Raw genomic sequence first — 288,358 nt, forward strand, 5'->3', positions numbered from 1 at the left:
CTGAGTGCAAAAATGGAGGCTCTAGCCCCTTCCAGAGCTAAGATATCGAAACTCAAAAATTCGGCCCGAAAAAAAAACCGACAGTGGTACCCCTTACGTTTTTTTTTTTCGGGCGAAAAATTAAGTTTCTCCAATCTTCCCAAAACTCTGGATTCTGATAGAGGGCCATGGGACTTAGACCTGAGTGCAAAAATGGAGGCTCTAGCCCCTTCCAGAGCTGAGATATCGAAACTCAAAAATTCGGCCCGAAAAAAAAAACGACAGTGGTACCCCTTACGTGTTTTTTTTTTTTGGGCGAAAAATTAAGTTTCTCCAATCTTCCCAAAACTCTGGATTCTGATAGAGGGCCATGGGACTTAGACCTGAGTGCAAAAATGGAGGCTCTAGCCCCTTCCAGAGCTGAGATATCGAAACTCAAAAATTCGGCCCGGAAAAAAAACGACAGTGGTACCCCTTACGTGTTTTTTTTTTTGGGCGAAAAATTAAGTTTCTCCAATCTTCCCAAAACTCTGGATTCTGGTAGAGGGCCATGAGACTTAGACCTGAGTGCAAAAATGGAGGCTCTAGCCCCTTCCAGAGCTGAGATATCGAAACTCAAAAATTCGTCCCGAAAAAAAAAACGACAGTGGTACCCCTTACGTTTTTTTTTTTGGGAGAAAAATTAAGTTTCTCCAATCTTCCCAAAACTCTGGATTCTGATAGAGGGCCATGGGACTTAGACCTGAGTGCAAAAATGGAGGCTCTAGCCCCTTCCAGAGCTGAGATATCGAAACTCAAAAATTCGGCCCGAAAAAAAAAACGACAGTGGTACCCCTTACGTGTTTTTTTTTTTTGGGCGAAAAATTAAGTTTCTCCAATCTTCCCAAAACTCTGGATTCTGATAGAGGGCCATGGGACTTAGACCTGAGTGCAAAAATGGAGGCTCTAGCCCCTTCCAGACCTGAGATATCGAAACTCAAAAATTCGGCCCGAAAAAAAAACGACAGTGGTACCCCTTACGTTTTTTTTTTCAGGTGAAAAATTAAGTTTCTCCAATCTTCCCAAAACTCTGGATTCTGATAGAGGGCCATAAGACTTAGACCTGAGTGCAATAATGGAGGCTCTAGCCCCTTCCAGAGCTGAGATATCGAAACTCAAAAATTCGGCTGAAAAAAAAACGACAGTGGTACCCCTTACGTTTTTTTTTTTGGGCGAAAAATTAAGTTTCTCCAATCTTCCCAAAACTCTGGATTCTGATAGAGGGCCATGAGACTTAGACCTGAGTGCAAAAATGGAGGCTCTAGCCCCTTCCAGAGCTGAGATATCGAAACTCAAAAATTCGGCCCGAAAAAAAAAACGAGAGTGGTACCCCTTACGTTTTTTTTTTTTCGGGCGAAAAATTAAGTTTCTCCAATCTTCCTAAAACTCTGGATTCTGATAGAGGGCCATGAGACTTAGACCTGAGTGCAAAAATGGAGGCTCTAGCCCCTTCCAGAGCTAAGATATCGAAACTCAAAAATTCGGCCCGAAAAAAAAACCGACAGTGGTACCCCTTACGTTTTTTTTTTTCGGGCGAAAAATTAAGTTTCTCCAATCTTCCCAAAACTCTGGATTCTATTAGAGGGCCATGAGACTTAGACCTGAGTGCAAAAATTGAGGCTCTAGCCCCTTCCAGAGCTGAGATATCGAAACTCAAAAATTCGGCCCGAAAAAAAAAACGACAGTGGTACCCCTTACGTTTTTTTTTTTGGGCGAAAAATTAAGTTTCTCCAATCTTCCCAAAACTCTGGATTCTGATAGAGGGCCATGAGACATAGACCTGAGTGCAACAATGGAGGTTCTAGACCCTTCCAGAGCTGAGATGTCGAAACTCAAAATTTCGACCCGAAAAAAAAAAACGACAGTGTTACCCCTTATGTTTTTTGTTTTTTTTGGCGAAAAATTAAGTATCCCCAATCTTCTCAAAACTCTGGATTCTGATAGAGGATCATGAGACTTAGACCTGAGTGCAACAATGGAGGCTCTAGACCCTTCCAGAGCTGAGATATCGAAAATCAAAATTTCGACCCGTAAAAAAAACGACAGTGTTACCCCTTACGTTTTTTTTGGGGGGGTGAAAAATTAAGTATCCCCAATCTTCTCAAAACTCTGGATTCTGATAGAGGGCCATGAGACTTAGACCTGAGTGCAACAATGGAGGCTCTAGACCCTTCCAGAGCTGAGATATCGAAAATCAAAATTTCGACCCGTAAAAAAAATGACAGTGTTACCCCTTACGTTTTTTTTTTTTGTGCGAAAAATTAAGTATCCCTAATCTTCTCAAAACTCTGGATTCTGATAGAGGGCCATGAGACTTAGACCTGAGTGCAACAATGGAGGCTCTAGACCCTTCCAGAGCTGAGATATCGAAATTCAAAATTTCGACCAGAAAAAAAAACGACAGTGTTACCCCTTACGTTTTTTTTTTGGGGCGAAAAATGAAGTATCCCCAATCTTCTCAAAACTCTGGATTCTGATAGAGGGCCATGAGACATAGACCTCAGTGCAACAATGGAGGCTCTAGACCCTTCCAGAGCTGAGATGTCGAAACTCAAAATTTCGACCGCAAAAAAAAAAACGACAGTGTTACCCCTTACGTTTTTTTTTTGGGTGAAAAATTAAGTTTCTCCAATCTTCCCAAAACTCTGGATTCTGATAGAGGGCCATGAGACTTAGACCTGAATGCAAAAGTGGAGGCTCTAGCCCCTTCCAGAGCTGAGATATCGAAACTCAAAAATTCGGCCTGAAAAAAAAAAAACGACAGTGGTACCCCTTACGTTTTTTTTTTCAGGTGAAAAATTAAGTTTCTCCAATCTTCCCAAAACTCTGGATTCTGATAGAGGGCCATGAGACTTAGACCTGAGTGCAAAAATGGAGGCTCTAGCCCCTTCCAGAGCTGAGATATCGAAACTCAAAAATTCGGCTGAAAAAAAAACGACAGTGGTACCCCTTACGTTTTTTTTTTTGGGGGGCGAAAAATTAAGTTTCTCCAATCTTCCTAAAACTCTGGATTCTGATAGAGGGCCATGAGACTTAGACCTGAGTGCAAAAATGGAGGCTCTAGCCCCTTCCAGAGCTGAGATATCGAAACTCAAAAATTCGGCCCGAAAAAAAAAACGACAGTGGTACCCCTTACGTTTTTTTTTGGGGGGCGAAAAATTAAGTTTCTCCAATCTTCCCAAAACTCTGGATTCTGATAGAGGGCCATGAGACTTAGACCTGAGTGCAAAAATGGAGGCTCTAGCCCCTTCCAGAGCTGAGATATCGAAACTCAAAAATTCGGCCCGAAAAAAAAAACGACAGTGGTACCCCTTATGTTTGTTTTTTTTTGGGCGAAAAATTAAGTTTCTCCAATCTTCCCAAAACTCTGGATTCTGATAGAGGGCCATGAGACTTAGACCTGAGTGCAAAAATGGAGGCTCTAGCCCCTTCCAGAGCTGAGATATCGAAACTCAAAAATTCGGCCCGAAAAAAAAACGACAGTGGTACCCCTTACGTTTTTTTTTTTCAGGTGAAAAATTAAGTTTCTCCAATCTTCCCAAAACTCTGGATTCTGATAGAGGGCCATAAGACTTAGACCTGAGTGCAATAATGGAGGCTCTAGCCCCTTCCAGAGCTGAGATATCGAAACTCAAAAATTCGGCTGAAAAAAAAAACGAAAGTGGTACCCCTTACGTTTTTTTTTTTGGGCGAAAAATTAAGTTTCTCCAATCTTCCCAAAACTCTGGATTCTGATAGAGGGCCATGAGACTTAGACCTGAGTGCAAAAATGGAGGCTCTAGCCCCTTCCAGAGCTGAGATATCGAAACTCAAAAATTCGGCCCGAAAAAAAAAACGACAGTGGTACCCCTTCCGTGTTTTTTTTTTTTGGGCGAAAAATTAAGTTTCTCCAATCTTCCCAAAACTCTGGATTCTGATAGAGGGCCATGGGACTTAGACCTGAGTGCAAAAATGGAGGCTCTAGCCCCTTCCAGAGCTGAGATATCGAAACTCAAAAATTCGGCCCGGAAAAAAAACGACAGTGGTACCCCTTACGTGTTTTTTTTTTTGGGCGAAAAATTAAGTTTCTCCAATCTTCCCAAAACTCTGGATTCTGGTAGAGGGCCATGAGACTTAGACCTGAGTGCAAAAGTGGAGGCTCTAGCCCCTTCCAGAGCTGAGATATCGAAACTCAAAAATTCGGCCTGAAAAAAAAAACGACAGTGGTACCCCTTACGTTTTTTTTTTCAGGTGAAAAATTAAGTTTCTCCAATCTTCCCAAAACTCTGGATTCTGATAGAGGGCCATGAGACTTAGACCTGAGTGCAAAAATGGAGGCTCTAGCCCCTTCCAGAGCTGAGATATCGAAACTCAAAAATTCGGCCCGAAAAAAAAAACGACAGTGGTACCCCTTACGTTTTTTTTTTTTGGGCGAAAAATTAAGTTTCTCCAATCTTCCCAAAACTCTGGATTCTGATAGAGGGCCATGAGACTTAGACCTGAGTGCAAAAATGGAGGTTCTAGCCCCTTCCAGAGCTGAGATATCGAAACTCAAAAATTCGGCCCGAAAAAAAAAACGACAGTGGTACCCCTTACGTTTTTTTTTTTTTGGGCGAAAAATTAAGTTTCTCCAATCTTCCCAAAACTCTGGATTCTTATAGAGGGCCATGGGACTTAGACCTGAGTTCCAAAAATGGAGGCTCTAGCCCCTTCCAGAGCTGAGATATCGAAACTCAAAAATTCGGCCCAAAAAAAAACCGACAGTGGTACCCCTTACGTGTTTTTTTTTTTTGGGCGAAAAATTAAGTTTCTCCAATCTTCCCAAAACTCTGGATTCTGATAGAGGGCCATGAGACTTAGACCTGAGTGCAAAAGTGGAGGCTCTAGCCCCTTCCAGAGCTGAGATATCGAAAATCAAAATTTCGACCCGTAAAAAAAACGACAGTGTTACCCCTTACGTTTTTTTTGGGGGGGTGAAAAATTAAGTATCCCCAATCTTCTCAAAACTCTGGATTCTGATAGAGGGCCATGAGACTTAGACCTGAGTGCAACAATGGAGGCTCTAGACCCTTCCAGAGCTGAGATATCGAAAATCAAAATTTCGACCCGTAAAAAAAATGACAGTGTTACCCCTTACGTTTTTTTTTTTTGTGCGAAAAATTAAGTATCTCTAATCTTCTCAAAACTCTGGATTCTGATAGAGGGCCATGAGACTTAGACCTGATTGCAAAAATGGAGGCTCTAGACCCTTCCAGAGTTGAGATGTCGAAACTCAAAATTTCGACCAGAAAAAAAAACGACAGTGTTACCCCTTACGTTTTTTTTTTTGGGCGAAAAATGAAGTATCCCCAATCTTCTCAAAACTCTGGATTCTGATAGAGGGCCATGAGACATAGACCTGAGTGCAACAATGGAGGCTCTAGACCCTTCCAGAGCTGAGATATCGAAACTCAAAAATTCGGCCTGAAAAATAAAAACGACAGTGGTACCCCTTACGTTTTTTTTTTTGGGGCGAAAAATTAAGTTTCTCCAATCTTCCCAAAACTCTGGATTCTGATAGAGGGCCATGGGACTTAGACCTGAGTGCAAAAATGGAGGCTCTAGCCCCTTCCAGAGCTGAGATATCGAAACTCAAAAATTCGGCCCGAAAAAAAAAACGACAGTGGTACCCCTTACGTGTTTTTTTTTTTTGGGCGAAAAATTAAGTTTCTCCAATCTTCCCAAAACTCTGGATTCTGATAGAGGGCCATGGGACTTAGACCTGAGTGCAAAAATGGAGGCTCTAGCCCCTTCCAGAGCTGAGATATCGAAACTCAAAAATTCGGCTGAAAAAAAAAACGACAGTGGTACCCCTTACGTTTTTTTTGGGGGGGCGAAAAATTAAGTTTCTCCAATCTTCCTAAAACTCTGGATTCTGATAGAGGGCCATGAGACTTAGACCTGAGTGCAAAAATGGAGGCTCTAGCCCCTTCCAGAGCTGAGATATCGAAACTCAAAAATTCGGCCTGAAAAAAAAACGACAGTGGTACCCCTTACGTTTTTTTTTTTCAAGTGAAAAATTAAGTTTCTCCAATCTTCCCAAAACTCTGGATTCTGATAGAGGGCCATGAGACTTAGACTTGAGTGCAAAAATGGAGGCTCTAGCCCCTTCCAGAGCTGAGATATCGAAACTCAAAAATTCGGCCCGAAAAAAAAACGACAGTGGTACCCCTTACGTTTTTTTTTTTTGGGCGAAAAATTAAGTTTCTCCAATCTTCCCAAAACTCTGGATTCTGATAGAGGGTCATGAGACTTAGACCTGAGTGCAAAAATGGAGGCTCTAGCCCCTTCCAGAGCTGAGATATCGAAACTCAAAAATTCGGCCCGAAAAAAAAACGACAGTGGTACCCCTTACGTTTTTTTTTTTTGGGCGAAAAATTACGTTTCTCCAATCTTCCCAAAACTCTGGATTCTGATAGAGGGTCATGAGACTTAGACCTGAGTGCAAAAATGGAGGCTCTAGCCCCTTCCAGAGCTGAGATATCGAAACTCAAAAATTCGGCCCGAAAAAAAAACGACAGTGGTACCCCTTACGTATTTTTTTTTTTGGGCGAAAAATTAAGTTTCTCCAATCTTCCCAAAACTCTGGATTCTGATAGAGGGCCATGAGACTTAGACCTGAGTGCAACAATGGAGGCTCTAGACCCTTCCAGAGCTGAGATATCGAAAATCAAAATTTCGACCCGTAAAAAAAACGACAGTGTTACCCCTTACGTTTTTTTGGGGGCGGTGAAAAATTAAGTATCCCCAATCTTCTCAAAACTCTGGATTCTGATAGAGGGCCATGAGACTTAGACCTGAGTGCAACAATGGAGGCTCTAGACCCTTCCAGAGCTGAGATATCGAAAATCAAAATTTCGACCCGTAAAAAAAACGACAGTGTTACCCCTTACGTTTTTTTTTTTTTGGGCGAAAAATTAAGTATCCCTAATCTTCTCAAAACTCTGGATTCTGATAGAGGGCCATGAGACTTAGACCTGAGTGCAACAATGGAGGCTCTAGACCCTTCCAGAGCTGAGATATCGAAATTCAAAATTTCGACCAGAAAAAAAAACGACAGTGTTACCCCTTACGTTTTTTTTTTTGGGCGAAAAATGAAGTATCCCCAATCTTCTCAAAACTCTGGATTCTGATAGAGGGCCATGAGACTTAGACCTGAGTGCAAAATTGGAGGCTCTAGCCCCTTCCAGAGCTGAGCTATCGAAACTCAAAAATTCGGCTGAAAAAAAAACGACAGTGGTACCCCTTACGTGTTTTTTTTTTTTGGGCGAAAAATTAAGTTTCTCCAATCTTCCCAAAACTCTGGATTCTGATAGAGGGCCATGAGACTTAGACCTGAGTGCAAAAGTGGAGGCTCTAGCCCCTTCCAGAGCTGAGATATCGAAACTCAAAAATTCGGCCTGAAAAAAAAAACGACAGTGGTACCCCTTACGTTTTTTTTTTTCAGGTGAAAAATTAAGTTTCTCCAATCTTCCCAAAACTCTGGATTCTGATAGAGGGCCATGAGACTTAGACCTGAGTGCAAAGATGGAGGCTCTAGCCCCTTCCAGAGCTGAGATATCGAAACTCAAAAATTCGGCCTGAAAAAAAAAACGACAGTGGTACCCCTTACGTTTTTTTTTTTCAGGTGAAAAATTAAGTTTCTCCAATCTTCCCAAAACTCTGGATTCTGATAGAGGGCCATGAGACTTAGACCTGAGTGCAATAATGGAGGCTCTAGCCCCTTCCAGAGCTGAGATATCGAAACTCAAAAATTCGGCTGAAAAAAAAACGACAGTGGTACCCCTTACGTTTTTTTTTTTGGGGCGAAAAATTAAGTTTCTCCAATCTTCCTAAAACTCTGGATTCTGATAGAGGGCCATGAGACTTAGACCTGAGTGCAAAAATGGAGGCTCTAGCCCCTTCCAGAGCTGAGATATCGAAACTCAAAAATTCGGCCCGAAAAAAAAAAACGACAGTGGTATCCCTTATGTTTTTTTTTTGGGCGAAAAATTAAGTTTCTCCAATCTTCCCAAAACTCTGGATTCTGATAGAGGGCCATGAGACTTAGACCTGAGTGCAAAAATGGAGGCTCTAGCCCCTTCCAGAGCTGAGATATCGAAACTCAAAAATTCGGCCTGAAAAAAAAACGACAGTGGTACCCCTTACGTTTTTTTTTTTTCAAGTGAAAAATTAAGTTTCTCCAATCTTCCCAAAACTCTGGATTCTGATAGAGGGCCATGAGACTTAGACTTGAGTGCAAAAATGGAGGCTCTAGCCCCTTCCAGAGCTGAGATATCGAAACTCAAAAATTCGGCCCGAAAAAAAAACGACAGTGGTACCCCTTACGTTTTTTTTTTTGGGCGAAAAATTAAGTTTCTCCAATCTTCCCAAAACTCTGGATTCTGATAGAGGGTCATGAGACTTAGACCTGAGTGCAAAAATGGAGGCTCTAGCCCCTTCCAGAGCTAAGATATCGAAACTCAAAAATTCGGCCCGAAAAAAAAACCGACAGTGGTACCCCTTACGTTTTTTTTTTTCGGGCGAAAAATTAAGTTTCTCCAATCTTCCCAAAACTCTGGATTCTGATAGAGGGCCATGGGACTTAGACCTGAGTGCAAAAATGGAGGCTCTAGCCCCTTCCAGAGCTGAGATATCGAAACTCAAAAATTCGGCCCGAAAAAAAAAACGACAGTGGTACCCCTTACGTGTTTTTTTTTTTTGGGCGAAAAATTAAGTTTCTCCAATCTTCCCAAAACTCTGGATTCTGATAGAGGGCCATGGGACTTAGACCTGAGTGCAAAAATGGAGGCTCTAGCCCCTTCCAGAGCTGAGATATCGAAACTCAAAAATTCGGCCCGAAAAAAAAAACGACAGTGGTACCCCTTACGTGTTTTTTTTTTTTGGGCGAAAAATTAAGTTTCTCCAATCTTCCCAAAACTCTGGATTCTGGTAGAGGGCCATGAGACTTAGACCTGAGTGCAAAAATGGAGGCTCTAGCCCCTTCCAGAGCTGAGATATCGAAACTCAAAAATTCGTCCCGAAAAAAAAAACGACAGTGGTACCCCTTACGTTTTTTTTTTTGGGAGAAAAATTAAGTTTCTCCAATCTTCCCAAAACTCTGGATTCTGATAGAGGGCCATGGGACTTAGACCTGAGTGCAAAAATGGAGGCTCTAGCCCCTTCCAGAGCTGAGATATCGAAACTCAAAAATTCGGCCCGAAAAAAAAAACGACAGTGGTACCCCTTACGTGTTTTTTTTTTTTGGGCGAAAAATTAAGTTTCTCCAATCTTCCCAAAACTCTGGATTCTGATAGAGGGCCATGGGACTTAGACCTGAGTGCAAAAATGGAGGCTCTAGCCCCTTCCAGAGCTGAGATATCGAAACTCAAAAATTCGGCCCGAAAAAAAAACGACAGTGGTACCCCTTACGTTTTTTTTTTCAGGTGAAAAATTAAGTTTCTCCAATCTTCCCAAAACTCTGGATTCTGATAGAGGGCCATAAGACTTAGACCTGAGTGCAATAATGGAGGCTCTAGCCCCTTCCAGAGCTGAGATATCGAAACTCAAAAATTCGGCTGAAAAAAAAACGACAGTGGTACCCCTTACGTTTTTTTTTTTTGGGCGAAAAATTAAGTTTCTCCAATCTTCCCAAAACTCTGGATTCTGATAGAGGGCCATGAGACTTAGACCTGAGTGCAAAAATGGAGGCTCTAGCCCCTTCCAGAGCTGAGATATCGAAACTCAAAAATTCGGCCCGAAAAAAAAAACGAGAGTGGTACCCCTTACGTTTTTTTTTTTTCGGGCGAAAAATTAAGTTTCTCCAATCTTCCCAAAACTCTGGATTCTGATAGAGGGCCATGAGACTTAGACCTGAGTGCAAAAATGGAGGCTCTAGCCCCTTCCAGAGCTAAGATATCGAAACTCAAAAATTCGGCCCGAAAAAAAAACCGACAGTGGTACCCCTTACGTTTTTTTTTTTCGGGCGAAAAATTAAGTTTCTCCAATCTTCCCAAAACTCTGGATTCTGATAGAGGGCCATGAGACTTAGACCTGAGTGCAAAAATTGAGGCTCTAGCCCCTTCCAGAGCTGAGATATCGAAACTCAAAAATTCGGCCCGAAAAAAAAAACGACAGTGGTACCCCTTACGTTTTTTTTTTTGGGCGAAAAATTAAGTTTCTCCAATCTTCCCAAAACTCTGGATTCTGATAGAGGGCCATGAGACATAGACCTGAGTGCAACAATGGAGGTTCTAGACCCTTCCAGAGCTGAGATGTCGAAACTCAAAATTTCGACCCGAAAAAAAAAAACGACAGTGTTACCCCTTATGTTTTTTGTTTTTTTTGGCGAAAAATTAAGTATCCCCAATCTTCTCAAAACTCTGGATTCTGATAGAGGATCATGAGACTTAGACCTGAGTGCAACAATGGAGGCTCTAGACCCTTCCAGAGCTGAGATATCGAAAATCAAAATTTCGACCCGTAAAAAAAACGACAGTGTTACCCCTTACGTTTTTTTTGGGGGGGTGAAAAATTAAGTATCCCCAATCTTCTCAAAACTCTGGATTCTGATAGAGGGCCATGAGACTTAGACCTGAGTGCAACAATGGAGGCTCTAGACCCTTCCAGAGCTGAGATATCGAAAATCAAAATTTCGACCCGTAAAAAAAATGACAGTGTTACCCCTTACGTTTTTTTTTTTTGTGCGAAAAATTAAGTATCCCTAATCTTCTCAAAACTCTGGATTCTGATAGAGGGCCATGAGACTTAGACCTGAGTGCAACAATGGAGGCTCTAGACCCTTCCAGAGCTGAGATATCGAAATTCAAAATTTCGACCAGAAAAAAAAACGACAGTGTTACCCCTTACGTTTTTTTTTTGGGGCGAAAAATGAAGTATCCCCAATCTTCTCAAAACTCTGGATTCTGATAGAGGGCCATGAGACATAGACCTCAGTGCAACAATGGAGGCTCTAGACCCTTCCAGAGCTGAGATGTCGAAACTCAAAATTTCGACCGCAAAAAAAAAAACGACAGTGTTACCCCTTACGTTTTTTTTTTGGGTGAAAAATTAAGTTTCTCCAATCTTCCCAAAACTCTGGATTCTGATAGAGGGCCATGAGACTTAGACCTGAATGCAAAAGTGGAGGCTCTAGCCCCTTCCAGAGCTGAGATATCGAAACTCAAAAATTCGGCCTGAAAAAAAAAAACGACAGTGGTACCCCTTACGTTTTTTTTTTCAGGTGAAAAATTAAGTTTCTCCAATCTTCCCAAAACTCTGGATTCTGATAGAGGGCCATGAGACTTAGACCTGAGTGCAAAAATGGAGGCTCTAGCCCCTTCCAGAGCTGAGATATCGAAACTCAAAAATTCGGCTGAAAAAAAACGACAGTGGTACCCCTTACGTTTTTTTTTTTTGGGGGCGAAAAATTAAGTTTCTCCAATCTTCCTAAAACTCTGGATTCTGATAGAGGGCCATGAGACTTAGACCTGAGTGCAAAAATGGAGGCTCTAGCCCCTTCCAGAGCTGAGATATCGAAACTCAAAAATTCGGCCCGAAAAAAAAAACGACAGTGGTACCCCTTACGTTTTTTTTTGGGGGGCGAAAAATTAAGTTTCTCCAATCTTCCCAAAACTCTGGATTCTGATAGAGGGCCATGAGACTTAGACCTGAGTGCAAAAATGGAGGCTCTAGCCCCTTCCAGAGCTGAGATATCGAAACTCAAAAATTCGGCCCGAAAAAAAAAACGACAGTGGTACCCCTTATGTTTGTTTTTTTTTGGGCGAAAAATTAAGTTTCTCCAATCTTCCCAAAACTCTGGATTCTGATAGAGGGCCATGAGACTTAGACCTGAGTGCAAAAATGGAGGCTCTAGCCCCTTCCAGAGCTGAGATATCGAAACTCATAAATTCGGCCCGAAAAAAAAACGACAGTGGTACCCCTTACGTTTTTTTTTTTCAGGTGAAAAATTAAGTTTCTCCAATCTTCCCAAAACTCTGGATTCTGATAGAGGGCCATAAGACTTAGACCTGAGTGCAATAATGGAGGCTCTAGCCCCTTCCAGAGCTGAGATATCGAAACTCAAAAATTCGGCTGAAAAAAAAAACGAAAGTGGTACCCCTTACGTTTTTTTTTTTGGGCGAAAAATTAAGTTTCTCCAATCTTCCCAAAACTCTGGATTCTGATAGAGGGCCATGAGACTTAGACCTGAGTGCAAAAATGGAGGCTCTAGCCCCTTCCAGAGCTGAGATATCGAAACTCAAAAATTCGGCCCGAAAAAAAAAACGAGAGTGGTACCCCTTACGTTTTTTTTTTTTCGGGCGAAAAATTAAGTTTCTCCAATCTTCCCAAAACTCTGGTTTCTGATAGAGGGCCATGAGACTTAGACCTGAGTGCAAAAATGGAGGCTCTAGCCCCTTCCAGAGCTAAGATATCGAAACTCAAAAATTCGGCCCGAAAAAAAAACCGACAGTGGTACCCCTTACGTTTTTTTTTTTCGGGCGAAAAATTAAGTTTCTCCAATCTTCCCAAAACTCTGGATTCTGATAGAGGGCCATGGGACTTAGACCTGAGTGCAAAAATGGAGGCTCTAGCCCCTTCCAGAGCTGAGATATCGAAACTCAAAAATTCGGCCCGAAAAAAAAAACGACAGTGGTACCCCTTACGTGTTTTTTTTTTTTGGGCGAAAAATTAAGTTTCTCCAATCTTCCCAAAACTCTGGATTCTGATAGAGGGCCATGGGACTTAGACCTGAGTGCAAAAATGGAGGCTCTAGCCCCTTCCAGAGCTGAGATATCGAAACTCAAAAATTCGGCCCGGAAAAAAAACGACAGTGGTACCCCTTACGTGTTTTTTTTTTTGGGCGAAAAATTAAGTTTCTCCAATCTTCCCAAAACTCTGGATTCTGGTAGAGGGCCATGAGACTTAGACCTGAGTGCAAAAATGGAGGCTCTAGCCCCTTCCAGAGCTGAGATATCGAAACTCAAAAATTCGTCCCGAAAAAAAAAACGACAGTGGTACCCCTTACGTTTTTTTTTTTGGGAGAAAAATTAAGTTTCTCCAATCTTCCCAAAACTCTGGATTCTGATAGAGGGCCATGGGACTTAGACCTGAGTGCAAAAATGGAGGCTCTAGCCCCTTCCAGAGCTGAGATATCGAAACTCAAAAATTCGGCCCGAAAAAAAAAACGACAGTGGTACCCCTTACGTGTTTTTTTTTTTTGGGCGAAAAATTAAGTTTCTCCAATCTTCCCAAAACTCTGGATTCTGATAGAGGGCCATGGGACTTAGACCTGAGTGCAAAAATGGAGGCTCTAGCCCCTTCCAGACCTGAGATATCGAAACTCAAAAATTCGGCCCGAAAAAAAAACGACAGTGGTACCCCTTACGTTTTTTTTTTCAGGTGAAAAATTAAGTTTCTCCAATCTTCCCAAAACTCTGGATTCTGATAGAGGGCCATAAGACTTAGACCTGAGTGCAATAATGGAGGCTCTAGCCCCTTCCAGAGCTGAGATATCGAAACTCAAAAATTCGGCTGAAAAAAAAACGACAGTGGTACCCCTTACGTTTTTTTTTTTGGGCGAAAAATTAAGTTTCTCCAATCTTCCCAAAACTCTGGATTCTGATAGAGGGCCATGAGACTTAGACCTGAGTGCAAAAATGGAGGCTCTAGCCCCTTCCAGAGCTGAGATATCGAAACTCAAAAATTCGGCCCGAAAAAAAAAACGAGAGTGGTACCCCTTACGTTTTTTTTTTTTCGGGCGAAAAATTAAGTTTCTCCAATCTTCCCAAAACTCTGGATTCTGATAGAGGGCCATGAGACTTAGACCTGAGTGCAAAAATGGAGGCTCTAGCCCCTTCCAGAGCTAAGATATCGAAACTCAAAAATTCGGCCCGAAAAAAAAACCGACAGTGGTACCCCTTACGTTTTTTTTTTTCGGGCGAAAAATTAAGTTTCTCCAATCTTCCCAAAACTCTGGATTCTATTAGAGGGCCATGAGACTTAGACCTGAGTGCAAAAATTGAGGCTCTAGCCCCTTCCAGAGCTGAGATATCGAAACTCAAAAATTCGGCCCGAAAAAAAAAACGACAGTGGTACCCCTTACGTTTTTTTTTTTGGGCGAAAAATTAAGTTTCTCCAATCTTCCCAAAACTCTGGATTCTGATAGAGGGCCATGAGACATAGACCTGAGTGCAACAATGGAGGTTCTAGACCCTTCCAGAGCTGAGATGTCGAAACTCAAAATTTCGACCCGAAAAAAAAAAACGACAGTGTTACCCCTTATGTTTTTTGTTTTTTTTGGCGAAAAATTAAGTATCCCCAATCTTCTCAAAACTCTGGATTCTGATAGAGGATCATGAGACTTAGACCTGAGTGCAACAATGGAGGCTCTAGACCCTTCCAGAGCTGAGATATCGAAAATCAAAATTTCGACCCGTAAAAAAAACGACAGTGTTACCCCTTACGTTTTTTTTGGGGGGGTGAAAAATTAAGTATCCCCAATCTTCTCAAAACTCTGGATTCTGATAGAGGGCCATGAGACTTAGACCTGAGTGCAACAATGGAGGCTCTAGACCCTTCCAGAGCTGAGATATCGAAAATCAAAATTTCGACCCGTAAAAAAAATGACAGTGTTACCCCTTACGTTTTTTTTTTTTGTGCGAAAAATTAAGTATCCCTAATCTTCTCAAAACTCTGGATTCTGATAGAGGGCCATGAGACTTAGACCTGAGTGCAACAATGGAGGCTCTAGACCCTTCCAGAGCTGAGATATCGAAATTCAAAATTTCGACCAGAAAAAAAAACGACAGTGTTACCCCTTACGTTTTTTTTTTGGGGCGAAAAATGAAGTATCCCCAATCTTCTCAAAACTCTGGATTCTGATAGAGGGCCATGAGACATAGACCTCAGTGCAACAATGGAGGCTCTAGACCCTTCCAGAGCTGAGATGTCGAAACTCAAAATTTCGACCGCAAAAAAAAAAACGACAGTGTTACCCCTTACGTTTTTTTTTTGGGTGAAAAATTAAGTTTCTCCAATCTTCCCAAAACTCTGGATTCTGATAGAGGGCCATGAGACTTAGACCTGAATGCAAAAGTGGAGGCTCTAGCCCCTTCCAGAGCTGAGATATCGAAACTCAAAAATTCGGCCTGAAAAAAAAAAACGACAGTGGTACCCCTTACGTTTTTTTTTTCAGGTGAAAAATTAAGTTTCTCCAATCTTCCCAAAACTCTGGATTCTGATAGAGGGCCATGAGACTTAGACCTGAGTGCAAAAATGGAGGCTCTAGCCCCTTCCAGAGCTGAGATATCGAAACTCAAAAATTCGGCTGAAAAAAAAACGACAGTGGTACCCCTTACGTTTTTTTTTTTGGGGGGCGAAAAATTAAGTTTCTCCAATCTTCCTAAAACTCTGGATTCTGATAGAGGGCCATGAGACTTAGACCTGAGTGCAAAAATGGAGGCTCTAGCCCCTTCCAGAGCTGAGATATCGAAACTCAAAAATTCGGCCCGAAAAAAAAAACGACAGTGGTACCCCTTACGTTTTTTTTTGGGGGGCGAAAAATTAAGTTTCTCCAATCTTCCCAAAACTCTGGATTCTGATAGAGGGCCATGAGACTTAGACCTGAGTGCAAAAATGGAGGCTCTAGCCCCTTCCAGAGCTGAGATATCGAAACTCAAAAATTCGGCCCGAAAAAAAAAACGACAGTGGTACCCCTTATGTTTGTTTTTTTTTGGGCGAAAAATTAAGTTTCTCCAATCTTCCCAAAACTCTGGATTCTGATAGAGGGCCATGAGACTTAGACCTGAGTGCAAAAATGGAGGCTCTAGCCCCTTCCAGAGCTGAGATATCGAAACTCAAAAATTCGGCCCGAAAAAAAAACGACAGTGGTACCCCTTACGTTTTTTTTTTTCAGGTGAAAAATTAAGTTTCTCCAATCTTCCCAAAACTCTGGATTCTGATAGAGGGCCATAAGACTTAGACCTGAGTGCAATAATGGAGGCTCTAGCCCCTTCCAGAGCTGAGATATCGAAACTCAAAAATTCGGCTGAAAAAAAAAACGAAAGTGGTACCCCTTACGTTTTTTTTTTTGGGCGAAAAATTAAGTTTCTCCAATCTTCCCAAAACTCTGGATTCTGATAGAGGGCCATGAGACTTAGACCTGAGTGCAAAAATGGAGGCTCTAGCCCCTTCCAGAGCTGAGATATCGAAACTCAAAAATTCGGCCCGAAAAAAAAAACGAGAGTGGTACCCCTTACGTTTTTTTTTTTCGGGCGAAAAATTAAGTTTCTCCAATCTTCCCAAAACTCTGGATTCTGATAGAGGGCCATGAGACTTAGACCTGAGTGCAAAAATGGAGGCTCTAGCCCCTTCCAGAGCTAAGATATCGAAACTCAAAAATTCGGCCCGAAAAAAAAACCGACAGTGGTACCCCTTACGTTTTTTTTTTCGGGCGAAAAATTAAGTTTCTCCAATCTTCCCAAAACTCTGGATTCTGATAGAGGGCCATGAGACTTAGACCTGAGTGCAAAAATGGAGGCTCTAGCCCCTTCCAGAGCTGAGATATCGAAACTCAAAAATTCGTCCCGAAAAAAAAAACGACAGTGGTACCCCTTACGTTTTTTTTTTTGGGAGAAAAATTAAGTTTCTCCAATCTTCCCAAAACTCTGGATTCTGATAGAGGGCCATGGGACTTAGACCTGAGTGCAAAAATGGAGGCTCTAGCCCCTTCCAGAGCTGAGATATCGAAACTCAAAAATTCGGCCCGAAAAAAAAAACGACAGTGGTACCCCTTACGTGTTTTTTTTTTTTTGGGCGAAAAATTAAGTTTCTCCAATCTTCCCAAAACTCTGGATTCTGATAGAGGGCCATGGGACTTAGACCTGAGTGCAAAAATGGAGGCTCTAGCCCCTTCCAGAGCTGAGATATCGAAACTCAAAAATTCGGCCCGGAAAAAAAACGACAGTGGTACCCCTTACGTGTTTTTTTTTTGGGCGAAAAATTAAGTTTCTCCAATCTTCCCAAAACTCTGGATTCTGGTAGAGGGCCATGAGACTTAGACCTGAGTGCAAAAATGGAGGCTCTAGCCCCTTCCAGAGCTGAGATATCGAAACTCAAAAATTCGTCCCGAAAAAAAAAACGACAGTGGTACCCCTTACGTTTTTTTTTTTTGGGCGAAAAATTAAGTTTCTCCAATCTTCCCAAAACTCTGGATTCTGATAGAGGGCCATGGGACTTAGACCTGAGTGCAAAAATGGAGGCTCTAGCCCCTTCCAGAGCTGAGATATCGAAACTCAAAAATTCGGCCCGAAAAAAAAAACGACAGTGGTACCCCTTACGTGTTTTTTTTTTTTGGGCGAAAAATTAAGTTTCTCCAATCTTCCCAAAACTCTGGATTCTGATAGAGGGCCATGGGACTTAGACCTGAGTGCAAAAATGGAGGCTCTAGCCCCTTCCAGAGCTGAGATATCGAAACTCAAAAATTCGGCCCGGAAAAAAAACGACAGTGGTACCCCTTACGTGTTTTTTTTTTTGGGCGAAAAATTAAGTTTCTCCAATCTTCCCAAAACTCTGGATTCTGGTAGAGGGCCATGAGACTTAGACCTGAGTGCAAAAGTGGAGGCTCTAGCCCCTTCCAGAGCTGAGATATCGAAACTCAAAAATTCGGCCTGAAAAAAAAAACGACAGTGGTACCCCTTACGTTTTTTTTTTCAGGTGAAAAATTAAGTTTCTCCAATCTTCCCAAAACTCTGGATTCTGATAGAGGGCCATGAGACTTAGACCTGAGTGCAAAAATGGAGGCTCTAGCCCCTTCCAGAGCTGAGATATCGAAACTCAAAAATTCGGCCCGAAAAAAAAAACGACAGTGGTACCCCTTACGTTTTTTTTTTTGGGGCGAAAAATTAAGTTTCTCCAATCTTCCCAAAACTCTGGATTCTGATAGAGGGCCATGGGACTTAGACCTGAGTGCAAAAATGGAGGCTCTAGCCCCTTCCAGAGCTGAGATATCGAAACTCAAAAATTCGGCCCGAAAAAAAAAACGACAGTGGTACCCCTTACGTGTTTTTTTTTTTTTGGGCGAAAAATTAAGTTTCTCCAATCTTCCCAAAACTCTGGATTCTGATAGAGGGCCATGGGACTTAGACCTGAGTGCAAAAATGGAGGCTCTAGCCCCTTCCAGAGCTGAGATATCGAAACTCAAAAATTCGGCCCGGAAAAAAAACGACAGTGGTACCCCTTACGTGTTTTTTTTTTTGGGCGAAAAATTAAGTTTCTCCAATCTTCCCAAAACTCTGGATTCTGGTAGAGGGCCATGAGACTTAGACCTGAGTGCAAAAATGGAGGCTCTAGCCCCTTCCAGAGCTGAGATATCGAAACTCAAAAATTCGTCCCGAAAAAAAAAAACGACAGTGGTACCCCTTACGTTTTTTTTTTGGGAGAAAAATTAAGTTTCTCCAATCTTCCCAAAACTCTGGATTCTGATAGAGGGCCATGGGACTTAGACCTGAGTGCAAAAATGGAGGCTCTAGCCCCTTCCAGAGCTGAGATATCGAAACTCAAAAATTCGGCCCGAAAAAAAAAACGACAGTGGTACCCCTTACGTGTTTTTTTTTTTTGGGCGAAAAATTAAGTTTCTCCAATCTTCCCAAAACTCTGGATTCTGATAGAGGGCCATGGGACTTAGACCTGAGTGCAAAAATGGAGGCTCTAGCCCCTTCCAGAGCTGAGATATCGAAACTCAAAAATTCGGCCCGGAAAAAAAACGACAGTGGTACCCCTTACGTGTTTTTTTTTTTGGGCGAAAAATTAAGTTTCTCCAATCTTCCCAAAACTCTGGATTCTGGTAGAGGGCCATGAGACTTAGACCTGAGTGCAAAAGTGGAGGCTCTAGCCCCTTCCAGAGCTGAGATATCGAAACTCAAAAATTCGGCCTGAAAAAAAAAACGACAGTGGTACCCCTTACGTTTTTTTTTTCAGGTGAAAAATTAAGTTTCTCCAATCTTCCCAAAACTCTGGATTCTGATAGAGGGCCATGAGACTTAGACCTGAGTGCAAAAATGGAGGCTCTAGCCCCTTCCAGAGCTGAGATATCGAAACTCAAAAATTCGGCCCGAAAAAAAAAACGACAGTGGTACCCCTTACGTTTTTTTTTTTTGGGCGAAAAATTAAGTTTCTCCAATCTTCCCAAAACTCTGGATTCTGATAGAGGGCCATGAGACTTAGACCTGAGTGCAAAAATGGAGGTTCTAGCCCCTTCCAGAGCTGAGATATCGAAACTCAAAAATTCGGCCCGAAAAAAAAAACGACAGTGGTACCCCTTACGTTTTTTTTTTTTGGGCGAAAAATTAAGTTTCTCCAATCTTCCCAAAACTCTGGATTCTTATAGAGGGCCATGGGACTTAGACCTGAGTTCCAAAAATGGAGGCTCTAGCCCCTTCCAGAGCTGAGATATCGAAACTCAAAAATTCGGCCCAAAAAAAAACCGACAGTGGTACCCCTTACGTGTTTTTTTTTTTTTGGGCGAAAAATTAAGTTTCTCCAATCTTCCCAAAACTCTGGATTCTGATAGAGGGCCATGAGACTTAGACCTGAGTGCAAAAGTGGAGGCTCTAGCCCCTTCCAGAGCTGAGATATCGAAAATCAAAATTTCGACCCGTAAAAAAAACGACAGTGTTACCCCTTACGTTTTTTTTGGGGGGGTGAAAAATTAAGTATCCCCAATCTTCTCAAAACTCTGGATTCTGATAGAGGGCCATGAGACTTAGACCTGAGTGCAACAATGGAGGCTCTAGACCCTTCCAGAGCTGAGATATCGAAAATCAAAATTTCGACCCGTAAAAAAAATGACAGTGTTACCCCTTACGTTTTTTTTTTTTGTGCGAAAAATTAAGTATCTCTAATCTTCTCAAAACTCTGGATTCTGATAGAGGGCCATGAGACTTAGACCTGATTGCAAAAATGGAGGCTCTAGACCCTTCCAGAGTTGAGATGTCGAAACTCAAAATTTCGACCAGAAAAAAAAACGACAGTGTTACCCCTTACGTTTTTTTTTTTGGGCGAAAAATGAAGTATCCCCAATCTTCTCAAAACTCTGGATTCTGATAGAGGGCCATGAGACATAGACCTGAGTGCAACAATGGAGGCTCTAGACCCTTCCAGAGCTGAGATATCGAAACTCAAAAATTCGGCCTGAAAAATAAAAACGACAGTGGTACCCCTTACGTTTTTTTTTTTGGGGCGAAAAATTAAGTTTCTCCAATCTTCCCAAAACTCTGGATTCTGATAGAGGGCCATGGGACTTAGACCTGAGTGCAAAAATGGAGGCTCTAGCCCCTTCCAGAGCTGAGATATCGAAACTCAAAAATTCGGCCCGAAAAAAAAAACGACAGTGGTACCCCTTACGTGTTTTTTTTTTTTGGGCGAAAAATTAAGTTTCTCCAATCTTCCCAAAACTCTGGATTCTGATAGAGGGCCATGGGACTTAGACCTGAGTGCAAAAATGGAGGCTCTAGCCCCTTCCAGAGCTGAGATATCGAAACTCAAAAATTCGGCTGAAAAAAAAAACGACAGTGGTACCCCTTACGTTTTTTTTGGGGGGGCGAAAAATTAAGTTTCTCCAATCTTCCTAAAACTCTGGATTCTGATAGAGGGCCATGAGACTTAGACCTGAGTGCAAAAATGGAGGCTCTAGCCCCTTCCAGAGCTGAGATATCGAAACTCAAAAATTCGGCCTGAAAAAAAAACGACAGTGGTACCCCTTACGTTTTTTTTTTTCAAGTGAAAAATTAAGTTTCTCCAATCTTCCCAAAACTCTGGATTCTGATAGAGGGCCATGAGACTTAGACTTGAGTGCAAAAATGGAGGCTCTAGCCCCTTCCAGAGCTGAGATATCGAAACTCAAAAATTCGGCCCGAAAAAAAAACGACAGTGGTACCCCTTACGTTTTTTTTTTTTGGGCGAAAAATTAAGTTTCTCCAATCTTCCCAAAACTCTGGATTCTGATAGAGGGTCATGAGACTTAGACCTGAGTGCAAAAATGGAGGCTCTAGCCCCTTCCAGAGCTGAGATATCGAAACTCAAAAATTCGGCCCGAAAAAAAAACGACAGTGGTACCCCTTACGTTTTTTTTTTTTTGGGCGAAAAATTACGTTTCTCCAATCTTCCCAAAACTCTGGATTCTGATAGAGGGTCATGAGACTTAGACCTGAGTGCAAAAATGGAGGCTCTAGCCCCTTCCAGAGCTGAGATATCGAAACTCAAAAATTCGGCCCGAAAAAAAAACGACAGTGGTACCCCTTACGTATTTTTTTTTTTGGGCGAAAAATTAAGTTTCTCCAATCTTCCCAAAACTCTGGATTCTGATAGAGGGCCATGAGACTTAGACCTGAGTGCAACAATGGAGGCTCTAGACCCTTCCAGAGCTGAGATATCGAAAATCAAAATTTCGACCCGTAAAAAAAACGACAGTGTTACCCCTTACGTTTTTTTGGGGGCGGTGAAAAATTAAGTATCCCCAATCTTCTCAAAACTCTGGATTCTGATAGAGGGCCATGAGACTTAGACCTGAGTGCAACAATGGAGGCTCTAGACCCTTCCAGAGCTGAGATATCGAAAATCAAAATTTCGACCCGTAAAAAAAACGACAGTGTTACCCCTTACGTTTTTTTTTTTTTGGGCGAAAAATTAAGTATCCCTAATCTTCTCAAAACTCTGGATTCTGATAGAGGGCCATGAGACTTAGACCTGAGTGCAACAATGGAGGCTCTAGACCCTTCCAGAGCTGAGATATCGAAATTCAAAATTTCGACCAGAAAAAAAAACGACAGTGTTACCCCTTACGTTTTTTTTTTTGGGCGAAAAATGAAGTATCCCCAATCTTCTCAAAACTCTGGATTCTGATAGAGGGCCATGAGACTTAGACCTGAGTGCAAAATTGGAGGCTCTAGCCCCTTCCAGAGCTGAGCTATCGAAACTCAAAAATTCGGCTGAAAAAAAAACGACAGTGGTACCCCTTACGTGTTTTTTTTTTTTGGGCGAAAAATTAAGTTTCTCCAATCTTCCCAAAACTCTGGATTCTGATAGAGGGCCATGAGACTTAGACCTGAGTGCAAAAGTGGAGGCTCTAGCCCCTTCCAGAGCTGAGATATCGAAACTCAAAAATTCGGCCTGAAAAAAAAAACGACAGTGGTACCCCTTACGTTTTTTTTTTTCAGGTGAAAAATTAAGTTTCTCCAATCTTCCCAAAACTCTGGATTCTGATAGAGGGCCATGAGACTTAGACCTGAGTGCAAAGATGGAGGCTCTAGCCCCTTCCAGAGCTGAGATATCGAAACTCAAAAATTCGGCCTGAAAAAAAAAACGACAGTGGTACCCCTTACGTTTTTTTTTTTCAGGTGAAAAATTAAGTTTCTCCAATCTTCCCAAAACTCTGGATTCTGATAGAGGGCCATGAGACTTAGACCTGAGTGCAATAATGGAGGCTCTAGCCCCTTCCAGAGCTGAGATATCGAAACTCAAAAATTCGGCTGAAAAAAAAAACGACAGTGGTACCCCTTACGTTTTTTTTTTTGGGGCGAAAAATTAAGTTTCTCCAATCTTCCTAAAACTCTGGATTCTGATAGAGGGCCATGAGACTTAGACCTGAGTGCAAAAATGGAGGCTCTAGCCCCTTCCAGAGCTGAGATATCGAAACTCAAAAATTCGGCCCGAAAAAAAAAAACGACAGTGGTATCCCTTATGTTTTTTTTTTGGGCGAAAAATTAAGTTTCTCCAATCTTCCCAAAACTCTGGATTCTGATAGAGGGCCATGAGACTTAGACCTGAGTGCAAAAATGGAGGCTCTAGCCCCTTCCAGAGCTGAGATATCGAAACTCAAAAATTCGGCCTGAAAAAAAAACGACAGTGGTACCCCTTACGTTTTTTTTTTTTCAAGTGAAAAATTAAGTTTCTCCAATCTTCCCAAAACTCTGGATTCTGATAGAGGGCCATGAGACTTAGACTTGAGTGCAAAAATGGAGGCTCTAGCCCCTTCCAGAGCTGAGATATCGAAACTCAAAAATTCGGCCCGAAAAAAAAACGACAGTGGTACCCCTTACGTTTTTTTTTTTGGGCGAAAAATTAAGTTTCTCCAATCTTCCCAAAACTCTGGATTCTGATAGAGGGTCATGAGACTTAGACCTGAGTGCAAAAATGGAGGCTCTAGCCCCTTCCAGAGCTGAGATATCGAAACTCAAAAATTCGGCCCGAAAAAAAAACGACAGTGGTACCCCTTACGTTTTTTTTTTTTGGGGCGAAAAATTACGTTTCTCCAATCTTCCCAAAACTCTGGATTCTGATAGAGGGTCATGAGACTTAGACCTGAGTGCAAAAATGGAGGCTCTAGCCCCTTCCAGAGCTGAGATATCGAAACTCAAAAATTCGTCCCGAAAAAAAAACGACAGTGGTACCCCTTACGTATTTTTTTTTTGGGCGAAAAATTAAGTTTCTCCAATCTTCCCAAAACTCTGGATTCTGATAGAGGGCCATGAGACTTAGACCTGAGTGCAAAAGTGGAGGCTCTAGCCCCTTCCAGAGCTGACATATCGAAACTCAAAAATTCGGCCTGAAAAAAAAAAACGACAGTGGTACCCCTTACGTTTTTTTTTCAGGTGAAAAATTAAGTTTCTCCAATCTTCCCAAAACTCTGGATTCTGATAGAGGGCCATGAGACTTAGACCTGAGTGCAACAATGGAGGCTCTAGACCCTTCCAGAGCTGAGATATCGAAAATCAAAATTTCGACCCGTAAAAAAAACGACAGTGTTACCCCTTACGTTTTTTTTGGGGGGGTGAAAAATTAAGTATCCCCAATCTTCTCAAAACTCTGGATTCTGATAGAGGGCCATGAGACTTAGACCTGAGTGCAACAATGGAGGCTCTAGACCCTTCCAGAGCTGAGATATCGAAAATCAAAATTTCGACCCCTTAAAAAAACGACAGTGTTACCCCTTACGTTTTTTTTTTTTTTGGGCGAAAAATTAAGTATCCCTAATCTTCTCAAAACTCTGGATTCTGAAAGAGGGCCATGAGACTTAGACCTGAGTGCAACAATGGAGGCTCTAGACCCTTCCAGAGCTGAGATATCGAAATTCAAAATTTCGACCAGAAAAAAAAAACGACAGTGGTACCCCTTACGTGTTTTTTTTTTTTGGGCGAAAAATTAAGTTTCTCCAATCTTCCCAAAACTCTGGATTCTGATAGAGGGCCATGAGACTTAGACCTGAGTGCAAAAGTGGAGGCTCTAGCCCCTTCCAGAGCTGAGATATCGAAACTCAAAAATTCGGCCTGAAAAAAAAACGACAGTGGTACCCCTTACGTTGTTTTTTTTCAGGTGAAAAATTAAGTTTCTCCAATCTTCCCAAAACTCTGGATTCTGATAGAGGGCCATGAGACTTAGACCTGAGTGCAAAAATGGAGGCTCTAGCCCCTTCCAGAGCTGAGATATCGAAACTCAAAAATTCGGCCTGAAAAAAAAACGACAGTGGTACCCCTTACGTTTTTTTTTTTTCAGGTGAAAAATTAAGTTTCTCCAATCTTCCCAAAACTCTGGATTCTGATAGAGGGCCATGAGACTTAGACCTGAGTGCAATAATGGAGGCTCTAGCCCCTTCCAGAGCTGAGATATCGAAACTCAAAAATTCGGCTGAAAAAAAAACGACAGTGGTACCCCTTACGTTGTTTTTTTTCAGGTGAAAAATTAAGTTTCTCCAATCTTCCCAAAACTCTGGATTCTGATAGAGGGCCATGAGACTTAGACCTGAGTGCAAAAATGGAGGCTCTAGCCCCTTCCAGAGCTGAGATATCGAAACTCAAAAATTCGGCCTGAAAAAAAAACGACAGTGGTACCCCTTACGTTTTTTTTTTTTCAGGTGAAAAATTAAGTTTCTCCAATCTTCCCAAAACTCTGGATTCTGATAGAGGGCCATGAGACTTAGACCTGAGTGCAATAATGGAGGCTCTAGCCCCTTCCAGAGCTGAGATATCGAAACTCAAAAATTCGGCTGAAAAAAAAACGACAGTGGTACCCCTTACGTTTTTTTTTTTTTGGGGCGAAAAATTAAGTTTCTCCAATCTTCCTAAAACTCTGGATTCTGATAGAGGGCCATGAGACTTAGACCTGAGTGCAAAAATGGAGGCTCTAGCCCCTTCCAGAGCTGAGATATCGAAACTCAAAAATTCGGCCCGAAAAAAAAAAACGACAGTGGTACCCCTTATGTTTTTTTTTTGGGCGAAAAATTAAGTTTCTCCAATCTTCCCAAAACTCTGGATTCGACCTGAGTGCAAAAATGGAGGCTCTAGCCCCTTCCAGAGCTGAGATATCGAAACTCAAAAATTCGGCCCGAAAAAAAAACGACAGTGGTACCCCTTACGTGTTTTTTTTTCAGGTGAAAAATTAAGTTTCTCCAATCTTCCCAAAACTCTGGATTCTGATAGAGGGCCATGAGACTTAGACCTGAGTGCAAAAATGGAGGCTCTAGCCCCTTCCAGAGCTGAGATATCGAAACTCAAAAATTCGGCCTGAAAAAAAAACGACAGTGGTACCCCTTACGTTTTTTTTTTTTCAGGTGAAAAATTAAGTTTCTCCAATCTTCCCAAAACTCTGGATTCTGATAGAGGGCCATGAGACTTAGACCTGAGTGCAATAATGGAGGCTCTAGCCCCTTCCAGAGCTGAGATATCGAAACTCAAAAATTCGGCTGAAAAAAAAACGACAGTGGTACCCCTTACGTTTTTTTTTTTTGGGGCGAAAAATTAAGTTTCTCCAATCTTCCTAAAACTCTGGATTCTAATAGAGGGCCATGAGACTTAGACCTGAGTGCAAAAATGGAGGCTCTAGCCCCTTCCAGAGCTGAGATATCGAAACTCAAAAATTCGGCCCGAAAAAAAAAAACGACAGTGGTACCCCTTATGTTTTTTTTTTGGGCGAAAAATTAAGTTTCTCCAATCTTCCCAAAACTCTGGATTCGACCTGAGTGCAAAAATGGAGGCTCTAGCCCCTTCCAGAGCTGAGATATCGAAACTCAAAAATTCGGCCCGAAAAAAAAACGACAGTGGTACCCCTTACGTGTTTTTTTTTCAGGTGAAAAATTAAGTTTCTCCAATCTTCCCAAAACTCTGGATTCTGATAGAGGGCCATGAGACTTAGACCTGAGTGCAATAATGGAGGCTCTAGCCCCTTCCAGAGCTGAGATATCGAAACTCAAAAATTCGGCTGAAAAAAAAACGACAGTGGTACCCCTTACGTTGTTTTTTTTCAGGTGAAAAATTAAGTTTCTCCAATCTTCCCAAAACTCTGGATTCTGATAGAGGGCCATGAGACTTAGACCTGAGTGCAAAAATGGAGGCTCTAGCCCCTTCCAGAGCTGAGATATCGAAACTCAAAAATTCGGCCTGAAAAAAAAACGACAGTGGTACCCCTTACGTTTTTTTTTTTTCAGGTGAAAAATTAAGTTTCTCCAATCTTCCCAAAACTCTGGATTCTGATAGAGGGCCATGAGACTTAGACCTGAGTGCAATAATGGAGGCTCTAGCCCCTTCCAGAGCTGAGATATCGAAACTCAAAAATTCGGCTGAAAAAAAAACGACAGTGGTACCCCTTACGTTTTTTTTTTTGGGGCGAAAAATTAAGTTTCTCCAATCTTCCTAAAACTCTGGATTCTGATAGAGGGCCATGAGACTTAGACCTGAGTGCAAAAATGGAGGCTCTAGCCCCTTCCAGAGCTGAGATATCGAAACTCAAAAATTCGGCCCGAAAAAAAAAACGACAGTGGTACCCCTTATGTTTTTTTTTTGGGCGAAAAATTAAGTTTCTCCAATCTTCCCAAAACTCTGGATTCGACCTGAGTGCAAAAATGGAGGCTCTAGCCCCTTCCAGAGCTGAGATATCGAAACTCAAAAATTCGGCCCGAAAAAAAAACGACAGTGGTACCCCTTACGTGTTTTTTTTTTTTGGGCGAAAAATTAAGTTTCTCCAATCTTCCCAAAACTCTGGATTCTGATAGAGGGCCATGAGACTTAGACCTGAGTGCAAAAGTGGAGGCTCTAGCCCCTTCCAGAGCTGAGATATCGAAACTCAAAAATTCGGCCTGAAAAAAAAACGACAGTGGTACCCCTTACGTTTTTTTTTTCAGGTGAAAAATTAAGTTTCTCCAATCTTCCCAAAACTCTGGATTCTGATAGAGGGCCATGAGATTTAGACCTGAGTGCAAAAATGGAGGCTCTAGCCCCTTCCAGAGCTGAGATATCGAAACTCAAAAATTCGGCCCGAAAAAAAAAACGACAGTGGTACCCCTTACGTTTTTTTTTTTTGGGCGAAAAATTAAGTTTCTCCAATCTTCTCAAAACTCTGGATTCTGATAGAGGGCCATGAGACATAGACCTGAGTGCAACAATGGAGGTTCTAGACCCTTCCAGAGCTGAGATGTCGAAACTCAAAATTTCGACCCGAAAAAAAAAACGACAGTGTTACCCCTTATGTTTTTTGTTTTTTTTGGCGAAAAATTAAGTATCCCCAATCTTCTCAAAACTCTGGATTCTGATAGAGGGCCATGAGACTTAGACCTGAGTGCAACAATGGAGGCTCTAGACCCTTCCAGAGCTGAGATAACGAAAATCAAAATTTCGACCCGTAAAAAAAACGACAGTGTTACCCCTTACGTTTTTTTTTTTTGGGCGAAAAATTAAGTATCCCTAATCTTCTCAAAACTCTGGATTCTGATAGAGGGCCATGAGACTTAGACCTGAGTGCAACAATGGAGGCTCTAGACCCTTCCAGAGCTTAGATATCGAAATTCAAAATTTCGACCAGAAAAAAAAACGACAGTGTTACCCCCTTACGTTTTTTTTTTTGGGCGAAAAATGAAGTATCCCCAATCTTCTCAAAACTCTGGATTCTGATAGAGGGCCATGAGACTTAGACCTGAGTGCAAAAGTGGAGGCTCTAGCCCCTTCCAGAGCTGAGATATCGAAACTCAAAAATTCGGCCTGAAAAATAAAAACGACAGTGGTACCCCTTACGGTTTTTTTTTGGGGGGCGAAAAATTAAGTTTCTCCAATATTCCCAAAACTCTGGATTCTGATAGAGGGCCATGAGACTTAGACCTGAGTGCAAAAATGGAGGCTCTAGCCCCTTCCAGAGCTGAGATATCGAAACTCAAAAATTCGGCCTGAAAAAAAAAACGACAGTGGTACCCCTTACGGTTTTTTTTTCAGGTGAAAAATTAAGTTTCTCCAATCTTCCCAAAACTTTGGATTCTGATAGAGGGCCATGAGACTTAGACCTGAGTGCAATAATGGAGGCTCTAGCCCCTTCCAGAGCTGAGATATCGAAACTCAAAAATTCGGCTGAAAAAAAAACGACAGTGGTACCCCTTACGTTTTTTTTTTTGGGGCGAAAAATTAAGTTTCTCCAATCTTCCTAAAACTCTGGATTCTGATAGAGGGCCATGAGACTTAGACCTGAGTGCAAAAATGGAGGCTCTAGCCCCTTCCAGAGCTGAGATATCGAAACTCAAAAATTCGGCCCGAAAAAAAAAAACGACAGTGGTACCCCTTATGTTTTTTTTTGGGCGAAAAATTAAGTTTCTCCAATCTTCCCAAAACTCTGGATTCTGATAGAGGGCCATGAGACTTAGACCTGAGTGCAAAAATGGAGGCTCTAGCCCCTTCCAGAGCTGAGATATCGAAACTCAAAAATTCGGCCCGAAAAAAAAACCGACAGTGGTACCCCTTACGTTTTTTTTTTTCGGGCGAAAAATTAAGTTTTTCCAATCTTCCCAAAACTCTGGATTCTGATAGAGGGCCATGAGACTTAGACCTGAGTGCAACAATGGAGGCTCTAGACCCTTCCAGAGTTGAGATGTCGAAACTCAAAATTTCGACCAGAAAAAAAAACGACAGTGTTACCCCTTACGTTTTTTTTTTTTGGGCGAAAAATGAAGTATCCCCAATCTTCTCAAAACTCTGGATTCTGATAGAGGGCCATGAGACATAGACCTGAGTGCAACAATGGAGGCTCTAGACCCTTCCAGAGCTGAGATATCGAAACTCAAAAATTCGGCCTGAAAAATAAAAACGACAGTGGTACCCCTTACGTTTTTTTTTTTTTTGGGGCGAAAAATTAAGTTTCTCCAATCTTCCCAAAACTCTGGATTCTGATAGAGGGCCATGAGACTTAGACCTGAGTGCAAAAATGGAGGCTCTAGCCCTTCCAGAGCTGATATATCGAAACTCAAAAATTCGGCTGAAAAAAAAAACGACAGTGGTACCCCTTACGTTTTTTTTTGGGGGGCGAAAAATTAAGTTTCCCCAATCTTCCTAAAACTCTGGATTCTGATAGAGGGCCATGAGACTTAGACCTGAGTGCAAAAATGGAGGCTCTAGCCCCTTCCAGAGCTGAGATATCGAAACTCAAAAATTCGGCCTGAAAAAAAAACGACAGTGGTACCCCTTACGTTTTTTTTTTTCAAGTGAAAAATTAAGTTTCTCCAATCTTCCCAAAACTCTGGATTCTGATAGAGGGCCATGAGACTTAGACTTGAGTGCAAAAATGGAGGCTCTAGCCCCTTCCAGAGCTGAGATATCGAAACTCAAAAATTCGGCCCGAAAAAAAAACGACAGTGGTACCCCTTACGTTTTTTTTTTTTGGGCGAAAAATTAAGTTTCTCAAATCTTCCCAAAACTCTGGATTCTGATAGAGGGTCATGAGACTTAGACCTGAGTGCAAAAATGGAGGCTCTAGCCCCTTCCAGAGCTGAGATATCGAAACTCAAAAATTCGGCCCGAAAAAAAAACGACAGTGGTACCCCTTACGTTTTTTTTTTTTGGGCGAAAAATTAAGTTTCTCCAATCTTCCCAAAACTCTGGATTCTGATAGAGGGCCATGAGACTTAGACCTGAGTGCAAAAGTGGAGGCTCTAGCCCCTTCCAGAGCTGACATATCGAAACTCAAAAATTCGGCCTGAAAAAAAAACGACAGTGGTACCCCTTACGTTTTTTTTTTCAGGTGAAAAATTAAGTTTCTCCAATCTTCCCAAAACTCTGGATTCTGATAGAGGGCCATGAGACTTAGACCTGAGTGCAACAATGGAGGCTCTAGACCCTTCCAGAGCTGAGATATCGAAAATCAAAATTTCGACCCGTAAAAAAAACGACAGTGTTACCCCTTACGTTTTTTTTGGGGGGGTGAAAAATTAAGCATCCCCAATCTTCTCAAAACTCTGGATTCTGATAGAAGGCCATGAGACTTAGACCTGAGTGCAACAATGGAGGCTCTAGACCCTTCCAGAGCTGAGATATCGAAAATCAAAATTTCGACCCGTAAAAAAAACGACAGTGTTACCCCTTACGTTTTTTTTTTTGGGCGAAAAATTAAGTATCCCTAATCTTCTCAAAACTCTGGATTCTGATAGAGGGCCATGAGACTTAGACCTGAGTGCAACAATGGAGGATCTAGACCCTTCCAGAGCTGAGATATCGAAATTCAAAATTTCGACCAGAAAAAAAAACGACAGTGTTACCCCTTACGTTTTTTTTTTGGGCGAAAAATTAAGTTTCTCCAATCTTCCCAAAACTCTGGATTCTGATAGAGGGCCATGAGACTTAGACCTGAGTGCAAAAGTGGAGGCTCTAGCCCCTTCCAGAGCTGACATATCGAAACTCAAAAATTCGGCCTGAAAAAAAAACGACAGTGGTACCCCTTACGTTTTTTTTTCAGGTGAAAAATTAAGTTTCTCCAATCTTCCCAAAACTCTGGATTCTGATAGAGGGCCATGAGACTTAGACCTGAGTGCAACAATGGAGGCTCTAGACCCTTCCAGAGCTGAGATATCGAAAATCAAAATTTCGACCCGTAAAAAAAACGACAGTGTTACCCCTTACGTTTTTTTTGGGGGGGTGAAAAATTAAGTATCCCCAATCTTCTCAAAACTCTGGATTCTGATAGAAGGCCATGAGACTTAGACCTGAGTGCAACAATGGAGGCTCTAGACCCTTCCAGAGCTGAGATATCGAAAATCAAAATTTCGACCCGTAAAAAAAACGACAGTGTTACCCCTTACGTTTTTTTTTTTGGGCGAAAAATTAAGTATCCCTAATCTTCTCAAAACTCTGGATTCTGATAGAGGGCCATGAGACTTAGACCTGAGTGCAACAATGGAGGCTCTAGACCCTTCCAGAGCTGAGATATCGAAATTCAAAAATTCGGCCCGAAAAAAAAAACGACAGTGGTACCCCTTACGTTCTTTTTTTTTGGGGGCGAAAAATTAAGTTTCTCCAATCTTCCTAAAACTCTGGATTCTGATAGAGGGCCATGAGACTTAGACCTGAGTGCAAAAGTGGAGGCTCTAGCCCCTTCCAGAGCTGAGATATCGAAATTCAAAAATTCGGCCTGAAAAATAAAAACGACAGTGGTACCCCTTAAGGTTTTTTTTTTTTGGGGCGAAAAATTAAGTTTCTCCAATATTCCCAAAACTCTGGATTCTGATAGAGGGCCATGAGACTTAGACCTGAGTGCAAAAATGGAGGCTCTAGCCCCTTCCAGAGCTGAGATATCGAAACTCAAAAATTCGGCCCGAAAAAAAAACGACAGTGGTACCCCTTACGTTTTTTTTTTTTGGGCGAAAAATTAAATTTCTCCAATCTTCCCAAAACTCTGGATTCTGATAGAGGGTCATGAGACTTAGACCTGAGTGCAAAAATGGAGGCTCTAGCCCCTTCCAGAGCTGAAATATCGAAACTCAAAAATTCGGCCCGAAAAAAAAAACGACAGTGGTACCCCTTACGTGTTTTTTTTTTTGGGCGAAAAATTAAGTTTCTCCAATCTTCCTAAAACTCTGGATTCTGATAGAGGGCCATGAGACTTAGACCTGAGTGCAAAAATGGAGGCTCTAGCCCCTTCCAGAGCTGAGATATCGAAACTCAAAAATTCGGCCTGAAAAAAAAAAACGACAGTGGTACCCCTTACGTTTTTTTTTTCAGGTGAAAAATTAAGTTTCTCCAATCTTCCCAAAACTCTGGATTCTGATAGAGGGCCATGAGACTTAGACCTGAGTGCAAAAATGGAGGCTCTAGCCCCTTCCAGAGCTGAGATATCGAAACTCAAAAATTCGGCCCGAAAAAAAAACGACAGTGGTACCCCTTACGTTTTTTTTTTTTGGGCGAAAAATTAAGTTTCTCCAATCTTCCCAAAACTCTGGATTCTGATAGAGGGTCATGAGACTTAGACCTGAGTGCAAAAATGGAGGCTCTAGCCCCTTCCAGAGCTGAGATATCGAAACTCAAAAATTCGGCCCGAAAAAAAAACGACAGTGGTACCCCTTAAGTTTTTTTTTTTTGGGCGAAAAATTAAGTTTCTCCAATCTTCCCAAAACTCTGGATTCTGATAGAGGGTCATGAGACTTAGACCTGAGTGCAAAAATGGAGGCTCTAGCCCCTTCCAGAGCTGAAATATCGAAACTCAAAAATTCGGCCCGAAAAAAAAAACGACAGTGGTACCCCTTACGTGTTTTTTTTTTTGGGCGAAAAATTAAGTTTCTCCAATCTTCCCAAAACTCTGGATTCTGATAGAGGGCCATGAGACTTAGACCTGAGTGCAAAAGTGGAGGCTCTAGCCCCTTCCAAAGCTGAGATATCGAAACTCAAAAATTCGGCCTGAAAAAAAAACGACAGTGGTACCCCTTACGTTTTTTTTTTCAGGTGAAAAATTAAGTTTCTCCAATCTTCCCAAAACTCTGGATTCTGATAGAGGGCCATGAGACTTAGACCTGAGTGCAAAAATGGAGGCTCTAGCCCCTTCCAGAGCTGAGATATCGAAACTCAAAAATTCGGCCTGAAAAAAAAAACGACAGTGGTACCCCTTACGTTTTTTTTTTCAAGTGAAAAATTAAGTTTCTCCAATCTTCCCAAAACTCTGGATTCTGATAGAGGGCCATGAGACTTAGACTTGAGTGCAAAAATGGAGGCTCTAGCCCCTTCCAGAGCTGAGATATCGAAACTCAAAAATTCGGCCCGAAAAAAAAACGACAGTGGTACCCCTTACGTTTTTTTTTTTTGGGCGAAAAATTAAGTTTCTCCAATCTTCCCAAAACTCTGGATTCTGATAGAGGGCCATGAGACTTAGACCTGAGTGCAAAAATGGAGGCTCTAGCCCCTTCCAGAGCTGAGATATCGAAACTCAAAAATTCGGCCTGAAAAAAAAACGACAGTGGTACCCCTTACGTTTTTTTTTTCAAGTGAAAAATTAAGTTTCTCCAATCTTCCCAAAACTCTGGATTCTGATAGAGGGCCATGAGACTTAGACTTGAGTGCAAAAATGGAGGCTCTAGCCCCTTCCAGAGCTGAGATATCGAAACTCAAAAATTCGGCCCGAAAAAAAACGACAGTGGTACCCCTTACGTTTTTTTTTTTTGGGCGAAAAATTAAGTTTCTCCAATCTTCCCAAAACTCTGGATTCTGATAGAGGGTCATGAGACTTAGACCTAAAGTGCAAAAATGGAGGCTCTAGCCCCTTCCAGAGCTGAGATATCGAAACTCAAAAATTCGGCCCGAAAAAAAAACGACAGTGGTACCCCTTACGTTTTTTTTTCAGGTGAAAAATTAAGTTTCTCCAATCTTCCCAAAACTCTGGATTCTGATAGAGGGCCATGAGACTTAGACCTGAGTGCAAAAATGGAGGCTCTAGCCCCTTCCAGAGCTGAGATATCGAAACTCAAAAATTCGGCCCGAAAAAAAAACGACAGTGGTACCCCTTATGTTTTTTTTTTTTTGGGCGAAAAATTAAGTTTCTCCAATCTTCCCAAAACTCTGGATTCTGATAGAGGGCCATGAGACTTAGACCTGAGTGCAAAAGTGGAGGCTCTAGCCCCTTCCAGAGCTGAGATATCGAAACTCAAAAATTCGGCCCGAAAAAAAAAAACGACAGTGGTACCCCTTGTGTTTTTTTTTTTGGGCGAAAAATTAAGTTTCTCCAATCTTCTCAAAACTCTGGATTCTGATAGAGGGCCATGAGACTTAGACCTGAGTGCAACAATGGAGGCTCTAGACCCTTCCAGAGCTGAGATATCAAAAATCAAAATTTCGACCCGTAAAAAAAACGACAGTGTTACCCCTTACGTTTTTTTTTTTGGGCGAAAAATTAAGTTTCTCCAATCTTCTCAAAACTCTGGATTCTGATAGAGGGCCATGAGACTTAGACTTGAGTGCAAAAATGGAGGCTCTAGCCCCTTCCAGAGCTGAGATATCGAAACTCAAAAATTCGGCCCGAAAAAAAAAACGACAGTGGTACCCCTTACGTTTTTTTTTTTTGGGCGAAAAATTAAGTTTCTCCAATCTTCCCAAAACTCTGGATTCTGATAGAGGGTCATGAGACTTAGACCTGAGTGCAAAAATGGAGGCTCTAGCCCCTTCCAGAGCTGAGATATCGAAACTCAAAAATTCGGCCCGAAAAAAAAACGACAGTGGTACCCCTTACGTTTTTTTTTTTTGGGCGAAAAATTAAGTTTCTCCAATCTTCCCAAAACTCTGGATTCTGATAGAGGGTCATGAGACTTAGGCCTAAAGTGCAAAAATGGAGGCTCTAGCCCCTTCCAGAGCTGAGATATCGAAACTCAAAAATTCGGCCTGAAAAAAAAAACGACAGTGGTACTCCTTACGTTTTTTTTTTCAGGTGAAAAATTAAGTTTCTCCAATCTTCCCAAAACTCTGGATTCTGATAGAGGGCCATGAGACTTAGACCTGAGTGCAAAAATGGAGGTTTTAGCCCCTTCCAGAGCTGAGATATCGAAACTCAAAAATTCGGCCCGAAAAAAAAACGACAGTGGTACCCCTTATGGTTTTTTTTTTTGGGCGAAAAATTAAGTTTCTCCAATCTTCCCAAAACTCTGGATTCTGATAGAGGGCCATGAGACTTAGACCTGAGTGCAAAAGTGGAGGCTCTAGCCCCTTCCAGAGCTGAGATATCGAAACTCAAAAATTCGGCCCGAAAAAAAAAACGACAGTGGTACCCCTTGTGTTTTTTTTTTTGGGCGAAAAATTAAGTTTCTCCAATCTTCTCAAAACTCTGGATTCTGATAGAGGGCCATGAGACTTAGACCTGAGTGCAACAATGGAGGCTCTAGACCCTTCCAGAGCTGAGATATCAAAAATCAAAATTTCAACCCGTAAAAAAAACGACAGTGTTACCCCTTACGTTTTTTTTTTTTGGGCGAAAAATTAAGTATCCCCAATCTTCTCAAAACTCTGGATTCTGATAGAGGGCCATGAGACTTAGACCTGAGTGCAACAATGGAGGCTCTAGACCCTTCCAGAGCTGAGATATCGAAATTCAAAATTTCGACCCGTAAAAAAAACGACCCTTAAGTTTTTTTTTTTGGGCGAAAAATGAAGTATCCCCAATCTTCTCAAAACTCTGGATTCTGATAGAGGGCCATGAGACTTAGACCTGAGTGCAAAATTGGAGGCTCTAGCCCCTTCCAGAGCTGAGATATCGAAACTCAAAAATTCGGCTGAAAAAAAAACGACAGTGGTACCCCTTACGGTTTTTTTTTTTGGGGCGAAAAATTAAGTTTCTCCAATCTTCCTAAAACTCTGGATTCTGATAGGGGGCCATGAGACTTAGACCTGAGTGCAAAAATGGAGGCTCTAGCCCCTTCCAGAGCTGAGATATCAAAACTCAAAAATTCGGCCCGAAAAAAAAACGACAGTGGTACCCCTTACGTGTTTTTTTTTTTTGGGCGAAAAATTAAGTATCCCTAATCTTCTCAAAACTCTGGATTCTGATAGAGGGCCATGAGACTTAGACCTGAGTGCAACAATGGAGGCTCTAGACCCTTCCAGAGCTTAGATATCGAAATTCAAAATTTCGACCAGAAAAAAAAACGACAGTGTTACCCCCTTACGTTTTTTTTTTGGGCGAAAAATGAAGTATCCCCAATCTTCTCAAAACTCTGGATTCTGATAGAGGGCCATGAGACTTAGACCTGAGTGCAAAAGTGGAGGCTCTAGCCCCTTCCAGAGCTGAGATATCGAAACTCAAAAATTCGGCCTGAAAAATAAAAACGACAGTGGTACCCCTTACGGTTTTTTTTGGGGGGGCGAAAAATTAAGTTTCTCCAATATTCCCAAAACTCTGGATTCTGATAGAGGGCCATGAGACTTAGACCTGAGTGCAAAAATGGAGGCTCTAGCCCCTTCCAGAGCTGAGATATCGAAACTCAAAAATTCGGCCTGAAAAAAAAAACGACAGTGGTACCCCTTACGGTTTTTTTTTCAGGTGAAAAATTAAGTTTCTCCAATCTTCCCAAAACTTTGGATTCTGATAGAGGGCCATGAGACTTAGACCTGAGTGCAATAATGGAGGCTCTAGCCCCTTCCAGAGCTGAGATATCGAAACTCAAAAATTCGGCTGAAAAAAAAACGACAGTGGTACCCCTTACGTTTTTTTTTTTGGGGCGAAAAATTAAGTTTCTCCAATCTTCCTAAAACTCTGGATTCTGATAGAGGGCCATGAGACTTAGACCTGAGTGCAAAAATGGAGGCTCTAGCCCCTTCCAGAGCTGAGATATCGAAACTCAAAAATTCGGCCCGAAAAAAAAAAACGACAGTGGTACCCCTTATGTTTTTTTTTGGGCGAAAAATTAAGTTTCTCCAATCTTCCCAAAACTCTGGATTCTGATAGAGGGCCATGAGACTTAGACCTGAGTGCAAAAATGGAGGCTCTAGCCCCTTCCAGAGCTGAGATCTCGAAACTCAAAAATTCGGCCCGAAAAAAAAACGACAGTGGTACCCCTTACGTTGTTTTTTTTTGGGCGAAAAATTAAGTTTCTCCAATCTTCCCAAAACTCTGGATTCTGATAGAGGGCCATGGGACTTAGACCTGAGTGCAAAAATGGAGGCTCTAGCCCCTTCCAGAGCTGAGATATCGAAACTCAAAAATTCGGCCCGAAAAAAAAACGACAGTGGTACCCCTTACGTTTTTTTTTTTCGGGCGAAAAATTAAGTTTCTCCAATCTTCCCAAAACTCTGGATTCTGATAGAGGGCCATGAGACTTAGACCTGAGTGCAAAAGTGGAGGCTCTAGCCCCTTCCAGAGCTGAGATATCGAAACTCAAAAATTCGGCCTGAAAAAAAAAACGACAGTGGTACCCCTTACGTTTTTTTTTTTCAGGTGAAAAATTAAGTTTCTCCAATCTTCCCAAAACTCTGGATTCTGATAGAGGGCCATGAGACTTAGACCTGAGTGCAAAAGTGGAGGCTCTAGCCCCTTCCAGAGCTGAGATATCGAAACTCAAAAATTCGGCCTGAAAAAAAAAACGACAGTGGTACCCCTTACGTTTTTTTTTTTTCAGGTGAAAAATTAAGTTTCTCCAATCTTCTCAAAACTCTGGATTCTGATAGAGGGCCATTAGACATAGACCTGAGTGCAACAATGGAGGTTCTAGACCCTTCCAGAGCTGAGATATCGAAACTCAAAATTTCGACCCGAAAAAAAACGACAGTGTTACCCCTTGTGTTTTTTGTTTTTTTTTGGCGAAAAATTAAGTATCCCCAATCTTCTCAAAACTCTGGATTCTGATAGAGGGCCATGAGACATAGACCTGAGTGCAAAAATGGAGGCTCTAGACCCTTCCAGAGTTGAGATGTCGAAACTCAAAATTTCGACCAGAAAAAAAAACGACAGTGTTACCCCTTACGTTTTTTTTTTTTGGGCGAAAAATGAAGTATCCCCAATCTTCTCAAAACTCTGGATTCTGATAGAGGGCCATGAGACATAGACCTGAGTGCAACAATGGAGGCTCTAGACCCTTCCAGAGCTGAGATATCGAAACTCAAAAATTCGGCCTGAAAAATAAAAACGACAGTGGTACCCCTTACGTTTTTTTTTTTTGGGGGCGAAAAATTAAGTTTCTCCAATCTTCCCAAAACTCTGGATTCTGATAGAGGGCCATGAGACTTAGACCTGAGTGCAAAAATGGAGGCTCTAGCCCTTCCAGAGCTGATATATCGAAACTCAAAAATTCGGCTGAAAAAAAAAACGACAGTGGTACCCCTTACGTTTTTTTTTTGGGGGCGAAAAATTAAGTTTCTCCAATCTTCCTAAAACTCTGGATTCTGATAGAGGGCCATGAGACTTAGACCTGAGTGCAAAAATGGAGGCTCTAGCCCCTTCCAGAGCTGAGATATCGAAACTCAAAAATTCGGCCTGAAAAAAAAACGACAGTGGTACCCCTTACGTTTTTTTTTTTCAAGTGAAAAATTAAGTTTCTCCAATCTTCCCAAAACTCTGGATTCTGATAGAGGGCCATGAGACTTAGACCTGAGTGCAAAAATGGAGGCTCTAGCCCCTTCCAGAGCTGAGATATCGAAACTCAAAAATTCGGCCCGAAAAAAAAACGACAGTGGTACCCCTTACGTTTTTTTTTTTTGGGCGAAAAATTAAGTTTCTCAAATCTTCCCAAAACTCTGGATTCTGATAGAGGGTCATGAGACTTAGACCTGAGTGCAAAAATGGAGGCTCTAGCCCCTTCCAGAGCTGAGATATCGAAACTCAAAAATTCGGCCCGAAAAAAAAACGACAGTGGTACCCCTTACGTTTTTTTTTTTTGGGCGAAAAATTAAGTTTCTCCAATCTTCCCAAAACTCTGGATTCTGATAGAGGGCCATGAGACTTAGACCTGAGTGCAAAAGTGGAGGCTCTAGCCCCTTCCAGAGCTGACATATCGAAACTCAAAAATTCGGCCTGAAAAAAAAACGACAGTGGTACCCCTTACGTTTTTTTTTTCAGGTGAAAAATTAAGTTTCTCCAATCTTCCCAAAACTCTGGATTCTGATAGAGGGCCATGAGACTTAGACCTGAGTGCAACAATGGAGGCTCTAGACCCTTCCAGAGCTGAGATATCGAAAATCAAAATTTCGACCCGTAAAAAAAACGACAGTGTTACCCCTTACGTTTTTTTTGGGGGGGTGAAAAATTAAGCATCCCCAATCTTCTCAAAACTCTGGATTCTGATAGAAGGCCATGAGACTTAGACCTGAGTGCAACAATGGAGGCTCTAGACCCTTCCAGAGCTGAGATATCGAAAATCAAAATTTCGACCCGTAAAAAAAACGACAGTGTTACCCCTTACGTTTTTTTTTTTGGGCGAAAAATTAAGTATCCCTAATCTTCTCAAAACTCTGGATTCTGATAGAGGGCCATGAGACTTAGACCTGAGTGCAACAATGGAGGATCTAGACCCTTCCAGAGCTGAGATATCGAAATTCAAAATTTCGACCAGAAAAAAAAACGACAGTGTTACCCCTTACGTTTTTTTTTTGGGCGAAAAATTAAGTTTCTCCAATCTTCCCAAAACTCTGGATTCTGATAGAGGGCCATGAGACTTAGACCTGAGTGCAAAAGTGGAGGCTCTAGCCCCTTCCAGAGCTGACATATCGAAACTCAAAAATTCGGCCTGAAAAAAAAACGACAGTGGTACCCCTTACGTTTTTTTTTCAGGTGAAAAATTAAGTTTCTCCAATCTTCCCAAAACTCTGGATTCTGATAGAGGAACATGAGACTTAGACCTGAGTGCAACAATGGAGGCTCTAGACCCTTCCAGAGCTGAGATATCGAAAATCAAAATTTCGACCCGTAAAAAAAACGACAGTGTTACCCCTTACGTTTTTTTTGGGGGGGTGAAAAATTAAGTATCCCCAATCTTCTCAAAACTCTGGATTCTGATAGAAGGCCATGAGACTTAGACCTGAGTGCAACAATGGAGGCTCTAGACCCTTCCAGAGCTGAGATATCGAAAATCAAAATTTCGACCCGTAAAAAAAACGACAGTGTTACCCCTTACGTTTTTTTTTTTGGGCGAAAAATTAAGTATCCCTAATCTTCTCAAAACTCTGGATTCTGATAGAGGGCCATGAGACTTAGACCTGAGTGCAACAATGGAGGCTCTAGACCCTTCCAGAGCTGAGATATCGAAATTCAAAAATTCGGCCCGAAAAAAAAACGACAGTGGTACCCCTTACGTTCTTTTTTTTTGGGGGCGAAAAATTAAGTTTCTCCAATCTTCCTAAAACTCTGGATTCTGATAGAGGGCCATGAGACTTAGACCTGAGTGCAAAAGTGGAGGCTCTAGCCCCTTCCAGAGCTGAGATATCGAAACTCAAAAATTCGGCCTGAAAAATAAAAACGACAGTGGTACCCCTTAAGGTTTTTTTTTTTTGGGGGCGAAAAATTAAGTTTCTCCAATATTCCCAAAACTCTGGATTCTGATAGAGGGCCATGAGACTTAGACCTGAGTGCAAAAATGGAGGCTCTAGCCCCTTCCAGAGCTGAGATATCGAAACTCAAAAATTCGGCTGAAAAAAAAACGACAGTGGTACCCCTTACGTTTTTTTTTTCAGGTGAAAAATTAAGTTTCTCCAATCTTCCCAAAACTCTGGATTCTGATAGAGGGCCATGAGACTTAGACCTGAGTGCAAAAATGGAGGCTCTAGCCCTTTCCAGAGCTGAGATATCGAAACTCAAAAATTCGGCCCGAAAAAAAAAACGACAGTGGTACCCCTTACGTTTTTTTTTTTTGGGCGAAAAATTAAGTTTCTCCAATCTTCCCAAAACTCTGGATTCTGATAGAGGGTCATGAGACTTAGACCTGAGTGCAAAAATGGAGGCTCTAGCCCCTTCCAGAGCTGAGATATCGAAACTCAAAAATTCGGCCCGAAAAAAAAAACGACAGTGGTACCCCTTACGTTTTTTTTTTTTGGGCGAAAAATTAAGTTTCTCCAATCTTCCCAAAACTCTGGATTCTGATAGAGGGTCATGAGACTTAGACCTGAGTGCAAAAATGGAGGCTCTAGCCCCTTCCAGAGCTGAAATATCGAAACTCAAAAATTCGGCCCGAAAAAAAAAACGACAGTGGTACCCCTTACGTGTTTTTTTTTTGGGCGAAAAATTAAGTTTCTCCAATCTTCCTAAAACTCTGGATTCTGATAGAGGGCCATGAGACTTAGACCTGAGTGCAAAAATGGAGGCTCTAGCCCCTTCCAGAGCTGAGATATCGAAACTCAAAAATTCGGCCTGAAAAAAAAAACGACAGTGGTACCCCTTACGTTTTTTTTTTTCAGGTGAAAAATTAAGTTTCTCCAATCTTCCCAAAACTCTGGATTCTGATAGAGGGCCATGAGACTTAGACCTGAGTGCAAAAATGGAGGCTCTAGCCCCTTCCAGAGCTGAGATATCGAAACTCAAAAATTCGGCCCGAAAAAAAAACGACAGTGGTACCCCTTACGTTTTTTTTTTTTGGGCGAAAAATTAAGTTTCTCCAATCTTCCCAAAACTCTGGATTCTGATAGAGGGTCATGAGACTTAGACCTGAGTGCAAAAATGGAGGCTCTAGCCCCTTCCAGAGCTGAGATATCGAAACTCAAAAATTCGGCCCGAAAAAAAAACGACAGTGGTACCCCTTAAGTTTTTTTTTTTTGGGCGAAAAATTAAGTTTCTCCAATCTTCCCAAAACTCTGGATTCTGATAGAGGGTCATGAGACTTAGACCTGAGTGCAAAAATGGAGGCTCTAGCCCCTTCCAGAGCTGAAATATCGAAACTCAAAAATTCGGCCCGAAAAAAAAAACGACAGTGGTACCCCTTACGTGTTTTTTTTTTTGGGCGAAAAATTAAGTTTCTCCAATCTTCCCAAAACTCTGGATTCTGATAGAGGGCCATGAGACTTAGACTTGAGTGCAAAAATGGAGGCTCTAGCCCCTTCCAGAGCTGAGATATCGAAACTCAAAAATTCGGCCCGAAAAAAAACGACAGTGGTACCCCTTACGTTTTTTTTTTTTGGGCGAAAAATTAAGTTTCTCCAATCTTCCCAAAACTCTGGATTCTGATAGAGGGCCATGAGACTTAGACCTGAGTGCAAAAATGGAGGCTCTAGCCCCTTCCAGAGCTGAGATATCGAAACTCAAAAATTCGGCCTGAAAAAAAAACGACAGTGGTACCCCTTACGTTTTTTTTTTCAAGTGAAAAATTAAGTTTCTCCAATCTTCCCAAAACTCTGGATTCTGATAGAGGGCCATGAGACTTAGACTTGAGTGCAAAAATGGAGGCTCTAGCCCCTTCCAGAGCTGAGATATCGAAACTCAAAAATTCGGCCCGAAAAAAAAAACGACAGTGGTACCCCTTACGTTTTTTTTTTTTTGGGCGAAAAATTAAGTTTCTCCAATCTTCCCAAAACTCTGGATTCTGATAGAGGGTCATGAGACTTAGACCTAAAGTGCAAAAATGGAGGCTCTAGCCCCTTCCAGAGCTGAGATATCGAAACTCAAAAATTCGGCCCGAAAAAAAAACGACAGTGGTACCCCTTACGTTTTTTTTTCAGGTGAAAAATTAAGTTTCTCCAATCTTCCCAAAACTCTGGATTCTGATAGAGGGCCATGAGACTTAGACCTGAGTGCAAAAATGGAGGCTCTAGCCCCTTCCAGAGCTGAGATATCGAAACTCAAAAATTCGGCCCGAAAAAAAAACGACAGTGGTACCCCTTATGTTTTTTTTTTTTTGGGCGAAAAATTAAGTTTCTCCAATCTTCCCAAAACTCTGGATTCTGATAGAGGGCCATGAGACTTAGACCTGAGTGCAAAAGTGGAGGCTCTAGCCCCTTCCAGAGCTGAGATATCGAAACTCAAAAATTCGGCCCGAAAAAAAAAAACGACAGTGGTACCCCTTGTGTTTTTTTTTTTTGGGCGAAAAATTAAGTTTCTCCAATCTTCTCAAAACTCTGGATTCTGATAGAGGGCCATGAGACTTAGACCTGAGTGCAACAATGGAGGCTCTAGACCCTTCCAGAGCTGAGATATCAAAAATCAAAATTTCGACCCGTAAAAAAACGACAGTGTTACCCCTTACGTTTTTTTTTTTGGGCGAAAAATTAAGTTTCTCCAATCTTCTCAAAACTCTGGATTCTGATAGAGGGCCATGAGACTTAGACTTGAGTGCAAAAATGGAGGCTCTAGCCCCTTCCAGAGCTGAGATATCGAAACTCAAAAATTCGGCCCGAAAAAAAAACGACAGTGGTACCCCTTACGTTTTTTTTTTTTTGGGCGAAAAATTAAGTTTCTCCAATCTTCCCAAAACTCTGGATTCTGATAGAGGGTCATGAGACTTAGACCTGAGTGCAAAAATGGAGGCTCTAGCCCCTTCCAGAGCTGAGATATCGAAACTCAAAAATTCGGCCCGAAAAAAAAACGACAGTGGTACCCCTTACGTTTTTTTTTTTTGGGCGAAAAATTAAGTTTCTCCAATCTTCCCAAAACTCTGGATTCTGATAGAGGGTCATGAGACTTAGACCTAAAGTGCAAAAATGGAGGCTCTAGCCCCTTCCAGAGCTGAGATATCGAAACTCAAAAATTCGGCCTGAAAAAAAAAACGACAGTGGTACCCCTTACGTTTTTTTTTCAGGTGAAAAATTAAGTTTCTCCAATCTTCCCAAAACTCTGGATTCTGATAGAGGGCCATGAGACTTAGACCTGAGTGCAAAAATGGAGGTTTTAGCCCCTTCCAGAGCTGAGATATCGAAACTCAAAAATTCGGCCCGAAAAAAAAACGACAGTGGTACCCCTTATGTTTTTTTTTTTTGGGCGAAAAATTAAGTTTCTCCAATCTTCCCAAAACTCTGGATTCTGATAGAGGGCCATGAGACTTAGACCTGAGTGCAAAAGTGGAGGCTCTAGCCCCTTCCAGAGCTGAGATATCGAAACTCAAAAATTCGGCCCGAAAAAAAAAACGACAGTGGTACCCCTTGTGTTTTTTTTTTTGGGCGAAAAATTAAGTTTCTCCAATCTTCTCAAAACTCTGGATTCTGATAGAGGGCCATGAGACTTAGACCTGAGTGCAACAATGGAGGCTCTAGACCCTTCCAGAGCTGAGATATCAAAAATCAAAATTTCAACCCGTAAAAAAAACGACAGTGTTACCCCTTACGTTTTTTTTTTTTGGGCGAAAAATTAAGTATCCCCAATCTTCTCAAAACTCTGGATTCTGATAGAGGGCCATGAGACTTAGACCTGAGTGCAACAATGGAGGCTCTAGACCCTTCCAGAGCTGAGATATCGAAATTCAAAATTTCGACCCGTAAAAAAAACGACCCTTAAGTTTTTTTTTTTGGGCGAAAAATGAAGTATCCCCAATCTTCTCAAAACTCTGGATTCTGATAGAGGGCCATGAGACTTAGACCTGAGTGCAAAATTGGAGGCTCTAGCCCCTTCCAGAGCTGAGATATCGAAACTCAAAAATTCGGCTGAAAAAAAAACGACAGTGGTACCCCTTACGGTTTTTTTTTTTGGGGCGAAAAATTAAGTTTCTCCAATCTTCCTAAAACTCTGGATTCTGATAGGGGGCCATGAGACTTAGACCTGAGTGCAAAAGTGGAGGCTCTAGCCCCTTCCAGAGCTGAGATATCGAAACTCAACAATTCGGCCTGAAAAAAAAAACGACAGTGGTACCCCTTACGTTTTTTTTTTTCAGGTGAAAAATTAAGTTTCTCCAATCTTCCCAAAACTCTGGATTCTTATAGAGGGCCATGGGACTTAGACCTGAGTGCAAAAATGGAGGCTCTAGCCCCTTCCAGAGCTGAGATATCGAAACTCAAAAATTCGGCCCGAAAAAAAAACGACAGTGGTACCCCTTACGTGTTTTTTTTTTTTGGGCGAAAAATTAAGTTTCTCCAATCTTCCCAAAACTCTGGATTCTGATAGAGGGCCATGAGACTTAGACCTGAGTGCAAAAGTGGAGGCTCTAGCCCCTTCCAGAGCTGAGATATCGAAACTCAAAAATTCGGCCTGAAAAAAAAACGACAGTGGTACCCCTTACGTTTTTTTTTTTCAGGTGAAAAATTAAGTTTCTCCAATCTTCCCAAAACTCTGGATTCTGATAGAGGGCCATGAGACTTAGACCTGAGTGCAAAAATGGAGGCTCTAGCCCCCTCCAGAGCTGAGATATCGAAACTCAAAAATTCGGCCTGAAAAAAAAAAACGACAGTGGTACCCCTTACGTTTTTTTTTTTGGGCGAAAAATTAAGTTTCTCCAATCTTCTCAAAACTCTGGATTCTGATAGAGGGCCATGAGACATAGACCTGAGTGCAACAATGGAGGTTCTAGACCCTTCCAGAGCTGAGATGTCGAAACTCAAAATTTCGACCCGAAAAAAAAAACGACAGTGTTACCCCTTATGTTTTTTGTTTTTTTTGGCGAAAAATTAAGTATCCCCAATCTTCTCAAAACTCTGGATTCTGATAGAGGGCCATGAGACTTAGACCTGAGTGCAACAATGGAGGCTCTAGACCCTTCCAGAGCTGAGATATCGAAAATCAAAATTTCGACCCGTAAAAAAAAGGACAGTGTTACCCCTTACGTTTTTTTTTTTTGGGCGAAAAATTAAGTATCCCTAATCTTCTCAAAACTCTGGATTCTGATAGAGGGCCATGAGACTTAGACCTGAGTGCAACAATGGAGGCTCTAGACCCTTCCAGAGCTGAGATATCGAAATTCAAAATTTCGACCAGAAAAAAAAACGACAGTGTTACCCCTTACGTTTTTTTTTTTTGGGCGAAAAATGAAGTATCCCCAATCTTCTCAAAACTCTGGATTCTGATAGAGGGCCATGAGACTTAGACCTGAGTGCAAAAGTGGAGGCTCTAGCCCCTTCCAGAGCTGAGATATCGAAACTCAAAAATTCGGCCTGAAAAATAAAAACGACAGTGGTACCCCTTACGTTTTTTTTTTTTGGGGCGAAAAATTAAGTTTCTCCAATATTCCCAAAACTCTGGATTCTGATAGAGGGCCATGAGACTTAGACCTGAGTGCAAAAATGGAGGCTCTAGCCCCTTCCAGAGCTGAGATATCGAAACTCAAAAATTCGGCTGAAAAAAAAACGACAGTGGTACCCCTTACGTTTTTTTTTGGGGGGGGCGAAAAATTAAGTTTCTCCAATCTTCCTAAAACTCTGGATTCTGATAGAGGGCCATGAGACTTAGACCTGAGTGCAAAAATGGAGGCTCTAGCCCCTTCCAGAGCTGAGATATCGAAACTCAAAAATTCGGCCTGAAAAAAAAAACGACAGTGGTACCCCTTACGTTTTTTTTTTCAGGTGAAAAATTAAGTTTCTCCAATCTTCCCAAAACTCTGGATTCTGATAGAGGGCCATGAGACTTAGATCTGAGTGCAAAAATGGAGGCTCTAGCCCCTTCCAGAGCTGAGATATCGAAACTCTAATATTCGGCCCGAAAAAAAAAAGACAGTGCTACCCCTTACGTTTTTTTTTTGGGCGAAAAATGAAGTTTCTCCAATCTTACCAAAACTCTGGATTCTGATAGAGGGTCATGAGACTTAGACCTGAGTGCAAAAATGGAGGCTCTAGCCCCTTCCAGAGCTGAGATATCGAAACTCAAAAATTCGGCCCGAAAAAAAAAACGACAGTGGTACCCCTTACGTTTTTTTTTTTTGGGCGAAAAATTAAGTTTCTCCAATCTTCTCAAAACTCTGGATTCTGATAGAGGGCCATGAGACATAGACCTGAGTGCAAAAATGGAGGCTCTAGCCCCTTCCAGAGCTGAAATATCGAAACTCAAAAATTCGGCCCGAAAAAAAAACGACAGTGGTACCCCTTACGTGTTTTTTTTTTTGGGCGAAAAATTAAGTTTCTCCAATCTTCCCAAAACTCTGGATTCTGATAGAGGGCCATGAGACTTAGACCTGAGTGCAAAAGTGGAGTCTCTAGCCCCTTCCAGAGCTTAGATATCGAAACTCAAAAATTCGGCCTGAAAAAAAAAAACGACAGTGGTACCCCTTACGTTTTTTTTTTCAGGTGAAAAATTAAGTTTCTCCAATCTTCCCAAAACTCTGGATTCTGATAGAGGGCCATGAGACTTAGACCTGAGTGCAAAAATGGAGGCTCTAGCCCCTTCCAGAGCTGAGATATCGAAACTCAAAAATTCGACCCGAAAAAAAAATGACAGTGGTACCCCTTATGTTTTTTTTTTGGGCGAAAAATTAAGTTTCTCCAATCTTCCCAAAACTCTGGATTCTGATAGAGGGCCATGAGACTTAGACCTGAGTGAAAAAGTGGAGGCTCTAGCCCCTTCCAGAGCTGAGATATCGAAACTCAAAAATTCGGCCCGAAAAAAAAAACGACAGTGGTACCCCTTACGTTTTTTTTTTTTGGGCGAAAAATTAAGTTTCTCCAATCTTCTCAAAACTCTGGATTCTGATAGAGGGCCATGAGACATAGACCTGAGTGCAACAATGGAGGTTCTAGACCCTTCCAGAGCTGAGATGTCGAAAATCAAAATTTCGACCCGAAAAAAAAAACGACAGTGTTACCCCTTATGTTTTTTGTTTTTTTTGGCGAAAAATTAAGTATCCCCAATCTTCTCAAAACTCTGGATTCTGATAGAGGGCCATGAGACTTAGACCTGAGTGCAACAATGGAGGCTCTAGACCCTTCCAGAGCTGAGATATCGAAAATCAAAATTTCGACCCGTAAAAAAAACGACAGCGTTACCCCTTACGTTTTTTTTTTTGGGCGAAAAATTAAGTATCCCTAATCTTCTCAAAACTCTGGATTCTGATAGAGGGCCATGAGACTTAGACCTGAGTGCAACAATGGAGGCTCTAGACCCTTCCAGAGCTGAGATATCGAAATTCAAAATTTCGACCAGAAAAAAAAACGACAGTGTTACCCCTTACGTTTTTTTTTTGGGCGAAAAATGAAGTATCCCCAATCTTCTCAAAACTCTGGATTCTGATAGAGGGCCGTGAGACTTAGACCTGAGTGCAAAAGTGGAGGCTCTAGCCCCTTCCAGAGCTGAGATATCGAAACTCAACAATTCGGCCTGAAAAAAAAACGACAGTGGTACCCCTTACGTTTTTTTTTTCAGGTGAAAAATTAAGTTTCTCCAATCTTCCCAAAACTCTGGATTCTTATAGAGGGCCATGGGACTTAGACCTGAGTGCAAAAATGGAGGCTCTAGCCCCTTCCAGAGCTGAGATATCGAGACTCAAAAATTCGGCCCGAAAAAAAAACGACAGTGGTACCCCTTACGTGTTTTTTTTTTTTGGGCGAAAAATTACGTTTCTCCAATCTTCCCAAAACTCTGGATTCTGATAGAGGGCCATGAGACTTAGACCTGAGTGCAAAAGTGGAGGCTCTAGCCCCTTCCAGAGCTGAGATATCGAAACTCAAAAATTCGGCCTGAAAAAAAAAACGACAGTGGTACCCCTTACGTTTTTTTTTTTCAGGTGAAAAATTAAGTTTCTCCAATCTTCCCAAAACTCTGGATTCTGATAGAGGGCCATGAGACTTAGACCTGAGTGCAAAAATGGAGGCTCTAGCCCCTTAAAGAGCTGAGATATCGAAACTCAAAAATTCGGCCCGAAAAAAAAACCCGACAGTGGTACCCCTTACGTTTTTTTTTTTGGGCGAAAAATTAAGTTTCTCCAATCTTCTCAAAACTCTGGATTCTGATAGAGGGCCATGAGACATAGACCTGAGTGCAACAATGGAGGCTCTAGACCCTTCCAGAGCTGAGATATCGAAAATCAAAATTTCGACCCGTAAAAAAAACGACAGTGTTACCCCTTACGTTTTTTTTTTTGGGGCGAAAAATTTAGTTTCTCCAATATTCCCAAAACTCTGGATTCTGATAGAGGGCCATGAGACTTAGACCTGAGTGCAAAAATGGAGGCTCTAGCCCCTTCCAGAGCTGAGATATCGAAACTCAAAAATTCGGCTGAAAAAAAAACGACAGTGGTACCCCTTACGTTTTTTTTTTGGGGGCGAAAAATTAAGTTTCTCCAATCTTCCTAAAACTCTGGATTCTGATAGAGGGCCATGAGACTTAGACCTGAGTGCAAAAATGGAGGCTCTAGCCCCTTCCAGAGCTGAGATATCGAAACTCAAAAATTCGGCCCGAAAAAAAAACGACAGTGGTACCCCTTACGTGTTTTTTTTTTTTTGGGCGAAAAATTAAGTTTCTCCAATCTTCCCAAAACTCTGGATTCTGATAGAGGGCCATGAGACTTAGACCTGAGTGCAAAAGTGGAGGCTCTAGCCCCTTCCAGAGCTGAGATATCGAAACTCAAAAATTCGGCCTGAAAAAAAAAACGACAGTGGTACCCCTTACGTTTTTTTTTTCAGGTGAAAAATTAAGTTTCTCCAATCTTCCCAAAACTCTGGATTCTGATAGAGGGCCATGAGACTTAGACCTGAGTGCAAAAATGGAGGCTCTAGCCCCTTCCAGAGCTGAGATATCGAAACTCAAAAATTCGGCCCGAAAAAAAAACGACAGTGGTACCCCTTATGTTTTTTTTTTTTGGGCGAAAAATTAAGTTTCTCCAATCTTCTCAAAACTCTGGATTCTGATAGAGGGCCATGAGACATAGACCTGAGTGCAACAATGGAGGTTCTAGACCCTTCCAGAGCTGAGATGTCGAAACACAAAATTTCGACCCGAAAAAAAAAACGACAGTGTTACCCCTTATGTTTTTTGTTTTTTTTGGCGAAAAATTAAGTATCCCCAATCTTCTCAAAACTCTGGATTCTGATAGAGGGCCATGAGACTTAGACCTGAGTGCAACAAAGGAGGCTCTAGACCCTTCCAGAGCTGAGATATCGAAAATCAAAATTTCGACCCGTAAAAAAAACGACAGTGTTACCCCTTACGTTTTTTTTGGGGGGGTGAAAAATTAAGTATTCCCAATCTTCTCAAAACTCTGGATTCTGATAGAGGGCCATGAGACTTAGACCTGAGTGCAACAATGGAGGCTCTAGACCCTTCCAGAGCTGAGACATCGAAAATCAAAATTTCGACCCGTAAAAAAAACGACAGTGTTACCCCTTACGTTTTTTTTTTTGGGTGAAAAATTAAGTATCCCTAATCTTCTCAAAACTCTGGATTCTGATAGAGGGCCATGAGACTTAGACCTGAGTGCAACAATGGAGGCTCTAGACCCTTCCAGAGCTGAGATATCGAAATTCAAAATTTCGACCAGAAAAAAAAACGACAGTGTTACCCCTTACGTTTTTTTTTTGGGCGAAAAATGAAGTATCCCCAATCTTCTCAAAACTCTGGATTCTGATAGAGGGCCATGAGACATAGACCTGAGTGCAACAATGGAGGCTCTAGACCCTTCCAGAGCTGAGATGTCGAAACTCAAAATTTCGACCGCAAAAAAAAAACGACATTGTTACCCCTTACGTTTTTTTTGGGGGGGGCGAAAAATTAAGTTTCTCCAATCTTCCCAAAACTCTGGATTCTGATAGAGGGCCATGAGACTTAGACCTGAGTGCAAAAGTGGAGGCTCTAGCCCCTTCCAGAGCTGAGATATCGAAACTCAAAAATTCGGCCTGAAAAATAAAAACGACAGTGGTACCCCTTACGGTTTTTTTTTTTTGGGGCGAAAAATTAAGTTTCTCCAATCTTCCCAAAACTCTGGATTCTGATAGAGGGCCATGAGACTTAGACCTGAGTGCAAAAATGGAGGCTCTAGCCCCTTCCAGAGCTGAGATATCGAAACTCAAAAATTCGGCTGAAAAAAAAACGACAGTGGTACCCCTTACGTTTTTTTTTGGGGGGGCGAAAAATTAAGTTTCTCCAATCTTCCTAAAACTCTGGATTCTGATAGAGGGCCATGAGACTTAGACCTGAGTGCAAAAGTGGAGGCTCTAGCCCCTTCCAGAGCTGAGATATCGAAACTCAAAAATTTGGCCTGAAAAAAAAAACGACAGTGGTACCCCTTACGTTTTTTTTTCAGGTGAAAAATTAAGTTTCTCCAATCTTCCCAAATCTCTGGATTCTAATAGAGGGCCATGAGACTTAGACCTGAGTGCAAAAATGGAGGCTCTAGCCCCTTCCAGAGCTGAGATATCAAAACTCAAAAATTCGGCTGAAAAAAAAAACGACAGTGGTACCCCTTACGTTTTTTTTGGGGGGGGCGAAAAATTAAGTTTCTCCAATCTTCCTAAAAGTCTGGATTCTGATAGAGGGCCATGAGACTTAGACCTGAGTGCAAAAATGGAGGCTCTAGCCCCTTCCAGAGCTGAGATATCGAAACTCAAAAATTCGGCCCGAAAAAAAAAACGACAGTGGTACCCCTTACGTTTTTTTTTTTGGGGCGAAAAATTACGTTTCTCCAATCTTGCTAAAACTCTGGATTCTGATAGAGGGTCATGAGACTTAGACCTGAGTGCAAAAATGGAGGCTCTAGCCCCTTCCAGAGCTGAGATATCGAAACTCAAAAATTCGGCTGAAAAAAAAAACGACAGTGGTACCCCTTACGTTTTTTTTTGGGGGGGCGAAAAATTAAGTTTCTCCAATCTTCCTAAAGCTCTGGATTCTGATAGAGGGCCATGAGACTTAGACCTGAGTGCAAAAATGGAGGCTCTAGCCCCTTCCAGAGCTGAGATATCGAAACTCAAAAATTCGGCCCGAAAAAAAAAACGACAGTGGTACCCCTTACGTTTTTTTTTTTTTGGGCGAAAAATTAAGTTTCTCCAATCTTCCCAAAACTCTGGATTCTGATAGAGGGCCATGAGACTTAGACCTGAGTGCAAAAATGGAGGCTCTAGCCCCTTCCAGAGCTGAGATATCGAAACTCAAAAATTCGGCCCGAAAAAAAAAACGACAGTGGTACCCCTTACGTGTTTTTTTTTGGCGAAAAATTAAGTTTCTCCAATCTTCCCAAAACTCTGGATTCTGATAGAGGGCCATGAGACTTAGACCTGAGTGCAAAAATGGAGGCTCTAGCCCCTTCCAGAGCTGAGATATCGAAACTCAAAAATTCGGCCCGAAAAAAAAAACCGACAGTGGTACCCCTTACTTTTTTTTTTTTGGGCGAAAAATTAAGTTTCTCCAATCTTCCCAAAACTCTGGATTCTGATAGAGGGCCATGAGACTTAGACCTGAGTGCAAAAATGGAGGCTCTAGCCCCTTCCAGAGCTGAGATATCGAAACTCAAAAATTCGGCCCGAAAAAAAAACGACAGTGGTACCCCTTACGTTTTTTTTTTTTGGGCGAAAAATTAAGTTTCTCCAATTTTCCTAAAACTCTGGATTCTGATAGAGGGCCATGGGACTTAGACCTGAGAGCAAAAATGGAGGCTCTAGCCCCTTCCAGAGCTGAGATATCGAAACTCAAAAATTCGGCCCGAAAAAAAAAACGACAGTGGTACCCCTTACGTGTTTTTTTTTTTGGGCGAAAAATTAAGTTTCTCCAATCTTCCCAAAACTCTGGATTCTGATAGAGGGCCATGAGACTTAGACCTGAGTTCAAAAGTGGAGGCTCTAGCCCCTTACAGAGCTGAGATATCGAAACTCAAAAATTCGGCCTGAAAAAAAAAACGACAGTGGTACCCCTTACGTTTTTTTTTTTTCAGGTGAAAAATTAAGTTTATCCAATCTTCCCAAAACTCTGGATTCTGATAGAGGGCCATGAGCCTTAGACCTGAGTGCAAAAATGGAGGCTCTAGCCCCTTCCAGAGCTGAGATATCGAAACTCAAAAATTCGGCCCGAAAAAAAAAAACGACAGTGGTACCCCTTACGTTTTTTTTTTTGGGCGAAAAATTAAGTTTCTCCAATCTTCCCAAAACTCTGGATTCTGATAGAGGGCCATGAGACATAGACCTGAGTGCAACAATGGAGGTTCTAGACCCTTCCAGAGCTGAGATGTCGAAACTCAAAATTTCGACCCGAAAAAAAAAACGACAGTGTTACCCCTTATGTTTTTTGGTTTTTATGGCGAAAAATTAAGTATCGCCAATCTTCTCAAAATTCTGGATTCTGATAGAGGGCCATGAGACTTAGACCTGAGTGCAACAATGGAGGCTCTAGACCCTTCCAGAGCTGAGATATCGAAAATCAAAATTTCGACCCGTAAAAAAAACGACAGTGTTACCCCTTGCGTTTTTTTTTTTGGGGCGAAAAATTAAGTATCCCTAATCTTCTCAAAACTCTGGATTCTGATAGAGTGCCATGAGACTTAGACCTGAGTGCAAAAGTGGAGGCTCTAGCCCCTTCCAGAGCTGAGATATCGAAACTCAAAAATTCGGCCTGAAAAAAAAAAACGACAGTGGTACCCCTTACGTTTTTTTTTTGGGGGGGTGAAAAATTAAGTATCCCCAATCTTCTCAAAACTCTGGATTCTGATAGAGTGCCATGAGACTTAGACCTGAGTGCAACAATGGAGGCTCTAGACCCTTCCAGAGCTGAGATATCGAAAATCAAAATTTCGACCCGTAAAAAAAACGACAGTGTTAACCCTTGCGTTTTTTTTTTTTGGGCGAAAAATTAAGTATCCCTAATCTTCTCAAAACTCTGGATTCTGATAGAGTGCCATGAGACTTAGACCTGAGTGCAAAAGTGGAGGCTCTAGCCCCTTCCAGAGCTGAGATATCGAAACTCAAAAATTCGGCCTGAAAAAAAAAACGACAGTGGTACCCCTTACGTTTTTTTTTTCAGGTGAAAAATTAAGTTTCTCCAATCTTCCCAAAACTCTGGATTCTGATAGAGGGCCATGAGACTTAGACCTGAGTGCAAAAATGGAGGCTCTAGCCCCTTCCAGTGCTGAGATATCGAAACTCAAAAATTCGGCTGAAAAAAAAAACGACAGTGGTACCCCTTACGTTTTTTTTTTTTTTGGGGCGAAAAATTAAGTTTCTCCAATCTTCCTAAAACTCTGGATTCTGATAGAGGGCCATGAGACTTAGACCTGAGTGCAAAAATGGAGGCTCTAGCCCCTTCCAGAGCTGAGATATCGAAACTCAAAAATTCGGCCCGAAAAAAAAAACGACAGTGGTACCCCTTACGTTTTTTTTTTTTGGGCGAAAAATTAAGTTTCTCCAATCTTCCCAAAACTCTGGATTCTGATAGAGGGCCATGAGACTTAGACCTGAGTGCAAAAATGGAGGCTCTAGCCCCTTCCAGAGCTGAGATATCGAAACTCAAAAATTCGGCCCGAAAAAAAAAACGACAGTGGTACCCCTTACGTTTTTTTTTTGGGGCGAAAAATTAAGTTTCTCCAATCTTCCCAAAACTCTGGATTCTGATAGAGGGCCATGAGACATAGACCTGAGTGCAACAATGGAGGTTCTAGACCCTTCCAGAGCTGAGATGTCGAAACTCAAAATTTCGACCCGAAAAAAAAAACGACAGTGTTACCCCTTATGTTTTTTGTTTTTTTTGGCGAAAAATTAAGTATCCCCAATCTTCTCAAAACTCTAGATTCTGATAGAGGGCCATGAGACTTAGACCTGAGTGCAACAATGGAGGCTCTAGACCCTTCCAGAGCTGAGATATCGAAATTCAAAATTTCGACCAGAAAAAAAACCACAGTGTTACCCCTTACGTTTTTTTTTTTTGGGCGAAAAAATAAGTATCCCTAATCTTCTCAAAACTCTGGATTCTGATAGAGGGCCATGAGACTTAGACCTGAGTGCAACAATGGAGGCTCTAGACCCTTCCAGAGCTGAGATGTCGAAACTCAAAATTTCGACCGCAAAAAAAAAAAAAACGACAGTGTTACCCCTTACGTTTTTTTTTTTGGGCGAAAAATTAAGTATCCCCAATCTTCTCAAAACTCTGGATTCTGATAGAGGGCCATGAGACATAGACCTGAGTGCAACAATGGAGGCTCTAGACCCTTCCAGAGCTGAGATGTCGAAACTCAAAATTTCGACCGCAAAAAAAAAAAAAACGACAGTGTTACCCCTTACGTTTTTTTTTTTGGGCGAAAAATTAAGTATCCCCAATCTTCTCAAAACTCTGGATTCTGATAGAGGGCCATGAGACTTAGACCTGAGTGCAAAAATGGAGGCTCTAGCCCCTTCCAGAGCTGAGATATCGAAACTCAAAAATTCGGCCCGAAAAAAAAAACGACAGTGGTACCCCTTACGTTTTTTTTTTTGGGCGAAAAATGAAGTTTCTCCAATCTTCCCAAAACTCTGGATTCTGATAGAGGGCCATGAGACTTAGACCTGAGTGCAAAAATTGAGGCTCTAGCCCCTTCCAGAGCTGAGATATCGAAACTCAAAAATTCGGCCCGAAAAAAAAACGACAGTGGTACCCCTTACGTTTTTTTTTTTGGGCGAAAAATTAAGTTTCTCCAATCTTCCCAAAACTCTGGATTCTGATAGAGGGCCATGAGACATAGACCTGAGTGCAACAATTGAGGTTCTAGACCCTTCCAGAGCTGAGATGTCGAAACTCAAAATTTCGACCCGTAAAAAAAACGACAGTGTTACCCCTTACGTTTTTTTTGGGGGGGGGGGAAATTAAGTATCCCCAATCTTCTCAAAACTCTGGATTCTGATAGAGGGCCATGAGACTTAGACCTGAGTGCAACAATGGAGGCTCTAGACCCTTCCAGAGCTGAGATGTCGAAACTCAAAATTTCGACCCGTAAAAAAAACGACAGTGTTACCCCTTACGTTTTTTTTTTTTGGGCGAAAAATTAAGTATCCCTAATCTTCTCAAAACTCTGGATTCTGATAGAGGGCCATGAGACTTAGACCTGAGTGCAACAATGGAGGCTCTAGACCCTTCCAGAGCTGAGATATCGAAATTCAAAATTTCGACCAGAAAAAAAAACGACAGTGTTACCCCTTACGTTTTTTTTTTTGGGGCGAAAAATGAAGTATCCCCAATCTTCTCAAAACTCTGGATTCTGATAGAGGGCCATGAGACATAGACCTGAGTGCAACAATGGAGGCTCTAGACCCTTCCAGAGCTGAGATGTCGAAACTCAAAATTTCGACCGCAAAAAAAAAAACGACAGTGTTACCCCTTACGTTTTTTTTTGGGCGAAAAATTAAGTTTCTCCAATCTTCCCAAAACTCTGGATTCTGATAGAGGGCCATGAGACTTAGACCTGAGTGCAAAAGTGGAGGCTCTAGCCCCTTCCAGAGCTGAGATATCGAAACTCAAAAATTCGGCCTGAAAAAAAAAAAACGACAGTGGTACCCCTTACGTTTTTTTTTTCAGGTGAAAAATTAAGTTTCTCCAATCTTCCCAAAACTCTGGATTCTGATAGAGGGCCATGAGACTTAGACCTGAGTGCAAAAATGGAGGCTCTAGCCCCTTCCAGAGCTGAGATATCGAAACTCAAAAATTCGGCTGAAAAAAAAACGACAGTGGTACCCCTTACGTTTTTTTTTTTTGGGGCGAAAAATTAAGTTTCTCCAATCTTCCTAAAACTCTGGATTCTGATAGAGGGCCATGAGACTTAGACCTGAGTGCAAAAATGGAGGCTCTAGCCCCTTCCAGAGCTGAGATATCGAAACTCAAAAATTCGGCCCGAAAAAAAAAACGACAGTGGTACCCCTTACGTTTTTTTTTTTGGGGCGAAAAATTAAGTTTCTCCAATCTTCCCAAAACTCTGGATTCTGATAGAGGGCCATCAGACATAGACCTGAGTGCAACAATGGAGGTTCTAGACCCTTCCAGAGCTGAGATGTCGAAACTCAAAATTTCGACCCGAAAAAAAAAACGACAGTGTTACCCCTTATGTTTTTTGTTTTTTTTTGGCGAAAAATTAAGTATCCCCAATCTTCTCAAAACTCTGGATTCTGATAGAGGGCCATGAGACTTAGACCTTAGTGCAACAATGGAGGCTCTAGACCCTTCCAGAGCTGAGATATCGAAAATCAAAATTTCGACCCGTAAAAAAAACGACAGTGTTACCCCTTACGTTTTTTTGGGGGGGGGTGAAAAATTAAGTATCCCCGATCTTCTCAAAACTCTGGATTCTGATAGAGGGCCATGAGACTTAGACCTGAGTGCAACAATGGAGGCTCTAGACCCTTCCAGAGCTGAGATATCGAAAATCAAATTTTCGACCCGTAAAAAAAATGACAGTGTTACCCCTTACGTTTTTTTTTGGGCGAAAAATTAAGTATCCCTAATCTTCTCAAAACTCTGGATTCTGATAGAGGGCCATGAGACTTAGACCTGAGTGCAAAAGTGGAGGTTCTAGCCCCTTCCAGAGCTGAGATATCGAAACTCAAAAATTCGGCCCGAAAAAAAAACGACAGTGGTACCCCTTACGTTTTTTTTTTGGGCGAAAAATTAAGTTTCTCCAATCTTCCCAAAACTCTGGATTCTGATAGAGGGCCATGAGACTTAGACCTGAGTGCAAAAGTGGAGGCTCTAGACCCTTCCAGAGCTGAGATGTCGAAACTCAAAATTTCGACCGCAAAAAAAAAAACGACAGTGTTACCCCTTACGTTTTTTTTTTGGGCGAAAAATTAAGTTTCTCCAATCTTCCCAAAACTCTGGTTTCTGATAGAGGGCCATGAGACTTAGACCTGAGTGCAAAAGTGGAGGCTCTAGCCCCTTCCAGAGCTGAGATATCGAAACTCAAAAATTCGGCCCGAAAAAAAAACGACAGTGGTACCCCTTACGTTTTTTTTTTGGGCGAAAAATGAAGTATCCCCAATCTTCTCAAAACTCTGGATTCTGATAGAGGGCCATGAGACATAGACCTGAGTGCAACAATGGAGGCTCTAGACCCTTCCAGAGCTGAGATGTCGAAACTCAAAATTTCGACCGCAAAAAAAAAAAACGACAGTGTTACCCCTTACGTTTTTTTTTTGGGCGAAAAATTAAGTTTCTCCAATCTTCCCAAAACTCTGGATTCTGATAGAGGGCCATGAGACTTAGACCTGAGTGCAAAAGTGGAGGCTCTAGCCCCTTCCAGAGCTGAGATATCGAAACTCAAAAATTCGGCCTGAAAAAAAAAAAACGACAGTGGTACCCCTTACGTTTTTTTTTTTTAGGGCGAAAAATTAAGTTTCTCCAATCTTCCCAAAACTCTGGATTCTGATAGAGGGCCATGAGACTTAGACCTGAATGCAAAAATGGAGGCTCTAGCCCCTTCCAGAGCTGAGATATCGAAACTCAAAAATTCGGCCCGAAAAAAAAAAACGACAGTGGTACCCCTTACGTTTTTTTTTTTGGGCGAAAAATTAAGTTTCTCCAATCTTCCCAAAACTCTGGATTCTGATAGAGGGCCATGAGACATAGACCTGAGTGCAACAATGGAGGTTCTAGACCCTTCCAGAGCTGAGATGTCGAAACTCAAAATTTCGACCCGAAAAAAAAAACGACAGTGTTACCCCTTATGTTTTTTGTTTTTTTTTGGCGAAAAATTAAGTATCCCCAATCTTCTCAAAACTCTGGATTCTGATAGAGGGCCATGAGACTTAGACCTGAGTGCAACAATGGAGGCTCTAGACCCTTCCAGAGCTGAGATATCGAAAATCAAAATTTCGACCCGTAAAAAAAACGACAGTGTTACCCCTTACGTTTTTTTGGGGGGGGGTGAAAAATTAAGTATCCCCAATCTTCTCAAAACTCTGGATTCTGATAGAGGGCCATGAGACTTAGACCTGAGTGCAACAATGGAGGCTCTAGACCCTTCCAGAGCTGAGATATCGAAAATCAAAATTTCGACCCGTAAAAAAAATGAGTGTTACCCCTTACGTTTTTTTTTTGGGCGAAAAATTAAGTATCCCTAATCTTCTCAAAACTCTGGATTCTGATAGAGGGCCATGAGACTTAGACCTGAGTGCAACAATGGAGGCTCTAGACCCTTCCAGAGCTGAGATATCGAAATTCAAAATTTCGACCAGAAAAAAAAACGACAGTGTTACCCCTTACGTTTTTTTTTTGGGCGAAAAATTAAGTTTCTCCAATCTTCCCAAAACTCTGGATTCTGATAGAGGGCCATGAGACATAGACCTGAGTGCAACAATGGAGGTTCTAGACCCTTCCAGAGCTGAGATGTCGAAACTCAAAATTTCGACCCGAAAAAAAAAACGACAGTGTTACCCCTTATGTTTTTTGTTTTTTTTTTTGGCGAAAAATTAAGTATCCACAATCTTCTCAAAACTCTGGATTCTGATAGAGGGCCATGAGACTTAGACCTGAGTGCAACAATGGAGGCTCTAGACCCTTCCAGAGCTGAGATATCGAAAATCAAAATTTCGACCCGTAAAAAAAACGACAGTGTTACCCCTTACGTTTTTTTTGGGGGGGGGGGTGAAAAATTAAGTATCCCCAATCTTCTCAAAACTCTGGATTCTGATAGAGGGCCATGAGACTTAGACCTGAGTGCAACAATGGAGGCTCTAGACCCTTCCAGAGCTGAGATATCGAAAATCAAAATTTCGACCCGTAAAAAAAATGACAGTGTTACCCCTTACGTTTTTTTTTGGGCGAAAAATTAAGTATCCCTAATCTTCTCAAAACTCTGGATTCTGATAGAGGGCCATGAGACTTAGACCTGAGTGCAACAATGGAGGCTCTAGACCCTTCCAGAGCTGAGATATCGAAATTCAAAATTTCGACCAGAAAAAAAAACGACAGTGTTACCCCTTACGTTTTTTTTTTTGGGGCGAAAAATGAAGTATCCCCAATCTTCTCAAAACTCTGGATTCTGATAGAGGGCCATGAGACATAGACCTGAGTGCAACAATGGAGGCTCTAGACCCTTCCAGAGCTGAGATGTCGAAACTCAAAATTTCGACCGCAAAAAAAAAAAACGACAGTGTTAGCCCTTCATTTTTTTTTGGGCGAAAAATTAAGTTTCTCCAATCTTCCCAAAACTCTGGATTCTGATAGAGGGCCATGAGACTTAGACCTGAGTGCAAAAGTGGAGGCTCTAGCCCCTTCCAGAGCTGAGATATCGAAACTCAAAAATTCGGCTGAAAAAAAAACGACAGTGGTACCCCTTACGTTTTTTTTTTTAGGGCGAAAAATTTAGTTTCTCCAATCTTCCCAAAACTCTGGATTCTGATAGAGGGCCATGAGACTTAGACCTGAGTGCAAAAGTGGAGGCTTTAGCCCCTTCCAGAGCTGAGATATCGAAACTCAAAAATTCGGCTGAAAAAAAAAACGACAGTGGTACCCCTTACGTTTTTTTTTTAGGGCGAAAAATTTAGTTTCTCCAATCTTCCCAAAACTCTGGATTCTGATAGAGGGCCATGAGACTTAGACCTGAGTGCAAAAATGGAGGCTCTAGCCCCTTCCAGAGCTGAGATATCGAAACTCAAAAATTCGGCCCGAAAAAAAAAAACGACAGTGGTACCCCTTACGTTTTTTTTTTGGGCGAAAAATTAAGTTTCTCCAATCTTCCCAAAACTCTGGATTCTGATAGAGGGCCATGAGACATAGACCTGAGTGCAACAATGGAGGTTCTAGACCCTTCCAGAGCTGAGATGTCGAAACTCAAAATTTCGACCCGAAAAAAAACGACAGTGTTACCCCTTATGTTTTTTGTTTTTTTTGGCGAAAAATTAAGTATCCCCAATCTTCTCAAAACTCTGGATTCTGATAGAGGGCCATGAGACTTAGACCTGAGTGCAACAATGGAGGCTCTAGACCCTTCCAGAGCTGAGATATCGAAAATCAAAATTTCGACCAGAAAAAAAAAACAACAGTGTTACCCCTTACGTTTTTTTTTGGGGGGTGAAAAATTAAGTATCCCCAATCTTCTCAAAGCTCTGGATTCTGATAGAGGGCCATGAGACTTAGACCTGAGTGCAACAATGGAGGCTCTAGACCCTTCCAGAGCTGAGATATCGAAAATCAAAATTTCGACCGCAAAAAAAAAAAACGACAGTGTTACCCCTTACGTTTTTTTTTTTTGGGCGAAAAATTAAGTATCCCCAATCTTCTCAAAACTCTGGATTCTGATAGAGGGCCATGAGACTTGAGTGCAACAATGGAGGCTCTAGACCGTTCCAGAGCTGACATATCGAAAATCAAAATTTCAAACCGTAAAAAAAATTGGACTGGACTGTTTTTGGACTGTTTTTAACAGGATAGACACTTTTATTTGACAGTTATGAGAAAGGAAATCATGGGAGAGAGAGAGGATGTGACATGCAGCAAAGGACCGGGATTTGATCCATGGTCGGCTGCGTATCGCATTTAACTTCGCTATGCCATGGCCATCCCACTCTAGCTTTGTGTCCCATCTTGGCCACCCCCCAAAAAATGTCCTGGATACGCCACTGCTCTCCACTGGAGCGTGTTAACGCAAACGTGTAAGTTTCACGTTTGAGGGGGTTAAACCGTGACATCTACACATCTACCAAAGTGGACTATTTAGGCTGCTTCATTAAAAATGTGACATTTAGACGTTTTTTTCGCCGTGGATCGAGGCAAATGAATCCTTTTCACCTTGAAAATAATAAATGTTTTTTGCATTTTAAATAATAGACCATTTCTCAGTGATCGTCAATAAAACAAAATTCCATTTTTCTCGGTTTAATGAAAACCAATAGGTCGTGATGGTAAGTTTCAGTTTAAGTGTAAGTTTCACATTTGAGGGGGTTTAAACCGTGACATCTACACATTTTCAAAAGTGGGGTATTCCAGAAAGCAGGTTATGAGTACAGTACTTAAGTACAATTTTGAAGGATCTGTACTTTACTCGAGTATCATTTTTGGGGAGTACTCATGACTTTACTCAAGTATATTTGAGAGTGAAATATTGTACTCTTTACTCCAATACATTTCTATCCATAACCATGAGTAAAAAGTAACTACTTCTAAAAAAAAAAAAAAAAAAAAATGGAAATAAGAAAAATCTCGGAAACCCTCAAATTGTTGTTTCCCTCTCAAACGTGATTGGATTGTGCAGGATCCACTGATTGGGACAACCTATCAGCAATCACCTTCAGCTTTCCGGCAAAGTCAACTCCATGGTCAGATTTATATAAGAGACCAAACCATGGACGGACGAAACCAATGGATGAAGATGCAGCAGGTCCATCCCGGGAATGTCCCAACCCGTGGCCCCACCTCGCCAGACTATTTCAATTTTCTGAATTTTCTGAAATTTTCTTAAATGTTAAATAAAGCAACATGGTAAAAAGATGAATACGACTTGATTTTACTTTCAATTCCTTTTACATTCTCCAAGCTTGACTTTAACATTTTTCATAACTCCATGTAGGACGTTTCTGTCCATAAATGTAAGCACTGTGGCAGTTGTAATGCAATATTTAGAAAATGTACTTTTGTACTCTTGATACTCTAGTACTTTTAAAAACAAGTACTTCAGTACTTTTACTCAAGTAGACATCTGACTGTAGTACTTTTACTTGTACTTGAGTCAAATTTAGCAAGGGGTATCTGTACTTTTACTCAAGTAATAAAGCTGTGTACTCTGTCCGCCTCTGCGGAAAAATAGACATTACTCATTAGGCTGCTTCATTAAAAACGTGACATTTAGACGTTTTCTTTGGTGCGGATCAAGGCAAATGAATCCTTTTCACCTTGAAAATAATAAATGTTTTTTGCATTTTAAATAATAGAACATTTCTCAGTGATCGTAGGCTACATAAAACAAAATTCCATTTTTCTCGGTTTAATGAAACCTATAGGTCGTTATGGCAGAGGCGATTGCGTGTAGAATAGGTCAACACGGGTATCTCTCCACTGGAGCGTGTTAACGCAAACGTGTAAGTTTCACGTTTGAGGGGGTTAAACTGTGACATCTACACGTTTTCCAAAGTGGACCATTTAGGCTGCTTCATTAAAAACGTGACATTAAGACGTTTTGTTTCGGCGTGGATCGAGGCAAATGAATCCTTTTCACCTTGAAAATAATACATGTTTTTTGCATTTTAAATAATAGACCATTTCTCAGTGATCGTCAATGAAACAAAATCCCATTTTACTCGGTTTAATGAAAACCAATATGGTAAGTTTAAGTTTCAGTTTAAGTGCAAGTTTCACGTTTGAGGGAGTGAAACCGTGACATCTACACATTTTCCAAAGTGAACCAAGTGATTATTTCACGTCTTGTCGGGTTTATTGAGTAGGCTAGTATGAAGCTGCAGACTCGGAGACCTGCATCTACAGTCCCCCTGCACCCAGAGTCCCGCATTCTCAGACCCCTCGTTTTTCGAGTCAGCGCCTCCTATTAAATTGTATCGGATAAACAGAACTTAAGCCAAAACGTGCTGTCTTCAATTTTATTTAGAGAATCGTAATAGCTCGTTTGATTTATTTTTTAATAAAACTAATTTAGCTAATCGATACAACATAAGAATAGTCCATTTAATATTTGTAAAGGTAGTTTGTAACAAGATTTGAGCCGTTATGTTTTTTCGCCCTCTTTACCCCGAAAATATTTTGATAGCTAACGTTAGCCTTTAACCTCGGACTTTTTTATATGTCATAAATGCTGCAGTTATTTTTACTGCCCATTTTGTGCCCCCATATATCTCAAACCCACAAAGTTGTCCAAAGTTCAAAAACATCTCAAGGGACACTTCTACAGTCAGAGCAGTGCAACATGAATTTGAATTTTTTTTCTTTCTTTTTGAAAGATCATAAGACATGTGCTATCGTATCCAGTACACCATACATCGATGGAGTTGCCCCTTCCGATTCCAGCAACGTATCATTTTATGATTATGCAAAGCGACTTATAAATGAGTTTTTTTAATGCAATTAAAGACGAAAAGTAAAGTCACGAACACAGTTTGTTCTTCCTTTTTTTCTTTACAGTAAGATGATGTTTAGGTGATCATTAAATAAAGTAGCCTACTGAATTGTTTATTATTGGTGTTTTGTCTATTCTGATTTATTTTGCTTCGCATTCAAAATATCAAAAAACAGATTTTGTTATGTTAGCATGGTAATGTTAATTAGACCATTATAGGTTGAACTGAAAGAAAAAGTGGAATTTGAATTTTGAATTAAAAAAATATATATAAAAAAAACCAAACATTGTAGCAATAAAATTTCACATAGACTATTTTTCAGAAGATAGTTCAATCTGTAATTGTATCCCTTCCATCAGTAACAATGAGTTTTTTTGGCACCTGCATTAAGCAGGGAACGCAAATATTTATTGGATAATTTATTTGAAGACCGTATAATATTGCATCCTATTGTTTTTAATTGCATTTGGATAAGCGTGCACTGTACTCTGTGTGCGGGTGTTATTCGATCTTTTGAACAGCAGGAGGCGCTGTGTTCGAAAAATGAGGGGTCTGAGAATGCGGGACTCTCGGTGGGGGACTGTAGATGCAGGCTCCGAGTCTGCAGCTTCATAATATTGGGTTTATTGGATGGGTTTTTATTAAAGGTTTGGGTTTGGTTTTATTTGTTGGAAAAATAAATATAAAAATATAATTTGACACAAGAGGGCAGTATAGCCCTATTTATGGTTTTGTTAAACCGTGACATCTACACGTTTTCCAAAGTGGACCAACGTGATTATTTCACGTCTTGTCGTGATACCGGGTGCGGCTGGCTTGACCGTGTATTTTCCACGTGCGGCCCACTTGACCGCAGTCTCAGAACAGCGCATCAGCAGTGAACGCAAACATGTTTAACCGGCAAGGCTTTAAGCACATGCAAATTAACTTTTGTGAACTCGCTGAACTGATGTAACGTTAGCCGTTCCTCTGCGTTAATATTGCGAGTATTTGTCGCGTTGTAAGTTACACTAATGCTGTTAAGACGGAGGTGTCAGAAGTGAACTGCAACTGACAGAATGCACGATATTTCTACAAAAGCAGTCAGCAGCTTGATTGGAGCAAGGATAGCGCAAATTTGAACTATATCGATATATCGCCCAGCCCTGGTGACCTGTGATGTTCTTGTCAACTGACGACGATACTCAGCGCGAGAGCGACTGATACGAAATTGAGCAGGTGAACAAGCTGAACCAATTAGACATTCTCTCTATAGACATTTCACAAGATGTAAACAACACTGGTCCAGAAGCACTTCCTGTTTCAGTTTGTAACTGCTTTCTTTATTTCACATGTAAAGAAAACATCTTAAAAATGTTTGTTTAACTTTTTGATTCAGTTTTACATGTTCTGCTGGTTGTATTTTATCCCAGCTTTTATGTAGTTTTAAAAACTGAAACAGGAGTGCTTCTGGACCAGTGTTGTTTACATCTTGTGAAACAGTCTATATATACACGTCCTTGTTGATACTTTGAAAGGAACTTTCTGTACGTCAGCCAGTTATGGGTTATGTGCTCTTATTCTCTCCTTTTCAGTCCGGCTGCCGACACCAGTCGCCCTCTTCTTTTTTTTTTTTGATTAACAGATCTGCATGATTCGCGTAGGTCACATTTTCAGGTCGGAAAATCCGGAATTCCGGATTAATCCGGAAAAATCACACCCCTGAACTTTTATGCAAAAAAAACCAAAAAAAAAAACCAGAAAGACAAAAATCAGGCTGTTTTGGAGGCTTTTATTTACAGTCAATTTTTACTTCAGAGGAATGAAGCGGGAAGAATGAGTGGCTCCAATACCCGGACGACCGTGTTTAACAGGCTTGTATGTGATGGAGAACTCTCCAAGGTAATGACCAATCATCTCAGGCTGAAAAACAGACCAAACACGCACCATTAGCTGCAGCCCCCAGGATCTTGTAAATTCGTTATATTTATAAAGAGAAATTAAGCACTGCAGACACATTGATTCACAATGCATTCTATACAATGCAAGTCTTATTTAATGGCTTTGTGGGACTCAGGGTGAGTCCTCGAAATTATTTTTTTTGTTAGTACATGTTTTTAAACTTAACAGTGCACGATTCATCCCCACCTTGATTTCAACCTGGTTGAAGGTCTTGCCGTTGTACACGCCGACCATGGATCCAACCATCTCCGGCAGGATGACCATGTCTCTCAGGTGAGTTTTCACCACCTCTGGTTTCTCCATGGGAGGCGCCTCCTTCTTGGCCTTGCGGAGGCGTTTAAGGAGAGACTGCTGCTTCCTCCTGAGGCCACGGTTCAGCCTCCTCCTCTGTCTGGCACAGTAGAGCTGCATCAGCTGCTCACTAATGAAAAACAAAAACAAGCTTAAATCAACAATATTTCTATACAAACAAAATTAAATCATTGATGACACTTATTGGCAAAAAAACAAGTATAGAATTTGGAGTGGAAACAGAATGTTTTTGATCACAAGACATTTCATCTATACACCAATGAGATTTGAGCTGCGGTAGACATGTTTGAGCTTTTTAAACTGAAAGTATTGATATTGGCACAGTGGTAATAGAGACTTTTATTGTTCTTTACCAATTTTGACTCGTTTTCTCAATTCTGAGTTTTCATCTCACAATTGACTTTCTCAGAAATAAGATTTTACATCTCAGTTTTGACTTTCCCTCAGAAACCGGCAACAAAATAATAAAAAGGTCTCTCACACTTTTCAAGAAAAACGTCAGAATTGTATATTTATTAGGGATGTGAAATTGTAAAAAAAAAAAATTTAAATGTTCATCGCAATAACAAATTAAATTTAAACCCTTGCTCTAAATTTGCATGTTTTGATGTCAAGCCAGCCACATTCTTGTAGAAGAAATTAGCGACTGTAGCATTTCTATCGTAAAGTGGCCAAATATTAGCCTGACTACATCCTTCTGCTCAGTTTCAGTTCGCTTCTGTACTCAGTCTGAGATAGCGACCCATCTCAGTTTTCCTCCGACCTGAAAATAGCAGACCAATCAACGAACAGAGGGTGGCCTGAGAGCCGTGACGTAGACGCTAAGCACCGAGTTTAAGATTGTATTTTTGGTTAGGGAAATCGAAAATTGATAAGGAGATAAGGGATGCAATTTGCTCTGTCGTGGAGAATATTCCCAAACAATGAAAGAGCCAACAACACAAAGACACTCGCCGAGCCCAGAAAAATATCTAGAATGCTAGATATCCGGAACTGTCGCGCGACTCAACCTCAGTGATGTCATGAGCTCCAGCCAATCAGAGCAAGGCATGGGTTGAGCTCACTGGGTAAATATGAACTCTTTTTTTGCAATTTTTTCTCAGAACAAATCATGCAAACAGTTTGAAGCACTAATTTCTGTCGGACTTCCATATTTTGCGAGTTGTGTTCTTTTCTTCTTCGCTGGGTATTGGCGCACGTGCTGATTTGCGTCATTTCCGGATCATCTTATCGTGTGATTTTTCGTGACAAAACAGTTTATAGACAAGATAGAATCGTAGGGTGACAGAGTTGTTGACTCGTGTAGAGCGTTACCTCCTGTTGTGGATCAATCCTGTTGTGTGGTGTGAACAACTCAAATTGAACACTCCTGATTTCACTGAGATCAAGTCATGTAGTGTAATGCCTAGTTCACACTACATGATTTTAAAACGTCGGGGTAGAACTGTGCGGTTCACACTACATGACTTGCTCTCAGTGAAATCTGGAGTGTTCAAGTTGTTAACTGTTCACACCACACAACGTGATTGATCCACAACAGGAGGTAACTCACTACACGAGTTGACAACGCACTGCATAGAGATACAACCACGATCGGATGATAAGAGCAAATCATTTGTGACTCAATGAGAGCTGTTTCAGTACTATGGTACGGTCTAAATCCTGAAAATAATCAAATAAATAACAAGTTGACAACAACTCTGTCACCCAACGATTCTATCTTGTCAACAAACCAAGTTTTGTCACGAAAAAAAACACGCAATAAATAAATAAATATTGCGCCAATACCCAGCGATTAAGAGTGAATATGGACGCCAGGCAGAAACTAGTGCTGCACACTGTTTGCTCGACGATCTGCTCAGAGGGAAAAAATGCAAAAAAAGAGAGAAAAACTTAGATTTACCTGGTGTCCTCAACCCATGCGTTGCTATGATTGGCTGTACTCATGACATCACTGAGTTTGAGTCGCGCGACTGCTCTGGATATCTAGCAGGCTAGATATTTTTCTGGGCTCGGCGACGCGTCTGCGAGCGTTTTCACTGCATTGTTGGCTCTTTCATACTAACAGATTGGCAAGCGTTCATAGTCCGCTAATCTCCCGCGATTTGCACGCGATAACACCCTGACCTGTCGGCGACTCAACGATTTGCAAATCGGGCATAAATCGGCCTTAAAATCATGTAGTGTGAACTTGGCTTAAACCGCACAGTTCAGCCGACATTTTAAGATCACGTAGTGTGAAAAAGGCATTAATTGCTTACATTGTGAATTTCAACAGTGGTTCTATTAAACCATACGATAACTTGCTTTTTGCCTCACTGTTATTCAACATGTATTGTGAGTTCTTTAAAAGGCTATTGATTGCTTGAGTCTATTTTTAGAACCACACAAAACATCATAACCGATCATAATAGTCGACCGTTTACTTGTTTATGTAAAATAAACCAAAATTTTACCACAATAATCGCTAGTGACGGTCCTAGATTTGAATTCAGTTTTCCTATTAGAATTAACCTCAGTTCCTAAACGCTCAAACTGAACCAAATTGCAAGATGAATAGGGGTGGGGGAAAAAATCGATTCTCGATGCATCGCAATGTTATATTGTTTATTTACTACAAGTATGCTCCTAGTTCAAGCACACATTTATTTTCCTGGTCGTTCTTTGTAATGTTAATAAAATATATTGTGCATTAATTCTTTATGGGTCATTACTTTGTACTTTTAAAGCAAATTATTTATAGTCACACACAAAAGATTCAGATAATAGATTTGTAACATTATAAATGTCTTGTACTTTAACTTTTGATCAACTTAATTTATCCTTGATGAATAAAAGTATAGATTTCTTTTTTCTTTTGCCCAAAAAATTAAATAAAAATTCTTACCGACTCCAAACATTTGGGTATTGTTTAATGTTACAAAAGCTTTCTATTTCAGATAAATGCTGTTCTTTTGAATTTCTAGGTGTTTCTCTGAATCAGGTGCCCTTCAAGTCCCCCAAACTTGCTTCAAATATTTTCAATTGAAGGAAATCACAAAATACATTTTAATGCTGTCAATTAATAGAACCAGGTGCATGTGCATTATAATGCAACAAAATTGCTTTTGAAAAAAAATGTAAAGTTAATAAATTTAAAGATAATGAGTTGCCTAAGTAGTAGACAACAAGCATGTTTGCATGTCCCCACTAACCATCATTATATTTTCAATGAATATCAAACAAATAAAAAGTGCAATTAATACCAAAATGTTGCTGCTGCTAATATAATCATATGTTGGTCTAGTGTATTTTCGTTTACTGTTGTGAAATGGAAAATCAATAATCGGTAATCGAGAATCGTTAATAATCGAAAATCGACTGTAATCGAATCGGGACTTCAATAATCGTAATCGAATCGGGAAATCAGACAGATTAACCACCCCTAAAGATGAAGTTAATTTTTCTTACTCTGTGGCATAAACAAGCTTTCATAGAGAACAGCCAGTACATTCTACCAAAAATATTTTGTATCCTCAAGAAAGTTTTGAAACGGCGAGAACCATAATTTCCACTGAATTTTTTTTTTTTTTTTGACAATTGCCATTTTTGTGACTGACTCATTGCATCTCTCCTCACTCATTCCTAAACTTGACACTTGGAACCTTTAACGTTACACTTAATGTGAAGCGACAGAGGCTCGACTCACTAGGACATGTCCAGCAGCTGGTCCAGATCCACACCTCTGTAGGTGAATTTCCTGAAGGTGCGCTTCTTCTTCTGCTCAGCGTCCGCCTATGGGGATCACAAACACCGTCAGCTTGACACGGGCCTTACATGACGGCTAGCTGCTTAACCAACAGATAAACAGTGACTACAAAATTAAATAATAAGCTTCCAACTTAATCATGTCACGCAAGAACATAAATAAACTAACAGTTCTGAATATCCCATCACGCTGGACTGAGAACTGGACCGCAAGACTGAAGCTACTAATCGTACGAACATCTACCTAAACATTCATCACAGGCAAAAAATAATGGCCTGAACAAATGAATTCATTCCTAAACATGCCTTATTCATATTATCTAATCTGACATGCATCGTATTTATAGAAGATTCGTTTGGATTATTGTAATTTAGTTATTCACAAATACGACGTGAACCTACCATCTTGAGAGACTCCCGGAAAAGGAAGAAGGCCGGAGAGACGCAGCAATATCGCGAGAGTTCAATGAATATGTGACGAATTTAGTCAGTCTCCACCTAGCGAAGAGGAGGACAAATAATTATTTAACGCTGACATTAAATGAGAATGCGGTTTTCATTTCGAGCAAATCAGTTAGGCAATCCATATTTTATCAGTTAAAACAAAACAAGAAATCTACGCAGTAAGGTCGGGAGGATTAAAAAAGAAAATAAATTAATACTTTTATTTTAATTAATCAAAACTTGACAGCAATGACATTTATAATCTTAGAACAGCAACATTTCTATTGCAAATAAATGCTGTTCTTTTGAACTTTCTATTCATCAAAGACTGCTGGAAAAATTTATAAAGGTTAATTAAGCTGCTCGACTGTTTTCAGCGTTGATAATGATAAATGTACTTTGGGCGCCAAATCAGCGTATTAAAATGATTTGAGAAGGATCATGTGACACTGAAGACTCACATGAAAGTAATAATTCACGACATTACTGTTTTAACTAATATAAACAGCTTTGGTGAGCATAAGAGACAAAAACAAAAAAAGAAAATTGGTTTGAAGACTTTAGAACAGAGTAGCTCTGGTACCAGTGAAACTTTCAGGAAAGTATAATGATATAATCATATGTGTGTATGTATATACACATTTTATTTATTAAAAAAAAGAAAAAGAAAAGAAATGAAAATGAATACTTTTAGCAAGTATGTGCTTAATTGATAAAAAGTGATAATAAAGATTTATATTGTTACAAAAGATTCCTATTCTGAATAAATGCTGTTCCTTTGAACGTTTTATTCACCATTTAATTCCGAAATAAATTATCACAGGTTCCAAAACGATTTATGCAATACAGAAACTTGCTGAAATGCTGAAAATTCAGCTTTGCATCACGGAAATAAATATTTCTAAGTATATTAAAATAGAAAACCATTATTTAAAATTCTAATACTACTTTTCTGTTCTCGGATCAAATAAATGCAGCCTTGATAAGCTTCTTTCAAAAACATTAAAAATAGTCATGTTTACAAACCTTTGTCCAGTACTGTAGATTTACTTTTGGGAAGTTTGTGGTATGACATGCTATTCTGTAACTACATTTTTATTTTAATAGTTATCATGCATTTAACTTTTATAACCTCATATTGCAGCTCAAGTAATGTACTTCTAATAATTAATGTCACACCAAGTGAAAGTAAAATAGTGATTAAAAGGTGAAATACACTCGTGACTTACACTTTCTTAGGAATCTTGATGTTGATGAATTTCATATACAAGTTATATGTCCACTGTAATATATTTACTGTAATATAATATTTGTTTGATTACATATTAAACTGTGTACACTCCTATAACACTCAATTAATAAGTTCACGTGTCTTTGAAAGTGAACGGATTCGTTTCCTAAGCACATAAACTGTTACCTCAATGAATTAGCACAACAATGTTTCTTTAAATCATTTATTTCAAATAAACTCATTTTTGTGTTTTTTTTCTTTTTTGCATAAGTGCAAAAGTGCACCAACAGCCACCTGAGGGAAGTCTACGTTCTTAAATAAAAAAACAAGAAAAGCGCACATATATTAGTACAAAATTCTTTAAAAAATTGCACAGTTTAGGTGTATAATACACATTTGTAATCTATTTAACTTAAATAAAACGGTAAAAGAGTAAACAAAATTCACAAAATTGAAAATAAAAACATTTCCCCACTAATATAATTAAAGCTGAATAATTGGGAGACCCTGTCACCGACGTCTGGTACGTCTGTTCTGTGCTGATGTTTGACCAGACAGTCCGAAACTATTGCTAAATACTTCAGTAGTTCAGTCCGACTACAAAATATAGAAGAGTACTGTGGTCTCCTGTTATCGGAGTAGAGCCCCTGTTCACAATTTACACACAATAAAACCTTTTATTTTACTCGGCAATGTTCAGAAAGACGATCCCAAAAATCCAGCTCAGCTTGCGCTCAGAACGTCCGTATCCCTGACGACGAGTATTGCATTGGGTGGGTGGGGAGCAGCTCAGCGCCGGTAGGGGTGGAAGCCCTGGACGTTGTGGTTCTGCCCTCGGCCGAAGCTGCCGGCTGCCGCTGGAGCTCCTGACGGTGCGGTGGGGGCTGTAGCGTATGAGGCAGTTTGCTGGCTGGGGTCTGCAAAGCTATGACCAAAAGCACTCAGGTCCTGCCCATAACCTGTCTCAACAGACATGAAAACACGGAAAGTGATATTAAACACCAGTGACTGCAAAGTAGGAGAACATGCGACTAGGCTTTCTGGGCATCTCTCGTAACCCCTCATCACTTCGCATTGGTTTCATTTTTCACTTCTCAAGACAAAGGCCACGTACACACCACAGTCGTCACTTCCCCTAAGCCCCTTGTTTTTATATGTACGCTAAGGGACATGCACAGTGTCTGTGATGTAAATTTCATCATCAGCAAAGTATGTGCATTTTGTACGGGCAAAGGCCCTGTTTACACCATTTCCTGAGGTAATCGAAAACACATTGCCCAGATCGCTTTCATAGTGTGGAGGCTCATGTGGTCAATTGTGTCTCCCTCGTCTACTTGTGATCCGATCGACCAAAATGCATCTTAAAGGAGTAGTTCACTTTAAAAAAAAACTTTTGCTGATAATTCACTCACCCCCATGTCATCCAAGATGTCCATGTCTTTCTTTCTTCAGTCGAAAAGAAATCAAGATTTTTGATGAAAACATTCCAGGATTTTCTCCATATAATGGACTTCAATGGGAACCAAACGGTTCAAGGTTTAAAAGAGAGTTTCAGTGCAGCTTCAAAATGCTTTAAATGACACCAGACAATGAATAAAGATCTTATCTAGCGAAACGAGCGGTCATTTCAAAAATAAATAACAAAGTTTAAGTTTTATAAGCACAAATGCTCGCCTTGCTCTGTTCTGTGATGAGCTTTCGTGACTCTCTTGTTCAAACTCGTTCATCAAAATGAACAAATCTTTTTTCGAGTCATGACTCGAAGGGTCCTAGATAAGACTCTCATTCATCGTCTGGTGTCGTTTAAAGCCCTTTGAAGCTGCACTGAAACTCTCATTTGGACCTTGAACCGTTTGTTACCCATTGAAGTCCATTATATGGAGAAAATCCTGGAATATTTTCATCAAAATCCTTAGTTTCTTTTCGACTGAAGAAAGAAAGACGTGGACATCTTGGATGACATAGGGGTGAGTAAATTATCAGCAAAGGTTTTTTTAAAAGTGAACTACTCCTTTAATACAGGTGTAAATAGGGCCAAAGATTTTCGAATCGCTCAACTCACACTAAAACACTATTCCTATATCACACGTATTATAAGTCAAAATTTCTCATAGTAACTGCTACTATAATAAAGTAGTTTAAAAAAGCCTTCTAATTTATGTTGGAGCAAGGTGTTTTTAGATTATGTATTTGACTTTCTACGTAATACATTCTTAATAGAATTCAAATAAATTGTATATTTTATCATCAGTGTCATGATAGGAGCATTTCCCTTACTAAAAAGAAGTTTATTCAAGTGTGCCATTAGTGTACTTCTTTTAAACTAAAAATAAGAAAGTATACTTTCAGTTTATTTTTCCTGTACTTCTCAGAAGTATACCATATGTACTTCTCAGAAATATACTTCAAATTACACTTAAGTGTACTTGACTTATACTGAGAGAAAAGCAAGTATATTTGTCCTGTTCTTGTACTCAATCTTTTGATCCAGAAATACTTAAAAGTATAATTAAGTATTCAAAGTAAAAAAGTAAACTACTAGTATACCCATAAATTCACTTGCAGTACACATAAGATACATAATTATGAACTAGTTGTGCACTTACTGTTACACTTATAGTACACTTAAACATATACTTTCATGCACTAAAAGTGGGCCAATTTAGTCCCAAGCGGTATTAAAATAGTTTACTTACAAGTTTACTACTAGTACATAGTGACATTAGTATACTTACTACATAAAGTATACTTAAAAATATACTTGAACATTACTTAAGTATACTACATAAAATGAACTTGAAATATACTTATTTTTCGTAAGGGTTCTCACAAATCATATTAAAACTTTGAAAGCACATTAGTGAAAGAGCGCACGGCGTACAAAGATTTCCACGTAAATGCACAGTAGCGCCGATAACTGGTCCTAGTTGCAAGTTTTGGACAGGAACTTAACACTTCTCACAAAAGCTAAAAAATGTACAATGTATAATTATTCTAATCACTCCCATAAACTGCGCCCCAACAACATTAGACGCCTGATAGACACCAGTTTAAACGAGAACAAAGACACTTCTTATGAGTCATTAATTATGCAGAGACAAGGATAAAATTGTCCACAGAGACAACTGAATTGTCAACATATTCTCATCCTTTGGCGTCATATAGGTGACGCCATATGACATTTCGTCGAAATACTACGCAAATGGCACCCTTTAGTGTCAATATAACAGGCACTGGGTAGGTTTAGGTCTGGGGTAGGGTCTGCGTCTCATTGACGCTAAAGGGATGCCTGTCACCTGTATGACGCCTTGGGTTCTGCGTGTTATATTGACGTTAAAGGGTGCCATGTGCGTAGTATTTCGACGAAATGTCACATGGCGTGACCTATATGACGCCAAAGGATGAGAAAGGGCTCGAATTGTCTAATGCTACGACCAAATTCACCCCTGAGAGATTCTGAATGGTGTTTTATTAATTTTTTCCATGTAGTTTTACGTCTTGCTAATATTACTTTGGTTGAACATGGGCAACACTGAGCAGATTGAACTTGGCATCCATGTTTGTTGTTGCTGTGGTTATCGCAACGTCAATTCCTTACACACACAGACTCATAAATGCTGAGGTAAATTCACTTTGAAAAGCAGCAACTTTGCGGTGTGTGTACGTGGCCAAAATATCTTAGATTTATTTACAACAGAAACAAACAACTGAATAGAAAACATCTAGAAAATAAAAGGTATGGTGGTCATGAAAACATGAGCATTCTGGAAGAAAAAACAATAACAGAAATACCCAGGCAGTAATGCATTTTGAAAGAGTTTATTAGAAAGTCTCTAGATGAAAGTGCAACATTAGACTACATGAGCACAAATGAAGAGAAATGGAGTCAAAGAATTCGCCGAATCCGTACAGATTTGTTCAGCTGTGACTGTGAGGGGCACAAAATCCACAGAAAACCCAGTAGAGACACCATTAGATCATCCTTTTAGCAGCAAAGCAATGCAGTGACTGAAAAAAGAACATCTGAAGCAAGCCGTCTGTTTTTTTTTCTTTAATATAGTAAACTACAGCTACAAGCCATTCGAGTTACAATGTTGCGTAGAGACGCTTCGCGGGAGATTCATCTCAAAAGAAAACACGAAAATGAAGTTTATTTCATTGAAACGTGAATGACATGTAGCTGTACTTTGGTATATCTCATGGAAAACTGAAGAGATGCCTCAAACAGATGTAGAATACGCATACAGCATATGCATATTGTACATGGGATGCATGAGAAACAGAAGTGAAGCCTTATGGGTCCACAGGCTGTTGATGCTTGTTCTATTGGGTTTGAGTGATAGTAGGATGCAGTTGCTCACCTACCTGCGCTATATCCCTGCTCTTCCTGTACATAAGTGTGAGAAGGACGCGTTGGTCCGTAGGCAGAAGGGTCCTGAGGATAGTTACCCAAGCCTAGCAGGGAGATGAGGAGACCAGGTTGACAGAGTCTGACTTAACTACTACCTTACAGCTCCTACCCAGGAGAACGCTGCCCTCTCCTGCTCTCAGGGCTCATGAACAGAACATGTGGATGTTTCTAAATGAGCTTGTGCATCAGGCTGCTTGGCCATCGAGCTGCTGATGAATGGAAGCGAAGCAGAGGCGTGACAAAGCGGCTGATGAGACCGTCTCGTAACGCTAGCTGTACATACAACCCACACAGACAGCCTGACCTTCACGCTAATAGCGCTCTAATGTACGTCAACCCCAGTGATGCAAAGAAAACTGCTATGTTAAGATCAACCATAGAGATGGACTAATTTGGGTTTAAAGACTTCCTTCTTGGTCGTTCAGACACTACCTGACATTTTCAGTACTGATTATGGAATACAGCCGCATCTTTACCTCTCAGATTGATATTGAGCATCCCATAATAACTAAACTTGTATATTTTGTGAGGCAAATATTTGTACACAATACTAGACAGTTAAGTATGTAAAGTATGCAGTTATTGCAGAGTGATTTAGGTGGTAGCATAAGTATATGTTAGCTAAGGTGTTCTAGCTGGTAAAGTGACCTGGGTGGTTGTTAGGATTAAACTATGGTTTGTAAAGGGGGTCGCACACCGGGCACGAACACATTATTCTCTATTAGTGTACACACACCGGCGGCGCCATTCGGCGTCTGTCCGCGCCGCCCAGCTACGGCTCAGGACCGTGTTCAAAACCCTGCCGCGCCACAGAGCGCCATTTGCATAGTTTTATATTAAAATTGCATTTATTTGTCTCAAATCGTCGTTAATGTACATACTGACTTCACCCTGTGCTGCAATATACGTTTAAGCCTATTTAACATTTTTTTTCCTAATTTTCCTAATTCCTAACAGCTTGAATAGTCATATTGGGAAAAAAATGTAAAACAAACATAGCCTTTTTAAATCTATTTTTCAATAGGCTACTCTATCATATTAACCATACACTAACTGGGTTATTATTACTATTAAGTACCAGTCTAAACCCATCAGTGCGAAATATTAATGCATAGGCGATGTAACGTTTGCCTCACGTGGTTACATTCACGGTCGTGTAGAGCCACGTATTGGATTTACCAGGTCACAACACACTTCAGGTAATTTCTGTAGCGTAGCAGCGGAGCGAAATGGACGAAGAAAAACTCATCAATGAAGTAGGGAGTAGTATGAAGGAGTAGGGAGTAATCAATAAAGTAGTTGCCTAGACAACGGATAACGTTAAACAAAATAACAGACTTAACAACGTGATAGACACTTTTACTTGGTTAATAGCGTTCAAACATCAGCTATTTTATTCACTTAACATAAAAAATATATATAATACATCCAGTTTAAACTCACCCATCTTGCAGCTCTTGACTTCTACCAGGAGTTGATTCAAAACTGAGCTCGTGCGAATAGAATGTGCGCGTCCGGTGTGCGATACCTGTGAATTGTCCTAGACGTGGCGCGGCGCTTCGCGCCCGGTGTGCGACCCTCTTAAGGTTATCTGGGTGGTTGCTCGGATGTTATGTGGTTTCAAAGACAAGAGTGGTTGTTATTAGGGATGCACAGATGTACTGGCCAATAATCGGTATCAGCCGATAAAAGCAATCATTTTATTTTATTTTACAACTATTATCAGCTAACGACCGATTGTTTAAAAACAGCCGATGATCAGGGACTATTATATTCCGTCTATATAAAGGGGGTGGAAAAACGTGTCAGACTGCAACTCGTACTGTGTGTGAATAAACTCTCTCGTGTTGAATTTAGGTCTGTCAGAGTTAACGCGACACTAGCGTGACATTAGTGAAAAAAATAATAGCAACGTTAAAGCTCTAGCTCTAATTCACCCTATGAATCAACCGTAGTTCAAGCCAGGGTTGCCAGGTTCGCATTTTTCCATTATTTGTAGCGCGCCTTCATTCCAATAATTGCAAAGAGCTTTGTGCTTTGCTACTTTTGATAAGAAACAAAGTCCCAGTTTTTAAATTCTGTCAGAAAATTCTAACAATAAATGGTGTTTGGATGCTCTTAAATGTGAATTGACAAATCGTAGCGCTTCAGTTCTAACGCAGAGGACAAGACTTTTCTTCTACTTTAATAGTTATAGCATGAAAAACATGCATGAACATCAAACGATATGTTGAAAGTACAACTTAATGAATGTATCATGTCTCATGTAATCTCTCAATCAGTGTTTCAACTGCCATCCCATTAAAAAACTATTTTTCTTAGTCTTAGGCTAGTTAACTTATGTTTACGTTTCCCTCATTCATTTGTTGAGCACCACCGCGAGAAGCCACGAAGTAGCCATATCGATATTTGGCGCCACTATATTGATTGTCGTATCACACGGAGAAGGACAATGATATATTGCCCCTACTATCGAGTGTTATTTTACATTTGATTGCTTTCATTTCTGTAGTATTTACTACCTGAATACTACTGTATACCCACCTGGAAGATATTAATGCAATGTTTATTTCATATCTCTCTGTATATCTCTGTATTATTTGTGCTGTTGTTTGAAATTTGTTTATTTGTTCAATAACGCTTCCTTTTACAGTCCTGTTACCCATGTACATACTATGTACTTCTTATAGCAATTACAATTACTGGGTAATAACTAGGTACTGACCCTGAACCTACCCCTGCCCCATGTACTTACCTTATCAGTACTTTCTAGTACACTGTAATAGTCCAGTCATTTTAAGCCAAAATGGGGGTCAACCTTGAACGATTTGCAACAGAAGCAAACTCAACTGATTTTGTATCCTCAATATGTCCTGAGTAAGGAAACATAAGCCCCGAAGAATCCCATTAGGGGGAAGTTGAGAAAAAGACCCAAATCTATCCCATTCATACGCATATTCATTCTTTTTCTCACGGGAAAAGGGTAAAAATTTTAACTTTTAGATATCATCATGAAAATCACTGAGTTGATTAAAAAAAACATTTTCACCTGCTATACCCAATGTTTAGATCTGTTTGGGTAATTATGCAAATTAGCTAATACGTAATTAGATTATGCACCCTTTGTCCCTGTTAACAAACAATTTCAAAAAACTTGTAATACATTTTTGTTTATCTTGATGTAAGTAATCAACTTAGGTTAAAAGCTTTACCCTTTTCATGTGAGAAAAAGAATGAATATGCGAATGAATGGGATATATTTGGGCCTTTTTCTCAACTTTCCCCTAATGGGACTCTTCTGGGCTTTTTTTATCCTTACTCAGGACATATTGAGGATACAAAATCAGTTGAGTTTGCTTCTGTTGCAAATTATTCAACTTTTTTTCATAAAATGACTGGACTATAAGTACACATAAGTAATGTACTGTAAAAGGAAGCGTTACCATTTGTTCTTACTTTATTACAGTCTTTTTACTTGTTTTTTTATGAAAATAAAATTTTGCATTGAAGAAAAGTAGATTTTTGTTTGCAAACGCAGTCAATTATAGTTCTTTGAAAGAATGTTATCGGCAGGTCACACTTACAAAAAAAAATTAAAATAGGCCAAGAAAATTGCAATCGGTGCAGCTTTAATCTCTAGTTGTTAGCAAGTTGCTTGTAGTTGCTAGAGTGTTCTTGGTGGTTGCAAAGTTTGCAGCTGATAAGTTGTTTAGGGCCTTTGCTAGGACATTGCTATGGGGGTCGGTAAGACCTTTGAGTGTTAACCGTTCTGCTGTGCAGTTGCATACATGAGAGAGCTTGTAAGCATTGCAATGCAGTTGCTAGGGTGTTCTTGGAGGTTGCTAAGGTACGCAATGTTCTGAGTGGTTGCTAGGATGTAGTTGCAAAGATGACAGTGGCTGTTAGCGAGTTGCAATGCAGTAGCTAGGGTGTTCTTAGTTGTTGCTAAGTTGGGTTAAGTGGTTGCTAGTAGGGCTGCCCCTTATAGTCGACCAAACGTTAGTAGTCGAAAAGAGGCTTAAGCGATTTAAAATTTGAATTCGTCGCAGAAATGAAACTCCACAGGAAGAGAAGTCCCGGCACGGCTAGTCCATGTGGTTATTATGTCGGACTACAAGTGGAAGATAAATTAGTACAGTCCTTACTGCATGGCATTTAACATTTCTCTATAAAGACACTTCCACATTCCAGCAATGCATCGAGTCACATGTTACTCTTCCATCAGAACTCGATTTGTGTATGAACGTTACTGGATGCCAGTGATTATAGTTTATAAAATTATAAATATGAATATTTATCGTTCAAAACCGCATCGCTTCGCTTAAGAAGGGCTTTATTAACCCCCTGGGGTTAAAAGCCCTACTTTTATAAAGGATGGATGCACGTTTTTGGGCTTCAAAATTTGGCAGAGCCAGGATATTTTTTAATACAACTCGACTGTGTTTGGCTGAAAGAAGACACCAAGGATGGCTTGAAGGCGAGTAAAGGGTGAACTAGCCCTTTAAATGAATAACTACTGGTCGGCAGGGACGTGGGAACTATTTTGTGAGAGGGGGGGGGGGGGGATTTCGGGGGCGGGATTTCGGGGGTGTCTGTCGGCATAATGTTTCAATATATTGGTATTAAATGCATTTTCTGAGAATTTATATTTCAAGTTTTTACTGCAAATGTCGAAATTAATCCAGTCAACTTGTTGATTAAAACCATTGATTAAAATAAAAATGAAACACAATTTCTTTTAAAAAAAACCTAATAAGTCAGAATTATGTCTGACCCATTCCAAAAGTTTTCCTCCTATATGGTGATCAAGCACTGATGGACCGCTCCTTGATCCATCAGTGCCTTCAGTCACCATATCGGAAAACAAAACGTTTTAAACATCAATAAAACATCTCCTGTTAACTAGCAGAGCATTAATTTAGTTCGTTTAAATAAGAGATCTAGTGCTAAAATGTTTTGTTTTTAAAATCAAGAGGAACGCTTGTTGCCGCTGCTGTCAGCTGTATGCATACAGTGTTCTCTGTGGCGCGCAGTCTTCACTCGGACGCGCACTGCGCGCACTTAAATCTATCGCCGTTACGGAGACTCTATTCATTCTGGTAAAATCACAAAATAAACGTGTCCTGTGCTTGATATAGACTGTAACCACTGATGGACATATTCTGTTTTGATGAGAGAGAAAAAAAACTGTACCGAGGGCGGATTAGAACCCGCAACCTCTGACACTCTTGGCAAAAGATTTACCTCTAGACCATTGAAACACTCAAATAAACCTTAGCGGATCGATCGATTGATTTATTTACGGGTTGAGCAGAAAGGCTGCACAGTTTGACAAGTTTGTACCCAGCACTTCCGAATGTTTCTCTTCCGAACTGACGCCCGTGCTTAGGTGAATTTAGTTCCAACGTCTATGCTGGTCGGCTAGGAAAATCTTTAGTCTGGGGCAGCACTAGTTGTTAATGAGTTTTCTTTTCTTTTTTTTTTTTTTGCCTAGATATGAATCTAAACACCCCAAAAAGAAAGTCCTGCCATCAGTTACTAACCCTCATGTCGCTCCAAATGTGTGGAACATAAAAGAAGATATTTTTATACAATACAAATCCATGTCACCAGAACTGTTCTTCAGAATATCTTCTTTTTGGTTCGTTGGATGAAATGATGGTGAGTAAATTATGAAAAAAATCTTAATTTTTCGGTGAACAATTCGTTTAAATGCAAGTATAGGTTTTATTTATAGATAAGTCTAATAGCACACCTGTCCTCAACATGCTGCATGATTGAAGGCATCATTCAGGTTTGTAGCACAAATGGTACAGGATGAATAATGTGCTAAAATGTCATACTTAGAGGTTAGAGGTTTGTTGTTGTAGTAATAGCTGCCTTAGCAAGCACCACTAAATGTACTAAGTCACACATCTCACTAACCTCCAGATGCTTTTAGCTCTATCTCTAAAGAATAGGGGTCCATGACTATATCAGTAGAGTCAGTTCTATTTTCTATAGTCTAATGGATGCTCTAGATGTTGTATGTACTGTCAGCATCCAAGAGACATTCTCTGTATCAATATGTCTAAAGTTAAATCTACCGGAAAAAAGAAATCTCGCATGCATTGCAACTTCACTTCATCCTATCGGCACCCCCACCATCCAACGCTGCGACATCTACAGATGAAAACCCTTGTCTGCGTTAGATGAAGCCTCATCTGGTCAAAAGCAGCATTGCAGTACAGGATGATCTAATTCACACATACCACTGGATAAACCTCCACAGACCAAAAATCGAAATCTAGACAGAGGGTGTGCGTGGAAGCGCATGTATGTGATGTCATCATGCCCGTTCAGACGTGTGAACAGAACCTCAGCTACGGCACATCTGCAGTGGTTTTGTTGCTGCGTTTCAGTGCGCTCTTACCATACTGGCTGTAGGAGAAGTCTGGCTGTGCTGGGGCGGCTTTGCTCAGGTCCTGAGAGGGAGTCGAAGCCGGGGCAAAACCTAAAGGCCCTGCGCCCGGCGTGGAGGGAGGGGGAGGCATTCCCTGTGCTACAAACTGGTCACCTTGAGGTGTTCCAAAGGTATATCCTATGATGATAAAGACATAAGAAATGTAATGCAGGAATCATTACAATCTTGTTTCAGTTCTTATAATATCCCATGCATATTTATATTTTATCCAGTTAACTGTCACCGTCCCACAGGTGGGACACTTGCCATTATTTTTTGAAAACAATAATATCTTAGAAAAGACCTTAAGTAATATTGACAAACTATATAAATTTACTATATTTGAAAGCTTACAATCTCTAGTTTCCATATTTGGTGACTGATTTTCAAAATAATTTACACACGAGCCGTAATTTATCAATTTGCAACAAGAATATTTTCATACTCATAAAGCGTGTTTATTTTATTTTGAAATAGCAGAAAAAAAAAAGTTAGAAACCTCAGTTTGATTTAATGCCAAGAGTTCAAAAGATAGCATCCATTCAATTATTTTAGAAAAAAAGGTCTGAAAATGTTTTAAATATTACGAAAAAAAAAATAGATTCACCATTTGTGTTATGGCAATAAGCTATAACGCGCATGCGTGTGCTTTGTATGTGATTCCTAGAGGTTGAATTCATATCAAAATCTGCCAAACTACCCATACTACTTCTGAATAGGATTTCTACTTCATAAATTGTGTGAAATTTGTAAAAATAATGGTTTAGATCACTCAAAACACGTATGGAAATGGAGACGCCCTTATATGGGCAGTAATGGAGTCTGGTTGTGCCCTAGTGAAAAAGTTTGGTACTGCGCCCAAACAAAATCTCAATGAAAGCTCATTTTTTGAGATATCAACCTAAAATTTGAAACACAACTTGTTTAGATTTGTGGCTTTGATTTTTCTGCAGTTTTAGAGTAGCCCAGGTTTTGAAAATATATATTTTATATAAAATATGAATAATTAATTTTTTTTACATTGTACATTTCTATAAACTCAAACTTCTATAACTTTTTTTCTGTTTCACTTTCCTAATTTATTTCACTTCGAGAAAAATCTGCCAAATGTCTTCTTTAAAACGAGACCAATCTATCAAGTCTATATTCCAAAGCATTCTTGAATTACAACCATTTAAGATTGAAATGAGCATTTCCATGTCTATTCAAAAAAGGGGGGGTGACAGTTAAGAAGTTAAACAAGAAATTTTAATTTGGGGCTAAAATTACCAGAGCCATCAGGTCACACATAACAACCCTAAAAGGCCTGTTCACCAAGAATGATAACTATAAAGATAACTACAGTATATTAGCGACACCAGTTTTATTCTAAGCACTGCTGCAGTTTTGTCTTCTGCTGCGTTAAATGTTCAAGCTCTTTAATCATTCATCAGCTGGGAAAAAAAACATTCTGAAAGTAATTTCAACAAACTATATTGCTACTCTTTTATTTTTAGAACTGCATCTTTACCGTTATCTTTATAGTTATCATTATTGGTGTGAGCGAGTCTTGAAACTAGGGATGCACCATTACCACTTTTTCCAGACGAGACCGATACCAACCAAACCATAGGCTAGTAAATGTTTTAGTTTACACGACAGACTGAAATACCATTTTATTGCATTTTATTTTATTACACAATCGAGCACTATTTAATGATAGGACTTTAGTGATTAGAACTAAAACTTGGTAACCATGTGTGAATGCATATTTGTCCTTTTAACTGAACTTAGAACTGGTGGTGGTGCTTAAGATATTGTTGGTCATTCAGTGTTTCTGTAAAAAAAAAAAAAAAGATAATAATAATACTAATAATAACATAGAACGCATAGTACGCACTAAGGATTGATGAGCTACTGGGTTCATGAATATTAGTCACGTTGTCTGGGTACGCTCAAACACAATTGTGTAACGTTAACGCAATTCGCTGAAATCAAAACAGGGACGATAATAGATGAGCGCCAGCCAATGAGATAACCGGCTTCTTAAAAGCTGAATAATTCCTTTATTTTGAAAGGAAAATACAACAAAAAAGAATATCGTTTACATGTAGCGTGTCGATTCTGCGTGGTATGTAAGAGTCTCACGCGCTCTCTCTCTTTGCGTATGTGAGAGAAACACTAAAAGCTCTCAGCAAAGCTACTGCAAGTAGGGCTGTGAAATGATTAATCGCATCCAAAATAAAAGTTTGTGTTTACATAATATATGTGGGTGTAGTGTGTATAATTATTTTGTATATATAAATACACACATATGCATGTGTATATTTAAGAAAATGTTCTATTAATACATCAAATATTTATATGTATTATATTAATTTTGTATATATATATATATATATGAAGAGTTCAGATGCAAAAGCCTCTAAATGCCATTTGAAATTTTCTTCTTTAATGATGATTTTTATCAAACTTGTATATTTAAGTTCAGTAATTTCACTTAAATGGCAATGATAATTATCTATTAATTGTTATTTAAGTGAAATTAATGAAATAAAATATACAAGTTTGATAAAAATCATCATTAAAGAAGAAAATTTCAAATGGCATTTAGAGGCTTTTGCATCTGAACTCTTCATATATATATATATATATATATATATATATAAAGTATATACATCCATGTGTGTGTATTTATATATACAAAATAATTCTACACACTACACACACATATATTATGTAAACACAAACTTTTATTTTGGATGCGATTAATCGTTTCACACCCCTAACTGCAAGCACTCAGTCAGAGTACTCTTATTACTTATTTATATATAAATAAATAAATATATATATATATATATATATATCATCTAAGAATTTATTAGCCAATGGTTAATGATAGACATTATTTAGTGATAGATCACAATATTCTATTACAATTTTGATTATACAGCAAAAACCACTAGCCGAATTAATGTAAATTTAAAACATTACTAAAGACAACTAAGCAGTCAGTAATAAAATAAGAACAAATAATCAAATTACAAATGAAACAAATAAATACGATAGAAGAAAAAAGGCTAAATTAAATGAACAGCTGTTTTTGTGTTTCTCAGGTAGGCCTAACAGTAGTTTTCAGGCACATAATTTGAATACAGTGATCAAATGTGAAATATTACTGCAAATATCATTATATAAATTAAATACAGATTAATCTTTATAAAGTTACAAATTTGATTCAGTCAAAAGCAGTAATTGCTCTGTCTTCTGTAGCTTGATTAACAGTAAAAAGCACAGCAGCAGGTTTATTAGGCTGCTGTCCCTTTAAGGCCAAAGGCATGGATCCAATATGCATTTTCTTTGTTTATGTTCATTAAAGTGCCCCTATTATGCCATTTTAAAGTTTCCTAATGTTGTTTGAGTATTCTACAACAGATTTACATGCGTCAAAGGTCAAAAAACAGTTTAATTTCCTCTTACTATACATTGCACATCACCACATTTTCGATGATTCTAAAACGACTCGTCAGATGAATCAGTCTCTCTAAATCCCTCCTTTTCGCGAGCTACTCTGCTCTGATTGGCCAGACAGCGCGTCGAAAACAAATAGCCATAACAACATCAGCTCTGCTTTTTCCTGAGGCTTCCTACACTGTAAACTACACAGACTAACGAACTATGACGTTGATTGTACCATATCAATGCGAGCATCACAAGGACAATTCGAGCAGGATGTTTCTGCTGATATGCTAACGTTACTCAGTTTGCTACCTCACCATTAGCATTAACAAGTGTATGTCCATCAACAAACCGATTACTTATTTGTACATATTTATTTATTGAGAATTTTTCTAATAAATTGCAGCGAACACATGTAACTGTATCATGTTGCATGTGCACATTAGCCGAGCTCTAGAGTGCAAGACTGATGTAACGTAAACGTTGGTAAAAAAAAATCTTGCTCCATAATCTTTCCTCCAAGTAGTGAGAACGACAGACAATCTGCATTAATAGACACAGTTTTAGGTAATAGTGGCCCACAGCTGCTTAGCAGAAGTATTTCAGTAAGACATGGATAACATAAGTTAGCCATTAGCCATTAGCCATTAGCAGGAGATCTACAGAATATCAAACTCATAACGAAGTATTTGGAACACATTCAAGAGCGTTTGTGAATCCTGCATTTAACTCAGAGATTTAAGAAGCAGTCGTCAGTAAAATAAAGGGAACACAGCAAAAGTTTAGGATTACACTGCTGTGATATTGTGGTAAAGATTAAAGGGGATATTGCAGGTTAGAGGACCCAACGAGTCAATGTGTAGAAAAATAATGTAGGAACTAGATTTTCTTTCAAATATACTTGTAAATACACTACAGAAGCTTCTGGAGTCGTTTTTGTGAGAAAACTTGACTTCCTCATCTGTAAATGGGCGTGGCGGGCGTGACGTAATGGGCGGGAGAGCGGTCGATTCAAGCAACAGGAAAACATTGAATCGCAATGACATTTCGGACACTGAGGAAATACTCACTCGTATGACGGACTACAGCCATACAATTATGAGCCTGCTATGCTGCCAAGAGAGCAGGACAGGCCAGGATAATGTTAGACAGAACAACGGTCAGAGACACATTGAGTTGTGGTGTGAGGAGAACCAGTGGAGAACAGGACAGGTGTCTTTTGGTGAGAGAGACCAGTGTTAGCTTATAGATATATACATGTTCGCTAACGATATACGCTGTGCTCAGAATATTGTACAGATTATTACCTTGTATAGACATGAGTATGTTTAGTATATATACTATTAAAAGTATAAAAACTATACTTGAGTATTTTTGTTTTGTACTAAAAACATACTCAAGTACATACAGAAAATTAAAGATTTGAATATTTAAACAATATGAGTTATTTTGTTTTTCAATTAATATTCTTGCTTCAATATTCTTCCTTCGGTATCCCATGTTGAACTCCATCATATCGCCGGGTTTCTCGAAGCCGATGCGAAAGAGAAATCCCATCTCTTCACCTGCACAAACCAGTTTTTGCAACCTCCACAAACACAATAATTTACCATGATGATGATAAATTAGGCAAATTACCAATTTATATATGTCGTTTATTATCTTACTGCATTTATAATTATAGTACTAGATCTAGTGAAAAACTGCGTTCAGAGCTTGGTAAAACTGCTTTTTCTTTCTATGCCCCTTGGTTATGGAATGAGCTGCAGATTATAATAAAGATAAAAACTCTTCCCCCTTTAAACGTTTTTAAAAAATCTTTTATTGACCAATTTAAAGGAAACGTGTGCATGTTTTGTAAAGTAACTTTTGTTTATTTTATGAGCGCTGGGTAAAATTTTATGTAAGATTGTGTTTTATGTCTGTATTGTAATATATGTGAAACTTTTTTGTGCTGCCATTTTGGCCAGGACTCCCTGGAAGAAGAGATTTCTATCTCAATGGGACTATCCTGGTAAAATAAAGGATAAATAAATAAATAAAATAAAAAATTGAAATACAAAAACTCCCGAAAACACACTGACTGACGACCGCTCTCACTGAATATCAGCCTACTCCGCACTGAGCCGAGGCTGAGGCTCCCTGTAGTGACGGAAAATGACGCAATGTTTTCACGAGCAGTCAAAGAAACACTCACTTTCTCTATTAAATTAGTGTTTAAAACATTTTAAATCCTGCATTAACTTTTCATATGGTATTTTCATACAAGGTTATATATTCATTTAGATTTTTACCTGCAATATGCTCTTTAATTTTAACCTTGGGCAGTGAAAAAAAAAAACTGGCTTTAGCCTACCTTCACATTGTATAGCAATATGTGGGCGGGTAATAAGCTAATGTTTCGTCTTGACATCATGACGAAACGGAGCGGCTTATGACTTAATCGTTTGAAAAACGATTCATTTCATTGACTCAGTCGACTCTTACTTTTGATAGACAATAACATTATATACGGTGCACTTTCAGATTTTTCTTTCACTTAGAGCTGTTGCACACTACAAAATCCATAATAGGGGCCCTTTAAGATATAACACACTATGTTTACCAGGATACTCGCCAAGACAGACGTATGTAAGACGCATTTACATCATTTTGTGTGAATTTGTCCAATCAAGCACAAGATGTGAAAGAAAATTCCAATTAATTTGCGCACTGTCTAGATGCCGTTTTCTGGGCACACGCTTTGGATGTTTGCGTTTATGAAACTTAATGACCTGCAAACTTTCTTAACAACATAGGGAACAACTTGTTATACATAAATCACAAAGCAGTTCATGTTTTACTTACATATATGATTTAGTTTTAATCCAAATGACACGTGTGCTGAGTGAGAAATTAGCAATCAAGAGCATTCAACACATCCTCTCTCGCCAGTTAACTTTAGTAATACATGCCTCGTTTTACTTTCTTTGCCATTGACATATCCGACCGAACTACAAACTTTCCACTGATGTCTGTGACCGAGTACAAGTAAATGAGCACGGTAGATACTGGTATCGGTGCATCCCAACTTAGTACTGTAAAAATGGAGATCTTTCACCTACCAAACTGAGGTTGTGCACTAAAGCCCTGTTGGGGGTATCCCTGAGGTGCCCCAAATCCTCCTGTAGGTGCCGCTGCAACTAGAAATGCATTGAATGGAGAAGGAGGTTGTGCGGGTGCCCCACGGCCAGCAGATAAAGGAGGTCCATACCCACCTGAAACAGACAGATTTCACTTCAAATATAATCAAGTTAAGTCCTATTTACATCAAGTCCAACTGAACGACATGCAAGTGTAACATATTTTACTTTTATAGAACTATTTTTCCACACCATCTATGCACACAAAATACCAATCTCTCATAATTTGCTGAAAAATGTTTAGAGAATCATAATTATAAATCTATTAAATACACATATACTGTGCGTGCGTGTGTGTATAGTAACACTTAAAAGTAAGGTTTCATTAGTTAGTTGACACGAACTAATGAACTGCATTATTAAAATCATTATTAAAATCAAAAGTTGTATTTAACATTAGTCAATGCACTGTGAAGTAACAAACAAACAATGAATGACTGTATTTTTATTAACGAACATTAAAAACAAATACAGTAACAAATGTATTGCTCATTGTTAGTTCATGTTAGTTAATACACTAACTAATGTTAACAAATGAGATCTTTTTGTAAAGTGTTACCATGTATGAACTGTTCAAAAGTTTAGGGTCAGTAAGACTTTTTTTTTATTTTTTTAAATTAATGTTTATAACAGTTCTTGATGTTTGCTGATGATACTAATATCTTTTACTCTGGAAATAATCTGTCAGAAATTACAGAAAATATAAGCTTAGAAAATGGTAAAAATTAAGGAATGGTTTGACAAAAATAAATTATGTTTAAATTGGGAGAAAACTAAATATATGATTTTTGGTAATCGTAAAAAGAATGAAAATGTAAGAATAGTAATTGAAGGAACTGATATTGAACGAGTTAATGAGATAAAATTCTTAGGTGTTATTTATTTAGAATTAAATTCTGGACTTCTAAAATTCAAAGATTTGGTTGATTTGAAGATTTTGATTTGTATGTGGAAAGCAAAGCAGAGAGTTCTGCCTATGGACTTACAAAATGTATTCGCTCTCGTATCAGAGGAGGATAGCCATAGAAGGCAATATCATTTCAAAACTCTTTTTGCACGTACTACACAAAAACAGATGTGTTTGTCTATTTACGGAGTTAAACTTTGGAACACATTGAACTACGAACTGAAGTGTTGCAAAAATGTGTGTAAATTTAAGAATTTGTATAAGAAAAAAATACAGGAATGTTACAAGGAAAATGAAGATAATTAAGTGTATAAACAGGTATTACTGAAAATGATTACTGAAAATGTTTGGTGATTGAGGTGAGGATTGGGGTTGATCCATTCATAAAGCAGCCGTTTTTGTCTTCTGTTTCTTTTACTGTGCACAAATAGGGACAGATATTACAAGATTTTTTCTTCTTCCTGTTCCTTTTTTTCGTTCATGGAAATGAAGTAATATGTTGTAAATAAATAAATTTAGCAAGTTTTAAATAGATCAAAAGTGACAGTAAAAATGTGTAATGTTACAAAATATATAAATTCTTGTCAAAATCTATTTATTAAAAATCCTGGAAAAAAATGTACCACAGTTTTCATAAAAATATTGAACAGCACAATTTTTTTCAAATTTGATAATAATAACAATAAATCTTTCTTGAGAACCAAATCAGCATATTCTGAATCTGAAGACTGGACTGAAAATTAAGCTTTGACATCACAGGAATAAATTACATTTTTAAAATATATTAAAATGACTACTTTCAAAACTATTTATTATATGTATTTATAGGTCTTACTGAGCCCAAACAAGTTCGAATAATATATTGTAATTAATATAATATAATAGGAGTTGATGTGAATAGGCCTATTAGAGATACATATACAGTCAAAAATCACTGAATTAACTAATATAACCAAATCAAACTGCAATAATAAAACAGAACATACCAATAGGTTGACCTGTAGTAACCCAAACACCTGGAACAAAAAACACATTTTAACTTCCATCCACCAGACCATGAAACTACTTTTAAATTCAAAACAGAAAAATGTGAGCGAAACCAGAATGTGTTTAATTAAAGTGTTGCATGTGTGTATTCAAGCCAGGCAGAGCAGGCTTATTTTGGGCGAGATCTACATGAAAACATTCCCACCCGCACAGTGGACAAACCCAGTGTGGTTTAGCCAGATGGCGCAAACAGCGCAAGCTGACCTAAAGCAAAGCATGACTGACACCAGTAGGCTCTTAGTATCATTTTTCAGGTCGGGACGTGTTACGATCCTGCTGCGTTCTGGCCTATCGTGTCACTCACCCTGAGGCCCGTAGCTCTGCTGCCAGCTCGGAGCCGGTTGTGCTGCCCAGCCATTGGCTGCGCTTAAGATGGCTCGGGGCCCCCACTGATTGGCTCCCAGCTGACCAGGGGCGGGAACTTTGCTGTCTCGTGGTTCCGCCTTCTTCACTTCAACCTGCACAAAGGACAAGAGGTCGTAACTAGCAAGAGGAGAATTAACATACTGCCTACTTCCCCCACTCACCTATCAGAAACTTTAGCCCTCACCTCAGAAAAGATACGCTTACTTAGGCCAAATACATGAGCATAGTCCAGATGGAATGGAATATACTTGGTCTCGACTATTTGATAACTTTTTAACCAATGTTTCTGAGGTACTTGGGTATGAAAGGGACATTTAGGTCTCCACTAAAACTCTAAAGATCATATCAGGCAGATGACTTCTGCTTAAACGTGTCAATAAATATTTATTTTTCACAGACGTATCTCAGAAACACCGTCCCAGTACGTTTCTTATATCTCAGCTCTTTTAAGTAGTTATAAACTGCTGATAGAAATGAAGACTTACCTCCCCCCCTGGCTAATGCTTAAGAATCTCAGTTTAGATACGACAATAGACATATAAGGATCAGTGATGTTTCATTATCTAACTGTACCAAATACTTAACATGCAAATATTAAAAATGGAGAAACAAAAGTCTAACCAGAGAGGAATCTTCATACTGTGTCAAATATGAAATTAAAATGAATAGATGGGTATTGACCCTTGCTTATGATGCTACGGTAGGTTGACGTGAGTAGTTAGGCGAGTGGTTTTTTAACGCACGTCTATGTTGTTTCTTAATGACCCAAGTCAAAAGAGCCCATCCTATAAGACCCTACAATATTCTTGTCTCTAGATATGTGTTGTGACTCTCCTTTAAAGCTACACTGTGTGATTTTAACCCCCATCTATTGGTGAAAAGGTATATGACCATCGAGTGAATATTAGTTTCTGTTCCTCTCAATTCCGATTTCGTTTTAACTCCTACCAGTGTAGTCAAAGATTAACATGGCTTCCAGTTCGACCTCGTCCATGAGTGTTAACTCAATCGTAAACGCGAAAGGCGAAGCTTGAATTAACGGGTTTGTCCCTCTTTGGCTAATGTACTTTCAAGATGAAGGGGCAACATGGCGACCGACATTAGAACCCCTTACCCGTATGTATTTTCAATGGCGTATTATACACTCACGAGAATACTTTATTACTATACATTAATGAGCACATATATTTTTGAAAGAACTAAGTGTTTTTAGCTAAGAATAAACTAAAAGAGTTACACAGTGTAGCTTTAACTCCCACCACTGACTGAATTTTCTGTCTAGCTGTTTTTTCACTGTTATACGGTAGAGGGCTCAATCCATCGGTTGTTGATTGGATGGTGTCAGCATACGTCAAAGAGAAGTCTGTTGTTTCTCCAGAAGGTTGAGTTATGATATTGTGATTATAAAAAATGGGTTACACTTTATTTTAAGGTGTCATTGTTACACTGTAATTATACATTTAAGTACTGAGAAATATTAAGTAACTTCATGTACTTACTACATAATTTATAGTTATTACTATAGTAACTACATGTAACAATGGCACTGTAAAATAAAGTGTTACCATGTATATCGCCAAAATAAATACATCAAGTACAAACTGAAAAGTGCATGGATATATTGTCCACAGTACGAACAATAAGATGCATTTGGAAAATAGATAAGGGCCAATTTTCATTTCATTACGACTTTAATATAAATGTATAATCGGTCAGGTGAAAATCTTAAATCCAATCGCAAAAAAAAAAAAAAACTATCTGATTTAAGCAGAATAGAGGGTTTCAGATTTGCTTTTCAGATGCTAGCCTTAGCAATTACCACTAATTATATAATTAGCCAATTAAGCCAATGACCTGCCACTCGATTAAAAAATGGACAAACACACAGAGGGAAGTTTCATTCCATTTAAAGTGGAAATCCAGAAATAGACTTGAGACTCTAAAGGGGGTGAGTTATTGGGGTCACCTTGCATCAAGAGCGAGAGACGATATTTTTCCGTTGGAAAGCAGCATAAACGTAACGACTCTCTTTTCGTCTCTCTCCTCCTCTCTCACTGTCGACCTAATTAGGTATCAGTTTGAGCGAGTGGTCTGCAATCCTCGAATCGGCAACATGCCTCCCCCCCCCATTCCCGCGGGCATCACCGCTCAGAGTGATGGGAGGCCTCGCGCAAGTCTTCACGTCCAACAGTAGAGCTGGGATTTGGTACACAGTTTGATATGCTCCAGTTTCTAATTTTATAACATATAGCCCCACCCCCCCCCTAAACCCCCAATGAAATAATGTCATGTGAAGAACAATAACCCAGGTACCGTAGCACCTGATTCCTTCAGGAACATAAACCCAAGTCAAGGAGAGCGTAAGCAGGCGAGAACAAACTCAATGTAGGACAGAAACTACGGAGCTATTCTGGAGTCTTGAGCAAAACTTGCTGGAAGTGGTTTTTCACTTTAAATCAGCACAGTGCAGCCATGACAGAGCAAGGAAATGCCTCGAGAGACCAAACGCAGAGAGTCCGAGGCAGACCCACGTGATTGTCTCTGAATAAATGAGACTATTAGTCCAAATATGTGAAAAATGCTAGTGTTATATTTTCAGAACGCAGATCAACTTCCTTAAAGCGACCGTGCTGGGAGTGATACTTTACTAAGTCGAGCTGGTGAGGTGAGATAACACGTCATCCGACTTGTTCAGTCTTGCGCTATCCGTCGAAACAGACTAATACACCTAGGTATCAGACAAAAACCTTACACTGGAGAGACTTTTTCTACCCGCCCAAAGCCCATTTGGAGTAGATTACCAGACACAGTATGGAGATTCAAACATTGAGGTCACTTCATTGAGATTTCTCTTTGCCTTATGAGATAATACAGAACTCAAATAGTAAGTGACCTGACAGTATTAACCTGAATAAAAGAAAAAGTAAAAGAAAAAAAAGGAAACTAACCAGTTCTTTAGGTGAGTGCTGATATAACAATGCTATAAAGTTCCCATAGCATATATATGTATATTGTAACAAAGTATACTAACAAATGAATTTATTTGAATACTTTAATATGGTACATTTAGGGTACAAACCCTAAGTTTGTCACTTTTATACAGCATTACAGCACCTAAAGGAGAGGTCCAAATGAACCAAACCTTGGGCGACTAACATGGACAGAGATTATACACGTTTGCAAAACTTATCCATCGTGTTAGAAAAAAACTCCCTTAGGTGTTAAACGTCAATTCTATAACTTTTAATTTGCGCATGTTTGGTCGCCCAAGCTTTGGTTTCTGTTGTAGGGGAAAATAAAACTACAACTACACACTTTTTTGCCCATGATGTCGTGAAAATGCATGTTGACAGCCTGGTCCACTGATTGTTCGGCCTCGAAAGTAATAAATCCAAAACCTAGCCAACGACCAAAAGTCAACAGAGCAGCAGGGTGTTGGGACAGAACAGCTAGAAGAACATAAGAGGGATGGGGTGGGGGGTACCTAAGGTTCGGATGACATCACGGCCCGAGTCACCAGGAAAGATCGCAGGTGGAGGCCAAAAGGACAGAATTGTTATGTATTATTCTGTTCCCTTCAATACTTTAAACCCTGGACATATTTAATGATTAACAGCAGAGGAAGGCATTCGATAACTGAAGCCGGGTCTTATGCAACCTCAACGTTACTGACGACAGATCTTTGTCAAGTGTTGGGCTTGAATTATATATTTTTTACGTTTTTTTAAGTTTCATCCGAACCTCATTTTCATCACCACCCCAATCTTACACAACAAATGCGAGCAGCAACCACAATTATCAATGCATAACAAGAAGAATGATCATTACAACTACAGGTTTTTTTACTGGTTTTCTCGAAGCTTCCCAAAATGCCTCAGTACTTTGGGCAAACCAAGAGAACATAGATTGTAACAAAAGCACCACAAGGATATAAGGATATTTGTGAAACATTTAATGCAGCCTCGTTTCTCGTGTGGTGTAAGCCCAGTTAATGCTCAATTTCCAAGATCTACTCGGAGGCTTGGGGATAGTAAAAAAAAGCAACTGCGTGCACCCACAAGTGCAGGGGTCACGCAGGCAAAACTATCAAAGTGGGCCGCCGAATCGGAGCGCCATTCCAAGGTCACTTAGGCGATAAGACAGAGCACAATCCTCCAGCAGCAGCTGAGTTTAGCTGCGCCAGATCCACCAGTGTGAACTAGTTTCTGTCAGATCAGATAACTGTGGCAGAACAGGGCTGCGAGAATCTCCACTTTGGGATCTAACCTGATTCTGATTGCACGTCCTTTGAGACTGAAGAGATCTGAGAATTCGTACACTATTTGGAGCAGAACCATCCGTCTAAATGAGGACTAAATATACCCAACCTGCCCTTCATCATCAGGCCTGGTTTCATTAAAGAAGAAAGTTGCCAGTGATAGAGGCTTTTACAAGTTATTTCAAAGCGTTCTTGCCTGTTACAGACTATCAAAATTGACAAGTCGTTGTTTAGGGGCTGTTCCACACAGGACACATTCTTGTGTTTTTAAAAGTTATTAACCTTTTTTTTTAATTTGACACAGTGTTGTAAAAATGTAGTTTTTAAAGTTCTTAAATTCCTTAAGTGGGATGAATTAAGAGACAAAACTTCACAAAGAGTGCTGGATGCTAATTTGCACTGCTGACGCCCAAAAACTAGTAATTGATGGTTGCTGGACGATAAGTCGACCATCTTGGCCCATTGCTATTGCAGTCAAGAACAATAAGGAGATGCATCCATAAAGCGACTGAGAACACAAACCTGTCTTTCTGCTTTTAACTGCTAGACAGTGTGTAATTATGCTATTAAGAAGAGCAAAGCGCAAACAGAGAACATCTGCCACACTGTACACACACTGCATCTCTCAATAGGAAGTGAAGAGAAAGCAATGTGTGAACTGTCTGAGGATAAGCCACTGCCTTTAGCTGGGCACAAACTGAAGCATTAACTGTGTTTACACCAGAGAAACAGGCATGAGTGTGTTTCACACCAGGCCTTAATCTGTGTGGTGCCACTATCTGTACTGTATCCTACAAGAAAGAACAGACATATCTCAGGAAAAACGTTAATGCATTCAAACACTTGACAAGGAAAACAGGGACATAAAAAGAAAGATAGAAAGGGCTTACTTAAATGTACTACTTTGCAATAAACACTCATTTCGTAGATCAATCAAATGTAAATGTTAATAAAAAAAACAAAAACTTAATTAAATGTCTATAGGTTAATAGAAATTGATTGGAAATTCAGTAGGTCAACTACAAATGTTCACATGACAAACTATTCCATCCATACCCAACGAGAGTGAAAGGTGAAAAGCGTTTTTAATTTAAACAGTAAAAGCAGAGCAAACTATTTTCTGGAAGACATGGAAGGACATGGTTTAAATGACACTTTTACAATGGAAATCTTGTTCTTTTTATCCATTCAGTCGTACTGATGGCTTTGTTTCACTTTGGTTCTTCAGCTAGACCGGGTCATGGCCACAGTCTGTTTTCAATTATAATAAAACAGTGAGAATCATATCTGAAAGATGTCAGCCATAATGCACTACAATTTCAAATTTTACAGCGGTATAGTTCACGCAAAACTTAAAATGATCTACTCTTTGACCTGTTATTTACTTTCCCATGGAACATAAAAAGGATTTTTTACAAATATATATATTTGCAGAGCTCTATTCAATACAAGAGTAGCGCCCAAATCGGTCGAGCTCCAAAAAGATTTTAACAGGTTTAACCAAAAGTATCACAGAATGATCCCATGTGACATGTATCGTGTATCCATGTGTTCTGGGCGTATACGATAGGGTTTGGTGATGTATTATCAAATAGCAGTTGGCGAGCCAAGAAAAAACACACAAGTTGTGAGAAATCAAGATTATTAAATAGTACGCGACATGAAATACAACACCCAGAAATCCGAAAAAAGTATCAGTATATTTTTTGGAGAGTTGAATTTCTCCAGACCGGTCTGATAACAGTCCAAATGACAGTTGTGACAGATGTGAACGCCATAACTTCTTTTTACGACGAGCACAATAGATAAATTCACCTCAGAAAAGAAGGTACATAGGTTGTATTTCATGTCGCAGGGTTTTTTTATCTTGTTTTCTCACAACTTGTGTGCTTTTCCAGGGTGAGTTGGATTCACACGAACACGCGTTGCATAGCCTTGCCCTGAAGACCAAAGGCCAAGGTCAGGATTTTTGTTAAATAGTACAGTAAACTTCAGTTCGTATTTTACCAAAACCTTTCATATAAACCCAGGATGCTTGGAATATATGACACATGTTACGTGTAGCATCGGATCATTTTTTGATACTTCCGTGTCTTCTTTAAAAAGCTTGTCGCTATTCGCTGCCATTATATGGACATGGGCAAGCAGGACATTTTTTTGGTCCAAAAATGAAAGAAGGGCATACGGCATTAAAACAACACCAGGGTGAGTAAATGTTGACTTAATTTTCATTTTAGGGCGAACTATTCCCTTTAAAGGTACAGCGAGTCCCTTGTTGTTGTTATTAAGAAGCAGTGCAAGTCGTTATAGGTTGCAAGTCTTTTGAACAGATTCAAATTGAAATTGTTATTCACTAATGAATATCTTGCGTTTAGCGAGCATCTATTTAAAAATAGCGAATCACATTTAGTTACCACACAAAAAAAAGTGATAATTTCAAAATGTCTCCTTTTGTGTTCCACAGAAGAAGAAAAAACAAGTCGGAATAGATTTTTGGATGACCTACTCCTTTAGGAAAAGCAGATGTGCAAGAAGCTGAACTGCACATGTTTGATGCAAATGTTTGCGTGTCATGTGGATGCTGCTGATTTGCCTTGCCACCATGCAAGAGTTGAGACACACCAAACCAAGCATCGAACACATCAGAGCAATGGATGTCCTGCGTGATGTTCTCTTCTCTTTGGGTGGGAATAGTTTGTCTTGCGCATGAGGTGAGAGAGAGACTGAATGGGAGCAAATATGAACGTGTGGTTTACCTCGAGGCCTCTGTTTCTCTGCGTCATAGATCATTACCACCTCTGTGACCTTCAAAAGGGAGAACAGAACCAGTGAAGGACGAAACGGCGATAAAAAAGGCATCATTTATAAAACAGTGGGGCCATAGGCGTGTACAAATTTTGAAGTTCATGAATTCAAAATCAAATTTAAAAGAAATGACATGATTTTGCACTATTTCTAGTAATAAATCAAATAAGCAAGTTCATGACCATGTGACCACCAACATTTTTATGAAATTTATCTAGTTATTAATAATGCCCTATGAGTGTCACAGACTGATTAAAGAAAAAAAATGGTACATTTCTGTATCTGTGTCCATCTCACCACTCCAAATCTGTTGAAATAATCCCTGAGTTCAGCTTCACCGCAATTATGAGGAATTCCACCCACAAATATCTTCTTAGATTTATTGCTGTCGCTTTTGCCTCCTTTCTAAAACACACACACACAAAAAGAGAATATTTAGACTTTTTTTTAGAGTAAGGCAAGGACTGGAGATGACTGTAAATAAACTTTAGTTTTCAGACTCTAATGAACAAACTTGGATTTAGAAAACACATTTAATGTGGCTTTGCATTACAGTTCTCACCCAGCCGTCTTTTGCTCGAGTCTTCTCTGGCTGCATACCTCTAGGCGTACACGGCTTTGGGTCGATCTGTGAGAATAAACAGATAACATTTATTCAAACCAGCATGCCACGAGAACTGAGGTTTTTGACTTTGGATGTCTTTAAATGAGCATTTATATGTGATGCAGTTATCATCATGATTGGGCAAAATAGAATTATCAGTCATTCTCCTCACATTTCTTCCATCCAGGTTATGAGGTTTGGTGTCCAGGACGGTCCGTACGCAGTTGGGGTCTTTAAACTTCACAAAGCCGAAGCCCCTGGACTGATTTGTGCTTTTGTCTTTCATGATGACGCAATCCACAACCTCTCCATACTGAGAAAAGTAGTTTCGCAAAGTCTCTAAAAAACACAGAAAGGAATAAGGTGCATTTTAGTACATTTAGATCAGTGGATCTGATCTGGTGGCAGAACTGCAGGTTTGTATAGTTAGTTAGGATAGCAAAAAAAAGACTTAACTGTAAAAAGAGAGGAAAACCCTATCATATCCTTGTGTCCAATGATCAAACTTTGCTTCATCTGTAAAATGGCAGAGGTGAGCCATCTGGTTTGGCTCACCTATGGAATTATGAACAATAACTACATTGCTGTTCAAAAGTTTGGGGTAGGTAAGGTTTTAAAAGTATAATTTTTTTTTTTTGTATCAAAAATACAGTAAAAACTGAAGTGAAGTTGAAGAATATTTAAGTGAAATATTATCATAATTAATTATCTCTGTATAGTCTGTCTCTATTTAATTTAATGTAATGTATTTCTGTGCAGAACTTTCAGTATTATCACTCACATACTCTGGACAATATAAAATATAAAACATATTTTGGGTTCTTTTGTTTACTACATAATTCCATACATGTTCTTTCCTAGCTTTGATGTCTTCAGAATTTTTTTCATATATATATATATATATATATATATATTAGGGCTGTCACGATATCACGATTAATCGTATCCAAAATAAAAGTTTGTGTTTACAATAATATATATGGGTGCACTGTGTATAATTATTTTATATAGATAAATACACACACATGCTTGTATATATTTAAGAAATATTTTCATGTATATACTGTATATAGATTTATATTATATATAAATATTTTATATATAAATAATATTTTTTTCTTAAATATACATGCATGTGTGTGTATTTATATATATATATATATATATATATATATATATATATATATACACAAAATAATTATACACAGTGCAATCCACATATATTATGTAAAAACAAACTTTTATTTTGGATGCGATTAATCATTTGACAGCCCTAATATATATATATATATATATCAAAACTATCAAAGAACACATATGGAATTATGTAGTAAACAACAAAACCCAAAATATGTTTTTTTTTTTTTTTTTAGATTGTCCAGAGTACCTACATTTTAGACTTGAGTGATGATACTGAAAGTTCTGCACAGGAATACGTTACATTAAATTAAATAGAGACAGAATATACAGATATAATAAATCATGATAATATTTTACTTAATTATTCTTCAACTTCAATTCAAAATGGCTGTTTTAATGTATTTTTGATACAGAAAAGATTTTTTACCTTACCTACCCCAAACTTTAAAACAGCAATGTAGGAATTATAAACTGCAGTACATATCTCAGTCAAGCAAAATGATCTGTAAAGTGTATGCGAGTAATGTATTCTTGAAAGCTCTTCCGCACATAATCATAAATCTTATACAGCTTTCAGTCCAGTGATAGTAGATGTCCTAAAGTAGGGTTGTGTGATTGATCATAATTGATTTTTGATTTCAGCTTCCAACAAATATGAAAACAAGATAATTGAGGTGAAACATTTATTGTGCCGCTGCCACATTCAGCGGTGCGCTTTCGTTCCCACCAAGCCAACCTTAACATCCAAATATGCTGAATAAGAGTGTTGTAAAATGCAGTCAACTGTTCTTAAACTGCGGGACGTGCTTAGTATTAAACGGTTTCATTAAAAGCGCATTAAAGGGATAGTTCACTTTGAAATACATTTTTGATATGTTTTATCTTACCTCAAGGGCATCCAAGATGTAGGTGTCTTTGTTTCCGCAGTATTTTCAATTTTGATATTTTTAGGTCAAACCGTTCTTGTCTGTCAGTCATATAATGGAGGTCTATGGTCACCTCCTCAAAGAGCATGCACAGAGAAGTCCAAATTGAACATGATTTAATGACTCGTAAATGTAAGTACACATTGATGGCCTAAGACACGAAACGAGCGGTTTGTGTGAGAAAACGAACAGCATTTATATCGTTTTTACCTCTTGTAACCACAGCCACGTCCAACTGATCTGAAGGCGCATATTTAACATATTTAGATATATCGAAATCATCTTCCGTTGCGATTTCCTGTATATCTAAATATGTTTAGATCTTCACAGTGAAAGGTAAAACTTCAAATCTCTGTGTAAACAATGAGTGACGTACAAGAGAAATCACGCAGACCGAAGCGACCGTGCCTTCAGATCAGTTGAACGTGGTTGTGGTTACAAGAGGTAAAAACGATATAAATACTGTTCGTTTTCTCACACAAACCGCTCATTTCGTGTCTTAGGCCATCAACGTGTATTTACATTTACGAGTCATTAAATCATGTTTAATTTGGACTTCTCTGTGCATGCTCTTTGAGGTGGTGACCATAGACCTCCATTATATGACTGACAGACAAGAACGGTTTGACCTAAAAATATCAAAATTGAAAATACAGTGGAAACAAAGACACCTACATCTTGGATGCCCTCGAGGCAAGCTAAAACATATCAAAAATTATTTTCAAAGTGAACTATTCTTTTAAGCCGTGAAAGAAACTGAACACGCATTAGCAAAAGTATACTGTGGGCTTCGGATTTGCGCCAAAAACGCTAAACTCAGAAATGTAAAAACGACTTTTTTCTAAGTATCCTCGTAAACACAGTAGATTATGTCTATAGTGACATAGACAGTTATGTTGAGAAAGAAAACACGTGTATAACAGAATATTGCATCCGTGTGATCGGTCTTAAAGTGACAGCAGCCCAATATTACTGCTTTAGTGTCGTTGATGTTAATCAAACAACAAAAGACAAAGATAAAATCGCTCACTGCTCTTAAATGGATAACTTTTGTAGCTTCAATAAGGCTTAGACTATATTTAATGTATACAGCAATGTTATTTTAAATTTGATTAGTCAGTTTCTGTTGTAGGCTATTACTTATATATGAATACCCCTGTTTGTACATCTTCCTAAAAAACTTAAAGCAAGGTTTATTTTATTTGTATTTTCCTTTTGCTGTCTTTATTTGTCAATTTTATTTGTAATTAGTTTCTTTGTTCTTATTGTATTGTGGGCTGTTTACTTGTCATCTGTTTTGAGGACCTTTTACTTCGCTACATTAGTTAACTTAGAATTAATTTTTGCTGAAGTAGCCTAAAGAAAATTGTGCAGCCCTAGCCCAAAGATCAAAATTCAGAACGTCACAATTCTGTTTCTCATGTGGAAACATGTCAAAGCAGGAAAAGCAATTAGACATTAAGGAATCATGAGACAGGAGTAACAAGTAAGGCTTTGAAATATATTATGATTAAATTATTATATACTCCGTGTACATTATTAGATCATTTTCCATTGATTTCCTCATTGCATTTTACGCATGCTACTTGATACGGGCTTTATCGGATTTCTGGAGCTTGCGTCTAACCCAGGCTGTCTCACTTGCACCCACATACTGAAAAGGCAAGCTTAGCCCTGAGTGACAAGCGGGTTTCTACGCCCAGAACATGCTGAGCACATATTAAAGTTTATGCAGAATTTTATAGCGTGCATAATATTACCCAGCAGTGCAAAACAAGACTGTGCTTTTATTGAAACACACACTGTGTGATAGAGCCTTGCAGCTGCCACTTGCATTATTTAAGAGCCCCTACATAGCAACGAATGTTACAGTATAAAACTATATGGTGGTTAATAGGACAGTTCCACTCACCCTGGGTGGTGCTCCAATCCAATCCACCCACAAACAGCTTCCTGCAACACAAAGATGAGGGAACGTCACAATGCATTTGTGATCATTCAGAAAGGAACATGAGTCAAGGTGAAGGAGGGAAAACATGCCCTTGGCACTGAAAGCCTGATCTGACTGATCAGTGCGGTTTAACGGGTCATTATCAAAAGACATCCAAATTATCCTGATCTGCTTCCGAAACCATCTCTGAGTTAGACATGAGCTGGTTAACAAATCCACCTGGCTAATGTAAATGCTGCAGGCTGGGTCACTGCTGGAGAACACTGTGCATCAAGATTTCCTCTTCTGCTCCGATTAGAAGTCTCAGAGATACAATCCCTCAATATGATTATTAAAAAGCTTACATTATGTCAGCCTTCAATGTGACTTTATAAAAAAAAGGGAGTTTTACATACCTCCAGTTTGGGATTATAAACTTACAGGATTACAAAACAACATACGAGCCTCCAGTAGCCTACAGTTTGATTATAAACTTATGAAAGAGAGCGGTATAAACTTCCAGTTTGTGTTTAAACAACTTAAACGACAAAAATAAGGCTATAATACACCAGTTCGTTTATCAGAAACTTACAGCATAAAAAGAGAGTGATGCAAGCATCCAGTTTGACAGTTGACCATTTTCTGACTGTCAATCTTTCTCTTTGCTTCGATAACCAAGCATTTTATCAGCTAAATTAACCGAGAACGTGTCGGTGTCGCCGTGATCCTCAAATGTAAGGAGTTTGCTGGTGCACCAGTGTGAGTGCGGATCCCGGCGGGCTGGTTCCCTGCTATCTGCTGTCCTCCGGCGGCCCGCTGCGCATCTCTCTCCGCTGGAAACGGACGGGTAACGTTACGTTACATCCAAACACTGTCATATAACACACAGAGTCTTACCCGATTTCATCTCCAGCTAAGTTGTTGTTGTTCATCTCTGTGGCGAGGGTTGTGGACGGGAGTGCTGACATGGGTCCGCTCGCTCGGTCTCCTGCCGGTCTCCGCCGCCCGGGAAGGTCACACTCCGCTTTCGGTTCAAACCGAATCTGCGCAACACTGACGCGAGCCACGGGGCGCCCCAGCAAGGGCGGTGCGATGACAGCACAGCATGTTGGGTAATTGAGTCCACTTGGATGAAGTAAAAAAGAAAAAGAAATAACAAACAGTAAAAAAAAAAAAGGACTTTTGAAGGTGAATGTGTTCTTGGAGGAATTGTTCACTTAAAAATAAATTGAATTCTATTCAATTGAATTCTTAAAATTCATGTGCCCTCATAATATTTAATCAAAACAACGATCGCCTCCTCTTGATGTGACATCTGGGACTGTGTTTAACTTCACTTTCTATATAGCTGTCAAAAAAAGAGTAGCCTATGTGACAAAAGAGGTTGCCTAACGTTGTGTCCGAATTCACTGTACTTATAAATAAGTAGGCAAAAAGTATCCGGATGACTTACTAATTTCAGCGAGTTTCTGAAATTTGCACATTTATGGGATTTATGAACCACGAATGGCTGTGAAGCAATGCAACTGAGTATAGACCATTTCAATAACGTAAACAATAACAAACGCATTGGAATGCTACTGCGCATGTCTGGCCCTGAGGCACTTCCGGTGTCGCCATTTTTAAACTACAGCACAGTCAAAACAAAATGACAAGCTCATACTTTTTAAGTCTAGCTAAACCAGAACAGTTAAGATATTCAAAAAAACTTAAAATAGGCGATTGCGTGGAATTACCGGACCCTTTAAATCAGACGCTGAGGCATTCACTCAGAACGTAAAACATTTACCTGAAGTGTCGTATCCAGACGTGTACCATTATCTGGTGGAGACCGAGTGTGTCTACACGAGAGAAGCGGTTAAGGCATATCGTAGCCTAGATGCCTAGGTGACATGATAATGACAACATGGCGAATGTAGTGCGTCCAGATTACATTCATTCTTGAACATACTTTTTCAGCGGCTGTGAAGTAATTACTTCAAAATAAGTAAAGACAGTAGGCCTATGCGATTTAGGACGCAGCCATACTTCCCTAAACACTTCCCCTCAGGAGAATCTCTGCTACCATTTTGAAGTGCGATCAACTATGTATTTGTCAAGTGGGGGAGTGAAGTTTATTCGGACAGACCCTCGACCCCTTGATTTTGACAGAGGGAGCGAGTCTACTTACTTGTGGCAGATCCACAGACAACAATGCAACTGACGTCACAGCAGCAACTCGCAGCGCTCGCACTAAGGGAAAATTCCAATCGGAACTGGGCATCCCTATGCCCTACTCACTCCGAAGGGCAAAACATGACCTTAAACTATTAAATTACTTCCTTGAAGTGACCATTGCATGTTCCTTCATGGAAGACCCATGGAAGGGCTCTTTGAAGGGATTTAGTTGCTCACTTTCACAACAGCCCTACAAATGCAGTCCCCTTCCAAAAGTGCCCTTTAAGGGTGCAAAAACGCCTTTTGGAATTCACCCTTAATTTACCCAGTGATCTAGAATGTAGGGTGTTCCATTTAAACATTGCAAGGGTCCCAGGTAAAAGTGCCAGTATAGTTGGCATTCATGCAATGTAAGCAATGATGAACATCTGAGTGAATGAGACAGAGGAAATAATATAATAAGGCTAGGGCATAAAAAAGTTAAGAAAGCCCAGAAGGGATAACCAATTCAGAAATGAGGCATTACTTTTATCAGGTCTTTTCAATAAATAACTTGTTCCAGGTAACAAGGCTGATTCAGTAGGCCACCTGACTCCATTGATCTGGACTGGTGGAAGTGATCACATCACTGGAGTGAAGAATTATTCCATATTCCAGTTTGTTTCCTCACAGAAATCCATCACATGATGGATTTAAATGAAGGACTGAAATGAAGTGCAAGTTGTATGGATCACTTTTATGGTATTTTATGGTGCTTTTACAACAGTCCTCATTAATCATAATTGCATGGAAAAGAGTGGCCATCTTAAAATTTTCTCGTTTTTATTTCATGGAAGAAAAAGAGAGCATACACTCACTTATAACAACATGAGTGAGTAAATAAGGACAGAATCTTCCTTTTTTTAATGAATGATCCCTTTAAGAAATGTCAGCAGTGAGTGTGCTTAATCATGATTCAATAATATGCTGTTTGGATTGTACTATCAGCAAACCTGGTTCAACAGGTTCACATAGGCCTACACTGTTGGGGGTGCAGATATCAGTGTTTACAGGACAGGAGAAGGAGGTGCTTCAGTACAAAAAGCAGAGGATTTATACAGCCACATACTTTTATTGATTAAATCTGACTATATTAATCATTTGCGTATTTGTTTGAATTAAATATACAGTCACATAACCTAAGGAGTACAAAGAATTAGCTTTTAATAACAAATGTAAATATTGATATAAATTAATTAATTCAGATATCTCATTTAGAAGATCAAATTTTCTTGTTTGCTGCTCACAGAATGTGAATTGCTACAAGCAAAGCAATCCAAGATGTCGCAGCAGAAAATAGATCTGCCTCACTATCATTTTTTTTGCAACCATTTTGTAACAACAGGAATTTTGGGTATGCAAGTATCCTTGAATTATTGACAGAAATATTGACGAAAACTAAAAAACGGTGGCTGTCTAGTATGTAAATAGTTCAGAAAGTCAATTTGTTCTGAACAATTGCACAACCTTAAAGGGATAGTTCACCCAGAAATGGTTGTTCCAAACCTGTATGAGTTTGTTTCTCCTCTTGAACGCAAATGAGGATTTTTTTTCAATAATTTTGGTAAACAGGCAGTTGACAGTCATCGACTTCCATAATATTTTTTCCCTACTATTTTCTGTCAACTGTTTCATTACCAAACTTTAAAAACGATATCTTTATTTGTGTTCAACAGAAGAAAGAAACTTGTTTACTAACGTAACCTCGGTTCTCTCTAGAAGAGGGAACAAGTACTGCGTAATATCTTACGCTAGGGGAAAACCTCTTTTCCACGAGATATTGAAGCCAAAAATTATCCTTAATTATGAATTAATGTAAAACGCATTGCGGCAGCATGCAAACATTGGCAAGACGGCCCGCATGGCTATTGGCTGTCCTGCGGCAACTGCAGCAGCCTATCGAGTGAGGCCCTTGGTGATGTCAGATCCAATGGGGGCACTTCGCGCCCACTACGTCACCTCCCGCGGCCGCCTAAGCCAACTGGGCCTGTGCCTATAAATTTACCTTGATGGGCTGATAATCTGGTTTTTCATCCCCGAAGCAAACCAGAGCGTGTTGCAGGCACGGCAAAGATATGCAGTACTCGTTCCCTCTTCTAGAGAGAACCGCCGTTACGTTAGTAACCGAGTTCATTCTCTTAGGAGAGGTTCTCTTGTATTGCGTAATATCTTACGCTAGGGGAACACAGTGTAAAACGATGTGCGTGCTGGGATCCAACACCAAAGTTCTAAGGGTAGGTGCCTGGGGCTCATGTAGTGCAATCACCAGGACTCACAAAGAGTCTGATAAGAGAGGCTGAAGTGCCATTCCCAATAATTTAGCGTCCTAAGGGATTTAATCATATTAACAGAGTTCCACACAGTCAGGCTGAACTGTGTAACAGTATGGGTCTTACTTCTAATTTAATCAATCAGCGAGCAGTGCTCAGCGAGCAGTTGCAGTATTCTGAGCCGAAGCAACGGTACAGACAATACTGATTTTAGCCCGAAAGTAGTTTAGCCTGTAAGGCGGGAACCTCTAGGTTATAAAACCGTAAAATGTAAATGGGGAGGCCCAGCCTGCCGCCATACAGAAATCCTGAAAGGTAATCCTGCTAGACCAAGCCCACGACGAGGCCATGCCTCTTGTGGAGTGCGCTCTGACACCTAAAGGACACTTCAAGCCTTTTGATTTGCATGCCAGTGTTATGGCATCAACTATCCATCTGGATAGGCTCTGTTTCGATGGGGCTGCTCAGTCTCTCTGAAAAAAGATGAGCGAGACACATAAGCTCTTAACGCCCTGACTGAGCAAAGGAAGCTTGCATCTGTTGAGGGATTCAAAACTCGCATGAGTTTCTGGGGTGCGAGAGCTGCGTCCATGCACATTGTAAATGTATGGGGTGCTAGGGACAGGACAAACGGTAGGACTGTGTATTGAAATGCCTGGCCCTCGAAGACGAATCTTAAGAATCGCCTGTGATGTGATGCTATTTGTGTTTGAAAATATTTGTCCTTCAGATCTATTGACGTGAATGGTAAATGGACTGCATTTATACAACGCTTTCACGGACCCAATGGCCACCAAAGCACTTTACATTTTGCCGCACATTCACCCATTCACTCACTCATTCATACACTGACAGTGTATGTGACGGTGTCCGCCATGCAAGGCGCCATCCAGCTCGTTGGGAGCAGCTGTGGTTAGGGGTCTTGCTCATGGACACATCGACACTTGGTCAGGTGGAAGTGGGGATTGAACCACCAACCTTCTGATATAAACCAGTTCCCTTGGCAAATCTGCCTGAGGATTTTCCTGGTTGGGAACATTCTGAACTGTTATTTCACAAGCACTTTATTCAGCTGTCTTAGATCCAGACTGGATCTGGGACGCCCTTATTTTTTCGGTACCAGGAAATAGGCTGTATAAGCCCCCTTCGCTTTGAGCTTGTGATAAAGACTCTATTTCCCCTTCAATAGTTTCGCTATTTCAGCTCGAAGTAGATGGGCTACTTCAGTTTTTACCGTAGTTTGGATCCGCGCCATGTAGCGGTGGAGACGTCGAACGAACTGCTGCGAATAGCCTCTTTTTATAATGCTCAGCACCCATTCTGATACCCAGGGGAGGTTTGGTCACGCATTTGCATGAATAGTTAGGGGTAGAATGAGATCTGGGCTTCGACTGCAACGTAGTGGCGATAGCAGACATTTGGTGTGCTGTAACGTACACGCTGTTTGCAGCCTTCGAGGCGGTTGGGGCGCGCCGATCGCGGCAGGTAGCCTGGCCGTGCTTGATGCCCTTATAGCAGTTTGCTGAGGGGGTTGTGTTTGTGTGTAGAAATGAACACTGTGTTGTGGGCATTTTCGACATGCTGCTGCAGTTGCCACAGGACAGCCAATGGGCACGCAAGCCGTCTTGCCTATGCCTGCATGCTGCTGCAACGTGTTTTACATTAATTATAAATTAAGGATAATTTTTGGCTTCAATATCGTGTGAAAAGAGGTTTTCCCCTAGCGTAAGATATTATGCAGTACGAGAACCGTAAGAGAACCTCTCATAAGAGGACTCATATGGTTTGGAACAACTTGAGTGTGAGTGATGTCATTAGGGTTAATATACTGATCTACACCTCTTGAAACTACTTACTCGCACACACACTTAGAAAAGTATTACAGTAGTACTAGTTTTTTGTTTGTTTTTTGGACAAGAATAACATAAGTACCATGTTTTTGGACATGTAAGAATGCATATGGTAATTATTTAAGCATATCTTACCTTTTGTAAAGGAGTTCACAAATTTGCATATTTGATTGTGACTTATAAATAGTGCATACTTATATTATTTCTTAATTATTTCCAGCTGTAAATCAGATGTTGAGCAAAGTATTATTGTATTGTATTATTATCTCACACAATCACTTTACCATGATTCTGTCACATGGGAAAGCATAACCATGGCATTTAAATAGTGAAGGAACAGCTGTTGGGTAAACTATCATGAATCAGAAGCAGTTCCAGCTGTCTAGTAATGCATGTCAGAGTCCACCCCCTTCTCAGGGGACTCTCACTCTTTGACTACACAGATTCTTGCACAATCAGCAGTTCTTTAAATATATAACACTCAAGTCACTGCAGAGACGATCTCTTCAGCCACTGCGCGTTAATACACACCACGCCACAACTGTCAACATTCAACCAACCACCATGGCCACCGCACAGCCGATCTTCTCACAAGGCGAAAACTGCAAACAAGTGTGGCATGACGCTAGTGCTGACTACAATGCAGCCGACACACACCTAGAGATCATGGGCAAACCTGTTATGGAGCGCTGGGAAACTCCATACATGCACTCTCTTGCAACAGTTGCTGCATCTAAAGGTAATTTCCTGTTAAATTCTTGATTCAGCTGAAACAACAACATGCAGTCAATGGGTGTTATTATTTTGTTTTCAATGAAAAATGACTTAATTGCAATATTATATTTAACATCATCACGTGATATGATCCGTCGTGTGTCGAAAACTTAAAACTTTTGAAACAAGACGTGTTTTCAATAACTCAATAACAGAGAATTCTACTATGGCGAAGGGAATCAGATTCTTGAACGAATCCCTCAGTTGAGTCGAATCTTTTTAACAAACCGGTTTAGACGATTCGTTCGTAAATCCATGGTGCAAGTCAAAGACTCGATTTAATCACCAAATGATTATTTAAACAGTATTTATTTGTCCCAGAAAGTCTGAATATGCACATAATATGGCATGCAGGAATCACTACGTCAATAAAGTGATTGTACCCGCAGAATCTATGAAACAGTCGAGAACATAGATGTCTAATGGTTGAGAACACCGCCCGACGATCATACACACGATCTGTTTGAACGAACCGATTCCGAAATGGCGAAGAATTAGCTTATGAATATTAATTTTGAAATGCTGACGTTGCTTCAAAACCTTTCTGGAGCTCAGTGGCCTTACTCAATATTCATCACTCCAGATAGAATTATAGGCTACGTGAACAACGTTCACGTTGTATTGGTGACGTGAGATAAGAATGCGATATCTGTGTGAATGTGACTCAAACACGTGCTTGTGTCACGATGGCAGGTGCAAAACTTCCCCGCGCAGAATGTAGAGGTAAAATAGGCTACTACTAAACATTTGACAGCTAAGTCTGAATCTGACTCAGATTCTCTCACTTTCTCACAATCAATTGCAGTGCATTGCATTTTGCCTGAATATACACCTATTTAGTTAGTCCACTCCCAGGCTACTACGTTTATAATGTATTTTCATATTCATACAGAGCACGTGTCACATCAATGGATCACAAACTGAATTTGTAGCAATGCCATTCCTTTGAGAAGGGCCGGTCATTAGTGTCCTCTACTTTGCTCATGTCTATTTTTACTCTTCCCTGAAATACCACCTCCTGCACTTCCAGTGGCAGGAGTCAGGACCTTTCCCATGACCACCACTCTGTCATTAATATCTGCCATAGTAAGATTTGTCTGTTAATCTTGCTATGCTAGATGTAATAACATAATGTAAAATATTATAATATAAAATATAATGTAATATACACTGTATATGAACCAAGCATGTATCAAAATGAATTAATGTTTATTGGCTTTCACAGTAAATATTCCATGACAAATATTCATTTTATAACATGGTGCACCATATCCACTTAATGGGCAAAAGCCAGTTGTAGTGAGGAGCAATAAACTATTAATAAGAAATCATAAGCATTACCAACATGTCTCCTCTTGCTTGGGAATGCAGGTGGAAGGGTGCTTGAGATCGGCTTTGGAATGGCCATAGCAGCCACTAAAGTGGAGTCCTTCCCCATTGAGGAGCATTGGATCATTGAGTGTAATGATGGCGTATTCCAGAGGCTACAGGAATGGGCCAAGAGTCAGCCTCATAAAGTAAAGCAAAACACATCCATGACCATGTCTGATATTTGTATATTGTGTTGTTGGGCTATTATTTTATTACATATTACGAAGCAATTAATGACTTATTAAACTGGTTTACTTGCATAGATTGTTCCTCTGAAAGGCCTGTGGGAAGATGTTGTGCCAACCCTACCTGACAATCACTTTGATGGTAAAATTATTTTAATATTTACTATAATGCAAGCAAAATATCTTTTAAGGATTGTTAAAATTGGTAGTAGGTTGTTTACCTTCTCATGACTGCACATTAAAATTAAGAAAATATACACTAACACTCAAAAGTTTGGGTACAGTAAGGTTTTTCTTTTTAAGAGAAAATAATACTTTAATCTATAAGGATGCATTAAATTGATCAATTGTGGCAAAAAAGACATGCATAATGTTACAAAAGATTTATATTTCAAAAAAAAAATGCTGTTATTTTGAACTTTCTGTTCATCAGAAAATCCTGAAAAAAAATGTTTTCCCACAAAAATATTAAGAAAAACAACTGTTTTCAACATCATTGATAATAATAATAGTTTATTGAGCACCAGATCAGCATCTTTATGATGATTTCTGAATGATCATGTGATCCTGAAGACTCTCACATGATCAGGAATAAATTACATTTTTTAAACAATTTAAAATAGAAACAAGTTATTTACTCCTAACATAGGTATGTTGTTTTTAATAAAAAAAAGGCTTGGTGAGCATAAGACATTTCAGTAACACTTTATAATAAGGTTCATTAGTTAACATATTAACTAACAATGAGCAATACTCTATTTGTTAATGTTAGTTAATAAAAAAATACAGCTGTTCATTGTTTGTTCATGTTAGTTTACAGTGCATTAATTAATGTTAACAAGATTTTACTAAAGTATTAGTAAATGTTGAAATTAACTAAGATTAATTAATGTTGTATAAGTGCAGTTCATTATTAGTTAACTAATGAACCTTATTGTAAAGTGTTACGACAATTCTTTCAAAAACAAACAAATCTTACCAACCCCAAACTTTTGAACGGTATTGTAAATTTGATCTCATAATATTCTGTATGTAATATATTAAATTACATAGCTAAAGAAATACATAAACAGAACACACGTGTAGGCTTTTTATGAGTAATATATTAAGTGGCAATTAAAAAAGTTGTGACAAATCTGCATAAATTTGCCTTCCAATCACAGGAATTCTTTATGACACATATCCTTTGTCAGAGGAGACGTGGCACACACATCAGTTCAACTTCATCAAGGTTTGCGGACGGTTAGATTGCAGTATAATTTCGTGTTAACGGTCAGTGATCACACTCCATAATGTTGACTGAACTGTGTTCTTAGGGTCATGCTAACAGACTGCTGAAGTCTGGCGGTGTGCTCACATACTGTAATCTCACTTCCTGGGGTGAACTGCTGAAAAACAAATATAACGACATCGACAAAATGTTCCAAGTGAGTAGCTGAATTTGACACAATTTTGTGGTAATGCTTCCTTTTACAGTCCTGTTACCCATGCACATAATATGTACTTATTATAGTAGTTAAAAATGACTGGGTTTATTACTAGGTACTGACCCTGAACCTACCCCTGCCCCATGTACTTACTTTATAGTACTGGACTGTTAAAGGAAGTTACGAGGAACAATTATATCCATCTCAGTGTGCCCTGATCTTATCGATGATCTTTTCTTTCAGGAGACACAAGTTCCCCATCTGGTGGAAGCAGGATTCAAGAAGGAGAAGATCAGCACCACATTGATGGACATCAGTCCTCCCAGTGAATGCAAATACTACTCCTTTAGGAAGATGATCACACCCACTATTATTAAAGAATAAGAAAACAAACTGCATTTTAAATCATTCTAATGTTAATTTTCTCTGAAACTTATTTAATTTATCTACATGGGAAGTGCATTAAAATCTCAAAATTACTAGAAAAATGTTTTTATAAATGACCATGCATAGCTGAGCCATTCAACAACAGTTTTTTTTTTGATTGTACTGCTCGAAAATAAACACTACATAATTTACATATTGTTAGCTGTTGTGCTTCATATACTATACTAGATTTAATAAGGCGCTGGCTGTTGTGAATGCATTTACTGATAAAGCGACAGCAGAGCCTTCAACGTCAGTCCTTTTGAACTTTTTTTCCTAAGTCAGCTGTTCAATTTGGATTTTGCAGACACTATTTATCATTGGGGATGGGGAATTCACTTTTTTTCCAGGTATTGTACCCGTGCCCTGAAGGGTCCAGGAATTTGTTTTTTGTTCGAAAAAGTCATGGCATTTGTCAAGATAACTACAGGAATTTAGGGGTTGAGCAGATTGAATCACGTTTTCACAGCACGACACACATATAGATTAGTTATTAAAGGGTAACTAAACCCCTGGTCAGAGCCTGACACAGCCACTGGCAATATTTGAAAAATGCTGGAAAAGTGGGCAGAGCCCAGCGGAGGGGGGCGTGCACCTGAGACGCATCTCTTTGTATGGAACTTGCCTACGTCACCAACAACCACTGCGTCACGTACTACCGCAAACATCCAATAGGAAAATTCAACTGCAGTAGCCACCGTTCAACCTGAAGAGGGCAGCACTATGACGTTTTTACACCATATATTGTAGAAATAAAACACTTTATAAACAAATGCCAAAAAAGTTACTCGAATCAATGACTGCAATTAATAAAGATCCATTCTTACAGATCATTAACTTAAAAAAGTTGGTTAAGTGTTTAGTTACTCTTTAAAGGGATAGTTCACCCAAAAAATGTACGAGTTTCTCTCTTCTGCTGAACACAAGAGAAGACATTTTAAAGAATATTTGTATTTAAACGATTGCTGGTCCCCACTGACTTCCATAGTAGAAAAAAAAAAAAAACTGTTAGTTACCCACATTCTTCAAAGTATCGTCTTCTGTGATCAGCAGAATTCATTTTTAGGTAAACCGTCCCTTTAAAAGTGATTTTCCTCTGTACTGTTTTTGGAAATTTGAACCCCTCAGCCCTGAAGATCCTAAAGAACTGCTGCCTTTGAGAGTGCATCAGTCCCCTTAAGATATGCCAGCAAACGTACTTATGGTTTACTAAAAAAAAAAAAAAAAAAAAACACTGTAAAAACTTTAAACTAATCAAACATTTTGAAATGTTGCTTTTAAATAACTTAAAGTACTAAAATTACAAACTGAAATAGAAAAATAATGAAAATGATAAAAGCACTTCAAATTTGACAGCAAATTAAAATGAAAATTTAAATTGAAAAAAAAGGGACCAAATTCAAAAATAAAAAAATAACTTTATAATATTAAATTTCTTACATTCATATGATTTTTGATATTTGCGTTTTAATTTTGAGTGGATTTAAGACAATTATGATGGTGACACTTTACAATAAGGTTCCATTTGTTAATATATTTACATATAATTAAACTCACAATGCAAAGTACTTCATTCTTTTACTATCTTTTTATACTACTGACAAAATACAATCTGCATCAAACAGAACTCAGTGCACTCAGCGTTGAAGCAGAAAGTCTTTTATTGTAGCTACAAAGAGGAGGAGCTTCGCTCAAACCAGAGCAGCTCCTGAGAAATCAGCCTTCTGAGCAACAAATGACCAGTATTAAATAAACATTTCAGAACAGACACACAAACACAATCACACCTCACTTGCGATACCAAATTCTCAGTTTCTTTTCTCGCTTGATCTTCTTCTGTAACTGCAGCGTTCCATAAAGCAGAGCCTCTGCTGTGGGAGGACAACCTGGTAGGACAGACAGACATTTTATAATCAGAAAATTCTGATAAAGGCTACAGGTTGATCTTCTTTCAGAATTTTAAAGTGGTTATGTGATGTTTTTCAATGTTTTCTTGTAGTGTGTAATGTACCTGTTTGTGCATGCAAAGTTAAAAAGCTCAGTCTCCCACAAAGGGATTTATTCTATCCAACAGAAAACATTGATCCAGACTGAACAATTTACAGGTGGTTTTATGACTGCTAGTCATTCTCTTCAGATGATCTTGAAGTTAGAAACATGTGTAAAAATATCTCATGTAACTTTAGAGACGCCCCCTAAATGTGCGAATATCCAGTATCAAGCCAAATTTATGCCAGTATTTCACTGGGAATCGCTTAGAGTGAAACTTTGTGTGTTACGTTCATATTCCGAATCCACTTGCTTGTTCCTACATCCAGTATTAATACATTGTGCAGCCTTAGAAAATGGTCTGATAATGCTGTTCATGGAATGTGGCATATCCGGTATCCTGCCGCTTACTCGATACGGGTAAATCCGAGGATTTTTTTTTAAAACGAGAACTCAAATTTTAATTGATAATTTGAAATTGTGTAAAGTATGGGGAAAATTATGGTTTTTGAGCATTAAAGCATTTTAACTAGTGCTGTCAAACGATTAAAATATTTAATAGCGATTAATCGCATTAATGTCATAGTTAACTCGCGATTAATCGCACATTTTTATCTATTCTAAATGACTTTTGATTTCTTTTTGTTACAATATTTTTTTCTCATTTTAATGCTCTTATCAACATGGAAAAGTGGATTGGCTTGTTTAGTGGCTTGTTTTTTTTAATTATTATTGAAAATAACATTGGAATAGTGTTCAATTTCACACTAACACATATAAAATATCTCTCACACAATGTAACACTGTCTATCAATAAAAGGGTGAAAGAAATACTGACGAGGTCCTGATATTGACGACGGGGTGGAGAATTCGCATCATCTGTGTGTGTGTGTGTGTGTGCTTGGCCATCATCAAGTGGTGTTTCAGACTGGACGTGCTGCGATGATGATAGCTCAGTTCACAACAACAAAACACACAGATCACTCGTCTTGTCAATGGGACAATTTGGCAACTTTTTAAAAATAAACTTTCCATTCAGAATTTTAGGGCATCCATTTCGGCGTCTGGCGCTCGTCATCCACTCAAAACGTAACGTTACTATTTGGCCGGCTCGCAAGCCCAAACGAGTGTGTGCTGCACAAAACGTCCTCGCGCTGCGTTCTGAAACCCATTCATTTCAATGGCTTGCGCCGCGCGAGGACGTTTTGTTGCTTTTTCGACCAAAGCGCAAGCGGATATAGACCGTAAACAAAACAACAGTCACGCCGCAAACACGTTTTGACTGGATGAGGAGCGCGAGACGCCAAAATGGATCGGACGCATGCCACGTCCTGTTGCAAAAGCATGTGAAAAAACTACAAAGTTTGCTAGGACAAAAAGACTGTTAATCGCGCGATAAAAAAATTAACGCCGTTAAAATGGGTTTGCGTTAACGCCGTTAATAACGTGTTAAACTGACAGCCCTAATTTTAACCTATTCTTTTACACCCAAAAAACAAAATAATGAACTTCTAAAATAGCATCGTAAATGAAACACACCTGGGACGTAGATGTCCACTGGAACGATGCGATCACAACCTCGGACCACAGAATAAGAGTAGTGATAGTAGCCACCACCGTTAGCACAGCTAATGCAAGAAAGAAATCAAATTTAGTTAAAAAAAAACAAAAAAACTAGCAAAACATAATATGATAAAATGAAAGAACTTCTATACCTTCCCATGGAAATGACGTATCTGGGCTCTGGCATTTGATCATACACCTGTTATCAGCAAGACATTCAGGAATTACAGTAGCAGAACAGTCATTAGACCAAAGCATAAAAAGAAAATTAAACCTAGTCTCCAAAATATATTAAATATACACAATAGAGGTTTATTAAAATTGCTGTGGTGCAAATACCTTCCGCAACGCAGGGGCCATTTTATTGGTGAGTGTCCCTGCAACTATCATGACATCAGCCTGTCTGGGACTGGCTCTGAACACTACACCAAACCGATCCATGTCATAACGCGGGGCGGCCATGTGCATCATCTCCACAGCACAACACGCCAGGCCAAAGGTCATGGGCCATAAGGAGCTCTGAAATACAAACAAATTTAATGAAATGTTCATTTAACTACTTAAGAAAATATAAATCATTTGTCTACTTTAAAACTAATGTAATTAAAAATAATAATTTTTAAGCATGTGTTTCTGCAACACTAGCGCCATCTAGCAACAGAATTACAAAAATAAAGCATATATTTTTAAACAACCTTGCAAGAACCCCTTTCACATGTCGTGCGAGAATCACAAACACAGATCTGGGTGCTTGTAAAGACGTGGCTCAAAAGTAGTTTATTTTCAATTAAAAGTCAAACATATTAGGAATATTTTTAAGATGCGTCATGATCAATGTTCCCTCTAATTTTTTTTCTTGCTGAGCAAAACTTTTTTCTATTGGACGGACATTTTTGCGCCACCTGCGCAAAAATATTCTTTATACCAGACCTGTACAGCATACGTAGAAACACAATGGTCTCAACATTCAGTTGTAACTTTTAACTTGAATGTGCCATTTATATTTTATTTGACTTTTGATGCAACTTATTGGTATTTCAAGCAGTTAATTAAGAAGTCACTAAATGAAGCACATTTTAGGTTATCTGATATTGTTTTACAGTGCTGTTAACTGTACAGTGTTCACCAAGTATCCTATGAAAAATAATTTACAAAATCTTCTGAAGGACAGTTCAATTGTTTACAATAAAAGAATATAGTAAGAAAGAAAAGTAAGCTATTACACTGAGATGGTTTGGGAAAACCATTAAGTGTTTTTGTACAGTCAAATAACTGTGCACAGGAGGCATTAAACCATCAAAGTAAATGATTTTTTATTTTATTGCTTATGAATTACCAATATTTTCTTTAGCAGGGGGTTTCAAATGTTTTAATGGCAATGAGCCCTAAACATCACCCTAGTGAGATTTTTTATTTAGGCTTATAATATAATAAAATATAGGCCTAATATAATATAATATAAAAAAAAAAAACAAATTGAAGTATTTGAGGTGCTATAATCAGTGTTGGGCAAGTTTACCAAAAAAGTAAAACTAGTAAAATGAAATCATTATAAAAGTAACGTTAAAAGTAAAGTTAAAATAGGCCTATGTCAAATAACTTGGATGTGCCCAATATTGAATATGTTAAATTAAAGAAATGGACACTATAGAATAAATTATTATTATAAAACATTGTACAGTAATCTACTACACTATCGTAATGTTGCTGTGGGACAACGTAAGAGACACCTACAAAATTTAATATATTATTTTAAATATTATCATTACTATGCACAGACCACAACTGGCCAACAAATAAGAATAAATTAAAAATAAATTATGCTTAAATGTACCAAAAATGAATAAATAATAATAAATATACATACACTCTTTGTAGTGAAATTTAAAATGATAAACAGTTTAATAAGTGCTCCCATAACCCAAAATCCCAGAACATTCCCTGCAGGTTATTTTTTAGGTTTATATTTTATTTGTATAACCATGTAAATTAATTAAAACGTTGCAGATGATACCAATAGGCTACAGAGATTATTCTAATGCTGAAATTTGTAATTTCCATATTTTCCGCACTATAAGGCGCACCGGATTATAAGGCGCATAAGATACTGCAGGCAAACATTTGACTGGGTTTGCGTTATGCATCCACAAGATGTGCAAAAAGGGAATGTAGTGAATGCGCGGCGCCGGAGGTGAGGCGTTTATTTAGTAAGCGTGAGCGCTCTGGGGCGGGCACGCAACTAACATTCGCAGCCTGACTCATATGAGTATTCAATGTGCGGCGGCTCGCTGACAACAAAAGCTGGCTGTTTTGAATGAGACGACCCGGTTACTGTGAACGGGGACGTGCGAGTTGTGCCTGTTCGTGTGTCTGTTAAGAGCGAGCGCTCGTGAGCGGGCACGTGATTTACATACATAACATGATTTATACGAGGTTGAACTGGCCTGTGACAAAGCGGGCATGAGATGGACATGAGCGTGAGATTGTGGATATAATATACAGTATATAAATGCTTTATATATAATTTGTTTGTATATATGTAATTTATATGTAATTTGATTACATATTATATTATTATAATATGAAAACAAAGTGAAGCATTTAAATAGATCTAATAGCTAAATATTTTCAAGAAAAGGGAATATGAACTCTTTTATAGTAATCTAACCATGACTAAAACTCCACCACCACACACAAAAACATCGATTTAAACTAATGATGTATTTTGAGTTTGCATGCGGATGTGTAAGTGTTACCATTCTGTGTCCATCAACTGTTATTTCCACCAGTTTAATCAAACCACTCTTCTTTAAAACATTATGATGTGATTTTATTTCACATATCTTTTTGTTTCTCGTTGCCTCTCGTTTTGAGCTATTTTGTCCACACACAAATAAATGCACCCTTTGTGAGCATAAGGGACATTTTTGTAAATGTGTAAAGAGTTACGTACTCTGCGTGCCCAGTTGACCAGGTCATCCAGCTTTGTGATGACGTATTCACCCTTACTGCTGACCGCTGAAGCTGGTTTTGGGGCCAGAGCTGTGCTTTTCTCTCTGAACGGGACCAGACTGGAAAGAAGGGTGTGCTCAGTTAATATACTCAATGTAAAAGTTATTTCATAATTGCCCAGGATTACAACCATAACAAAACCATTCATTTCACACCTTGAGGAGTTTTCATCCTTTTTGTCAGTGAGAGGAACCTTTTTATGAACAGCAAACGATGAAATAGCCCTATCAACAAAACATCAAGAAAAAAAGGGGTTACATTTGTATACATTATATATATATATCAAAATGAACAAATCTTTTTTTGTGTCATTTGGTTGATTCAACGAACGAAATGAACGAATTGGAAAATGATTTGTTCATTTCGATGAACGAGTTCGAACAGGAGAGTCACGAACGTGCATCACAGAACAGAACAAGGCGACCATTTGAGCTTATAAAACTTAAACTTTGTTTTCTTTTTTTTAAATGAGCAATCGTTTTGCTTGATAAGACCCTTATTCATCGTCTGGAATCGTTTAAAGCCCTTTGAACAGTTTGCAGTTTGCACTGGAACTGTCTTTTGGACCTTGAACCGTTTGGTTACCAGTAAAGCCCATTATATGGAGAAAAATCCTGGAATGTTTTCATCAAAAACCTTAATTTCTTTTCGACTGAAGAAAGAAAGATATGGACATCTTGGATGACATGGGGGTGAGTAAATTATCAGCAAAAGTTTTTTTTTTAAAGTGAACTACTCCTGTAACATCACTGCAAAAAACATCTAATATAAAATCTATATTTATTCACCTAATATAATAATACTAAGTTCTCTCCCTTGTGTCCCGCAAAATCTGATCTGCTGTCCAGCAATAGAGCAATATATAGCCAGGTCGGTACGAATGTAGTTGCCGCAAATGTTTTGGAATGTTGAAGCTCTGAAAGTTGCAAATTCACGTCGCGACTGATGAGAATGGTTTGACACAAACTATCCGCTTTTTCGTTTCGCTTTTCTGTTACGCGGCTGGTGTGAAAGGGCCTTTAAGATTGATGTTTATGTGCAGAACACTAGTCAAACCCTCATTTTTTTTCTTTACCTTCTTTCAAACCAAAGTTACCAGGTAATGTAGAGCAATCATAAACACACATAAGATGTAGGGCTAGGCTAATAGACAAGAGTTTAAGAAATCTTAAATCCAAAACCAAAACTTACCTTAGATTAAAGAAGCCATGGGCGGGAAGGCGGGGAACTGAAAAAAAACAAAACAAAAAAAACAACACATTATTTGCTGTCATCTTCAGCACATAAATTTATCTGGTTCAGTGTATGTATGTGTATGTGTATATATATATATATATATATATATATATATATATATATATATATATATATATATATATATATATCAGTCTAGTTGAATCCCAAGATAACAACATAAACAAACTTGCACATGATAGCAAAAAATAACAACAACACTAACAAAGAAATAAATAAATAACGTTACTAGGCTATGGCTACAGCACTGCTCTCTATGCTATGTGGTTAAATATTTTTTAACGGCAAAAATATTTCAATAACGTAACTTCAATACTTTCAATACTTGAACATCATTTATAAGTATAAACTTCGTGACAGTGATTTCAGTTATTCACTGCATATTGCCTGAACAAAGGGTATTTTTGATTGTATTATTCTGAAAGTAGTATAACTTATCTTTGATCAACTTTGATGTGTAAATAATGACTGAGTTGTCTGTTTGGTAACGTAGTCTCTGATCAAGTCATGTTGAGTAACAAGGTCACTCAGCGAGTAAGTCCTTCATAGCACGACATAATTAATTTACCAACTGAAGATACGCTGTAATTTAGTTACACTTAATGCACACAATCTATATGATGCAGTAATATTAATGCTGCGTTATGAGGAGGCTTAAAATCGTCTAGAACCCAGCTCGTTTACTCACCCATCAACGCCGCCATCTTTGCATAACATAACATCCACTTCCGCTGGTAACCCGACTTCCGCCCTGTGTCAAACGAACACTTTTAAACCGAAAAAATAAATTAATTACAGCACTACACTGCCATAGTACCATATAATTCACATTTTTTAAATGCTATTATGTAAATTATACACAAAAATGTCATTAAATTATATGGTCTATAATAAAAATAATAGTGGTTAACAACATTTTGGGCCAAATATACAAAACAATTAAATAGTACAAAAAAGTGCAACAGGAATGGCTTGCTATTCGTTAATAAAGCTGTTAGTTGACAACATATGTATTTTTTTTTTTATTGTATTAGGTCCATTCCTGGTATTCTGCCTTTTGTTCATCATAAAATGTACAAATTCAGTTCATAAACTCGAAAACTCAGTTTCTAAAATAAACGATTGTGCAGTCATGATAGGAGTGATGTAAAACATAAAAAAAAAAAAAAAAAAAAAAACATTCTGGTCAAGTTTAAGTAAATAAATTTCACCATTTATTAAACAAGATAAATGAAATGGAAGATCAAAAATGCCCACCCTGTTTGAGACAGATTTAGTTTGTTTACAACATTGAAAGGAAATCTCCATTTTTTTGTCTAATGGAGGGTGTAAAAGGTTGTTTAGGAATATATGTGACCATACCAAAGGAAAAGTCCATCAAAGAGATATTGTTTCTAAACAACCACATTTGCATTAAGAACCAAACACCATGTTTAGAAATGGCTAGAATGATTTGTACTGTTAACCTGATTAACCTGTGCTGTTAATCAGAACCTGTCGAAATGATATCAACTGATCCATATAGCTATGAGTATTGGTTTTTTTTTTCCAACAAGGCTGGATCAGTTTCTATGCCTTTGGAAGTGTGGAGAGCTCACCCACTTCAAATTTGTCCCCTGGTCTTAATTTCACATATTTTGGGGGTCAAACTGTGTTCCTCAACAGTTTTATTCCATCAAATGTGTCGGCAGACATGTGGAGGCTGACGGCACTGTATGGTGGGTCACTATTTATACTGCCACTGAGAGTTATAATAGTTTTGGGTTGCAGGATATGGGAGGATGAGAATGGTGGCAGCCAGACTGAAACTGTACCACTGGAGATGGTGGAAATAAACACAAAATCGACAAACCACACCAGACAGGTTTTTTTTTTCTCAGCCATTTTATCATCTGTCTGGTCACTTAGAAGAATCTGGGGTGGAATGCACAAAATTGATATATTTACAGACCAAAAGTTTTTCGTGAAAAGCTGTTTTTCTTTTTCTTTTTAATGGTTATTGAAAATTGGTGTCCTTAAAAATAAAACACTTCTGAGTACATCACATATTGCAATTAATTTAACAGTGTGAAAACACTTCCAATGGCACAAACCTGTACAAATATCAAGATTCATCAATAATTTAAAGGAAAAATTCTAATCCTAATTTTCAAAATGGGTCAGAACACCAGCTGTTAACCAGGGTGATTTAAAGTGAAACCGTAAGACTACTCTCCCTCAAATAAACAATTTCTTTATATCAAAGTCATACTACAAATGTAGCCTTTGCTAGTTTGGAGCCTGGCAATTTCACTGCATTTATTAGGATGCTGTACATGTAATTACACTTGATGCAGGTTTTAGTCTTCAGAAAGCAGCCTGTGGAAGTGGTCAGTTCTCTTCTTTAAGACATTTCTGAAGTCATCCTGAAAACAGAAAAAAAAAAATGTTTTCAGTTATGATTAACTTGTTTTTTATTAATACAGCAAGTAGAACAAAATATAATATGAATTAATTTAATTTAAATTTTGTCCCAAAACCTGCCCCATCCTTCAATAACAGCCTTGCTATAAAGATTCACAAAATCCTTGCTGAATTGTACCTGTTTGGATGCAACACTAGTTTCTAAGGATGCAGACCAGCAGGTGCTTCACACAGTCAGAAACAGCACAAGGTGCGACTTTCCCATATCTGACTCTACTCTTAATTCACCTTTAATCTTTAATTTATACAGTTAAATATGCAAAAGTTATTTTACAATTTCTGTACCTGAAAACTAATGCTAGACCTACAGAAAAGCACTGTTTATTTTATTTGTATCTTTGCCCTATTGAATTTTTTGTGCTGTTGCTTGTAGTTAGATTATTTAGTCTTATTTTCTTTATTTTTTATTTGACCGTAATCCTTAGTTCCCAGAACACAGCACATCCCGAATCATACTGAAACCATGACCCTAATACCTAGATACAAACTGAACCATGAGAAATTTGAACCATTGCACCCCAACTGGATACCAAATAGATGTTGCTGCTGTCTAAATGAAGGTGATCATACTATGAAATTCAGACAACTTAAAGGGTTAGTTCACCCAAAAATTCTGTCAGTAATTACTCACCCTCAAGTTGTTCCATCCCTGTAAGACTTTCGTTCATCTTCGGAACACAAATTAAGATATTTTTGATTTTGATTAAATCTGAGAGCTGGATCACACCTTCAAAGGCATCTATTGTAATAGATATTTGCCGGCCCAGAAAGTTATTAAAGACATTGTTAACAGTCCAAGTGACTACAGTGGCTCAACCATAAGTTTATCAAGTGACGAGAATACTTTTTGTGTGCAAAACAAAAACAAATATAACGTCTTTATTCAACTATTAATTTTTTTCTGTGTGGGCCTCTGACGTGAGTTCATCTAGTGTAACAGTGCAGCGCTTCTGGGTTTTACGTCAGAATGTAGGCTCACTATTGACCGACGCTGGTCGTGTGTGATGATGGCCAAGTCTCGTCACTTGATAAACTTAAGATTGACTATAGTAATTTGAAATATTTTAACGATGTCTTTAATAACTTTCTGGGCCGGCAAGTTTCAACTACAATAGAAACCTATGGAGGAGCGAGAGACAGCTCTCAGATTAAATATAAAATATCTTAATTTGTGCTCCGAAGGTGAAAAGGTCTTACAGGGTTGGAACAACATGAGGGCGAGTAATTACTGACAAAATTGTCCTTTTTTGGCTGAACTAACCCTTTAAGATTCAATAAGTGGCCTTTTTGATCTGGATAGGACATTTGGAGTTCTGAAAATTGCAGTGTGTTTTATGCTATCTACTCTTGATTTAAAACTTCAAGGAACACTCACCGCATGCACTAGTTTCTCCATGTATGGAATGAGCTTTTGCAGCTCACGGTCCTCTTGATCTCCAATCCAGCTCTTTATGGGAATCATATTCATCAGCTAGAAAAAACAAACACATAACCAATAAGAACATGTCACTGATATACTGGTTAAACCTAGCATGGCACTATTCTGGATAAACTGACAATCACCCTTTTTTTGTTTATTTCAAATAAAGATCACTATTCTCCCCCGTTTCTTAATAGACAACTAAATATATATATTACTGCTATATAACCAAATATTAATTACTGATGACTATTTATAATGGTTTAGCCCTCTGGGGTCTAAGGTGTTTTTGGGGTCCTTGAGATGTTTTGACCTGCCCTGACATTTGTGCTTTTTCAGTTGCTTATAAACATATTAACGGCACAGGTGAAATTACACTATTTAGCACAAATAGGGCTATTATAATATGTCAGCAACATGTATGTACATGTTTGTATTTTTGAGAGAATATTGTTTATGCATGGCTTTTAAAAAAAAGTAAAAATGAAAGTTTCTGAAATAAGGCCACAAAACACAAACCAAATATCTGTCCACAAGACTTGACTTATGGACCTTGTCGCCAAGAGTTTTTGCTTCAAAATGATCAGAAAATCATTATGCCTAATCATTTACATAAAACAATAGATTGTTTCAAATTGTGAAAAACTTTTTTTTTTTTGGTATGGAAAGGCAATATGCGAATGGGTGTGAATGGCCTAACCTCCTCATGAATAATTAGGTGGTTCTCACCTAAAAAGACAAAGACCCGCATAATGAGCCTTTCATTCAGGTGTCACACAAGAAAGAATGCAAGGTCTATATATATCAGTGGTGGGCCGTTATTGGCGTTAACGTGAGACTCTTATCGGGCGATAAAAAAAAAATATATATATATATATACAGTATATATATATATATATATATACATACAGTATATATATATATATATATATATATATATATATATATATATATATATATATATATATCGGCGTTAATCTATTCTTAAAGTTGGGTTGGGACCTGGGTCTACACTACGCAAGCTATGATGACTTTCTTGGGGTTTTTTAAGGTGAATTATTTGTATCTTAATTTTAATCAGTGTTTCATCAACCAATTGCCTGGATTTAATAATTAAGAAATAAATATAGCAGAAAATAGATAATCACGACACGGAGATGCCAGCCCATGAGACACAGCGTATGAGGTAGGCCTACTTGCAGGGCCGGCCCTGACCAATTTGCTGCCCTAGGCAAGATTTTACCTGGCACCCCATGCATTTCAGCCCACTTCACCCCATCATTTGTGTTGTTGATTATTTAGTCATATATATATATATATGAAGAGTTCAGATGCAAAAGCCTCTAAGTGCCATTTGAAATTTTCTTCTAGAATGATCATTTTTATCAAGCTTGTATATTTAAGTTCAGTGATTTCACTTAAATGCAGTGGTGGAATGTAACGAAGTACAAATACTTCGTTACTTTACTTAAGTACATTTTTCACGTATCTTTACTTTACTTAGTGCCTACTTTTTACTTTTACTTTGTTACATTTTGCAGCAATTATTATACTTTCTACTCCACTACATTTCTACAGCTTCTGTTACATTTTCGTTACATTTTCTGATCAGTTTTTCCCCTGCCAAAACGTAATCTGACCGTCCGTTCGTTGCACGTTTGTCTCACCAGTGACGTTTGGTTGCCATAGATACAGTATATCAACCCGGTCACACTAAATGCGTCTCACACGCAGTGTGTTTATCATGCAACTCATACGCGAAAATTTGTTTTTACGTGCATAGGAAACACACCGTGTGTAATATATGTTTGGTTTGGTTAGGATTATGGCAAGCCAAGAGGTTCAGAATTACACCATAAATTAATCGCGTTTACTGCCAAACATAGTTATTAACATATAGTACTAAGGATAAGCATGATATTGCCTAATTGCAAGCTTGTTTCAGAAATTATTGAACATCATTAAGCCTATAGGAGTAGGCTATTAGGTTGAATGAGTTAGAATTAAATGTTTAATTAATCATTAGAAAATAGACAGATAATACATTGTTATGCAAGTACTTTTACTTTTAATACTTAAAGTACATTTAAAATAAAGTACTTTTTACTTTTTACTTAAGTATGGTTGTCATTGTGTTACTTCTACTTTTACTAAAGTAAATATTTATCTGGGTATTTGTACTTTTACTTAAGTACTGAGATTCAGTACTTCCTCCACCACTGCTTAAATGGCAATGATAATTACCTATTAATTGTTATTTAAGTGAAATTACTGAACTTAAATATACAAGTTTGATAAAAATCATCATTAAAGAAGAAAATTTCAAATGGCATTTAGAGGCTTTTGCATCTGAACTCTTCATATATATATATATATATATATATATATATATATATAGCAAGAGCATTACATCTAGCTAGCATTCAAGTCAAGTCCCCCTTTATTTTTTATATAGCGCTTTTTAGCCTACAATACAGATATTTCAAGCAGCCTTACAGTGATAACAGGAAAATAATGCAACAAAGTTTTTTTCTCCTGTACAGCAGATCTGGAAGAAAATAGTGTCATAATCAAGCTTAAGTATGTTCAGTGAAGGTTTATTTTATTGTACTTTTTTTTTTAATTTATTTATTTCATTTATATATAGCCGCTCTAGATAAAACAGTGATGTCATGTTCCAAATGTAATTCATGCACAAACTATTCATTGAGCACAAGCAAAAGTGTTTGTTTGGGAGTTGATGGCAGCAATCTTCCACTAAATTATGGCACGTTTCATGTTTTCAACATGAATGAAATTGCTAAATGTCTTTAATGTGAATGTTACATGAAACATTAGCTACTTTTAATAAACCTGTAGCCTATAAATATCTTTATTAATTTTGGCAAATAAATAAAAAATGCCATATCTCCCAACTGTATAGTAAAACATTAAATAATAAAAGTGATAGTATGCATCAAAAAAAGACTGACGTGTTTGTTACAAATGACATTGTCTGTCTGGGGGCTCTGAAGATCTCAGAACTAACTTACTGTTAACATAAAGTTATAAGGTATACAAATAACTGCCATTAAATTATAGCATCTTATTACTATGCAATTAGATAAACTGTTCATTCATTACATCACTTTAGCTCTGTCTTTATCCCCTTGTATACTCTTCTTTTTGGCACTGTATCTATCGCAGCAGACTATAATGTTAATTTAAATGTGTCATGAAAATTCGGCCATCCTTCACAATGAGGAAACTTTCTCCGTGTCTAGATGGCTGCCAGGCCCGTTTCTAAGGGAGTGCTTGAGTGCAAGCACCCTCAAACGAAAGCAATGTTGTCTACATTGGATGCGGCGAGGGGCGACGCTAAAAAACAAATGACCAACAGTAAACTGATCGCGCGCGCTCTGTTTCTGGCGCACTTAAAGCACTCGCAGTGGGCGGGGGGAGATTGATGCACCGGACTGGAGTCGGGGGACTTAGTTAAGATTTTGTGGAGCTGTTTTGCTTTATTTTGTAGTATTTCGAATTAATGGTTTTAAAATAGTATTAGTAAAAAAATAAAATAAAATAAAAAAGTTCACTCGTTCACTCATTTTGGCAATCCCTGAGTGGTAGCGCCCTTAGCATTTGCCTATACCGCCTATGGCACGGGCCGGCCCTGCCTACTTGCCTCAGGAGTATAATGTGTATAATGTAGAAAATAGTTACGAAAATGGAAAGAAAATATAAATCGGGTGGATTAGAAGGAAAAGAACGAGATAGTGTTTGTGTTTTATTTAACATAAGCTTACTTAGCTCAACAAGTGACACATTATTACATATGCATTCATCAGATATATTACTTTTTTTTACGGTTTTAATTTTAAAATGACTTGGTAGCAGATAGCCCTATGATGAAGCTCCGCCCCCACTTTACTGACAGTCTAACTCTGCCCCTGCCCATCTTACAAACTACCTGCCAGGTTATTTACTTGGGTAGCACACATAATCTGAATGCCTTTGGCAGAATTCAAATGAGCCATTTTAATGTAGATTAATTCAAAGATTACAGTGAGATTACTCTAGATTAAAAAAATAATCTATGCCCACCATGAATTGGCCTTCAGAACTGCCTTAATTTTACATGGCATGAAGAATTTATTCAACAAGGTGCTGAACGCATTCTTTAGAAATGTTGGCCCATATTGATAGGATAGCATCTTGCAGTTGATGGAGATTTGTGGGATGCATTTTGAATGTTCCGGTATGAGTTTGGTGGTTTGAATCGAAAATCGCATTCTTTTAACAATTAATCATGCAGCTCTAGTTAGACCTGATGTTTAACAAACATTGACCGATAAAAGATTCCTGCACACTAGGTGGTAAAGGCAAACATACGTGGTATGGGAAGGTGTGGGGGGCGTTGTCCAGGATGACAGTCTTCGACAAGTCTCTCTCCAGAACAGTCAAGTCTTTAATGTAGTGTCCCAGCACACAGGCACAATCATCCTGATACAAACGATGTCTTAAGAATAAAAAAATAAAACACAGAATTACATTATAATGGTTCCTTCAAGGTAAATGAGTAGTGAGTTATGAGACAGGTTTCTCCAGATTCTGACTGGGCATTATCTCCAGGACAATTTTGGGCATATGGAAGTGTAAAATGTCTCACCTAAAGAGCTTTTTATTAGGGTCCAATATATCTACGATCTTCTCTGCATATTCCTTTTTTGCAGATGTGTAAACAAACATCTGGAACAGAAAAAGTTAGACCAGATTTATTAATAGATTCTCTCACTGCTGGTGACAATTAAAGCCAGCCATAACAATTTTTTGGCAAAAAAATAAAAAATAAATGTGATATATCTGTTCAGAGTACTAATGTGTAAAAAATAAATAAAAAAAGACACATGGACTGAATGAAAATCACTTTCTGACAGTAGGTGGCATTTATGGAAAAGTAGCCAATAGGGTTTCTATGAAGTCTGGAAAAGTATTTTCAGGTCAGGATAAGCTAATATATATATATATATATATATATATATAAAATAAAAAAACCCATTCGTTGTCTAAAATAAAAAATTAAGATTTTCAAAATATATATTTTTAATTCAAGCAAAGCATTTTTATGGCAAAAGCTTAGCGACTGTTCAATGACTGTCGAACACGTTGCGTGAATTCAAAGTGCACATTCATATAAAACTATTTGTATTTAACATAAACGAGCCTCTTTTTACCTACACTAAACTTATGTTTACTCAATTGTCACTCAAACCAGAAACAGATAAAGCAGCTAACAATCATCTAACTTAGGCTGTGCTTTGCTGATTCTGTAAACCACGATTACAGTTTTAGACCAATGGTTCAGAGGTGAATATATGCAGATTATAAAACATTTTAAGTTTCTTCTCATCATGCAAGTGCATGTGGTCACTTTGAGAAAACCAATGAAATAAAATAAAAAACACAGAAGAATGGTGATGACTGTGCTATAAACCAATTACGATGATAAAAATAATGTTGTATGAACCATTATACTAACCATGGTCTGAAAAATCTGGAGGTTTGGAATTTTGAGTTTAGAAAAGTATGGAATTTTGAAATGGAAAATGTGAAGGAAGTGGGAACCCTGACGCTATGTAACTGCATTTCTGGCAGCCATTTAGTTATTTTGTATTCAGTATTATCAAAGAATTGTATGTTCAAAGAAAAGCAGTTTTGGGCTTGTGAACATAATGCATATCTTATTGGTTGGTCAACTTTATTTACAAAGAGATTAGAACACCTCTCTGAAAAAAAAAATCTGTCACAATAACGACATGCAAACGTCTGTACAGGGCTGAGCAGAAGCATAAAAAGCTGTAAATTTTCTGTTAAACTCTTGATGGAGTTTTTCGGTTCCTTGCCACTGTTGCCTTTGGCTTGCTCAGTTGGGGATATCCAAATTGATTAACCAATCAGTACCCTTGATCAGCTCTACCAAACGTGGATGTTTTTCCACTAAGAAAAGATTGGTACTGTGAAGCTCATTTGATGCAATCTATATTGTGAAAAGTGCTATATAAATAAATATACTTTGACTTAATTGAAATTAAAGGATTAGTTCACTTTTGAAAAAACTTTTGCTGATAATTTACTCACCCCCATGTCATCCAAGATGTCCATGTCTTTCTTTCCTCAGTCGAAAAGAAATTTAGGTTTTTGATGAAAACATTCCAGGATTTTTCTCCATATAATGGACTTCAATGGGAACCGGATGGTTCAAGGTCCAAAAGATAGTGTTAATAACAGTTTCAGATGCAGCTTCAAATGTCTTTAAACGACACCAGACGATGAATAAGGGTCTTATCATGCGAAACGATCGGTTATTTCAAAACTTATTCCAAAAATGTAACTTTTCTAAGGACAAATGCTAGCCTTTCTCCATTCTGTGAGGCGCGTTTGCAACGTCACGTAGTACGTAATTACGTTCAAAAGGTCACGGGTGACGTAGCCAGAAATACAGAGTCAGAGTGTTTACAAGTTGAACGCATAGGTTGAACGTGAAAACTAACTCAAACGCCGTTTACAAAAAAGGAATTAAAAGGTAAAACAACGATGTCGGACGATTTTGATTCTGTACTTCCGGCTACGTCGCCTGTGACCTTTTGAACGTAATTACGTATTACGTGACGTTACAAACGCGCCTCACAGAATAGAGCTAGGCTAGCATTTGTCCTTAGAAAAGTTACATTTTTGGAATAAGTTTTGAAATAACCGATCGTTTCGCATGATAAGACCCTTATTCATCGTCTGGTGTCGTTTAAAGACATTTGAAGCTGCATCTGAAACAGTTATTAACCGTCTTTTGGACCTTGAACCATCTGGTTCCCATTGAAGTCCATTATGTGGAGAAAAATCCTGGAATGTTTTTATCAAAAACCTAAAATTCTTTTCGACTGAGGAAAGAAAGACATGGACATCTTGGATGACATGGGGGTGAGTAAATTATCAGCAAAAGTTTTTTCAAAAGTGAACTAATCCTTTAAAATGTTTAATTGAACTAAATTCTAGCACCAGACATTCATCCGTCAGTGTTTCAAAAAATCATCCTGAACACTGTCAGTCTTCACAATGTTTACCTCAAAATGTTTGGTCATGGCTTGTAGAAACTCCTTCACATATGGTCGGAGGATCACGTAGACCTGTGAAAGCATGTTTAGTTAATCGCATCACACTTCAAGAACAACAGAATTCCAAAACTTTTTCATGATATTCAGAAAATGTTAACCATTATTCCAAGAAATGCATTTATTGACACTTATCCACTCCATGGTATGACTTGGTACAACTGGGCTCGCTTTAAAATCGTGCAGTGTGATTTTTAGATTATGTCTCTCACAGTGGACATGCACCTACGATGACAATTTCAGACCCCTCCATGATTTCTAAGAGGGAGAATAGCAGGGTGTTCAAATACTTATTTACCTCACTGTATGTACCGTGGGTGGTGCATCACAGTTTTTCATTTCGGTTCGAATATCGTTACAACCCCACTCCGTTTGCTATTACACTGCAGTTTTGTACCGCTTCATAGTGGTTAGGATTATAGACTGATCTTTAAAGCTGCATCGCCGCCTCATCTACTGACCACAATACAGTCATTTCTTTTTTTAAGTTGTGTGTGAAAGCAAGTCTTTTAAAAAAAAATTGTGCAAACAAATTATACTGCTGTGGCTGTTGCTGACTATTTAAATCTAGCGGGTTTGGTGTCTTGTGTTGCAAATACAATGGGTGGTAGTGACGATTCTCTGACTGTCAGTCACAATATATTGCAATACTAAATCATATGTTATGTTTATACATAATATGCATTATGGATAGTTACAATATGCATTGTGTAAAAAAAATCAAGTTTATTATAGTTTTAGTGTCAGTACTACATTAAACTATTATAGATACATTTGAATATAATGAGTTATCATGCAATGGGGGAATATTTGTGGGTCCTGATAATATCAAATGTCTTATTTTACCAGTAAAAAGTGGCCTACATTATTTTAAATATATCTAGTCAGTGAAAGAGTGCAAGAATATTGGTATAAAATAATTCTGTTTTCAGCTTCAGAATCATGAATATTTATATTTTGGTGTCACTATTGTCCTGTGCATTGGGTTACCAGCACCAAGTCCAAGCCTATTCATTCACACACCCAATGTAAGACCAAATTTTGATTTAAACGAATTTAACAAATTTTAATCAACAGTACTATTCCTGTTAAACTATTACCATATGTCTTGGAGTATCACAATAATATCGTATCATGGGTTCAGTATTGTGGTATCAAATTGTGACATGAGGGTCTCTATCACATTTCCGTATTGGTACGTCTCGCTTGAAACCTCAACCATGGTACTAGGTACTGCACACAGTTCAAAACACCCCATAAGTGAGCCGTACCACGCATTGGAAAAGCACCATTTTAGAAGCTTAAATTATTTGCAATTTCATTTGAACAAACCCTTTTTACACGTGAATTTTAATTATATTATGTCCGAGTACATGTGAGATTCCATGGCGAAGCATCAAGCTTGTCATGTTACACCACAGCCCAAAAAGCACTGTATGACAGATGTATCGGTTTTATTTAAATTGTCCTTTTTATTCAAAATATTAACAAACTTGTTAACGATTATGTGAAATATCTGATATTCCTATTCTCAAATACATGCAAATAAATGTATTTTGTTGTGAATTACTCTGAATAAAGCAATTATGTTTGAAAAGATTATTATTTTATGTTTCTATCGACATCAGTGTATTTAACAAACCATAAATGTTTTTTGTTTATTTAAATGTCTGATATACCTAAACATTAAGTAGATGGAAAAACTGAAAAGCTGTTAATATATGACTATATATAAACAGTTATATGATTCAAATTTGCCTTCGAGATCGATAGAGATGGACATGGTCAGAGCCAGCCAAAGCTGGCAAAGCAATTTTTTATTTAGCAGTTCATCATGTGACACATCAAACGTTCTAATCACACTGTTGTGATTGTACATGTCATAAGAGTTAATTCAAATTTCACCGACCTTGTACTTGTGATCTTGAAAGCGGGTACTGAAGGTGTATTCTGCATCAGAAATCACATTGAGTGAACTGAACACGAGCGTTTCATCCTAGAATCGTACAAAAACAAAATCCAAAGAATCAAAACAGTTGCTTCTAAACCACATCAAATTAGTGCACTAGTCAGCTTTTCATTTACCTATGGCTCTGTTTAAACCTGGTATCACACAAGTGGAAGACGCTAAATACAAATGTAAGTGAGGTCTAAATGTTATGAGCTAGTCAACTTCCAGAGGTAGTCGAAAACGCATTTGACCGGATTGCTTTCACAGTGTAGTTGCTGATAGACCCTTCCCTCGAACAATATGAGTCTCCCTCGTCTACTTGTAATCCGATTGACCAAAACACATCTTAAATACCAGGTGTACACTAGGGCCTAGTTGTTGAAGCCTCTCTCTCAACAAGGGAGTGCTAATGGTCCATCTGATTGAATTAATGGCCCTGCCATTAACCTCCAACAGTTTGGAATCATTCAGTCAATGAATCGCATGCTAATTCAATCAGTTCAGTGACAAATGTTAAATGTTGAGTTGACCATAGGGGTGAGACGGTTATTATAGAACCGTGAGACCGGCGGTTAAACTCTAAGAACTCTATAACCGCCAAAACCATGTTATTACATTTTTTTAGCATAAAGAATGTTTAAATACTTATATCAGCTTACGAGGGAGGCGGAGTTAGTGGTGCTTCGGAGGCTGCTTCTGCTGGAGACGATTCGGGAGAGGTCGGATCCATTTTACCGATCAGAGCGCACGTTGACATGGAGTAAAGCCTTGTTTATAGACGAATCCGGCGAAACTACCGGAAGTAAGCGGGCGCCATTACTGAGCTGTTGCTGGGTAGCGTTGCGCCATTGCCTCCAATTGTTTTAGTTGCAACTTGCGTCCACTGGAATAAACATCCCGCGATTTACGACTGTCACTAACATAACAACGTTACCCCTTGTATAATGTCGAGTGGGTAAACAGTTTCCGTTATAAATTGTTTCTATGGTGGCAGTAAAATTTCAATTTTGAAGAGAAAACATTGTGAATACCCCGGGTCGACTGCCCTTGTCTGGTGCCGTACGGTTTACAAAGATTTCCTGGGCGAGTACAAGACGTGGACATTCGCGTATAATAACAATTATTTAATGACATAAGTAAAACAATATAATAAATATGTGATATAGTGATCAGCAAAATCTCCTCTCTTGCTATTTTTTCTATTCAATTAACATGCTATGGTCATTAAATGGCTTTCCTGAGCTAAATATAACGTTATGTGACATAATTGTTCTCCCGCTGTTATATTGACCTCTTTCCATGGTTTAAAAACACTAATTGGTCGATATTATGTATACTTTCTAGCTGCAACGTTACCTTACCCATGCCCGTTGCAATGTGAAAATGAGATAAATAATGGACACAAAGGAAAAACATGAATTTGTTTATTTGATTTCATTATTTATTGTTGCCAAATGGACAGATCTTTTTTATAGTTTCCTCGTTAGCAAACGTTAGCCTAGCTAGCTTGCCAACTTGCCAAGCTATTTTCATAAATAATCTGTAAGATCGTTTGTACCTTCATCTGTGACTGGAGGCCACTGTCTAACATCATCAACCCAACAAGTCATTCTGCCTGGCAGTAGCTGTCATCGAGGGTGCTTTCGCGTTATCATCGAGGTTTGTTTACATACCGGTGCACATGTCTATGCCGGTGTAACAGCTCAGTAATGGCGTCGCCACAAGATGGCAGCCTACACAGAACGCTCGTCGGATTCGTCTGTACTTGACACGTCTGTTTCCTTTACCGTCTATGGACAGGCAAGACCTCATTTCGCTTGGCTGTGTGCAAGGCTTTTTTTGTAATAGCGCGTGGCGCCACATCCGAGGATGAACGACTTCAAGCTGAATCTGCCCGAGCATGTACGTCAGCACACCGGCACCCAGTTTGCGCGTTTAAATTGCAGTTCATTACATAGTTTTTTTGGTAAAGGTTTTGTTTACTGTGTGTGATTAATTTAAAACAAAGATAGTATTATAGATAGTAGTATTACAAAGATAGTTTTGGTACTTTAGCTTATTCACGATATCCCCCAGAGTTACATGTCCATACACGCCTTTTTCATCTCCATGCGTGAGGTAACTCTGTCTGACGTACCCACCGCTAGCCTAGCTTAGCACAAAGACTGGATGTAAATGGATACAGCTAGCATACTAATCCCAATGAGAGAAAAAAATTACACAAACATTTTCCTATTTACATGTTGTGATTTGTATAGTCACAGAATGTACAAATAACAAGGTCGTATGAGACACAGACATGTCTTAACTGTATAGATATTGGGAACTATATTCTCAGAAGCCGAAGCACTACTGCTTGGGCGGAGTGATTGCCGCAGCACCCGAGACGCACCGTGGTGTGGTGCACTTCGCAATTTGTGCTAAGCTAGCCTAACGGTGGGTGCGTCAGCATATGGCAAATAAGCTTAAACGAACGAACGAAATAAGCTTAAAGGATAATTCCGGTATTAAACACCTTTAGTCTATTTTGTAGTTTGTTTTGAATGAAATAGACTGGTGGACTTCGAAATTTTGACAATGGGTCCCGTCTCAACTTTTTGACTTTTTTAGAATCGCCTGTGACGGCTTTAGGCTGGCTGTCTATGGGCATGCACAAACATGTCCATAAAACATGCCCTTAACGTTCATTTTCAAAACTGTGCAACTCACCGAGTGGTTGGTGGTGTTCGTTGATGTTCTGAAACAAGTAGCGTAGCGAAATACCGTTTCTGTCGTGTTTTATTTGTCATTTTTTAAAATCGCATTGATGTCTGCTGGAGGACTCCGTGCTCGTTGATATTACTGCGCTAGCTAACGGAAAAGGAAAGGGGTCTGTTTACATTTGGTTGTAGTCTTTTCGCTCGGTTCTCCGTCTCTCAGAAGGCTAGCGTGAGCAGAGCAACTGTGCTCCCGGACTTTTTTTACGGTGCGCTAGACACCGTGTTCCGTACAGCGTCCTGGTTGTCGCCATCAAGTGGTCGGGAGTGTGCTAACGCTTCAGACTCAAATATCGAGCCGAAGTTTATATGCGGTTGTGAGGTATCTGAATAAATAATTCCACAATAGCAAACAACATGGATTGAAAGTATACATTGCGCTGATATATTTGTTTTTAATCATCAACGAACACCACCAACCACTCGGTGAGTTGCACAGTTTTGAAAATGAACGTTAAGGGTTGTTTTAAGGACATGTTTGTGCATGCCTATTCGCCTTATTCACTTGGCGGCCATTTTGAAAATGGAACGCCGCTGAGGGGTACACTCACCCAGAAGGATGCATGCGACGCAGCAGCACCAGCAATGAAAACTCGCAGTGCGGACCACCAATCATTCCTGTCTGCCCAAATTAAAGATGCAAAATGTAAAGCAAAGTGCCAGTGACTGAAACACCCCCGGGCTGTGTTAATTAAGGGATACAGTACCTGTATCGGAGGTTTTATCCACGACATTGAACGTAAGAATGGACGCCAATTTACCTCAGTTTCTGCAAGCTTGTAGGAAGTTGACTGTGTACTATTAGAATCTATACAAATCCATTACCATCATTATTTTTATTCTTTATGAATCTATACATATATGTAAACTTGTATTGTCACCATAGCAGCTTATCATTGTCAGTGTGTAACAGGATCAGTCCCTGTCAGACCTTAAAATCACTTCTCCTCTTTCCTTTTACATACATGTGAGTGATTTGATTGTTTTACATGCATGTGTGTGTGTGTGTATGTAAGCTACTGGATGTGTATCTATCTAAACAATAAAGTACAATTGTATCTAACATAGTAACTTACACAGTCAACAACTCCATATTACAGCTTAGCTTGCTAACGTTAATTACCTCTGGCTGCTGCAAGCTCGCAGAAACTGGCAAGGCGTCCATTCCTACGTTCAATGTCGTGGATAAAACCTCCGATACAGGTACTGTATCCCTTAATTAACACAGCCCCGGGGATGTTTCAGTCACTGGCACTTTGCTTCACATTTTGCATCGTTAATTCGGGCAGACAGGAATGATTGGTGGTCCGCATTGCGAGTTTTCATTGCTGGTGCTGCTGCGTCGCATGCATCCTTCCGGGTGAGTGTACCCCTCAGCGGCGTTCCATTTTCAAAATGGCCGCCAAGTGAATAAGGCGAATAGACAGCAGTCTAAAGCTGTCACAGGTGATTCTAAAAAAAGACAAAAAGTCGAGACAGGACCCATTGTCAAAATTTTTAAGTCCACCACTCTATTTCATTCAAAACAAACTACAAAATAGACTCAAGGTGTTAAATACCGGAATTATCCTTTAAGTCCCAAAAAGTCGGAGTGTTCCTTTAATGGAAAGCACATTCAATTCTAGTCATCTTGCTGTTCATTTTAAAAAAAACATAGAGCAAGTAGCTAATCAGTGTCTGCTCGTTTATTCAAACTGTTGTCCAATGATAACAGACGAACTCACCAAATCGAGCACCAGGGTAGCTGCAGGTGTGCTCCTCGTCTTGGGCGGAATGTCCCGCACTGTTGAGACAGGCCTGGACTGTTGTGAACGGTTCGGAATGTTCTTAATGAATGTGAATCTGATAAAAAAACAGTGACAACAATCAGATTAAACCACAGATGAATCACTTCAATCAGTCTGAATTGTACAAGCCACAAAAACTCCTTTGTAGAAGAGACTCACGGGCTAAACACTTCCTCATTCTCCTCATCCTCTGAAAGAGGGCTGGCAGCGCTGTAGCCAAACACACAGTGTTCAGGACTGAAGATGGGACTTGTGTTTGGATGCTCACCTATTAAAAAAAAAAAAAACTACTGTCACAACAAATCAAACAACAAGGTATCTGGGAAGTCATTACTCATTTAGTTTAAAAATACAGAGTACAGACAAAATGTTTCATAATAAATGTCAGACGCATCCAAAGAGGTTTGCATTGAATATAGATTAGGGCTGTCAAACGATTAATCGCGATTAATCACATCCAAAATAAAAGTCTGTGTTTACATAATATATGTGGGTGCACTGTGTATATATATATATATATATATTTAATGTTTTCATGTATATACTGTATATATGGTCATATATAATTTATATTATATATAAATAAATATTTTATATATAAATAATTTTTTTTTCTTAAAAATGTGCATGTGTGTGTATTTATATATAAATAATATTTTTTTCTTAAATATGTGCATGTGTGTGTATTTATATATATTTATAAAATGGTTAGTTCGAATCCTTGATTTTGATTGGTCAAGAGCTGTGCTTTATTCACAATAAAACACAGCTATGACCGCTTCACCCAACGGTTCTATTGATCGCTGCGCAACACTGAGGTTCTATGTTTTCATTTGAGCTTTCATGCATTTTACACATTGGAACGTTGTTACGCTGTTCACGCTCAGGGACTATTTTTTTCTAGCGGAAGGAAGGCTTTTAGTGATTTTATTTCAAGAAAGTTGCACTAATACATTGTTTTTTACTTTAATATTGTGTAAGGTACTCGAGGCAAGTGCTGTATCATGAATAAGTAACGGCTGAAGGGGTTGCAGCCCTTCAGCCGTTACTTATTCACGATACAGCACAGCCTCTCATACCTTATTGCTTACATACAAAATAATTATACACAGTGCACCCATATATATTATGTAAACACAAACTTTTATTTTGGATGCGATTAATCGCGATTAATCATTTGACAGCCCTAATATAGATGTAATACAAATCGTATATTTATAAAAAAAGAACAAGTGGTTAATAAAGGTCCCATGAAATGAAATTTTCACTTTCTGAGGTTTTAAAGTGAACCCCGACTAGTGTGGCATGCTGGCCATATAAGATTAACGTGGGCGTCAGCTATAAAAAGGTGATACAAAAACACTCCAAATGTTTTTGATTTTATTAAAAAAAGACGAAAATCCCGTGTGTTATTTATATAATGGAAAGCACATTCACTTATAGTTGTCTTGTTGTTAATTTTAAATAAACGTAGAGCAAGTCGCTAATCAGGGTCTGCTCGTTTATTCAAACTAAGTTGTTCTATAACAGACGAACGTTGCTCTGCATACGTCATCTCCTTCAGCGCTCTGATTGGTTTTAGGTCTATCCAATTGCGCCCAGAGGCATTTGAGCTACGTCCGTTGGTGACGCCCCTTTGGAAATGATTTGTCTATGAAGCTTTGACAGACCATAACTCAGTTACGAACTAAGAATGGTCTGGTTTTAACCAGGCTAAAGGAGTTGATCATTGATTTTAGAAGAAATAAATAATTGATAGTACCAGTGATAATTAACGCTCAGAAAGAAGAGATTGTTCAGTCTTATAAATATCTTGGTGTCCATTTGGACAGTAAACTGAACTGGAAGAATCGTGAGGCTGTTTTTAAGAAGGTGCAATCAAGACTATTCTTTTTATAATATGGAGAATTCTCAGAGAATTGTGGCTAGTGTTTTGTTTTCTGCAGTGCTCTGTTGGGGATGTATCATCACTGCAGATGATACAAATTGGATTAATAAACTGATTAGAAAGGCTGGCTCAGTTATTGGCCTTAATCCTGATTCACTTGAGGTTACTGCTGAAAATGCAGATTGGTTGAGTTAATGACACATTTTGATTGGTTGAGTCCACGCAGCATTTTATTTCACCCATTTTTAAAAATAATTTTTTTATGGAGTTAAAAAATATGACCGATGGAACGACGACGAGGTTCAGGTGTCATTAAGCTTAAATTCAAAAGATGAAATCCAGGTCTTAGATTTAATTCAATTATTTTGCACTCATGATTTTTCTAGAGTGAATTTGTCACTGAATTTTCCACGAATCTAATTTATAATAGTGTTTTGTCATAGATTATGATCATATCATTTTTGCATTTGTTGTTTTTATGATGATGTTTAACACACAAAAGAGTTATTATCAGTTCAACACAGAGGTATAGAAATTCTCTCTTTTTTTTTAAAATCACTTTGCTGATATCAGATCAGTTTGAGCCGATACTCCGAATTTTTGGTATTGGATCAGTTCTGAAAAAAGGGAATAAGTGCATCAAAAATGTAAGATATGATATATCTTATAGTTTCACGACATTTGACTCGATTAAGTTATGTAAAAGTTTAAATGCACTCACTGTCTCTTGGTGGTGTGAGAAAGTGAACTGCAGGAGAGTAGAGGCTCCGAGCAGCAGGATTCAATAAGGAATGCCTTTCCCGAAGGTGACGAACTGGAGTCTTGAAATCTGACTCTAAAAACACAGTGGCGAGCATGATTTCTTAATATAATATCATCATTAATAGACTCTTAAATAACATTAGTTTGTCAAACAAAATGGTGTACCTTTACTGTCAACAGTTGATAAAGCTTTTCTCCTCCTCCGTGGACGTTTGGCTGCTGTTGGGATGTCTTCAGGATCCAGATTTGGGCAGTCCTGAAGAAGGTTTACTTCATCCTAAAACAAGGATGGATAAAAAAAACAGCCAGTTAATAAACCTATTAAAAATGGTACAGACTTCATATGAATAATTAAAATTAAAAACTTAAAATGTTTACCTTTGGATATCAAAATTACAGAAATTATAAATAATCAACAACAACTACATGATCCACGTGCTCCTCCGTCGATTATATACAGAGAGGCTGATTGGCGGAGACACAACTTCCCGTTCCAATTCAACAATACTGAAATCTTATTGGCTACACTGTGAGAACAGGCCCTGTCCAAAACACATCTGGGACAACGCTGAGAAACTTTTACCAGCAGCAAACACAGATCATTATTATTCATATGAACTATACCCTGTTCTGCATTTCATGTTTTGATGAAACATTATTATATTGTCGTAGTTTAATGTCGGTCCGAAATCCGAATATCTCTTGCTTTAAATCATATAGCACGTTAGCATCGTGCTAACCCAGGCAAGTACAATCAAACACTCATAATGCGCATAACTACTCAATCACACCAAACACACGTAAGTTTTGTTTTCAAATCTGGTGTTTAATAACGTTACAGCAGGACTGACCTGGTTGACCAACGGAGTCTGAGGGCTCGGGCTCAACGGAGCGGCTCGTCGTCGGCGGCGGCACGGTGTCGGTGGGTTTTCATTTAAAATATTTCTTGAGCGAAGTCTCATTTTCCCCGCAGCCCTGATTAAACGATGTCGTCAACGGAACAAAACACTTTAAACTCGCAGGAATAATGAAGTAGATCAAGAGTTGCATTGACTGGCTTCGTCTCGCTGTTTCCAGACTGCCTGACCTCAGTTTAAACTGATGAAAAAACACAATCGCGTAGTAGCCAATCAGACCTCAAGCTCAAAGAACAACGGCGCAACGTGACGCGGAAGTCACATCGACAGGGCAAATCTCATTTGGTTTCATTGGGGAAGTCAATTTTTTTGGGGGGGAAGTCATGTTTGGCAGCACAGACAACTTCACCAAATACCTACATATTTTATTTAATGACATTTGCCAATATGTTTCATAAAAATACGGAAGCTCTGAACTGCAACTGAAAAAAAAATAAAGCATTTCGAGATTAAAGTCGAAACATTTCGAGAATAATGTCAAAACATTACGACAGTCTTCCATAGAAGTGTGTGCATTCATAGTAGTGTGCGTTCACTGGTTCAGAGCGCGCCCGCGTGTTTGTTTGTGTAAAGAAATGCACTTGTGAAGTCGAACTGCCATGGATTAACGAAAAATAGTAGCTTTTTAATTTTATCTGGGCTTTCAACAAAATTTTACACACGTCACACGTGCTAGTGGCAGTGTTTCTGAGGTGTTTTCGTGCTCGTCTAGTCAACACTATCTGGGGCGAGAAAACAACAGTAACCCTTCTGTCTCCCTCTTCGCCGTAAATATGCTCTGGATACATTTTTAAGTGCATCATTCTGTATCCAATCATTTGGCCAGATCCTGTGATTTTCTAAAATTTAATAACCACTAATGGTTAATGATTGTAAAGCGCGTTGAGTGTAGGCCTAGTAGACATAAGCGCTATAGGCCAGGGCTTGGCTATATAAATGCCTCATTCATTCATTCATTCATTCATTCATTAGCCTAATAAACCTGGATTTCTCCATCCAGTCTGAAAAGTGTGACATTTTTCTTCTTGAATTTTACAGCTAATAATGTTTTTCATTCTTTTTCTTAAAATTCATCATCACTTACCATGAAGTTGCTCCAAACCTATATGCATGCGTCATGTACACAAAAGAAGATATTTTGAAGAAAATATGTAACCAAACATTTGATGGACCCCTTTGACTTCCATATGAACAAAAAAAATAGGCTACTATGGAAGTAAATGGGTACAATCAACTGTTACCAAAAAAATACATGCTATTATACCTGCAGAAAAAGGACTTCATACAGGGGGAACAAAATGAGGGTGAATAAATGACAACAGATTTTTATTTTTAGGTGAACCATCCCTTTAAATGTGGCCTGGAAGGGGATTAAATATCCCTTTAAATAAACCTTAATCAGGGTAGCCTACCTCCACCATATTTAGATTTCAACAGGAATGAAAATAAGGCTGTGAGGGATCAAAAATGTGTTCAATGAACTGTACTGTTGTTTAACACCATACATTGTTCATCTAAATTCAATATGGTGTCAAACCTGAAGGTTAGGTTAATCATACACATTCAATGGGTTTCGTTGAACAAAATTTTGACAATTATGTTGGATAAAATAAGAAAATGTGTGCATATTTAAGTGCATAGTTGCCAGTGTTGGGGAAAGTTACTGTTAAAAGTAATGCATTAGAATATTGTGTTTCTTCCTAAAAATGTAACTAATTTCATAACCTAGTACGGAATGTAATACATTACGTTAACTTTTCTCACATGGGCTGGGCTTGCTTGTTTGTTTTCTTAATAACAAAAAAAGTTTGATTTTTGGAAAATGTAAAGGCCCTTTCAAAATTAATTCCTGTACAGTAGAGGTGCAGCTTTAAAAAAAAAAAAAAAAAAAAAACCCTTTCAGATGTGCTGCTGTTCTGGATTACTGAAGAATAGAACCAGAAGAAAGAATAAACACTCTTACTTCAGCAATAAAAAAAAAAAATGAAACAAATGTGATGTTTATCTGAAGACTTAAGCCATGTTTTGCCTATTCATTGGTTAATAAAATTCAGGTTTGTGTAATATTCAGAGTTTGCATTTCTAGGTTTTTATTCATTTTGAGGAATACTGAATCTGTTTTTCAGTGAGATGAGCAAATGCATGTTCACATATTTACATGTTAGTCTAGAACTAGCATCATGTTCACACAGCACACACAACTCCTCTGCACTTACTGATTTCTCATGGGGACAGAAAGTAACTTGTATTACAAATTTGAAAAAGGAACACAGAAATTTGATTGTAAATTTAATTAATTTAATGTGTTACTCACACATTAATTAACTCACATTACTTGTAAAGAATTATCTCCAACACTTGATTGTTACAATACTTTTTAATGTGCATTTTAAAAGCATGGTTTCATTTTGGTATAAAAAAGTCATTCAGTACCTCTAAAAGTTCTCTCAGAACAAGAACTATTCACAAATGTGCGCTGACATGTTTCTATAATATGGAGGGGTTTAAAATGGAAAAAAAAAATCAAGAACTGCACCAACATTACATCAGAATTACATTTTATTGTATTCAATGTTAACAGCTGAAGATCTCAATTTTGAAAAATCAAACATTGACAGATCTGATGCTTGACAATTATAAAATGTAAACGTTGAGAGTACATTTTGCAAATTCTGAAACAACAAAACTCATGAACTGTCTCTTTTAAACAGGGCAATAACACAACAGAAAACAGACACACCCAAACTGAAGCTCCAGAAGTACGATTACATTACATCATATAAAAAGGCAATAACTTCAGTTAAAAAAAAAAAAAAAATCTGTTTTGTCTGTTAACTGCATTTTGTTTTCAAATGTGTTGAGGTGTGCGTTTATTGTCATTTTCTGGGTTTTCAGAATTCAGACTGAGAGAGGTACAGTTGTTGTGAGACGATTTCCTAAAATATAGGTTATAGAGTATTTTGAATCCATAATATCCCATAACAGCACTTTTGTGACATTCGTCAGATCCCCTTTCCCCCAATTACATATCGATACAAAAGAAAAAGGTAAGGATTGTCTTTGTCCTTCACCACTAATAGAAACAGTCAAGAGGTCGACACTAAGCAATTCAAACGTTTTAAAAACGCACAAGTGGAAATACACAGAAGGATGCATCAATGGTACGTTCAGCACCGTAACCAAAACCTGGTCTCTCCAAGGAGCAATTTCAGATTCAAACTAAGCAAGCCAAAACTCAAAAGCACTCACATAAAAAAAAAAAAGGGATAGAGATTTTTAAAAAGAAAAGAACAAAATTCATATAATATACTTGCAATTAATAAAAACCCTTGTGTCAGTGAGCAAAGGGAAACATTTACCATTACCATTATAAAAGGGTAAAATAAATGTTATATGCACCGACCACAGCACTAAGATGAATATTTCTGTATAACTAGAGGTAGAATTGTATTTCCTGAGAAGACAACAAATGCCTTTTCTTAACATAAATCCTTAATTTCACAGCTGTCTATGTATTGGAAATGTGAATTACTTGATTTTTTTAGTGTAATGTTAAGTTCTGAAAAGAGAAAAGCTCACAAAGAAATATCAAAGAATAAGGCATCCTGCATTAATAGCAAAGTTGTATTGTACAGCAATTTTGGTTGTCCTGGCAATAAAGTTGACTACATTAGCATGCTATATTTAAGTTTTAAAACGTGCCTACTTTAAGGCATACATCAAAGTGAAAACAGATCCGACATCCCTCTTATGGATACCAACTGCTTTAAATGGGTGTTGTGTGTATCTGTCTTACTCTCCTAAGAAAGAAAGCAAAAACAGCATCTCTGATTGAAATACACTAAAGGCCATTATAATGAAAAACTACTGTTACAAAACAATGGTCACTTAAAAGTTGAGGGATTTGATTCTAAAAGGCAGACTGGCAGATGAAACGGGGAAAATTCCATGATCTCAATGTGCCATTTTACAAGCAAGAAGGAGCTTTATGGATATCATGGCTAATATTTTCAAATTAACAGAATAAAAGTGGACATGCATGTCCTGTTCTACTTCACAGCAGGTAAATCCATGTGAAAAGTGGCAAACTATGAAGGCTTGCAAACAATTCTGAGCTGATAAATGAGTCTTTGAGGTAGAGATTTGGCAGTAATGACTTTGATGTGTGATTGTCCTGACATAAATAGAAAAAAAAAATAACTAATATGTACAGTTGTACAATACAGACAGAAACAGTTAACAACCTTTTCTAGACTGTGTCCTGTACAGCAACTATGGTCCTTGTTGCTTCAAGAGTGAGCATTAAAATGAGAAAAAGAGGATGCAGTAGCTTGACGGTTAAGGATCTCATCAGTGAAAGCAAAGGCCACAAGTTTGATCCCAAATAAAAGATCAAGGCATTTAATTTTCTCCAAAGAATCTGTACCTGCAAGCTGTTTTGGATAAAAATACAGCTTTAAGCATCTGGAAACACCATTTTCCATCAACTAACTTGAAATGCAAACTAAATGATTCAATTTCAGATGAAAGACTACCATGTTTGTATCAATTAAAAAAAGAAAGTTTCACCCCTAGATGCCCACCAAGTGAGTTTTTTTGACCTTGCATACAATGTAATGCTAGAAGAGCTTGACAATAAATTGCAGCTACAAGTTGATAAGGACAGGAAAAAGACCTAACTGTCCGGAGCAGTTGATGGCATGATTAAAACAACCTAAAAAAACTAAATCCCTTTAGAAGAGAATAATCCATTCTGCTCAAGACACTTTGCACTTTCAAAACATCCCATTGTAATTCGAATTTTCTCTGATTTGTGCTGTTGGGTTTTTTGTTAAAAATACAGAACCAAAAACTGAAGCAAAGGCTGCATTGTTGGACCCCTAAATGACACTCAACACTAAATCTCCAGTTAGTGTAGTAATCAAACACAGGATGAATTGCTTGTTTAAATCTTAAAAAGAACGTATAATCAAACTGTGATGCTACTACTGATCAGAGTGAAAGCGCAAGCGCAAGTAAAATAACCTCTGAACTACTTCCAATTCAGCTTTAGAGCAACCATGGGCCAAAAAAGTTTGTGGGCTGTGGCAGTTTCAGGTAACGCCGTTCGGTCGCTGCGATGCCCCAGCCACCGTTGCGAGGCTCATGGAGAACGCAGCCTCCAGAGTTTGCCAAAACAAACATGAATTATGAAAACATTATGCATAATGCAATTATACACATCTACAAATGCATGCCAACAATTTTTTCAAATGAGTTCCTTAGCATTAATGTTCACTGCCCGAAATTAAGATCACTAACACCATCACAGAGCAGACCTCTGAGATGGGAAATCAAATGGTTGAATACTTGCAATAAAAAAACCTCCACGTCTTTAAGCACTTTGTATTGTGTTGGCGCTGAAGTTTGGACGCTCGCCTGTCAACAGCACTTTCAAAGTGTGCTGAGGAAAAACCTTCACAAGGCACTGCAGATACATACACAGGGAAAATAAAATCTATATCTAACAATATATTATTAGTTCAGACCCTTAAGCTGTTTGCATCACACGTTATTGTTAATGGTTTTGCTTATAGATGAAAAGCTTTCATCAGTCAGCGATTATAAAACCCTAAAAAGCAGAATCCTACTGCCTTGTTAACGCCAGACAGTGTGCTCACAGAAAGAGAAATAAATTATTCACAGGTTTTGCATATACATTATCTTTATAATAAACTCTGTTGTTATTTTAGATTTCTTTTGACTCCTGAACAAAGGAGCGCGTAAATAAAAGACCTGAGCTAGTGTACTTCAAGTTGAGAACGATTCAGTTATTCCTGACTAGTTTTTGGCATATCTTCTGTAGTAACTGAGATTTTGGTTTTGCATTGAGGGAGAGAGTCTGAGGTGCTAAGGCGATTGGTTGTTGGAGGAGGATGAGGTAGGCGTGTGGAGAACTGACTGAGAAGATTTGTTAGATGCACCCGATGAGGTCTGCGCCGCAGCCTGAGCGAAGAGAACACCTATTATGAGAAAACAGGAAGATTGGTCACAATCAAAACAAGGGCGAACTTGAACACACACAAAATATATGGGGTGATGACAGGCTCCTCACCAGTGTAGACGACTCCATTGAGCTCCAAAGACATGCTGATGCTGTTTAGGCCATTGGTAGTCAGGTTCATGGCAGAGTCTGGTCTGCTCTCTGATGGACAACAAACAGTTTACATCTGAATAAAAGCGGATTCACTTTGGAAAAGTAAGAGCACCACACTCCTTACTTATTTATGCAACACAGGCCATGTCCACACTAATACGTTTTCGTTTGAAAACGTATATTTTTCTCTCCGCTTTGGCCTTCCGTCCACACCGAGACGGCGTTTTAAGTCAACAAAAACGTATCGTTTGGAAAACGCTCTCCAAAGTGGATAAATTTGATAGTGTGGACAGTGAAACCGGAGGTTTTTCAAAACGATGACGTAAGTTTAGTCATGTGATCCATGTAGTACCAATAGATATTCATGTTTATCGGTATTGTGCCGGTTATGTTATTCATTTTTACACTGTTGCTAAAATATGTTACTTTCCAGACAGCAAACTGACATTGAATCAACGTGGAAACGACGTCTCTCATGACATTGAAACAACGTTGATTTTGCTCATCGAATTAACGTTGAACCAACGTCAGACGCGGCATTCTTCAAAGCTAAATGAAAATCGAAAATTGGTTTGCTTTCATAACGTTGAAACGATTTCAAGTTGATTTTCCGTTAGTTTTGAAAGAATGACGCGTCTGACGTTGGTTCAACGTTAATTCGATGAGCAAAACAATGTCAGATCAACGTTGTTTCGGTGTCATATTTCCACGTTGATTCAATGTCAGTTTGCTACCTGGGTTTCTATGTTACTTAATATGTGCTATTCTTCATAGCACAGTCCCGCAAAGATGACCAAACATATGGTGACTGAATTCGCGACCTGGACGCATCAGTGATGGTGAGATATTTTGCGAAATAAAATTATCCTGTAATGGTGCGATAACATTATTATTTATTTTCCCACCTGTATCATCTCAGTGAGATTGTGAAGTTTCACGCATGCGCAGTAAAGTGAATTTAGAAGTTTCTCACCCACACTGAAACGTCGGAAAATGCCTGAAAACGCTAGTGTGGACGGAGAGCGTTTTTAAACGAAAACCCCGTTTTCAAATGTATCCGGATTAATGCGGACGTAGCCACAGTCTAGTACAAGTTAAGTGCCAACATTTAATACATGGGTGGGGATTTATACAAATCACTAACCCAAAGTATGTGCAAAAGTAATAATCCTGAACGTATAATCTGAAAGCATACTGGCTACCAGCAGGGGGCGCTACTTCTCAGCCATCAAACAACTTTAAAAACAATGCAAACAGTTCACATGCAGTAACAAGGGGAATTTGCTCAGTCTCTTATTCATATTCCGATAAAATATGCAAGGTGAAACCTCAAGCATTTAACACCTCTAACCAAGAAAAGGAAATTAATCTGTGTTGAGGCAGGGATTCCCCACAAAAGAAAAGCTATTTGACTTGTATTTTTGTCTTTGCGGTTTAAAAATGGGTCAACACCTCCAGTCGTCTAATGAATCAGATAAATGCAACAGTCCAAATTTCAACTCTGATAAGATCTAATCAGAGCACTTTTACACATCCTCTTTCCCCATTCACAAGAACAGCATTTAGTAAGAACAGTACTAGAGTTACTACTGTGTGGGATAATGAAAGCTCAGACTAATGACTCACACTACAGAAGGAGGCTGACATCTCTACCCGATCTGCAAAGTGCACTCACCACATGCCAGTAATTTAGTCTGTGGTAATATTTTCACACACTTTTCTACAAAATAGTTAGTACCAGTGAATGATGATGTAAGAGGGGCTTTGCAGTACTGCACTAGAAAACACACCGAGTTCATTTCATAACCTCAGGAACCAGAAGTTGGATATTCCGCACACAGGTTTCCCTGAAACATCAGACGTTTTATAAAAAGGTGTTTTTTCTCAGGTTGGTGTTTATGGGAAAAGATAAAACCACAGTAAGAATGCAAACTGAGGCAACTCTATGTAGGCTAACTGTAATGATTATGTTTCAACGCACATTACAATGTATCCGAATATATTTGATCGTACTATATGTATTTATATATAGAATGTTACACATTTACTGAATTAAGAAATATGTACCGGTATGCATCTTTATGTTTACAGATGGTGTACTAATTAATGCTGCGTACTCTCTCTATTTTTATATACATATACACAGGCAGACGGATAACCGCATAAATTAGTACACCACATCAAAACAAAGATATTTGCAAATTTCTTAATTCAGCAAATGCGTAACATTATAGTATGTAGAATGTCCTCCATGGTAATGATCAGCGCAAATACGTAGAGCACATCAAATGTGGTAAATGGCAGCTCAACAATAGCTTGCTTGATGTGCGAGAACAAACCTCATTGGTTCTTGCACAAGCTCAACCGTGTTTGCACGCAATGTGAGAACAAACCTCATTGGCTTTCATGCGTACAGTGGAGCTTCTGTTTACCAGATTTCGTATGCTTTATATGTATGTGTGCTGACCAATGTTTATTCTGTTCATCCTAAAGCGATTGAGTCTCTTCAGAAGACTTAAATTAAACGGCTTGATGCATATGGATTATTTTTTACAAGTTTTTGAAGCTTGAAAGATTTGGTTGAATGAAACTTGGTGGAGAACCAGAAATCTCTACAGTAAAGCTTAATTAAAAATATCTTAATCTGTATTTTGATGATGAACGAATGTCTTATGTCATAGTTTTTGCTATTTTTTGGACCAAAATGTATTTTCGATGCTTCAAAAAACTGATGTCACATAGACTACTTTGATGATGTCTGTATTTCTTTTCTGGACAAGGACAGTATACCGTACACATTTTCAATGGAGGGACAGAAAACTCTCGGACTAAATCTAAAATATCTTAAACTGTGTTCCAAAGATGAACGGAGGTCTTACGGGCTTGGAACGACATGATGGTGAGTCATAAATGACATAATTTTAATTTTTGGGTACTAGAAATTACTAGAAACAAAATCAATTTAAGACCTTCAAGGTTGCTGTCTTTTTGAATGGATGTCAATGGAGGAGAGGCTTCACTACACTGAATAAACTGCTTTTGTTAGAAAACAGCTTATTTAAAGACTCAATCGCCTACCCAGCAAACAAATTATAGGTTCTGGGAACGTTAGTTTTTGGTTCCCAGAACGTTCCTAGAACTTTCCATTAAGGTTCCCGGAACGTTCTCCTTACGCTATAAAAATGGAACGTAAAATTAACCTACATGGAACGTTTCTATAACATTCTTGTTTGGTTCCCAAAAAAAAATAACCTCATGGGACCATTTGGGAACGTTAGGGTTCTGTGTTTGCTGGGTATCAGCTAATCTTCAACATACGTTTGCCATTAAACTTTAGGAAAAACGTCTGTTTTATAAGAGTTATCACAGACTTTTTTGTATGCAAACAGTGACTACCAGTCACACAACTCTGAAAGAAATTCCATGGCTTCAAGCTGATTGGTCATCCAGAGACCTGTGATCCAAGTTGGCCGTTAGGCTTTTTCCAATTGAAGAGCCACAGATCCTGTTCTCTCCCAATAATGAGGCCATCTCTGCTAGAAAGCTACAGGCATGTGAGTTTGATTGGGGTTGGAGCTAAACTCTGCAAGAAAATTGGATCTCAGTGGAGCCCAGCCCTGGTCTAGTTGGTTTTAAAATTTGTCTGCACATCCTTACTAATATATTTGGTTCATCACTTGCCTGGAGCCCAGAATGTTAAAGTGTCATTACCAGTGTTGGGAGTAACGCATTACAAAAGTAATACATTACAGTAACATATTAGTTTTTGCTGTAACGCAGTAGTGTAAGGCATTACTAATCATTTTTCAGTAATATTTTACTCGTTACATGTTCAGTGAGGCTTGTATTACAGTTGTATTACAGTGTATTGTCTGCTTTTACTTCTTTAAGGCAACAGACTGTGTGAAAGTTTTAAAGCAGTCTTTTAGTGCCAGTTCAGAGCGGTCGCGTCTGTAACATTGATTTTTCCTCATAAATGCGAACACGAAAACTAAAATAAAATGAATATTTTAAGTTCTATGGAGACTGGAGAGCCAACCCTTCCTCATCCGATTTGCGCAGTGTAATTCACAGAATTACAAAAAATATATTTTGCCTCCTATTTTTTTGTCACGCATGAATGTGTGTCTTTTCCCTAATATTAAAAATAAAACAGACTGATATTTGTCTAATGTCTGGAGTCCTTTAAGGAAGTAGCCTATATACGTTTCAATACATGTATTTTCTGAGAATTTTTATTTCAAGTTTTGACTACAAATGTCATGTCCATAATGCTGGACCCAATTTTAAATAATTTATCCTCAACTAGTTTTGTGGGTAGGTCTACGTATTTTATAATGTTAACTTCAAATAATACTAATAGCATAATTTAAAGATAAGGCAGCATTGGATCTGGACGGTAAGGAGAATAACGCTGGGAGTTGGAAGAAGTGTGTCGCGATTCTGTAGGTTCGTGGATCTGAGTCGTGTGGCGAATCGCAATTTTGGTTTCATATTGCATATCGTTACAGCCCAAAAGTTAAGTTCTACTTAGTTATTTTGGTGAAAGTAACTCAAAAGTAATACATGAGTAATGTAACGCATTACAATTCTGAGACAGTAATATTGTAAGGTAATGATTTACTTTTAAATAACAGTAACAAGTAATACCTAATGTATTACAGTTTGGAAGTAACTTGCACAACACTGGTCATTACCTTGATTGTTGATGCGAATGTTCATAGGGATTTGTGCCGTCATAGCCAGCAGGTTGTGCTGCAGAGCTCTCTGCAGTAGCCGCTGGTGTTCCTCCAGTGGTAGCGCAACTTTCTTCTCCGGGGGCTCGCCTGACTCCAGCTTGTCCCGCAGCTGCTCCAGTGCAGCTACCTGTGCGATGGTGGCCTGTGCAGCTGCAGCCTGGGCCGCAGCTACTGTCTGACTAGCCAGAGACACTGGCAGACGAACCCCGTCATCCTCTACAATGGAAAAAAGAGTTACACATTTGAAATAAAGCAAACCATATGGCAACATTAAAGGACATGTGTACACCAAGATGTCATTAACTCCTTCCCCACCAGCATTTTTGAAAAAAAAAAAAAAAAAAAAAAGCTGCCAGTCAGACTCAGCAGCAGCAGCATTTAAAAAAAAAAATATTTTACATATGGATATGCTTACAATCGCTTTCGCTTGTTTCTGCTGCTTCTTTGCCAGTGTTTTGAACAGGAGATTCAGTACTCTTTGAGAAGAGGTTTTAAAGTGACCCCAACCGTATAACAGTGAAAACACAAAAGACGTGAAATTCTCTCAATGGCGGAAAAGTGTTTTCTCACAAATGATGTACAATTTTTGTCAATGGCGGGGAAAGAGTTAAAGAGATGTTATCATGATCCTCTGCATTATTTCTGCATGTCTGTGAGCAGGTTTTACCTTTTTTAACTTTCTGTAAGGATAATATGGAGGCTCCGTTGCTGGGCAGGGCGATGCCCATAGGTGGCATGGAGAGTTTGGGAGAGGAGAGCATGGTGGGTGTTCCATTGGGCGAGTAGGTGAAGAGTGAGCTGCCAAAACCTTGCCTGCGCCCCTCACGCCGGTTACTGTCGATGGCCGCCTGCAGCTCGTTGGGATTGCTGAGACCCCTCTTCTCACATTCGTAAGGATACAGATACTTCATATATCTGCGGAGGGGTGAGAAATTAAGAACACACAATAAGTTCCCTACTAATTCATGATCTAATTGTCCCTTTCAGACAAACCAACCTGCAGTCTTCTTACAAGGAAGGGCTCCCTGGAGTCACCCCGTATTATGTAGTCTTAAGCCCAAAGTATAAATGGCATAATTATGTTATTTGTCACAATAAGCGAGAAAGATTGACATGGAGTAGCTAAATCTCAAACCTCAGGGGAATCACACACACACAAAACAGAACAGGCGTGTCTGCTGTCAATTACAGAACAGCGTGGAACGGTACGTAATGCGCTAGTTTATGATCGAATCAGAGAAAAACAAATGCACAAGCGTGGTTTTTCGAAAAAAGAAATCGCAGCTCACAAGCAAACGATGCTGCTGAGACATGTCACGTGTCTTTGCGGGTTGTGTGTAAACGCACTCTCTGATTCCTCAAACACTGAGTCAACTCAGCAACACGAGCTGCTTGTTCCAAAGAAACACGCGAAAAAGAGAGATACTGACAAACGCCCACCAACAAGTGCCTCCACTCCACAGAGCAGCTTTCCATAACACAAGCATTTACAAATGCTACAGAATATGAAAAGGATTAGTTTTATACAAGTTATATTTTATTTTTAAGATGGCAATATTTAAAATAATTTATTTTATTTCCCAAAATAACTTTTTTCTACATTTATTATTATTTAATAAGCATTAAAAGCAAGCGGCAACATTCTAATCTGAAAGATGAAGCCTACCCGGAAGTACATCTCAAATCCGCTAGAGGCCGGTCCCAAAAGGGAGCAAATATCCGTAAACGTCATGTTATAATGTCCGTTTTCACAGCATAAATTCATATGTTTACAGTTTGGTCCCATGGACTTTTATTGTAACCTTCAATATGTTCCACGTGCCTGACAACTGTGAGGGGGGTGAATTTCTTTCTAACTCGTTAGTTTAGATCATATTTAGATATAAAACGTATGACAAAATAAGGGCGGTTAACTTTGATTGACAGCTGATAACGGGCTGCGCCGAGTGAATTTGATATCTCGGCCATGATCTGACACAACACATCATACCACCTCTGTATCCTTTCTGAAACTTTTGTATTTTCCAAGATTTTCCAGTATGGCACTGCCCATACCCCCCATAAACAGCTTCAAACCCGTTTTTCAGAGAGCCTATGGGTGACGTCACAGACGCTTTGTCCATATTTTTTACAGTCTATGATTAAAAGCTATCTGTGAGTTTCCTTATTTTAGAATCTCAAAGACTATGCACTCTTTCGTTAGAAAAAAATACATACATATTTACAGAATAAGCCTTGTCAGTGACGTATGAGAAAGAAAAAAAATGGAAATAATCGTTCAATAATCGTAATCGAGGTGACTTTTTCGATTAATCGTGATTATGATTTTAGCCAAAATCGCACAGCCCTAAGCCAAGCAAAAGGTTTATTCTGGTTTTATTACAAGCTCTGTCGCGTTCTCTTTTTACCAGCAGACAACTTACCTATGCCACTACCACTCCATACACGCGTCAAAGCAGCCGGGGCCACTTTTCTCTTTTGTGACTCATGTACAGTATGCAATTTATTTTTGAACAAAAAATGTTGTACCTTTAAATAATAACTACATAAATGCCATGCTGTACACATGTAAGTAAACATCACTTCTCCTGCAGTGGAGGTGTCAGCGATTACTTACTGTGTTCTGAGAGTGAAGGCAGCGCTAGTGATGGAGGTCGGCAAGTTCAGGCCCTTCGTGATCTCCCTCCACAACTTTTTATTTATGACCTCCACCAGGCCCCCCTTCTCTGTCACCAGTTGGTACAACATGTAGAGGTCCAACACCTGCTTGGCCATGATGGGAATCCTGTTCACTGGGGTCCCTGCACAAAAACAAACAGCTGCCTTGAGCAGTTTGAAAATATACACTATAAAAAGAAAGAAACTTTATTTGGAAAAACGTCAGCGTTTTTCCTAGGCAGCAGGTTGTCGGACACGCATTTGTGCCATGCAAAAACATGGCTGATAAAATTCTCACAGGTCATTAATTTATAAATCAGGAGAGGGTTTAACAGCTGTTGGAGAACATTTTCCAAAGCTGGTGGAGCGGGTTTATGTAAATGTATATGGGAACACATGCTTCAACAGTTCCAAGGCCAATCATGACATAGACATGTGCTAGCACTCCCACGTTTATAATCACACATGAATGTGGGAGCCACAGCCCAATTTCAGCATGACACAAACAGAGGAAACTGCAGAGCTTTGACATAAAATACACATAAAAAGATGAGCTGGGTGTTGATCTCAGTGCATAAGGGGAGACTTTGGACAGGCCTGAGTGATAAAGGACTCTATAAGATGTCATATGGAGATGTTTCTGAGCAGGAAAAGGGTGATTTTCTTTACACATACCTCTCTTCTGCATAAAACTGAACAGATCGTCCAGGAACTCCTTCCTCTTTGGGTCACTGTCCAGTTCATAGAGCTGCATAAGGAAAAACGGACAAAAAAAAAAAAAAAGTTAAACGCAAAGTGCAAGAAAATGTGTTCTCATCACTCTTGACTTCCTGATCAGGAATTGCATTATCTAAGAAGTAAAGCACAAGAGGCCAAGCAATATTTTGAAGTCATGGCTAAAAAGCATGGTTAGCTAGTAATAGGCTTTACAAACAGGAAAACCGGTCTCAGTGTCTCACTGCATCCACTTTGAACTGATACCGATATCTATGGACTATAGCTAATCAGTTAACCTAGCTGGTAACACTTTACAATAAGGTTCATTAGTTAACTACATTAGTTAACATGTACTAAGAATGAACAATACTTCTTCAGCATTTATTAATCTTAGTTAATATTAATTCCAACATTTACTAATACGTTATTATAATCAAAGGTTCTATTAGTTAACATTAGTTAATGCACTGTGAACTAACATGAACACACAATGAACAGCTGTATTTGTATTAACTATTAACAAACACTGTAACTAATGCATTGCTTATCGTTAGTTCATGTTAGTTAATGCATTTACTAATGTTAACTAATGAACCTTATTGTAAAGTGTTACCACCTAGCTTGTTCTTTTTTATTGCTGCAGTTTATTCTATTTTTTAAATATCTAAATGTTAGTAAGAAGAAAACTAAAAAGACATAGATATGCATGCAATGGACATTGGTTATGCTCATCTTCCAACTTTGAAGTTATCTTAGTAAAACAGCTCAGTATTTAACAAAGCACATACAAAGACCTGAACCGTACGCCATGCAACCTTTTTTACAGAATATGGAAGTTTGTTGTGCATAACCCCCCATTACGTGCTTGAAACATATTTATTAACATTAAGTGCACTGTTGCTTCTAACAAACACTAGATAAAAAAGCACATCTATCTATCCATTACAGCTATGTTTGGAACAGCATGCTACCATACTAAGACCAACTATACTTTCCAAAATGAGCAGTAAACAAAGCACATTGTGCAGAACAGTAAACACAACAATGCAATATGCAAGACCTTACTTTTACACTCCAGTGAATGAGCCACAGTAATACCTGTGCCAGGTTTCGATTCAGTATTTGATCAATTACATTTTTTGTTTGTTAATCTTGTTATATGCATGTCATCTGTGAAGCACTATAAGTTGCATTTTATGTATGAAAGGTGCTAAACATATTTGTTTTATTATAATGTTTCATAATAATGTCTACAATGCAAAAGACGATAACTGGTCACTGCAACATGATGAGGTGATATAGAGAGGAACATTTTTTAACAATACAGCATACTATACTTTTAAACGTCTATCATTGCATAATGAATTCTGTTTCAAATACTATAAAAAGTAGTCAATATACATTATAAGTGGTGCAGTGGAAGTATCAAGCTAGAACCTTCCAAAACAGTCTGTATGCATGATCCAATACACTGTTGTGAACGATCATTGTTCATTTTATGATTCATTAAATATGTAAATGTAAAATGGTATTTTAATCAGATCTTTGGATTTAATTAAAGCAATATTATAACGAAACGTGTGAATACCTGAAGGACCTTTATGATATGATAGAAGTTACATCATGTGCCGAAAAGTCAGGCTATTTAATCACGCACAGGCCAAAAAAACGGAGATGGTAGCTGAGCAATGGGCAGCATTAAATCGCTCATTCTTTCCAATGAAAGGAGGGGGCGGGGGGATGGGGGGGATGGGGGGGGTAAAGGCAATGCTGGGGGCCAGCAGAGGGTTAATTACAGGATATGCACGTTTTTGAGGAGTGCCATACAATAAATCTCTCAAATGGCTTGCCTCTTCTCTATTTTCAGTTGGGTACTCCGAACACACCCTTATTTTTCCCTTACCCATTATTTTACTATCAATGTCCCTTTTACCTGCCAGTCTGTAAAAAAAAAAACAGCCGCCCAGCACTCCATACCATTCTAGGTCTTTATAATACCTCAAAGTAATGCTTAAAGGGATAGTTCACCCAAAAATTAAAGCTACAATGTGTAACTCTTTTAGTTTATTCTTAGCTAAAAACACTTAGTTCTTTCAAAAATATATGTGCTCATTAATGTATATCTACTTCGTTCAAGTAATAAAGTATTCTCGCGAGTGTATAATACGCCATTGAAAATACATACGGGTAAGGGCATAGATATGTATATAAAGGCTAGATGTGCTACGGCGGAGTTTCTATCGTCATCACCGGCGGCCATCTTGTCACAGACAAGCTGATGTAAGATGATTGGATGATTATTTTTTGGATGATTATTTATTTATACACTTTCTATTCATAAGTATGCAGTGTCATAGTTACATCTCTGACATTTATAACAAACCAAACCGTTTGAAAATCAGTAGAAAATTGAGCAAGTTATGGTTATTTAAATAGTACATGTACCATTACCACAATGTTACGAGTGAGCGAGCTGCCTGTGACAAGATGGCCGCCAGGTGGAGACGACGACCTCCATTGGCCAGCAGCGCTGACGACACATCTAGCCTTTACATATCTATGGGTAAGGGGGTCTAATGTTGGTCGCCATGTTGCCCCTCCATCTTGAAAGTACATTAGCCAAAGAGGGACATACCCATTAATTCAAGCTTCGCCTTTTGCGTTTACGATTGAGTTAACACTCATGGACGAGGTCAAAATGGAAGCCATGTTAATCTTGGACTACATTGGCCACCGTAGGAGTTAAAACGAAATCGGAATTGCGAGGAACAGAAACTAATATTCACTAGATGGTCATATACCTTTTCACCGCTAGATGGGGGTTAAAAAAAAACACAGTGTAGCTTTAAAATTTGGTCAAAAATTAAAACAACCCTTGTGATGTTATTCTAAACTTCCAGACTTTCGTTCATCTTCGTAAAACAAGTTGTTCCTCCATTGACAGCCTAAGTAACTACCGCTTTGACGTTTCAAAACGTTCATAAAGAGATCGTAAAACTAACTAATCCATATGAATTTTTGATTTTGGGTGAACTATAACTAAGGAATCCTAAGAAATCACCAGGTAAACAGGAACCAATCATTAAGATTTTAACTCTTGCTCTGAGATCTCCCCTTTAGGGGATTTCAGCTGTCACTAATGGATAGAACCATAGATCCTTTTGCCCCAAATTCTGCTGATTCATCCTAAGCCCCCACCCTCATACAATGGAAACACATCTGTTTATCTGTTTTAAGGGGGTGGAAGAAGAGAATGTAGAGATCTGACTGTACCTCAAATTCAGGGTGGAGAAATGTACCATAAAAGAGTCGGTTGGATATGAATTTTAGGCTCTAAATGTTACATCAAACTTGGTGGTAAAATAGAAGGAATGACTAACATCAGAGCTATGCAAAGATAAACATCCAACATAATGAGGAACCTAACCGACAGCATATGAGTCCTTACTTGAATGCACCTAACAATCACGTTAAAAGTAACAAAGATGTAATAAAGGTGTGAAATGCTTTTGTGGGTCAGTTTTATTTTTCAAAAGGTGAGCGAGTGAATGAATGCCGAATTGGATACCTTGGATTGACATTGAGAAGGTCTGACATTGTATTTCGATGACACGTGAGCTGTTGGCCTTGAAACAATGCAGCAACATTTCACACCTGCCAATCACCTCAAGAGGCAGGCAAAACGACAATGGGGAGGATAGGCCGGAAATAAGTGAGGCCCAAGTGGGGGAGGGTAACAATGAAAGCACAAAAGAACAGTATCGATCTCATGAAGATGCCTGTTCTCAGACGCCTCAATCTTACTTCATTTAAATGATGGGGTTGCATTGAGGGCATAGGAGACTGTGGTTTCTGTATTACTGAGAGAAACTAGAGGGTCATAACGTCCCTAGCTAAACCACGCCTAACCAGAAACACCTGCAGGGAACGAGAAATTGATTTCAGAAACCTGAAACTCTGAATTCTGGCTAAATTATTCAAATATGTTTTTAATTTTAACGTATACTGAAATCTCTGTGGGCTTAAAGTCAGTTCAAAGTTTCGAATACTGAGAAAAAAAACTATCAACAACCACTACCTAAAATTAACGTTAATACTCCACAATTAAGCATTATATCATGTTTACTGTATCATATTAACTGTTTGTTTTTAGTTGATTTAATAATGAACATCAAAAATCTGAATGCCTGAAAGATCTTAATGATAGAAGCAACATTTATCAACTATTACCCAAGTTAAACCGTTTAATACACATTCGATTTTCACAAGCTTTTTATTGAACCCAATGTCTGAAGTCACAGAAATAGAAAGAAGTTGCACAGAATGAACTACACAGATGACACAATTAACTTAAACTTGACATGCCTGCTCAGACAGAAATCAAGAGAGCAAAAGGGATGAACTATCTGCTCTGAATCAATTACATTTGGAATTAGAAAGTGTCAAACTTTCAATTAGAAAGTGCCCATCAATTAGAAAGTGGTCAAACACTTGATTTCTGATCCTAGATTTGTCCAATACCCTCATTCACCAACCATACATACAAAAACATTTGTAAAAAAAAAAAAAAAAATCTGCGTGGGTGAATGGTTTCACATAGAGATCATGATTCATAAAAATGTATTTCTACATTTAGAACCACTTAAAACCAGATGTACTGAACAAAAGAAAAAGCTTCAGAGAGAAGTGTGATGCACTGGAAAAAAGTGCTAGCCTAAAATTTTCGGCCATCTTTGTTTACATTCCAGCGTCTAGAACCCTCAGTCTGACATCAGCTCAGAAGCAGCAGCAATACCTGGACAATATCCAGCTACGAACTACTCCCCATAACAGCAATTCCTGTGGGAGGAGTCTGTCTGAATTTAATATGAACACATGATGTCAATTATACATTGATCAGACGATTTATTCATTGTCTCAATTCCTTTCATGACTTCTTTCCCGAGACAGAAATAATTAAACGGCTGACTGACAACAGTTCAGCATTGAAAGCAAATCTGGGAATTAAGCAAATGAGGCACTGATGTGTTTATATCAGGAACTGTGATAACTTAATTTGTTTAAACAAAGAGTGGAACCTGGAGATACACATAGCACATTACAAAAAGTGTTACCAAATGTATTTAAAGCAAGCAAACTGCAATTCTACAACTGTAAAAACAAAGCACCAACACCAACCATATACCATAATTAGCAAGAGTTTACGGCAGTTCAACAATTGGTCAACCGATAAAGGCGAAACAATAATACAGAACATAATCACCAAGAGTTTATTAAAATTTGACAGTCAATCAACCAATAAAAACATTAAATTCCAAATGTAATTCAATACTACAATTTAACAACAGTTTGACAGATAAAAACAAAGTGAGGACACCAAAACAAATTAGCAAGCGTGTAAGTGTACGACGACACCAAATTGACAATACCAAGAATGCATGTGAATACTTTTTTTTTAAATCCATGAAATTGGCAATATTTTGAGCTAGTGGGATATATTGAGGGAAAACTGGATTAGTGACTAAAATCACATAAAAATAAATAAAGATTCCAAGCTCCACAGCCGTGTGCCTTTAATGGTCTGTCACCCTCCACCTTACACTTTGCAGTGAGCAAATCAATGTTTAATGTTAAAACCACTAAATACCAACTGGGTGTGATGAATTTTTAAAGAGCTCTTTTCTTTACGGTCCATCTGGGCTCCATTTGCCCTGCTGTTCACGTTTACAGTGGACAAAGTATACTACTCCTTTTCTCAGGAAGTTTGTGCGAGAAGAAGTGTAACATTTTATAGAGCTACAAAATAAGAACTATTTGACCACCATCATATATGATATCATGGTAGTCTCTTATTATAGAATAACAATGCATCCAGTTGGTTAATGGGAACGTAAACTAAAAGTAAACCCTCAAATACAGTTGTGTGGGAAAGCTAGTTATCACCTTAAACCACAGAAATTAAATTCACCAGATACAGTAATCTAGTTTTATGAATAAAATCTATCATTTACTCACCCTCATGTAAAAACCCTTGCAACTTGCCTCTGTTGAAAATATAATAATAAGTGGTCTTTTTTTTTTTACCGCACAACAGAAGTCAATGCCGTCAAACACCATTATGCCGTTCCACACTGAATGACAGAATGTATTTTTGGGTGAAAATTTCAGTCTGATCTCTTCAGTATGACTGATGCCAACATGCAGTTATTAATATCAAGTGAATCTCACATTTGAAATTAGTTCATGCAACTACTTTACTAAAGTAACAGATATTACGCATTTCACTTACATTGAAATTTAAATATATTTAGAATAAAAAAAAAAAATGTAGTAAGTAGCAAATCACAAAATCTGTGACACTCCCTTTGAAATCCAATCAATTTTAGACTGTTTAGGGTTGCCAAGTACTGCAGCAAGTAACTTGTCACAATACTATAAAATGTACGGTCACAGGGATTCAAATGAATAATCTCTTCAGCCATGTCGACCAATCAGAATTTAGCTTCAGAACTAGTTGTTTGTTTTAAAAACATATATACAGTGCACTGCAAACGTAGTTCAAGTAATACAAATGGCTACCTCCTGAAAAGGCTAAAAGCAATGTTAAATACATGTTTGGCGCTCTGAGCTTAGTTATCAGGAAGAGGAAGTTGCATAAAACCACCTAGACAGTGCGGTGCATATAGATATACACTCCTATATGACTTCTGCTCAGACTCAGAGAACGATTTAGTTCAAAAGAAAAGTCTCTTGGAGGTTTATATGAAACCGTGCGCACCTGGCAGCACCAAGAGGGAAATTTTCAAAAGGACAACAAAAATCAGCCACAACAAACGTTTAAGATCCAGCATGTGACTACATCTTATTTACAAGAAAATGAATTTAAAGGGTTAGTTCACCCAAAAATGAAAATTAAGTCATTAATTACTCACCCCCATGCTGTTCCAACCCCGTAAGACCTTCGTTCATCTTCGGAACACAAATAAAGATATTTTTGATTGAATCTGAGAGCTGGATCAGTCCTAGATAGACTGCCTAAGGGACTGGCTCTTGACGGCCCATAAAGTCATTAAAGAAAATGTTCAAATATTCCATGTGCCTACAGCGGCTCAATTATAAGTTTATCAAGCGACAAGACTCCTTTTTGTGCGAAAAAAACATAAATAACGACTTTATTCCACTATTCCATTACTTCCTTATGGGCGCATGCGCGAGAACTGAGACGAGGACGTTCTCATTCGTCTTCTTGTTACCGGCTGCTCACCGCTTAGGAGTTTTACCACCACCTACCGTATAAGATGATGTGCTGATATAGCTGGAAGCGCAAAACTTTCTGTTTACAAGCAGAGGAAGATGCGCGCTGTGCACTTAAAAGCCTTAAATCTTCTCAAAAAACGACAGTGTTCCTTATAATCCGGAGCGCCTTATATATGGATCATCATTTTATACGGTAGGGGGCGGTAAAACTCCTAAGCGGTGAGCAGCCGGTAACAAAAAGTAGACGAATGAGAACGTCCTCGTCTCAGTTCTCGCGCATGCGCCCATAAGGAAGTAATGGAATAGTGGAATAAAGTCGTTATTTATGTTTTTTTCGCACAAAAAGTAGTCTCGTCGCTTGATAAACTTATAATTGAGCCGCTGTAGGCACATGGAATATTTAAACATTTTCTTTAATGACTTTATGGGCCGTCAAGAGCCAGTCCCTTAGGCAGTCTATGTAGGACTGATCTAGCTCTCAGATTCAATCAAAAATATCTTTATTTGTGTTCCGAAGATGAACGAAGGTCTTACGGGGTTGGAACAGCATGGGGGTGAGTAATTAATGACTTAATTTTCATTTTTGGGTGAACTAACCCTTTAAGCTTACAATATATATTACAGAAAGAAAAAAAAGGCAAATCACAACAATCCCAATGAATTTAAACCACAATCTTGGCCGGCAGCAAACAGCAGCAATAAAGCCATCATCAGTGTGTAAATGATTAAGACATGCCATTTTTGATATCAGCGAATAAATCAGTTTCTTTTTATTCAAGTCACTTAATGGCAGGCACAGATAGTTATGCTAGAGACTTTGGCAGCATGCCTTACAACACGATTAATTAATATCTGTATCAAACATAATCGGAAACACAGATGCTTTGTAATTATTTTGGCCATGCCCCAGCTGTTTCAGAACAGGGACCAGCTGTCAGCCTTTGACATGCTCGGTGTAATGCCAGAGGACAGGTTTACTTGTAGCTCGATGTGAGTTTTTACTTGAGTAATGGGTTTTATTCGTTAAAGTGTGCCAGAGTTCAGTTTGGAAAGGCTCCAGCTGTGACGGCCGATAAAGACATTGGCGGATTTTTTTTCCTTTTCTGACAGGGTCCAGATTATCACTTTCCCTCAGGCACATTCCTCACTGCCCCCACCCACCTGCCCAAAATAAACCACAGGCCTTAACCCTTTCCACACATACTCTCTCATACTCTTCCAAAAAAACTAGTGTAAGGCAACAGGCAATTATGTATAAAACCATATGCGTGTTGTTGTAGTAACTGGGTGTATCATCCAGTTTCGGCATTCTCATATTCAGAATGGGGGCGGGGTGTAAAGTATATATTATACAACCATTCAAATGCCACCCAATCATTGTGTAACATCTCAACGTACAGAGAGTCCTGCTTGTCTTGATTACGCAACTGCCCACGTTTTCTGGCAACGACTTGATATGAAGATCAAGCTTCGAACTGAATGCTAAAACCCAGATAGCATTTCTGTCGCCCGTCAACCAACTGTTGTAAACACCTGCAAACGCTTCACTCAGCACATCACATGCCCAGCATACACAAATCACATGATCTTGTTCACAAGAAGGGTACAAAATGTCCAAATCATACATGAGCATTAAAAAAAACAACCTACACTGCTCCTTAACTGGAAATCTGTGTTTAAAAAATTCCCTCAAGAAAGGTACAAACGGTCACAGCACGTTTGGAGCAAATGATGAGTGTATGAAACAGTCATAATGGGAAAGCATTATTGCTACAGCATGGTACATATTCACAATAGAGCTAATGAATGATGCCTTTCAGTTCCATAAATCAGGCATAAAACCATGAACATAAATGGCAAATGTTTAAAGACAGCCACAATAAATAAGAATAAAATTAAACTTAGTGACAAATTAGTTTTTCTAAGATTTTTTTTTCAACTTTATTAGATAGTATAGAGAAGAGTGGACAGGAAGCAAAGTGGGCCAGGATCAAAAAGGATTGGCTATGACTCAAAGGGATAGTTCACCCAAAAGTAAAAATTCGGTCATTGACTACGTTTACATGCAGCCAATTTTCGGGTTATGGTCGGGTTAAGGTCACTATTCGGGTTTCTGAAACATTAGGAATAACCCGCAGTGTTTCCTCTACATTCATTCTCCCGTGGCGGGCCGCCACACTTAAAATCCTCCCGCCACGGCTGCAGCTTCTCAGTGACGTCCGATATTCTGCATAGTATTATGTTATTTTGTTAAGCCCCACTAAAGGCATAAAAAACTTTGTAAAGCACAATCAAGTTTTCACCCTATATTCCAAGACTTCTAAAGTCATTGCATAATGTGTAATTTTAGTCGCTAAGTTAAAGTTAACGGAAAGTCATCTCGCCTCAGTCATTCTCCATTCAGAATTCACACAGCTCGTCGCGTTCGTTTGCGACACGACGACACTCTCTTCAAGGTCAATATTCCCATTATTATACTTCATTTGTAGATAAAGCATAAAGGTCTATGGTTTTCATAAAATGACTTTATCTTGCTGGAGTGGAGTTTATTGCCCATACCTTTCACATTCCCTTTATGTAAGATTACAGCATGGAGTCGAGAGAGTGCTATTGTTCTTCATGCGCACTGAAATTTAAAACTGTTAAAAGAAAAGGCTCAAAAAACTGTTGCATATAGAATACACTAAGCATTAGTGCTGCACGATTAATCATATCGCAATCGTAATAGCGATCTCAAACCTATGCAATTATATGACGCAAAATGCCGCGATTTTATATGAAATAAACAAATTAGGGCTATTAACGCAGCATGTCTTCTTTTTTGTCATCCTTTGACTAGTGTTACACGATCCTGTTCTTATTCGTGCAAATGCCTTTTCGCATTTTGCACGACAAGAACTGAAAAGCTGCCTGTGAATGCCCTAAATGAGACTCGCAGAAAGACGCGCGCCATAATGCGCATGCACTGACGCGTGCCAGATTACAGTTCTCTTTCGAGCTTGAACGAACAATAACACACACAATTATGCCAAAATGTCGTTTTGTCGAGTATCTTCATAACGTAAGAAAAGTCTTAAGGACGAAAAGAGTTGTGCTATGAGGCGCATGTGAGATCCGCGTCTCGGCAACGGGTGCTCTTAAAGGTCCAGCAGCGAATAAAACGTTCTGTCAGTCAAGTTAAAAGAATAAAGGGAAATTAGAAAATTACTCACTGATCTTGACTAAAGAACTTTTGTAGCTTTAATAAGGATTATTCTATATATAATTTATAATTCATGCAGCACATTCTGTTTGATAACTTTATTCAATTTCTGTATCCTACACAGGGCACAGGTACTGTAAATATGGTTTTTATTATGGGTTTATGTGGGGATTGTTTGAAGTTCACATAATTTAAAATTTGTTAAATTTTTTTTTTAGCCTAATAATTTTTTTTAAAAAGTTGATAGCTTTCACTGTAATGATGGTTTGGTTGATGGTTTATTGATCATTATAGGTGTTATCAATCATTTAGTTGTTGTCTGTAGTTTGAGTTGAGAAATAAACATTAATACACAGAATGATCACTAATCTGTGTGTGCATTTTACTTTAGAACCAAGCAAGTTGGACTCATGAAACCATTTTATTATATCGGAATCGCATATCACAATTGCAATATTGACCTCAGTAATTGCAATGGCAATATGACATTTTCCCCAAATCGTCCAGCCCTACTAAGCATATTATAGATATAATCCCTTCGCTATGTTCTTTTCAATGTGAAGCATTGCTTGCTGTGACTTGGTGTTGCTTCAAGTGCATCATTCTGCACACGGGATGCGCATGATTGATTATAATACTTTGGGGAGACAAGGCCCCCCCACCGGGGAAATGGGCCTGCCCCCACAGCTTGGAAAAATCCTAGAGGAAACACTGACCCGTTTACATGCGTGAGCAGAGAGAGTTTCACCTGTATACATGGAATTGCAATATCCCGATTTAAACGGCGTCTGGACGTACAGACAACCGTACAGACGCAATATGCGTCATTTACGATTCTTCTTCCTGTATCCAAAGAAAACAACAACAGCAGCAAGCGGATAATGAATAGTTCGGGACAGAAAGCGATCATCTTTATTTGCGCTTTGATGCTGGTAACGTTACTGAGCTCGCTTTAAAAGTATGCTGTGCTGTGTCTCGCCATGTTTACTTCCGGTATACTGCACGCGGATTTTTGTATGCGCCGAGAAGTTTCTCTACTAAAAAGACCAAGATTCCTTGCGAATAGAACATGCGCAGAACACAAATCACTATGGGGATATGCCGATACGCGTTTACATGAACAAAAATTCGGGTTAGAAAAGGGGTACCCCAGGTATAATATCCCGGTTTTTAAAATCTGGGATATGAGCATATTCGGGTTTTTGCCGGTGTTTACATGGCCGTTCACAACCGGGTTATAGCTAATATCCCGGGTTTGAACAGGTTATTGGCTGCATGTAAACATTACATGATTGCTCGCCCTCATGTCAGGTGTTAAGTGAATGTGTTTCTGAGATTAAAGGGTTAGTTTACCCAAAAATGAAAATTCTGTCAGTATTTACTCACCCTCATGTTGTTCCAACCCCGTAAGACCTTCGTTCATCTTCGGAACACAAATTAAGATATTTAAGATATTAAGATCGCTCCTGCATACAGTCCATAGGCTTCTTGAGGGACTGGCTCTTGCTGTCCCCGAAAAGTCATTAAAGACATCGTTAAAATAGTCCAAGTGACTACAGGGGCTCAATCTTAAGTTTATCAAACGACGAGAACACTTTTGTGCGCAAAACAACAACAAAAATAACGACTTTATTTCAACTATTCACTTCCTTCTCCATGAGCCTGTAAGTCAGTTAACGTAGTGTGATTGCGTAGAGCTACGTCACACGTAGGCTCACTATTGGCCGACGCTGGCCATGTGTGTGTGATGCGTGTGACGCACAATAACAGAAGCTTACGCTATTAAACTAGTAACCTGACTCGCGCAGAGGGAGAAATAAACGAATAGTTGAAATAAAGTCGTTATTTTTGTTGTTTTTTTGCGCACAAAAGTGTTCTCGTCGTTTGATAAACTTAAGATTGAGCCCCTGTAGTCACTTGGACTATTTTAACGATGTCTTTAATGACTTTTCGAGGACAGCAAGAGCCAGTCCCTCAAGAAGCCTATGGACTGTATGCAGGAGCGATCTTAATATCTTAAATATCTTAATTTGTGTTCCGAAGATGAACGAAGGTCTTACGGGGTTGGAACAACATGAGGGTGAGTAAATACTGACAGAATTTTCATTTTTGGGTGAACTAACCCTTTAATTATTTTGTAAATAAAGTGGTAAATTATGTCTCGTTTGCCCAAAAAGTCCCAGAAAGGTAGTAAAGACGAAAGGTAGTAAAGACACTCGCATTGCTTCATAAAACTAAGGTTAAACCACTGGAGTCACATGGATTATTTTTTTGTTGTCTTTACTACCTTTTTGGGACTTTTTGGGCAAACTAACCCTTTAATTGAGACAATGTTTCAATATATCAGGGATGGCTTAGCATGATTTAAAAACCATATTAAATAGTGTCAAGAGCATTTTAATATGGCTTGCAGTGTGTAACATGTGGCTGACTAATAGGAGTCACTGTCTTGACAGCTGCTTAGGATGAAGGCTCTTTATTGGCTTAAAGCACAGAGTAACAAATAATAATTCGTTACATTTATATAGCACTTTAACGGGTATTCAAAGTGCTCTACATGGGGGAAATCTCCTCAACCACCACCAATGTGCAGCATTCATTTGGTTGGATGATGTGACGGCAGCCATACTACACCAGAACGCCCACCACACACTGGTGGAGAGGAGACCAATGAGGGATGAAGCCAATCAGTATATGGGGATAATTAGGAGGCCATGATGGACAGAGCCCAAGGGTCAAATTTGGCCAGGATGCATACTCTTTTTCAAAGTATTTTTCTGGATTATTTTTAATGACCACAGAGAGTCAGGACCTCGGTTTAACGTCCCATCCAGAACTTTTCTTGTTTGCAGAAACTAATTTAAAGGGTGAGTCCGTTCAAAGTTCATTTTGACAAACCACAAATACGATGCGTGAGATTCTGCATGATCCAACGTTTGCCTTTATGTTCTGAGATAATCAGTAATTATGTCTTGAACCTATTTCATTTTTAGGTCACAATTTGACATCATAAGCCACAGTCTGCACTTACAGGCTAAACCACAGCTAATCTATGTGACAGATAACGTGTGTGTGACTCTTTGATACATGGTTCAGGTTTAACAAATGCATGTAATAAAATAACTTTCAACAAAGTGGCTTTTGAGAAAATGAATATCAGTAGCTACAGTCTGAACGATCTTGTAATGAGCACATCTAGTTTGCGATTAGTTGTGTAAAAAGTACACAAACATGATTAAAAATGTCTCAATGTCTCTGGCTGTATATTGCTTCTGGAGTTCTGATTTGATACCTTAAAATCACAAAATATCACACTCAGCATAGACCTTTGCAGCTTCAGTGAAGCCTTTTTGGATAAATTAGTCACGTCATTTTCTCAAGGACTGTACCCTGTCGTTGCTTGCAAATATTTATTGGATATACTGTTTAACTTTAACAAACTTCCCTGAGGAAGACCATAACATTGGTATTTCAAAACGCGTTTTTAACATACGTTTCCATTCCAGACAAATATTTGCACATTATGACAGTGAACGTAGCAAATACTATTATTTACACTGCATTTATCCTACACACCTGCAACCGTCCAGGTGTGCGAGGAGTGTTTTAGTTAGCATTTCCTCTAGTCTAGACTAACATAATTGTGGCAAGACCTGTTTCAAGTAAAATATACCCATAGCACCCACCTGTCTGAACTGCTCTTCATAGGTCCAGTCTGCATGGTCCTGCCCATGGAGTGGCCCATGGGATGAATGAGCGGAGTGAGCCAATGCTCGCGGTTCGGTTTCTGAAGCAGGCCGAGCCTTTAGCAGCTGGGAGTGAGGGTGTAAATGGCGGTGGGGTAAGAGGAGGATGCCTCTGCCTGGGGTAACGGCCTCACGGCCTGATGGCAGCCCTTCGTCACCTAGATCGTCATCATAGTCTTCATCCATTTCACCCTCAAAGTCATCTTCATCCCATTTCTGTTTTCTGAAACACATTAGAAGGTGAAATGTTAAAAAGAGGCAACACATGAGAGATAATTATAAATTCAGGCAACTCATTAATCTAAGGAAACATTGCTATGGGTTCAATGTTCTCCAAATGCACTCCATCAAAATTGTTGTGAGAACATAATTTACAGAGAGCTACACATTAAATAAATAGTAGGTGCAAGTTGATGTGTACATTGTCTGAAGATATGAGGACTCCCCACCCCCCTGACTTTAATCTGATTAAAACCAGTTTGTCGTCTCAATCTGTAAACTCAGAATAGATTTAAATTATTTTATTTCCCTCGACCTGACCGACTATCGGTCAAATGTTTGGAATAATTAAAGTTATGTTTTTGAGAGAAATCTCCTTTGATTAAAAATACATTAAAACAGTAATATTGTGAAATATTATAACAATTCAATTTAATTGTAATATTTTCACATGCAAGTTATTCCTGTGATGCAAAGCTGAAGTTTCAGCATCTTAACTCATTGTATTCACGACATGATCTTTCAGAAATCATTCTTGATTCTTTTTTCTTCTTAAAAAAAAAAAATCCTACTTACCCCAAACTTTTGAATAGTAGTATCAGTTTCCACAAAATATGAAACAGCACAAATGTTTTCAGCATGAATAAAAATAAGAAATGTGGCTTGAGCATCAAATCAGCATATTAAAATGATTTCTGAAGGATCATGTGACACTGAAGACTGGTGTAAAGGAAAAAAATCACCACAGGAATAAATTACAATAAAGAAGTTCTTTTAAATTGTAATAATTTGCAATATTAATGTTTTTACTACATTTTAAATCAAATAAATACAGCCTTGAACAAAACCTAAAAAATACATTATCATTAAACTTTTGATTGTTAATGTAATGTAAACAACCAGCTCAAGCAGCAACCAAAAACTCACTTGCATTCATTTGCATGTGACTGCCCACTTACATCTGCTCTTCCTCCTCAGACCCCATCATATCTTTGTATGGCTCGTCCACTTCCTCTTCATCCTCCTCTTCGTCATCTACATCTCCTCCACTGCTGTGTTCAGACATGGGGCTGTCGGCCCTCTGAAGTCCAGCTGCTACTGCGCGCATCGCTGCTAGCGCCGCCATCTGCGCCTGCTCTGTGTCAGAGGCAGAGATTGCTTTAAGCTCCTCCCCCATAGGGGGAGGGCTGCGTGATTGCCCCGCCTGCTCCATCAGCAGTTTGGCTCTCTGCTGTCTGTGCAGGTTCTCCATCACCGCCTGCAGCTTCATTGCCTGAGAAACAGGACAAGCTGGGATTCTGGCCCCCACACTCCAAAACAGGCGGGACCACTTTTTATAACTTGATCCAGAGGCAGGGCTTCAAGAAACAAGAAGAGTTGGTTTCTCTACTCGACGGACACCTGCAGACAGCTAAGGGGAAGATGATCCCCCACACAGGGGCCTACCTGAGAGAGAAAATAACAGAAAAAAATACATATTTAAAAAAAATCTTTTGACAATTTTTGATATATGACAATATTTATGTCTTTGCTCTGAGGAAAAACAACACGGCACATTTATTTATTGATTGATTTGATAAGTGGAACAGTGCAGCATATTCAAAGATTTCCGAAGGCACACATCAGCTAGTCTTTAAACACAAGGATTTTGATATCCATTCAAGTCGTTAGTAGTAATGACATATGATACATGCATAATGACGTAAATTTCAGACTGTTCAAACAATGTCATACGGGTTACATTTATAAAAGGTTTATCGTCTTTGTTTCACTGGAGGATAAAAAATAAATAAAAGAATAGAAGTAATATTTAAACAATATGAGAATGTGAAGATTCCTGTAGTGCAAGAATAAAAACACTGTTTTTTTACAAATAAAGACCGTAACCGTAAACATATCACTAACATTTATTAATAGTAATAAAGAGCAATATTTAAAACTTTTTACATGAAAAACTGCACTCTCATTTCGGTGAATATTTTTAAGTGATTACACAAAAACAAATAGTAGAATCAGAATTTTATCTGATACAATGATCGTACAGCATTTGAAGGGGACATCAAATAAACTTACCAAGTCTAACATTGTAACAAGTGTAAACCAGAAATACCATCTTCAGACTTTTTTTGACACAAGAAGGGACTATGAAACACAGCCTATTCACAACCATTTTCAGGCTAATTTATCTTGTCCTACAAGGAAATCATCTCTCCACACATTTGCATTTCACTATTTGCCATCAATCATAACCACACCTTAGTCGATTCACTGCACTTCATAAAAAATAAAATTAAAAAAACAATTCACCATGACAGTGTCAACATGCCATGTGATGCTTTGTTGATTATATAGGGAGAGTTCGAGTTGTCATATTACGGCGCTCTTTGTGTAACCAACTTGATACTGGACGTTCAATTTAAAATGTGTCTAAATGTGTGTTTTTTTTACTCCATCCATTTATTTTTATATACCCGCAAATCTTAAATCATCTCAAATCCTTTTTCTTTTGTCTTGTCCATATTGCAGGTCACACAAGCAGATTTGAGCTTCCGCGAAGAACCAATGAGGTTTGTTCTTGTACGTCACACAAGTACGATTGAGCTTCCATTGACCATTGTTTATATGTGAATAAAAGCCTAAATTAACTCGGCCCATCATATAAAGTGTCTCAGCATTTAGTTAAAATGCTTAATTGATTAAAAAAAATAACATTTTATTCTGCATTAATAAACTTGTACTTTCAATAGAGGGACAGATATTGCTGGTCTTTCATTTATTTCTCCATTTGTGTTTTGAAGATGAATGAAAGTCCAGTGAGGATGAGTAATTGATAACAGTTTTCACATTTGAGTGAACTATATGAAATTTAGTTGAGGGGAGAGAATTCAGATGGACAGGATTTTGAAGAACTCTGGAGGTTTATGGGTTAACCCACAGAAATGGATGTTGGGCACTGGCGATTGTGAAGTCTGAGCAAACACAGTGGAGATTAAGGCAGCACTAAGGGTCTAATTCCACACTGATAATGAGTGTCAAGTTGGCCAAGATCCAGATTCACCATAGGGGTCTGAAATCCATGTATTTACACCATACATTTAAGATATCATATTCTAATCAGCCAGGAGTAAGAAATAGATAAGTCATGATGAAGATGGACAGAGAATAATGATTATGGGTTTTTCTTTTAGGCATGTAACAGAGTAAAAAAGTTTTTTCAAACAGATAAAGACAAACGAGTTTAAAAAGGTTAACACTTTAATATCTCTGCTATGCACGTATAGAACAGACTGAGTTTGTCTATGCAGGTATTAAAGTAATGGAAATGAAACCGAGATGTTCTGGTATGGTGACATTCTTTACTCTAGCATTGAGATCTCAGGATTATTAGAAACATCAGATCAGTTTTTGGAGAAGCCACAATAAAACTGCCGCTTGTCAAGCTACAAGTTTCTCATAATATGAAATGGATTCCATTTCCTTTCTAAACAAAATGTAATACGGTTTCCTCTGAAATGAATTTCCTTGTACGTTGATGTCACTTAACCAATAACCAAATTACCATTTTAACAAACTAACCATCCAGGTTTAATATGAATGTATCAATTTGGTTTTTAAGAAACAGAACCAACACTACTATGTAATTTCAGACCAGTGTCAAAATTTCAAATTTCACAGATTATTAAATTATGCCTAATGGGTCAAGCTCAATACTCAAGCAGATAGGACATTTATTTACAAAGATGAAAATCTTTGATTGTTTTATGATTTACTAATCTTACAAATAGTTTATTCTAACTCTTCTCTCTTTTTAAATGTGTTTTAGATCAACATATAAGCTCAGGTGACAATAGTTCATTTTGCCTGATGACCTGTACCGGTTCAAAAATCTACCAACAACGTTGTCAAAGGAGAATAAACATTTTCTGCAGTAGTTGATCGATGGGGTTCTCTTTTAAATTACTGATGATGCAAACAAAACTAGACTGCAGGGTGACCAATAATGCCAAAATATATGGCATTATTTACACAATATAAATTTGGAAACTTGATTCACTACAACATAAAACAGAAACTGACTGTGGATTGACTTGACATTTCAGTTAATCAACCATGTGGATGTGATTGACTACCTAAAAATATAAAATAGTACCTATTTTTTTAATTAATGAACAAATTAGTATTTAAAACTTAACAACCTCCTTATCCAATACCCTAAAATGTTAACCTTCTTATCCAAAATATAAAACAATGAGATTTCAAAAGATGTAATTAAAGTGTTTTTTTTTTTTTGAGCTTGTGTTGGGCAATGGAAAAACCCTTTACATAAAATTACAGCAAGAGATCCTGGGCTTCAACCTCAAGCATCGGTTTGATGTCTCTTGAAATGGTATTTTTCAATGTTTCAGGGAAGGTGAGCCATCTCTTAAGCGGTTCCCATGACGATGGCGTGTGTAAGGGCTGCGGGCAAATCTGAGGTCAAAAGCGTGGGCCTCCATATACATGAGATTTCCTTCCTCAGAACAGTAACAGAACAGAAGTGCACATGATTTCACATTATTGGTCCTGTATTCTTCAGGATATTGTGCCATTGAGAAGACTTGACACACAACAGAAAATTCACAGAAAAATTAAGAAGAGAACCACTTTTTTCTCTTATAAAATAAGGAAATGTTATGTACCAATGCACTAGTGCTCCTAGAAAATTTGGTTAAAAAAAAAAACATAAGCAAATATAAACGCAATGGGCTAAAATAATGGGATCCAAAAGCAATAAATTGTCATCATGTTTGATAGTGAACGTGCAAATTGTCTAAAAACAACGTCTTCAACACCTTTTTCTCTTCAAGAACAGGATGTAACATAACATACCTTAAATTTACATCCTCAAAGGCACCAATATGATGCAAGAAACCCAATTTGTCTATTTCACATAATAGTAAATACAAAGACCTGAAAACGTGTTTTACTCAACACAGCTTGATGAAGTCTAGATTGGAAAACACATAGCAAATGCACTCTGCTGATGTAGAAAACACAAGGGTACATTTGGTGTTCCTGAGAGCATTACCTCAAGCAAGGCACACGTTTTCCATGCAGCTAAGCAGGGGAAATTCTGGTATTTAAAAAATATAATATATTGTTTGTATACTAGGGTTGGCAAGCCATAAGCAATACAGTAGGTTCACTACTTATCAAACACATCCCGGAATATTTAATTAAATTCGAATCGTTTCAAATAAACAACTAATTCTAATAGTTTCAGAACTGAAAACGTCTTTGTTAGTCCAATAAAAGCTTTTATTGGCACCAGGCTCAGCAAACGACTCGTTTTTCAAAGTGGGGAACTATGACGTCAAAGAGGATAAAACCCCACCCCCGCAGAAGAAGATCAACACATACTTCAACACGGCTGGTTTAGCCCCGCCCACCGATTCGCGCATTACACGCATAGCTAAATAACATAGGCCTACCTCGTGATGGCAATCCGGATCGAGATACCGAGCAATACAGATTATTGTGCAGTGCCTGGTTGTGGAAGACAGCCGCTGCATAAGCTTCTTCTGGAATCCAATAGGACTGCATGGTTAAACTTTATTTTTAATGACGTTCCACTCCAGCTGATGAGGGTAAAACATTGTCCGTCTGTTCGGTTTATTTCACTGAGGATTGTTTTGTAAACAAGACTGGATTTGCAGAGCGGTATTGTGCTGACTATAATGGATACGACAGGAATGGTGCAACACACACACTCTGGGTCGAACATGTATGTATGCGGGCGAATCATTGGACGTTTACAAAACAATTTCCCCCAAGTGCATCGACGGGTGAGTTGAAACTCATAATATGCAAATCTGTTATCCACTCACAGCAATGGGCATTTACTTCCAAGTCTTCAGTGCGAGATGCTCATAAAAACCGAGCGTTTTTGAGATAGGCACAAAACTAGAGTAGAAAATAGCCTATTACTTATTCATTTAAATGTTTCTGAATGTAAAAACCAAGCGAACGTCATAAGTTGACCTCAGACAAAAATTTAATTCGAAGTTGTTAGTTTGCTCTGCCCATTTCGCCACAGACTTATTTTGTAACCTGGGACAATATCAAGCAGGATTCTCTCAGCTTCTCATACTGAAGGTGGGGGCAATTCCAACTATATTCCCGCAAGCGGGAAATAGGGATTTTATTAACAATAATTTACACTCTGTTATCTAGATCCAGCGCAAGATCCTAGTACAGAAACAACTAGCAAACTCCAAGTAACAAGCATACATGACTAAGTATGACAAAGTATTTACACTGAGGTTAATATTTCTTGCCCATGTTGTCATATAAATGTACAAAATAATACTGTAGATACATATGTAAATTCCCTTTGTCAAATGATTTTACTTTTCGTCTATTTTATCAACAACACGTCAGGGGCTAACTATGTTAGTTTAGTTGCTCACAGATAATGTTAGCTCACTCGATCCTTCTCCCATCTCCACCACATAAGTTGAAGATATATTTATTTGACAAGGCATCTAATGTTAGTCCATTTGTTAAAATGTTTAAATTTTTGAAAACTGACGTAAAGAAAGCGAAATGGTAAACAACAATGGATGACATACAGCAGATCTTGTTCTTGCTTCTCGGCATATTTTGTCACAATAAACAACCGCTGGCATTAGGCTTTTCTCAATACCAAGTAGCCTGAGCAAATTCCGACTTCCGAAATTCCGCGAGTCCAGTGATTCTGCTAAGGAACAGCGCGTTCTTGAATGCGCCACTCAGCTCGCTCTGCTACGCCGGTTATCTCTATATGTACATTTTAGGCAACAATAAAACAAAATATGTTATAAAACACCACTCTGCTTCTTTTCGATTACATTTAAACACATTTTAAACATTATAAGCACACAAATGTGGTTCAGGCAATGCATAGCCTACTGATTATATTCACTGCATGTGTGTAAGTATATAGATATTTATAACAAAACTAAATATAAAACACAACCCTGCCTCTTTTCATTTAAATGTAAAAATATTAAACATATTCCAGGCAATATGTAATCTATTGCATTGGTACAAATGTAAACAACATTACAGATGATCTTGACAAAACTAATAGCCATTATAAAAGTATAAGTAAAAGGTACAAAAAGCTATACAGTAAAGCTTTAATAACATAAAGCAAACAATTCAATCAAATATACAAATTCAGCGCTGAAATATATGAAACTTCAGTTAGCCTTCTGCCAAAACTATTGGCCAGGGAACGAATTATAGGCTAGATTCACGAGACCAAAGATCGCCTGTTAGGTCTATACAAGACGAATTATATCTCATGTTTAACCACTACAGAGACGTCAGAGTCAGCGGCAAACATCAAAATGACTAGCTGAGGAAAGGCTGTTCCAGGCGGGGGACACGAGTGCTGAGCACCCGGTGATTGCTTGGAATGGATCTCAGTCAAATTTAATGAATCTATAAATAAACCACAGATTAGAGCTTTAAAAAAAAACTACAATTCAATTGTATATAAAAAAAATGCCACTTCTAATGCCCTTGTAGCACACGCAAGTGACGATACTCTGTCAACCAATCAACATTCTGCAGTGAGTAGCTCCAACTTTTAGTACCCTTTCATTGTGCTATAGGTACCCCAACGGAAGGGTACCCAAAAAGTGGTACGGTACGGTTCGGCTTTTTGGTCCCATTCACAACTTTTGACAGTGGAAACTTAAATAATTGCGTACCATACCGAACTGTACCGGTACTGCATACATTGTAAAAAAATATTTTCATGATTTGTAATCACAACATTTTTTCTTTTGTCAATTCAACTTAAATAATTTATGTAGTTCAGATAACATAATATTTCGAGTTTCTGATGATTAAATCAATCTCCTTCATTGTATTAACTCAATTTTTTCATTTCAATGAACTTAAAGTTTTAAGGCAACCAGGTTACTTCATTTTTTTAAGTTAAACCAACAATATTTTTTTTACAGTGCTCCTGATAAATTATTTGTTATTAAAGCATTAACACACAAACCACACTTATAACATAAAAACAAGCAGGCTAACTTGGTTTGGCAATCGACTGCGCGCAAAGTGTGCTCCCATAATAATTCCTAAAAATCAGTTCATCACGATCTCACACACACTAATTAATTTCAATGAATCTTTCATTATATAAAACACTTTGTTTGTTATAATTCGAGGATTTGCCATCATACAGAATTCATCATCACTGAACAAAAAGTCTATTTTGAGTGGTGAGGGAAGTCTATCGTAAATGCTTCTGATTGCCCATTGTGTTCCTAGAAATCACAAAACAAAATAGAAACTCTGGCCTGTAAATCGTTTCTATTTTGTTTTAGTTGTTCTTGTTGCTTTTCTGCAACAGATGAATACAAATTTATTAGTTTTTATGTTTTATTCATATTTCTAGTTTGCGGGAGTACCCAAATTGTTTTATTTTGGGTGATTATGTCATCACACAGTTACTGTAAAGAACATGCTACCTTTGAAGAAACCCAAATATATATCCCCTGTATTTTAATTTGTTGTTACTGAGAAACACCTGATTGAAGTATGCAAATATATAAATCACAATAAAGATTCTTTTTATTTATCTTTTAGGTCTAGTGGTTTGTATTTTATATGCTTTATATGGTATACATTTTATATATGTTTGTATTTTATAATTTTTTTATATGCTCTACTTAACTGTAGGTGTACTTTTGATGTATCTGTGAAGCACTTTGGTCAACATTCGTGTTGTTAAAAGGTGCTATAGAAATAAACTTTGACCTTGACTGACCTTGAACAAAAGAAAGAAAAATGTCTGCACTGGTGTAATTTTTTTTTTTTTTAAATAGTTTGCATTCCCATTTGCATTAGGATTTCCATTGTTAGAAATCCAGTCATACTATTGAATGGTCATGCAACACTCTCTCATTTTCCCCTGAGACGAGAGAAATCCGTCATTTACCTTTTTCACTTCCTCCTACAATGACGCAAAAAATGTCATTTTACGTCATTGTAGGAGGAAGTGTAATAGGGGTGGATTTCTGTAAAAGACTACAAGCACTAGTTTCCACCCTTTCAAACCCACCCATAAGGGGTTGGACCTTTATAGGCTAACAGACCAATCACAGATCAGTGCCAGTGTGTTTGATTTCACCGGCAGAAACTTTTTGAAAATATGGACAAAGGTACTGAATACGCAGACGGATGCATTATGGATAGGGTTGGGTACAGAAACGAATAGAAAAAGTATAAAAAAGAGAATATTAAGAAAATAGACTTACAGAACTATGCGATTATATGACGCAAAATGCTGCGATTTTATAAAATAAATAAATGCATGTGTGGACATGACAACCCATTTTCTCTCATTAATTATCCATAGCGATATTTAATGCGATATGGCTCAGCTGGTCAGTTAACTACAGCTCTTCGTCACGACAAAATCTCCCGTGTTAAATGAACACACCTGGGAGTGTATATAAGTCAACACTCAAGAGTGTTAAAGTTAATGAGATAATTAAGTGATTAAATGAGTGATGATTGAGCATTATTGAAGACACCTAAAGCAGAATCACAAGGAAAAAAAAATCTAAAATTTTAAGCCACCGTTATGGAGATGAGTGTTTGCTTTAGTTGGGCTCTTGACCCTTTTAATTGTAAACTTTATATTTATATTTGCTGTTGCATCTGAGTTATATCAGTCAGATGAACAAAGATAAACAATTATAAAATGACATTGGTTATAAAATGACTTTCATCATTTAAAATTTATGTCTGTAATTTATTCTGTTGGTTAATGCATAACTGAGATTCTGCATAAACATCCAGAATGTTAAATATAATATAATGGATTTCTCAAAAGTTGTTTTTTTTTTTTTAAAAAAAAGGAACACACAGACCTCAAGATTCAGTCAATGCTTCTCAACAACGGTGACGAATAGAATATTCAAGTAGGAAAAGTAAATTACATAGACAATTCAGATCATAATTTATTCATACCACAATGCATGATGGGAGACATTAATGAGTTGTGATTGGTGGCAACAATGATTATAAATGTCACCACAGTTGAGATAGACAGGCTGATTATTGATGTCTGTGTTTCTGAATAAAGATGACAGTGATTTGATCAGAATATTTTTTATTAAATATTTGAGGTTATAAGTAAAATACAGATATGCGGTAAAACCACAAAACTGTTGCTAAAAAGTTAACCAAATCATCTGAATAAGTTTCATTTTTCAGATCACAGCATGAATTTCATATCATAACCAACACTATCAGATCACAGTTGCCTTTGTTCATTTGACTGTTATAAGTCAATATCAACAGGCAAACAAAATTTAAAGTGAAAATATAAGAGTCAAAAGCCCAACTAAAGCAGACACTGATCTCCATAACGGTGGCTTACAATTTGTGATTTTGTCCTTCAGCGATTCTGCTTGTGATCATCAGGTGTCTTCAGTAATGCTCAATCATCACTAAATTAATCACTTAATTATCTAAATAACAGTTTAATTTAACACTCATATCATTTGAAAAGCATGTGAAGGTGATTAATCAAGGAACCGGCTTTACTGATTAGATGCGCATAACAATATCGTGCGATATATCGCCCAGCCCAAGTTGTCATTATTTAATTTTGTAAAAAAAAACTAAAAAAAAAAAACATAGAGTTGAGAAATACACATATCAGCATTATCACTAATCTGTGTGTGCATTTTCCTTGAGAACTAAGCAAGTTAACTCATGAAACCATTTGTTTATTATATCGAAATCGCATAACTGACATTAATAATCGCAATATGACATTTTCCCCAAATCGTGCAGCCCTAATATATAATATTTAATCAGAAGAGATGTTTAAAACAATTACATTTTTATATTATATAATATATAAAGTTATATATGCTATTTAGATAATTATTTTTTTACATTATCATATATATATATATAATATATATATATATATGAAGAGTTCAGATGCAAAAGCCTCTAAATGACATTTGAAATTTTCTTCTTTAATGATGATTTTTATCAAACTTGTATATTTAAGTTCAGTAATTTCACTTAAATAACAATTAATAGGTAATTATCATTGCCATTTAAGTGTAATCACTGAACTTAAATATACAAGCTTGTTAAAAATCATCATTAAAGAAGAAAATTTCAAATGGCATTTAGAGGCTTTTGCATCTGAACTCTTCATATACTGTATATATTTCATTAATGCATCATTAAAGTGCATCTCATTTTTCATTTTCATCATTCTTTTGCTAGCTGTGACTGAAATCACCGTACAAACATACGTTTGGATGTTGATGATTTAGTATTCAGGAGGAAGTGGGGGTAGCTTAGAACGGCCAATTTTCCATCAGTATTAGCCTGTAAAGTTTCTGCCAGCAAAGACCTGATGGAAATAAACTGGCAGAACGAGTCAGTTGGTAGTTTCATAAAGACTATGTTGTGAGTAGAGCGTACGTGTTTTGCTTTGTATTATAACCTAAAAAAAGACTAAAATCTAGTCTTTTCAGTCAATGACAAAAGAGTCAGAATGATTAATGCAGCTGTAATTCAGCAAATCAAGTCTGTTGATTTTGTTTGCGTGCAACTATGATGGCAAACTGCCAGCCTTAATACAGAAGAATCGTTTGTTAACCAAATCTGGCAATGGCCAAAAACGCTGCAGACCACAGGTTCGAAAGAATGCAGTTTCTGTTACAGATACAGAAACATCTCTCCAAACATTACTCCCGAGTTTCTCTGCAGAAAGAAAAGCGAAGATCAGCTGGCTGGGATTCCCTTATGGCAGACTCCCAAACAGTGAAATCATCACTTTTTTGGCAGGTGCTTGAGGTGAACAGCAGTGCACCACAGAAACGTTTTAATATGTGGCTTCTGGCAAAAGCACAGTTTGAACCCGAGCCAAGCCACTCAATGGAGTCCACACAATCTCCTCCCAACTCTCAGAATGGTATTCAAAAGCAGTGAACTCTGTCTTTTTATAGGCACATCTAATAGTTTTAAGGCAGTGCGTGCGTCTATGAATGCAGCACACATAGTTCCAAAAAGGGGGATGTGTAGCATGATGTGACGCATATAACGCCAACTTGTTTTCTTATCTCACTGTTTGTTTGTATAGCATTTTTGTTTCAAGGTTGCTTTCTGTTTCACTTGTGTAAAGTTTTGCCCAACAGCCCTGTGCTAAAATGGCACACAGAGACATGCATATGGATTAATCTAAAAACAGAGCAGTTCCTTCCTTGAGCTGCAACACTAGATATGTGATCCCTCTCAACACTACCTAGTAACACGCCAAGCTGAAACCAGTTTGGCCAGCTCAGAGTTTGCCAACCTAGAAACCTGCATATAAGATGATGGCTGATATGGTTGCTTCATTATGATCACAAGTGTGACAGGATGCAGGGCCTCATTCCTACATACCTCATCTTATCAGTTCAAACCCCACACCCAATTATTTCACATAGAAACAACCAAAGAACTTACTAAACAGGACTTACAAAACATCACATATGCAGGTAACCAACACCCACATAGGATACATAGGATATGTAGTGCACACAATAGTGACTGATAAGATTTCGTATTTGTTGTGCTTGCATATAAACGCTGAAGAAAGGTGTGATAAAGAATTAGAACGAAATTTTGAATTGTATCATGAAATTTCCAACATGTCGTGCGAAACGGCCCCAAACGACTAACGAGTTCCTCTCCTGGTGCCGTCCCTTCTGTTTGTTGTACTGTCATCTTTATAAAATACCCCTATGTGTGTCATGCAAATATGCAGACAAATAGACTCTTTACGCTACAACGGCCTCTAATGTAGCCACATGATGGGTTACATTTGCTAATGTAGAATCACGCCGTCTGGGTGGCTAGCAGAGCGAAAACTGACCCACATTAATAGAAATTCACTAGACTTTCATCTTCATTGTGCACTTCCTGTGAACGAGTTTTAGACAATACAATCTCTGTAGCCACATATAGTATATCACTGAACACGTTCTAATGAACTAATCATCTCTTTCAAACCAATACATGACATTGTGCCTAAAATCACCCACCAGCAAACAGTAACGGTATTAGTTATTCCATATATATATATTTATAACATGTATAGACCATTTCACAAGATGTAAACAACACTGGTCCAGAAGCACTTCCTGTTTCAGTTTTTTAACACTACATAAAAGCTGGGATAAAATACAACCAACAGAACATTTAAAACTGAATCAAAAAGTTAAACAAACATCTTTAAGATGTTTTCTTTACATGTGAAATAAAGAAAACAGTTACAAACTGAAACAGGAAGTGCTTCTGGACCAGTGTTGTTTACATCTTGTGAAATGGTCTATAACAATGTAATATGTTAACATGTATAACAGTGAGATAAAAACACCCTCTTTCCAAATTGAAAAGTTTTCCAATTTGTCCAAAGATTGTAATGCAATGCCACAAACAACATAAAGATAATTGTAACATGCACTTTCACTTCTGTTGCACTTTTGAGTGCCCAAATATTAGCAAAAAACCAACACACACTTCTCATTTATCAGTCCAGAATCAAATTCTATGGAGTCAACTGTCTTGTCCAGATTAATAATAGAAATTGATATAAATGTAAACATTGTGCATTGAGGAGTTAATTTTTTACAAATCACTATTGACTTCGATAAAATACATATTCCCTCTAAATCAACTACAGTGGGGCCAAACAGTATTTAGTCAGCCACTGATTGTGTTCTTCTACTTAGAATAATGAGAGAGGTCTGTAATTGTACACTTCAACTATGAGAGACAAAATGAGAAAAAAAATCCAGGAAATCGCATTGTAGGATTTTTAAAGAATTTATTTGTAAATTATGGTGGAAAATAAGTATTTGGTCACCGGTCAAACCAGCAAGATTTCTGGCTCTCGCAGACCTGTAACTACTTCTTTAAGAAGCTCTCCTGTCCACCACTCGTTACTTGTATTATTGGCACCTGTTTGAACCCGTTATCTGTATAAAAGACACCTGTCCACAGCCTCAAACAGTCACACTCCAAACTCAGCCATGACCAAAGAGCTGTCGAAGTACACCAGGAAGAAATTTGGAGACCTGCACCAGGCTGGGAAGAGTGAATCTACAACAGGCAAGCAGCTTGGTGTGGAAAAATCAACTGTGAAGAAAATGGAAGACATACAAGACCACTGATAATCTCCCTCTTTCTGGGACTCCACGCAAGATCTCATCCCGTGGGGTCAAAATGATCATGAGAACGGTGAGCAAAAATCCCAGAACTACACGGAGGGACCTGATGAATGACCTGCAGAGAGCTGGGACCAAAGTAACAAAGGCTAACATAAGTAACACACTACACCGAGAGGGACTCAAATCCTGCAGTGCCAGACGTGTCCACCTGGTTAAGCCAGTACAGGTCCAGGCACATCTTAAGTTTGCCAGAGAGCATATGGCTGATCCAGAAGAGGATTGGGAGAATATCATGTAGTCAAAATAGAACTTTTTGGTAAAAACTCAACTCGTCGTGTTTGAAGGAAGATGAATGAAGAGTTGCGTCCCAAGAACACCATAACTACTGTGAAGCATGGGGGAGGAAACATCATGCTTTGGGGAAGTTTTTCTGCAAAGGGGACAGGAAAACTGATCCGTGTTGAGGGAAGAATGAATGGGGTCATGTATCGTGAGATTTTAAGCCAAAAACTCCTTCCATTAGTGATGAACGAAGTTGAAACGTGGCTGGATCTTCTAGCATGATAATGATCCCAAACACACTGCCCGGGCAACGAAGGACTGGCTCAGTAAAAAGCATTTTAAGGTCCTGGAGTGGCCTAGCAAGTCTCTAGACATCAACCCCATAGAAAATTTGTGGAGTTCATGTTGCCCAGCACCAGTCCCGAAACATCACTGCTCTAGAGGAGATCTGCATGGAGGAATGGGCCAAAATTCCAGGTACAGTGTGTGCAAACCTGGTGAAGACTTACAGGAAACATTTGACCTCTGTCAACTTTTGTTATTGACCAAATACTTATTTTCCACCATAATTTACAAATAAATTCTTTAAAAATCCTACAATGTGATTTCCTGGGTTTTATTTTTATTTTTTTCATTTTGTCTCTCATGGTTAAAGTGTATCTAAAATGAAAATTACAGACCTCTCATTCTAAGTGGGAGAACTTGCACAATCAGTGGCTGACTAAATATGTTTTGGACCCACTGTATATCAAGATTAGTATAAGTGGATAACGGATTAAATATGTATATATAGTCTACACAGGCAAATGGACTTTTCTGTTTATGTGGAACAGCAACCAACTTGAAGGCTGAAGAAATATTAAAGAAATTATTAGAAATGGACAGAAATAAGACTATTTAAAGGTTTACTCTTGGGAGTAATAGATCTTTAGGGATCTAGAGCTTTGAGAGGTATTTATGCAATAAACAAACCAAACAAAAACCCAATGAGAGACCACAATCAATTAGTGCATACTGAGATAATGCTCAATTCAGATACAAGTCATATCTCACCCATAATATAAAGAATTAACATATAGCCTAAGCAGGTTATATATTATCCAATATCCATTATATTTCATAAGTAAGAGATAAACAACTGGTTCAATATTCATTACATATAATACAGACAAGTTTTTTTTTTCTGATATGAATTATCAGTTCTATTGATAAACGTTGATGGGTTTCTAAAAACAGCGGCCAACTATTTTACTACAGTGTGCTCTAGCATTTCCTTTTGTCATTTATTGTAAATCGCATAATTATTCAAGCTTAAAGACAATTCTGAAGTGAGCAAAGTGCAAAATTGTATATTTAAAATTTAGACATAACCTTAAAAAAAACACAATTAGAATGTGAAACAACTTTAGAATGGAATAGAAGGGGATTAGGTTATTAGGCAACTCATATTACTAGTCTAATGATTTTATTATTGTGTCAACATTAAAGCAGAAATACAAAATAAAGAATAATAGATTATTAGCACTAAAAAATTAACAATAGACAATTATTGTTTGTCTTGTAAAATATTGTTCAGAGCATATGAACCAATTCTGTTTATAAGACTATTTGTTTAGCCTTTAAAAGGCACATTTTAATTAAAAAGAAAATCAATATAACTTACTACTTCCACAAGATCACAAATAATCGACTCAGATTTTACAAAAAAAAAAAAAAAATCATTACACCAGTACTTTCCTCATCAAAACGGCATCCAAGAAGTTATAGTAAGAAATAGTAAATAAATAGAAATACGAGGATTTACACTCATATAAATCTCGTGTCTTGTCTGGTGGCAGTTAGCCTATGTGTTTGTTTCGTGTGTTTATTCTGATGGCAGTAGCTAACATACACTCGGCTATAACCAACTCTACTCTCATTAATACCAAACAAACACATCATTAGATGAGCTTTAAACAAAAAAAGACAGAAAATAAAACGCATTAAACGTTCTGAAGTGTGAATATATGCCAGATAGGTACTATATTCCTCATATAACGTTAGCCAACACAAACAGGAAAATGTGGATGTGTGATGAGAGGAAAAAAGACACTTCACTTACCAGTTTAACTTCCGTTTATTTTTTTTCTTGGGAAGCGGAAGGAACATTCCTGATTTGCCCGTAAAAACAACACGCTCGCGACGCTCTCTTAATCAATATTTATTCACAGTCACGAACACACGCGAGCGTATAGAAATAATATGGACTGTGCTCTTACTAAATCACCTCTCTCTTCCTCGTTTGATTTCGATATAGAGGTTAATTTGGCAGTAACATCATATGTGCGTCTAATCTGAGGCGGTGCCCCGCGGTCGGAGAGGCAAACCATTGGTTGACAAACAGCAATCAGATGCAAATTCCAAACCTCTGAATCAATGGGGCTGCCTTCCCCCATTCTATAGGAAACATCTACAAATGACTCAACACTAAATGACCTTTGCGCCAAAGATTTGTGTTTGGGCCTGGTGATATATTTGTGTTGATGTCCGAAACCCACTTAGAAAAGCAGACCCTTTAAACCCCCGTCCGTCTTCATCTGTGTGAGGTGTACATGTATACATGATATACACATATACGTACGCTATATGGTGCCATCTATACATTTGGCGACGTTCCCTGCGCGAGGCCCTTCCCTTTTATCGCAGACAGCAATAATGTCTATCTGCTCTCATGCAAACATAGCCTATAGCCTACGCTGTATCCGCCATAATCCTTGATAAACAACCTACACGGTTGCCAAGACCAAAATACTATTATAAACAAATGGAAAGCATAATGAATATTTACGCATGAAGTGTTCACAAACACTCAATATTTCTTATGTGTAATAATCAGCTTAAAAATGCACCAAAGACACAAGTCAGGTAATACACACATTTATATTTAATTTAGGGTTGGCCTATTATCTGCAATTATCTGATCAAGTGATTGAGATGGCATGTGTATCAGGCTAGGGCTAGGCTACAGGCCATTTCTGAGAATTGATATATGCACGTCTCATATTAAAAGTGCAGAAACTTTTGCACTGCACAGTATATTGTTTCCACCTACTGGACAGAACGAGTAGTCCATTTTCTTGAAGTTACAGTCGAGCGTCACGTGACCAAACCGGAAAACATATGAAAACAATAATGTGTCCTCCAAAAATATTTGGACACTTAACCAACCTAGACTTATGTTGTAACTTGCATTACAATATATCAAACCGTGGCATGCAGGCACACTTTTTTTTTTATCAAATAAAAACATTCCACAAAAATGACAAAACAAAATACGCTACTGTTCATAATGAATAGAGCATATACAGTACTACACTCTCTCTCACACACAGAGAGAGAGAGAGAGAGAGAGAGAGAGAGAGAGAGAGAGAGAGAGAGAGAGAGAGAGAGAGAGAGAGAGAGAGAGAGAGAGAGAGAGAGAGAGAGAGAGAGAGAGAGAGAGAGAGAGAGAGAGAGATATTAGATCAAAGGATGGAGTTCTACCCCAGTAACCTGCCTATTGCAGCACTTGTGTCAATTTTGAGTCACTGTTCATAGAATGGCCAATGTAAATAGTATGCAGATAATTTAAATATATCGTTATGATATTTAAAATATATATATTTTTTTTTATTTTCCATTGTTTGATAATAATTATAGTTTTACTGTTATTTTTGTTTTTTGATCATTATTTGATGTTACCAGTTAGGCCTACTGTTCATTGTTCTTAGTTTTCGCCAAACAGTGTGTGAAATATAGTGTGACAGTCTAGATTTAATTTAAAACACAAAAACAAGCTGTGACTTATTTATTTGCTCTGTGGTTTAAGGGGTGTTTAAAAAGGACTTTTTGTTTAGCTCATCTTAACAGTCCACATATATTTTTAGAAGTTTAAATACCCAGAGTAAATTGCATTAAAATGGCACAAATGTCATAAGTTAAATTATGAAGAAGCATCTTGACTATTTATGATTTTGAGTCTTAACTGTTTGATTTTAAAAACTTATTAATGTATGCTGAATCAAAGCCAATGTTGTTTCAATTCATACTTTCATCAAGGCCTTACTGTCTGGGTTGGAAAACACTTTTTGCACATTTTCATACATCACAAGGCATCCTAATGAAATGATTCAGTCATCAGGCCATTCTCTGTGTTACCTGTGTTTGCTTTACTTATTTAAGTCCCCTCCTGTGGTTAAATAAAAACACTTCTGGCAAAGAACAAACTAAGAAATTCAAATTCCACTATCTCTAACAAATTATATCTAAGCTAAATAATAACATAAATTAAGCATGTAAAGAACAACAAATATTTTGGGTTTTTTTTCCTCACAAACTTAGTTTTTTCTTTTGCTTTTGCAGATACACTTAATAAGGTCCTATCTTGAAGCATTTTGGTTTGTCCTGTTGGATTTCTGTGTTTTCATGTAATCACAAGATGGTGCCTCAATTAGTAAAGCAAACTCAGGTAACACAGATGATGAGCTGACGAATGATACATGCATGCTATTCTATAGGATGAGTTAAGAGCAGTTTAATTTTGCTAATCTAATCTAACTTGTGAAGTGACAAGGACTTAAATCCACTACAAGAAAATAGCTCTTAGAAAATATTTACCCTATCCTCACCATAATTACTGATTAAAAATAGACATGTTAAAATAACCAGAGATACTTGAGGACTGTCTGTGATTGGAGGTTAGGACTGTTTTTAACAGGATAGACACCTTCATTTGACAGTTATGAGACAGGAAATCATGGGAGAGAGAGAGGATGTGACATGCAGCAAAGGACCGGGATTTGAACCATGGTCGGCTGGCCTTATCAAACCCCGCCATTGCGCTCGCCACAGTTTTTTTTTAACACTGCGGTAAATCAGACACGTCGGTAGAAAAACATCTTGTCTCCAACTTTTGTTCAACGGGTCTGTCACAGAGCTACCCTCAGTTCTTTGTGACCCCTTGTTAGCTCTTCCACAAAACACATGAACACATACTTGGTTTTTAAAGAGTCTTTATTTACCTTAGTGTACCAGCAACAAGAGAGATGGATTGTCCACACAAATGTATTCACAACTGTGCTGTTGTGTCTCAGACTGGCCACCTGAGGACTAACCCTGAGGACATTTAACGTTTGTTGCAGACTGTTGATTGTCACCTGGAGCAGCATACAGGGTGGTGGCCATCTGGAATTGGGTAAAAAACTGGAATGGACTTTTCTTATGTTTTTATACCTGTGCTGTGTTGCATCATGGGAAGTGGGAGATACCAAGTATGGTGTTAATGGAAGGGGAATTGGGATGTTAATGTGGACTTCTTTTAATTATTGTTGAAATCTAGTGAAGTTGTGCTGTTATTTAACTTTGTGTGGTGAAGAAAATGGAGTTACTTGATCACATATTTTTAATTGCTATTTATTAGCTGTTCATGATCTTTATTACTTCCCCATGTGATTAATGTTGAGAAATGGTTGCACCTAGGGGTATAAATTCTCACAGAAAGAAGTGATCAGGAGGGTAAAGACTGTTGTAGTGAATGCTGTGTCAACTGACTGCTGTGATTGAAGCAGTAGACCTGATGCAAGGCTGTTTTTTGGTATATTGACTTGGTTTTTTATTATTTTTGTAATTTTTTTCTGCTGTGGCACCTGTGAGCACCTTGCACTTTACGAATTTGGGAGAACATAAATAAATATGAAAATGGCATTTAACATCCTCCATGTGCTATTATGAAGAACTCTGGATGTCCTTGTGACAGGGTCTAACCCTAACCTAACTCTACACACTTATCCCATGACTTTAACCACAACCTGCACAACACTGTGGATTTACAACACTTTGTTGAAATGCTAACACACTGCTGTCAAAACTGTGAACCACTCATTCAAAAAAGAATAAATTTCAGCCTTGTGCCTTCCACACACTGCTGATTTTCAAACAATTTCAGCTGAAGGGCTGAAAACTTGTGGCCTAATGCTTGAGAGAGGCAGGGTTACAGTATTACAGTATGTACTTTTAGTGTCTACCTTTTTACAGACTATTGAAGCAGACTGCTAATTTTCAATTGTTATGTTCTAAAAATGTAAATAAATCAAATGAAAGAATGTCACTCTTTTCTTTAAAGAAAATATTACTTCGTATGAAGTCACTGAAATTGTTGAAACTGTAAAGATGAAAAGTTTGGATTTTCTGCATTGGTGTTTGATGCTACTGTTTTTCCTCTCAGTGTGTTCTGAGTGACAGTGTGTTATCTCAGTGAGGGTTGTGCATAGTGTTGTGCACACTGAGCCTGTTTTGAGCCGTGTGTTAAGAGTTGTGCTCAGGTGACTGTTGGTAATGCAGACTGTAGTTCGAGTTTTGCACATTTAGCTCCAGTCGTGCTCACTGTCGTTTAGCAATCGAAAAAAACTGTAAGTAATATGCCATTGATATATTGTAAAGGGCTCTTAAGCTTGTGCGACTGAATTAAAAAATAATAATAATATGCATTTTTGATTATATATTTACATTATTCTACCAGGTACTAGTACATTTTCATGGTCACTGAATTATTTTTTGACTTTATGAAATTATGGATTGTTATACTGATAACAGGGTGGTTAAAATAATAACAGGTGGACTATAAAGGACGGGTGGATGGATGGGTTCCAATCTCTTGCATACAACCAGTTAAAATTTTACCTTATTTTGAACTGGATTTAGATGGGAATTGGAAACAATATGTAAATTGCCAACAAACTTTTAAATGCACTACTTGAACTATAATCAAATTACTTTCACAATCACTATGTACTACGCTCTTAGTGTCCAATGTTTAGGTTGGACAACAGTGAACATTCTGACATAAAATCAGCCACTGCACCATGTATGAGCAAAAAGAAGCTAACATATAAGGTTTATCTAATAAATAAGTGCATGGTCAAATTTTAATTTTAGGATTTTTCTACTAAACTTTTCATATTTCTATTAAAAGGGTGGACGCGTTTAAGGTTGACCACATCAAATTTGAAAGACAAAAACAGGCAGATCTCACTAACTTTCCCAAGTTGTTTTTACCACCAAATAAGTGATGACTGTTTTATTACGGGATGTCATTTCATTTTTACAACTTTCATTTAAAGGGAAGGTAGTCAAAAAGTGGAGTGAAGTTGTCAATCAATTTAAGGGCAATCTAAAAACCTAAATTATCTCGCAATTCTGAGGACACAAAGTGAGAATTGTGAGATAAAAATCCACAATTATCTTTTCTTTTTTATTCCGTGGCGGAAACAAGCTTCCAAAACTTAATAAAAAACAAATTCAGCCCTAATACAGTAGGGCTGTTTTTTAAGATTCCGCCAAAGTTCGCAAACATCAAAGTCATCGCCAAAAATAAATTTCCCCATGGACAGTTTTTACTTCCAGATCTCGACTGTTGCCCTCTATTGCAGGAACTCTGGAGATCACTCAAATGAACAATTGATTAAGCTGATTATTTGATCCCTTTTTACTAAAGCACTTATTAATTGTTAATGATATGATCAGTTTGACAGCTGCTGTGCACCGTACCCGAGTGCTGCCTAATTTACTGCTCCACCCATATATGCATCTCTCTACAGCTCCTGCTATACCTTACACTAACAGGCGCCCGACTGTCCTCACTCGAGGCACGCAGGCATAGACACCCATTAATGTAGACATCCCAATTACTATATGATGACAGTCACAGACCCTGACCCATAACATTGTACATACCAGAATGAGTGTTATGCGATGACACAGCAGTTTTGACTCTCCAGACCTTTATACTTCCTCACGAGGTCCTTCTACTTCAATATATATCGGCCCCCCAAGTTCAACAAGGACTTTTTAAATGATTTTGCTGATTTTCTGGCTGAAATCATGCCTAAATATGATCGTGTTCTTATTGTTGGGGATTTTAATGTTCATGTGTGTTGTCCTGACAAGCCAATGACAAAGGGTTTTCTAAACCTCATTGAGTCTTTTAATCTTGTGCAATCTGTGTCTGGACCCACACAAGAACATGGACACACACTTGATCTTGTTTTATCATATGGTTTGCCTGTTTTTAATCTAGAGATATGTGACGCAGTGTTTTCTGACCATATGCCTGTGTTATTTGAGACTGCTCTTTCTTGTCATACACTTAAACCTCGCGCTGCTGCACGGCGCTGTCGCATGATTAACCCTATTATAGGGTTGGGTATCGAGAATCGAGTATCGATTGGAACCGAGACTAACTTTTCGTTTTTCCCGGAATCGTTCAAAAGGTAAAATTTCGATTCCTAGTTTCGATATTCACAGTCCGCCGAGCGGAAGAAGAAACCGCTGAACAACACCAACGAAGAAGCGTCTAACGGAAGTGTTGGCATAACCACGCGAGTCGAACATGAGTACCTTACGTCGGCGATCCAAAGTGTGGCTTCACTTTTCTAAAAATAACGAAATCTCGGCAAAATGCAAAATTTGTGACAAAAGGAGTATTTTTACAGAAGGAGTGTTTCCTTCAGAAAGGATTATTTCCTTCAGAAAGGACGTTGGTTAGCAAGGTTAGCTAAACTTTTTTGACCCTGCCTCTTAAAAGAATCGGAATCGAGAATCGTTAGGAACCGGAATCGAAACAAGGAATCGGAATCGGAATCGTTCAAATTCAAACGATACCCAACCCTACTCCTGAGTCTGTATTGCACACAGAAGAGCTTAGCGCATGGTTTCACTCCACCTGCCAAACTGTTTTGGACAGTGTGGCTCCATTAAAATCCAGGCTGCCTAAAACTAAATCTGAGCCCTGGCTAAATGACATGACTCGTGCGGCCAGACGTGAGTGCCGTAGAGCTGAGCGCAGGTGGAAGAAGGACAAACTGCAGGTGTCTCTCCAAATTTTAAGGGATTGCTGGCGCCATTTCCAGGAAACTGTGAAAGAGGCTAAAAGGAAAGATTTCTCAGATATTATTTTGGCAAATTGTCATAAGCCTCATGTCTTGTTTAACACCATTAATTCAATTTTAAATGCCCCGCAGAATGCTTGTATGGAGGCATCCACTGCTATGTGTGAAAATTTTCTATGCTTTTTTACTGATAAGGTCACTTCTATTAGGTCCCAAATTGCACCTGCAGCTTCTGACCCTTCAATCTCTGTCCCCTGCTCGGCTGTTTTTTATCATTTTGAGCCGGTGACTTTCTCTTTCTTAGAGGAGGTTGTTGGTCATTTGAAGCCCACGGGTTCTCCTAATGATGCTGTCCCCCCTCGACTATTTAAGGAGGTTTTCCCTACTGTAGGACCATCTGTGGTTGCAGTTATAAATACTAGTCTGACCTCGGGTGTGGTCCCTGAAATCTTAAAACATGCAGTAGTTCAACCTCTTATTAAAAAGCCTGCGCTAGATCCGTCGTTTTTTACTAATTTCAGGCCTATTTCCAAATTGCTCTTCCTTTCGAAAATCCTGGAGAAGATTGTGCATATTGCACAGTGCACATTGTGCTTATCCAGTCCGGTTTTAAAACCTTGCACAGCACCGAAACCGCTCTTTTAAGAGTTTTTAATGATATCTTTTTAGCGACTGACTCTGGCGACTGTGTTATCCTTGTGCTTTTAGATTTAACTGCTGCATTTGACACTGTGGATCATGAAATATTGATTTCACGTTTACGGCAGTTGGTGGGCATCAGTGGCATAGCACCGGAATGGTTTAGGTCATACTTAGCGGATCAAACTTTTTGTGTTAGTGTAGGTGAATATGTTTCCTTCTCTGCTCCTCTCTTGTGTGGGGTCCCACAGGGCTCTGTCCTTGGTCCTCTACTTTTCTCTTTGTATTTGCTTCCACTTGGTTCCATACTTAGGAAGTATGGCATTTCATTCCACTGTTATGCAGATGACTGTCAGATTTATGTACCTCTTAAAAAGAGAAATGATATCTCTGTTGGACATCTACTCAATTGTGTCAAAGACATAAAAGCCTGGATGGCCCTGAACTTTTTAAATTTTAATGATGAAAAAACAGAGGTGATGGTTTTTGGAGGCACCACTGGGACCCCACCGATAGATCTGGGCTCTTTGGCTCCCTACATTAAACCTTGCATTTCAAACCTTGGTGTTAAAGTGGACCGTGAGCTTAAGTTTGACTGTCAAGTTAAAGCTGTTGTCAAATCAAGCTTCTTTCATTTGAGGAAACTGGCCAAAATAAAGCCATTTTTGTCAAGACAACATTTTGAAACTGCAATCCACGCCTTTGTAACTACACGGCTGGACTACTGTAATTTATATGTGGGGGTTAATGGGTCCTCCATCACCCGTCTCCAGATGATACAGAACGCAGCAGCACGTCTTTTAACGGGCACACGTAAACGGGAGCACATTTCCCCGATTTTAGCTTCACTACAATGGCTGCCTATTCAATTTAGGATCCATTTTAAAATTCTGTTATTTGCTTTTAAATCGTTAAATGGCTTTGCCCAGCCATACCTCTCTGAGCTTCTTCACTCGTATAAACCCGTCCGTGCTCTCAGGTCAGATGATCAGCTGCTCCTGACTGTGCCTAAAACTAAGCGTAAGCTCAGAGGGGACCGTGCCTTTGCCGTGTCTGCCCCGAAACTATGGAATGAGCTGCCTTTGCATGTTAAACAGGCCTCTTCTTTACCTGTTTTTAAAAAACTTCTTAAAACCCATCTTTTCTCTTTGGCTTTTGACACCTAGCAAGATGTCGACTCCATGATTTTTTTTTTGTTACTAATGATGAATGTGGGGTTTTTAATTGTATGTTTATGTTTTCTGTACAGCACTTTGGTCAACTTAGGTTGTTGTAAAGTGCTAAACAAATAAAGTTGGTATGGTAAGGAAATTTTGTATTGTATGTGTAATAAATTCAGACACAGATTATGTAAAAAAAATAAATTTATTAGAAATAACTGCAAAATATTAACCCAAATGAGTTGAGTATGAGTGAAATAATTAGCAAATTTAAAAAATGGTCGATAGACTGATAGAGAAGTTAACAAAACTGACTTTGTTCTGACTTAATTCATTCTTCATTTTCAAAATGGCAATTTTACATAAAGGCAAAATTATTAATAAAAGTTAAAATAATTTATTTTTACATTATGACTGTCTGCGATCTCCAAGGGGGTTATAACATGGAATAGCACGTCTTCTAATGGTAATTTCCCATTGAGGTAAGTTGTACCATATGCAAGTTGAAACATTTTGTTTAGGGTTGTATGTCTTCCATTTCAGTTTGTTATTCATCAAATTTCATGTCAATCAATATTTTATATATATAGTTTCATCTGCCACTATCAGGTAACCCAGCTTTATCTCCTCCCCAAAGTCAAATTTGGCGTTTGGACCTTGTCTGCAGGTGAATCACATGCAGATACTTTGAGCTTCAAATATTAAATGGAGGGCCTTATAGTGTAACTCTACTTTGAGAAGTCACTTACCTGGCATTACTTACCTGGTGATACTGGTAAACAACAAGACATCATGACTTTTGCGTAAACATACACGCCACTTTCAAGTCAAGTGGCGCGGTATCTATACGCATTTTAAGCTATCTGCGTGTGTGTCTACGTCGTTAAATGTCTGAGTGATCTTGCATGTATGTACACGCTGTTAAATGTCCGATCGAAACGAAGCAAAATGTACATCTACATCTAGGAAGCGATATTTTTTTCCAAGGATGGTAGGGGGAAGACTCATAAATGGTATTAAGCCCAGTGGGTTTAGTGATGGGGTTGGGCTTGGTCATATATTTGTACAGTAATGTAACGTTAAGTCAAAGGGTTCATAAACATGCTGAAAAGCAATTATGCGTGTTGATAGCCCGCCAAAAATGGAAATACGAATTGGCGTGTCATACATACGCCATTTCATTAGATCAGTCTGGGTAAAATGAGAGGCTTAATGTCTAGAACTGAAGCATAATAGGGAAATGTTTCCCTGATAAAACAAGACATTTTCAGAAACATTTTGTTTTTAATGTGGCACACAGGTGTATATAGGAATCAGGAACCTCCTTCCAGTAGTCCTGAAGTCCCCCCCACTGCCGAAAACCAGCAAGTTTTGCCAACTGTGGCATGAACCTCTGCACCATAAGGAGGAAACTTTGTAGTCATGTCAGTAACCTCTGGGAAGCTTAACAACCTGAGCTTCTTTGACACAGAGCTCTAGAACTGTAGCAGGGACAGGAGTTGCAGCAGAATGAACCTTCACAGTGATTCTGTGGAGCCTCAGCAGGTTTTGGAGCAGCAGAGACAGGAAGCTTTATGGCTGTCTTCACTGAGAATTCTGGAGCATCTCTGACAGGATCTCTGGGCCCAAGGCAGCTGAGAAATGCGGGGTGGTAATAGCGCAGTGGATAAGACACATGCCTTTGGTGTGAGAGACCCGGGTTCGAATCCACTGTGAGACACCAATGTGTCCGCAAGACGCCAAAACTAAGCCAAGGCACCAGACACAACCGAGGCCTGACAGCCCCGCAAGACGCTTGGGCTGGAGAGATCGAGGGGCTAACTTAAGTAATAAAACTAAACTAACTATTTACAATATACATCCCTAGGCAAGTAGTTCCGCAAGACGCAAAAACTACCACCTCAAGCCAAGGCGCCAGACTCAACCGAGGCCTGCCAGCCCCGCAAGACGCTGAAGCTGGCGAGATGGAGGGGCTAACTTAACTAAGTAAAACTAAACGAACTATTTACAATATACACACATCCCTAGGCAAGTAGTTCCGCAAGACGCAAAAACTACCACCTCAAGCCAAGGCGCCAGACGCAACCGAGGCCTGCCAGCCCAGCAAGACGCTGAAGCTGGAGAGATGGAGGGGCTAACTTAACTAAGTAAAACTAAACGAACTATTTACAATATACACACATCCCTAGGCAAGTAGTTCCGCAAGACGCAAAAACTACCACCTCAAACCAAGGCGCCAGACGCAACCGAGGCCTGCCAGCCCAGCAAGACGCTGAGGCTGGAGAGATGGAGGCAGAACCGCAAGACGCTAAAACCACCTCAAGCCAAGGCGCCAGGCGCAACCAAGGCCTGCCAGCCCCGCAAGACGCTGAGGCTGGAGAGATCCATCTCTCCGTCTCTCCTCGATGACCTGAAACACAATTAGAAAACATTTTTCATAAGGTATAAAAATACATCTGTTCCATGTATAAGGATTGAGTATATGGTAGTTACAGCAGGTACTAAATGGTAATGTAAAGAAGCTGATGTCCATATTCAGATAAAAAGCCCCAAAATGGGCCAATATAAATATATCTTCAAAATCATTTTAGCTTGTTTTAGACTCTGTACCTTGAACCAGTCATGGAAGAGCATCTCATCCAAATGGAGTCTCCGCTTTGGGTCGCTCTTCAGGCAACCTTGAATAAAGCGACAGCATTCTGTGCAGAAAGATCGAGAGTTGTCTAATTATTTCCTTCAACTTTACACTTGCTCTCTGAGCTGTAAAAATGGGAAAGATTCTTGCATTATCCAAAAGAACATCTTTTTTGTACTAACCATTTGAGAAGCCCGACTGGAACCAGACATCATGGTCCATCAAAACTAAATCTCTGCTGTCTGGGAAACGGCAGCTGATCATGGCAAACAGCAGGACCCCCAGCGACCACACCGTTGCCTGCTTCCCAAAGTACTCGCCCTTCTTGAAGAACTCTGGGGGGCAATAAACTGCTGTGCCTGGAGATAAGAGTTTGTCACATGTGTAAGCTAGCTTTTTTTTTTTTTTTTAGTCAACAAAAATAATATTAATATTGACCATTCCTTGAGAGTTTTGTAAGTGTATTGTTAATATCTCACTGTGTGATGTCTGATTAAGACATAGCATAACTGGTCACTAGAGTTTAAATCCTAAAATATATGTTTTAAAGATAACACATACCAGCATAGTTTTCGTAGGATGAGCTTTTCATGATGTCTCCGCAGCCAAAATCAATCAATTTAACCACCAGGGTCTTTGTGTTGACTAGGAGGTTCTGCATTTTGATGTCTCGATGCAGAACACCCCTAGAGCAGCACAGGGCAGCAGCCACGATCACCTGCTGCATGAAACGACGAGCCAGTTTCTCACTGAAGCGGCCTCTGGAACGCAGCCAAAAGCTGTGCATGTCCATGCAGGGAGAGGGCCTTTCTAAGACCATTATGTACTGGTCGAGATGGTCCTGCCAGTCCAGCAACTTTATAATGTGCCGACAGCGTGGGCCTTGATTGGCCATTACTGTCAGGGCCACCTCAAGTGGAACTGGTCTGGGATGGTCAGGCTAGAAGAATGACAGTTTTTGTTATTATTTGATATAGGAATGGTTTCTCTGTCTATCTATTTTTACTCTGTGATTTACATTAAAATGTTATAAATTGCAAACATAGAGAGCACAGTCTACGTACAAGGCTGATGTATGGCTCTTTCCCTGTCTTCGCAGTGAATTTCACAGCAACCATGAGGCCGTCCTTGCAACGGGTCCCTTCAAAGACAGAGCCAAATGATCCTTCCCCCAATTTCTTGCCAATGGCATATTTCCAGCAAATGTGATCTATTAAAACAGAATTATTTTTATTTGTTTACTGTTTAATAAAGACATTTTTGATTAAATGTTCATCTGGAAATATATTTGTAATACCGGTATTTGTACTTTTAAAAATTCATTTGTCACATTACTATTTAAGTGAAATACAAAAAAAAACCTTACAGTGGAAATGGCATCATTATTTAAAGCATATGATTTCCTTTATACATATTAGCCTAAGTTTCAGAAAGAGTATGTGTGTGTGTGTCATATTTTATGTCAGAGCGTAAACTGGCAGTAAACTCACCCTCTGCCCTCACGATCTTGTCACAGTCCAGCTGTCTCAGCAGATGTGATCCAGTGTCACCTGATGAGGAACTGGCTGGACTTGGATCTTGAGGCTTGACGTCCACCACTTGCTGGTTTTTGGCAGTGGAGGGGACTTCAGGACTACTGGAAGAAGGTGCCTGATGACCATTATCCTCTACAGAACAGATGATGTCCTGTAAAGAAGTCTGATCTAAAGAGAGGAATATCAACCATAAGCTTGTTTTAAATCATATCATCTGTCACTTCTTGAAACTATATTATAGACGCTTTCAGCAGTGACAACAACTTGTGCAGACAATCCATTACAAGTAAATAACCTTTGAGAGAGAGAGAGAGAGAGAGAGAGAGAGAGAGAGAGAGAGAGAGAGAGAGAGAGAGAGAGAGAGAATATGCGCTGCACGCAACTCTCCAGTGAATTACGACTTTTCCCGTCTTAAATTGTTAAAAACACGGAAATCATCAATATGTGGTGGTCAGCGCTGATAATGTGGTGGGCTGGCACTAATAAATGTATAGGAAACACTGTACCGGTTATCACTATCAGATAAACATAGCTAGGCTATTTTAATACCGCCGTCTCCCTCATAGGAAACCTTGACATTTTTATTTTTAAAAAGTGCGTTTTGCTCCCAAGGTCAGGTTGCACTCCACAGCTCAACAACCTGCTCATCACCTTAACTTTCACTGCATTTGTAGTCAATGCCATATAAACCAGTAGCTAAACACTAATAAACAAACAGAACGGAAGTTAACTTTGGGCCAGCTCATCACCATGGCAACGCGTCTGATGAAAGTGCCAAACATTCATCACATCGTGGAATAAAGTAATGTATCTGCCTTTTCATAATGTGTAATGTGGGGTTTTTAATATTGTGTGTAAATAATTAAGAGAGTTTATCATTTACCATCAGTACACCTCCTGGATGGGGCTTCATCAATGTCCTGGTCCACCTCACACTGCTCCACCTGCTCATCCTGAGCTTTGGTGGACTTGGGGCGAGAGGAAAAAAAGAAAACAGAGGAAAACCTCCGAAATGCCCTCTTTTTCTGCCTGTTATTCTTTGGTTCCTCTGTCCCTCTCTGCTTTCTCTCCTGCCCGCCTCCCTCACCGATGCCCACACCCACAGGCGTCTCGTCAGGCCGAGGATGCAGCTCCGCCTTGTGGTCGGTGGGTGTCAGTGTTGGGGGATTTATCCCGCGCACACACTCACCTCCTCCTCCCTCAACTACTCCTACTCTCCGAGATTGACGCTGTCCCATAATGAACTCGACAAAAAACCGCTATCAACAACTGCAAAAACACTGATTGCTGTCTGTACTCCTTACTCGCTACAAAGTGAGAAAATGAGTTTACATTTTCATAAGACGCGTTGCCATGGTGATGAGCTGGCCCAAAATCACAGTTTTTCTCAATTGTTTACACACAAATTCTGGTACTTGAGACACAATGACCACAACATGACCAAAACACTACACACAAATTCTCTGCATTTGGCACAATTTCCATGCAGAAAATCTCTTGTTTTTACGTGGAACGCATTGCCATTCAAAATTTGATTTTTTGATATTTAATATTCACACTGACTCGTCACATGGGCAAACACGTCACACAATTTTACAATTAGCAATCAGAGCTTTAGCATAAAATACCAAAACCAAAGAGAGGATGCAGCATTTTTTTTTTTTTTTTTTTTTTACTGTAACAGCATAGGCTACACATTTTTTTTCTGTTGTTTTTTATGTAGACCACTGTATTGTGTTGGTTGGGGTGTATGAAATGTGCGATCTATCTCCCATTGTTTTTGTGGGAAAAATAAAATATATTGTTACCGTGTATTTGTGTGTTCTGGGTATAAAAACAATATTCTCAAATATTTTACAACAAATTACAACAAATGACCTGCATTTATATAGCGCCTTCATAGACCTAATGGCCACCAAAGCGCTTTACATTTGCCTCACATTCACCCATTCATACACTCATTCACACGCCGACGGCGGTGTCAGCCATGCAAGGCGCCAGCCAGCTCGTCGGGAGCAGCTGGGGTTAGGTGTCTTGCTCATGGACACCTCGTCAGGTGGAACCGAGCATTGAACCACCAACCTTTCGGTTCGTAGACAACCCACATGAAACCACTGAGCCACTGCCGCCCCTAACACACTTATGTATGTAATGTACGGAGGCGTATTGCATTCACTTGAAGAAAAAAATCTACTCTGTTTTTCTGAATTAACGAGTTAATTTTTCATGAGAGAAAAAAAATTGCTCTGTTTTTCTGAATTAACGAGTTAATTTTTCATGAGAAAAATTTTTTTTTGCTCTGTTTTTCTGAATTAATGAGTCAATTTTGCATGAGAAAATTTTTTTTGCTCTGTTTTTCTGAATTAACGAGTTATTTTTTCATGAGAATTTTTTTTTGCTCTGTTTTTCTGAATTAATGAGTTAATTTTTAATGGATTTTTTTTTTGCTCTGTTTATCTGAATTAATTCATGAAAAATTAACTCATTAATTCAGAAAAACAAAGCAAAAACTTTTTTCTCATGAAAAATTAACTCATTAATTCAGAAAAACAGAGCAAAAACTTTTTTCTCATGAAAAATTAACTCATTAATTCAGAAAAACAGAGCAGCAAAAACTTTTTTTCTCATGAAAAATTAACTCATTAATTCAGAAAAACAGAGCAAAAAAAATTTTCTCTTGAAAAATTAACTCGTTAATTCAGAAAAACAGAGCAAAAAAAAATTTTCTCTTGAAAAATTAACTCATTAATTCAGAAGAACAGAGTATATATTTTTTTCTTTAAGTGAATGCAATACGCCTCCGTACGGAAGACTACACTGTAAAAAATGATTTTTTGGTGAAGTAAATACTAGTGAAAAAAAACAAAACAATGTAATTTACTTGAAAAAGTTAGTTCAGGCAGGAATAAAAAAACTAAGTAAATTCCATATCAGTACTTAATTCAAGCGAGTAGAAATGAAAGTGTAACTCAATATCAACTCAATAAAATTAAATAAAAAATTACTCAACTTTTCTGATACTGGGGTTCCCATCATGCACTGGACCTTGAATAATTAATGAGGCTCATTTTTCATGGGTTTCCAGCTGCATTTACACTGTTTTATCATTGATTTTTGTTGTCAGTATTAGTAACTTGCCATTTTGTGACATTTCGAGTAAATCTTTTGCTCAAAATGACACATTCAAACACAAAAACGACCCATCAAATGTTACCGCCATTGTGTATTGTCTACCAAGTATTGAGGTGTTTGCATTCACATGCTGCTTAACATCTGACATGATGTAATATAAATTACTTAGATGATCTGAGTTAAGCACATACTATAAATGACTAATACAATTTGAGATTATTGCAAACAGCAGAATCAGTCCATGAAACAAATAAGTTGAAATGCATGTATAGTTTATTTTAAAAAAATGCTACGGAAATAATTTTAAAAAAGAAAAGAAAAAAGATTCCATGGGGAAAAAGAGTGTTGCCAAATCAAAAAGAACAAAACCAAACAATTCCCATAGCTAATGACCCAAACACAAATCAACCAAATTATTAAACAAAGACAAGCAACAACTTAAACAAGTAGTAAATTACTGACTGGCAGAGAAAGTTCAAAGATATGTCCATCTGTATGACACATCTTTGCCAAACTAAATACTCCCAGATAGCAAATAATTCTACTGTGGGTTAGGGACTACTACACCATCAACATGCCCGTGGACACTGCCTACTAGCGGTCAGCATGTGCAATTGCATGTCAATGCAGACAACGACATAGAAGTATAAATGAAAACTGACGCATGTGCCATAGAGACTGTGGCATAGGTCCGACACAGAAGTATAAATCAGCCTTAAAGGACAACTCCGGCACAAAATGAACCTTTAGTCTAATTACACGTTGTTACCTAGTCAACCGTTATCAGAGATTTGTTTTCATGATTGCCGAATGTAAATAGTTTTATCTCTAAAAACAGTTTAGCCTATAATGCTAGTATAATGCTAGTATATGGGGCATAGAGTAATGACAAATAAAAATCGCTTGTTATTACCACTAACAAGGCTCAAAATAGCCCCACACTAACACGACAGCATAACAAGGGTCCATACATTCAAACCGAAGCATTGAGAACTTTGTCAGTGTCCATACAGTTTAATAAGAAGATATTTTATACACACAGTAAAGTTCGCGAATACAGGAAGAAGCCATCTTGGAAAAATAGTCTCTACCAGTCGATCTACGAACGCCGATCCAAGTGCGCTGGTGAGATGTGAATAAGGTGATAAAGTGAGCGCGAACAGTAGGCTACGTGTACATATTGAAGAGAAGAAAACGGTTTGTGTTTGTGTTTCTTCTGGAAACAATGGACCCTATGAGATTCTGCACAGTTCAGCGCACTTGGATCGGCGTTCGTAGATCGACTGGTAGAGACTATTTTTCCAAGATGGCTTCTTCCTGTATTCGCGAAGTTGACTGTGTGTATAAAATATCTTCTTATTAAATTGTATGGACACGAACAACGTTCTCAATGCTTCGGTTTGAATGTAGGGACCCTTGTTATGCTGTCGTGTTGGTGTGGGGCTATTTTGAGCCTTGTTAGTGGTAATAACAAGCGATTTTTATTTGTCATTACTCTATGCCCTATATACTAGCATTATACTAGCGTTATAGGCTAAACTGTTTTTAGAGATAAAACTATTTACATTCGGCAATCATGAAAACAAATCTCAGATAACGGCTGACTAGGTAACAATGTGTAATTAGACCAAAGGTTCATTTTGCGCCGGAGTTGTCCTTTAACTCGAGTGACATGGGATACTGACTTTGCTCACATCCACACCTTGGTATCAAGCCCTTTTATGCAGCTGGCATGTCAGTAATGAATAACGATAGGCTAGTGAATACCTATGAAATTGAATATATTAGTCTGTAAAAAAATCTGTAAAGCTGCTTTGAAACCATGTATACCAAAATAGCAAAATGCAAGCAAAATTACTTTTTTTAAATGACAGACATGGGATGTAGGAAGAGTATGTGCATCTACAAAACCTGAGATAAATGTCTCTGTGCATCATTTATTATTAGAAATGTACATCAGAAATTCTAATTTTCTTGCTAAAGAAGTGGTTATAACAAAAGCCAATTTATAAGTTTAGGCTTTTTCCTTTGATAACAGTGACATATCTCCTTCATGGTGCTTGATTATATGTGATCGTGCCTGATTCCACTGAACAAACCCCTTTCCACATTTATTGCACCCAAATGGTTTTTCACCAGTGTGAATTCTTAAATGCTCTGTAAGATGCCAGCTCTTATAGAATCTTCTGCCACAAAATTTACAGGGGTAGTTTCGATCACCTTGGTGTAAAAGCATGTGGTTTTTCATGCTCCTTTGACGTTTGAATGGCCTATCACAAATCTTACAATTGAAAGGATATTTCCCAGGTCCCTGATCAGAAAATATAAATTTAGGAGAGTGCCGTGGGTTTGTGTCCACATTTACACGGTCTGGCTGCAGGATTACTTCAACATGGGAGATCTGTGAGTCCAGTGGTTCTTCGGACCGATCTTCTGATCGCCTTTCTGTAAAGAAATAAATGTTATTGTAATTAAGTCTACAAATATGATTATCTGCTAAAAACTAGTGCTGCCAATCAATAATAAAAAAAAAAATATATATTTTTTAAGTTTTTAATTCTATTTTTTATATATATTGTAATACATTCACACTCTATATCAAACATAACGTAGAAACAACAAAGGCTATATATTTTAAATATTTGTTTAATGGCATCTTTTTATTAAGTACTATGAATGAAGGCCAATATCTTCCACCGTTAGGCCTGAAGCTCCACAGTGCTTCATTAAAAACCGCCCGTAAAACACGCCTCTCTGGAACAACGTCACACAAATTCATTATTTCACCACCAAATGGAAGTTTCATCAGAAAGAAATCACAGGCAGGATTCAAACTTTGTCGAATGGAGATCTAAGTTTGATTTGAAGATCGCTAACCCTCACCATTCCTGTTTCTAACATGCACTCACCACGTTCAGCGTGGTCTTGTGGCTGAGTCTGCCAGAGTGATTGAGTACTCGAGTCCTGGATTTGGACTCGAGTCCGACTAGAGACTCCATTCTCTGGACTCGTGACACGACTTGGACTCCGACTCGCATTACAAACCGAACCATTACAGTTGGACCATTTTTCCTGCCGACCAAAATCTGCACTGGCGCGAGCACCTAACGTTGTGCAACATCAAATGGCAAACGTAATGAAAGCAGAACGAAACTCATTTTGTGCTTTACGGACCTTTATCAGTTTGGACCATCAACAACAGTGCAGCGCGAGCTGATTCTTGATCAAGCGACACTATTACAGCGCTGAGAGAGATCCAGTAAACAAACAAAGCATTTGAATTCGCCACTGAATATAACATTGTTGCGAGATCTAGTGAGAAGCACTAACATTTCTCTGTTATTAACCGATCAAACAGAGCTGACGAGGTGTGAATGAATTAGTTATAGGTTTTAAGTCCACAGATCAGCAACATTCACCGTGGATTTAATGTAGTAACACTAACTTGTAACCATGGAAGATTGGCAAAAAGTAGCCTAAATCACACATCTTTTTTCCAGCACTACAAAACTCAAATAGTATTATATTTAAAAAGATATTTTTAATGTGATGACCCATAACAATGTTCGTTCATCCTTCAAAGATTACCCCCATTTATAAAAACTAAAATTTTCAAGATGTAGGAAAACTCGTTCTTATTTAAAAATAATATTTTTCTTTTAATAAATAGGAAATTTCTCTGGAATTTCTTTCTTTTTGCTGAATTGAAAACACCCCAACTAAATAGGTTATACAAATTTGCAAGGGGTCTCTCAATCACAACAATGGAAGTAAATGCATGCTTTTAATGGCGTTGTAAAGCATGTTGCAAAGTGTGTCAAATCAGTAAATAAACTCCCTTTGCAATTGTGACAGTGGTGTCATTTTTGTTCAATGTAGAACCTCTTTTATAAATTTGATCAACTCTTTAAAGGTGCCAGAGTGGAGACATGTAGGAACTGGGGGCACTGTGGGCAGGTTGACTTTTTTTGTATTAAAAACACTTCTTTTATTGGTCGGATGAAATATGCTAATTTTTTGAAACAGGAATTTTGGGTTTTCATGAGCTGTATGCCCGAATCATCAGTATTAAAACAATAAAACACCTGAAATATTTCAGTTCGTGGGCAATGAATCTAAATTATATGAAAGTTTAATTTTTATCATTACATTAAGAAAAATAATGAACTTTATCACAATATGCTAATTTTTTTGAGAAGGACCTGTATATGTTTACCTTATTGGCTAAATTGCATAAATTGTATTTGTTTAAAGCAATTAAATACTAATTAAATAAAATTTGGACAGTGGAAAATATTGAGAATAACTCTTTTCTCTGAAATGTTAGAACACGTTTCTCAGAGAAAACGTTTCTCTGAAATGTTATAACATTTTTATTTATTTATTCTAAAACAAGTCAAGTATACTGAACGATTTTTAGCAATGTAGTGTGACGGCATACACACTCACCTAAAGGATTACTAGGAACACCATACTAATACTGTGTTTGACCCCCTTTCGCCTTCAGAACTGCCTTAATTCTACATGGCATTGATTCAACAAGGTCTGAAAGCATTCTTTTAGAAATGTTGGCCCATACTGATAGGATAGCATCTTGCAGTTCTTGGAGATTTGTGGGATGCACATCCAGGGCACGAAGCTCCAATGCCACCACATTCCAAAGATGCTCTATTGGGTTGAGATCTGGTGACTGTGGGGACCATTTTAGTACTCAATGTCATGTTCAAGAAACCAATTTGAAATGATTCAAGATTTGTCACATGGTACATTATCCTGCTGGAAGTAGCCATCAGAGGATGGGTACATGGTGGCCATAAAGGGATGGACAAGGTCAGAAACAATGCTCAGGTAGGCCGTGGCATTTAAACGATGCCCAATTGGCACTAAGGAGCCTAAAGTGTGCCAAGAAAACATCCCTCACACCATTACACCACCACCACCAACCTGCACAGTGGTAGCAAGGCATGATGGACCCATGTTTTAATTCTGTTTATGCCAAATTCTGACTCTACCATCTGAATGTCTCAACAGAAATTGAGACTCATCAGACCAGGCAACATTTTTCCTGTCTTCAACTGTCCAATTTAGGTGAACTCTTGCAAATTGTAGCCTCTTTTTCCTATTTGTAGTGGAGATGAGTGGCACCCATTAGGGTCTTCTGATGTTGTAGCCCATCCGCCTCAAGGTTGTGCGTGTTGTGGCTTCACAAATGCTTTGCTGCATACCTCGGTTGTAATTTCAGTCAAAGTTGCTCTTCTATCAGCTTGAATCAGTCGGCCCATTCTCCTCTGACCTTTAGCATCAACAAGGCATTTTCGCCCACAGGACTGATGCATACTGGATGTTTTTCCCTTTTCACACCATTCACCATTTGAAAACCCTAGAAATGGTTGTGCATGAAAATCCCAGTAACTGAGCAGATTGTGAAATACACAAACCGGCCTGTCTGGCACCAACAACCATGCCATGCTCAAAATTGCTTAAATCACCTTTCTTTCCCATTCTGACATTCAGTTTGGAGTTCAGGAGATTGTCTTGACCAGGACCACACCCCTAAATGCATTGAAGCAACTGCCATGTGATTGGTTGATTAGATAATTGCATTCATGAGAAATTGAACAGGTGTTCTTAATAATCCTTTAGGCGAGTTTTGTACGCATCTCATATTTTCTTAATGCCTTGTACCGTTGAACATGGTATCATGTGGATGGAATATGCATGGAAATGATAAGCAGATGCAGAAAACTAGTAGCCAGGGTTTCCACATAGTGCCTTGCTGCAGTGCAATTTTATTCACACTGTAAGGCAGTATGGAAACCATGGTCCTTATTTTCGCCTCATCTAGGGAACCAATCACAGAACGGGGATGGATCAGCAAGACGATGACAATGTCTATGCGACACACCAAAGCAGGTTGTTGCCTATGGGTCCAACATGGCAGCAGACGCGAATTTACCTTTCGATGCAGCCTTACGCCCGTTTCACACATAGGTTTCACACCGCAAGCATGAGCAGCACTTGAGCAGTGTGTCAGCGTAACTAAATAGTCACTGCGCGAGAGTATTCACACTGGAAGCGTTTGTACAGTGTCACAGCAGCGGATTCAAAGCTACATAAGCGAACAATTATTTACAAAGACAACTATCCATTTGTTTTTAGAAGTTGGTCATTTATAACATTGATTGTCTTGAAAGTTTATTATGGGGAGGTGTAAAACATTGATTTGGGTTGTGCTAGCCTACGTAGCTGTCTCTGTGTTACATAAACTAAAAGAACATTTATATATAATATTTTCTGGCTAGTTTACTTGAGTTTTTATATATTTATATATAAAATTATCCAAACTGAATAATTAAGACTAATTAAGATAATTTAAGTTTTTACTGGGTAGCCTGAATCTTCTATAAATATTTTTAAGTCTTTATTTTATTTGCCTCCAAGTTCTTGTTAAAACTCACTAGACATGCTTATTCTGTGCATTTTGGGCACTTTTTGTGTGAAATCATATTTATTTTTGTCCATCAAGTGTGTTTTCACTTTAACTGAGCAGTGCAGAAAAAAAAAAAACAGATTTGATGCCGAAACCCCCACTTCACTGCTGCTCACGCGCCTCCCCTGCTCGACGCGTAAGCGCTGCTCCTGCTCCCGGTGTGAAAGCACTCATTGTTTAACATGCATGCCGGAAAAAATATGCGCCACTAGATACACATTGAAACGGCCGTTAGATGCACGCCACCGTATACACATAAATCTCTGAACCATCGTCTTCTTCCTTGTCTAATTTCTGTCGCCCTACATACGTCATCTAGTATAATTCAAACAATTGGCTATGAACTACGTACAGGTGCATTTGATAGCCATTGTTAGCACCTAATAAACAGCTCTGGGCATTCATAAACCACGCCTCAAATACGAGAAAATGAACTTGTGGTTCCCAGACCCAGCGTTAGCCAGACTAGATAACTTTACATAGTTTTCATCATAAAAGTGTGCGAGCGCACAAAAGTATGCCAGAACCTGCACAAAATTCCCTTTATAAAACCTGTCAGGAGAAGATTGTGCGTAGGCTAAATGCATCTCCCATCTTGAAATAACCAACATGACATCATGACTTTTGCGTAAACATACACGCCACTTTCGAGACAAGTGGCGTGTTATCTCTACGCATTTTGAACTATCCGCGTGTATGCGTGTATGTCTACGCCATTAACGTCCGAGTGATTCCGCGTACACGCCGTCAAATGTCCACGCGAAACAAAGCAAAATGTAGATCTACATCTGGGAGCGATCTTTTTTTTCCCTAGGATGGTAAGGGAACAGTCATAAATGCCATTAACCCCAGTGACTGTTAGGTTTAGGGATGGGGTTGAGGTAAGTCATATATTTATATATACAGTAATAATGTTACGTCAACGGCGTTCATAAACACGCTGAAAAGCGATTATGCGTCTTGATAGCACGCCAAAAATGGACACGCTACTTCATGAGATCAGTCTGAAATAACCATATATGGGAGCTTACAACACCTAGTTTTATACACGAGGCCTCAGGTGAGAATGGGTATGTGTCTCCCTCTATTAAAAACAGTGTTGAAATTGGTTATCACAGAATGGGAATTAATTTCATTCTTTGGCCTAACGCCTCAATTCATTGACCTGCCTAATTCAACCTGTATTTATCTATTTATTTTTTGAGGATTAAGAAAGAAGCAAACAAACAGTGTCATTTGACAAAATCTGATTGGCAACTCTAGTGATAATCACCTGCATGGAGTCTCTCATGTTCTTTCAAGTGGAATTTAGATTTAAAACGACTCCCACATGAACCACAGCGGAAAGGTGTCTGGTTCTGGTGCACTAAATTGTGTCTCTGCAAATGTCCTTTGGTGCTGAAAACTTTTCTGCAAATCTTGCACATTAGTGTGTTTTGGTGACTTTCAATTGCCTTTTGTGACATCTCATCAGAATTTTCAATGTGAAGTTGAAGACACGACAGGTCTTGTTTAGGTGCTGGAGGTTCAACATGACAATCACTGCCAGACTGCACTGCAGATGGGTATGAATGTTTAGCCGGATTTTCACACAGCTCTGACTTAACTGTGATTGATGATTGTGTATCTGTACCAAATGCGATTGATGATTGTGTATCTGTACCACCAATATCTTCATTCTTCGACAGCATTTTTGGCAGAAGTGTGAGGCAGTGAGAGGGTTCCTGCCATTTAAAACCTTCGGAAAGGGGAGAAGTATTGGTAGATGCTTGTCTCAAAGGATCATGGGGCATCACAGTGGCAACCTCCATTTTTACTTGAATTTCTGACAGTTCTGAACCCAATGGAACTTGCAGACATCCATCTCTCTGAGTATCTGTGTGACATGAAGCACAAAATTAGTTTTTACTTACAGGGAAATGCTAAAAATAATGTTCAAATCAATTTAAAATGCCATTCACCACCAATTTTCCTTTGGTAAAAGCAGGAAACACTACACAAAATTAGCAGAATTTTGCCCTGATTTACAGTCTGGAGGAGTCAACACTAGTAGTCTTTTTATATGATTAAAGTTTTTTATTGATTCCCAGTAGACTCGAACCCACGACCGCAATGGTTCGGGATTCATGACACGTGGTATAGCAACTTTTATGATCAAACTTCTCTGGTATGCCATGCTAATGATGATCTAAACCAAATTTTGTGAAGAAATTTTAAACAGTTTTAAAGATATTGCAAATTATGACAAAATTCAAAATGACAGACACTTGGTACATCCCATCATGGGCAAAATCGATATCCATGAATTCAGCATGATGCAAGGAATCCATAGATACCACAATTATGATTTTCTAACAAACTGTTGAAAAGTTATTGGCCAAAATAGCAATTTTGCATATATCATGACCCGTAGGTGGCGCTATTCCCAACTTTGGATGGAACCTCAGAACATGCTTCCGATGACGTGTACCAATTTTTGTTTCGATTGATCAAACTTTGGCCAAGATACAGCCTCTTAGCCAATTTCGGGTGGATCTCGTTAAGTTTGCGACACCATAACTTTTGAAGACAGACAAATAAAAAAATCTGTTCAGTTCTTTCAGTTTTGTTTCAAGTTCATGAGGATAGTTTTCTTGGCGATGGTTAGAGCTATGAGGAGCATTTTAGAGTTTATAGTTTTATCAGGGATTATTGTGAGGTCTCCCAGCAAGCAAAGAGAGGGTGACAGTGGGATGCGGTCGCCAACTATAGTGGATAGTGACTGTGTAACCTCTTCCCAAAAGTGTTTGATTGGAATACTGTGCCAGGTTGCATGGATGTATGTATCTGTAGAATTGTGATCACAATGTGTGCAAACGTCTGATGTGAAACCAATTTTAGCTAATCTATTGCCCGTGTAGTGTGTTCTGTTAAGTGTTTGTATTGTATTAACTGAAGATTCACATTTTTGGACATGAGATGTTTTTTTTACAGATTTGGGTCCAGAAGTTGGCATCAGGAGCTAATGAAAGATCGTTTTCCCATTTTATTGTCAGTAAGTATATGGTCTAAAGTTGGTTTGAAATCATTTTGTATATTTTAGAGAGCAGTTTCTTTGGAGAGGAAATGTTAACCAAGTCTGATATTGGAAGTTCTAAATTTGCGGCTCTGATATTTATTTTTGCCAGAACAGAAGATTTGAGTTGTATGTATTTTAAAAATTAATTGCTCTCAATGCCAAACTCCTGGGCCAACTGCGGAAGTGTTGTTAATGTGTTAGATTGAAAATATGATTAATGTGGGTGATACCCCTTCAGCCCATGTGCGAAAATTTAGTGTTTTTTATTGCTTATGAAGTCACGGTTGTTCCAGAGTGGGGTGAGGATAGATGGAGCTAATGTAGCATTTGTGATTTGGTAAAATTGCCACCAGGCTGTCAGAGTGGCAGATATAGTTACTGCATTAAAACGTGTGTTGTTTGATTGATTTGGTGAGGAATTGTGTGTCAGCTATATTTAATTCTTTGCATAGTGATTGTTCTATTTCTAGCCATATAATATCGGATTGGGTGGGGTGAATCCATTTGTATATGTATTGCAGTTGGTTAGCCATTGAGTAATATTGAAATATTTAGTGCTTCTAGTCCTTGAACCTTCATCCTTGGCGTTTTATTTTTCCAGTAGAACTAAGTGATTATGGAGTCTAGTGATTTAAACCAGGTGAGTGTGGGGTGGGTTGGAATCATTGAGAATAGATCATTCATTTTTGGTATAATCGTCATTTTTATTGCTGCTATCCTGCCGATTATGGAGATTGGAAGGTTGAGCCATCAAAGCAATTTTTTTTAGTAGTGGTGTGACGTTAGGAGGAGATCTTAATGCCTAAGTAAGTGATGTGATCATGACATGATCATATAGGTATAGGTGATTGGTGTTTGGTGTAGTGCCACATCCCATTTTGTTTTATGTAAAGGGAGGATGGAAAGGGAGAACTGCCTTAATTCTACGTGGCATTGATTCAGCAAGGTGCATAGGCATCAGTGATGCGCGGGTCAATGTATAAACAACCCGCAACCGACCGACGTTTTCAGCTACCCGTCCGCAACTCGGACCGCAAAAAAAGTTAAAAAAAAACATTGTACCTGACCCACTTCCTGACCGCATTTTTTTAAAGTAGTAAATGCTCATCGGAGCGTTATTGGGCCATAGACGTGTAACAACACAGCATCGCAAGAAGACGTAGGCCTACACATAACAAAGGCAAAGCCAGCACTTTGGTCATCATCTTTCATTATTTCAGCAAATGTCTCCCACACTTTTACTCTTTCTATGTGTGTATTTGCGGAGCTTCCACTCCACAGTCTTCACCTTTTCTCTTGCCGCCTCCATCTCTCTGCAGACTGTGATCATCGCAGACATGGCTGGTTCGTGAACGAATCGTTCTTTTGAACCGGTTCTTTTTAGTGAACCGGTCGAACCAGTACACTCGAACTGAATCGTTCGAAACAGTTCGCGTCTTGCGTCAGTGCTGATCCACAAGTTACTAAAGTTACTCACTTTCAGACATGCCTGACAGTCGCCCCCGAATCGAAATAAATCAATATCCTGAATTATATTTTACTCCAGTAACTCCAACAGTTCACTGAACCGAGACATGTTGGTGCCACTGTTGAGAGAAGTGATGAGCACGAGCAGCTGATACTGCGTATACCGAACGCACAGGGACCGCGGTTCTCGAATCACTAGTATAGAACCGAGAACTGTTTAGACTGAGCTTGTGTGTTATCTTCGTGCCAGTTATTCAGCCAATAATGTGTAGGGCTGTATATTTCATCAAAAATTGTGTCTAGTACTATATTAATACAAATGTTTAATTGGCATCTTTTTTCAAACGACCCGACCGACCGCGACCCGAATATCATTAAAAACATTTTTGGATGACCCGTAACTGCGGGTAACCGCAGGCACCCGCTCATTTCGGATCAACCCGCGCATCACTGATAGGCATGTACCGGTATCAAATTTTCATGCTACGGTTAATCGATTGAGCTTTTATCACGGTATACGGTATTGTCGCAATATTTTAACTGCTCAAGAGAAACAGATGGATTGTGGGTATCTAAAAAAAACAAAAAAACAACCCTTTCATCCAAGTTTGTAAATGTGATTTTCAAAACATATGATAACAAAACAGAATTTTATTAAGTTTAGTGACAACATGTTATAATGCTTACATGGTACAATGACTGGTAGGCTACTGTTTGTATTATTCAATTAAATTCTTGGGTTTGATTTCAATCTTTAATATTAGGTAGGCTGCAGTCTGCATGTTAATTTTTCTCAAGAAAAAATATCTCATATAATGCTGTAAACATACAGAGAGAAATTAAATATAATGTGGTTTTCATTATAATAACAAATATTCACAATTTAACATATGTATTATATGTAATATAGTGCACATATTTAGCAAAATACTCTCAACTAATGTGCTGTTCATTAAACGGCTTTCCTGAGGTAAATGTAAAGTTTAGGGATGTCAACGATTAATCGACGATTGATTAATTGTCGATAATACGTTTAATCGATAAAACTTAATGATCATCGATAAAAGCAGGATCACGCGCGTGCGTGCTGCTCAACCACAAAACATGGAAGCGAGCGCGCTGGTGTGGTGAAGTGTTGAGTCCCACTGAATGGCACACCGGAATGACACACACCGGAGTTGTTTGGGACTATTTTACACCTTCATCATGACTATAAGTTTGCGTGTACATTCGCAGCCTTTTTTGTGCAAATGTAAGTTGTAATAGTTTATTTTGTGTACTCTATATCTGATTTATCTCATATTGGATGCATTTGGTAACGAATTGGCATGATCTTTAGCGCGCTCACCTCAAACGACAATGCACGGCTAGTGACTATTGGGACTGTCATATTACACAAGATTATAAAGAGAACAATATTGTAATAAAACATTGTGAATTATTTGGGTTTAGATGCCATGTCGCGTTGTTCCAGGAAGAAAGCGTCCACCACAACATGAGCCATTATAAATGGCACGTAACTTCATTTAAGTTCACTCGTGCATTCAAGTCATTTTGTGCCGATAAAATTTTGTAAGATTATGTTTATTTTGTATATATCTGATTATCAAATAGGATGCATTTCTTTGAGTTAAATAAATGCTAACAAAGTGCTCAGCGGTTATTCATTCAGCGCGCGACACTCAAGCAGAATGCACGACTAATAATAACAATGGTTAATTTTTGACTGTCATATTACATAAAATGAGAACACTATTTTTTTTTGATCCAGCATGTCCAAAACAGTCACAAATCTGAGGAGCACGCATCTGAGGTGGCGTTGGTGACACATTGTATTTGTCGTTATATTTATATATTAAATAATTAATTAAATTTTTCAATCACATGAAAACATTTTACAATCCTACCAACCCTTTTTTTAGATTAATAATCATTCTTATTAATTTGGCGAGGAACATAGCTTTTTGAGCAGCATTTGCAGACCCTGTAATGCTGTTTGCCATTAACGCTAACGATTAATTGATCGTTAATTAAAACAACGATCGATCATGGGAATTTGTGAAAATTGACATCCCTAGTAAGTAAGTAAGTTCTGTGGCAATTGTTCTCCAGCAGTTTTACTGACCTCTTTCCATGTTTGAAAAACACTGATTGATTGATCAACATTATGCGGTAAGTTGTACAGTATCTTTAAATAAAAACTAACAAATAATTGGTTTACTTGAACCGAGGCGCAGCGATCTGTCACAATGGACAGATCTGTGTGAGAGATCTGTGTGAGAGCATGTGAAAAGTGTCAATTGCTTAAAGCACCTTTCAGACGGGACACGGAATGCGCGGTGCTGGCCGCTGGGTTCAACGTTACCCTTCAGATACAACACGATTTGCTATTTTGAAAATAAAAAGTTTAACTATTTTAAACTTTGAGCCCGGTGTGCTTTGGTCGACGCAGCAAAAAAACGTCCCCGCGCGTATTCAGCGTCCTGTCTGAAGCTGAATGCGTGAAAGCTGGCAGCCCTGCGGGGGATAAATCGTCGGCAGTGTTCCTCCTTCCGCCATGCTTCTACTCCATGTGAGGATTGATTACATTAGACTAGAGTGCACACTGCTGCATACACACAGTGCTTATACACGTGGGGATTGTTTACATCAGAGTGCGCACGTGTTTTGCGCATATGCAGTGATTAAGTGGTTGATGGAAAATAAGCTAATGCACGTTCTAAAAGTCTAAATTCGAATCTATCATTTTCACGGTATTTTGAAGTGCCTGCGATAACAATATAGCGCATATTCATTACCACGATTTATCGCATTACCGAATACCGGCACATGTCTAAAGGTGCTGAAGCATTCTTTAGAAATTTTGGCCCATATTAATAGGATGGCATCTTGCAGTTGATGGAGATTTGTGGGATGCACATCCAGGGCACGAAGCTCCTGTTCCACCCCATCCCAAAGATGCTCTATTGGGTTGAGATCTGGTGACTGTGGGGGCCATTTTAGTCCAGTGAACTCATCATGTTAAAGAAACCAATTTGAAATGATTCAAGCTTTGTAACGTGGTGCATTATCCTGCTGGAAGAAGCCATCAGAGGATGGGTACATGGTGGCCATAAAGAGATGGACAGGGTCAGTAACAATGCTCAGGTAGGCTGTGGCATTTAAACGATGCCCAATTGGCACTAAGAGGCCTAAAGTGTGCCGAAAATAGTGTATGGTACCGCATCCCACTATTCTGACTCTACCATCTGAATGTTTCAACAGAAATTGAGACTCGTCAGACCAGGCAACATTTTTCCAGTCTTCAACTGTCCAATTTTGGTGAGCACTTGCAAATTGTAGCCTCTTTTTCCTGTTTGTTGTAGAAATGACATGAGTGGTACCCAGTGGGGTCTTTTGCTGTTTGCTGGACAATAAATTGTCCAATAAAGTATATTGCGATAAACGATAATATTGTTGTTCCGAGACCATTTACATCTATAATAATGATAATGGCATAAGGCAGATGCACCTTTTCAAATATCATTAAACTTTTATTTCTATTTAACAATAACATAAGACTATTTAACACTGAACAAAACAATGTACAAAACAACCAAAAACAATAAAAGCAAATATCTCTGTTAACACCAAATGCACTTGAATGAATACCAAAAACAAGAAATAGAGTGAATGTAAAAAAAAACCCTGACCCAACCCTAAATTATTTGTTATTAAAGCATTAACACACAAACCACTGTTAATTTAACATAAAAGCAAGCAGCTACTGAGTGAATGGTTTGGCATGACTGAACATGCGCAAAGTGCGCTCCCTTAATAATCCCTAAAAAGCTGACAATTCATCGCAATCTCAATGAAGCTGACTGCACAATGAATCTTTCATAATATCCACATTTTGTTTGTTATAATTAGAGGATTTGCCAGCATACAGAATTCAGCAATGAACAAAAAGTCTGTTTTGAAAGGTGAGGGAAGTCTATCTTAAATGCTTCTGATTGGCCATTGCATTCAAGAAATCAACACATATATGTCTGTGATTGGCTACATCACTCAACGCTGTAAACATGTAAAGAACAGAAACTCTGGCCTGTAAATCGTTTCTATTTTGTTTTAGTTGTTATTGTTGCTTTTCTGCAACAGACGAATAAAAATCTATTCGTTTTTAAATGTTTTATTCATAGATATTTCTAGTTTGCGGGAGAACCGAGACTCGTTTTATTCTCCCTCAACCGGCACACACGCAAGCTGTGTCCCAATGTTGGCTGCAGACTTCGAAGGATTCAGCATATTCAGCCTTAGAAGGACGCATCATGTAGCCTTCGTGGGATTTCCCAATTGCGCAACTAGGTGTTCCCTATTACTGCTCCTGGCGCCAAGAAACAGAGTGAGAGTACAGCAGCCACCCTGATCATTCATTTAATACAACTGAGTAAACAGCTATGGAGACAGGATTGGCTATTGTCATTTTTTTTGTTTTATATTTTACTGGATATTTTATGTTTTATATTTTTCTCTCTTTAAATGAGGGGCAATATATAAAATCACATAATTTCAATTCACATAACGACTAAAAAAATATTTCGAGTCATGTATTTTCGGCTCAAGAGTTGGCCAGAGCTGGTTTATAGGCTGCGTCCTGAATAGCCAGATTATCTATTACATCATTAGACCAGACAGTGGACACAAGTGACTGTTTAAAAAAAAAAATGTCACTGAATCATTCATCCAAAACAATCTTTTATTATTAGTGTTAATTAATTCAACATCTCTATGAGTAAAAAATGATTGATGAAAAATGTTACTACTAATAAAAAGACTGCAGTCATTATCAGTAGAGCCTCTATTAATTTGCATGTTGTTTAGTAGACTATTTAGAAACAAATTGTGATTCTTAATTTATCCAGAATCTTGCAGCTCTGTTAAAGTAATATGATATAACCTGTAATTGAGCATAGTTTATAAGTGCATTTCTCAATCATTATTTTATTGCATTGCATTATACAGTAAGTTTTTCACTACAAAACTATTTTATTTATTTATTTTTTAAAATATAGCCAACCTTTGATAATAAAACGAAGCATTTAAGTAACAACTTGCTAATACATATTGGGAGCTATAGACTGAAAACTGTTATACTGATTATATAAATTATTTAATTGCAAAGCTATTATATTCTTAACTGTTACCTATACCTATACAAACAGCAACATTGGCACAACATTGCTCAGTTTGGGTCACTGAATAAGCTAATCAGAGGTTTTAGATGAGTATTTTCATTAGATGGGCAAGAAAAGCCTCATGTATTAAATATCATGACACATCTTATTTGAAACATTAACATATATGGACTTACTATTTTATTGGTCAGGCGTTACTTAAAAAACTATTTAATAATGCCAATTTAAAATACAACTTATCATCATGGCATTCATTATAATAAAAGTGAGAACAAATTTGAGATTGTTTTGATATACAGCGTGTAATTTGACTGACTGATTTGTAACCAACCAACTGACTGATTTATAACCCAATGACCATGACAAAATAAATAGTTTAGACTTTAGAGTGAATGTTTTACTAACCATGGTGGCGTGTTTCTGCACAGACGCCGTTGCGGCTGTGAGTCAGTGTACTCCTGAGACAACAGTTCTCTTGCTTTAGACGCTCTATCTCCTGCTCATATTCAATCATATTTTCTTTGACAGCGTCAAATATTTCTTCGGCAACTGCTGTCATGCGCTTCACCAAAAACGAATGAATAGACACAAGTCCCATTTTGGACATTTTTTACAATGTATAAACCTCGGTTTCTCCTTCTTCTTCTTTTATTTTTCCGATTCGCATCGGTTTCGCGCGTTACCGCCACCTAGTGATGACACGTGTCTGACACGGACGCTCCGAAGCTTGCTTCAAACTCGAACGGTCCTTGTGAAAATGTGTAAAATAAATGTCAAGAACTAGATATCAAACTCTGTGATTTTGAGAAAAAAAAAAAAACGGTCCTTGCAATGAACCACATTTTTTATTATTGAAATATCAAGATAGAAAAACATGGCTGCTGCATAATCCTTCTCTTCAGAATAGGATACAAGGAGAATATAGCCAGAGGGAGCAGCTCTTACAACGAGAATATAAAGTAGTCTTAGTACAAAAATAAGGATATTTGTAAGGAAAATAAACATTAAATAAACGGTAAGGAATTATAAAATAACATAACAACATGACATAAGAGGAGAATTAAGTCTTTGTTCATCCATATAAGTTGGGAAGTGTATATGGTATCATATATTTTTTGCGGTATATTTTTTACCTTTCAAAGTTTTTAAGGATTTTATATACAGTTTAAATTAGCTAATTTTAAAAAATGACATATTTGGGAGATGATTTACCTTGCAATGAACCACTGTTTCGGAGCTTGTATCATTAGGCTTGTTTGAGATGCGCCTCGCCTGAAAATGCATGCGGGAGTAGGTGCCTGCAGTTTTTTTTTTTTTTTGCTCAAATGAAAACAACAGTATACAAAGTATACAAAACATACAACAATAATATTACCCTTGCCAGGCAGGGGGTATCACATACATTTAAACAAATTGTAAGTAATACAAATATTTCTCGTTTTCATAGCCTTTTTGTTCAAAGAACCACTAATTAGGCTAATTTTATATATGAAGAGTTCAGATGCAAAAGCCTCTAAATGCCATTTGAAATTTTCTTCTAAAATGATCATTTTTATCCAGATATATTTAAGTTCAGTAATTTCACTTAAATGGCAATGAAGATTACCTATTAATTGTCATTTAAGTGGAATTACTGAACTTAAATATACAAGCTTGATAAAAATGGTCATTTTAGAACAAAATTTCAAACGGCACTTAGAGGCTTTTGCATCTGAACTCTTCATATGATAACATATCACAATAAAAATGTTTAAAGGCCGGTTTTTGTTTTAAATATTTGCATTTGTGTATATAGAATTTAGCTTGCAGACCAAATATGGTGACTGAATGCGACCTGGATGCATCAGTGATGGTGAGATATTTTGCTAAATAAAATGATCCCGTTAGAAGAACTGCGCAATAACTTTATTATTTCCTCCTCTGTAACGTCTCAGTGAGCTTTTGTGAAGTTTCACGCATGCGCAGTAAAGTGAATTTAGAAGTTTCTCATCCACACTGAAACGTCAGAAAACGCCTGAAAACACTAGTGTGGACGGAGAGCGTTTTTAAACGAAAACCCCGTTATCAAATGTATCCGGATTAATGTGGACGTAGCCTCAGTGGGAGGTTCAGGCACTGATGGATCACACACATTAGAAGGAAAGATGAAGGATGTATGCGACAATGGTGGAGAAGTACCCCTTGCCCATGCCATCCTGAAGAATGACACTAGCTGTGTGTTGTACACAGGCCTTTCTCTCAATGCATTTTTTGATCATGTTAAATATCTGGAACAGTTCTATAAAGCAAACTTTAAGATGCACGAAATGGATCAAATATTGATGACCATGATGAAACTAAAGTTGAATCTTCTCCAGGGTGATCTTGCCGAACGCTTTGCTGTGTCCCAGGGGTTAGTGAGCAGGATCCTCTCCTACTGGATAGACACAATGGAGGAGAATCTTCATTCCTTGGCTGCCACGGGAGACAATCCGGAGCACAATGCCTCAGTGCTTCAGGGAGAAGTTGACTGCAGTGAGACCAACCTGCAGAAACCACACAACATTGACTCTTGAGGCGAGTCCTACAGCCATTATTATTCCAGCAATACTATAAAGTATTTAGTTCCTATTGCCCCGTGTGGGCTTGTTATGTTCATTTCTCCTGCTTATGGAGGCAGGTGTAGTGACAAGTTCATCACTCAGGAGTCTGGCTTGAAGTGATGGCAGACAGAGGCTGTACCATCAGAGATCTGCTGTTTGAGAGAGGGGTTAACCTTAACCAGCGCGTTCACTCATAAAGGAGGGCAGTTGTCTGATGAGGATGTAACTGTCACAAGGAGGATTGCAAATGTTCACATTCATGTGGAAAGAGTTATCAGGAGGCTCAAAGTGTTCAAAATAATCTCCCAGACTGTACCCATCAACTTGGCACACAAAATGGACAAAATCCTCAGAATCTGTGCGGCCCTTGTGAACATGCGGCTGGGAATCATCCACGAGGATGCTGATTGAGCATGGACATATATTATCCATAATATTTGTAAATAATTATTTGACAGCCTGCAGTCCCTTGATTGCACTATAATTTTCACATCTGATTTGTCTAACATTCTATCTGTCACTGATCTCTATTCTGCAGTGCTGATTAGTTATTTTATATTAAATTGTAAAATGGAATTATAACACACAAGAATGTGTTTTGGATCTCAGGTTTTATACTAAATAGTTTGTGTTTGACACGTAACGTATTTTATAATATCAACTTATTTTGAGACCATTTGATTACAGATACAAAAACATGATATTTAACTTGTCCAACTAAAATGTGTATTATTAAAATTTTCTATCTATATTAATTTGAATTGCTAATGTAATTTGCTTTATTTAGTCATATTTTGAGTGGATGTTATGTAAATAACTAAAAATGAAGACAAGGAGGCATTTAATGGCATACTTATTTCATTTGTTTAAATTGAATATTTACAATTATTCACTTTTAAACAATTCCACTGCCCCCGGCCCAACCCTGACCCAATCAGAAGTTAAATGTCTCCTCTTTGCAGATGATGTAGTCCTTCTGTCTAAAACACAAGAGGGACTACAGCAGCTCCTCGACGTCGTAGAGACATTCAGCCAAACGTGGGCTCTCAAAATTAACTTAGCAAAAACTAAAGTGATGATCTTTCAAAACAGATCCAGGTGTAGGGAAAATAAATATATCTTCAGAGCAGGAAAACAAGTCCTCCAACACACCCACGACTACACATATCTGGGTCTAAAACTGAGTTCAACAGGGAACTTTAATCTGGCTGTGAATGAGCTGAAGGCAAAGTCAATGAGAGTCCTCCACATGATTAAAAATACAATTAGACATGAAATTCCAATTTAAACCTGGCTAAAAATCCTAAAAGCAATAATTGAACCCATTTCTCTGTATGGCAGCGAGATATGGGGACCTCTAAAAACCCAAGATTTCTCAAAATGGGAGAAAGAAGAAATTGAAACTCTGCATACCCAAATTTGCAAAAACATCCTAAAAGTGAACAGAGCGACACCAAACAACTCATGCAGAGCTGAATTAGGACCATACCCCCCTATTGATCAGCATCCAGAAAAGAGCTATAAAGTTCTACCAGCACCTAAAGCACAGTGACCCGAGCTCATTCCAGGCCGAAGCCCTGCGACTGAGTGACCACAGTCTGGCTGTGGAGAGAGGACGGCACCGGCAGAGAGAGGTGGAGACAGAAGAACACTTCCTCATTCACTCTGATCATTATCACAGCATTAGATCAGACTATTTCTCTAGATTCCAACAACTAGATCCAAATTTAATGGCATTGCCAAATTCAGAAAAATGTATTCATATTGTGGGAGAAAACTCTAGCACAATCACAACAGCAGCAAACTATGTAACAGCCTGCCACAAATTACGAGAGTCAGAATGTTGGTTCAAAACTGTGTTTTTTGTTTGTGTGTTTGTTTTCTGACATGTATTTCATGCATTTGTTTACTGATTCATTTACTGATTATTTGTTCATTGCCTATGTAATGGCCAATGCTTTGGCAATACTGTATAAGTCATGCCAATACAGCTCATTTGAATTTGAGAGAGAGAGAGAGACGTTGAAATAATGAGACAGAAAAGCATGTGTGTCAATATTATTTATTTATTTATTAACTTCGTTGTAATTAATTCGTTCATTATTGTTTTCTATAATTGACAGTAGATAACCCAATAAATGAAACACACAAACCACTTTTTTACAAGTAAGCCAATCAATAATTATTTATTTGTTATATTATCTGGAATAATTACGAAAATCCGTGCAGCAGGACTATTAATTTATTTATATAGCCTATTCAGTTTAATTTTCTATTTAGCCTATTATAGATAGGACTATACTTTATTTATTAAAATTAAACTGTATGTGTCCGTTGATTGTGAAGTTAGACATCGAAAATTGCAGATCAAGCGCATGGGGCTGCATGTCTTCTCTTGTTATGAATTGTATCCTATTTTCCGTTAACTACGCGCAGTGATATGGAACTGTAATGCGGTTCAAACTTGCCTGAAACTACTTTAGCCGTGAAAATAATTGCACACCTTTAAAACGTTCTCAACCAATCAGAATCAAGCGTTTAACAGCCCTGTATAATTGATTTGAATATCCCCAACTGAGCAAGCCAAAGGCGACAGTGGCAAGGAACTGAAAAACTCCATCAGGTGACCCGATGGAGGAAAAAAAAACCTTGGGAGAACCCAGGCTCAGTCGGGGGCCAGTTCTCCTCTGGCGTTTATGAACTAGAGGCCGAATTTACAGTAACTAACACGTAAAAATTTATATGAATGTTTCTAAATAGACTTTAAACGCGAACCTGTGATAAATTGGTAGTAACAGCCCTGCTGATAACGTTCACATGCACATTAAGAACTGATTCAAGAGTTATGTGCGTTTGAATATATGGACGCAGGTTTTTAAATTCCCTCATGCCTGAACAAACTTCTTGTCTATAAATTTGATTAAGATTTTCGAATCACTTCAGGGTAGGGACGCGAAACGAATTCACATCTGGATACGGCCTGGATCCGGCAGGCTGCGGGAAAACCTCGGGATAAACAAAGACACTAAAATTAGCATAGATGCCATTCTTCTAATGATGTAACGATTATTGTAGCATTGATTGTAACATGATTATTGTAACACTTTAGTTTTTTTAACAATTTTTAAGACATGTCTTGGAATTAAAAGAAAAATCTTAAGTTTAATTATGGTATAATGCGTGTTGGTGTGGATGGATTTGTAATGGTCATTTGATTTACCCTCAGCACTTCTCTCATTTATCGGTGCAGTGGTCTGGTCTGAGCTGCCGCAGTCACGATAATGAAGAGACGGCAGCTTCACAAAACTTCCCGTCCTTGTCCTCTTTCTCATCGCCATCTCATTTTCCTCAAATGGTTGATGCTTTTCAGCCGTGTCGGCTCAATCTGGATACGACCTGGACAGAGAAACAGAGTACCTGTGCGTAATCCGGTCCAGGGGTCACATTCAGTCCCGTAGCAGACATGTATGTCCATGTTTTGATCTTCTCCACTCCATTAAATTTGAGTTTTGACCGCAACTGTTGAGAAAAAAATAGTCAAATTTTTAGGGAAAAAATAATTGCCAGTCCAGCAGTTCAATGATCTGTTTAACTTTGGGGCCCCTATTAACAACAGGCCGACCTCTAATGGGACGGGTGTAGGATGACCAGGCTGGAAGAAAGATCATTGTTGATTAGAGGAATTTTATAAGATTTTAGAATAAAAAATGTTTGTCCAGTTTTGGAAAAATGTTGTTTTCATGATCAAACTTACAATTCTGATGTATTCCATGTTCTTTGACTTTTTGACAATTTTCACTGCCACCTGATCAACAAAACAAAACATTTAGCCCATTACAATTACATTTACAACATGTAAATTGCACCACATAGCCTAGTGAACATAACATACAATAAAAGGACTTGAAATGGATTGTGAGACGAAAAAGAATTTGCTAAATTGATAAATGTAAGAAATGACTATACCTCAAGACCATCCTCCAAGCGCTTCCCTTCATAAACCTGGCCGAATCCTCCAAAACCAAGGATTTTGCCGATTTTAAACCGGCTCAGAATGTCGTCTGTTAAAAGATTAATGGTTATATTTGACATGAAATGTCAAGCATGGACAGCAGGGAGAGTAATATTTGAGATATGGCAGTAAACTCACCCTCAGTTGTTACGTCCGCTCTGTGATCTGGTGCTGGACTGTGGTGGACTGGAGCTGAAGGGGTTTGAACCTGCGGATCTACAGGAGAAACGACTTCAAGACCACTGGATAGAGGTTCCTGAAGACCATGATCCTCTAGAGCACAGGCACTGTCCAGTAGAGATTTTCACGTTTCAAATAAATGATGCTTTGGATAAAAAGTGTCAGCTCAATATCTAACTGTTCTGTGTGAAATACATAATAATTACACACTGCATACCCATTATGGTGATTCTCTTGTTAAAATATAACACATGGATGTGTAATGGTCATTTGATTTACCCTCAGCACTTCTCTCATTTATCAGTGCAGTGGTCTGGTCTGAGCTGCGATAATGAAGAGACGGCAGCTTCACAAAACTTCCCGTCCTTGTCCTCTTTCTCATCGGCATCTCATTTTCCTCAAATGGTTGATGATTTTCAGCCGCGTCGACTCAATCTGGATACGACCTGGACAGAGAAACGGAGTACCTGTGCGTAATCCGGTCCAGGGGTCACATTCAGTCCCGTAGCAGACATGTATGTCCATGTTTTGATCTTATCCACTCCATTAAATTTGGGTTTTGACAGCAACTGTATTGGGGAAAAAATAATTGGAGAAGAAAAATATACATTTCACCTTTCGCCATTATTCAAAGTAACAGAAATACACGTTTTCACTTTCTTGGATTATTTCATTGGCAGGCGGCATGCCAGTTTTCCAGGTATATATGGGATTGCATTAATCTTTCTGAAAATGATGTACAGAGCTCTAATAAACAGAAAACTTCTCTCGCTAGTGGCTGCAGTGGTCTGATCGTCCACTTTCTGACCCTGACCTCAGCTGCTGCTCCGACCTACTCCTCCTCTTCTGCCTCTCCTGACTATCGCTTCCCTTTCTAACAGGTTGATGATAAACATACATTACACATATAAGAGATTTGACCTTGACTTTTCCTGTTTCACAATAAACTAAGAACATATCAAACAAATAGACAAAAAAAAGTGTCTTCCAAATATTAATATACAGGTGAAACTCGAAACATTCGAATATTGTGCAAAAGTTCATTTATTTACGTAATTCAACTTAAAAGGTGAAACTACTATATTATAGAGACTCATAACATGCAAAGTGAGACATTTCAAGCCTTTATTTGTTGTAATTGTGATGATTATGGATGAAACCCCAAATTCAGTTAGAATATTGTGAAAAGGTTTTCATAGCTGTATGCCATAATCATCACAATTATAACAAATAAAGGCTTGAAATATCACACTCTGCATGTTATGAGTCTCTCTATCATATATTAGTTTGACCTTTTAAGTTGAATTATTAAAATAAATTAACTTTTGCATGATTTTCTAATTTTTCGAGTTCCACCTGTAAATCCAAATTCATTTCTAGCTTAATAGGGTCATTACCTTAAACCAATTATGGGAAATGATTTCCTCCAAACCAATCCGCTGGGCTGGGTCTTTCTGCAGGAGACGTCGAATCAGTTTGCAGCAATCTGTGAAGAGACCTTAAACTTTACACCTGCTGTCTTTCTGTTAAGCTGTGAGATTAGACTACGCTATACTGTACGGTTAAAAAAAACTGGAACTGGTAACAGCCATATTTTATAAAGCTTTCTGGTTTTGGTGTTACTGTTACTTTTTTGTTTCATTTGTTCTATTTTGGTGATTTGAAATTATAATTGATCATCTTTTTTTATAATGAATGCAATTTTACCGTTGGACAAGTGAAACATAGACCAGGTCTTATTCTTAATCCTCAGATGGTCTTTGGCTTCTGGAAAGCGTCCACACACCATTACGAATAAGAGCACTCCCAGAGACCACACAGTAGCTGGTTTACCGTGGTAAATGCCCCTTTTGTGGAACTCAGGTGGACAGTACCTTCTTGTACCTAGAAAGAGATTTGTCTGATGGTTAAGTTTGAAATCCCATAGCATGTTTTCTCCAGGATACACAGGGCAACTTATTGAGCAATGTTGCCGTTAACAGGAAACCAGGTGAGATACAGGGCCCATGACCGATCTAAAGTACCCAGATAGAAATTTGTTGCCCATTCTCAATGAGAAAGCGCCCAAACAACATCGCTCTGCAACATTGCTCAAAAAAGTTGCCCCGTGTATCAACACCTTCTGTATCCGTTAGAGTAAAGAATAATTTAGTTGTTTTTATTCACAATTCTGGAGTTTTAAAAGTGAGATCAATCCATGGCCAAACCAGGCGTGAGGCGACATATTTAGTGAGAACATATTCATCTAGATTTAAAAAATAAAAACTCTTTTCAAACCTTGATTCATAATACATACCACAAAAGTTGTCATAGCCGGACTCTTTCAGGAATCTCCCGCTCCCGAAGCCAATCAGTTTGACCTCACGTGATTTTTTGTTGATCAGCAGGTTTTGTAACTTGATGTCGCCGTGGAAAACTCCTCGGTCACAGCACGTCTGAGCAGCCGTTGTTGCCTGCGCCATGATAGTCCGTGCCGTTTCCTCACAGAGGATGCGTTTGCGATTATTCCAAAAATGAAACACATCTTCGCAGTGTGGGGGATGCTCCAAGACCATGATATATTGGTCAGGCTGGTCCTGCCAGTCCAGCAGTTCAATGATCTCTTCAACTTTGGGGTCCCTATTAACAGCGGTTAACAGGCCGACCTCTAATGGGACGGGTGTAGGATGACCAGGCTGGAAGAAAGATTATTGTTGGTTGGAGGATTTTTATAAGATTTTAGAATAAAAAATGTTTGTCCACTTTTGGAAAAAATGTTGTTTTCATGATCAAACTTACAATTCTGATGTATTCCATGTTCTTTGACTTTTTGACAATTTTCACTGCCACCTGATTAACAAAACAAAACATTTAGCCCATTACAATTACATTTACAAACATGTAAATTGCACCACATAGTGAACATTATATACAATAAAAGGACTTGAAATGGATAGTGAGACGAAAAAGAATTTGCTAAATTGATAAATGTAAGAAATGACTATACCTCAAGACCATCTGCCAAGCGCTTCCCTTCATAAACCTTGCCGAATTCTCTTACACCAAGCTTTTTGCCGATTTTAAACCGGCTCAGAATGTCGCCTGTTAAAAGATTAATGGTTATAGTTGACATGAAATGTCAAGCATGGACAGCAGTGAGAGTAATATTTGAGATATGGCAGTAAAACAATTGTATTGTACAATTGTAGTTTCTTTTTTTAACAAAACTTGTTTAGATATTTAAGACATGTCTTGGAATTAAAGTTTAATTATGGTATAATGTGTGGTGGTGTGGATGGATTTGTAATGGTCACTTGATTTACCCTTAGCACTTCTCTCATTTCTCGGTGCAGTAGCCGCGTTGGTTCTGGATGTTGAGGGGGAGTCGCACACCTGAGCGAGGGTAAAAATAATTTGTTATAGGCTGCATTTACACTGCAGGTCTTGATGCCCAAATCCGATTTTCTGACTATATCTGATTTTATTGACAACCCGCTTACATCATCTTTAAGTGACCCATATCCAATTTTTGCATTTACACTTTACACTGCTGAAACTACCAAATGCAGACGTTCTGACCCGGGAAATTAAGTAAAACAGCACAAATTTCAATGGATGCAGATGCGAATAAAATTATCCAGTGTTTTTCTTTCCACAATATTTTGAAAAGTCATCAAAACATTGGTCTCGTACGCCGGAGAATAAGAGGAGAGGCACTGTAGCGAGCACTTAAAACGATGCCTCATTTATCTCGTAAAATGTCTTCAAATACAGATTTATTTCTGTAACAACCCTGCATTTTTGCTTGCACTCATCGCCCAAAACACTCAAAAGACATGAAACCTCCGCATTGCTCCACTGTGTGTATCCTTTCTTCCATCGCGCCTATAATCGCGCACTTTTTAATGACGTACGTCTCGCATTTACTGAGGAATATCCGATTTGTCTGCTTACATGGCACACGTAAATGCACATATCCGATTTATTACCACATATGAGTGAGGCCTGAATCTGATCTGAGAAAATCGGAATCCATGCGTTTTTTCCTGCTTACACGTTCACAGGTCATATCCGATCTGTGCCACATGAGAGGAAGAAATCGGATTTGTGTCACTTGAACCATGCAGTGTAAACAAGGCCATAGAGACTCATAACACGCAAAGTGAGACATTTCATGACTTTATTTGTTATAATTGTGATGATTATGGATGAAACCCAAATTCAGTTAGAATATTGTGAAAAGGTTTTCATAGCTGTACGCCATAATCATCACAATTATAACAAATAAAGGCTTGAAATATCACACTCTGCATGTTATGAGTCTCTCTATCATATATTAGTTTGACCTTTTAAGTTGAATTATTGAAATAAATTAACTTTTGCATCATATTCTAATTTTTCGAGTTCCACCTGTAAATCCAAATTCATTTCTAGCTTATTAGGATCATTACCTTAAACCAATTATGGGAAATGATTTCCTCCAAATCAATCCGCTGGGCTGGGTTTTCCCGCAGGAGGCGTCGAATCAGGTTGCGGCAATCTGTGAAGAGACCTTAAACTTTACACCTGCTGTCTTTCTGTTAAGCTGTGAGATTAGACTACGCTATACTGTACGGTTAAAAAAAACTGGAACTGGTAACAGCCATATTTTATAAAGCTTTCTGGTTTTGGTGTTACTGTTACTTCTTTGTTTCATTTGTTCTATTTTGGTGATTTGAAATTATAATTGATCATCTTTTTTATAATGAGTGCAATTTTACCTTTTGACAAGTGACGCTCAGACCAGATGTCATCATTAATCCTCAGATGGTCTTTGGCTTCTGGAAAGCGTCCAAACAACATTACGAATAAGAGCACTCCCAGAGACCACACAGTAGCTGGTTCAGCGTGGTAATTGCCCCTTGTGTGGAACTCAGGTGGACAGTACGGTCTTGTTCCTAGAAAGAGATTTGTCTGATGGTTAAGTTTGAAATCCCATAGCATCATGTTTTCTCTAGGTGACGATACACGGGGCAACTTATTGAGCAATGTTCCAAAACAGGAAACCAGGTGAGATACAGGGCCCATGACCGATCTAAAGTACCCAGATAGAAACTTGTTGCCCATTCTCAATGAGAACATCGCTCTGCAACATTGCTCAAAAAAGTTGCCCCGTGTATCAACACCTTCTGTATCCATTAGAGTAAAGAATAATTTAGTTGTTTTTATTCACAATTCTGGAGTTTTAAAAGTGAGATCAATCCATGGCCAAACCAGGCGTGAGGCGACATATTTAGTGAGAACATATTCATCTAAATTTAAAAAATAAAAACTCTTTTCAAACCTTGATTCGTAATACATACCACGGAAGTTGTAATAGCCGGATTCTTTCAGGAAACTCCCACTCCCGAAGTCAATCAGTTTGACCTCACGTGTTTTTTTGTTGATCAGCAGGTTTTGTAACTTGATGTCACCGTGGAAAACTCCTCGATCACAGCACGTCTGAGCAGCCGTCGTTGCCTGTGCCATGATAGTCCGTGCCGTTTCCTCAATGAGGATGCGTTTGCGATTATCCCAAAAATGAAACACATCTTCGCAGTGTGGGGGACGCTCCAAGACCATGATATATTGGTCAGGCTGGTCCTGCCAGTCCAGCAGTTCAATGATCTCTTTAACTTTGGGGCCCCTATTAACAGCGGTTAACAGGCCGACCTCTAATGGGACGGGTGTAGGATGACCAGGCTGGAAGAAAGATCATTGTTGGTTGGAGGATTTTTATAGGATTTTAGAATAAAAAATGTTTGTCCAGTTTTGGAAAAATGTTGTTTTCATGATCAAACTTACAATTCTGATGTATTCCATGTTCTTTGACTTTTTGACAATTTTCACTGCCACCTGATCAACAAAACAAAACATTTAGCCCATTACAATTACATTTACAAACATGTAAATTGCAACACATAGCCTAGTGAACATAACATACAATAAAAGGACTTGAAATGGATTGTGAGACGAAAAAGAATTTGCTAAATTGATAAATGTAAGAAATGACTATACCTCAAGATCATCCTCCAAGCGCGTCCCTTCATAAACCTGGCCGAATCCTCCAAAACCAAGGATTTTGCCGATTTCAAACCGGCTCAGAATGTCGTCTGTTAAAAGATTAATGGTTATAGTTGACATTCTGTCAAGCATGGACAGCAGTGAGAGTAATATTTGAGATATGGCAGTAAACCAAATTTTATTGTACAATTGTGTTTTTTATGTTTTTTTTTTTTTTACAAAACTTGTTTAGATATTTAAAAGGGCTGGGAATTGGCAACGATGTGACGATTTGATAGTATTGCGATATTTGGGCCACAATTCAATATTATTGCGATTTTCAATATATATTGTCATACAAGCAATATATTGCGATTCATGTTCCACATATTATTCAAAGACATCACAAAAAATGAGCAAAATAAGACTGCTCAACTCATTTTAATTAAATGTCACATTTAATTCTGTAAACAACATTATCTTCAACTGAAGTGCAAAAACTTGTTCTTGAACATTCAGGACACAGGACAGGACATAATTATTCTATAAATAGGAGAGGAGACCTCTCACATGAATATGTTGAGCTCCAGGATTGCTACGATAGTCGGTGTTAACGGCTTGAGCAAATCATTACACACAAATTATGCCAAAACGTCCGTTTTGTCAAATGTCCTCATAAGAGCTGTCTAAAATGATTAAAATAAAGTCTTAAATGAACATTTGTGAGAAAATGGGACGCGTGATCAGATCGCGTCTCTGTCCTGCATTGCAGTATTAAGAACTTAGCCCACAACGCTCAACGGCTGTCCGGATTCACTCACTCGTTTTCATTCACTAAGCGAACAGTAGTGGACTAACTTAGGGAATAAGCCTAACTTAGTCAATGATTGTTTAGGGGGCGATTTCGGATTCAACCTATGTTCTCAATCAGTGAAAGATAGAGAAACCAATGAAGAAAATCGGAAAGTAAAACAGATAATTTTACAGTATTGCCTCAGAAAATATCGCGATACTATTCTGTATCGATTCCCCCCCACCCCTAATATTTAAGACATGTCTTGGAATTAAAAGAAAAAACTTAAGTTTAATTATGGTATTATGGTCGTGTGGATGGATTTGTAATGGTCATTTGATTTAACTTACCCTCAGCACTTCTCTCATTTTTCGGTGCAGTAGCCGCGTCGGTTGTGGATGTTGAGGGGGAGGAGTCGCACTGAGCGAGGGGCTTTGCCATGATAACAGTTGTCCAGTTGGGTAACTTTATCAAATAAACTGCAAAACAAACAACGAAGACTGACTGTAGTAGGTTATGTGTTTCACACGGCTGAACTAAGTTAACTGACAAACACAACACAAAGAACCATGACAACGCTCAACTTCTTTTATGACGTCATTTTCGAACGCGCTTGAGACTGAAGCTGAACTACTTCATTGCCTACATTGTTCACAGCGGGGAAAATGTATTGTTTTCTATTCTAATGTTTCTCCATAAAACATCTCACCTTGTCCTTTCACTTCATAATAAAAAACAATATTTCTAGTATTATTTTATAACAATATTTTTTATTTAAAGTCAGAATAATTTAGGGTTTGACTTTGACAGGATTAATAAGAGAACAACCATTGAAAAATGTGTTAAGATAATTTGGTGACATATCAGGAAAAGTGGAAAATTTATTTAAATCCTAGATTACGCATATATAAAATATAATGGACCGCTTGCACTGAACTTCACGATCTTCCGTGTGGAAATAATACATATCACTTTTGGTTATGTTTACTTTCAATGTACTGCAGTCAATGAGTTGAACAAACGCCACCTAAAACATATATATATAAATATGTATAAACAAAGAGTGACGCAGGCGTGCGAGAGATCACTTCCGGCGCATGCGCAGACCGAAGCGCCTGTGCCTTCAGATCACTTGGACGTGGCTGTGGTTACAAGAGGTAAAAAAAACGATATATATACTGTTAGTTTTCTCACACAAACCGCTCGTTTCATGTCTTATGCCATCAATGTGTACTTACATTTACAAGTCTTTAAATCATGTTTAATTTTGACTTCTCTGTGCATGCTCTTTGAGGTGGACCCCATAGATCTCCATTATATGACTGACAGACAAGAACAGTTTGACCTAAAAATATCAAAATTGAAAATACTGCAGAGACACCATATTGGATGCCCTTGAGGTAATCTAAAACATATCAAAAATTAATTTCAAAGTGAACTATCCCTTTAATATTCAAAGAAGTTGACTGTCATTCTCCTCTATGTGTGCGTTCTGGTCGTAGGCACCTCGCGAGCATTCATTCATTCATTCATTCATTCAACTATTACCAATGCACACAAGAAATACTTTTTATTAGTCAAATTCATTAAAAAAAATTAAATTCAAGCATAGAATATAGGTAGGCTAAGAGAAAAAAACTGAACGAGATGACACATGACTGCTGCAGGTTAGTGGATAAATATATTTAGCCATTTATTCAGAATGGAACAGTTTGAAAGAAAATATATTTATAGGAACATTTCAGCAGGCTCAAGATAATTAATACAGACATCATTATTCATTGTTTTAATCAATTGGCATCCATAAAACATAGTGATAATCTGCATTCTCATGTATGGACCATAGACAGTATAAGAAGTGGACAGAGCCATCTCATTGGAACTCAATTGAGACAAGTGAAGCCCACTTTTAGCGATTTTTTTAGCACTTCCGTTCCTGATGCGCAGACTCAAACCGACTCAAACAGAGCTTGACGATGTAGATGTGACGTGAGCAACCCGTCTGTCTTCTAGTGCTGTGGCATGAGAAATCTGAATCATTCCCTTCTGAAACTTGCAGAGGCGGAGTGTGAGTAGGAGCTGTCCATGAGCTAGGAGCAGGAGAAACTTTTGCTAGGTATTCGGATTAATTATTTTGTTATTTTGCCTCCACGTTTCCCCGATTGACCACAAGCATCTCCTCCTGTCCATACGGTAATCTCTCTACTGTACTGAAATAACAAACACATGACCAATTGCAGGTAAGTAAACAAAAATAAATACAGCACAAACAAATAATATATTGTTCCTAAATTGGGTCTTATGTTATTAAATTAAAGATACTCACTGACGAGGCCCCATGACCGAACAAAAGATGAATTGGATAGATATCATTTTTACTACAACGTGCTTCTTCAACATGTCCTCAACTACAGTACAACAGGAAATGATCCCACCCACAAGAAGTCTAAATTACAAAATAAAACCCACACCTTCAAAATAAAAGTATTCTACATTAAACAGTCTCTTGTAACTTTTTTAATTACACCACAGACGCCAAACTGAATGGGAGTCAATGGAAATGCTAACTCAAGTGAAGTTCTGCTACAAGATGGCGGCACCCAGCCGGCTTTAACTTCTGGTCGATGGATACCCCCTTGGTATGGACGTGCGATGAACACTCTAACCGGAAACTCCCGATATGTAATAAGTAGAACGTGGAAGTGGTTGTGCAAATAGTGGATTGCTTTACATCTATTCATTTTAATGTATACCATAGATCAATCAATGATATCATTGTTTTTTTTTGGCAAGGTATACACTCCTAGTAGGCTACTAGAAAAATCCACCATTGCAGTGCAGGGGTGGTAGCAAAATCACTTTTTTCAACTCATGTAGTAACTAACCCCCTAAAATAAATTCCGTTTTTGAAATCTGGTGTATCTGGTTTAGGCTCATTCTAGAGATATTAGCATTATTCTATAATATGGTGCTTGATATCATTGGAAAGGGGACCTAACCTTTTAGGCTTTCATTTAAGCTCAGTACTGAATCTGTTCAAACACAGAGGTCACAATAGGGGAGAGTGGGGCTCGTTGGGTCAAGGGTTGGTTGGAACACAGTTCAATTCCAGTACATTAGAGGGCGATGCCACAAAAATCTGACATTAAAATGACTGCCCTCTTGACCTGAACACACCCATTTACTAAAATCATCAAACTGTCACTCCCTGCGTCCCAATTCGCATACTATCCGTCCTAAATAGTATTCGAAAATAGAATTAGTACGTCCCAAATCGTAGTATGTTGAAATGAGTGTTTTAAAGATACCCGGATGGTCTACTTTTTCCGGTCAGAATCCGAAGTGTAGATCGATGCACACTCTAACGGCTGATATTGCCCACAAACCATTGCGCGTTGGACGAGGATTCGGTTAGAACTACAAACACGAGTAAAAAGTGTTAAAAAACTACAGACACGTAGCCGATACGGAGGACGCGCGAGTCCCCGCGGTTGTGTAGAGAGGTTTAGATAAAGAGCTTTGAGTGATTAATCATCAGTATCTAACCTGAGGAAAATGAATTTATTCAATGTTGTCCACATTTTATTGCATTTGCAGCAACATTGTGAACTTTTGTAAAGACACGTTTAGCCATTACGTTTTAAATACATCATTATATTCAAATTGCAAACACGAGGAGAGCATGAAAGACCCACAACTGGCAGATAAACGTGCTCTCCGAAGCGGTAGGAAATAAAATTTGATAGAATGGAGGATTTTAACTGTGACAAGATGATTGACAGGGCAGTTTACGGTGACAGGATGCACGCAGCACGCGACAGAGCTGTCCGTTAAAGATGACGTGTCCCAAAGCTTGCCTACTCTTTTGCTACACACTCAAAAGTATGTACTTTTTCCTCACAAAAAGAGTACATACTTTTAGGGCGTAGTATAAGTAAGCGAATTGGGATGCAGCAACTAACTTTTGAGGTGAGGATAACTTCTATTTTACTGTGTTAAAAAAAAGTATTTTTTTTAGTAAAAAATGTATTTTCGCCCCGCTAAATACATTTTAGAACTATGATAGATACAGATATATAAAATGTAAGGATGTCAGTTGATATAGATCGGATCAACTATATTTTGATAGGAAATGTAAAAGTCTCTGATGAGTGGTGCTATGTGGCTAACATAATTTCAGTAAAGCAAGGGAGTAATCTATCAGCCGAGAGTTGAAGCCTCGCACGAGCCGCCATTGTAGCAGAACTTCACCTGCTGTTAGCATCCCATACTGCACAATTAGTAAATTTATAATAAAAAACATATCACTTTGTTTTCTAAAAAAACAAAACACAACATTTTCCCACTTCAATGTAAGTCCTTGTAAAGTTCATTCATAATAAAGCTGCAGAAGTCCTTCCAGAAGGTTGTGGAGTGTGTGCAGTTCCAAAAAAGGTGCTGGGTGGTGATTTCCGCAAAAAAGAACAGTTCACATCAATGTCAACACATTCTCACCCCAAGGCGTCTGTTAGGTATGGGGTGGGGGTAGGGTACACGCGATCCTAGGGCGTCATCTAACTGACGCTAAAGGGCGCCTAAAGCGTCAGATATTGAAGCATGGTCAAATGCTTCCCAAGGCGTCAGTTAGGTGACGCCTTGGGAGTGAGAATGGGCTGTCAATGTCCCTTTTGAATTTCGTCATATAGTGGTTAGCAGGGTAGTACTTAGGGATAATTTTGAAAGAAATTTCCTTGACTTTGTTAGTAATAAAAAACTTATTGGGAATTGTCCATACTTTTTTCCAGTTAATATCATTGACAAAAGAATTCCAGTATGAAACAACATATGAGATAGATATCACTTCTTTCTGAAACAAAGACCGTACATATTTATTGTTATTTCTGGAAGAGGTCAGACAGATTTTACTGAATAGATTGGATTATAGAAAGGAACAGAAGAGATATTAAAATCAACACTTCTAAATAGCATTTTGACACCAGAAGGTATAGCATCATATACTATTGCATATTCTTTCGGTGTGGCTGGAAACTTATTGGTGTTTAAAAATTCTGTGTAAGACATAAGTTGTCCATCACTATTGAACAGTTGAAACAGTAAAATAATCTGTTTCTCAATAATGAAAAAATAATGACTTATTCTTATATAGAATATATCCCGGTTGTTCCATATAATATATTTATGGGGAGAAAAGTTGTGCTTATACTATATGAGGAACCATGCTAACAAAACTTGTTTGGGAAATAAAGAGAGCTTTTCCGGTATTTTGTTTACATTGTAATTGCAACCTAATATGAAGCTCAAACCACCAAATCTAGAAAATATAAAGTTAGGAATAAAATTCCAAATGGAAACAGGATTTTTAAGAAATTGTTTGGCCCAGTTGATTTTAAAAGTATTGTTAAGAGTATCAAAGTCTAACACATTTAGCCCACCGTGTTCATAGCTATTCATTATGACACTTTTCCTGATGTAATGTGTTCTATTCTTCCAAAGAAAATTAAATAGCATACAATCAATATCCTTACAAGTTTTGTTGTCTACATGAACAGAAAGAGCAGCATAATGTGAGTCGAGACAAGCCTTCTGCTTTTGATTGCAAGACTCTCCCTCTCACTGTTAGGTCTCTCTGCAGCCATTGATTTAATTTGGTTTGTGTTTTTTTAATAAGCGGTGAAAAGTTTAATAAAATTCTTCTCTTTTCATCTTTACAAATGATTAAGCCTAAATAATTCACTTCCTTTCGGCTGGGAATCTTACAAATATTCTGATGCTTACAATTTTTGACAAGTAATAATTGACATTTGCTTAAATTTAAGGTCAAGCCAGAAGCTGTGGAAAATTCTTCAATAATTTTTAAGGCAATAGGCACCTGACTGGCATTCTTAAGAAAAACTGTCGTATCATCAGCTAGTTGGCTGATGCGTATTTCTTTACCTGCTATGTTAATACCTTTCATGACAGCCCATTCTCACTCCCAAGGCGTCACCTAACTGACGCCTTGGGAAGAATTTGGACATGCTTCAATATCTGACGCTTTAGGCGCCCTTTAGCGTCAGTCAGATGACGCCCTAGGATCGCGTGTACCCTACCCCCACCCCACACCTAAACCTAACCGCGTCCTCTAACTGACGCTTTCCTTTAGCGTCAGTTAGATGACGCCGTAGGATCGCGTCATGTAAGTGACGCTAAAGGGCGCCTAAAACGTCAAATATTGAAGCATGGTCAAAGGTGACGCCTTGGGGTGAGAATGCGTTGCAATATCTGACGCTTTAGGCGCCCTTTAGCGTCAGTTAGATGACGCCCTAGGATCGCGTGTACCCTACCCCCACCCCACACCTAACCGCGTCCTCTAACTGACGCTTTCCTTTAGCGTCAGTTAGATGACGCCGTAGGATCGCGTCATGTAAGTGACGCTAAAGGGCGCCTAAAACGTCAAATATTGAAGCATGGTCAAAGGTGACGCCTTGGGGTGAGAATGCGTTGTTTATGATGCTATTAGAGATATGAGAGGCAAGAATTTGCATGCAAAGTAAAAACAAATAAGGGCTGATTGGGCATCCTTGTCGGATCCCACGTTTAAGATTAAATCTTGACATTGTACCATTTTTCATTCTAACGGAGCTATTAGCATTTGAATACAGGGCAAAGACAGCATTACAGAACATATCACCAAAGCTAATTTTTAATAGAGAGAAATATGAATTCATGCTCAATAGAAGCAAAAGCTTTGTAGAAGTCTAAGAGGAGGATACATGAGTCATCCTGTATCAGATTGGAGTAATCCAAAATGTCAAAAACAAGTCTGAGATTATTAGAGATATGCCTATTCTTCATAAAACCAGACTGAGTTTCGTCTATAATACCATCTAATACATCTTTTATTCTTCTGGCCAACACTAAAGCCATAATTTTATAGTCATTGTTTAAAAGACATATTGGTCTCCAATTGTCAATAAAAAGCGGATCCTTATTAGGTTTTGGGATTAGAGTGATGAGGCCTTGCGTGAGACTCGATGGAAGAGTACTCCTTTCAATACTTTCGACAAATATTTTTAACATGAAAGGTGCTAGTAGATCAGAAAATGACTTGTAGAATTCTGATACTAGACCATCGTTGCCAGGTGATTTATTATTTTTAAGAAGAGCAATAGCTCCAATAACCTCTTCTTTTGTAAGTGGACTGTCACAGTAAACCCTATCAGTGTGTTCTATCATTTTTACATTATTTATAGAATTGATAAATTTAGTCGCTGCATTGTATTTAGACTCATATAGCTTTGAATAAAAGACATAACAAAATTGGGAGATGCTTTGGGCATCATCAGTGACAGTGCCGTTTATATTTAACTCTAGTATTTGTCTTGGATCTGTGCTTTTCTAAGCGGAAGAAATAAGTTTCTTTCGCCTTGCCGAAATAAGTTTTGTTCGCCTTCCTCTATCCATCTTTTTCTCGACCTAACAAAAGCTCCTTCAGCTTTTCCACGATATAATTCATCGAGTTGACATTGAAGTTCTCTCAGATGTAATTATCCTCCTCTGATACTCCATCTGATGGTAGTTGATATATTGAAGAGATTTGAACAAGTAGTTTTTCTTCGGCTGCTGCCTTAAGTTTAGCCATTTTAGCTCCATATTGCCTTAAAAATTTGCCTGCTTCAAATTTAAAAAGTTCCCAATTAGCCGAATACAGGTTATTTTCCCTAGCCTTATCCCAATATAACTTTGTTAACCGCTTAATTTCTAATTTTACTGCGCTATGTCCTAAGAGTGAGCTGTTCAATTTCCAGTATGAGGATCTATTGTTATAGCAGAGAGTTGGAACTTAATATAAATTGCCTGATGATCAGTAAGTGGTGTCGTAAGGATATTGACTGTTACACTGTCTTTCGGTATAGTATTAGAATTTAAGTAAAAATCTATTCGAGATTTCCTTGAATCTGAACTGTTGCTCCAAGTATAGGATATATTATTAGGAAACTTTTCTCGCCAAATGTCAATTACATTAAATTTTTCCATAAAAGTTTTCATTTTTAAATTATCCTTGGAATTTGAAACGTGGGGCCACCTATCAATTGAATTATTTAACGTAATATTAAAATCACCTCCAAAATGAACTAGGGTACTGGAGAGCCAAAAAGTTAACCTTGCATCTATAGAATCAATTAATTTATCATTTTCAGGCTTGGAATTATAACCATAAATATTAATAACAATAAAGATAGAGTGGTTATGATCAATTACTAGACAAATATAGTGGCCTAAAGAATCACAATCTGAATGTAGAATAGTACCATTAAAAGAACCTTTCAAAGTTGTGACCCCAACTGACCTCTCTGACCCATGCGAATACCATGCATCATTACCCCATTGGGACTTCCAGAAGTTTACATCAGCAGCTACTGAATGGCTTTCTTGAAAGAAAGAAAAATCAGATTTAAATTTTTTTTTGCATACAAAAATAAGGCTTTACGTTTTACAAATTTGTCTCAACCCCCTGGCATTAAGTGAAACAAGAGAAAATGACATAACAACATATAACAAATATGAACTTAAGGCAAGAAAAGTATTTAAATGATCTACCTCAAAAAGGGATCGAGCTTTGCAGCATGAACTAACAATTTGGCAAAAACAATATAAACAAAACTTAGATTCTCAGCTTATATAGGCTACAGAATAGTGCTAGATAGGAAGCAATGTTATAATCACACAACAAAAAAAAGATAAATAAAAAATAAATAAAATAAATTGTTCCTCTTTTAAATTTCACAGTAACATTGTGATGATGTCATGTTGAACATTGTAATGACAGAGCAATTCAAGGCGAACATTGCCTATGTAAGCTACCACCTTTGTTTATCCTAAAGATAGATACAGTCGGTTGGTCTGGGAACGCCCCCGGGAACGCCCCGTCACGTGGTGTGAATTTAGCCCGTGGGGGAAAACATTGCCTTGGCGCTCATTGAAATACATGGGACAATCATGCCGAAGAGTTGCGGTGTCGTTTTCTGTACCACCAATAAACAAACAAATTATAAATTGAAGTTCTACGGCCTTTCTTACATACATACAGAACCGGATAGGAGGACAAAATGGCAAAATTAATCATATCTTATTAGATTACTGTGTGAGTAGAGGTCCGTGTGATATAGTAGTAGGTGTTTAATTTGTATTAGGCAGTGGGCCAGATTTGTCTGACGTTACATCCCTTACGAAAAAGAACTATAGTAATCCCATGGCTATTATATTCTATAGTAGTGTATAATACTTCTGTGATGCTCATTAATACCTATACTTCTAGGCTATGTCCCAAAATACTATAGTATTCCTATAGGATTAACGTTACTATAATATTTTGTCCTAAAATACTACAAGATTCCTTTAGTTGTTTTTCATAAGGGATGTTATTAGCGTTATCAGCTGAAGGTTATCAGACTGCAGTCTGTGAGAATTCGGATAACTGTCAGCAAAGTCCCTCTGCAACTTCGTAGCGACTACTAATGATCACCGTTTTACAAAAGAATTAATAGTTTGGAGTGAAGCATACGTACAATTGGTAAGTGATATGGTTTTATGGACTTATAGTAACTTATACGCAAGTTGATTGAGTTACAGGCTTGTGTTGCCGGTAGCTTTCTTGTGTCTTACCTGAAGATTCAACCAGATAATAATAGTCTGGAAACGACACCTCCGGCCATTTGGTTGGGTCATTGACCCAGTTTTTAATTAAATAAGGGCAATCATAACCTTTTACAGTTAATTTTGCAATGTACCGTTGCCGGTCGGCAGGCATAAATGACTCGCAATATGACATTTTTGTCATTCAAATACATAGGATGGTCGCGCTGCTTTCCCCCACACCGACCACGCCCCCCAACTATGACGCGTTGCCGACTGTATCTATGGGAAGATTTCTGTCCCATTAACGAATCCACGACATCCAACGTAGTAAGCTTTCTTGCCCTCACTACGCGCCTTTTCGATGATGGGCCATAACTTGTTCCGTCGTTCTCTATCGTCTTTTGAGAGATCCTCTGCAAACTTCCAATGGTTGTCTTTGAGAAATTGTGACGTCTTTGCTTGGTCACCCTTGAGATGAATTGAATGAGAATCGGTCTGGGCTTGCTGCTGTTAGGGATCTTGGCGCCGTTCCGATGCACAGTGTCAACAGTATCACGGATGCGGTTTTTGCATTCAGGTAAAACGGCTTGACAGATCTCGATGGCAATCTGACGGACATCGTTCTTTTCATCTTCTTTGACACCAAGGAGCCTCAGATTCCACCTCCGAGAGTACCGTTCCAGGTCGAAGATCTGTTGCTGGTGTGTGTCCATGCGATTCTCCTCTTTAGTCATCCTGTTTTCTAGAGTTTTCACATCTTTTATTTCCTCGCACACAAAGTCCACAGTTTTTTTTAACACCATCTAGCTGCAGCGCCAGCCCATCCATTCTTTCATTTATTAGTTTCGACAGGGAAGAGACAACATCTATGTCTTCTACCTTGGAAGAGAGCATCGTTTTTTTTGGAGCTGGAGATTCTCTGGGCGACAGGGCCAGAGGAGGAAATTCTTCCATAAGATCCTCCATTATTGGCAAAGTCACCGAGCCAATCGCGTAGTCATGAATGTTGCTAGCATCACCTGTTGGCATTGTCAACTTTGCTTTTGGGTTTTTCAGCTGTCTTTTATTGTCGCGGGTCAACATCTCAAAGTTTAAATCCTCTTCACAAAGTTCCTTTAGCGTTAAGCACTATAAATTATTATAAGGTCCAAGCAGAAAGGTTGTTTTTACCCATATTCAAAATTTTCTGTAGCACAGCTCGACAGTAAGTGTCTACCTACTCGGCCATCTTGGTCCGCCCCTAGGTGGCTGCAGTTAGAGGAGGAGTGAAAAAAGCATAGACATCATATAGAGAGCCTAAGTCCCACCCCTCCGCTTCTGGCTCATGGGACCTAATTTTGGAAAAAAATATTTGTGGTAGTCAATGGCGAGAGACAACTTATCTTTTTATTCCATTTAAACTGTGCCCTGAATTACACATGATGTTTACCAATTTAAAAGATAATTCTGAAAGTCAAAAACATAGCAGTTTGTCATAAAACAGAAGAGTAACATTTAGTTTTATGTGAAAATCGCTCAATGAACTACATCTCCCGGGAAACGAAACAATGAACAAGATCCGCTGCTCGCGTGTGTGCAGTCTGGTACAAAACACTCAGGCATGATGGCGTAACATTACGATTATAACGCAAGACTACAGAAATTACAGACATTAGCCTCAGTAAAGTTAGCTTCATTCATTGAGAGAAAATGCGCACCTTTGAGGTTTGTAGTCTTCGTAATTATGTATTTTCACAGTCTTTTACCTCAACGGTTTTACATCAAACTGTGACTTTCTTTACTTGAAAATGTATTCGTTACTGTTTTAAATGGACAAACTTCATATGTGTAATTCGGGGCACAATTCAAACGAGATCAAAATAATTGTTGTCTCTCGCCATTGATTACCATACAATATTTTTCCGAAATAAGGGGAGGGACTTCGGCTCTCTATAGAGCTGGTAAGTCCCGCCCCTTCCGCTAACCCCGCTGGACCTCTAGATTGAAAAATCGTCAATGCAAGTGAATGAGAAAAAATAATTATTTTCTAATCCCATTTGAATTTTGCAATGAATGTGAACAGACTGTAAAAAAAGATGGACGACGCCCCTTCGCTCTTTTCCATCAGAGAGAACTGAAGCCGGCAGTGTCGCGATATGACGCTGACATCTTGGAACTTGCTGTTTTCGGGACCAGACTTGCGCAGTCGTGAGCAGGAAGTAAAGCCGCGAAATCAAGGCCGCGCCCTCGTGGCCTTCGTTCTTCTCCAATGATGTCTGCTGATTGCAGAACCTCGTTAAAATAAGGTAAATACAACTACTAACCACATAATCAACATTATTAAAAAAGTCCGTTGGTGCTTCAGTCAATCACAGCTGTCAATCATGATGTCAGAGCACCATTTTTATCATCACATAACTAACTGACAACAAACTTATTTTAAAAACACTTGAAATTACATCAACGTGATAGAAACTACAGTAAATGAAAGGAACTATCTTTGGAAAAAGGATATGTGAAGTGTAATTTAATTGTGTAGTTGGTATCGCGTCCCATAGAATTTTTCGTGTAAAGAATGCTACAATTTAGCTGGTAGAATTTTCATACGGTTAGACTTTGTGTGAGAGCGCTTTGTGGACTACAACTCTTCCTGCTAGGGGTTTCACAACTACTGATTTTTGCTAGTTGACTAGCTTTGCATAACAGTCGACGACTAGTCGACTAGTTGTTAAATGGTTTATTCTAGGGGTGTGCGATATCACAAATAATAAATGTCTCCACGATCAGCTTTTGAAGAAATATCGTAGTATCGTGTTAAGTCAAGTCAAGTCACATTTATTTATATAGCGCTTTTCACAATACAGATTGTATCAAAGCAGCTTCACACTGATAACATGAAAGTAGCACAACACAGATCAACAACATTGCTAAACACTAAATAACCCCAACTGAGCAAGCTCAAAGCAAGCCAAAAGCAAGGCGACAGTGGCACGGAACCAAACTCCATCAGATTGGATGGAGAAAAAACCTTGGGAGAACCCAGGCTCAGTCGGGGGCCAGTTCTCCTCTGGCTTACATTCATATTGTTTAAATATAAATATTAAATATAAATATTGTTTATGAATCAAACGGCGCCATAACATATCGCAGGCGTTGAGTCGTCTCTTCACAGGCGTTGAGTCGTCTCATCACAGGCGTTGGGGCATCCGAAATCCCCGTGAGAGGTTTTCGTGTTACAGTGCATTCTATCATTTCTGGCGCCTCTGACTCAACTGTACAACGCGATGTAGCCTACATATTACACATTAAGGAATAGGTATGTGACACTGCAATTCACAAAAGTTCATTAATTGCATAAGCCTTGCCGGTTAAACATTTAATTCACACGCTGTTCTAACGTGCGCTTTCCTGAGCACGCGGCATCTGCGGCATAAGAGTTTCTCACAGGCACTAGAAGCCTGTCAAACAGCGCCTGAATACTGGACTAAGTTATCTTTCGAGTCTTTTTATGCTAATACTGTTAAATACACACAATGTTTACATAAACAGAATTGGCTATGTCTAAAGTGAAAGCAAACATTTGAGAGAAAATCTGGTGTAATATGCGTCTATATTAAACACGTCGCATGCTGGTCTAAAAGCGACAGTAGTACTCGTATTTTCCGCACTATAAGGCGCATTTAAAAGCCTTTAATTTTCTCAATCTGGCCTTTTCTCAAGCCTTATAATCTGTAGCGCCTTATATATGGACCAATTGCTCGCGCTCGTGTCCATCTTATGCCCGCTTTGTCACACAGCCAGTTCAACATCGTATAAATCAGGTTGTGTGTGTAAGTCACATGCCCGCTCACGAGCGCTCACTCTTAACACACACACGAACAGACACACTGTCCCCGGTGCTGCTCGCGCGTCAAAGAATGTTCATAAAGCGCTCCCCCTTAACAGTAACCGGGTTGTCTCATTCAAAACAGCCAGCTGTTGCTGTCAGCGAGCCGCCGCACATTGAATACTCAAATGAGTCAGGCTGCTAATGTAAGTTACGTGCCCGCCCCAGCGCGCTCACGCTTACTAAATAAACGCCTCACCTCCGGTGCCGCGCACTCGCTATATTCCCTTTAGCACATCTAGTGGATGCATAATGCAAACCCAGATAGCAAACTGACATTGAATCAACGTGGAAATATGACATCGAAACAACGTTGATCTGACATTGTTTTGCTCATCGAATTAACGTTGAACCAACGTCAGATGCGTCATTATTTCAAAACTAACAGAAAATCAACTTGAAATCAACGCGTTGTTTCAACGTTATGAAAGCAAACCAATTTTCGATTTCATTTAGCTTTGAAGAATGCCGCGTCTGACGTTGGTTCAACGTTAATTCGATGAGCAAATCAACGTTGTTTCAATGTCATGAGAGATGTCGTTTCCACGTTGATTCAATGTCAGTTTGCTGTCTGGGAACCCAGTCAAACGTTTGAAAAATGTTCTAAAAATAGGTAATTGAAGGTGCGCCTTATAGTCCGGAAAATACGGTATATAGTACTGACGCTTAAAGGGATAGTTCACAAAAAAACTACAGTATATCTATATATATGTCAACATTTTGTTTCCGACTAGTTGATGAAACCCCTACTTCCTGCTTTCGACGCGTTTGATATAGACGCTTTCATCGGACACGTTGCCATGGTGATGAGCTGGCCCAAAGTTAACTTCCGTTCTGTTCGTTTAGTGTTTACCGGATAATATGGCATTGACTACAAATGCAGTGAAAGTTAAGGTGATGAGCAGGTTGTTGAGCTGTGGGGTGCAACCTGACCTAGGGAGCAAACGCAATTTTTAAAAACAAAAATGTCAAAGTTTCCTATGAGACGGGGGTATAAAAATAGCCTAGCTATGTTTATCTGTGATAACCGGTACAGTGTTTCCCATACATTTATAAGTGGCAGCCCACCACATTATCAGCGCTGACCGCCACATATTGATTTCCGTGTTTTTTAACAATTTAAGATGGGAAAAGTTGTAATTGACTGCAGAGTTGCGTGCAGCGCATATTCGCACGCGCGCTCTCTCTCTCTCTCTCTCTCTCTCTCTCTCTCTCTCTCTCTCTCTCTCTCTCTCTCTCTCTCTCTCTCTCTCAAACACTGACAGCGGACCAGTCTGTGTATTGAATGGTTAGTATCATAAACAGCGCTGCACAGATCCATCCAACATGCTGTCAATGTGGAGACCCACTTTAAAAAAAGGTTAGCAAGCATGTATGAAGCCTAGCTAATAAGGAGAGCTATGTTAACCTTATCAAACCCCGCTGTCGCGCTCGCCACAGTTTTTTAAACACTGCGGTAAATCAGACACGTCGGTAGAAAAACATCTTGTCTCCAATTTTTGTTCAACGGGTCTGGTAGTGTCACATTTCAGTTTGGCCAGGTAACATTTATTTTCTTTGACTGGCAAGAAATACCAGCTACTAGGTTATTTACTTGTTATGGATTGTCTCCGCAAGTCTGCCGGAAGTTAAGTTTGGGCCAGATTAATGCACATGCGCAGTACCGTTTGTTAATGTTGTCACTGCTGAAAGCGTCTATACGTCACCACCACACACGGATCCCGCTAAACAAACCATTATTTGAATGGTGACATTAGGGTACAAAACACACAGGCATCTCGATATAATTCCTTAGATTATCGCACCGTGATTTTTGGAGGGAAAATGTGTGGTGACGTTACATATGTGATGTGTAGTCTTTCTCGTTATGTCTATTCCACAATTGCTAGCTAAAGAATCACACAATAAACTGTCAAGATCGATACATGAAAAAATTCACACACAACATATGTTCACATTCATGGCACAATTGACCTTATGCACAGCTGCACTACTTCCTGAACTTAAGCCAGCTCCTTGTTTCCTGTCTGCCATTATTGGCCGAACTTGATTAATTCAGATGTGTCTGATAATTGTTGCCGTGACTACTGAGGTCAGGCACACCTGGATTAATCAATTTGTCCAATAATGACAGACAGGAAACAAGGAGCTGGCTTGAGTTCAGAAAGTAGTGCAGCTGTGCATAAAGCCAATTCAAACGTGATCAGAAAATAATAATTATAGCATTGACGCAACCTAGAGGTCCACTTGGAGTTTTATGGATGGGTGGGACTTTCCAGCTCTATAGGGATGTTCGCTGACGTCATATGTGATGTCACGAAATGGGCGTGGGCGCAAACTGGTTGGCAGAAAGAACCAAAACAAACAGCAGTCTACCTGTGTTTTGTCAGCATATGATAATTCTTTGTACGAAGAAACTAAAAGGTAAAGCTTTTCTGTTCTCTGCCTGATTCATATCACCTGAGTGAGAACATCTACCTGTATCCCATCGACACGCCATCTATGTTTACTAGAGAGTAAATAAAGGCATATAAATGGGTAACACTTTAGAATACGGTTCCTTCGTTAATGAATAACTACACAAGAACTAATGAGTAACACAATATTAACAATCTAGTAACTATTATTAACTAACAAGAAACTCTGATTAATGATCTAGTAGGTAATAGCGTACAGACGAAAGTGGTAGTTCACTATTAAGTAAACAATAACTACTATTTTTTTTATATTTCCCAGAGAACTACTGAAAAAGTTTATTAACAATCCAGTAACTACTATTAACTAAAATAAACTCTTATTAACGAATTAGTAAGTAATAGCTCACAGATGAAAGTGTTACTAGATACTTCTGTGGGAATTACTAATTATTTGGATTCGTATTATAAAGTGAAGATCATTGGAACTAACTAGTAACGACTCAAGTGTTCCTACATGATCTAGTCATGATTTGTGCAAACGTTTGAGATTTTTGGTGAACTTTAGTATACTTTTAGAAAATGTCTTTAGTAACACTTGAGTCATTACTAGTTAGTTCCAATGATCTTCACTTTATAATACGGATCCAAATAATTAGTAATTCCCACAGAAGTATCTAGTAATACTTTCATCTGTGAGCTATTACTTACTAATTTGTTGATAAGAATTTCTTTTAGTTAATAGTAGTTACTAGATTGTTAATAAACTGTTTCAGTAGTTCTCTGGGAAGTATTAAAAAATAGTAGTTATTGATTACTTAGTGAACTACTACTTTCGTCTGTGCGCTATTACCTACTAGTTCATTAATCAGAGTTTCTTGTTAGTTAATAATAACTACTAGATTGTTAATATTGTGTTACTCATTAGTTCTTGTGTAGTTATTCATTAACGAAGGAACCGTATTCTAAAGTGTTACCAGATTGCTTTATCAATTATCTTCCTAATCAGTTTCATCATCCCTGATAGCTTAAAAGAACTCGATATTGTGACAGAACTCTCTCTTTTTGTCACATGCCTGTCCTGTCTTGTGTTGCACATGGGTGTTTTGTTATTTTGGGCCATGTGCTCGTGTCATTGTCTGATCCCTGTTCTGTTCCCGAGCCAGTGTCTGTTCCCGAGCCGGTGTCTGTTCCCAAGCCGGTGTCTGCTCCCCATGATGCATCTCCGCTCTGGACACCCGAGATATCTTTACCGCCCTGGCCACCCGAAAGGTCTTCTCTGCCCTGGCCACCTGAGGGGTCTTCACCGCCCTGGCCAGCCAAGAGGTCTTCATTGCCATGGCCACCCGAAAGGTCTGCTCCCTGGCCGCCCGAGGGGTCTTCACCGCCCTGGCCACCCGAAAGGTCTGCTCCCTGGCCACCCAATGGGTCTTCACCGCCCTGGCCACCCGAGAGGTCTTCACTGCCCTGGCCACCCGAAAGGTCTGCTCCCCTGGCCGCCCGAGGGGTCTGCTCCGCCCTGGCCGCCCGAGTGGTCTGCACCCTCCTGGCCGCCTGATGGACTTTGTGTTTCGTCCTGGCCGCCCGTCCCGCCCTGGTCTGTTCCTCCCATCCTGCCCTGGTCTGTCCCTCCCATCCCGCCCTGGTCTGTCCCTCCCGTCCCGCCTGATGGAGAATCTGGTAGCCGCTCCGTAGGGAGGGGGTAATGTCACATGCCTGTCTTGTGTTGCACATGGGTGTTTTGTTATTTTGGGCCATGTGCTCGTGTCATTGTCTGATCAATCCCCCTCGTTACCTGATTATTGTTTGAGTTCATTCACCTGTTCCCTCCTGATTAGTTCCCTTCTTAAGTCTCCTCTTGTTTGCAGTCTGTGTCGGTACATTGTCTAATGTCTCCCATTCCCTGTGACCCTCTGTTCAGGTTCTGTTATTGTTTTATTTTTATTCATTGTGTTTTTCCCCTTTGTGGGTTTTTGCTTTTTGTTTGTTTTGTTTTGGCAATAAATTAATATTTTCTCCAGCACTTGAGTCCTCACACCTTTTTGATTACACATACCGTGACACTTTTCCAGCACTTTAGACGCAGTTGCTCCTTTGCGCTTAAAGAAGATTAAAGAAAATATTCAAACGCCGTGGTACAATGAGCACACTCCCTTAAGAGATCAGCCAGAAAAATGGAGTGTAGCTGAAAGAAAATAAACTACAGATATTTTGGATTTCATGGAAGGAGAGCTCGATCGCATACATAGATGCCTTAAAAACGGCTAGATCTGCTTATTTTTCAACCTTATTAGAAGAAAATAAACATAATCCTAGGTATCTATTTGAAACAGTGGCTAAACTAATGAAAAATAAGGCTTCAAGCTCAGAAGCATCCAAGCAACACAGCAGTAATGACTTAATGAATTTTTTTATTTATAAGATTGATAATATCAGAGACAAAATTATAACTATGCAACCATCTACTACACTATTGCATCAAGGGGTACGTTGTAATCTCCCTGAGAAATAAATTGGTTCATTTGCTGCTATAGGAGAGGAAGAATTTTGCAAATTCATTAATTTATCTAAATCAACAACTTGTATGTTAGACCCTATTCCGACTAAGCTACTGAAAGAGATGCTTCCGGATGTCATAGATCCTCTTCTTAATATCATTAATTCGTCTTTGTCGCTTGGATTGGTACCAAAAACCTTTAAGCTGGCTAATATAAAACCGCTTGTTAAAAAAACGCAACTTGATCCTACAAAATTAGTCAATTACAGGCCAATCTCAAATCGGCCTTTTCTGTCAGATACTGGAAAAAGCAGTATCCTCACAACTATGTTTCTTTTTGCAAGGATTTTCAGTCAGGATTAAAACCGTACCATACTGAGACAGCTCTCATTAGAGTCACAAATGATTTGCTCTTATCATCCGATCGTGGTTGTATCTCTCTATTAGTGTTACTTAATTTTAGTGCTGCATTTGACACAATTGACCACAACATTCTTCTAAATAGACTTTGAAAACTATGTTGGCATTAGTGCAATTGTTTTAGGATGGTTTAAATCATACTTATCTGACCGTTATCAGTTTGTAGCAGTAAATGAAGAGATGTCTTATTGATCAAAGTTCAGTATAGCGTACCACAAGGCTCGGTACTAGGACCTCTGTTGTTCACTCTGTACATGCTACCCTTGGGAGATATCATTAAGAAACATGGAATTAGCTTTCACTGTTATGCTGGTATAAAAAAAATTCGATGACTAATAATTTCCTACTACTAAATTCTGAACCCCCCCCCCTCCCCCCCCCACAAAAAAAAACAGAGGTGGTTGCCCTGCACGCTTAATAAACATACTACTACAGCTGGTTCAAAACGCAGCAGCTTGAGTTCTTACCAGAACCAGGAAGTATGACCATATTAGCCCGGTTCTGTTAACCCTGCATTGGCTGCCTATTAAACATTGTATACATTTTTAAATATTGCTGATTACTTATGTAAGACTTGAAAACTAGAACTCAGTCTGACCAGTGTCTTTTAAAGACAAAAGGACCTTGCTTGAACAACACACACACACACGCACGCACGCACGCACGCACGCACGCACACACACACACACACACACACACACACACACACACACACACACACACACACTTGCAGAGGAAACTCACACAAGAATATGGTTTTAATGTGAATGTGATAATTAAGGAGTGTTTGATATCATTTTGAAAGTCTCAGGGTAACTGGTAATAATGTCTCATTCCCAAATAAATAAAAGAAATGGTAATAAGGTTTTAAGACTATAGAAATATCTTGAACACAAAAGGGTGTGTCTTTGAGTTAACACCTTCTGCCTTGTTATCTGGATGCAAATTACCACCAAGCAAATGGCCTGCCCCCAATAAACATGGTTCAGTAACTTTCCATTGTAACCTGGTGATTTACATATCAGGTGAGGTCTGATTATAAAGGGAGATGTAACTAGAGTTTGGGGTGGCTTTCTGTATTCAGTTCAGCCCATGATGTTGTGTCTTCTAGCCTCAGCTCATGTAATATGTTGGGTAAAGTTCTTTGAAACATTTGATGGTTTGCATTGATTACCTTGTGGAATTGTAATACATTTACCTGACATAATAAATTGTTTACTTGATTATTCTAACACACTTTGACTTTATTTTCATTAAGTTAAAAGGAATAGTCAAGCATTAACGTATTAAATGATGCACAGATATCATTGATAAACCTTTTCGTTTTATGGTGTCAGAAGAAACGAGTTAATACATAAAATTAAATGTGTTGCATTTAATTAAACATCACTTTGCCATTGAAAAGACGGAACACGCGTGAAACCTTCACCACGAATCGATCTCCGCCATTGGATCGATTTTGTGGCCCTTTTTACACTTACAAAGCACTAAATGGTTTAGCTCCCAAGTACTTGAGCGAGCTCTTAACGCATTATAGTCCTTCACAACTATTGTGATCTTGAAATTCCTGCCAGTTGATAATACCTAGAATATCAAAATCGACTGCAGGCAGTAAATCATTTTCCTATTTCACCAAAACTCTGGAACAATCTTCCCAACATTTTCCAGGAAGCAGACACACTCAGTTCAAATCTAGACTAAAAACACATCTCTTTGGCCTATAGCATACACATAAAACACTATAGACTGCCTTAATTCAAAATTAGGCTGCATTGTTTAGATCAGCCGGAACCGGGAACATGTCCCCTAAATCCTGATGTACTTGGTATTTCATAAGAAGGATGGCATCTATGCTAATATTAGTCTCTCTGTTTATCCCGAGGGACCCTCTATGGTGGACCTGCGCCTGGACCCATTTTCTTGTTATCACTGTGAAGCTGCTTTGATGCAATCTATATTTGACTTGACTTGGCAATACTGACTTGGAAGCCTTGAGGAAATTAACTTGTTTAAGATAATGATTCATAAAACATAAATATCAGTTAAGCCCATGTTTAATTTCTTCACTGACACAAACGAAAAGACTATCAGTCAAAGTTCAACTTTAGGAGGGGAAGAAATAGGACAGGATAAGGAGACTGAGAGAAAAGATGTAGATGAGGAGAAAGCAGATATTGACAAAATAACCTAATGCCCACTGACATGGTTTTAAAGGATATTTATTATCCTTTTTTTGGCCACCAAAAGTCTTAAATTGCACATATGTAGATCAGAGAAATCAAAATTTTCTCGGGGGAGCATGCCCCTGAACCGAAATACCTCACATTTAAATACACATGTCTGTGGGTGGGGCTGGGGATGATAATGTGGGCTGGTGTAGCTCAATTTTTGTCCCAGTCTTAAGCAATTTAGCATAGTGATAGTATCATCATCATATCAGTGTAGATGGGCCAAAATAAAACCATCAAGTAAATAAGTGATACTTGGTGCCAGAGCGACACTCTTGGCCCAAAAAGTATTGCTATAGCTACCACGATACTCATGTTGTCCTACGGTGAGTAATTTTTCCCTGTTGAAAATGAAAAACACAAAATTTGAGGGTTCCCCCACCTGCCAAATCCCCCTTAATCCACTGTGTATAGGCTACATTAAAATGAAAATGGCATGCCTTTTAAAAATAAAGAAAACAACGGGATCTCTCTCTCCTTTCTGCCGCACGTGCCCCAAGAGATCAACCAAAACACAGCGAAAAGTCTACTTGACACACAGACATAAGAAATACAGATAGATATCTATCTATATAAACCTTTATGTGTCTACTTTGTATTATTTGACGTTACATGCATTATACATGCACTGTGGAATAAATAGCATGAGATGACAGGGAAAACACGATTTATAGTCCGGATTTTTTTTTTATTTATAAAAAATCGGAGGTATATTTTTACAGACTGCTATAGAAAGAGGAGCAAATGGATCACTGCAATTCACAGAAACAACTGGACTCCAGTCAGCAAAAAGTGGATTTGCAGTTATCATTTTGTGACAATATGCTGAATTTAGGTGAAAATAATCATACCCATATATTTTGTATTGTTATATATCTTAACAACTCATCAATTATTTTATCATTGCATTTTCTGCATTATTGGATGTTTTTTTAATAAACACAGACCAAAAAAAAGAAAAAAACTAGGGCTGGACGATATGATGATATATAGGCTATATATAACACTGATATAAGTGATCACCTGGATTTAGATCTATATTGTATTTATATAAAGCGTTCACAGGAAAATTTGCTTTATGTTTAGATCTATATTGGTTTTATTTCCCCGGTGTCGAAATCAGGCAAACATAAATGTCAGGCAACACGATTCCTGGCAGCATGTCAATATGGATCACCAACAAAACTTTAAATTGATAAAATTGTTCATTTTAGTCGCATTTTCGCAGTTTCCCAAATTAAATCCAGTCACGCAGCAGATCTTTTGCCACTCAGTCAGGTTGAGGGGGGGTTGTCCCGCGGGAAAGTGACGTCAATGCATTCCCTCTATGCTATATCGTTATTAAACCTCTGTTATTCAGAAACTGAAACAGCACATTTATTGAACTATTCCGAGTATAATATTCTTTTCCAGCTTTCTTCGATAATTCTTCACTTAGCACTTCTCTTGCCATTTATATGTGCCTGATTTTTACGACGGGGAAATGCATTTCAATTCTTTCTTTGAACACTTTATATAGATACAAGATATTATGTAGGTCTAAATCGAGGTAATCACTTCACTGACCCAGCAATGCAAGTGAAATGCCCACTTGTAACCTCCTCGGACAAACCATGATAAATATGTCTTTAACGCTGTTTGACTTGCTTACCTACGGAGGCGTATTGCATTCACTTGAAGAAAAAAAAAATCTACTCTGTTTTTCTGAATTAACGAGTTAATTTTTCATTAGAAAAAAAAAATTGCTCTGTTTTTCTGAATTAATGAGTTAATTTTTCATGAGAAAAAAAAGTTTTTGCTCTGTTTTTCTGAATTAACGAGTTAATTTTTCATGGATTTTTTTTTGCTCTGTTTTTCTGAATTAACGAGTTAATTTTTCATGGAATTTTTTTTGCTCTGTTTTTCTGAATTAATGAGTTAATTTTTCATGAGAAAAAAATATTTTGCTCTGTTTTTCTGAATTAATGAGTACGGAGCCCCTCTAGTCCCACTTTGGTAAAAAAAAATAATTATAACTATCTTGTGGCCTCAAGATAGTAACTCGTGGCCTCAAGATAGTAACTCGTGGCCACAAGATAGTAACTCGTGGCCTCAAGATAGTAACTCGTGGCCACAAGATAGTAACTCGTGGCCTCAAGATAGTAACTCGTGGCCACAAGATAGTAACTCGTGGCCACAAGATAGTAACTCGTGGCCACAAGATACTAACTCGTGGCCTCAAGATAGTAACTCGTGGCCACGAGATACTAACTCTTGGCCACGAGATACTAACTCGTGGCCTCGAGATAGTAACTCGTGGCCTCAAGATACTAACTCTATCTTGTGGCCACGAGTTACTATCTTGAGGCCACGAGTTAGTATCTGGAGGCCACGAGTTAGTATCTTGTGGCCACGAGTTAGTATCTTGTGGCCACGAGTTACTATCTTGAGGCCACGAGTTACTATCTTGTGGCCACGAGTTACTATCTTGTGGCCACGAGTTACTATCTTGAGGCCACGAGTTACTATCTTGTGGCCACGAGTTACTATCTTGAGGCCACGAGTTACTATCTTGTGGCCACGAGTTAGTATCTTGTGGCCACGAGTTACTATCTTGAGGCCACGAGTTACTATCTTGTGGCCACGAGTTACTATCTTGTGGCCACGAGTTACTATCTTGTGGCCACGAGTTAGTATCTTGTGGCCACGAGTTACTATCTTGTGGCCACGAGTTACTATCTTGAGGCCACGAGTTAATATCTTGAGGCCACGAGTTAGTATCTTGAGGCCACAAGATAGTTATAATTAATTTTTTTTACCAAAGTGGGACTAGAGGGGCTCCGTAAATGAGTTAATTTTTCATGGATTTTTTTTTTGCTCTGTTTTTCTGAATTAACGAATTAATTTTTCATGGATTTTTTTGCTCTTGTTTTCTGAATTAACGAGTTAATTCAGAAAAAACAGAGCAAAAACTTTTCTCACGAAAAATTAACTCATTAATTCAGAAAAACAGAGCAAAAATTTTTTTTCTCATGAAAAATTAACTCATTAATTCAGAAAAACAGAGAAAAACTTTTTTTCTCATGAAAAATTAACTCATTAACTCAAAAAAACAGAGCAAAAAAAATTCTCATGAAAAATTAACTCATTAATTCAGAAAAACAGAGCAAAAAAATTTTTTCTCATGAAAAATTAACTAATTAATTCAGAAAAACAGAGAACAAATTTTTGTCTCATGAAAAATTAACTCATTAATTCAGAAAAACAGAGTTGATTTTTTTTCTTCAAGTGAATGCAATACGCCTCCGTACTTACCAAACACAAGACAGATGTAATCCACATTGTGAACAAATGTTCCCAAACTTTCTGCTAAGAAATTAATTGTAAGCATCCAGACTGCGATAGACTTTTATCGCATCGATCTTGTACACGCAATCAGCCGCAACACGCAATCAGCCGCAACACGCAATCAAACATATTCGGGCACACGTGTACACATCAAAGTCTTAGGTAATTCCAATCATTGTTTATTTGCAGTTTTTGGAAATAACTTAACTGTTGCCCACTCATCAGTAATCACGCCTCTGGCTCCTGCTATTCTCTCATGGCCCTCAGCCTCGTCCTCCTTGTCAGTCGCCACAGTGTGCATTCAGATTAAAAAAACAACAACCCAAGGACAGAAACACACACACACATAGTGCAGATGGTAGCAATTTTTTAAAAAATCACTTTGAAATCTCCTTTAATGACAGAAATGATATGCGGAAATATATGTGAATTCCATTTCCTTTCCACAAATTAGATGAAAGACTCTGTAAAACAAAATATTACTAACAACTAACATTACTCTAAATTCTTTTGAGGCGGTGATGACAAAATCGGTTTGAGATGGTCCAGATCCAACTCCTCCCACCTTACATATACCTAAACCTTCCCATCTCCACCCCCTGATCCCTAATCCTACCCATCTCCACCCCTTAGACCTGGATCCAACTCCACCCCCCTCTATCTCAAGTACTGCAATGAGGTGCCACTGACCGGTTTTTTACAAATTTTGGCTTTTTTTCTTTGATATCTGTGACAGATCTCCTTCATGATGCTTAATTATATGTGCCTTTACCTGATTCAACTGTACAAACCACTTTCCACATTTATTACATCCAAATGGTTTTTCACCGGTGTGAATTCTTAAATGCTCTGCGAGATGAGATCTCGTAAAAAACCTTCTGCCACAATACGAACAGGGATGTTTTCGATCACTTTGTGGCAAAGGTATGCAGTTTTTCACGCTCTGGGGAAGCTTGATTGGCCTGTCAGATTTCCTGTGAAATTTTTCAGGTCCCTGATCAGAAAGACTTAATTTAGTAGAGTCCTGTGGGTTTGTGTCCACATTTACACTGTCTGGTTGTAGAATTATTTCCACATGGGAGATCTGTGAGTCCAGTGGTTCTACTGACCGATCTTCTGCTTGTCCTTCTGTAGGAAAAGAAATGTTATTGTAATGAAGTCTACAAAAATGAGGACCAGTTGAAAACACAACGTTGGCAAATTACTTGCATTTTTTGGACTAAAGCTCTCATTCATGAAATCCTTTATTCTCTTTCATTTAATACCCCAGGGATTGATCACATTGTGATGGCGTCTCATCAGAAGTTCTGTTTCTTTCACACAAGATGGAGACACCAATTTTAGCATATTGCTGCCACCTAGAGGTTCACAGAGAGAGAACTGGAATTTCTTGTTTCACCGTGATATCGCCATGATAAAGATTATACCAGCGTCTCTCCATGATAAAGATGCTCAAAAAATTGCTTGGAAATCCAGCCATACTACACTTATTTACATTTCAGTTAGGATGCTGCCAACTAAGGCAGCTCACTAGGTTTTCAACAAAGCCAGTTTGCACTTCACCCATTGTTGTACAGAATGCAATAGTGCATTCATTCGACAAAGAAGTGTTTAATGAATATGAATTGTATGTTGAAATTAAGATTAAATTAAAATGAGGCTTTTCAAGGTTTATGTGGACAAAATCATTAGACTAGTTAAGAACACATCTTTTAATACAAAGTTGTTGTGTTTATACATTATAAGTACTGAAACTACCTGAATACCTTTTGTATTTTAGTTTTGGAATCAACTTATTTTCAGGAGATAAGCATTAGCATTCCCATGACAGTAGTTCCTGTCTTGTTAACATAAGCAGATCTGCTGTAGTAGATCATATAATATATAGAGAGCTGCATTGGGATTGGGATCCCGCAAACCCCAAGTCCCAATGCAAATCTTGTGGGAGAGGGCAGTCTTTGCTGCGGTGGGAGTGGACAGTCAAAAAATACAGCATGGGTCCCACAGTACCACGTAACAAGAAAGAAGTCAACAAATAAAGTTCACCGTAGTTCTCTCCCTCCATAGCAAGCTAGGCCAAGTGATTCATTATTAAATTAATTTGTAATTTAAAGTACGTTTTATGTTTTTTAGTATTTAGGCTATTTACTTTTTGCAATATGTTAATTACCTAGGCTACATAAACACCAGTGATATAATTTTTTGTATGTAAATATATATATATATATATATATATATATAATTTGAAATTGATTCAATTAAATTGAGTGCCTGGTTAGGTTACTAGAGTTTTACTGTTATGGTTAATGGGTTTTTGTGTTGTCTCATATACAAATATATATTTTTTAGGCTCCACTAGTTGTGATGTTTTGTTTTAAAGTTGCAGTTCACAGCTTTTTTGAGTTAAAAACGATCCAAAATACATATTTGAGAAAATACATAACCAGCCAGTGTCCAAAACTATCTGCTTGCCTTAGCTCGATTCAAAGCAGTAAGCTTATAATAATGTTTTTAATTCCAGTGGTACTGGTGGATTTCCACGGGAGATTCTAGCATGTGTTTGCGTCATTACATCACATCTGTTCCCATAAAGGAGGAGTCTCGGCTAGAAGGCTATATTGAGTCGTTACGTCACATCTATACACATAAAGAAGAGTCTCGGCTAGTAGGCTATATTGCGTGAGAGCATGTTGGAGGTGGAGATTTATAGCCTTTGTTCACAGCACTTGATATAATTAAACTTATCAATTCGATGGCAGATCCAGAAAGGTTCAAATGACAATCACCAGTGACAACAGATTCACCCGTTGTAAAATGCTAAAGACTTCGTTCGGACTTCGGAGTGGATAGAGAAAAAAAGAGACGGCAACCGGACCCATGCGAAAACAAGGATACATATCGGAAGGATATTACATGTAGTCATGCCATGTTTACGTTCATTTTAACAATTTATAATCATAACAAAGTATAATCGCACGGTTTTGATATGATAACTTATAAGCGATTGTTAGATTTAATAAGGTTGATTTACTGCAATATCAGAACAAAAGTGGATGTTTATTACTTGTTCAGATGACGTTTTCCGGTGAAAATTCTTATGTTGGTCATAATTCCAAAAAGAATAATCTGTGATTCTGAATGCCAGTATCGACTGGCACGGCAACTGACCGCCACACACTCTCCTCAAACATTGTGTTCATCCATGTTGTGCCGTGTTGAGGGTACAACTCGCGTAAAGTTGATAATTCCGCGAATGACTGCAATTGCAGATTGCGACAAAGACGAAAAACGCCAGACTGCAGCTGAGTTTTAAGGCTTATAAAAAGCTGGCTGAATGAATTTGTCATTTGAGGTGCTAGCATTACTTTATGTTATAGTCAGATTAATTAAACACAATTTTTATCTCTGTTGTTCTGAACGTTTAGCATAACCCTAATTTTGGTGTTATTTTTTCACAATTTCTACAAGCATGTTTGCGGGTGCGGGCAGGAGTGGAAAAAAAACATGTTGTGTGTGCGGGCGGTAATGGTTAGAAATTCTTGGGAGCGGGATTAAGAAAACAATCTGCACTAATATAATATAAACTGCCATTGGGTATAACAGAATTTGCACCAGAATCACTGCTATCATCACCTAAAACTATAAAACTCAAATTCTTATTGCTTATAAGTGATGTTAAATAAATAAAGGGATTGTTGACCTTTGTTTTGTTGGATAAGAAAAACTAGCAGCATCATGCCATGTGACCCACATTTGCTTTTTAACCTTTGAAAATGTGTAGAATATAATATAGTATGCAAGGAGCCAGATTGAGAACCTCGTATGGCTGGGTCTGTACTAGGGCCTAAAATATGGATGCATCAAAAGGGAAAAGTATATTACTTAAATTGTCTGGAGTTACAGGCGCTGCATAAAGCAATCAAAATATTTTAAATAATATTTCATATAATAACATTATATCATTAAAAAAGAGCAGACTTCTCTCTAAGATATTTGTTTTGATATTTTAATTTGCAATACAGTATCTAATAAAACATTTTTAAGGATTGATGTATTATGCATTATGCATATGACAGATAGCTGCATTAAGGTGCTTTCTGACATGATTTGATCGAGAAAAACTCCTTCCACATCTTGGGCAGCTATAGCGATAATCACCTGCATGAAGTCTCTCGTGTTCTTTTAAGTTGGATTTCGTTTTAAAACGATTCCCACATGAACCACAGCAGAAAGGCCTCTCCTTTTGGTGTACTAACATGTGTTTCTGCAAATATCCATTGTTCCTAAAGGGCTTGCTGCAAATCGTGCATAATGCACTCTGACGTTTTCGCCTTGCATTTTGTAACACCTCATCAAAGGTTTCAGGCTCAAGTTGAAGAGACGACGGTTCTTGTTCAGCTAGTTTAAGTTCAACATGACAACTGCTGCCAGAATGCACTGCAGATGAGTTCGATTCACTGGCCTGATTATCACACAGCTCTGACTTAACTGTGATTGATGACTGTGTATCTTCATTCTTCAGCATCACCACTGGCAGAAGTGAGAGGCACTGCTCCTGCCCTGTGACTGCTTCAGAAAGAGGAGGCTCATGATACACCACACTGGCAACCTCCAACTTCACTTGTATTTCTGACGGTTCTGAACCCGTCTGACCTTGCAGACATCCATTTCTCTGAGTATCTGTGTGACATGAGGCATAAGATTAGTCGTTAAATGTAAAAACAGGGAAACAATAAACAGTAATAATGTGAAATGCAGATCACAACCCAGTTTACTTGAGTAACCTGATGTATTTTGTATCTGTAAAGTTTTCGAAAATCAATTGGACTTCTCTTATTAAATTTACTTTAAAGAACATTAAAATGAGAAACTGATTAAAGAGTCTGTCTTTACTCACAATAAAGCAGTTTACTCACATTAAAACAATGTGATGATAGCCAATTAAAAAGGTTAACAGCATTTTAATGCTAAAACCTTCAACTAAACAGTTAAGTTACTTCAATTAATACCATTTTCATGACCAAAAGCATGGTATTGCATGTCACATTAAAACATTGTAAAACCATGGCAGTTTTTGTATTACCAACGTTATTTTTCTCTATAGGAATATGACTTCAATATTGTTAACATTGGATAACTCTCTTTAAGAAAGTAATTATAGATGGAATGGAGTTCTTGTTTATTATTGTTTTATAATAGTGAATGTGGTACTGACCAAGGATTGTTTCTGCACAGCTGCAGTTTCGGCTCCTCAGAGAACAGTTCTCCTGCTTTAGACGCTCTATCTCCTTCTCATATTCAATTATACTGTCTTTTACAGAGTCGAATATTTCATCGGTTACTGCCATCATGCGCTTTATCATAAATGAATAAATAGACTCTAGTCCCATTGTAGACACGTTGGTTTTTCAAGCTATTACGTATTACTCTTCTTCCCCGCAACTACTTCGGTGTGTAACGGCGATTAACACCATTGGGAACATTAGCGCCACCTTTCGAAACGGAGCAGTCGAGAACGTAAGCTGCCTGCTTTGCATTCAAAAGCCTCTAAATGCCATTTGAAATTTTCTTCTAAAATGATCATTTTTATCAAACTTGTATATTTAAGTTCAGTAATTTCACTTAAATGACAATTAATAGGTAATCCTCATTGCAATTTAAGTGAAATTACTGAACTTAAATATACAAGCTTGATAAAAATGATCATTCTAGAAGAAAATTTCAAATGGCACTTAGAGGCTTTTGCATCTGAACTCTTCATATATACTGTGTGTTATATATATATAGTTCAGATGCAAAAGCCTCTAAGTGCCATTTGAAATTTTCTTCTAGAATGATCATTTGTTCATTAATTTCACTTAAATGGGGATGAAGATTACCTATGAATTGTCATTTAAGTGAAATTACTGAACTTAAATATACAAGCTTGATAAAAATTATCATTCTAGAAGAAAATTTCAAATGGCACTTAGAGGCTTTTGCATCTGAACTCTTCATATATATATATATATATATTTATATATATATGAAGAGTTCAGATGCAAAAGCCTCTAAATGCCATTTGAAATTTTCTTCTTTAATGATGATTTTTGTCAAACTTGTATATTTAAGTTCAGTAATTTCACTTAAATTACAATTAATAGGTAATTATCATTGCCATTTAAGTGAAATCACTGAACTTAAATATACAAGTTCGACAAAAATCATCATTAAAGAAGAAAATTTCAAATGGCATTTAGAGGCTTTTGCATCTGAACTCTTCATATATATATATATATATATATATATATATATATATATATATATATATATATATATATATTTGTAAATGCTGCATTTTGCCACTGTGGTCTCTATCAAATTTGAATGCCAACAAATTCTTCCACCAGGCTGTTCCCCACCCACCAAAAACTTGACATTTTATAGCTTATAACTTTGGGATCCCTTTTCCCGACACCCTCTCAATATTTCATTTGGGATATATTATGTCTGTGTACATTTATTCATAATTATATTCCCATACTTTTTTGCCTTGTTTTAATTCACCCATACTTGCAGTGCAGATTGCCAATACTATTTTAATGGATTTTCTGTCTAAACCCTGCTGCTCTATTTCTGTCAGGCAGCATTAGGCTACATGTGGCCCATGTTAATTTTTTTTTTTTTTACTTAGAACACCCATATTTTTCCCCCTACATTCCCATAACTTTAAGTTCAGGTCATCTTAAAGGACCAACATTCAATTGCATCCTGCATTTTTTTCTATTACTGGTATTATTATTGTAAAATAGTTCTTTAGACATTCCTTCATCCTTCAAGTCACCGCTAACATTTTTGCCTCTTAACATGTCAAATAAAATAGAAAAAACTTGCCTAACATTTTTAATTTATTCATTGTTTACAAATGGCAAAATATACAGGCTGTCTTTTTTTATTGTAAACAAGTATGTGGACTGGCACTGACATTTATTATTAATCCACATGATTATGAAAACTCATCTTTATTTACACAATTTAAAGGAATACATGACAGCTGGAACAGCAAAATGTAAGACAACCTCATGCACAGATGCACTACTTCCTAAACTTAAGCCAGCTCCAATTGGCCGTTTCTTAATATGCCTTCTTGTCTGTACTTGTGTTCTTGTGGACTTGTGGAACGTCATCAGTCGCGGCCCAATTACTTTCCCAATACACGAGTTTGCATGGGGGGGGTAACGTTACTATTGCGCAATACCAGCAAGAACACATCGTCTCAAACTGTCAGCAGCGTTCTGTGTGCTCGTCACCTCGTGAGTTCGTTCTTCCAAGAACAACTAGAGCTTTCTTCCCAAGAACACAAGTCTGTTCTTTGCATTCTTGCTTTTGAGAAACGGCCCTTGTTTCCTATCTGCCATTATTGGCCGAACTTGATTAATTCAGGTGTGTCTGAATATTGTTGCCATGACTACTGAGGTCAGGCACACCTGGATTAATCAATTTGGCCAATAATGACAGAGAGGAAACAAGGAGCTGGCTTAAGTTCAGGAAGTAGTGCATCTGTGCATAAGGTCAATTGTGTGATTGTAGAGATGGCAAAAGAAAACTTTTATAAACAAACATTTAAAAGAGATCAGTTCACCCAAAAATGAAAACTCTTTCATCATTTACTCACCCTCGTGTTGTTCCAAACCTGTAAGGCTTTTGTTCATCTTCGAAACATAAATAAAGATATTTTTTTTTAAATAATATCTGAGCCAGTTCAGTACTCTCTCCTTTGACAGCTGCACAACTACTACTTTGATGCTTCAAAAAGTTCATAAAGGGATCATAAAACTAATCCTTATTAATTGAGTAGTTTAATCCAAATTTATTGTTTAGTCAAAACAAAGTTACAATCGCTTTATTTGATGAACAGATTTCATTTAGGCTAAAATTTTTAAGCGTTAGATTTTGCGTAGGAACAGAAATTACTCAGGGGTGCGTTTCCCGAAAGCATCGTTAGCCAACTAAGGTTCCGTCGTTATCTGCATAGTTTAACGAGTCGGTGTTTCCCGAAACCATCGTTCCAACGGACATTCGCAAACAGCATCGCAAAGTTGGGTGGTTTGAACGACAGCTCTCGACCTGTGGTAGAGGCATCGTTTCTATATTGCAGTGTTGTAGTAGCCTACTCGAGACTCGGACTCGTCTCGGACTCGGTCTCGAGACCATATTTTAATGGTCTTGGTCTTGTCATGGACTCGTGTCCATTTGGACTCGGAATTGACTCGTACTCGAACATTTTTTTTTTAGGACTCGGAATTATTCCCGAGTCCACTCGAGTTCAATTAAAAATATTTTTCATGATTATTAATGTATGTTAATAAAATATTTCTTTAAATTGATTGACACGCCCAGTGATTGGTGATTTTCTAGTGCGCAACTGCGCATGACAAATTTTAATAAAATTACTTTTAACACCACCTACTATGTGGCCTTTTTACCCTTAACTGATCATATTTTTTAAACGCTAAGTAAATTCAGTAAAAAAAAAAAAAAAAAAAGGATTTCTCTAAGTAAATAAAAGTAAATTAGGTAATCAACCCTCACTGGTCTCGGTCTGGACTCGGACTCGACCGTCTCTGACATTCAGTAGGCTACAACCGTGCCTTTTATTTATAATACATACAAATCGGTACATCAAATCTTTTGAAAAACTAAAAGACGTAAATTAATTTACGTCTTTTAGTTTTTCAAAAGATTTGATGTATCGTGTTTGAAGAGTGCGCATGTGCGAACGTGCTCTACTATGTAAGAACGAGCCAAATGTTGAGTATGGTAATAAAGCTAAATAAAAGAGAACAATTAGACATAGTCCTCAGATGACGTAATTTATATTAACAAATCTAGCGTTAATTGGATCTCAAACAGTTTCATTAAGAGTAGTTATATATTCCACCACATGCAAAAACAACGTGGTTGAAAGATACTTTGCGACAGTGGGTTTTCGGAAACAGTCGTGACTAGCAAGTTGATTTATCCAACGATGCATCGTACTATGGTAGTGAAACAGTGAACTACGTCGTTGTATGGGAAATGCACCCCTGATTTTATTACAAATATCTTCATTTGTGTTCTGGAGATGAATACAATTAATGACAGAATTAAAATTTTGGGGTGAACTGTTCCTTTAAGTAAGAAAAGGCACCGTTTTCTTCCCACTTAAGCACTGGGTCAAAGACAACAATACAATGTTACAGGTAAATCAGTTTTTTGACGATTCCATGATTTCCTATATATTTTTGTAGATTTTTTTGTTTTTCCACTTTTTGATGTGTACCTATTAAATAAGACAGTTCATCTTACAACAGCACAGCTAGGAAAATATGCCCTCAACATTCTGTTATAAAATGGAAAATATATGTTGGTGGTTTACCTTAAAAAAGAAAGTATGGTTGCCTTTTTACAATTTACACTTTTTGAGTTCATTGAAATTAAAGATTTAAGAGTTAATACAATACAATAAATTGTCTTATTAAACAGAAACTCAAAATATTACGTTATCTGAAGCATATTAATTATTTAAGTTGATTTGACAAAAGAACAAAAGTTATGTAAAGAAATCATTTTTACAGTGCTGAATGCTTGCATGCAATGCTTGCAGAATATTTGCCATTTTTCTAAGAAATTACAAAATAAACAATGCGATCAATCACACAATACTATTTCAGGCATACAAAATCCATCGTGGAAAGCAATAGGCTAATTATAATACCAATCCCAAACAAATTGACCAGTGTACCCCACCTATGTATTTATTTATTTATTTGAAACAAGTAGTCCTTCTGTTCAAAATAACCAGTATTGTATAAGAATGTAAACTTCCTGAGGCTTGATTCACAAAAATCTTCTTAAGAAAGAACTTTTTAAAAGTCACCATGCATGAAATCAAAATAGACGATTCTTATTTTATGCTATTTTCTTACATTCCGCTATTGTTTATGAATCATTTATCCGTGCACATCAATATTTTTTTTAATATTTAAGTTCCCTCGTAATCTTTCATCAAAAAACTTCTCTCTCTTGCAACGATAATTGTTTGATATTGTGTTTACTGGCGCGAGCACATGACAACCTGTCACTCACATGAGATCACAGCAATAGCAACAACAAACGTCCAATCAATCCATTCAAGTCCCGATCAACATTTGATCTTGTTCGAGAATCTTGAAGATGTTTAAACTGGAAATATGTCCCAATGACATTTTAATCATGACCACCTTGACTGGAGGCACTCAACATTACATTTTTAATGCGATGCATATTTTAATGAATAAATGAACACAACATTTTTGTTCAAGATTCTTTTCAAGTATTTATTTTTTCTAAGAATCTCAAGAAGAAAGATTGGGAATTCAAAATATTCTTAAGTTTTTTTTTTGTTACTGAAGAAAAGAAAATAACAAGAAAATAGCAATTACTAATAATTGTATTCTTAGAGAATGTTTTGTGAATCCAGCCCCAGATCTCTAAACTATCTAGTCCCATTCTTCAATTCTTCATCACTTCTGTTTTTGACCTCATCCCTGGGTTACAGATAGAAGCCAGATGTTTAAATGCTGGTCCAAGATCAGAGAACACCTCAGGATCAAACTCATTACTGGGCAGGTCTATGGGGTCAAGGTCTGCAAAGTTTTCAGAGTTGTCATCATAGGCGTAAAGCTCAGGCTCGTAATCAAGCAACTCATTTTCAAGGGACTGTATTGAATGCAGCCTCTGAAAGTTCAGGAACAAATTTGATCAATAAATGAATGAATGAATGAATGAATGAATGAATCAGTGTTGAATTGATCGCTTCCTTGTCTGTAGAATACTGAAGCTGTATCGGCTACTTTGGAACTTACAGTACCTGAAAAAGCAAGCTTTGAAGAGTCGATCGGCTGATGAAATAGGCACTCTGTCCTCTATGTGAGCTCCTCCTGATAAATGTTGAACCCTAAGGGGTGTAAGGAAAGCCCTGTATATTACTGATTTTAAGATTTCACAAGAGAACCATTTTCCTGAACAATAACAGGTTTAGATGTGTTACAATGATTTCAGTTTACCTGGTAGCGGTTTTCACTCTGTATTTGTTTCCACATCTGTTTCTGAGGTACAGAAGACAATACAGTAAATATTGAACTTCCACTTTTACTTTTGAAAAGATCATTATATGAATTACTTTAAAATTAGTCCTTTTTAAAACGAACACTGCTGTATTACCTCAATAGAATAGTGTGATCTGTCTCTAGACCAACTCTCATCCACTTGAACTGGGAGACTCTGAGTGGCTATAACGTTGCTAGATATCTGTGGCCAAGAAATAAAAATAAAATAAAAAATGAATACTATGTAGTATAAAAGAAGGACAGTGGCTATATGAGCTTAGTGTTTCCAAGACCTCATTATGCAACAAATAGAAATGTTTATACCCGCTGAATGTCAGAAATCTGTTGAACCCTATTACCGACAAGAGTTGCTTCCTTTGACTGACTAACAGGTGTTTTCTTCAGTAGAATAGTCGGTACCTGTATGAATGTAAATAATAGATGAACAGTCATTTGTTATCTTTGAGAAATTGACTTAGGAACAAAATCCAAATTTAAAAAAAAGGAAAGCTTCGTTTAGCTTTTCATAAGAGATCTTAATGTCAGATATTACCATACAATCAGTGCCAGGTTTCTCAATGTTAGAAGGCAGTAGGGCATCTTCTAAGACATTGTCTACCTCGACTATGGACTTCACAGTCCCACAAGAGCAAGTGAGGGACAGCAATAGGCATGCTAATAGGAAACATGGCTTTTAGATTCAACATTTAACTTTCTTACAAACAACATCAAATATTACAAATCTTAGTGCACTCCCACAAGTACTACCAAAGCATTGCTTTGCCAGACGTTAAAAGGCTGTTAAAAAGTTCTTCAATATGTCCTGCCCCAATAATAATTGGACAACACAGGCTAATAATTGTGTTTCTTCATTACTTTTATGGGAAATTGAACAGAATCCAGTGCTTACCCAAAATCATCAGCGCAGCAAAGATGGTAATTCCCATCATACCACTTCCTACTTTTTGCTGTGTGTTGCGCTGCAGCAGACAGTTTGGCGAGACAGCACAATCACATGCAGCAACAGAGAGATTCTGGAGGACAAACTTGCTCTGCTTATCAGAGATTTTCACAATCAGCATGTACAGACTGGCATGAACGCTTTTCTCCTTCACTAAATGCACTGTGTAACCTAAAAGACAAAGTAAACAAAAGACAAAAGGTGATGATTAAGGGATTTGCTTAGTAAAAGACTAACCAAATGTTGAGAACACTAAGTTGGAAAGATTTTATTTACCATTGCTGGGGTCAAATCTCCATTCGCCCTTATGATCTCCTAATATTTCAAAACTGAATGGTCCGCTGTACGGATCTCCATCAATGTCATAGGCTGTGATCTCTGTACTTGACACTTCATCAGACTGACAGACAGAAACCATGTTCTCCTTTAACAAGGGGAAATTATCGTTCTTGTCTTCGATGTAGATTTGAATTGTAGCAGTGCTTGTCATTGGAGGTTGGTCATCTGGTGCGGAAAATTAGTATCGAAAGAGGAAAAACATAAATAAATGAGTTGATATTAACAGTTTTAGTAAACTATGTAGGTGCTGTCTGTGCATTTGGGCACTATATGATAGGGTTCAGTGTTAATAAGACCAGCTGTGTGGAAAATAGATGGAGGTTTTCAGTTTTTTGCAAGCCAAATACAAAACATATTTTATTACCTGTCTCTGTCACAAGAACAGTGACTGTATAAGTCCCATTTGTCACATGACTTGACTCTCTGTCCAATGTCTCTTTTACAAAGATTTCCCCGGTTGTTTTGTCCACTCTGAACCAACCTGCAGGATCTTGTTCAATAGAATACCTGATGGGAGGAAACAATAATTTGAACAAGCATATAGCTGGATCCCCCTGAGTGGCATCAAAAGGTTTTTGGACACTTTTAGACAGTTAGTCAATATGTATCTCTGTCATTATATTAGATAGAAAATATAATTTTTATTTTTAATGACTTTTAACGGGTTAGTTCACCCCGAAATGAAAATTCTGTCAGTATTTACCCTCATGTTGTTCCAATCCCGTAAGACCTTCGTTCATCTTCGGAACGCAAATTAAGATATTTTTGATGAAATCTGAGAGCGGGATCACTCCTGCATACAAGTCCATAGGCTTCTTGAGGGATTGAAACTTGCTGGCCTCTAAAAGTTATTAAAGACATCGTTAAAATAGTCCAAGTGACTTCAGTGGCTCAATCTTAAAGGGTTAGTTCACCCAAAAATGAAAATTAAGTCATTAATTACTCACCCCCATGCTGTACCAACCCCGTAAGACCTTCGTTCGTCTTCGGAACACAAATGAAGATATTTTTGATTAAATTTGAGAGCTGTATAACTACCACATTGGCTCCTGAGGGACTGCCTCTTGACGGCCCAGAAAGTCAATGAAGAAAATGTTTAAATATCCCAAGTGACTACAGTGGCTCAACTATATGTTTATCAAGCGACGTGAATACTTTTTGTGCGAAAAAACAATAAAAAATAACGAGTTTATTCGACTATTTCTTTTCTTCCTTGTAGGCCAGAAACGAGATTTCCACGACGCATGCGCGAGAACTACGATCTGCTTACACTACTTCAGATCGCAATTCTCGCGCATGCGTCGTGGAAATCTCGTTTCTGGCCTACAAGGAAGAAAAGAAATAGTCTAATAAACTCGTTATTTTTGTTTGTTTTTTCGCACAAAAAGTATTCGCGTCGCTTGATAAACATATAGTTGAGCCACGGTAGTCACTTGGGATATTTAAACATTTTCTTCATTGACTTTCTGGGCCGTCAAGAGGCAGTCCCTCAGGAGCCAATGTGGTAGTTATACAGCTCTCAAATTTAATCAAAAATATCTTCATTTGTGTTCCGAAGACGAACGAAGGTCTTACGGGGTTGGTACAGCATGGGGGTGAGTAATTAATGACTTAATTTTCATTTTTGGGTGAACTAACCCTTTAAGTTCATCAAACGACGATAAAACTTTTTGTGCGCAAAAAACAACCAAAATAACGTCTTTATTTCAACTATTCATTTACCTCTCTCTCTGCCTCGAGTCAGGTTACTAGTTTAATAGCGTAAGCTTCTGTTGTTGTACGTCACATGCATCACACACATGACCAGCGTCGGCCAATAGTGAGCCTACGTGTGACGTAGCTCTACTCTTTCACACTACGTTAACTGACTAGAGGCTCATAGAGAAGGAAATGAATAGTTGAAATAAAGTCGTTATTTTTGTTTGTTTTTGCGCACAAAAAGTATTCTCGTCGCTTGATAAAGTTAAGATTGAGCCACTCTAGTCACTTGGACTATTTTGACGATGTATTTAATAACTTTTTGAGGATGGCAAGTTTCAATTCCTTAAGAAGCCTATGGACTAGTATGCAGGAGTGATCCAGCTCTCAGATTTAATCAAAAAATATCTTAATTTGTGTTCCGAAGATGAGCAAAGGTCTTACGGGGTTGGAACAACATGAGGGTGAGTAAATACTGACAGAATTTTCATTTTTGGGTGAACTAACCCTTTAAGCAACTGGTGTCAAGGTGATTGTAAGAGAGGAACTGACTTCAGACACTAAAATGTCAAACATGTTTAGTTCAATACATTAATACCTATATTGTTTTATAGTTTCAAACCTAACAAACTTCTTTGTACTATTTTTCTTTTAAATAAATACCATGGTTTGATACTTTGAATAAATACCATGGTTTGATACTTTGTAATAGACTGCAACAACATCTACACATTTTTAGCTGTGGCTTTAGTGTCCGGATGGAGTTAAATGGTTCTAATGAAATTGAACACATGAGAAACATACTCTAGTTTGTGAGGACGTCCAGTGTCAGGATCGACTGCTGTTACTCTGTCCACAAAAGCTCCAATAACACAATTTTCTTCCATAACTATTTTCCGTTTTGGATCTGGGAAGTACGGAGGGTCATTTACATCTTCCACTGTTATGGTAATATTAACAGAGGATGGTTTTGATGGATTTGTGATGACAGTCCAGAGGCCATCTTTAGGTTTAGCCTTCACCTCACAGGAGAAATAAGGCTCTTCATTCTCTACAGAGATGGTGAGTTTATGTTCTGTTTGTTCTTCAAAGTCTAGTGGCTGCATGCAGAGGATTAAAATAAATAAATAGTGTACATATTATCAACATAGCAGGTATGTGCTTGTTAAATGCTAAGAAATAAACTTGTCAAGACTGCATCAAAATAATGTAACGTATTTTGATTTATGAATATTTCCATTTTCAAAATAAATAGGCCTACATCTCAAAAGCAACACTAAAAGGCTTAACCCTAAACTTCTAAAATGAATAGTGTTATTAAGATAAATCATTTTGCATTTATATTTTATACATTTATAAATACACAATATGAAATATGAATTCAAACCTTTGATTTTTAGCATAATCCAATGTCATAAACACAAATTTGCAGAGATACAAATCTTACAAATGTTGATCATCTTGCCTTACTATATATATAATGACTCAGTATTCCTGAATATATATATATATATATATATATATATATATTTGTGAGGATGAGATCGTGAACACTAGTGTAAGCATACCTTAATCACTGTGAGGATTCCATCATTGGTGTTTGGATCAGTGTGAATGGAGAAGTAACCACCTTTGTCCCCTTGTATGGAGTATCTGACCCTCCATGCAGCAGTGAGACGCGTGTCAATGTCAGTTGTGTGTATTTTGAGAGGGGAGGTACCTTTTGTCCTCTCCATTACATTAACTGAACCCTGAATGAGTTTAAAATAAATAAGTGAATAAATAAAAATAAAAAATTCCTCAATTTTTTGAGTCCAATGTTTACTGCCATTGTACAGACATTAAATAATTTGTGTCCAGCAGAAGAAGAAAGATTTTTTTTTGAACAGGGTGAGGGTTATTTTTTGACTGTACTCTTTGCTTTTAAACTATTTGTAACTATACCGTATGGCATATGCAGTTATTTGAAATATTTGATATTGGACAGATTATCACTAACCGTTTGCCCTGTGATAACTGGTATATGGTTGTTGCCATCCAGAAGATTGAGAATTATGGTTGCTGTGCTTGACAACTTTACAACTTCTCCACGGTCCTTTGCTTCAACTGTTATAGTGTATTTACTAGCCACCTGAAAGATAAAACCAGTTATGGAGAGTGGTGCAGTTATGATATCACTTTGTAGGGCAAAACGCAGAAGGGAGTTAGCATTTTAGCACTTAGGTTGCTAACAAGTGGCTAAATGGTACAACAGAGGCTGTCGGGGACATTAAACATCATCATGTTGAACAGCTCAGTTCACATTTATACAGCCTCATTATGTTTATAATTGTGCACTAATAAACTATTCTAACTCAAACTTTCTGGACAAATGTTTTTAGATAAAAACTGAAATAGTTGTCGAAAGCTTAGTGATGGTCACGTTGAATTTGTAGGACCGTGGTCTGTCGACTGTATTTCATTAAAGTTGTTCATCTGTGAAAATTATCGTGACATCATAAACTTTTATTGATAACAGATCTTGTTTTTAGCGATAATCCAAAATCTTATGGGGAAATCCTATTCGTTTTTTGTAGAGGGAACCAATGTGATGCTAACTGCCCTACCCTATCTCACGACCAATTCGTACGAATTCGTACGAATGATTCAAAAGTGGCTAATTCGTACTAATTCATACGACCTCACTCGTACAAATTTGTACGATTTGTCTAAACCCACGTGACGGTTATGTTTAGGGGCGGGGTCATAGGTCATTCGTACGAATTCATACGAATTGGCTAATTCGTAAATTATGTACAATTTAGCTAAATCGTACTAATTCGTACGAGTGAGGTCGTACAAATTGTTACGAATTAGCCACCTCGTACAATTCGTACGAATTCCTGTGAGATCGGGTTGAACTGCCGGTTGGCCTAGTGGCGTAATCCCAGCACCCTTTAGTCTTATACACATACTCAAAAAGTTCACACACGCTAACTTTAAATCACCTGATAAATGTCAAGATATTTTAAAGACATGTTTCCACATGTTGCGTTAACACCGTGACTGGACTGTGATGCCTGTTAGTTTGTCAGGCACTAACATGATGGCTCATGTCTTGTTTCAGCAATATTCAAACGTTAGCCTGACACACAAGTTTTACAGGCATGCAAATGCCATTGGCCATAGTATGATATGGTCTGAATGCACTGTGCAAATAAATAACAAGAAAGTAATAATATATGGATTGAGTAATCATCCATGTACTTGCAAAGTATGCCTTCTTTGTGCTTTTTACCTCATAATCAAGGCATCCTTTAAACGATATTGCACCACTGTCTTGGATATAGAACTCCGTATCTTTAGTGGCTGGAGTGACGGAAATGATCTTGTAATCAATGGTGGAATTCAGGCTTCCTGGTGCGTCCTTATCAATTGCTAATACACCAACAACAAAACTACCTGAAAACAGATAATATAAAGAAAATTACTTAATTCCATTGTTTATGGAATAGATCTCCTGAAAATGAAAACTTTATTCCAACTTGTTTCATCCAAACAATTACAATTAAAATGGACTTATCACACTTCAAAAATCATGCAAAAGAACTTTGTTTTCATGTAGTTTAAACCATAGAGAATGGTGCAACATGGATTTGATTTGAATACAGTGATACAAACATCTGCAAGTTTCACAAGTGTAAGTTTACGGTGATATACATTTATAAGCTGTAATCTAGATCACTGAATAAGTCATAGGAACTTGAGAGCCAAAGTAGAATGTATATACAGAAATGTGGATCAAGCGATTCATTGAAAATATGTGACTCAAAAGAAACATTTGTTCACAAACTGAACCTCCTTACTTCTCTTAGGGTGGATGTCAAGATTTTCGATGAACAACAACTTAAAGCTTGTGTGGCATGAACATTTTTAAAATACAGCAAAGACTCCCTTCAGCATTGTTAGTTACAGCAATGACTAAAGCTGACGGATATATCTTTTGACATTAAAAATGTATTAGTAAATGTTGAAATTAGCAATAACTACGAATAATGAAGAAATCTTATTTTAAAGTGTTTCCTTTAAAAATCTTTTAAGATTTAAGATAAATATGTTTAATAGCTTATACATAAGAAATTATTTATAAAACATTGCAAATACTGTGTTTTTCAAAGTATAATTATTAGTTTTATATTAATTATTAGTTTCTTTAAAGTGTAATCGCTAGTATTTGCATATTACAATTTATTTATTTTTAAAATGTATTTTTACATTTCAAATTTTTTACCTTTTTTTGTCTCAGATCTATATGCAGGCTTAAAATATGAAAATTAATGTATTTATTTTCTTTAACAATTCTAATAATATAGATAGAGTAAATAAACTTCAATAATCATTGTGTGCAATTTATATCGAACATTCTAACTCATGTAATTATTTTCTCTTAGTATATCTTCTGACTAAAAATCAAGACCAGACATGTCCTGGCTTAGTTGAAAAAATTAAGGTGCAGTAAATCAAACCAAAAATACTCATGATTACAGTTGATGAAAATGCTATAAAGGTTAAGCAATGATACTGACCTTGTTTTACTGCTTCATTTATAGTGACATCATAAACTTTCCTCGGGAATTCTGGTGGGTTGTCATTGATGTCCAGTATGTTGACCTCCATGCCTAGTTGTGTGTCTATGGCCAAGTTGGACTGATTTCTTGCTTGAAAGGTCAGCTTTGAAATAGTAGTGCAATTAGTTTTAAACCTTCTATATGGCTTTCATATACCATCTGAAAAAATTGAAATAAATAAATCGGACTCCTCTTACTATCAGAACACGGTACTGCTCAAAGTCAACTTTACGGTGGACTTTAATGACTCCTGTTTTCGAATCAATAGACAGGACCCCCTTTGGATCTTCATCCACACCTTTGCCTTTAAGCTGGAACTCCACTAAATAGCTACGGTCCAGTTTAATCTAGAATTTGAGAAAAGGAATTTTCTTAGGAAGACAAGTTTTATAACATTATGTTTCTGGCAAAAGGATAACTATGCCTTTTAACATAATTAATAAAGAATTTATTAAAGCATTTTCATTTAACTTGGGGCTAAATGTCTTAAATATTTACTTGCAATTTTATTCCTTCATTTAGTAAAATGACAAGGCTATTTGTAGCTTTGCTGCCTTTTATGTTTTTTTTTTTTTTTTTTTTTTTAATTCTGTGTTCTGTAAAGCACTTTGGTCTGTCTAAGCGGCTGTTTAAATGTGCTATATAAATAAATGAACTTGAACTTGAACTTAAAATTTGAATTGAGGTAGCAAAGTGAAATAGAAACATATTCTAAGAAATTCATGTCATTTTTAACAATACATGTAATGTTTCAGTGTGAACATAACTTGCTATTAACGTGCTATTTTTTATTCAAGAAGGTTCATTCATTAACTTTCTCAGAGTGAATGCGTCCTGTCGGCTATGTGAGTTTGTGCACTCTGCAGTGAACATGTACATGTTATGACCGCTCTTACATGTGCTTCATGCTGCCGAAAATTAGCCAATTTCGTAATACAGGCTAAAATAAAAATGAGGTCCCAATTTGACTCTTTTGCTTCTCTGTTAAATTTTAAATTCAGCAAAAAGTCTCATCACACATAATCATGAGCAATCATTTTATATTATCTCGTAATAATATTTCCAATTTCGAAATACCAATTTCGTAATATAGGCTAAAATAAAAATGAGGGCCCAATTTGACTCTTTAGCTTCTCTGTTAAATTTTCAAATCAGCAAAAAGTCCCGTCACACATAATCATGAGCAATCATTTTATATTATCGATCATTGGTGTCACAAATTCGGATAACTTGTTTGTGCAAATCCCTATTAGGCTAAATAGTTATGTTGTAATAATTAACTGCAACAATTCATTTACAATCCAGTAAATTCAAAAACAATCCAGTAAATTCATGACATATCTTACGAATTTAAAACCTAACTACAATTCAATTCAATTCACATTTATTTGTATAGACCTTATCACAATACATATAGTTTCAAAGCAGCTTTACAGAAAATACATGAAAGAACTTATTTATGACGATTTCTTTTCAAGAATTTGAATTTTGTCTTCAGATCAATCTTACTGTAACTTTGTCTGGACCCTGCAACCAAAAGGCTATACCATCCCAAATCTAAATGTTTTGTATTATTTTATGATTTAAAATCCACAGTATTATTTGCTAGCATTGATGCTTACCTGCCCCAATTCATATGGGAAAGGCCCCGGGTGTTCCTCCACAATGTTAAAGGAGTCTATAATCCATGATCTTTTATGGCGTCCGAGAGGCTCTGTGCTACACAAACAGATCATTCCCTTTCAACAGAAACAGTGTGTGTTATATATACAGTATGGATTTAAACACGTTTATTGGAAAAAAACAAACAAACTTGATCAAGAGCAGATCATATGGTCAAATCAGAAGAAGAAATAAGAATGTAATATGCAGTGGAACATAGTATGCCATTAGTTATAAGATGGGGGTAGTGTATGGGGTCATATCCCCAAAACAATCTATCCACTAAACCAAAAGGTAAGAGAATTTGTTTCTCAAAAGTAGTCCATTAGATGAAGTTATTATGATGCCACCGCTTTGTTTTACCATTCAAAATGCCTTTCAATCATTAACAATCAGATAATTTCTGTCATGAAGGCATCATTTTTTAATTTCAAAATTTGTATTTATTTTTGGCGTATGTTTTGAAACTCCTTGAGCTTGTACGGTATATGTTTACATGAGAATATTCAAAGTTGCGAAACAGGTTTGGGAAAGCCTATACTTGACTCTCTTTTGTTGCTGTTTTTCTCAACTGACCCCCAGAAAGAAAAAAATCACCTTGATAGTGCCTCATGTTTCAGGAATACTCATATAAAAGCACAGACTTTCATAAAATGTCTAATAATCATCATATCACCTGCACAGATTATTCATTACGATCAAGACTAAAAGGGTCCCAACAAATACTGAAGGAAAAACACAGATAGAAAAGTATTCATGAGGTATACATGAATCAATGGTTTTGATTAAATTTACAGTTTTATTTATTTATTTGCCATAAGGTTAGACCAATATAAGTAATTTAAGGGTCAGTTGAGGAAGAAAATAAAAACTCCTTATGGTAACAAAAGCACTTTAGCATTTACTATTTATTTCCTTTGCTAAACAATGTAAAATAAATAAACTATTTCAATTTTCAAGCAAGCCTTAGAACGAGATTTGATTGAAAGATCTTGCTCAATCTTGAATTAACCTATTGTATAACTGACAGAAAGACAAAGTTTACTTACCACAAGCACCAAATAGCTGATCATTGTAGCCATCAGTTCATAATTTGAGGCAGATTGAAGTAAACCTGTATCTTATGAACTTGTACGCTCAGACCTGCTTCTGCTTTGAACTGAGAGCGCAATCATTCCTGCGTAGAGCAGAAGAGCGCAGGTAACTACACCCTGGGGCAGTGTTAGTTATCAGTATGCACTGCAGTGACACATGTAGACATTATAGAGGGAGAGACTTATGAATGAATCTATAGGGGAGAGAGAGAGAGAGAGAGAGAGAGAGAGAGAGAGAGAGAGAGAGAGAGAGAGAGAGAGAGACTTTGACTTTACAACTCTTTATTAAAACATGTCCTAAAACACTAAAGAACAATGTATTTCACCCATGTAGACATACTGCTACAATCAGCAAATACGAAGAGAGAAAAAATAAAATAAAAAAAATGAAAATAGAAAATAAAATAGAAAAAAAATCTTAAAAATGACCATTAGACGTCACCAATTAAACACTATAGTTTCATCTTCACATAATGACAATGAAGCACCATTCACACACCATTTAGACTCAAATTCAAGTAAGTTTTTGGTGATTTGATAATATTTTTGTTCCAGTCTGATTCTTGATTCAACCAAGGCAGTGAACATCTTCAGCACGCTCATATCTCTCCCCTCAGCAGCCATTCTGCAAGTTTTCCAAATGGCTAATTTAGCTTGACCAACTGCGAAATTTGCCAAAGTACACTGTTCTCTGTGTGTTTTTGAATACTTGCATCCATAAATAAAAAATGTCTTGTTAAAACAAAACCCTAGGCTTCCAAGTATTCTTTCCAGTAAGGTGAAGAGCCTAGGAGAGAGAGAGAGAGAGAGAGAGAGAGAGAGAGAGAGAGAACATTTTTAATAATTTGCTTTTCAGTACACACATCTAAACATTCTTATGACAAGATACAATTATTTGAGAATTAAAAAAAAAGTTAGGTAAGATTGTGCAAAAGAACATTTCAGATGTCCTTGATATTTATATAATAATAAATGATATGTATTACCCTGATGGCATATTGTTTTTCTTCTTGTTGTTTTAAGCAAGAACATTTTTTTACAAAAGAAAATAAATGCCAGTATGTTAACATATTGTTTAAGGATGTTTAGACATTTTTTCTGAAATTATTCTTATTTTTACTGGCGATTTTTGTAGTCGAATCACATACAAATCCAAACTATAGTGCATGAACTGCAGAAGCAGTCACTCAAGCCCAACCAGCTGTCAGTCAACCGCCCGTTCACAGATTACACCTGCAACATCTGCATTACAGTGCATAAAACCACGAGGAGACCATAGCCATTATAGTGACCACACCTCTCAAGCCCAAAAAGGGCTAAAAGCAGATGGGAGTTTTACTTTTTCAAAAATGTTCTGAGGACAGAAAGTAAAATGATTGGTTTACAGCTTCAACCAATGAAACCGAAGCAACGGCGGGGTCAAGAGACGCTTGAACGTGGGGAGGCAGGAAATAGTCGACTCAGAATCCAAGACAAATATATGTTGGTGGGAAAACACATTTACTGTAAGGTGAGTGACACTAGCGGCGCCAGGATTTTGATTGTGGGTGGGCCTCCATAAAACTGGAAGGACCAGTAAAAATAAGCCACAAAAAAAAGTTCCCCCTCATCTCTGTTTCAGCGCTTTTCTGTGGCACAAACAGGCTCCTTTGCGTTTAATATGTTAGCAATAAGATACAAGAGGCTGTGCTCTATCGTGAATAAGTAATGGCTGTAGAATGAAAACAGGTTTTTTTTTTGGTTGGAAAAACTTGGAAGCATTTGTTTATTACAATTTCAATAAAACATATCTAATCAACTAATTTCAAAAATTGAAAGAATTATATTAAAGGAATAGGTCACCTTAAAATGAAAATTAGCCCAGGATTTACTTGCCCCCAAGCCATCCTAGGTGTAAAGGACATTCTTCTTTCAGACAAATACAATCAGAGTTATATTAAGTCAACTCTAGTCTCATGAGAATGGAACCTCTTTCTTAAATGATTTCTTACAGACTCGAGAGAAAAGGGCCAAGCTATAAACGTTGTTTGTATAGCTCCTACAGTCTCAGGAGAATTAACTAAATCATTTAAAAGATTCCTACTGTGACGGTTGTGGTGTAGATAAAGAAAGATATGCAAAAGGCTCCACTTCAAAGATTTACAGGTTCAGGCAGGCAACGGGTACACACAAAAACATGGTAACATTAACAAGAACAGACCAGGACTGACTGAACTGAGCAAACTAAATACAAACACAAATGAACACTAACAAGATGACGACAGGTGACACAGATGATCAGGACAATGAACAGGTGGATGATTGAGGGAGTGAGTTCAGGTGGGGAGACAAGAGGATGCTGGGAAGTGTAGTGAAGATGACAAAGACAGAATGGTGCAGACGAGGACTGTGACATTACTCCCCCCTCCCGGTAGGCGTGACCTCACGCCGCAGAAAAGGGGTAAGAGGGTGGGCGCCCTAAAGGCTGGCCAGGGCGTGGCCAATCAGGGACAGGAAGCCTCCAGGGCGGAGCAGGACGGGACCAGGGCGGAGGAGGCTGAGGGCGTGGCAAGACCCTTCAGGCGGCCACGGTGAAGACCCTTCAGGCGGCCGTGGCTGGGCCATAGGGCCCCCCCCAAAAAAATATTTGGGGTAAATCCCTGGATTAGGGGCAGCCGGGTCACCAACAGTCTCTGGCGGGGCTGTCTCGGCGGGACGAGACTCTGGCTGGACGGTCTCGGGCTGGACTGGTGTTACCGTGATAGATGAAGCACAGACCCAAAGCGCCCTGTCCAGAAACTCAGAGAAGGGCAGGTTTAGGTCCTCGAGCAGCAGTATCTGGGCTAACGAATCATCCAAACCACTCCAGAACCGCTGCTAAAGGAAATCTTCCTCCCAGAAGGTGTCTTGGTGAAGGTGGAGATAAACCTCAACGAATTCCTCCAGTGAGGCCCCATTCTGGTCAAAGAGAAACTAATATACTGTATTGCGTCCTCATCCATTATCCTCTTGGTCGGTTCTTCTGTCACGGTTGTGGTGTAGATAAAGAAAGACAGATGCAAAAAGGCTCCACTTCAAAGATTTACTCAAAAACAAAACCACAAACAGGTTCAGGCAGGCACCGGGCACACACACAAAAACATGGTAACAAGAACCGACCAGGACTGACTGAACTGAGCAAACTAAATACAAACACAAATGAACACTAACAAGGTGACCACAGGTGACACAGATGATCAGGACGAACAGGTAGATGATTGAGGGAGTGAGTTCAGATGTACAGACAAGAATGCTGGGAAGTGTAGTGAAGATGACGAAGACAGAATGGTGCAGACGAGGACTGTGACACCTACAGACTGACGAGAAAGGCCCAAGCCTAAAATTCTCAACACTACACTACAAATAATTACTGGTCTACTTATTATTCTTTTCAAAATATGTTATTTAAGAGAGCTGATAAGTTGTCATTCACCAAATTTGGATCTTTGAGACTGGATCCAGTTGATTCCCATAAATTGTCCACAGGCGCAGTCTGTTGATTTTCAACTTAAAAATAGTAGAATCTCCAAGACCCATCTGTACCAATAGCGTCTGGCTGCAGACAAGTGACGTCACTTGCACTCTCGGACTTGCACGCTCAGACACGAGCGCTTCCTCTGCAAGTGACGTCACTTGCACTCTCAGACACGAGCGCTTCCTCTGCAAGTGACGTCACTTGCAAGCGACGTCTGCTCTACGGAACGCGATCGGGGCCAATAGTCTTTAAACGAAACGCGTGAATTGTGACCGCGGCAACTTTTTACGTGTTTCTTTTGAACGCGTAGACACGCTCATTTTGGTCGTGTCAAGCCGTCATTTGTCATTTTGTTGGCAGTTTTTTTCAAATTGCTACACAAATTGCCACACTACAAGTGGAATTTGAGGCTCAATCAGTGAAACTATTCATGTACCCAATCTTTAGTCCATGTCTGCAAAAATACAAGGGCATTATATGCTTTTCTCTGTTTGTATTTGAAAATTAAACTTTTTGCAAAACTCTAAACACATTTCTCTACATTACACACATCATTCAAAACCAAGAGCTCTTGTTTCATTTGGGAAACACTGGCATTTAAATGCCACATTAATTTACGGATAACCTACAACCAAAAATCATGTGGGAAAAGACATGTACATAAATTGATCACTTAATCAAAACTCAGCTTTGAGAAAGAAATTATTTTTTTACTATTTTTATTTATTAACTTATTTTTAATTATTTTCAAGACATTTTGGACAATTTCATGCTCCCAACTTTGTGGGACCAGTTTGTAAATGAAAAACATCAAGTTGATGTATTGTTTTTTCTTTTTATTGTAAATGTCAATTTACAGTATACATACTGTGCAAAACAGACAAATACAAGGTACAAATAGACAATATATAAAAACACATTGGCACATTATTCACTTTGCTCTATAGTTCGACAGTTTACCTTTAATTTCATGACATCAACTACATGTTCAAGAAACATTTGCATGTCATTCATTACAGTAAAGATGAAGCAAAAGGGTTCCAGAGCATCGATTCTGTCCTGTGGAAACTCAGCCTTCTCCAATCTCTCAACGGCGTCTGCAACGTCTTGTTCCTATATAAAAACCATACAATTACAGCAGTAAACATTTGAAGTAGATCAAAACCTTTCATTAAAGATGTCCTAAAACCACAACAATACCCATTCTTTTTTCTTTTTTTTTTGACAATTTCAATTAACTTTTTGCATCCACTTTAAATGTTGACTACTACTTATAAAACCCATCAATATATAACCCAAAAAGATTTGCATATGTAAGGGAAAATCTGTGGAAGTGTAGGCTACATAAGATTGTAAGCATAAATTAAATTTGCATGTGCAAGAAAAGCTTTGTTAAAGGGATACTTCACCCAAAAATTTAAGTTTTATCGTCGTTTACTCACCCTCAAGTTGTTCCAAACCTCTATTTGTTTATTTGTTCTGCTGAACACAAAGAAAGATATTTGAAAGAATGTTTTAATCAAACAGATCTTGATCCCCATTGACTTTCATAGTAGGATGGTAGTCAATGGGGATCAAGATCTGTTTAATTAAAACATTCTTCCAAATATCTTTCTTTGTGTTCAGCAGAACAAATAAACAAATAGAGGGTTGGAACAACTTGAGGGTGAGTAAACCACGATAGAACTTTAAATTTTGGGTGAACTATCCCTTTAAGGTGTAAATTGCATTTCAAGCTTAAGAAAAATAAGTTTAAAACAATTACTGTTTACACCTTTGCCATTTTTTGTGGCCCAAATATGGACAAAAGCATTGCACGTCTGTGAACACCCATTTGCAAGTGCAAACAACGGTTTAGAGAACTGTTTCAGAGCAGTACCCTCTCATGTTTATTTGAAGGAAAAATATGTAAAAATGTGCTTGTGCACCAATTACAGTCCAATGGTTTAATGCATCTACCTTGGAAAACAACTGCTTTTTTTAAATGGCCTTTCCCAGTGTAGCTTTATTTTTTTCAGGGTGGTTGGCTTCAGAGAAGGGTGATGCAGTGATACAAAGCGCAACATGATGTGCACTGTGGTACCAGGGGGCTTTCAGAAACTAAAATGACTGAATGGTGCATGATGCATCTGTAATGAAACCATTGATAATTCTAATGCCATTTGAAATTTTCTTCTTAAATGATGATTTTTATCAAACTTGTATATTTAAGTTCAGTAATTTCTCTTAAATGGCAATGATAATTGCCTATTAATTGTTATTTAAGTGAAATAACTAAACTTAAATATACAAGTTTGATAAAAATCATCATTAAAGGAGAAAATTTCAAATGTCATTTAGAGGCTTTTGCATCTGAACTCTTCATATATACTTATTACTTACAGAAACGATTTTTAACGACATTGGAATTGTTCCCAATCCGCCATGAGACACACTATGCGCCGTCGATTGCACGTGAGTTCACAGGTAGCGGAGAGCAGGTGTCGATTGCAAATGACGTCACTTGCAGCGGAAGCGCTCGTCTGAGCGTGCAAGTCTGACGTCACTTGCAGCGGAAGCGCTCGTGTCTGAGCGTGCAAGTCTGAGAGTGCAAGTCTGCAGCCAGACCCTTCTCATCTGTACACTTCTTGTTGCAATTGGTGAGCTCTCCTCTTGTTCTCTCTCCTGGCTGGGTTACTCCGATTCGCGTCACCCTTCAGCTATTACTTATTCGCGATACAGCACTTGCCTTGAGTTATTTATTTTTATAAAACGATAACCCCAAAGTAAAAATATTAAAGTAAAAAAAAATGTATTAGTGCAACTTTCATTAACTAAAATCACTAAAAGCCCTCCTTCCGCTAGAAAAAAAAATAGCCCCTGACTGTGAACAGCAACAACGTTCCAATGTGTAATATCACTGATCTTTATAGAATTATATAGATCAGTGTGTAATATGCATGAAAGCGCTAATAAAAACAACATAGGAACTGCAGTGTTGCGCAGTGATAAATAGAACCGATGGCTGAAGTGGTCATATTCGTGTTTTATCATGAATAAAGCACAGCTATTGACCAATCAGAATCAAGGATTGGAACTAACCGTTTTATAGCTACCGTCTGTGTCTGTCTCATTGCTTGAAAAGCTTGCGCGCCAACGTCAATCGTTTCATTGGATCACTTGCTGGTGACGATGCAGCCTGTGAGCAGGGCTGCGTTCAGCCCTGACAAAACGTTGCACAACGTTTTTTAAACAGAAACGGTGATGCGTTGAACGCATTTGCTGCGTCCCAATTCGCATTCTATCCGTCCTAAATAATATTCTAAAATAGAATTAGTACGACCCATGGGTCAAACTGAGCGTGACTACAGTCTGACTGTTGGTAATCTTCTTGTAGCTGTGCCAAGACTACAGTCTGACAGTTGGTAATCGTCTTGTAGCTGTGCCAAGACAAATCTGAATCACCTAATTCCTCAAAAACGTTGTTGAAATATTTTGTCCCGTTGCTTTTATAGACTCTCTATGGGCTTCTCCCTTGACTTTATGCCTCCATGTCCCCCCAATTGCCTAATAGACAGTAAAAGATTGCCTGCGAGCTTCTCCTCCTGTCTATACGGTAATGTCTCTATTGTGTGACAGAAAGTCCCGTGGTTATGACACAATCTTTAGCCTATTTTTTACAAAAACGGCTTCTGCTGGGCCGTAGCGTAAGATACAAAGTAATGGAGCGTTTTATACATTGTCGTATTTCTTTAGAAATAAATAATGGACAAATGAAGTCTTTGGACACCTCAGATTTAAAGTTATTCGCTATATCGCCAAAATGAATGGGAGTCAATGGGATGCTAACAGTACACTCTAACGGATGATATTACCCATAACTCATCACGCGTTGGATGAGGATTCGGTTAGAACTACAAACACGAGTACAAATTTTTCAAAAACTACAGACATGGAAGACGCGCGAGTCCGACAGTTGAGAGGTTTAAATAAAGGGGTTTGAGTGATTAATTATCAGCATCTAACCTGACGAAAATGTATTTCGTCACATTGTGTATGTATGTTATTTTGGTGTACTACACATATTTCAGTGTATTACGTGCTGCTCTCAGGGCATGATTGCTCAATAGATTCAAATCGCTGTCATTTTAGTGTTTTATGCACTGCTCTCAGGGCAGGAGTCAGTAGCACCTCGTTGCAGTACACAAGATCCAGGGGGTGGAGTTGGACCCAGATCTAAGATGTGGAGATGGGTAGGATTAGGGGTGAGCCTAGGGATCAGGGGGTGGAGATGGGTAGGATTAGGGGTGGGGTTAGGGATCAGGGAGAGGAGATGGGTAGATTTGTATGGTTGGAGCCGCTGTGTTTGGCCTGCCACTTTGTTTTGTTATGTTTTTTTTTGCTACCGTCTCACCATTTATTGTTTATGATCGCACTACGCTGTTGGAATTAAGTATTACAATTAACCACCCTTCTAAATGCCAAGTCTTTCAAACAACCACCGCCACTATTGACATCAATTCCTCCTCTCCTGAGATGCCCTGTCTGCCTGCTACCAATCGGTAAGCGTCGCAGAAGACGCGGTCTGAGAGGCGGATTATATCTAAGTCCGAGGACTCACCTGGATTCTCCGTCGTCAAGGAGTGGATATCGAACTGGGCTCGGTGGTGTTAAAAGATCGCAGGAATGCTATTGGTGGCTTCGGCCGTTTGGCTCTGACACTGGCGTTCCATTTTCGTGCCCCCGCCGTGTAAATACTGTACATCCACCTGGAGCTGCGTCCAAGGAAACCTCTGTCCAATTCCTTGTGTGACACCATCGCCTGTCAACTCGACCACGCTCAGCATGGCTCTTTGTAACACCAGATTGCTTAATAACAAAACATTTGTTCTCAATGATGTCATCTCCTTTTACAATGTGAATTTGTTTTTCCTTACCGAAACCTGGATTCCCCCAGGAGACGTCAGTGCCTTTTCGGAACTCCTCCCCGCTGGCTATCTTTGCCACCCCACTGAGATCGTTGTTGATGTCCCTCGTGTTTGTTTGGTCCTGTTCCAGTCGTTGTTGCAGTTTTGTTCCTGTCTGGATTATCACCTGTATTCATCACTATCATCTCTGCACTCTTCACCTGGATTCACTGACCATCTAGTTCCTGCGTCAGCAACTGTCCAGAGACTGTGTGTTTGTGTATTTGTGACCAAATAAAGAGTTACTTGCATTATTTCTAGATTATGTACTAGATTTACTGTTTAACGTCACTCATCCCACTACTATCATATTGTTTACACACAATTACACGCATTAGTTCAACGTCAAGCTGATAAAAGTAGCCTATTATTGTAACATTGCAGTGGGAGTTTACATGAGTTTCCAGCATGTTGTGTGATGCTTTCTCCGGTGTGTTAAAAGTCTCAGTGTGGCTGTGTACCGTGAGTGCTCGCTCTTGTGTTCGAGCACGCGAAAGACCACGAGCGCTCTTGTAAAAATTGGCTGCAATCTGAAACATCACAGATAGAGGCCAGTAAAAAATACATATAGCACCTTTAATATTGTATTAATATTATTTTTTTATGCAAATTCGACAAATTACCGTATCTTTAATGGTTACTTTACCATCTAAGGTGTAGATCCCAAAATATTTCCAGACACCACTTTTTAGATGAATTGGGCTCGTAATTGTCCGTTCAGGCTGGCCGTTCTGTGAGTTATCTTCTATTTTCAAAACAGGGTGGCTATTGGCTATTATTTGCTTGATTTGGTCATGGGCCTACACTGCAAAACGTTTACAGCGCCTGCTACTGGATGAGATGGCAAACAATAAAATAAAAAAACAAATGGTCTAATCATAGTGTAAAAAAATGTGCTCATGCAGACTGATCTCATGAAGTAGCGTGTGTATGACACGCCAATTCGTATTTCCATTTTTGGCGTGCTATCAAGACGCATAATCGCTTTTCAGCGTGTTTATGAACGCCATTGACTTAACGTTATATAAATATATGACTTACCCCAACCCCAT

General features: G+C 38.3%; 12 protein-coding genes and 1 pseudogene across 26 annotated transcripts; 2 read left to right on the forward strand and 11 right to left on the reverse strand.

Annotated features, from left to right (window-relative positions):
* Positions 1 to 65,293: 65,293 nt before the first annotated feature.
* On the reverse strand, positions 65,294 to 70,037 carry rps15 (ribosomal protein S15). Its single transcript, XM_039667415.2, has 4 exons — positions 69,945 to 70,037; positions 69,484 to 69,569; positions 65,670 to 65,904; positions 65,294 to 65,444 (listed from the first exon to the last, which is right to left on the reverse strand). The coding sequence occupies exons 1-4, from the start codon at positions 69,945 to 69,947 to the stop codon at positions 65,331 to 65,333; spliced, it is 438 nt and encodes a 145-aa protein (XP_039523349.1). The 5' UTR covers positions 69,948 to 70,037; the 3' UTR covers positions 65,294 to 65,330.
* A 1,389-nt stretch (positions 70,038 to 71,426) lies between these two features.
* On the reverse strand, positions 71,427 to 103,737 carry dazap1 (DAZ associated protein 1). Of its 8 annotated transcripts, none has more exons than XM_039667401.2 (14): positions 103,571 to 103,737; positions 103,429 to 103,506; positions 102,656 to 102,696; positions 98,850 to 99,016; positions 98,636 to 98,701; positions 98,371 to 98,478; positions 98,025 to 98,073; positions 94,326 to 94,408; positions 90,949 to 91,102; positions 90,584 to 90,613; positions 88,613 to 88,765; positions 82,041 to 82,208; positions 75,583 to 75,672; positions 71,427 to 72,176 (listed from the first exon to the last, which is right to left on the reverse strand). In XM_039667401.2, the coding sequence occupies exons 1-14, from the start codon at positions 103,639 to 103,641 to the stop codon at positions 72,007 to 72,009; spliced, it is 1,428 nt and encodes a 475-aa protein (XP_039523335.2). In that variant the 5' UTR covers positions 103,642 to 103,737; the 3' UTR covers positions 71,427 to 72,006. The 8 variants fall into 8 exon arrangements, with proteins under 8 accessions (XP_039523335.2, XP_039523340.2, XP_039523336.2 ...); XM_039667406.2 differs by having other exon boundaries at positions 71,427 to 72,180; XM_039667402.2 differs by having other exon boundaries at positions 103,374 to 103,506; positions 103,571 to 103,727.
* A 5,696-nt stretch (positions 103,738 to 109,433) lies between these two features.
* On the forward strand, positions 109,434 to 113,324 carry gamt (guanidinoacetate N-methyltransferase). Its single transcript, XM_039667410.2, has 6 exons — positions 109,434 to 109,728; positions 111,135 to 111,280; positions 111,398 to 111,461; positions 112,483 to 112,550; positions 112,636 to 112,746; positions 112,990 to 113,324. Exons 1-6 carry the CDS (start codon positions 109,554 to 109,556, stop codon positions 113,128 to 113,130), a joined length of 705 nt encoding a protein of 234 aa, XP_039523344.2. The 5' UTR covers positions 109,434 to 109,553; the 3' UTR covers positions 113,131 to 113,324.
* A 1,491-nt stretch (positions 113,325 to 114,815) lies between these two features.
* On the reverse strand, positions 114,816 to 121,770 carry ndufs7 (NADH:ubiquinone oxidoreductase core subunit S7). Its single transcript, XM_039667411.2, has 8 exons — positions 121,679 to 121,770; positions 120,928 to 120,964; positions 119,892 to 119,960; positions 119,678 to 119,795; positions 117,064 to 117,243; positions 116,877 to 116,923; positions 116,701 to 116,789; positions 114,816 to 115,058 (listed from the first exon to the last, which is right to left on the reverse strand). The coding sequence occupies exons 1-8, from the start codon at positions 121,710 to 121,712 to the stop codon at positions 114,961 to 114,963; spliced, it is 672 nt and encodes a 223-aa protein (XP_039523345.2). The 5' UTR covers positions 121,713 to 121,770; the 3' UTR covers positions 114,816 to 114,960.
* A 1,194-nt stretch (positions 121,771 to 122,964) lies between these two features.
* Positions 122,965 to 142,311, reverse strand: ctdspl3 (CTD (carboxy-terminal domain, RNA polymerase II, polypeptide A) small phosphatase like 3). The gene is made up of 11 exons (XM_039667412.2): positions 142,014 to 142,311; positions 141,328 to 141,439; positions 141,122 to 141,235; positions 138,672 to 138,780; positions 138,450 to 138,567; positions 133,928 to 134,014; positions 131,971 to 132,033; positions 129,522 to 129,601; positions 129,245 to 129,371; positions 124,829 to 124,924; positions 122,965 to 123,395 (listed from the first exon to the last, which is right to left on the reverse strand). Exons 1-11 carry the CDS (start codon positions 142,122 to 142,124, stop codon positions 123,330 to 123,332), a joined length of 1,083 nt encoding a protein of 360 aa, XP_039523346.2. The 5' UTR covers positions 142,125 to 142,311; the 3' UTR covers positions 122,965 to 123,329.
* A 2,309-nt stretch (positions 142,312 to 144,620) lies between these two features.
* On the reverse strand, positions 144,621 to 187,623 carry arid3a (AT-rich interaction domain 3A). The gene is made up of 9 exons (XM_039667413.2): positions 187,368 to 187,623; positions 171,713 to 172,199; positions 170,475 to 170,757; positions 156,288 to 156,360; positions 155,572 to 155,755; positions 153,622 to 153,869; positions 152,913 to 153,170; positions 148,174 to 148,263; positions 144,621 to 148,081 (listed from the first exon to the last, which is right to left on the reverse strand). The coding sequence occupies exons 2-9, from the start codon at positions 172,021 to 172,023 to the stop codon at positions 147,969 to 147,971; spliced, it is 1,560 nt and encodes a 519-aa protein (XP_039523347.2). The 5' UTR covers positions 172,024 to 172,199; positions 187,368 to 187,623; the 3' UTR covers positions 144,621 to 147,968.
* A 7,930-nt stretch (positions 187,624 to 195,553) lies between these two features.
* LOC148970103 (serine/threonine-protein kinase pim-2-like) lies at positions 195,554 to 201,496 on the reverse strand. 2 transcript variants are annotated; one of them, XM_089125251.1, is made up of 7 exons: positions 201,022 to 201,469; positions 200,094 to 200,306; positions 199,668 to 199,813; positions 199,165 to 199,543; positions 198,786 to 198,962; positions 198,579 to 198,667; positions 195,554 to 198,378 (listed from the first exon to the last, which is right to left on the reverse strand). In XM_089125251.1, exons 1-7 carry the CDS (start codon positions 201,374 to 201,376, stop codon positions 198,277 to 198,279), a joined length of 1,461 nt encoding a protein of 486 aa, XP_088981377.1. In that variant the 5' UTR covers positions 201,377 to 201,469; the 3' UTR covers positions 195,554 to 198,276. The 2 variants fall into 2 exon arrangements, with proteins under 2 accessions (XP_088981377.1, XP_088981378.1); XM_089125252.1 differs by lacking the exons at positions 195,554 to 198,378; positions 198,579 to 198,667 and having other exon boundaries at positions 198,781 to 198,962; positions 201,022 to 201,496.
* Positions 201,497 to 204,810: 3,314 nt separating this feature from the next.
* Positions 204,811 to 220,152, reverse strand: LOC120481063 (uncharacterized). The gene is made up of 3 exons (XM_039674485.2): positions 219,868 to 220,152; positions 211,034 to 211,636; positions 204,811 to 205,715 (listed from the first exon to the last, which is right to left on the reverse strand). Exons 1-3 carry the CDS (start codon positions 220,067 to 220,069, stop codon positions 205,285 to 205,287), a joined length of 1,236 nt encoding a protein of 411 aa, XP_039530419.2. The 5' UTR covers positions 220,070 to 220,152; the 3' UTR covers positions 204,811 to 205,284.
* A 1,454-nt stretch (positions 220,153 to 221,606) lies between these two features.
* On the forward strand, positions 221,607 to 222,528 carry LOC148970104 (uncharacterized; annotated as a pseudogene).
* Positions 222,529 to 224,211: 1,683 nt separating this feature from the next.
* Positions 224,212 to 229,602, reverse strand: LOC120467423 (serine/threonine-protein kinase pim-2-like). Of its 6 annotated transcripts, XM_089125259.1 has the most exons (12): positions 229,539 to 229,602; positions 229,223 to 229,317; positions 229,015 to 229,065; positions 228,533 to 228,911; positions 227,944 to 228,120; positions 227,634 to 227,722; positions 226,516 to 226,805; positions 226,195 to 226,343; positions 226,011 to 226,105; positions 225,799 to 225,849; positions 225,265 to 225,563; positions 224,212 to 225,050 (listed from the first exon to the last, which is right to left on the reverse strand). In XM_089125259.1, exons 3-7 carry the CDS (start codon positions 229,030 to 229,032, stop codon positions 226,653 to 226,655), a joined length of 816 nt encoding a protein of 271 aa, XP_088981385.1. In that variant the 5' UTR covers positions 229,033 to 229,065; positions 229,223 to 229,317; positions 229,539 to 229,602; the 3' UTR covers positions 224,212 to 225,050; positions 225,265 to 225,563; positions 225,799 to 225,849; positions 226,011 to 226,105; positions 226,195 to 226,343; positions 226,516 to 226,652. The 6 variants fall into 6 exon arrangements, with proteins under 6 accessions (XP_088981385.1, XP_088981382.1, XP_088981380.1 ...); XM_089125256.1 differs by lacking the exon at positions 229,539 to 229,602 and having other exon boundaries at positions 226,195 to 226,272; positions 229,223 to 229,313; XM_089125254.1 differs by lacking the exon at positions 229,539 to 229,602 and having other exon boundaries at positions 224,212 to 225,038; positions 229,223 to 229,313.
* Positions 229,217 to 261,638, reverse strand: LOC120464201 (serine/threonine-protein kinase pim-2). The gene is made up of 9 exons (XM_089125351.1): positions 261,557 to 261,638; positions 233,380 to 233,508; positions 232,252 to 232,346; positions 232,039 to 232,089; positions 231,558 to 231,936; positions 230,976 to 231,152; positions 230,667 to 230,755; positions 229,539 to 229,608; positions 229,217 to 229,317 (listed from the first exon to the last, which is right to left on the reverse strand). The coding sequence occupies exons 2-9, from the start codon at positions 233,468 to 233,470 to the stop codon at positions 229,217 to 229,219; spliced, it is 1,053 nt and encodes a 350-aa protein (XP_088981477.1). The 5' UTR covers positions 233,471 to 233,508; positions 261,557 to 261,638.
* Positions 258,386 to 262,898, reverse strand: LOC148970105 (uncharacterized). Of its 2 annotated transcripts, XM_089125261.1 has the most exons (3): positions 262,614 to 262,883; positions 261,888 to 262,078; positions 258,386 to 258,526 (listed from the first exon to the last, which is right to left on the reverse strand). In XM_089125261.1, exons 1-3 carry the CDS (start codon positions 262,786 to 262,788, stop codon positions 258,500 to 258,502), a joined length of 393 nt encoding a protein of 130 aa, XP_088981387.1. In that variant the 5' UTR covers positions 262,789 to 262,883; the 3' UTR covers positions 258,386 to 258,499. The 2 variants fall into 2 exon arrangements, with proteins under 2 accessions (XP_088981387.1, XP_088981386.1); XM_089125260.1 differs by lacking the exon at positions 258,386 to 258,526 and having other exon boundaries at positions 258,623 to 262,078; positions 262,614 to 262,898.
* Positions 262,899 to 266,441: 3,543 nt separating this feature from the next.
* cdh27 (cadherin 27) lies at positions 266,442 to 279,001 on the reverse strand. Its single transcript, XM_039653501.2, has 17 exons — positions 278,823 to 279,001; positions 277,734 to 277,850; positions 276,309 to 276,458; positions 276,070 to 276,214; positions 274,782 to 274,945; positions 273,504 to 273,635; positions 273,073 to 273,255; positions 272,309 to 272,604; positions 270,171 to 270,313; positions 269,744 to 269,971; positions 269,417 to 269,638; positions 269,060 to 269,181; positions 268,831 to 268,926; positions 268,622 to 268,708; positions 268,465 to 268,506; positions 268,269 to 268,355; positions 266,442 to 268,135 (listed from the first exon to the last, which is right to left on the reverse strand). The coding sequence occupies exons 1-17, from the start codon at positions 278,853 to 278,855 to the stop codon at positions 267,911 to 267,913; spliced, it is 2,472 nt and encodes an 823-aa protein (XP_039509435.2). The 5' UTR covers positions 278,856 to 279,001; the 3' UTR covers positions 266,442 to 267,910.
* Positions 279,002 to 288,358: the final 9,357 nt, after the last annotated feature.

This window comes from Pimephales promelas, chromosome 21 (genome assembly GCF_988280905.1).
Source record: "Pimephales promelas chromosome 21, fPimPro1.hap1.1, whole genome shotgun sequence".
NCBI classification, from domain to species: Eukaryota; Metazoa; Chordata; class Actinopteri; order Cypriniformes; family Leuciscidae; genus Pimephales; species Pimephales promelas.

Coding starts and splice junctions, on each gene's coding strand:
- rps15 (XM_039667415.2), bottom strand. Junction 65,905..69,483: donor CAGCTGCTGGACATGTCCTA/GTGAGTCGAGCC, acceptor GTTTTTCATTAG/TGAGCAGCTGATGCAGCTCT. Junction 65,445..65,669: donor TCAACCAGGTTGAAATCAAG/GTGGGGATGAAT, acceptor TCTGTTTTTCAG/CCTGAGATGATTGGTCATTA.
- dazap1 (XM_039667401.2), bottom strand. CDS start 103,641: ATGTCAGCACTCCCGTCCACAACCCTCGCCACAGAGATGAACAACAAC. Junction 102,697..103,428: donor CGGGATCCGCACTCACACTG/GTGCACCAGCAA, acceptor TTTGTGTTGCAG/GAAGCTGTTTGTGGGTGGAT. Junction 91,103..94,325: donor ACGACATCATGGGCAAAAAA/GTGTGTAGTTGT, acceptor TCCTTTGTGCAG/GTTGAAGTGAAGAAGGCGGA.
- gamt (XM_039667410.2), top strand. CDS start 109,554: ATGGCCACCGCACAGCCGATCTTCTCACAAGGCGAAAACTGCAAACAA. Junction 109,729..111,134: donor AACAGTTGCTGCATCTAAAG/GTAATTTCCTGT, acceptor TTGGGAATGCAG/GTGGAAGGGTGCTTGAGATC. Junction 111,462..112,482: donor ACCTGACAATCACTTTGATG/GTAAAATTATTT, acceptor TTCCAATCACAG/GAATTCTTTATGACACATAT.
- ndufs7 (XM_039667411.2), bottom strand. CDS start 121,712: ATGTTATGTTATGCAAAGATGGCGGCGTTGATGG. Junction 119,961..120,927: donor CATGGCTTCTTTAATCTAAG/GTAAGTTTTGGT, acceptor TTTTGTTGATAG/GGCTATTTCATCGTTTGCTG. Junction 119,796..119,891: donor AAGGATGAAAACTCCTCAAG/GTGTGAAATGAA, acceptor CCTTCTTTCCAG/TCTGGTCCCGTTCAGAGAGA.
- ctdspl3 (XM_039667412.2), bottom strand. CDS start 142,124: ATGAGACTTCGCTCAAGAAATATTTTAAATGAAAACCCACCGACACCG. Junction 132,034..133,927: donor TTCAAGATCACAAGTACAAG/GTCGGTGAAATT, acceptor ATGCTTTCACAG/GTCTACGTGATCCTCCGACC. Junction 129,602..131,970: donor CCATGACCAAACATTTTGAG/GTAAACATTGTG, acceptor TTTCTGTTCCAG/ATGTTTGTTTACACATCTGC.
- arid3a (XM_039667413.2), bottom strand. CDS start 172,023: ATGAAGCTGCAGGCGGTGATGGAGAACCTGCACAGACAGCAGAGAGCC. Junction 153,870..155,571: donor GCCTTCACTCTCAGAACACA/GTAAGTAATCGC, acceptor ACCCCTCCGCAG/ATATATGAAGTATCTGTATC. Junction 148,264..152,912: donor CATTCGCATCAACAATCAAG/GTAATGACCAGT, acceptor GTTGTCCATCAG/AGAGCAGACCAGACTCTGCC.
- LOC148970103 (XM_089125251.1), bottom strand. CDS start 201,376: ATGGGACAGCGTCAATCTCGGAGAGTAGGAGTAGTTGAGGGAGGAGGA. Junction 199,814..200,093: donor CAAGATCGTGAGGGCAGAGG/GTGAGTTTACTG, acceptor CTGTTTTAATAG/ATCACATTTGCTGGAAATAT. Junction 198,379..198,578: donor TCTTCCATGACTGGTTCAAG/GTACAGAGTCTA, acceptor ATTGTGTTTCAG/GTCATCGAGGAGAGACGGAG.
- LOC120481063 (XM_039674485.2), bottom strand. CDS start 220,069: ATGTCCAAAATGGGACTTGTGTCTATTCATTCGTTTTTGGTGAAGCGC. Junction 211,637..219,867: donor TGCAGAAACACGCCACCATG/GTTAGTAAAACA, acceptor CATGTCACACAG/ATACTCAGAGAGATGGATGT. Junction 205,716..211,033: donor ACATGAGAGACTCCATGCAG/GTGATTATCACT, acceptor ATTTCTTTACAG/AAAGGCGATCAGAAGATCGG.
- LOC120467423 (XM_089125259.1), bottom strand. Junction 228,121..228,532: donor CGGCTATGACAACTTTTGTG/GTATGTATTATG, acceptor ATCTCTTTCTAG/GTACAAGAAGGTACTGTCCA. Junction 226,806..227,633: donor TTTCCCATAATTGGTTTAAG/GTAATGACCCTA, acceptor TCCCCAATACAG/TTGCTGTCAAAACCCAAATT.
- LOC120464201 (XM_089125351.1), bottom strand. CDS start 233,470: ATGGCAAAGCCCCTCGCTCAGTGCGACTCCTCCCCCTCAACATCCACA. Junction 232,347..233,379: donor AAATGAGAGAAGTGCTGAGG/GTAAGTTAAATC, acceptor ATCTTTTAACAG/ACGACATTCTGAGCCGGTTT. Junction 231,937..232,038: donor ACATGGAATACATCAGAATT/GTAAGTTTGATC, acceptor TCTTTCTTCCAG/CCTGGTCATCCTACACCCGT.
- LOC148970105 (XM_089125260.1), bottom strand. CDS start 262,788: ATGGGACTAGAGTCTATTTATTCATTTATGATAAAGCGCATGATGGCA. Junction 262,079..262,613: donor CTGTGCAGAAACAATCCTTG/GTCAGTACCACA, acceptor CATGTCACACAG/ATACTCAGAGAAATGGATGT.
- cdh27 (XM_039653501.2), bottom strand. CDS start 278,855: ATGGCTACAATGATCAGCTATTTGGTGCTTGTG. Junction 268,356..268,464: donor AGAGTGAAAACCGCTACCAG/GTAAACTGAAAT, acceptor TACACCCCTTAG/GGTTCAACATTTATCAGGAG. Junction 268,136..268,268: donor TTCAAAGCTTGCTTTTTCAG/GTACTGTAAGTT, acceptor CTGAACTTTCAG/AGGCTGCATTCAATACAGTC.